This window comes from Sinohyriopsis cumingii, chromosome 3, assembly GCF_028554795.1.
Source record: "Sinohyriopsis cumingii isolate HCF-2022 chromosome 3, ASM2855479v2, whole genome shotgun sequence".
Taxonomy (NCBI): domain Eukaryota; kingdom Metazoa; phylum Mollusca; class Bivalvia; order Unionida; family Unionidae; genus Sinohyriopsis; species Sinohyriopsis cumingii.
The window spans coordinates 82,704,980-82,964,060 of NC_142963.1; the positions used below are offsets into that span (position 1 = coordinate 82,704,980).

Below are 259,081 nucleotides of genomic sequence, written 5' to 3' on the forward strand. Positions count from 1 at the left end.
GGTAGGGATTTAAAGGTAACTGTTTATTCTTGATAATGTGAGCTCAGGGTGTTGTTGTCTGTGTGTATTTGGCAACAGTGCACAGTGAGTAATAAGGCCATGGTGATGATCCGGAAGTGAAATCTGTGTTCTGTTTACATGCTGCTATGTTGACAGTCCAGCATCTCAAAAAAGAGCAGGTCAACCTTTGACAAGAACTTAACCGTGAAGTCATCTTTGAAGGTATTTTAGATTAACATATGATTTGCATTGATTGTCACACAGTGGAAAGGTCAGTACTGAGAAACAAATGTAGAGAACATATAGTAAAATTCTGTTCTATGTCCGTAAGACTCTTGCACGTGCCGATACCTATGGACCGCCAGCCAATACCGTCAACTGTAAAGGTGTGAACGGCATCTGATTTACTGGCTCACTGCCGGCTTCAGGACTAACGTCCATCACCGATCAGACGGTCACTATATACAATATTTTAAAACCATTTCTCATTAAATGTTAGTTATGCACTAAAACCTTAACACCGATTCACAAGTGGTAAGTATCGACATAAAATAGAAAGATTTTATATGATATGCTAAGCTAACATGGAGGGTGTGGTTATGCTAGTTCTGGCAATAGATCTTCACGTTGAGACGGTATTGTGCTTTTAAAAATAGGTTTATGGAAAATATATATAACAAATCTGACATTGTATTTTGAGAAGTTTATCCTGTTATGCCTTTTTGTGGATTTTATCCATTTGTTTCCTTTATTTTTATTATCTATGCCCCCACCTCTCGTACATACATTCATGCATACAGACTGCCACTAAATCTGATATACCCAGAACCAGCTGGGGAGAGAGATAAAGGAAAGGAAATCTGCTCCCGTCTGACTCGAATAACTTGCACAAGTTTTCTATGATTTCCTCTTAGAACCAATCCAAGCTCCCATACATTTCGAATTCTGTGTGTGTGTGTGTGTGTGTGTGTGTGTCGCGTAATATCTAGCACAGCTTATTATTCCGCATGTAGAAAGGCTAAGCCGGGGACAGAGTTTAATGTTAAATTTTAGAAGATATTTAAGCTCGCGCCTAGGACTTAATGTTTATTTCTAAAATTAAACCATATTCCCACACCCCACCCCACCACCGACAATAAAATACATGTACCTATCTGATGTGTCAGAGTGAGTTACAAAGACAAATATTTGATTTGATAACTAATTGAACAAAAACCGCGTTACTTACCGTGTTAACTAATTAAGAAGGCTATGTTGATTGCATGCACGGTGGCCTCACACTAATGAGTTTTCATAGGATTGAGACAGTAAATAAAGGAACCATGATAATGTCTCAGAAGTTTGTTTCGTATTTAAGCAGTACAATAGTTCATTCAAAGAGTTTTAGCTGTATGTTTTGTTTAAGACTGTTTTAAGGTGAAGGGAACATCAAATGTATGTTATTCAAACGCATTCGAAAAGACTATGTGTTATCAAACAATACACTGACGCTTCATATAGTCTATAACTCAAAATTTCACTATTTCCCATCGGAGGGCAACTAGCTGGCTCACTCGAAGGTATGGTTTCGGATGCCGAGAGGTCTAGTAGGCGGAGCATCCGTGTTCTGATTGACAAGTTGTTCCATATACTCTTGTTGCTCTGCCAGTTTCAGCGGCAGACGTGTTTTATGTATAACTGGCACTTGTTCGAAAATGGCTTCTCTGGCAACTTTAGATTCCAGTTCTTACCAGAATGCTCAACTTTTAAACTGGGTGTATCTTTCGTTGGGAGATAGTAATCAGGCAACAGCAAATCCTTTGCAAGGGAATCAATCGCTTTACAGTGACCCGTGGTCAAGTACGATTACTTCTCAACCAATCAACACAATTTCTTCTATGTCTATGCTGAAAAGTCCAAACATATATCATACTGATCCCTGGTCACCTAATACGCTAAATAACATAACGGTAAGTAATCAATTTTTATTAAATTACCTTTCGTTTATATACATGATTCTTACCATGTTATTACGACAGGTACTTAGATAATTGTTATTCTTCGATTTCACAGCCTCTTGGTGTGGTTATTTTTTATATACAGTATTTTTACTTGCTGGTCCTTTCCTCTGTGATCAGTACATTTCATGTGTCGTTTGATCTGTTATTATGATGATCCTTACTATTTTGTGATACTTTCTTGTGATGTCAGTAGCACGTTTCGAACTTGCTTTTCACGTTGATTTTGAGCTGCGGAAATAGTAACATATTCTTTCTTTTTTATGAGGTTTCTATGTCAGGATTTACTTTCTGTGTTGATGTTTAGAACATGCTCATCAACACGAATAACAACGATAAAAGGGAATGTTTTGATTTTGTATATTGCAAATGTAGACGTTTTAAGGCTCTGTAGTGTTTATTAAACACGTACACTGGGATTAAATTGTTTACGAGTGTCAAGTTCATGAATAATATTATTTAACATAGGAAGTATTATTTCTTTACTCACTATAACGTAAGAGCTTTCATCCGATCGGAGAAAAGTACTTGTAATTATCAAAAGTTTTGTGTATGTAGACACTTGCATGTAGCCGTTTCATTGGCCCATCTAAGGAAAGTTCAAAGTACCACTGCGCTAACAGAAATGTACATGTTTTGAAATGGACATGCACAAAAGTGGTTAATTAGATTGTTCAAGACAAGAGTCCGCTGATTTGAAATGTACAAAACGTGACACTAATTTTGCATTGATGTACTAGTGCACATTTATTTTAATGTCTAAAATTGTATATTTCTATTCCCTTAGAATTATCATTGGGGAATAATTACCTAAATTTGTAGGATTTAAAAAAGAACTTGAATTTAAAGTACATAGGCGTTCACTTGTTCATTCTTCGTTCACTTGATTTCGGCGTAAAAATCGACACGTTTGTGTGTGGTAGATTAATATTATTGTCGCCCAATCTTTCAAAAAAGCCCCATGTTGCCTTCCAATGGCTGTCACTTTGAGGGGGTCGGGCGCCGACCGGATGGAATTACATCAGAGCTCGTTCAGAACTCGCATGGTGAGATCAGTCCGATGTTTCTGGTTAATTTTGACACATATGTTTGCTACATTTAACGTTGCAGATATTGGATTATGTGAAACTATGAAAATAAATCGAATGCTTCTATTTTTGAAGCCGAACCAATCATCCGGATAGAAATTTTGGATTCGATAGTTTATAAGCCACTTGACGTTACGAATATCGTTGCTTTTTGTACATTTACAAGTTATTTGCTATTTTTTTTTTTTTTTTAACCATATTTTGTATCGGGAGATGAGATTCCATGTTTGCCTTCCACAATGCGAAAAGAAACGTGCATTGTAGAAGTACAAATTCTTCGTGCCCCCCCCCCCTTAAATTGTCGACCATTTGTTATGGATACTAATTATAACACATACGTTAATGTCATGTCATATTGGACAATAAAACAAAATTAGCCTGTTTTAGTTTCACACATTGACCATGAAATGGACAGTTTGAAATTCAATATCAGGAATTTGTTGAAAACAAAGGAGAAACTATAGGTATAAATATGCACACCTTGTGTAAAGGTAAGCAGTAATAAGAAAGATGAGGCTTTTGATAACAAAATGGATTATCGTAGAATAATAAAGAAATAAAGAATACTATGCACAAATTGACACAGGTGACTAGGTGCAGTTCTTTATTTTTACATTTTTAAATTTAAGTGGTACCATAAAGTCATTGTGCTGATGTGCTTTAAATGCTAATACATATATTGAGTATTTACTTAGAGCTTAGTGAACTCAACTAATTTATTGTAATTATTCTAATTCAAACCCAGTTAGTTTCTTTTATTTAAACAAGCATTTAAATTAGAATAAGTGGCTATATTTGCTTGGTTACAATCTAGTAAATTAAAGAATTTTCATGACTTCTGTTCAAACAAGGGATTTAAGTAAAGAAATATTATCAAAGACTTCATTGCATAAAGTAGAAAACTTATTACATTTGCATAAAAGTGGAATACCATGTCAAATTATGAACTGCAACAAAATTTGCACATATCAAGTTCTGCAATTGTCCGAATGTATTGTACCATCTGTATGTAGACTTGTGGGGTTTAGAAGAGGACCAGTGTACCCCATTGCATGTCATCATAAGAAACTAATGGAGACGGGAGTCATTTGGTGGTTAGTTTGCCAGACTCACAGTAGAAAGTGTGCTGGTGTGAATCCTATCATTGGATCAGTCCAGGTTGTCCACCGTGGTGTCTCCATGGGCAAGTCATTTTGCTCTAGTTGCCTTGGCACTAAATAACCTACTGATGTTGCTGTGCTGTAAAACACCAAAACCAAACCTACTGTATCATCCTCAGCCCTTTTCTAGCCTGTGATTTGAAATGTGCAGTTTGGTGAAATTTGCTCTTTAAATTTTGAATTTGAGGTATATTCAACTTTTATTAACATCTTTATTTGGAAAACAATCAGCTCTTTAAAATATTTGTCATACCTGTGTACACGTTCTGTCTTCAGAGCATGGACAAATTTTGGTTATGACAGTATGGATTTATTATCCTAGAACAATTAAAACCCTTATATGTTAAAAGATGACGATGAAATATAGGCATGGAATTTGCATCATTGTGTATTATTGAGGAATGAGAGGATCTGAAATGGTTTTCAAAAGGATAATCTTGTATAACAAAATTTATTCTAGGATGTGGAATTGCAGGATTCAACCTGAAATGTTTGCAGTTTGTCAACAACTGCAACAAGAAAAGAAAAATGTGATCTGTGACAATCACACATAGTTTATACAAGCCTTATCTCGCACAAACACACACACACACACATATGTACCTATCAAATATTTACAAAATCTCTCTCTGGAAGACATTTTTAAAAGGCTCTTTTCAATGTTGGAAAACGGGTTTAAGCAATTTAAACTGGAGGCTGAATGTAGTTCACAATTTAAACTTGGGGCTGAATGTAGTTCACATCCGTACAGTAAAACTGATTTAACATGGAAGTTAAAATGTTGAAAGAAAAGTATTGGATCGGCATCATTAGTAGGAAAAACTCTGCCTTTTAAAATATTATTGAGGACCTTGTTAAACTGTTGAGGGCAACAATGCTTATGAAAAAAGACAGCAGTGCCAATGCAAAGGCAGAAATGCCTGGGCAAAGGCAACTCTGCCAATGCAGAGGCAAAACACCCATGCATAGGTAGCAATGTCTGTGCAAAAGTAACAGTGCCTTTGCATAAGGGCAACAATGCCTGTGCAAAGTCAAAAAAATGCAAATACAAAGGCAACAATGCAAATGCAAAAAAAACATGCAAAGGCAACAATGCCTATACACTAAGGCAACAATGCCTTTGCATAAAGGCAACAATGACAATGTCTGCAAAGGCAACAAAGCATGTGCAAAGGCAACAGTGCCTGTGCATTAAGACAACAATGCCTATGCATAAAGCAGATTCCCTTTACCCTCATTTGTGCTTCAAGGACGAAAAAAAATTAATTTGCTCCCCCCTCATTCATTCTGATGCCAAGGGGATATTTGACTCAGTCTTTCACCCCTAGTGGATACAGTGATAAAGGTAACAATGCATGTGCATAAAGGCATCAGTGGCTGTGCAAAGGCAACACATTTTTTGTGCAAAGGCAGTAATGTCAATGAAAGGCAACAATCAATGCATTGGCAACAATATTTCTAGGCACTGGCAGTGTTAAAATGGTCAAAGTAGGAGCTATGGAGAGGGTTTATTGTTGATTCCTGTTTTATTCATATTAAAAACATAATGTCACTGCCTTAAAGATTACTCTTTTAAACAGAGCTTTCCTTGTCACATTGAATGTCAAAATGATTACTCTCTTGAACCTTCCTTTCCATGTCACATTCAATGTCTTAAAGATTACTCTTTTGAACCTTCCTTTCCATGTCACATTCAATGTCTTAAAGATTACTCTTTTGAACCTTCCTTTCCATGTCACATTCAGTGTCTTAAAGATTACTCTCTTGAACCTTCCTTTCCATGTCACATTCAATGTCTTAAAGATTACTCTCTTGAACCTTCCTTTCCATGTTGCACAGAATTTCTAAAAGGTACTCTTTTCAACCTTGTTTTCCATGTCACAGAATTTGTAAAAGGTACTCTTTTCAACCTTGCTTTCCATGTCACGACGATGAATGTCTAAAACATTACTATTTTCATACTTGCTTTCAATAATAATAAATTCCTTGAGGTTTGTCTGTTAAATTGACGAATGTTTGACAACCATGCAGTCAGATTTGCAGTTTCAACAAAGATTTTGTATTTTTGGTCATTATTTCAAGACCTGTGGCCAGTTTCAGTCCTTACCATGAGAGAGTGCATTATCTAATACCCCTGGCAGTTTTCATTTGATAGAAAAAATATTGCTGATTTCATTATAGTGTAATGTTACAACAATTTTGTTTCAGCACATATCCTGTGATGCTGTCATTATTTGTGAAATATTACTTGTTTTATTCTTTGCATGTCATTTTGAAGGAATTGCAAGATGAGCTAGAGGGTATTGTTTTCCATGTACTTGTAGCCTTTTGATTGGTGTAATATAATGTTATTTTAAAAATTTGATTTTACAGTTGCTGTATATATTTACTTGTTAAGTTAGTAATACTGTTACTGAATGAACTCCAAACTGGTCAACAATCAGAAATTGGGATTTTGTATAAAAAAAAAAGATTTTTTTTTTAATGTAGTCAGATAAATATCCCTAGCTGGCAGGCAAAATATGGGATTGGTCCAGAAATCAGAAATAAAGCTACTTTTCTTCCAGGCATAAGTGAAACACTCCTACAAATATAAAACACTGCTCTTACTATTTATTGTCATCTTAAACAATGATAACCCAATTTAAAATGCCTTGTTCGTCCATTTTTACAATGGTAATGTGCTGTTACAAAAATTGACAATAAATGTGAATTAAGAAGAAGCTTCTTCCCAGGGAAGTGAACATTCTACTTTCATGCAACCTACAATTTTGTATCATATAATTTCATGGGTAGTGTGTCATAGAGAGGCATGATGGGAATAAGAGAAAGGGAGAGGCTCCCACCCATCCACACACATTACTTAAAAATCAAATCAAGCTGCAAGCAACAAAGATCCTGATGTGCCTTAGCATTGTGCCTGTAGATCAGGGTCTCTCATGTTCATTTTTTGGATTACTCCTAACAAACTGCACAGATCCAGATCTTCTAGCATGATGGCAGATCTGGGTCTGTGCATTTAATAGTTGGATTCATCTTATAAGTGAGTGTATATGGTAATTGTCATAAGCCATTTCATAATTGTGGTTAGATAGTTTTTCATTATAACAAAATACAGTTTTTTTCTTCTAAAATTCAATGATTTTAGAGAAAAGGTCTATGAAAGATTTTAATGGCCTACTAAATTTTGAATATTGTAAATGATTTTGTTAAAAGCTGTACAAAATACCCTGTATGAATTGTCAGTTTTTCTAGTAAAGTTTATCCAATTATGATGCAAAAAATAAAAAATAAAAATCAATGTCCTATCACACTTTTCACTTTTTTTATGGAACCTAGAATTCACATTTATTGAGCAGAAAACAAAACTTGTGCATTTTTTGCCAACTGAAAGTTTTTTTTACATGTACATGTAATTATGTAATTCCAGTAAAACTTGTCTTGCGAGACCACTGCTATGAGAGACCACCTGTTTTGAGAGACCAGGATCTCCATGCACAGATTTATTGATTATATAAAGTTATGACCTGTTATGAGAGACCATTATTTTTTGGCAGAAGAGGTGGTCTTTCAAAACAGGTTATGTTGTATAATCAAAGGTGATGAAATCATTCCTAGAATAGACTTCAGATTTGAAAACTGATATTATGTAAATATAGCTATTGGATTTCATCAGTTTTCCTCGGCTAGCTTGGGTACGTGGGAAAGCCTGCCAGTAGCTTCTCGTGGGTCAGTGGTTCTTCCCTGGGTTTTCCAGGGTTCTTCCTCCACCAGTTATATTAGCTGCCATGTATAGCCTATCTTGTGCTGAGAAATGGCATTAAACGAAAAGAACAACAACAAAAATCATCATGTTGCATACTGAAGGTCCCCAGTTGTGTGAGTGGGACATGACATAAACGAACCAGTTCTTCCTTGTTGGATTTATAAAACTTGACTGTTTAGAGGACACACATCTGGTCAGAAAAACCATTCCTCCATTAGCATGATTGGAATCGAATGGGAAGCGTGTTCCATACATGACTTCACAGTATCCTGGTTATAGGCTACATTAATCAAGTTGTTGATTACAAACTATTAGAAACCAAATATTTCCATTCTAAACTTAATCTGAATATCTGTATTTTTCAAAACATGTCTCTTTCAGGTGGTTACATTTTCATTATGAACTTTGCTCTTCTGTATGGTTTTAATGTGCTGTTATTATCCATTACATTTCCATTATGGATTCCACTCTGTATTATGTAAATGTGCTATTATTATCATTTATTACATTTCCATTATGAATTCTCCTCTGTATGGTGTAAATGTGCTATTGTTATGTATTACTACATTTCCATTATGAATTCCACTCTGTGGTGTAGTGGCCTAGTGGTTAGAGTGTCCGTCTTGGATGTGTTAGGTCATGGGTTAAAACCTCTGCCAAGTTAGACCAAAAACTTACAGAAATGGTACTAACAGATGCCTCATTTGGTGCTCAGCATTAACACATGAGGTTTTTGTTGTTTTCGCCTGAAATTCGAGTAGGAAACACAATTTGAAAGCTATTTCTGAATACATCCTAATGCGTCAACTTCCATGTGATTTTCCAATAACATAATGCCTAATTGTATTAGAAACATCGTTTTTTATTGGCTATTTGGCTCACGCATGAGCAGAATGGTAAAAGTTGGATTTTTTTTTTTTTTTTTTTTTTTTTTTTTTTTTTGGCTTAATGGACTAATTATTTTCGTATCAGGACCACTCTTTATTTCAAATGTCCATCTTATCCAACTTTTGCAAAAGTTCATCTGTCTGTTCACAGTTCATACTAGTCTGCCTTAAATCTGAGACCAAAAAGTCTAAAATCCAGACACAAAATCAGATTCCGACCACGGGCAAATTTTGGGTGGGAAAAAAATCTGGTATAAAAAATTGAGGTTCTTCCCTCTGTATTTTGTAGTGCAACTAGAATTTCCAGATTATTTGGTATCATTGTAGAGCTACATCTGTCTACCTTTCTATAATACCACCCACTTTAGTGTATCATACATGACCTTGATGCTACAGAGCTCAGCAGTAGGCTACTACCTCATGCCAAGTTAACTCATCGCCAGGGGTTAATGTGCTAAGAGGCTAGTGTTAGGACTGGTCAGCCTGATGTTAGGATAATGTGACTGGGTGGGGCATGATATTATATGTCTGCAGCATGATGCCCCAGTGCTAGATATCACTATAAATAACCACACTGCCGATATTGTGGCAGTATGACTGAAAAATTGTTAAAGCTATGTTTAAAATCAAAATTGCACGCATGCACACACCAACACCCACCCTCACACACACTGTGTGTTGTAAATATACTGTGTTTCTCCATTATTAAATTTCCATTATGAATTCACTCCTTTGTATAGGGTATATGTGCTATTATTATCCAATTTTAAATTTTCATTATGAATTGCAGTCCTCTTTATTATATAAATGTACTTTTATAATCCAACATCATATGCATGTAGAATAGAACCTTGCTTTTTTGGGTTTGGGGTTTGGGGTTGGCATGTGAGTTACTGTGACCTATTTTGTACTAACAGTCATCCTCTCATCTTGGATAAACTTGTATACAATGGACATGTTGATTAGCAAACAACATTGAGAATGTGACATAACAGTTCATTTTTAGTTTCATGTACTTTAACATGACAAGTAAACAATGTAATATATATGATATTTCATACATAATGCAGGCATCATTGGTGTTTTTTTTGTTATAACAAGAATTGCATTACGATGTGTTGTGATGAAATTCCAGCCATGAAACAGTGAATTCACTTTCTTCACCTTTGAAAACTACAAGAATTATGTTGAATCATGTAGTTTTTTTAATGGTATGTTTTGAAATTGGCCCTTTACTTTTCAGAACTGCAAGAATTGTGTTAAATTGTGTCCTTTTTCCATAGCAAGTATTGAAATTGGCCCTTTACCTTTCAGAACTGCAAGAATTGTGTTGAACTGTGTCCTTTTTCCATAGCAAGTATTGAAATTGGCCCTTTACCTTTCAGAACTGCAATAATTGTGTTAAATTGTGTCCTTTTTCCATAGCAAGTATTGAAATTGGCCCTTACCTTTCAAAATCATCAAGAATTGTGTTGATATTTTTCTCTTCATGGCAGATATTGAAATTGACCATTCACAGTTGTATTTTCATCTTTTTATGTTTCCAGAAAGCATCTATCAGATGGCATGGGATTTAAGAAACAAACACCATTCAGTTTAAAGAGACCCTTCTTAATACTCAGTTGCAGGATTGATACCAGATTCTAGATAATTGTGCTGGAAAATCAACAGAATGCATTACATTTGGAAGCCATTCCTTTATTTCTTCATTAAATCCATCCAATGTTTAGATTTTATTTTTGCAAATGCAGATGGCAATTTCTGCACTTTATTTTGATTTCTGGAATAGATTCTGATTCTTGATCACTTTAAGAAAACAAGTCCTCAATTTTCCATGAGTTGGGTGAAGTTTTGGTTTTAATTGCATCTAAAATGTAGTCTTGAAAAGGAAGAGGGTCAAAGTGTAAAGTGTATTTTTTAGGTAATGCCATCTTGAAAATACAGCATTTCAAAAGAATTGTTTGATGACAATACTTTGCATTCATCCAAGTTACCACACTAGTGGAATCCACCTGCAAACAACATAAACTCTGATCAGCTATCATACCGAATGCGTCTAACAAATTGCAGAGATCCAGATCTGTTGGTGCATTATGCAATGGCAGATCTGGGTCTGTGCAGTTTGGAGTTAGACCCAGGTCTGTTGGTGCATTATGCAGTGGCAGATATGGGTCTGTGCAGTTTGCAGTTAGACTCAGATCTGTTGGAGCTTTATGCAATGGCAGATATGGGTCTGTGCAGTTTGCAGTTAAACCCAGATCTGTTGGAGCTTTATGCAATGGAAGATATGGGTGTCTGTGCAGTTTGCAGTTAGGATGGATTTGTTGCTGTTGTTCTTGGGTTTAATGCCATTTTTCAGCACAAGATAGGCTATACATGGCAGCCAGTGTAACTGGTGGAGGAAGAACCCTGGAAAACCCAGGGAAGAACCACCAACCCATGAGAAGCTACTGGCAGGCTTTCCCACGTACCCATGCTAGCTGAGCCTTGGACTCGAACCCACGCAGACAGAGGTGAGATGGCAGTGATCCGGAACGGTGAGCACTGTAGACCACTCGGCCACTCTGGGCCCCCAGGATGGACTTATAAGCAAATGTATATGGTACAAGAATAGGATGAGAAAGGACAAATACAGTCTTGGTCAGATTTGAAAGGTTCTTATTCTTCTTGACCTATTTGCCTATTAAAAAGATGTGCATTTACCATGTAAACCTGATTGCAAGTCAAGACCAAGAGCAAATATCATAGACCCTGATCTGCTATTGCATAGTAAGCTGAGAGGTCAGGGTCTGTTTGTTTGTTCCTTTGGTTGTCTCTGATCAGACTGCATAGACCCAGATCTGATGTGCATCATGTGATGGCAGATTCAGATTTGTGCAGTCTTTAGTTGTACTTATAAGGAAGTATATATGGTATACTATAACATCAGCAAATTAGGTATTCTATAATATCAGCCAATTAAATATACTATGATGTCTGGAAATTAGGTATACTATCATATCACCCAGTTTGGTATACCATGATAGCAGCCAAATAGGTATACTGTATCAGTAAATTAGGTATACCATATTGGGCAATTAGGCATACTATAATATCAGCCAGATTGATATACCATGATATCAGCTAAATAGGTATACTATGATATCAGTAAATTAGGTATACCATAACAGGCAATTAGGCATAATATAATATCAGCCAGTTTTATATACCATGATATCAGCCAAATAGGTACACTATGATATCAGTAAATTAGGTATACCATATCAGGCAATTAGGTATACTGTAATATCAGCTAATTTGATATACCATGACATCAACATAATAGGTATACTATGATATCAGTAAAGTGGGTATACTTTAATATAGGCCAGTTAGGTATACTATGATAGTGAAGTAAGCAGCTATATTTACAATGAACACATGAAATACTTGACATGATGTGACAGAACTGAAAGAGAAGTGAACTATTGACATTTCCAGATTTTTCTGGAGTTCATATTAGATTCTGCCATTGCTCTTTACTCCTAATGTCTTTTATTTGGTGCAAGAAAGTTGCCTGCATGGTGCCAGTAAGGTAGATAAAAATGCTTTATGGCATCAATAAGCTAGCTAAAAAGACCATGGGGCCCAAATAGTGTGGATAAAAGTACTCAGTGGCACCAATAGGGTGGATACAAAGACACAATGGCACCAATAGGATAGATTAAAAAAATAGTTTTAAATGGCACCAATACAGTGGATATAAATATCTTACGGCACAAGTAGGGTGGATAAAAAGACCAGATGGTAATAATAGGATGGAAAAAAAGACCCAATGGCCCACTAGGGTGGATCAAAAGACCGGCACCAATAGGGTGGATCAAAGGAGTTTATGGCACCAATAGGGTGGATAAAAAGACTGGTACCAGTAGGGTGGATCAAAAGAGTTAATGGCACCAACAGGGTTGATCAAAAGACCGGTTCCAATAGGGTGGATCAAAAGACCGGTACCAATAGGGTGGATAAAAAGCCCAGTACCAATAGGGTGGATCAAAAGACTGGTGTAGGGTGGATAAAAAGCCCCAATGGCCCCAATAGGGTGCATAAAAAGCCCCAATGGCCCCAATACAATAGATAAAAAGATTTCATGGCAACAGAAAGACCCAATGGCCCCAATAGGGTAGATAAAAACAGTTCATGGCACCAATAGGGTGGATAAAAAGACCGAATTGCCCCAATAAAGTTGATGAAAAGTGTATATTTGTTGCCAAAGGACCATAAGATGATCATTTTCATTGGATGACAAAATTGTCTAAGTTTTATTAGCTTAGGCATCAAATGAGAGTGCTTGGTCAATGGTAAGAGATATAAAATACAAAGTAGAGAAGAATAAATCTTTAGCAAATACAGTTCTCTATTTTTTTTCTTCAAAGTAGGGTACAAGGATGAAAAAATGGGACTTGAAATTGAATGACCCAAATAAGTAATAGTTCAGGAATCATTACTCCAGAATCAAGAATTCAAATCCTGGTATGGAAGGCTCAGAGCAGGTGAAGCTGGTAATTAAGTTTGAATTTTCTTGTATAGCAATAAACAGGTAAGGATATATGTAATCCCTTTTTGTAAATAACCCCACCCCCCACTTTCTGACCAGGTAGGGGCTCTTTGATCCTACTTTTTCCATTCCTGGATTGAACATTGGCATTCATATGTAACTCTCCAAAAAGCACATTAGACTTTGAAAAATGTGAACCTGTAACCCCTTAACATGTGATCTACTGCTGCTAGCAACTTCATAAACATGTAATATTATACTGGTCATTAGGAATGCACTTCCAGGAACCTTGCCCATCATACCACACACACACACACACATGCAAGAGTGCACGTGCACACACACACACACACACACACACACACACACACACACACACACTGACTATGAGAAATAAAAAAAAAGGGAATGATTTCATTGGTGCCAGATAGTAGTGTGTTAAATACCATATGATCCAGTTCCCACAATAGCATATATGTTGAAAGGAGGTACATGTGTACATTATGAGCTATGGAGTTGGCTAGGGAGATATAGCAGACTTCTCAGTCCTGCATTGGGATGGTTAATCTTGCAGGGAATCTCAGATGGAATAGCTTTCTCTAATGCAGTCCTACATTGGGATGGTTAATCTTACAGGGAATCTCTTATGGAATAGCTTTCTCTAATGCAGTCCTACATTGGGATGGTTAATATTACAGGGAATTGCATGGAATAACTTAATCAAATGCATTTCTACACTGGGCACATGGAAAAACTTGCTGTAATGCATATCATTCCAAAAGAATTTTTGCCAAGTCCTTTGTTTCAAGTATTTGATGTTGGTTGAAACTGAGCAATATTGAAAATTGCATTTTACAGAGGTATTCAAAGGTCAACACTTGAGCAATAAGCATACTTTTTATTTTATGTTCTAATTGATGTAAACTGATGTCATTTGAAATGGATTTTCATATTCCCACAATATCAGTTATACCCAGCTGGCATACATGTATTTGTATAAAATTTTGTAAATGGGATTCCCCTGTGACCACGAAAGAACCATACTAAGGGGGTAGGGGCTACCCACAAGGTCAAGGCCACTGTTCCTAACAAAAACAGATTTGGCATTTTCATTTCATTTCAGCTGTGCTGCCATCTTCACTAGCCAAGGTTCTGATAACCCTGTCTATACCTTGGCATAACGAGCAGACATTTCTGTGCATGGGGTCTGTGAATTTCACTGGGTGCAGCTGCAAGCTACCACATCCAATCAAAATTAAGTTGTTCAGATTTGAACACTGTTCCTATGTGACCAAGACAAGGGGAGCACACATTTTGAATGGTCCGATAAATACGCAATTTTCCAGTGCCAGTCTGTGTTTGCATAAATACCTTTCTCTCAAATACTACTGTAATTGCTGCTGTCTGGTACATAGTTATACCTTCAATGTTCAACTTGGAAAGTGTCCTTTTTAGGTCAGTTGCCACCACCATCTTCAGCCAATGTAGAACGCATCATGCTATCTGTTAGTTGGCATTACATACTCAAGGAGGTAACTCATGAAATCCAATAGATGTCTCTAGGACAAAGTACCAATATAGATAGATGTTCAGTCCGCCAAGGTGTAGATAGTGTTATCGGAAACTTGGCTAATGAAGATGCTCTAATGCATTTTCTCTGATTTGAAATGTCAAGAAATGTTGAACGTAAGCTTATGATCAATCTAATAAGAATGACATGATTTGAAATGTCAAGAAATGTTGAACGTAAGCTTATGATCAATCTAATAAGAATGACATGATTTGAAATGTCAAGAAATGTTGAACGTAAGCTTATGATCAATCTAATAAGAATGACAATCACATTTAAAGACAGCCAGACATTGACGTACTTGGGGGTTTCCTCACCTAAATATAGAGCTAGACTATGATAATATGATCACCTGACTAATCAACATAGTAATCTAAGGTATGAACTGTGTATGTTGATGCTTTCACATTTATGTATGTGATAATAAAAGACTAGGTACTGAATGCTTTCACCTTAATGTATGTGATAATAAGACTGTACCGAATGCTTTCACCTTAATGTATGTGATAATAAAAGACTGTACCGAATGCTTTCACCTTAATGTATGTGATAATAAAAGACTGTACCGAATGCTTTCACCTTAATGTATGTGATAATAAAAGACTGTACCGAATGCTTTCACCTTAATGTATGTGATAATAAAAGACTGTACCGAATGCTTTCACCTTAATGTATGTGATAATAAAGACTACGTACTGAATACTTTCACATTAATTTATGTGATCATAAAGACTATGTACTGAATGCTTTCACATTTATGTATGTGATAATAAAAGACTATGTACTGGATGCTTTCACATTAATTTATGTGATAATAAGACTGTACTGAATGCTTTCACATTTATGTATGTGATAATAAAAGACTATGTACTGGATGCTTTCACATTAATTTATGTGATAATAAGACTGTACTGAATGCTTTCACATTTATGTATGTGATAATAAGACTGTACTGGATGCTTTCACATTTATGTATGTGATAATAAAAGACTATGTACTGAATGCTTTCACATTTATGTGTGTGATAATAAAAGACGATGTACTGAATGCTTTCACATTTATGTATGTGATAATAAAAGACTATGTACTGAATGCTTTCACATCTATGTATGTGATAATTAAAGACTTGTACTGAATGCTTTCACATTTATGTATGTGATAATAAAAGACTATGTACTGAATGCTTTCACATTTATGTATGTGATAATAAAAGACTATGTACTGAATGCTTTCACATTTATGTATGTGATAATAAAAGACTATGTACTGAATGCTTTCACATTTATGTATGTGATAATTAAAGACTTGTACTGAATGCTTTCACATTTATGTATGTGATAATAAAAGACTATGTACTGAATGCTTTCACATTTATGTATGTGATCATAAAAGACTATGTACTGGATGCTTTCACATTAATGTATGTGATAATAAGACTGTACTGGATGCTTTCATATGTATGTATGTATGTGATCATAAAAGACTATGTACTGAATGCTTTCACATTTATGTATGTGATCATAAAAGACTATGTACTGGATGCTTTCACATTAATGTATGTGATAATAAGACTGTACTGGATGCTTTCATATGTATGTATGTATGTATGTGATCATAAAAGACTATGTACTGAATGCTTTCACATTAATTTATGTGATAATTAAAGACTTGTATTGAATGCTTTCACATTTATGTATGTGATCATAAAAGACTATTTACCGGATGCTTTCACATTAATTTATGTGATAATAAAAGACTACCGAATGCTTTCACATTTATGTATGTGATCATAAAAGACTAGGTACTGAATGCTTTCACATTTATGTATGTGATAATAAAAGACTATGTACTGAATGCTTTCACATTTATGTATGTGATCATAAAGACTACTGTTGGTGATGATGAGATGAATGTTTGAATACATAGTACTGTAATCATTAAGTATAGCAGTTTTAATATGCAGTTTTAGAGCAGTAGATAAAGCAAGTAGTTTCTTGTGTAATAGCATTAACTGGGTCATCTCAAAGTTTTACTTAATGAAAGTTTACCTTCTGAACATCTGTCTGTCTGTCTGTCTCTCTCAATCTTGTGAAATAAAATAAAATGACGAGTATTCTGTTTATGGTACAAAAACACGCTTGTCCCAAATTCACAAACAGTGCAAGTTTAATCTTAGCAAGTGAAGCTTTAGAGAAATTTCATCATGAATAGACAAAACTGATGGCTCCACAAACATAGATGGACAAAGTAAATCTACCACCAACTCAATGGCATCATATTGTAAACAGAACTATTTTAAACCAGTTGTAACTCAAGACTCCTTTCCAAAAACTTAAGAATTATCAAGGGGTAAACAAAATATACTTTATAAGAACCAAGCATGGTTCTTTAGGCTTACACTTAAATAATAGTAAACAATAATAATTGCAGATTGAACTCGGTTCAGTGAATGTTATTCTTTTTTGCATTTAACTTGTTTATTGGGCAGGCATGAGGCTGGAGTATTTTAACACAAAAACTGCAGATTTCTGGCCTTCAGATAACATTTTCAAAATCTTGCTCTAATTTGTGGAAAATGAACTTTTTATATCAAGTTGCATTAGTTGAAGAGAATTCAGTAATTTGAGGTAACAGAGAAAAAATATTTCTAGTTTCAAAATAAACCCAAGATCCCCCTCCTCATAGCCAAAATAATTGGTTTGTTCCTGCATGCAAAACAACATGAACTAAAACATGTCACATTTGAATATTTCTTGAAAGTTTGACAACATTAAAGAAGTGGTTTTTGCAGACTGGAACAATGTTTCTCACAAATCTGTCATTCAGACTTGATACACATATTTCTTTGTAGATTATGACACAAAAATTTGTTGATCATGAAATTCTGCCGCAGAAGTTGAACTGGTTCAACAATCCTTCTTTAAACTGGTTTAGATCATAATTAAACCAAAGGTCTCAACAAGTAAGCACTGGCAGTATTAGCTCTCAAACTAACACAATTCATTCAGGTGTCCCTCAAGGCTAAGTTTTGGGCCCTATCCTCTTCCTTATCTATATCAATGATCTACCATTAAATAATAAATCCACAAATACAGATTTGTTCACAGATGATGCAACCTTGTATACATCTAGTTCTGATACTGAAGTTATCCAAATGAAATGAAACTCAGACCTTATTAGAGTCCATAACTGGGCACAACAAAATAGGATGGTAATTAATAAAGGTAAAACAAAATTAATGATTTTGGGGACATCACAAAAGCTATACAAGTCAGGGAACCGAGAACTGTCTCTTGCAATAAATAATCATCCATTAGAAAATGTCAAACATGAAAAGTTTGTAGGTGTGACCGTAGATAATAATTTATTATGGAATGATCATATTGATAAGCTTTGTAAAATATGCAGAATAAAGAAATATGTGCCTATGGAAACTCAAAATCTATACTACAAGTCATATATTCTTCCAACAATGGATTATTGTTCAAATGTATGGGGAAACTGTGCTAAATCTGAGCTTGACAGGATTTATAAACTTCAGAAATGAGCAGCACTCATACTTTCAGATGCATCTATTGATCATCCCTCAAAAGCATTATTTACAGAACTCAAATGGTTCACAATATATGACAGGATAGATTTTCACAAGGCAGTTCTTTTATATAAATGTCTACATGGAACTGCACTAGAGTATCTTCAGGACTTATTCAGGTTTTTTTAAGACAATACCAGTTGAGATCAATATCACATGGAAACCTAGCACCAAAACCAAGAACAGAGCAATTTAAAAAGAGCTTCCAATACTCTGGGTATAGTTCTGTGGAACAAGCTTCCACCACATGTAAAATCTGCTGAAAATATTAGAGTATTTAAGAAGAGATATCATGAGCATGTATGTGCTTCAAATAGATAATGGAATTTAGTATTTTAATACCAAACATGTTAAAATAAACAGTAATTTTTGCTATCTTCATATAATCTGCATTGTTATACTCTCCTTAAGAGGGCTTCAAGGGAGAATAGTCCTTGGCTAATGAGTCACCCTCTATAAATAAAGTATTATTTTTATTATTAAAAAAATATTTCATTCAGTACTTTAAAATGTTACCAGTATATTTTGGGGGAATTGTGAAAACATGTATTTTCTAATTGGTTGCTATGGATTTTTAATGGCTGTGTGTGTGTGCATGCCTATTAAATTTATGTTTAGTTCTAGGATGGAGATCATAACCTATATATAGCTGTTAGCTGGGGAGGCCAACAGTTTTCATGTGATGACCCAAGTCTCCCTCCAAAGGGTCTGTACTGGATATGGTGGTTATACCTAGTTATGTCTCTTGTCTGTATTGGATAAGGTGGTTATGCCTAGTTCTGTCTCTTGTCTCTACTGGATATGGTGGTTATACTTAGTTCTGGATATGGTGGTTATGCCTAGTTCTGTCTCTTGTCTCTACTGGATATGGTGGTTATACCTAGTTCTGTCTCTTGCCTGTACTGGATAAGGTGGTTATGTCTAGTTCTGTCTCTTGTCTGTAATGGATATGATGGTTATGCCTAGTTCTGTCTCTTGTCTGTACTGGATATGGTGGTTATGTCTAGTTCTGTCTCTTGTCTCTGCTGGATATGGCAGTATGTCTAGTTCTGTCTCATGACTCATGGTCTGTATTGGATATGGCAACATGTCTAGTTCTGTCTCTTGTCTGTACTGGATATGGTAGTTATGTCCAGCTCTGTCCAGCTCTGTCTCTTATCTGTAGTGAATATGTTGGTTATGTCTAGTTCTGTCTCTTGTCTGTACTGGATATGGTGGTTATGTCTAGTTCTGTCTCTTGTCTCTACTGGATATGGTGGTTATGTCTAGTTCTGTCTCTTGTCCTTCAGACCCACATATGGTTGTTGACTGGGTTCTCAACAGTTTTCAATTTGTGACCCAGAGGAAGCATACCCCCAGTGATGTTACCACAGGCCACATGTTTGATACCCCTAATTTACACCTTCATTCTCCATGTTAACTTATGGTAATGATAACTTGATTCATTACACCAAATGTGTACCCTTTCCTACATCATAAATGTAAATACGACTGTGATTTAAATTTGCTGCAAGCAAGGACTGGAAATAATAACCCATCATTTGTATCAGTGTTTTGAGACAGCCCTCATTCTCAAATGTCTTCTTACTTTTATAAGCCTTTTTCCATTTAGGTTGGAAGCATCTAACTCCATTGTATCTTTTGTCCTGTCTTCTATTTCTTTTTTCTTTTTCTGCTTTGTCAGAATAATCCTGTATATACAGGCAGATTTTCCGCAAACACATTTCTTATTCTGGGATGTGCGTCTCCGATCATCTTAATGTTTACCTGGAATCCTGAGCTTCTACTGTAACAGTCACAGTTTGAATATGTAAGCATTATTCGTGTGTGCTATTTGTCTTACTCAAAACTGACATTGCCATTTTAGAAATCTGGAAGTTAGATTATCGATGCCAGTCTGAATGTTTGAAACGCACTTTCAGGGGAAGAAACTTGCCTTTTTACAAGGACAACATTCTTTGTGAGTTTAGTGACATTTTATAATGTTTTAGTACCTTGAAGCTCTGACTTTCTTTATGGGGGTCAGTGTATCTGGGGGTCATGGTATCTGGTGGGTCATGGCCACCATTTCCTCTGCATGATATTATATTATCAATAATGTTTTAAAGTACTCTTATCCCCTCCCAAATCCAGTTGTGAGTTATTTATTTCAAGAAACCCCCATTATTTAGAAAATCCCCTTTTGTACAAATGGAGTGTGACCTCCCAAAAAAAAACTTTCATTTGAAGAATATAGATTATTCTGTTTTCCTTCAATGACTGAGTTTCTCCTTAAACAATTTAAATGAAACTTGGTATGTATGTACCATTACACTAAAATGAACCCACTGGATTTCAAAGTCATTAATATTTAGTCAAGGTTTCAGTTATTAAAATTAGATTTGGCCTTGCATTTCATTTCTGGACAAGGACTGTACATATATTCTCTTATGTTGTCTGGGTATCATGTGCCATTTACAGTGGTCTTGTTAGTATTTATTTAGTCCCGAATGTGAATGCGTTTGTTTTTTTAATAGAAGGGTAGGGAAAAGTGTCAGATTATGGGAGTTTCACTGTGTTTATCTCTACCACTACAGCTAGTTTCCATGTTCTGATTTGCAGACGGAAGGCACAGTTACTAAATAATGTAGGGGTGGGTGGTCATCAGGGATTATTTATCTTGGGTTTGATAATGAAAGGAAGCATTTTGCTTAATGTTACTACTTTTTATGTCTTTAAAAAATCTAAAAGTACCGGTAAAGGGGTTTCAGTTTAACATTGACTGTCCCTCTGGATTTGCCACTGAAAATGTGAGATTATTTGTAATCATCTTGTAGGTCATTGGAGAAAGAAAAAAGCTTTCATGTTTTGGGAGAATAATTTTAGTCAGTTAAGGACATTTCCTCATAAATTTCCCATGAATTTTTTTTTTTTTACCCCACCATATTGATACCCTATTTTGGAAGTGTCTTTTAATAACACTGAAACCTTGTAGAAGCACCATCTTTGCTTCCTCATTTTCCAGGAATACCTTTAGGTCAGTGCAGTTGTGTATAGATTATGTAAAAATGTAGCAATATTTGGGTAGTTAAAGTGTGTGAAAAGATATAATGTTCTTCCAGTAATATTTAAAGTGAACACTGTTCCATTAGGATACATTTTGATACTGTAACATCAAAGCAAGAACAAACATATTGCATCCAAATCTAGGGTTAGGATCATATTCTTGCCCTTCATTTACACACCATTCATGAATGAAGCCTGGGAAAATATTAATGCTTATTTTTAAGTCTGTGATTGTTTTATTTTCTGTTTTAATTGATCTGGCCTTGTATAGAGGTCACATTGACCTTGTGTCACTTCATATTTGCTTTTTCTCAAGTTCTAATCTAGATTGTTATCCTAATTTTCTTAAAGGAAAAATCGGCATAATTAATGCAGTAGAGCATAATACCTGTAATTAAACATGATGGATGCATCTGCAGACCTGTCAATGATACCAACTCATATGGTAGGTTACCTAATTTAGTAGTCTTTTTACCATATACTAATTTTATAAATTTGTTATACAATTGCAAAAACGTGATTTTTTTAAAATACAAAGTTGATGATTGTGATACATTTGCAGGTACTCGGTAAGCAATATAAATTGTACTGTTGTCCAACAATTAGCTGGTTTATCAAGCTCCTTTTGCCATTGCAAGACTAAATTTGTAGTGCTCAGAGGGCAGCATTTCAAGGCATATGATTTTATCTCACTGCTGGTTGGATACCATCATATCATTCAAATTTTTTCTTGGAGGAGGCCCCCTCCCAAGTCTCTCATTAGCAGACGACTCATCTCAAAATACCAATCTGGGTATGCCTTTGGCATGCACACATTTCCTGCATCTTCATCTGTCATCCATTTTCTGTCTAGAATATGTTGTTAAGCATGCAACCCATTGACCAAAAGGCAATTCTCTGGACAAAATTATATCTTTGCCATCTTGAGGAGGGAGGATTGACAAGACAATGTTGGCATCATTACAGGAATTTGTTAGTTCCTTCCACTTTCTCATGGAGTTGACTTGATATGTATCTGGATTAATAGTGAAGTGGGATGAGCTGTCAGGTTTTCTGAAATGATCCACAATCATCCCATCATAATTTTGTGATTTATTGGTATACATGCATAGTCATTTTAATGTGTTGAGCTCTGCTTTTTGTTAATGTAGTAACTATAATTGCTGGGGGAGGGGGGAGGTCCCTTAGTAATTTATTTTAATTTTTGGTCCCATCCCAATGGAAATGTGTGTGCAAGAAGCAGTAACTTTCTTTTTATCCTGTTACGAGTCTGTGCTCCTAAAAGGAGTAACAAAAAGGAGTGAAAAGCAACAAGATTTGTAAAGTTCAACAATAATTTATTTCCCTAGAATACAAAGTGAAAATGAAAAAAGAATATACAGTATTGTGAATTCAATCCCAAAATAATCTCAAAATTAGAGACAGAAGTTCTGAATAAACTTCAGTAGAAATTCAAATTGAAACCAATGCATAAAGTGTTGATGTGTCAGTGGCAGGCTGTATTGCAGTGTGGTACCAAGTCTTTTGTTGAAACACAGTAATTCAATTCCAGGTTTCAATTCAGTAGAAATCTCAGCGAATGTCTCTGTCCACAGATAATATTTGTTTATGAGCACTCTGTATTTCCAGAGAAAAATTACTTGATTTGAATAATTTGAGGAAATAAATTCCAGCTGAAAGGAACTACTGGAAACAGCAATAATACAACTGAATTGGCTAGATCTTTAAACACGAATGAATAATTTTTCCACTGATAAGATTATATAGTCTCTATTTGACCTTGGGTCACAATTAACATTTTCTAATAAAAACTATTACTGAATGGAAAAACTACTGAATGGAAAAATTTCTATCTGAAAGGTTCTAAATGTTATTTATAATTATAGAGTCTCACTAAAATTATAATATAGAACCTGGACTATGATAGGTATGTCGGGTGAAACCCAGTAATTTAGACCCATACTCAAATAAACCTGTTTACTTCTATTAATAATATTCCTAATAATAATACACATAGAGAAAAATTTAGCTGTTTGAGAAGTATGTTCTATGTTGTCAGCATTCTGTTATGATGGTGTCATGTGATTATTTAATTCTGTTCAATGTTGTCAACATTCTATTATGACAGTGTCACGTGATTGTTTAATTCTGTTCTATGTTGTCTACATTCTATTATGAGGGAATTCAGATTTTATGATGTGTCTCTTTTAAATGTATCTGAGTTTAAGTAAAATATCCTTAGGATTGTTCTGATATCATTTATAAATGCGACTTGTATGTACATGATAAAAAAATGATAATAAAAAATGATAATTTATCCTGGTGTAGGATTCATAATGACCATGAAACTGTAGAGTGACTTGCAAACCTGAAACAATGTTTCAATTTAAAATGTTTTTAATCAAACGGTTTCTTCACAAACTCGTCTGAAAGGCACAGAAATGTAGTTTAAAAACTTTTTGTCAGTGTTGTCAGTAAATGAACATGATGTGTAATATGATCAATTCTCATCAGCTTCTTTTTTCCAGGTGTAGCCACATTAGATGTGAACCTTTCTATTCTTAAGAAATAGATTTAGCTGAAAAATTATGCTCAAGTCATATAAAGCAGAGACATGGAAATTATGTCATTTAATTGGAAAGGGTATTTCAGTGTCACTGACAGCCACATCTATGTTCATTTACACCTTTACCAAGTTTGAAAACATTTACAGGTAGTAAACTTAAGTAATCCATTCGCATGTGCAGCTATAGTATGTAAGATAGAGTTCAGATTTGCAGCCATTGTTCTAAACCTTCCTTTGCTGAATAAAGTTGAGTTGTGTTGGTTTTTTTTTGATGGTCTCATTCATACCTCAGGGGTTAATGTATTGAAGGGCTTTGTTGAAGCAAACCCCTAACTGATGCTCAATAGGTATGGTAAATTTAAGTTCTGACAACCTGTCTGTTAGACCACATATTTTCTGCCTGCTGACAGCTTCAAATTGGCTAGCCATTATGGCAGCTTTGAGGGACACAAGAGTTGGACCCTGTGTGGTATTCAGTTAAGATTGATTGCTGTGTATATAGTGTGTGTACCAGTTCTACTAACTTAAAAGATGAGTCAAACTGCAAACAACAAAGATTCTGATCTGCCATAGCATAATTCTCCTGCAGATCAGGGTCTGTGTTGTTTGTTCTACAGATTACTTTTCACATACTGCACAGAGACATCTGCTGGCACATTATGCAAAGGCAGATCTGGGTCTGTGCAGTTTGCAGTTGGTCTATACCTATAAATGAGTATATAAGGTATATTAGGAACACATGGATCCCCTCTGATTTCTCTGTAGCCTGAATAGGCAGCCCCAGATTAATCCTTTTAGGAAAAATACCAATAATTAGTTTAAATTGTTGCACACAAGGTGAACCATGGGACGCATGCTCACCTGAAGTTGAATGATTATTGTGGATGTAAAATTGTTTATTATGCAAGGGACAATTGTATTGTATGGTATACTTTGATAATGGTTTTGGTAACTAAGGTATATAAGTGGTTTAGCTATTTCATACATTTTGTACAATGCAAGAAAACAACAAAAAGTTTATTTTCAAAAGTTCTGTTTAGAAATAAATAGAGATGCTGAAGATATCATATAATGTCAAAGATTTTTGATATTTTTTTTTTCCAGAGCTCATTCCAAACCAGCACCTTGCAAGTTTCACCATATGGAAGCATAAATGATTTAGCAGACCATTTTAATGAACTCTCTTTGGCCATAGATAGAAAGCCCAGTAAACGTCCACCTAGTACTTACCTGTGTCATCTGTGTTTTACAAAAGGACATTACATCAAGGATTGTCCACAGGTAAGATATTTATCTCTATCATTTTGTTTCATTTCCAGTATCCTTTTTCTTGCAGTTTATATATAGTTCTGTCATGTCAAATGCTGTAATAACCCCACCCCACCCCAATTATATTTGTCCATCATCTTGTGGGTCATCAAAACAAATATTTTGTCTGAGAAAAAAATCCATTTTCATACAAAAAAATTACTGATTAATTCACAGAAGACGGTGTGCCTTGAAAAAGCTTGTCATAGATGTGCAGCCAAAGATCTATGGAAGATGACTTGTGACTCCTTTCTGTTAAATATTTGGGTCATCCTTAACAGTTCTTAATTTGTGGTCCCCCAGTAGGGAACTCCAGTAACCCCTGTTGGCTTTAGGATGTAGACTAGGCCCTATGAGCTCTCCTGTAATGCTCAGTTAATGGTGGGCTGGAGCTGGGGTGACCAGAATTAGTGTGGTAGGTCTTGTTGTTGTTTTTTTTTGTTGTTGTATTTTTGTTTGCAGCAGCATCAATATGGACAATTTTAAACAGTTGACATTGGTAGTGATGCAGACATATAAGTTATTTAGATTCTCCAGGAGAGTAAGTCTGTCACAGTAGGTTTTTTTTGTGGAACAGAACAACAAAGCAAGATATCTTGCAATGATTGCCAGAAAGATTAACATAACATGTGATCTTGATTTTGGACAGTCTTGCATTCATTTGTTCTTCAGGCAAAACAGGTCCTGATTAAGTTTTGGTTAACACTGAATCTTTGCATGCAGTTCTGAACCTTTTCATGATTACCATGATGATGACTGTCATTGTTCTAAGAACCTTAAATGTACAGCTGTAAAACAAAGAATCTTTTTCTATTCCACTCACCATTGTGTGCCAGTATCCTGTTGCTTCATTCTGTCATTTATCTGCTCAACAATTTACAAAATCAAAATAATCTGAGAAAGGGTTTTCTTTTAAGTTTGGATTTGGGGTTTTAATTCAGCACATGATGGCCAGAATATTTTGGTGGAGGAAGAAACTGGGAAGAGCCACTGACCCATGGGAAGCTACTGCAAGGTTTCTCACATATTTTGGCTGAGTCAAGACTCGAACTTTATGGACAGAGAGGATGAGATGTTTGAGTGATCTGTAATGGCGAGCACCTTAGACCATTCCACAACCTGGGGGCCGTTTGTATGAAGAATGATATATTCTTAAAATTGAGGTTGAGCGATTTTTGTCATAAAATTGAGGATATATTTTGGTCAATATCCAACACATTTTTTTTTTACCCTTGAGCAATTGAAATCTATAAGAATAAAAAACTGAAATATCACTTCTTATTGCCCAGGTAATAATAGAGGTGGATAATGCTGTGGCTATATCTGTCTGGCTTTCAGGTCATAAACATTTTCTTTTCTGGTGCATAACTTGAACTATTCAAGGTATTTTAACCAAACACAATGTAAATAAAGTTGCTTAGAGGTGTCTTTTAATACTTAGAATTTTCCACATTCAGTGTTTGTTTCCAGGGAAACAGTTTGTAGCACAAAATGTGTATAATAGGGCCTGGTATTGCCTGTTAAAATCATAATTTGTTATGTTTTGATATGAATGATTGTATTGAAATATGTAGGAGTACAGCTACTGAGTTTGCCATCTGGAAAACCCTTGTAATAACAAACTGTCAACTTGCTTTGTTGATCCTTTCCATTTTATTAGAATTCAAAATGTGTTCTACCAGCTGTACTTCTTTTAATAGAAATGAAAAGGATTGTGTGTATGGACAGATAAGAGAAGAAAGTTTGCAGTTAAAAGATCAGTAATGACCATCATTTACAATAGATGATGTTGATACCTTCGTGGCGATATTAGTGGTCTATGCTGAAATTGCTTGTCCTTTCAAAACGGCTACAGCATACTGCCGAAGAGTGATAAATTCCACCATCTCCCTGGCATTTAAGCACTTACAAAAATAACTTGTTCCAGTTTCTAAGTGGTTTATGCTTGAGTTGTTAGGAATTTATAAGTCACTCAATTAATGGTACTCAGAGATGATTTTTCTCCATTTTAATTCTGTTTTTCTCCTGACTTGAATCTGATTTTTCTTGATATAGTCCGTTTTTTTAATCATCTCCAATCCATTTTTTTACAAACGGTCTGTTTGGTCCCATTCTGCAATGACCTTTGTAACGTATTCGTTCTATATATACATAACCCATCTTCATGTAATGGAAATTGATGGCAGTGGAAAAAAGAAGCATGCTTGCAAAAAAATGGCATCCCGAGTTGTTGAGAGAGACCATGACATGAGAAGTTTACATAAAGGTTTAAAAAATGTATGGAAAATATAATGGCTCAAGTGAAATGTCTACGGAATTTTGTTGGTCAGTTTATAAGAAAACTGAAAGCTTGAGGACTGGCATTTGGTGACCTCTGCTCTACCACAATGTGTTATATTGTTACAGGTTAGAACCCCCATCCCATGATTCATGGACGGATACTCCAATTTTTGTTTTGTAAAGAACCCCTGTGGCTCTATGGTAATCGCGGTTGGAAGAATTTGGAACAGCACCTACAAAAGAAGCTGCATACAGAAAAATTTAAGCTTAAAAGGCATCTGGAAAAGTGCAATTAATTACTGTAAGAAGAAAGGTTTCTTCATGAGAGAACAGATGTAGCCCTCTATCAGAATATGCACACTGCATGTTGCCAATACAAGCACCAGCTTCAAAGAAAAGAAAGGCTGTCATTGAGAAGGAAAAGAAATGATTGCACATTGAGCCAAAAAAGTCAGTCAAAAAGGAAGGCTAAAGAAATCTTTGCCAAAGTCGCAAAAAGAGCTCGACTGGCATATATATCAACAGGTTGTGTCCATTGGAGAAGATGAGTGCTTATTGACTTTTTGGACTAAATACTACTTTGGGATTATTGTGAATTCATTGAAAGACATTCTGGATTATATCATTGTGACACATCTACATGATTTCTGACAGGTAGGCTGCTAAACTTTAGGTAAACAGACCTGACCTTTTTTACAAATTTGATGGAAAGTTTCATTAAGATGATGGATTATGTTCAGAATATGGTTATTGCAATATACATTGAGCGGGTATTAAAGAAAAGGTTGTTTGCATGAGAATTATTTCTTACAACAATAAAATTTGTCTAGTTGAATCAGTCATTTAGTCGTTTTCAGGTATAATTTGAGAGGATTTACTTATTTAAATTATTCATTGGAATTGCAAAATGCTCATTGATACTTTTGAACTAATCACTATTTTGGTATTACATTTAGTGTGAATTCATATAAAGACATTCTGAACAATATCTTGTGATACATAAAGATGATTTGCATATCAGTACATCCCATGCTGTTAGTACATCAGCACATTCAAGATCGGAATTCATTCAGAACACCACTGGAATTCATGCAGAACACTATTATTTGGTCTTGTGATGGAACATTTAGGACTATTGGAACTTAGTTCACAATACTATAACAGTGTTTTTCTTTATGCACATTTGTGTGTCAGGGATGCATGCTGGAGAAAATTGATGCACACATTTTGTTGCCCAGCATTTTTTGATGCAAAGGATTCGCATAATGCGATCAGGATTTATTTAACCCTTTACCTCATGCAAGTGCCTTTTGATGCCTCTGCTCCATTCGCATGGAAGTGCCTTTTGACGCCTGCTGTGAACATCGGCCATTTTAAGCCGGTTTTCATTGTGCCACCTTCAGGGAAAACCCCCTATTAGATACTACATTCATTTCTGCAAATGACAATTACGTCAGATCACATGGTCACTGTTTATGCTCTGGTCGATATCTGCTATTTAAAGTAACTGGGTCGTAATCTCCACTCTCCAAGATGGAGGTTGCAGATTTCATTCAGTACTTAGGAAGTTTTCATGATTAGAATCGCAACAATGAAAGATTCAGTAACTTAGGTAAAGGCTCTGATATTGATGTAGGCAGCAATTAGTTTTTATAAATTATCAAATTCAGATGACTTAGTGATGTAGACATGGACAAAAAACTTGTAAATTTTGAGTATGAGCCCCGATCCCGTCTGTAGGCGTGATCCGGTTTCTGCATTCATTGGCCGATCCTGCCTGTAATCGTGAATTGTTTACTGCATTCAATGGCCGATCCCGTCTCCAGGCTTGATGAATGTGTGTTAGATACTACATCTCTGATTGGTTTGAAATGGTTCATTCCAAGAACTAAACAACTATTAAACCAATCAGAAATGATTTGACTTTCATTTGTGGAAATTTGAATTGTTCAGAAGCCAAGGGCTAAAGTTTGAGAACGGTTTAACTACACATGTTCTGTTCATGAAAAATCGTAAATGATGGCGGACGGAAGAGTAATTTTTGATGAGAGCAAAAATGTGGAGTTTCTCGAGTTTGATCTTGAAAATATTGAGTAAGCTGAGGAAAGATATGTTCAGCAGTTGGATATTTTGTGAGATTTAGATTTGGACATAGAAGTTTCTGAGATTGAATCGTCCAAAGATGATGATGCTGACGGCGATGATGACAGAGTTCTTGCGGATAAACGTTGCACATAAGTTTGTAAATACTGAATAAATAAGTTGTGAAAGACTTCGACAAATAGGGAAAAAATTACATCAATGTGTCAACAAATTCATTTGGAATAAATGGTGAAAATTTCGTGGATTTTGTTTGGATATAAGAAGAGAAATTAAGGTAAGAGTGAATGCATGTGCACGATGTTTTCAAACAGGTAAAAACTATGGGGCACAAGCAGCTAGACACAGCTTTGTGCTTCTGAGGCATATCAGCAGAGATACTAAAAACAGTGCTGGGGCCAAATGAGTTAACAGTTAACAGGCAGGCCTATGCGTATGGAGTCGAATAGGTAACATGTGTTCTATTTATAGCGCCCTCTGCCCTCGTTCACCACAAGATATCTGGAAAACACATTATAACCCAAGACATTCTTTCACAACAAAGAAATCCGTAAACTTGCCGAGACAAATGCGTTTATTTGGATTACACAGTCATAGCAGATTTTGTTGGTTTTTATCTTTGCTGCAATAAAAGAAAGATCTTAAAAGTTCAAGTGTAACTTATTAGAAACAAGATGAATCATTAGCCTCCTTGATTTTTGGATAAATTTCTTCTAGGATGAAGTACAATTAAACCAATGATAGTACACATTTTATGACGGGCAGTAAATTAACTGCCATATGGTTAAAAAGATTTATTAGGCTTTTTTTATTGACTTGTATGTTATGTGTTGTTCTATAATATTGCTTCAAAAAGATTATAAGGACAATGTTAAAAGTACGACTTTAAAAGAAAAATGAACTAATAAAATTATTCTTTGAATGGACAATGCATTTGTTTGTTAATTGTGCATGTTGGTTTATTTGTATGTTTAGAGAGAGAGAGAGAATGTTATGCAAGTTGCAATATCCTATTTCAAGCTGAAAAAGTCGGATGAAAATTTGTCTGTACATTTTTGACCCCCGCGTTTTTTTTTTGACCCCTAGTTCTGACACCAATGTTTTTTTTTTTTTTACCCTCAGTTTTACACCCCTGGGGTTCTTTTTAAATTTTCAAATTGTATGCTACAGAATTTTTTTTATTTCTTTGAACTAAACTTGTTGGTTTTTGCTCGTTTCTGATTTTTAGTTTAAGACTATAAAGTCATACCACTGTTACTTAGAGACCATAGAGCTGTGACAATTACTTATAATTTAAATATATAGTGAAGTATGTAAACTGCAAGTACATGTATATGCAAGTATTGGTAAAATAGAAATGAAAGCAATATTAATCCATCCATAACCTGAATTTGATTTTTAATGATTATATGCAGCATAACCCTTCATCGGTTGAGTACAAGTAAATTGTCATTTCTGCTTAACAGTTTCCTACAAAATAGAGATGCAGTTTCATGGTTAACTGCAAAGTATTACAAGTCCAATAAAGGGGCTACATTCACATTTTAAAAATATTTACAACTTTCAATCCAATTTGGCAGTTTCAGTGAGTTGTATCAAATAGAATTCCATGTTTTGTTTAACATGCTTTAAAATTTAATTTCCACGTTTGGTGAATGTACAGAGCTAGAGAATAAATCCATATGAATACATCTATATGTGAATGGCAAAATGAAGACACGATTGAGAGTAGAGACCTATAAACTTACCCACACACTGGGGACATACTTTGAAAGGAGGACTTTTTCAGCATACACCTGTACATTACTTTATGCATTTTCATGTAAAACAATACTTTTTAGCACTAATCATCAAATTATGTATATTTTAATGAAAACAGAAATAATTTAATGGCACCAAAAAGACATTTCATTGGTGAAAATGCATAGCATAGTAGATTTCCAGGGTGAATGTTGTCAGTTTTGATACAGGCTTGGCCACACTTGCTTTCTTGTTTATGGGATTTAATCCATGGTACATTGTTTGCAGATGGAGCAGTGGTATGTTACCTTGTTTCCGTAGGTGGTTTTGTTCTGTTTTTGGGCTTTCTAGTAACATAATATGACAGTTATCCTAGGATTCACATGCTTACAATTTAATTTTAAGATTGCTTTAATTTACAAAATGATGTACAATGCCCACCAAATTCATAAAGGATGCTGCTACCGGCTGTGCCGTGTGAGTCTGATTCTGATTTCAAATTCATTAGCACATGTGTACTTGATAGAGAGATTCTGCCTGAGGTAGATTATTTTGGAATGAAATAATTTATTTATTATCAAGCCAAAAGCTTTGATACAACAAGCAGATCGAAGATGTCCTTTTGGATTTTTCCAGGTCCTTGGATAAGGTACCCAATCGGTGTCTCTTGAAGAAACTTCACCAAAGTGGTGTTATAAACAAAACATTTAGCTGGATTGAAGACTTTCTCTATAATTGTATAAAAGAAGTTGTTCTAGGCAATATCATTAATATCTACAGCAGTTGCATCAAGTACCCCAAAGGCACAGGGCTGGAATCGATTCGCGACATGTATCAGTGATCTGCCAGATTGTACATCATTTACAACCAGACTTTTTGTAGACAATTTTCTCTTGTATTGAATCGTCCATTCTGTTAGGGATTGTACTGCCAGTCAGAGGGACCTTGATAACATCCAGGAGTGTTGAGACTGTGTAGCAGATGGCTTTCAGTCAAGATTCATATCAAGTGTTGAGAATTGCCAAGAAATGTTGTTCAGTTATTGTCAGCTACACCATGTATAATATGTGGATCACCATTCTAAGCATGATCTTTGTCAATCAAATGTTTGTTTTCAACTGTAGCTAAAACTAAACATTAACAACTACAGCTTAAGTACAGATTTGCTGGGGCAAGAATCAGTGATGGGTGTTACTATGCAAGTCTGATGAAAAAGTAAATTATTATTTAAAAATGGACTTTCAGAATAACTGGATAAAGACTTGGCCATGGGTTGATTATGACAAGAACAGTATTTTCGTGTACTTGTGAAGGTTGTTGAAACCAGTTGGAATAATATTAACAGTCTCTCAGTGGCAGGACATTTTGAAAATAAAGGTCTTTTTAAAATAAAAACAAATAACTTTATGCTTCATTGACATTTTTTCCCATCATGATTTTAAAACGAGTATTCAGCCACTAAACAGACCAGTTCACTTCTGCCGCCCAACCACCCACATGGTTTTCTTGATGTCCAGTGAGGATAGTATTATTTCATATTGTTATGGAGGCCTCTTGACAACTCTTACCCTTGCTTTTAGTGCAGTCTGTGCTTTTGTACACTAGTTGTCGAGGGAGAGGTGTATGTCAAAGGAGAGGCGTATCTATAATCTCGGGGGTGGATAACTTTCACATTTGTCCTGTGACCAAGTTAAGAAATGACATTGATGTCACCATTGGACATAGTCAACAGCCATGATTACACCTGTTTAATATGCAAGTGAAACTGCTGAATGGAATACAGCTTTCTCATTGGTTAACTGAAAATGAGGTTATCTGTAGCATAGTATAGTATTCCATTCAACACTGTTGCATGGTCATGGCTAGTGGTAGTTCCTGACAGATTTCATATAGGTCAAAACGTTGAGCTATACATCAGGTGCTATTACTCAAAGGTGAAATGTAACCTGAGATACTGGTGTCCAATCTTAAATCAGTCACTGGAGAAATGGAAGAAGTGTCTTGTTTTAATATACTTATTTGATTTATAGGTAAATTGTAGACATCGCTATGAACCCCTGTGCACCAGATCAGAGTTGACAGGGATATGACTACAAAAACAAGTCCATTTCTCACATGACTTAAAACATGTTTACAGTTTGTCAATACACAAATACTCATTTTTTTCCCCAGTCCTGGGGCAAATTTTATTGCTAGAAGTGATCATATGTGGTGTAATGGAATCCGAAATGTGAATCTCTCACATTGAAGTGTTTTTCATCAGTAGATTAGGGGTGTCTTTCATCCCTAGTGTCACTGAATTCTTGTGCAGATGCAAAATTGATATTGAAAACTTTTTTCACATTTTGGCTCCAGCTGATACACTTTTTTCCAACTGTATAAGCAACATAATTTCATGTTTCTTCTACAGTAGTAGATGATTTTTCAGATCTAGTCAAATTAAAGTACCTGGACTCAGAAATCACACAAAAGTTCTCATGCACTTGGGGTAAAAACTACTCACATGGTGACATTTTTTTTGTTGACTCTGACAAGTCATAATCTTAATAATAATAACTATAATAATAATAATAATAATAATAATATGACTAATTTATTATATAAACTTACTGTCCTGAGAGACAGACTGCAGAACATGACCAGTTATCATGATTTTATGCAAAATATACATTTGACACTACTGTGAATGACTTGTATAATAAAATAAGTGACTTTGATTTAATCCTTTCTTAAATGAATGTAAACTGACTAAAGTACATGTCACTAACCGCTATATTGTAATCTATTGTGACTAATTGTAATCCATAATGCCTGGGATGTAGGATGTCCTTGTCATGATCTGTAATACTTGCAAGTGCTAATCATTTTTTGGATTTGATTGTTATTATTAAAGAGTAGACCACTCAGGTGGTCTAGTGGTTAGAGCGTATGCCTCGGATGTGGGAGGTCGTGGGTTTGATCCCAGCTGAGTCATACCAAAGACTCACAAAAATGGTACTAAGAGCTGCCTCACTTGGCACTCCGTATTAAGTGTTAGGACTGGTTGGCCTTGTGTCAGGATAATGTGACTGGGTGGGACATCATGCTACATGTCTGCACGTGATGCCCCAGTGCTGGACATCACTTTAAACTGCCACACTGCAAACGTCTTAGCGATATGACTGATTTTTGTTTAAAAGCTACGTTAAAAATCCTAATCACACACACACTTTGAAGAGTAGTGCTAGTGATGATGATGACAACAAATGTGTCTGAAAATTAAGTTTAAAGTTGCAAAGGGTGTGATAGTCTGAATGTATGCATCATTGTGATGTGTGGAGAATCTTACTGACAACATTCTACCAGTCTTGAGAAGTCTGGCAGGCAATCAGCAATCTGAATTTACACACAGGCAGGAAACAATTTAAACTTGGTTGATTCATGTTGTATCAAGATTGCTTCATTCCAGTGCCAAGGCTAAAAGGACATTTTCCATTCAGAGGAAAATTCAAGCAGACTCCAAAAGGAAAACTGGATGCAGTAACAACAGTACATAATCTTTAAGTGTTAAGATCATGACGATTGCTACCAATATACTCCAGGCAGTGATTGCATGCTAAAATTGGATCAGTGAAAATCCTCCCTCTCTTGACACAATGTTCTTTTTTTTGCTAGTTGAAATAACTTTGTTTTGAAGACTGATTACAGTTATTTATGGATTCCATCCATGGAAAATTATGCTGTAGACTGACTCTACAAAGACTAATTTGACTTGTATGATGCTTTAAAAGTGACATTTTTTGCAGAAAATACTGACTATATGATGCAAGTGCATGTGATAGTGATATATGTTGGAATTTCTTGAATAAACAAGGAACAAATGAGGATATTTGTGATTCTTTTTATTTTCTAAAAGGCCACACTTTTTGACCGGGTAAGGACCATTGGCCACACGTTTTAACTTGGTAAGGACCATTGAGCCACACTTTTTGACTTGGTAGGTACCATTGGCCACACTTTTTGACTTGGTAAGGACCATTGAGCCACACTTTTTGACTTGGTAGGGACCATTGGTCACACTTTTTGACTTGGTAGAGACCATTGAGCCAAACTTTTTGACTTGGTAGGGACCATTGGCCACACTTTTTTGAAATGGTAGGAACCATTGGGTTAATTTTTTTTTACATGGTGATTGGTAAAGTCTAGCACTTCAAACCATTTGGCCACCCAGGGCGATGGAGGTAACCTTACTACCATCCATGTAAATCAGCTCATATCCTGCCTTTCTACTTTAAACCAACAGATACTAGCATTATTTTGACTCTCCATGAATGCGGACTTGTAAGTTGGCTCCAACTGTAAAGACCTAGATTGGCTGCTGCCTAATGCACTGGCAGTTCTGGCTTTGTGCATTGTGTTAGGAATAATCAGTTTAACAAGCAGTATAGACATGATTTGCTGGTGCATTATTCAGAGAGTGTGCAAGATCTGTGTTTAGAAATTACATGATTAAAGCTTTTGAGGAGTTGAAGCCAGGATAATGGACAATTCATACTCATGCAAAACTGAAGTCCTCATCTTCTGCTGAAGTCATCATCTGCTGAAAATATGGTTGACAGTAGGGCAGTAACTTCTAGGCGAAGATGAGAGAGAATCCCTTTGCCAAAAATTGGAAGAGTTCTAGCTGGAGAAAAGCATACTGTTGGAGTGAGGGAAAAAAAGAAAATAGCACAGTTTTGCAGTTCTTCTTTGTACAGCCTTGAACCAAGCATTATAATGTACAACATGTATGTTCAGTCTTCCTTAATTTGTGGCATCTTTTGACACATTTCCTGGTCAAAGTATTTTATACCATTGTTAAGCATTTTCCTGCTGCTTGTTAGAAATTCCGCTCAGCAGCTATCAACCTGTATATCCTATAGGTCTCAGAAAACATCTCTTCAGGTAGTGTGTACCATCCTCACAAAATCCAAGACGCTGAGTCAGTAGGTTTTCTCAAGTCATAAGAGTGCACATTTAATTGTTCATCATATTTATGCACACAACTTGCATAATATAGCAGTATGCTGGTTGAGTGTAATATGTGTGTGTGATTTGGATTTTTTTGTAGCTTTTACAATTTTTCAGTCATATCACTATGATGTCTGCAGTGTGACAGTTTATAGTGATGTCTAGCAATTGGGCATCATGCCGCAGACATGTAGCATGATGTCCCACCCAGTCTCATTATCCTGACACAAGGCCGACCCAATCCTAACACTAACCTCTTAATGCTGAGAGCCAAGCGAGGCAGCTGTTAATACCATTTTTGTAAGTCTTCGGTATGACTCGGCAGGGGATCGAGCCCACAACCTACCACATCTGAAACAGACGCTCTAACCACTAGGCCACCAGAGTGGTCATTATGCTGGTTGAAATCTTGTACCATATTTTATGTGATATCTGCCCATATCGTAGTAAGCACACACCTTTGTGTAAATTCCTATTTATGTGTATGTTTCAATTGATGTATTGCTCAAAGACTGGAAATGGCTACTGGTGTAGCACAGAACATCACTATTCAACTGACATTAAAACAAGCATGCCTGGTGTCTTGTTACTACTTAACTTTATGGTTTAATTTAAAAATATATCTTGCATATGCTTTATTCAGATCAGCCATGTTGGGGGGAGAGAAAAGGCTCCTCCAGTGAAGAAAGTTTCCAACACTGTCAAATGCACACAACTCTTTATTAAATTGTGGTGTGTGCTTGTTATGGTGAGATTAACTTTAAAAAATTTACCCAAACAACAATTTCTTGAGAGTACTGTTGGAGTATTAAGTCAATATTGGTAATCGTGCAGTTCTCCCAACTTCATCCATTAGAGATGGCATGATTGGATCGTTGTTATGAGGGCACATCTTTTCTAGGAACTATTATGTACATCTAGTGTTGTTCCAAGTATAAACTATAACTGAAAATCAGTAGGCAGAGTGAACTAATAAGATAAGCGATTGTGAAACTCCATAATCAATTGTGCAGAAAGGGAGACTATTATGAAGCACTCGGCACAGACTAGTTCCTTCCCTTTGTATTTGGGAAGAAAACTGAGGAAATCAAATGACATTTTAAAAATGTCACTAGATACACGTCATGGATCACAATAAACCTCTGTCCTGGTGGAAAAGCTTGCTCTTGTTTGGATTTATATTTTTACAAAGCAAAGGAGAGACCACCAATGAAACAGAATTTAGATATGACAAAATTTTGTATGAAAACTCTACAGAAAGGAGTATGCAAAATGAAATTATTCCAGCAAAAATCAGTGATGGGATAGATTTTTTATAAATGTTTTAATTAAACACATATTCCAGTACGTACTCATAAAAAGACCAGAATCCCGGTTTTGTTTCTTGTTTTAGTTGTATGCAAAACACAAAGGTTAGTAAAACTCTGTGTAAATGGTAAGCTATTGGACTTTGATCCACTAAAGTTGAGCTGAATTATTCTAGAGTGGATAAATTTAAACAATTTTTGATGATTTGTTTTAGTTTAAATGTAAAATTCTGACCAGCCATAGAAAGATGATTTCATTTAACAGAGTACTCTTTGTGTAAGGTCAAGTGTAGGCAAACAAAAATAACACAGCACATAAAAAAAAATGTAATGTTTCTTCAGGTGAAAGTATACATGCCATTAAAAGAAATTACTCCTATAAATTTATTAACATTTTGAACTCTTGGGCAAAGTTAAAACCGTATAGCAAACAAAAATTAAAACTTGCTCTTAGTAACTGATTATATTTGATTATCAGTTGATTAACCCTTTACCTCATGCAAGCGTCTTTGGACGCCTCTACTCCATTCGCATGGAAGTGTCTTTGGATGCCTCTACAACATTCATATGGAAGCACCTTTTGACGCCTGCTGTAAACATCAGCCATTTTGAGCTAGTTTTTGGAGCGCCACCTTCGGGTAAAACCCCCCTATTAGATGATACTACATTCATTTCTGCAAATGACAATTAGGTCAGATCACGTGGTCGCTATTCATGCATAGGTTGATATCTCCTATTTAAAGTAACTGGGTTGTAATCTCCATTCTCCAAAATGGCAGCCACGGATTTCATTCAGTACGTACGAAGTTTTCACGATTAGAATCACAACCACGAAAGATTCAATAAATTAGGTCAAGTCTCTGATATTGATGTAGGCAGCAATTAGTTTTTATAAATTATCAAATTCAGATGACTTAGTGATGTAGACGCACACAAAAACCTTGTAAATTTCGAGTATGGGAAATGGCAGCTACGGTTGGTCATGCGGCCTCACTGACATGACGGTGAACAAGTTCTCTCTCGATTTTAAAGCACATAAAAAATTCTTCCGTGAAAAATGATTACACAGCTATAACAATCGACTTTACTCGTAAATTTTTCCACATATAATAGATGTGTACCAAAAATGTAAAATGGTTAAAACTGCTGTTAAATGTAACATACACTACATTGCTTAACAATTCACAGGCAGGCCTATGCGTATGCTGTCAACTACGTATGCTGTCGACTAGGTAACAGGTGTTCTATTTATAGCATGCTGCACTTTGTCACTATGCTGTATGAGGTAAAGGGTTAAGTGGAACCTATTGATTATGAAATTCTGATAAATCCCCATCACTATGTATATCTAGTGTGTGCTTAACTTTTGTCCATGATTGTAGATTTACTTTGAGATAATGGTTATCTGTAAATATGTTTACATAGCTAACTTTTGTCCATGATTGTAAGTTGCAAATAAGATGTTGACATAGCTCTTCAAGTTCACAATAGTCATTAAATTATCTTGTTTGCGATTTGATGTAATTTTCCTATTATAAATGAGTCGTATCAAAGAAATTCCATAATATTCTGTTGTGTCCATAGGTCAGTTGACAGTCTATATATAAAAATATTTTTTGGAAACAAATCCTTATTCCTGTTGCAAGATCAGTGGGTGGAATCATTTATTTAAATTATTATTTATTGGACTAAAACACTATGGTATGACTCTATGGTCTTAAACTAAGTAACAGAAAATGAAAAAACCCAACAAGTTTAATAAAATTCAACAAATAATTTATTTCCCATAAATACAAAGTGAAAATTGAAAAAGAACTTACAGTATTGTGAATCAAATCCCAACTAATCCTACAGTTCTATCACAAATTCAGAAGTTTAGTGTTCTGAATGAATTCCAGTGATGTTCCAAATGAATTCCAATCTTGAATGTGCTGATGTGCCAACAATCTTGAATGTGCTGATGTACCAATAGCCTTAATATATCACAATGATATAATCCATGATGCGCTTGAATGATTACATGATAATCCCACAATAGTATTTTGTCTAAAATATTAAAAAATTATCCCAAATTATAAACAAGTTCCTTTCTAGAACCTTATAAGGTCATAATCAAGGCTAGGTCTTGAACTCAAACAGACGTAAACATCTGTTTATAACTTACAAACAAGACAAATATCAGATATGCTATAAAACTCTTTTATCATCAATTATGGACCAAGGGCAAGCACACAACAAACTAAATACACTTAACAACTACTTTGGGATTATTGAGAACTTGTTGAAAGGCATTCAGGATTACATCATTTTGGCACAACAGAATATTTAGAACTATTGGAGTTCATTTTGAACATTCCAAATTTTTGGACATGTGACGTGACATTTTTAGCATTGTTTGTTTATCAAATCAAAATGCTATAAGTATCCTTTGAATTTTCACCTTGTACCCTAGGAAAGTAAATTGTTAAACTTTACTTAAATTGTTGGTTTTACTTTTTCCTGTTACTTAGTTTAAGACCAAGGTCATAACATGACATCTGTAGCATGTGATTCTTCTTGCAATTTGAGATTTTATAGGACTGTCTTTGAAGCACAGACACATCTGGCTTCTAAAGCCCTGGCATACATCTGGCAGAAATAGCCCAAAAATATTGAGGGGCTTGTCATTCAAACACTGGCAGGGGGTTTCACATCATGTGTATTATTATATGTATTTTAGACTGTTGAAAATCTCTTGTTCACTTAGGGGTCAGTAGGTCATCATGGTGGCCATCATGAAGGCAAGTAGTTGTCACATTTACTGAAGTTTAAACTTTATGGTGTATGGGCTTGTTATGTCTCTGCCCAATAAAGGTTTGAACCTAATTAAGTCCTAAATTTGCAGTGGTTGATGGTGTAATCATTGTTATGTCTCTGCCCACTAAAGGCTTGTACCTAATTAAGTCCTGAATTTACAGTGGTTGATGGTGTATGGCATTTATCATCTCAGTCCAGTAGATGTTTGTCCTAAATTTGCAGTGGTTGATGGTGTAATCATTGTTATGTCTCTGCCCACTAAAGGCTTGTACCTAATTAAGTCCTGAATTTACAGTGGTTGATGGTGTATGGCATTTATCATCTCAGTCCAGTAAATGTTTGTCCTAAATTTGCATTGGTTAACATGCATTGTATTGTGGCATCATGGGTTTCATGTACAGAACCAAATTAGCTCATGCACTATGTTAACGGTTGCCCATTAGTTGGACCAACCATTTATTGGGGGGGGGGGTGATGTCAGAAATGTTTAGAAAAAGATATGTTGACTTTCAGATTGCTAAAATTATTTTTCTTGCTTTGATTTATATAGAAAGAAATAACTCACACTTATTTTTTGTTCAAATTTTTTTTTTATCAAGAGGTAAAAGAAAACAAAATATCTTGGTTTGAAAGAAAATCCCAGGCCTCCTGCTCTTCCCACAATTCAACGGTCAGTCACATAAATGGCTTACACACCTTGAAATTTTGAAATCGTGCAAATCTGACAAACATGAGCCAAGAGAGCATTAAAAAAATTAGAATTGAATGAACTTTGTAACACCCTATTCAAATTAAATTTTTTTTGATTTAACTAAATAACTAATGGTCGGTACACCATCTGAGATTGCTGGTAAAGTGTGACTTGAAGCCTTATTGACCATGTGCAGCATTGCTAGTAGAGCTGACACTATTCCTGTCACTGAATATGCAAGTGACAAAGGGTCTTTTGTCTAGCGTTGCATTTGATCTTGAAGGAATATTTTGAGTAGAACTGATCATTTCATTCTCAGGTAGCAAAGGTTGGGCCTGGGATTTTCTTTTGAACTTAAATATTTGGTCATTTTGAAATAACTAATTTTGTGTCTGCTTATGTTTTAGAATTTTGTTAGCATTTGCCTGCACATGGCTTGTAATCTCAAAGCACAGGCTGAAGTGTTTTGTAAGTAAAAACTGAAGTGTTGCAGAAAAAAATTCCATTATCTTGAAAGTGGTACTTGAATGCAACCTTTTGAAAAGAACAAAAAACTGTGGTCAATACCTTTATCCTAAAGCTATGTGACATCTAAAAAATTGAAACCTAAATGTTTCCAAATTTGAGTCATTGGGTCTTTGTAAACAATACTAATAATGTTTGATTTGAGACTGATTAATGGCTGCTTTTGACAGGAACAAGATGGTTTTCATTATTTGGTTTTGAAGGGCACTTTTGATGCCTTATTTGGTTTTGAAGGGCACTTTCAATGTATTATTTGGTTTTGAAGGGCACTTTCAATGCATTATTTGGTTTTGAAGGGCACTTTCAGTGCATTATTTGGTTTTGAAGGGCACTTTCAATGCATTATTTGGTTTTGAAGAGCACTTTCAATGCATTATTTGGTTTTGAAGGGCACTTTCAATGCATTATATGTCTGGTTTTGAAGGGCATTTTCGATGCATTATATATTTGGTTTTGAAGGGCACTTTCGATGCATTATATATTTGGTTTTGAAGGGCACTTTTGATGCATTATTTGGTGTTGAAGGGCAATTTCAATGCATTATTTGGTTTTGAAGGGCACTTTCAATGCATTATTTGGTTTTGAAGGGTACTTTCATTGCATTATTTGGTGTTGAAGGGCACTTTCAATGCATTATTTGGTTTTGAAGGGCACTTTCAATGCATTATTTGGTTTTGAAGGGTACTTTCATTGCATTATTTGGTGTTGAAGGACACTTTCAATGCATTATTTGGTTTTGAAAAGCACTTTCAATGCATTATTTGGTGTTGAAGGGCACTTTCAATGCATTATTTGGTTTTGAAGAGCACTTTCAATGCATTATTTGGTGTTGAAGGGTACTTTCAATGCATTATTTGGTGTTGAAGGGCACTTTCAATGCATTGTTTGGTGTTGAAGAGCACTTTCAATGCATTATTTGGTATTGAAGGGCACTTTCAATGCATTATTTGGTGTTAAAGCACACTTTTGATGCATTATTTGGTGTTACGGGCACTTTTAATGCGTTATTTGGTTTTAAAGGGCACTGTCAATGCATTATTTGGTGTTGAATTAAACTTTTGATGCATTATTTGGTGTTGAAGGGCACTTTCAATGCATTATTTGGTTTTTAAGGGCACTTTCAATGCATTATATAGTTTTGAAGGGCACTTTTGATGCATTATTTGGTTTTGTAGGGCACTTTTAATGAATTATTTGGTGTTGAAGGGTATTTTCGATGCATTATTTGGTGTTGAAGGGCACTTTTGATGCATTATTTGGTTATGAAGGGCACTTTCAATGCATTATTTAGTTTTGAAGGGCACTTTCAGTGCATTATTTGGTTTCAGCGGGCACTTTCAATGCATTATTTGGTTATGAAGGGCACTTTCAATGCATTATTCGGTTTTGAAGGGCACTTTCAATGCATTATTTGGTTTTGAAGGGCACTTTCAATGCATTATTCGGTTTTAAAGGGCACTTTTGATGCATTATTTGAATGCCGCTAACAAGAGTAAAAAATATTTACTATTTATTAGGTTCAAAGATTTTAACTATGATAGCCCAGATCCAGTTTAAAAAAGAGTGATTGTCAAGAGTCTTGCAACAATGATCAATTTAGATTTCATTTGGAATCCATGGATGCGAGTGTTGTATATTAGCCACCGAGTGACTGCCATATGATTCTATCAAGTACAATGCTGATTTTCGTTGTACAAATTACTCTAGATGAATGGCATAACTCTTGAGCCAAATGTTTATTTTCAATGTACAAGTTATTCACGATAAATGTAATGTCCTTGGGACATACAATTATCAATATTTATTAAGATGATATCATTCATGTAGACATTGTGTCAAAACTGTGGCTCCCAAGATGTACTGTGTATTGACATTTGATGGTGAAAATTCATGGGCCTTTCACCCTTTCATTACTGCTACACTAAACTATACAACTCAGAAATACACAAGACTTCTTTGTCTGTATCAAAAGGCCAGTAGATAGTATGTGAGACTGGTTAACATCTGGTACATTCCTTATTTAATTGGTGTGTGCATTAAAACCAGCTGTAAGAATTTAGCTCAAATAGGGGAGTCCTTGTTGAGTACAACAACAGCTCCAGAGGTGTAGGATTACACAAATATTCCCACCATCCATACCTAGGCAGTAGTGTAGCAGAAAGAAAGAAAATGATGATATAGTAAGACCAGTTGTTTAGAAATTTTTCAAGGACATGCAAAACCTGTTAAGAAGTATAAAACAATGAAAGTCAATACATCAAATGTAATTGAAAGTAAAAGTCCATAATGGCATGCTATAAAGACATTAGTATGAGAGAGGATAACTATTCAAGGGCCCAAGTCCCAAAGGTTTGCCTACACTTGACCTTACACAAAGAGTACTACTTCTGGTGCACTACATTTAAGTTAGGAGTGCACTCAGATTTGTATATCAAAAAGCATGAACTACTAGTGCACCAGAATGTATTGTGTAACTAGGTATACCTGTATGGTCTATAACTTTCACCTATAGTGCACAAGGGTGTAATGTTTAGTGTAGGCATACCTGTATTGTCTATAACTTTGGTTGACTAGTGCACAAGGGTGTAATGTGGAGTGTAGGCTTACCTGTATGGTCTATAACTTTGGTTGACTTGTCCACAAGGGTGTAATGTGTAGTGTATCCTTACCTGTATTGTCTATAACTTTGGTGTTGGTGTTGTGTGGTTTAACACCATTTTGCAGTACACGATAGGCTATACATGGCGGCCAGTATTAATGGTGGAGGAAGAACCCTCGAAAACCCCGGAAAGAAACACACTGACCCACGAGAAGCTACTGGCAAGCTTTCTCACATACCCACATTGGCCGAATCCAAGACTCGAACCCACACAGACAGAGAGGAGATGGCAATATAACTTTGGTTGACTAGTGCACAAGGGTGTAATGTGGAGTGTAGGCTTACCTGTATTGTCTATAACTTTGGTTGACTAGTGCACAAGGGTGTAATGTGTAGTGTATGCTTACCTGTATTGTCTTTAACTTTGGTTGACTAGTGCACAAGGGTGTAGTGTGGAGTGTAGGCTTACCTGTATTGTTTATAACTTTGGTCGACTAGTGCACAATGGTGTAATGTGGAGTGTAGGCTTACCTGTAATGTCTATAACTTTGGTTGACTAGTGCATAAGGGTGTAATGTGGAGTGTAGGTGTACCTATATTGTCTACAACTTTGGTTGCCTAGTGCACAAGGGTGTAACTGAGGATTGGAAAACATTGGGCCCAAGGTTATGTGGCACAGGATACCCAAGCTTGTGAGGGCATTGTATTCCACATGAACAAGGGCTTGACATTCTTTTGATATTTGGTTGATAACTTTATTATCATACACTTGAAGACAAATGTATTAACCATTCTTTTAACATTATCGGAATAACACAATTGAAACAAAAAATTGTTTCAATGTTTTATTGAACATTGCACAGTGCTGCATGGTACTTGACTGCTATTTAAGTGCACACGTACATGGGTGATTCTCATTCAGCAGTGAACTAAACTAAATGTTACCCAAAAAAAAAATGATGCAATGAGCACCGAAAAGTGACAATACATTTACCATTAGGAAAAGATAAACCAGGAAAATTATGTATCTGCGTGATCGTCTCAGTGCTGATGTCATGGTGAAGTAAATTTGAATGTGCATTATGGTTGTTTCTAGGATAATGTTGTCCATCACTCTTGGGTAATGCCTTTAAAATAAGGATATGGATTCATTTTGGAGTTTTGGGTGTTTTTTCATTAAATTAACAGTATAGAATATAATGATGCAATTCAAAGTAAAGTCAGTTTGACTCTCTATCGTTATGTAACTAACATCAGCAGTTAGCAGTCACTTGCCATCAATTTGTAATGTTTTTAAAAATAATACTTTCTTTTTCTAATTTTAATTAAAGTCCTTGGATGTATTAAGATTTTCATATTTAATTTGAATGATATTTTTCTGTGGATGAGAGCTAGATCTATGGATTTTCAGGTTGAAAGGGTTACAGTAATTGATGGTAACAGTAATTGATGGTAACAGTAACAGTAAGAGATGCCCATTAGATTTATGGCATGGCCAGCAGTTTATATTTTTGTTGCCATTTTTATTTAGCCATTGATAGAAGTATTTCATCGTACGTGGGAGTGTGTTTACCATAGGGAATATTTTTCCTTAACGACACTTAATATTGTTGGATATTGACTGATATGGACAATGTTAAAGTAATGGGACTGTTTATAAAGTATGTTACAGATTAGCTTTGGCACATCTGTATAATCTACAACAGTGGTACCCAACCCCCATATCACAATCCAAATCAAGGTTGCCAGAACATTCTGGAGGGTTGCAAGGATTTTTTTGTTGAGACAGCTAACTTGTGAAAATGTGGAAACAGGGTTGTAAGGCTTCAAAAAACTAATATTTAGGGTTGCTGTCAAAAAAGGTTGGGAACCAATGATCTGCAACATTCTTTTGTAGTGTTTTTCTTTATACATAAAATACTTATAACAAGAAATTTTCTTTTCTTTGATTTATTGTACAAAAAAAACTTGCTTTTTCTATTTTAAGACATTGATACATTTTTAGAGGTGTCAAAAGTTTTTAAAACTTCTACTGGGTACCTGTTAATCCTAACGATCAGTTACCTGGGTACCCTATCAAAGGAAAATTGTATTCAATGTGAACCTGAACTGGTTTGTTATAGGTTCACACATGCCAACCCCCAAGAGCAGTAAAAGTATAATTATTACTACTGTAAGTAGCTAAAAAGGGTAATCTGAGCATAAAAAGAGGAATCTATATATTACATGCCATAATTACAGGAAACTGTACAAATAAGCACATTTATTTTTTGCTACTTACCTGGATCTGCAGTCAAAACTTTTGTCACAAATCAGCTAAATCCATGTCAATTAGCAGTAGGTATTAGAGTATATAGACACGAAAGAAATTGATAAATTATTTATGCATTACACTCACTAACTAGTCTACACGATGTCAGCAGTAACTTTTGTGAATAGTCAAGTCCGATAATGATGATTTGTAGTGTAACATCACTGTAGAATTCTTATTTCAGATTTTTAAAGTGCTATTGATTTGTCTTTTTTCAGATGCAGCATGTTTTTAAGTTTAGCAAAATAACTCTCTTCTAACATGTTTCAGTCATATAACATCCATCAGTCACATCGATAAAGCCCGTTTATTACGATATCTGGCGCCATTTATTTTCAGTTTAGACTGGTCCGCTACCTATGTGGTATCAAAATAGAATGAATCTGTTGCACGTGGTTTCAAGGGGTACCCGAGCACCCAGGCATCTTTACAGATTTCATACAGAGTTTTTATCCAATCAGCTACATTCTGTTCAGAAGTCTACACCAAATGCCTACTGGTGAAAGCCAGGCCAGATTACAAAATTTTGGTCTTGTAAGTAAAAGTCCATACTTGCATTATTTTCAAGAGATCTTGTGTTCTTTTAAAGACCATTTCATAGGATTTAGCTGTGGTCATGAGCTTGAAATAGCTGGGACCATTCTGTGATCATCCAGTACATAATTCAGACCTCTGAGCAAGCATATTATCTCCTGATAACAGCCAAATTTGACCAGCAACACAAGGCATTGGTTAACAATATGCGATAAGGAACACAGGTCTTGGGACACTAAACAAGTTAGGTTCCCTTAATTATTTTGAAAATTAAATTTTCTGATCTATAAAAAGTCAGAACCCAAAATTGTAACTTTTTCTCTGTACTACAAGCTTTGGAACACCAGAGAACATATTTTTGGAGACTTACCAATTTGTGTATTCAATCAATTGTAACGTTAGCAAGATTGAATGGTTGTTAAGGGGTTACTCACTTTACCCAGTAAATGGGATTTTTATACATTAATTTTATATAAATTGTTCAAGATAACAATAAAGCTATTTAATTTTCATGTTTCTTATTTTTACTTCAAATTTTTGTAATTTAATTGGACTTTGATTAGCATTAGGCATTTCCAAAAGTTTTAGCAAGGTAAGAATAAAATTTCTTTTTGCACTACATTAGTTTATTATTGTTACTGTGTATGTAATTATTCAGATTAACGTTGATTTGTAGAAAAACTCCTATGGCAAAATTTGTACATCATTCTCAAGCACTATCTTTACTTTTGCATGAAGTCCTTTATATAGTGAGAAAATCCCCCCTTTTTTCCAATGGAGGGGACAATATTCCCCCTAAATTTTCACTTCTAGAATAAACAACTTCATTAAAACTTGACACTGAAAATAAATACAGTAAAAAAAAATCACATCCAGATATTAATAATTGCTCACATTAATGGCTTGTTTGCATCATGGCGTCAACACATGTATATTGAAAACTCGTGCTGAATGAAGTACACTGAACTGGTTTTGAATCATAGGCACTACTGTTTGAAAAATTATATTAAAAAAGAAATAATGTTTTGAAAATATTTGTAATAATAGTGAAGTGGTAGTTTCTTTTTATCCAAGTGATCGGTAATTGTGCAAATATTGTTTCTGATGACATGAACACAATGGATTCAACTGACTGACCATTTGATATAATAAAATGCATCTTGCCCACTAAGATTATCTTCTTGGTTTAAACATTTTACCATTTGGATTTACATCCAAAAAATAATTAGTATTGCCACCTGAAAGAAAATATCCCCTCCTCTCTATCCAGCTATTTTCATGGTGTCAGACTTAAAGTGATGTCACCAGTAGGCATTATTAGTGACATTTCCAGTGATTGAAATTTCATTGAAACTCCTTTAGAACTGTGGTGAAAGATAGCAAGGTAACCAAGCAATTGAGTACTTGGATTTCAAAAAGCTTTTATTTCACAGATATGTTTTTTTTAATTATGGAGAAGCGAGTTCTAGAGTTTGTAGTGAACTTAAAATTCCTGACTTGGCATTCTGAGATTTCATCAAGGATTTGCAGTAAAATCACAGCATCAATATTTTACCAAGTGAACATTTTGCTAATCGAAAAATAACAAAACTGAGTTTTGATGTTAACTCGTTACCCTTGGAGATTTTTGTCATTTTCACCTGAAATGGGAGTAGGAAATGCATTTAGGTGGTTACTTTTGAATACATCCAGATGCATCTTATTCCAAAGAGATATTTGTTTAGCCAGATGCCTAGTTGTTTCAGAAACATTGTTTTTCATTGGCTATTTTGCTAAAGAGTAAACGTTTTTTTGGGTTTTTTTGTTGCTTATTGGACCCATAAGTTTTGGGTCCTGGACACTTTTTACTCCAAATCCCCAGCTTATCCAAGTTTTTGCAAAGGTTCACCTGTCTGTGTGCAGTTCAGAATGGTCTAGCTTAGATCTCAGACCTCCGATTCCAACAACAGGAGAATTTTTTGTGTAAAAATTTGGGTTCAAAATAATACATTTTTCCCTCTGTAATTTGTGTTGATAGTAGAACGTCAAGATTAATAGATATCATTGTAGAGCTACATCTGTCTACTTTTCTGTAATACCACCCACTTTAGTGTATCATACATGACCTACTTTGGTGTATCTTGAATGATCTAGATGCTAGAGAACTCGGAAGTAGGGTACAACCTCATGTCGCATAAACATGGCATCAGCGGTTAACGAATTAACAGTTTTTCCACAAAATAAATGTCCCTAGTTTTTGGAAGAAAAAATGATATCCTGTTCTGTTGTAAATTAATAATGTCAAAAGCAATGTTTTAACAGAATGAGATGGTTGCTGAAACCTCCTGGAGTAATTTAGGCCAAAAAAGTGATGAACTTGTGCAAGAAACTCTTTAGCGAGAACTACTCCCAGTGCAGTTAAAAATAATGAATATTCAGCCATCAACAAATCCCATTACCCCCCACTACCCACTACCAGTTTTCTCGATGTCCAGCAGGTATCACATCTGCATCTTAATTTTCTTGAGGTCCTTCGGTAACTTCTGCTTATAGTGCTGTACATGTTTTTGGACCCCATTGTGCAAGAGTTTTCAAGGGAGAGGTTAAAGGTGATCTTGAATTAGAGCATTCAAAAGCAGAACAAATGATTCTGAAACATCAGATATATAAAACAATTAAATCATATAAAAGATATAAAGAAAGAATACATTTTCATACTGGAATAGCTCTACAGCTGAAGATTGTTTCCGTAAAGTGGACAGCTTGCAGACAAAACTAGTCCGTATCGTGACAGTACAAAGAATTTGGGCTATGCATGTAAGTAACCTGATTGTAGTCAAATCAGCAATCAGAGAACTTGAGGGAATCAGTTTCGTCACCAGTGGCACATTATACATGCAGCTTTGGGTGAACCAAACTTAGATTTTGAAATAGTTTATGCAGAAAATATACAGCCCCAGGTAATGCTGTACATGGCAATAAAACCTATGTTCATTTTTGCTCATATGTTATATTTTTGTGACAGTTATATGCCTTGTAGATTTATAAATATTGATCAATCATTCAGATCTTTTAGGTAGCACTATGCAGTTTTGTATATTGCATAGCATTAGAATTTTCAAGAAAAAGAATTTTCCCAGATTTCCTCATTGGTTATACTGGGTGTTTAAAAATAAAACTTGTATATCGTGGGTATTGTTCAAAGAATCGTCAATACCCTTTATTTTGATGTATGATTGATGGGTGTAATGTGGGTTTTGGAGTATGCAGCTTGGCCTCACTTCAGATATGCACCTATAAAAAAATTGCTGGTTTTGCTTGGTCATTTTCACATCTTAGACTTAATAGATAATTATAACAAAAGAACCCACGACGTTTTTACATTTTATGTATTTAGTAATTCACTCTTTAAGCTTTGAAAAGTTGGTAATGTCTAGTCTGGCAGATTGAATTTCCCTATTTTAATAACTGCTAAAGATAGTGTACTTTAAAGCATTTCAAGCTGATTGTTTTTAGCACAAGGAGCACCATAGATTTTAGTTAGCAGTGTGCTTAGATCATGTACAATCTCCACAAGTACAATATCCAAAAAAATTTCAGCCACAGTACAGGAAAGTAACAGAGAAGTATACCAGCATTCTCTCCATTGTGCATGTTGCAAATGTAAACAATTTCACCTTACACCCACCACTGTCTTAGAAATTCACAATATTTGTAGAGCATCCCCATAAAGAACACATAGTTAATATTACAATATGATTTGATTATGGCAGTATGGCTGAAACATTTAAGCCACAAGCATCAAAACAGTACTTTTAAATAATTCTCCATTATTTTCCCCCACAGAACAGTATTTATTACTATCAGAGTAGAGTCCCACACAAGCCCAGCTCCCCTCTCTCCAGTCTTATGATGAAAAGTGAGCAAGTTTAAAAATGAATGTTACATTTTGTCAAATTAGCAATCAGTGTTATGCTGAACTGATCTTATTCTAAAAGACACGAACATGAAACTTGCCATAAATGTTCCTCAGATGTCAGCAATAAATTTTACAGTTTGAAAAGGAATGAGGCTCATGGAGGTCAAAGGTTACAATATTTACTTATTGTTAAATGTAGAAAAAACGAATTTGATCTGTCATCATTTATTTCTTAATTTCAGTAGAAATAAATGAAAAGAAACATTCTCACTATATATTTCTTTCACTTAATGCAACAGTTTTAAATTTAATTTGATTTTACTACTGTATTCTAAGAGCAGGTTTCGCAGTGTAATGTATGGCAGTCGTGTAAAGTATGTCTTGAATGTTTGTCTCAAAATGTTGGGACAAAAAAATCTTTTATTGTTATGTGCATTACATGTCTTTCAGATGGAAATTTTCCAGTTTTTGTTAGCAGTCTGTTTTTTTTTATGCAGACCAATGCTCAAATTTCCATTTTTTGATAAAAATGTCTGGCAGACTTTTTTCCATTTTTTTTTTAAATAATTGGAATATTTTTTCCTGGACATAATTTGAGTTGGAAAGAAGGTAACATAATACTGAAACACCATATACTGGAAGTTAAGGACTCATGGTACTAATTCCACTCCAATGGTAAACATATGGAAACACTATCATATTCAAAATTCAATAACTTAAAATTTATGGGTGCTGATAATGACACCTATAATTCTTCATGCACATCTAACCTTGGTGCAAGCTTATGTGTGGAGAACACCATATGACCCGTGGCAATTTGTTTACATACATGTACATGAAACACGTGTTATTGATTCTGCACCAAATGAATCAGGTGCTACTTTCAGCATTGAGTACTCCTGAGTCAAGCCTGTAAAAATGCTAAAATTGCATCAGTAGAAATTTGTCAATATTTTTTTTACATTACATATAGGATAAGCTCTCAAAAGATATTTTTCCTAAAATTTTAATTTTCATTATTAACCAATTATGGACCACCAAACCTGTAAATACTCTATTTTTTCTTCACCCATTTCTAGACTGGTTCACAGTTCTTCTGTATAATTAGTACCATGTGTCCTATAACCAGATTTAAATTTTTTAGAAAAAGTTGTGTTTGACTCCTTGATATTAGAGCATAATTGTAAGAAAGAATTGGCCATGCTTGTGCATGGATAATAGTGCAATAGCATTTTATGTGATACCAATATCTATAGTTAAATTGCATCCACATTACATGTTGCTGTGTTGTATTGTACTTATTAGTGGCTTATTCTTGTTATTAAAATAATTGTTTTCTGCCTTTGTATCTTCATGTTATCTTTCTATGGCATGCATGCTACACAAAAGAAACACAAGCATGCTGACATCAGCAACTATGACATCACAGGGTATCAAATTACATGACGCATTGTATTTTCATCTCTCACTGGCTATAAGACAAGTTTTAAATGTTTTAAATTTCAAAATAAGAAGAAACTGAACTGCAATTCCCAATTATGCATAAACGCCACTCCTCCATTCTCCGAGCTGACACAATGGCCAGAAGAAAAAAGATTTTAAGACTTTGAGAAGAAGGTTCAAAGTTCATATAGTGTTTTTATCAATGTTCACAAAACACATGAAAGGTTCCATCTTGGTGTCAACGAGTGAGACACTGGTTTCTGTAAGTACTTAATCAATCAGATCTTACAAGAGAGGATCTCATCCAGTGCTATAACCTTTTATTGTTGAACAAGATCTTTCTTGCAAGAGGAAGAAAGAAAATCTGCTACTGCAGCAAGAGAGGACCAGCAAGGCTTAATGCACTTCCTAGTGCATCAATCACAAAAGATTTTCTACTCTGCATCATAGACCTTAGATATAGAATATCATCAGGCATGCACAATGCAGTTGGAAACCTTGCTATAAAAAAAAATTGTCTGGCAGAGAGATCACTAGAGATGAACCAAGGATTGGTGAGAAGTAGAGTACTTCTGTGTTTGTTAGAGAAAATTGATTGTGAGAACAGGGATCGAGTTCTATGAAGCATAGATGTGAACACTCCTTCACTGAAGGATCCACGAATTTTCTGTGATGTTCAACCAGGCCTCTGCGAAGGTCAACTGCTGAGCTCCTTATGCAACTTCTTTGACTATCAGGCAGTATCACTTCAACATTTGGGCTTAGGGCACATTTCAGGGTGAAGGTGATAGACTTCATTGGAAGCCATGTCAAATGACCAAGTTTCTTTGACCACTTGTGATAATTGGCAAGAAGGATTTGATGATAATTTATTGGGAGCATGTAACTTATCCTCAGAAAATTCATTAAATTCCTGTGAATGTACAATAAATGACAAAACATCTACATCTCCCTGTTCCAAAGTTTGGTGGGAAGCAAGAAATGAATTCCAGGTTATCCCCACACAGAAGGCTGAGAAGTAGGCACATGGAGGACTCAAGGTACTAATTCAACTCCAATAGTAAACATATGGAAACACTATCATATTCAAAATTCAATAACTTAAAATTTCTGGGTGCTGATGATGAGACCTATAATTCTCCATGCACATCTAACCTTGGTGCAAGCTTATGTGTGGAGAACACCATATGAGCCATGGCATTTTGTTTATTTACATGTGCATGAAACACATGTTATTGATTCTGCACCCAATGAATCAGGTGCTGCTTTCATTATTGAGTACTCCTGAGTCAAGCCTGTAAAAATACTAAAATGGCATCAGTACAAATTTGTCTATATTTTTTAGAAATTATATATAGGATAAGCTCTCAAAAGATATTTTTACTAAAATTTTAATTTTCATTATTAACCAATTATGGACCACCAAACCCGTAAATACTCTATTTGTTCACCCATTTCTAGACTGGTTCACAGTTCTTCCATATAATTAGTACCATGTGTCCTATAACCAGATTTAAATTTTTTAGAAAACGTATTTTACTCATTCATATTGAGAGCATAATTGTAAGAAAGAATTGGCCATGCTTGTGCATGGATAATAGTGCAATAGCATTTTATGTGATACCAATGTCTATAGCTAAATTGCATCCACATTACATGTTGCTGTGTTGTATTATACTTATTAGTGGCTTATTCTTGTTATTAAAATAATTGTTTTCTGCCTTTGTATCTTCATGTTATCTTTCTATGGCATGAAGAATTATAGGTGACATTATCAGCACCCATAAATTTTAAGTTATTGAATTTTGAATATGATAGTGTTTCCATATGTTTACCATTGGAGTGAATTAGTACCGTGAGTCCTATATGCGACCTATACCATAATAGGAGCTTGTTGTTTCCATGGTTACCACGTGCATCCAGGGTATCAATTTGGTGGTTTTTACATATGACAATCATAATGGAGTCTTTTTATCATGGTTTGCATGTGGTTTTGGAGAAAAATTCTATACAAAAGACAGATGGGGATGGTTTTATACACTGGAGAGTGGAAGTAGATAGCTTAGGCCATAGGGAAAAGAGCATAGTATGGCCTGATGGCAGAATTTCATATGATGGTACCCACAGATTGGCCTATATGGTTAAATACCATTTAACACATGCAACAATTCCCCAAAAGGGGGTGGGGGAGATTTTATATGTAAGCCACTTATGTCACAATCACTTATGTATCAGTACTGATCATTTAACTTTAGAGACACACTCAGCAGATCAAAGCAGAGAACATTGTAAAAATAAGGACTGTGCACAAAACTGCACATGCTGCATTGCCTCAACCTGTAAATTGAATTATTACATGTCGAGTCACATTGAATATCAATTATACCGGTCTTATTTCTTATCCATGAATTAAACTCCTTGACACCTATTCTATGTTCAGCTTGTTTCTCATATTGGTACATTACATTTTTGGGCAAACAGTATTGGAACTTTTCTGCATCCCGTTTGTTGAGGGAGCAGGGAGGGATATTTTCACTTAAAATAATAGTTTTCAACCCTTCATTCCCAATATAAGTCTGCAAAAGTCTGTATTGCATTCTTTACACAGGCAGTTTTTCTTCCCCAACCTCTCTTCATACAGTTGAAACATTCTTGATGTATAACTGCATGGTGAACATACTGCTCTCTTCCACCAAACCAGATCTCTTTTTTATTCATGTACCAAGTCCCATGATAGAAAACCTTTATACTCAGGGTGTTGCAACTTGTGGTCTCAGAACACATTATTCCAAATCCCAGCATTTGATTACTGCGTGCATTAAGCGATATGTGTTTTGTTCACCATATATGTTGTTGTGAAATAAATGAAAACAAGCTTCATGTCAGAAATATGGTTTCATATTTGAAACAAAAGCTATTTATAAAACCTACATTGCTCTCTTCTTGCCATCAAGTAATAGTAAGGAATCATTTAGCTGTAAATTAGAGCTTGCTATTTAGTTTGCCAAATCAAGGTGTATTACCTCCCCTTTGAGTGTAATTGAGTGATTGCAATGTTTGCTTTGTTTCTCTTTTGTTCAATAATGTATGCATTTTTTCAGCTTTATATTAAAAAGTAAGTAATTTAACACTGCTTATAGTGGAAAGTAGCCACAGTAATGATTTTGAGACTTTTTCTTAACTTTTTATGAGCTTTGGGTAAATGTAGGTATATATTTTATGTGTTAGACAACTTCAATATGCAATTCAATTCTATTACTTAAATTTAACAAGTAGTGTATTCAGTGACAAGTTTAATCAGTGTCTGCATATTGCATAGAGATATGAACTTGTCTTGGCATAGCAAAGTTTTTCACACATTTCTCCACCTCCAGCATACTTGATAGCTTGAGACATAACAGTTTGTGCATACACTTTCTGTCTCCAACATCAATGTCAGCATTATAGGAACTTTGGATAGCTTTTTCAAATTTGTCTCTTGTTGTCCTTATGTAACATACCTCATGTTGATGTGTTATTTGGGTTGATACACATTACCCCCCCCCCCCCCCCCGTTGTGGGGAACATTACCAGGCTTGAAGAAATTACTCTGTCTATTCTTTGCTTATTCACCCTTCCCCATAGTTTTATACTAAAAAGTAGCACTATGTTATTTAATTATTCAGTATAATAAAGCTTATGGAACTCTTCCTTGGCTTTTATACCTTTTTATTAACATTTGGGGGTCATGAATCACATGTGATGATAGTTTAAATAAGTTTGGAATGTCAGCATCTCTTGATGCTTCATGGGTGTGTGTATTTGTTTTAGTCACAAAAGGGCAATGGCCTCTTATCATTTTGACCTGTCATGTGGCCCACTTATTTGTTTTGTTTGATTGATGTGAATAGGGATGCACTGCATCTTATTTCTGTGAGAGTCAGCAAGAAAAGAAATGCAATTTTGAAATTTAAAACATTTGTTGGTGCAAGTTTATGTGTGGAGAACACCATATAACCCGCGGCAATTTGTTTACATACATGTGCATGAAACACATGTTATTGATTCTGCACCAAATGAATCGGGTGCTACTTTCAGCATTGAGTACTCCTGAGTCAAGCCTGTAAAAATGCTAAAATTGCATCAGTAGAAATTTGTCAATATTTTTTTTACATTACATATAGGATAAGCTCTCAAAAGATATTTTTCCTAAAATTTTAATTTTCATTATTAACCAATTATGGACCACCAAACCTGTAAATACTCTATTATTTCTTCACCCATTTCTACACTGGTTCACAGTTCTTCTGTATAATTAGTATTGTGTGTCCTTAATTGTGAAGGTGGGAATTGTTACTTGTTTCATTCATTCATTTTGATGCTTTGAGTAATGTCTCGGACTCTCAGATCTTTTCATGGCTTCTTCGGGATTGATATTTGCTGAAAGAGGAAAATGTATGGATATAACTAACATGATCAATCAGTAAAAAAATCTGTTCAGATGGAGCTGATAAGAAGAAAAGACCATAATAAGGAGTTTTTTTTCAGAATATATTCGGAAATTGGAGGAACCTGGACTTGCCTGGTGCTTTAACTGCAACAAAAAAAATTAATTCTGGATTAGTTGGAAAAAAAAGTGCTGCCTAACCATGTTAAAATGAAGAAGCACAGACAGGGAAGATAGATTTAAATACACAGTTTTTCAGTCACTTTCATCTTTGAAAATGGTAGTGACAGCCTCAGGCCAAAAGAAAATGTTTCTGTTCAGCCAACCATCCCAGTTTTTGGTTGCCGACCCAAGCACCCTTTTCACACCATGGGATTTAAATAAAATTTAAAGAACAAAAACCCTGTAAGTAAATAAGCACATCTACCTGAGCTGGTTTAGCCCAGTACCTGAAGTGCTTAGTACATTATATATACTAATCATTACAATATGATATTTATATTATATATACTAATCATTACAATATGGTATTTATATTATATATACTAATCATTACAATATGGTATTTATATTATATGTACTAATCATTACAATATGATATTATATTATATATACTAATCATTACAATATGATATTTATATTATATATACTAATCATTACAATATGATATTTATATTATATATACTAATCATTACAATATGATATTTATATTATATATACTAATCATTACAATATGATATTTATATTATATATACTAATCATTACAGTATGATATTTATATTATATATACTAATCATTACAATATGATATTTTTATTATATATACTAATCATTACAATATGATGTTTATAACACCTTCCTATCCTAAGATTGAAAACAGTGCAGTAGGAAAAACTGTGGTTTTTTTTTTACCTATTAGCAGTCATCCCAGCCCATTCAGAAGACATTTTCATACAGCTGAAAGGAGTATCAACAGTTATTCACAAGTGACTTGTCAAACAGTGAAAGTGTGTTTACACATTAACCCCTGGATGAGTGTAGGTGGCAGGAGGTAGTAGCCTACTGCTGAGCTCTGTAGCGTCAAGGTCATGTATGATACACTAAAGTGGGTGGTATTAGAGAAAGGTAGACAGATGTAGCTCTACAATGATACCAAATAATATGAAATTTCTAGTTGCACTATAAAATACAGAGGGGGAAACCTAATCTTTTGGACCCGATTTTTTTTTTCCACCCAAAATTTGTCCATGCTCAGAATCCAATTTTGTGTCTGGATTTTAGCCTTTTTGGTCTCAGATCTAAGGCAGACTGGTATAAACTGCAAACAGACAGATGAACCTTTGCAAAATGTATGATAAGATGGGCATTTGGAATAAAGAGTGGTGTTGATATGAAAATAATGGGTCCATTAAGCCAAAAGAAAACTCCCAGAACACCTCCAACTTTTACCCTTTTGCTCATGCACAAGCCAGAAATGATGAAAAACGATGCTTCTAACACAACTAGGCATTAGATTATTGGAAAATCACCTGAAAGTTGATGTATTTGTATGTATTCAGAAATAGCTTTCAAAATGAGTTTCCTACTCAAATTTCAGGCGAAAACGACAAAACCTCCAGGGGTTTTGTGTTAACAAATTCAGTACACCTGTCCCTGACATTTTATAGTTCCACCTTTTTGTTAGGAAAAAAAAATGATTGAAGCAGTGATCACACATGCAAATGTATGTATATGTGTTTGTGTGTGTAATATGGTTTAAAGGCACAGTAATGACTATGTGTTGGCAATTAAAGATAAAATTCTCAAAATGTAGATATGAAAAAGTGCAGAAAACAACTTTGATAAACTATTCCATTTCAACATGAAGTATTGATATATTAAAGAGAAAAGGCAGAGGTTTTAAAATTTTGTAGAATGTATATAAAATAAAAGATAAAAGTAACAGATACAAAATGCCTCAAATACAGATCAAAATTTGTTATACAAATCATATTTCCATAAAAGTTGCAATATTTCCTATGGTACAGTGTGATCCCACTATAGCATGCTTCGTTATAACATGAATTCAGATATAACATGGTCGTGGTTTTTCTCCCAAAATTTCATATACATGTATTTTTCTCGTACACAAAAAAGTCTTTCTTAAAAGTACAAAAAACCCGTAAAAAGTTGATTACCATTTTGGGTAAGAGATCGCTTATAAATGAATAATACAATACAATCATGGTGTGGCTCCTGAAATTTTATATGTATTTGTCTCGTACACAAAAAAAATAGTTTTTTCTTCTTAAAAGTACAAAAAATAATGTGTAAAAAGTTTATTCTGGGATTGCGTAGGGCTTCGCCAATGTCACAAGCTTGTATTTTTTTCTTCTTATTGGCAGCAAATATACCATCTGGCGATTTATTTTTTATTGATGATATTGTTGGCTGTTTAAACTTGTATATACAACAATTTGGTTTGGAGTGGAGAATTTCAGAGACATGAAAGGAAGCCGCAAACTTGATATAAAATGCTCTGAAATTTATCTTTTGTTACATAAACAATTTTTTTTTATCCATATTGACAAACAATCTAAACAGTGCGTTGTTAAATCATAATCCGCTTATCTTGACATCTAGTATGAATACTTTATGTTGTGAGATATCACCTTTTTTGTTGTTGACATTTCTGGCAACAGATCAACCAGATGATGCATTATCTTGTAATCTATCTTTCATCAGTTTTTTGGCCGATCGCTAGTAATTAATATATTTACATAGACTGACATTTTTTATGTGGATGGCAAGTAAAATTCCTCTCTTCACTCAGAATTAGATCCCTCACATTTTCTGTAGTAATCCCGGTCATCAGACCAGAAACTTCCGTTGACCCTTTGTTACATTTCTGACGCATGCGTGGAGGCAGCTTCACTCCGCTACCACAAATGTAAAAAAACAAAAAACAAAAAAATCTTACTTGTTGGTTTATTCAATAGACAGGGAGGAACAGTAACTAGAATAGACCAAATGATGGCCAATTCCTTTTTTAAAATGTCCAGATCAAATAGTTTGCTGAAATTTCAAAGGAAACAGAATACCTTTGTTGTGAAAACGTACTTAGCAGATGGAAACCAAAAATCTGTCTCAATCATGCAGGACAATTATTTGATGTTGCTGCCACAATAAGAAATGGGCATTTCTTTGGTTCTCCAAAGCTGTCCTTTTGCAGTGATTTCAATAACGCATGCACCCTTCATCAAAGAAAGCAGGCTAAAATCTTTGACAAAAACAAAACGTTTCTTCAGAGGGTGTCAGTACCAAACTTAAATAAAAGCAATGGAATCATGGATTTTTGCATTTTCCAACATGACTGAAACACGTTAACTGTGCCGTGAAAGTTTCCTTTTTGCAAGGAAAAAGTTTATGCTTACAAATGCCAACAACAATGGCTTAAAACACAAACTAAATTTTACTGACTGAAAAGTACATGTGCTTCGTCATTCATTACGTGATTGTGCTGTTTTTCCACTGAATTCTGACCAATATGACCTGTGACAAAATTATTGAATATTTTAAATCTGTATGTGTGCATATTTTCGATGTAATCACTTGTATTGTGGATTCAGTATATGTGATGAGATTTGCGTTTGAGTAGTGTTGATACTCTATTCATGCTATACATTAGACATGTATATATAAACAATATACATGTATATGTACCAATTTGTGGCTCTCTAGATAAAGTAAAATATTATAGATGCCTTCTCTGTTTTCACTACAGGTGTATTTCTCATTTAATATGCATCGATTTAAGATGGTAAATGTCCCGATGAAGCACGTATTTTACCGCCTGCATTTATTACTTACCCCCACCCACCCTGCGCCAATTTTTTGGGGTACATGCTTCATTTTCTTCAGCTAATTGACCTGGTTGCTTATAACACGGTTTGGTCGGGTTCTGTGGCTCCCAACTACCTTGTTATAGCGGGGTCGCACTGTTGTAAGGGTGACAACATAAAATGGCTGATTATGTCATGAAAAATCCATCTATTTTAAGATGATCACTTGAAGATGATTGCTTGTGAAATGTCAAGTATTTAACTCTTATAAAGAAATGAAACAATTTTTACCTGGCTAATGGACCAATAAATAATTCAAAATAAATTTAAAAATGTAGTGGTCTGTGTGCATCTTCATCAGCCATAAATATTTTGCCAAACAAATTACAGACAACACCATGTCTTGTTTTTTTAGGTCAGGCATAATTGATTGGCTTTGTTTACATGCATACACTGGTTTGCCATTGTTGAAGGATATATGCACTTGGAAGGTAAATGAATATGTAATTTGTAAACTACCATATATTCTTGCTTATAAGTCGAGTCAGTTTGCAAACAGCAAAGATCCTGATCTTCTGTAGTATAATGCACAGCAGATCAGGGTCTGTTTATTTGTCCTACTAATTACTCCTAACAAATTGCACAGACCCAGATCTGCCGGTGCATTATGCAGTGCAGATCTAGGTCTTTGCAAGTTGCAGCTGGCCTTATCTTATAAATAAGTATATACGGTAAACCACTGTACAAGTGAATATAATTTCTTAAATGACTTGGACAAAAATGGTAGTCCCGTTTGCCAAGTCATGTGCATGATGCATGATTAGAAAATTGCTTGGTGCTTTTGATAATTGTGTTTGTTCATCGTCATTACCTAAAGAAATTTTTTAAAATTTTACCACATCATTGACTGTCAAAAGAAGAGACTTTTTGGATTACACAATATAAAAAAGTGGTCTGATCATCGAAAAAGGTAGGGATTACACCAAAATCCAAACGAAATTGAATGTAAACCGTCATGAATACGCATTAGTGTCCTATTCATATTAATTTCATTTATAGTCAAAATGATTGATTTAATTGCATATATATATATATATATATATATATATATATATATATATATATATATATATATATATACACTGCACATCACAGTGTGTGGTTGCAGTTTGCAAAATAACTTGCCCATAGGCCCATATCACTGCAAGTGATGGGCAAAAATTTTGCTACACTTTCAGGAGTGCAGAAGTTTTGTCTAAATCAAATAAGCTGCAATATTTATAGTATGAACATTTTTATGTGCAGTAAAAACTGTTATTATATGCTCATTTTTTTCTCCGTTAACTTTACATTGTCAGAATTGTTCAGTATTGCCCAATACTGAACTCGTGAAAATACACATATTGCATTCATGTGCATAAAGGAACTACTTTCTATTGTAATCAAACAATGGACGCAGACGCCAGCACTTTTGATTTGTAAACAAATCATGTACACTCACGTAAGAGGCGCTTTACATTGTGGTTGTTTAAATTTGTTTCTGAATGAACTGAAACAGATGTTTCATGGACTGCCACATACCAGCTACTTTGGCACATTCCGCATTGATACAATGTTTCGGATTTAGGCTAGCTACAGTATACAACAGATGCAAGAAAGGGTCCTTACAAATAACATACAAATGATAAGTCATATACTGTCTTCTTTAGCTGGTGATAAGAATGGCAGAAAAATATACTTACAGTTTTACATCCTGAATTTCCTCAAATTGTACTTTCTTAGTTCTGCAAATCGAATTACATGAGCAATGTCATAGGTTCTCAATCTTGATTACACATTTTGAAATTGTACTGTAATTTCGATGACAAGTGCAATTACATCCTCCTTACTGCACTCAGAATAAAATAAGCATTAAATTCCATAGCATCTTTTTGATAATTGCCATTGAAAAACTTCATATTTTTCCCACATTATGATTTCAAACATTCAATGACAGAAATTTGCAGATGTCAACACGTATTTCCCTTGCTTCTTCAATCCTTTGTATTTGATGTGGAATAGTCACATATAAATCCAGTCCAAAATCATGAAATTTCGTAGAATCGAAAAAAATGATACAATCTATTAATTCCAGATCAAATGGAAAAGTTGTTGCAATGCGCATTCAGTCACAATATGACTCCAAATTTCAATTTTAACTAGACACGCCATTTTCTTTCGAAAGTTATGTCGAGCGCTTGACTAAGTTCAAATTTACCTGGGCGGAGTTATGTGCGGAGTAATGATGTTGTTGTTGTGTAACGATGAAAATGCGCTTGTGTATTTAGTTTGGAATGTGGCATACATTCAGTTACTTTGTTTTGTGTAGTGTATTTTGCTAATATAATTAGGCATTAGGGAGAATAATTTTTTTCAGCATATAACAAAAAGGTTACTGCATTTGTATGGGAAAATATGAACTCGTTTTGTCGGATGGATATACTGCACTCCCAAGTTGTGTAGTATTTCCATTCGAAAACCTCATTCATATTTTCCCATACAAATGCAGTAACCTATAAATATGAGTGACTGCATTGTAAAAATGGGGATAAACTCCTCTGACCTTTATTTAATCCAATGACCAATTGTAAGTTCTATAAAAAAAAAACAACAAGAGGCTAGCTACTGGTATCTGAAATTGTTTAGGTATGCTTTTAGTGTTTCACATTGTAAACCAAGACTAAAAGTACCTGTCGAGTATTCCAGCACTTAGCCTGGTTCCCGGCCATATCCAACTGTATGAACGACTGTCTGTGTCATGGGAACAGAGACACCACTGACATTTATGTAATCATTTGTAACAATGATGACTTGAATACTGAAGATTGTTCTGATCAAAAACATGCAAAAAGACCCCCAGCCCCCCGAAGGATTCTGTCTACCCGGTTTGTATATAGTGACAGATGGTACAGTCCATAAACTAGGCTAATACATGTCGCAAATTTGCCACCTTGTAATGGTAGTGGTCACTGGTCGAGTGTATTGTTTGTTTTTGAGTTAATCCGTATTGTCTGGGACCCATACAAAATTTTCCATATGGACTGGATATGGAATCCATTTGTACTTTTGCAGAAATATCCATATGGACATTTTTATTCTATAGCTGAACCACTCTTATGGATTTCAGTGTATCCATATGGAAATGTTATGGATTTCTTACATATTTTGTATGGAAACTCCCATGGAATATGCAAATTAGTCCATGAGATCTATAGGTTGTCCATATGGAATTTGGCAATAGTCCATATGAAATTTGTGAATAGTCCAGATGGAATTTGATAATAGTCCATCCCGTACAAAATTGTCCAGGCTGACGACAGGTTTTTTAAGCGCTTTCTGCCTAAACCATAAAAAATCTGCTTCAGATTTCTATTAAACTGCCTAATGATTCTTAGACATTATTGGGAATCGATGATAAATATTCACAATAATTTTTTTAATGAATCATAAATTTTATTTTGACAGATATTATCAAATAAAGTTTAGGTTTTTCTTGTTCTCATTTTCTTTCCTGCATACAGAACCTAGTCCATGATGGCATCACCTGTCTTTTTCATTTCACTGAAAGTTTGGCGAGATTTCACAATTATTTTGACCAAAATTTTCATTGAAATTGTGATGGGATCTCACTAAAATTTCACTGACAAAAATTTTGGCCAAAGCTTTCACTCAAGTTATGGCAAGATCTCTAACATTTCATTGAAAGTTTTGTGAGAGTTTACTAAAACTCGGGGGGCCCTGAGTGGCCAAGTGGTCTAAAGCAGACTGATTTTTGATTAATGTACAAACTATGATGCTGTTGTGGTCTCTTGAATTAGTCTACAGTTCCATAAGCAACCGTGACAAATGTTTATCATGATATAATTGCTCTTATTTTTCACTGAATTCTAACACAGAGAATATTTTGATAATAAACACAATAATGCCATTCATGATATTGAAGGATGATTCTAATTGTGGGCCAAGAAAATTCCACAAAGATATGACTATCTTTGATAGACATGGGTATCTGGCAACAATTCCCACCAGTGATCTATACGTTGTCCCTCCTTAAATTCTGGAAATTAATCAGTTTCAATTTATATAACTCATATTTAGCATGCTAGCCACTACTGTAAAGCTCTTTATGGTACAAAAAGCAAAATGCTAGTCCTGGCGTTCACCTTTCATACAGATTGACCAATTATGTTCCCATCGACTTTGCATTCAAGCTATTCTCATTGCCGCACATTTTTAAAATGGTTATTCAGACTCGTATCCTGCTCAAAAATTTTAATTGCCATGTTTAACAAGCATACTCATTCCTATCAGTTTCCATTACATACTGATTCATTGGGCAAGTACAAAATTTTGACCAATCAGCACGCTCTTTACGGCAATCATGTGTTAACTAATAAACAGAACAAATACTTTTTAGAAAGCTTGTTGTGGAATGGGACCGGATAGAGCATTGTTTAAAAAAAATAAACAGTTTCGGAGACGATATTTAAATAAAAGGACCATATCGAGGAAAGTCAGATTCAGGTCAGAAGAAAAGTGAAATTCTGTTTTAAAATGGAAAACAAGAAAACTTGTTTGAGGGCAGTTAAATCCAATTGAAGTTAAATACAAATACAACAACAACAACAAAAATTTGAAAAAGAAATTTAACAAGGAAAGATGTGGAAAGAAGTTATTGAGCCCAAAATGAACAATAAAATTACAGCTATGAGAAACAGGAAATATTATAGCTAGAAATCATTCAAATTGTCAAGAAACAAAAATTAAATTTTATTATTTGTTATTGATATTTTTTATTGAAATGTTAGTGATATTATTGTATTTCAATCACAAAATTTCACTGATATTTTCTGAAATTTGTGATAAAATCTCCTAAAATGCCATAATTTTAGTGAAAAAAAGACATTTGAGTGAATGTAAAAAAATCTTTTCACTGTGATTTTGCTGAAATTTCAGTCACATTTTCACGGGTATGATTTTTATGTGTGTCTTTTAATAGGAAGCAAAAAAATATTTTTCAGAGTAAACATCAGATTAAGTCCAGAATCCAGCATGGACCATTCATTCATCTTGCACTACCAGATATTAATATTATGATCATGTTTACATTTTCTCTACTTCTTTGGTTGTATCCTTGCCTGTTTTAAACATCTGTGGAAATAAATTAAAGAAAACTGACATGCATGTGTTTTCTTCAGATTATATGAGTATATATTCATCCTTCTACATCAGCTACACTGACATATACATGTACTTTTAACTCTCACCAATATTTCTATTTGAATCAGATAGGTTATTAATTCTTCAGAGAGTATTTTCCATGATACTGTAACACAAGAGCCTGCTTTCCATATGGAAAAAAGTGCTTATGGATTAAAGTTGCAACTTTATTCCATATGGAATTTTCACTTGCTGTGAAGTACTTATGGAATTGATATGGAATAAATTGTCTGATTCCACAAGTTTTTCAGTCCATATCTCTTCCATACTGATTCCTGAAGTATTCCATATGGAATCCATGAGAAATTTATGTACTGGGGTGGTGTGTGTGTGGAGGTGATTAAGGTCATTGTCTATTAAACCAGCAAGTGAGAATCTGTTTGAGGGATTTGACTGACAGTGTTAAAGGCTTGTGATGTTGTCCTCCCCCCATAAAAGTGATTACATCCCAGTCACCAAGCTGTTGTCTATTAAAGTTGGTGCCACTGGCTTGCACACTTTGTTTATAGAGTTAATCCTTCTATGTCTTCTTTGAATTAAGCCTTTGACTTTTGTCTCGAGTAAATGATTCTGTTTCTGGATGAGATAACTGTTTCTGTTTATTTCATTAATTGTTATATAGGCAATGCACATGTATAGATTTATCATATTTTCCAAAAGCCTAGTCAAAATCATCTTTACAGTTGATATTACTAATGAGCACTAATCATGTTGACGCCTAGTACCTTAATAACAATAGAAGAACTGCCATCTAAAATGAGACAAACTTTAATGCTGGAGAAAATAATTGTTGTAACTGAAAGAAGTGAAAAATAATAGACCACTCGCAGAATAGCGGTTTAAACATTAGTAAAACAAATTAAGTGTGTTATAAAGGAAAAGGGGGTAATCAGAAATGATTTGATATGCTAGGGCATGTACATATGATCTTTGAATGTAAATGTGATTTCATGTTTAATGATAGAAGTATATCTTTATTGATATTAAATTTTGTTTTCAGATGAATGCATACAATGTTTTAGCAAGAACTATTAATAGAAAATTGAATATATGTTCAGTGATTGGATATTTTTGTTTAAATTGTTCTGAACCTGGACCTTGAAAACTGGTCTTTTTGTACAAACCTGTTATGAGAGACCACCTGTCTTGAGCGACCATTATTTGTTGGCAGAACTGGCGGCCTCTCATAACAGGTTTGACTGTTATTTGTTTGGGGGGAATTTTTCGTCATTGTGTTGGCAACTAAAATAAAGAGAAAATTGACTCTAATAAAAAGTTGAATGGTCAAATAACATCAGTCCACACTGATTTTTAAGAGAAAACTGATCAGAAGCTATGGTCTGCTCCACTTTTGCTCTCGCATTACTGTCCCCAATTTTATCAACAACATCTTGCAGAAAGTTGATATCAACTGTGCCAGGCACAGGTGTGTTTGTACAAGGTTGTACTTCGGGCTGGGAACTCGGCTGCTTGGCTTTATGTGTGAGATGCCTTGTTTCAGGACCTTTGTTTAACCACTTCATCACACTTTCTACTGGCTCAGAGTCCATTGGCAATGATCCTCATCAGACAGATTGGTATGACAGAGTACTGCAAAGTGGGGTTTTAGTCTGATTCATAGAAGAAATTAACCTTTCACACTGCTGTGGAAGGTGAAAGTGTGAAGAGCAGTTCTACCTGGGTCTTCACATGCATAAACTGTTCTTTAGATTGAAGTAGCTGAGAGAGAACTACTAGTGGATGACCTGACTTTTATATGCAAAGCAAATTCGTTTAATTAATTACTCTGGCCATACTCCGAAGTTGAATATTTTGAAACAGTGGAGGTTTAGCGAGATCCTGAAATCTGTCCAATAGGTGTTGACTCGCTGAAGGAGGCTTTGAGTGTCATTGTTATCAGTGAAGGCATTTGGTAATGGAGCCTTAATTTTGATGTCTTTATACTGTAGAGTTTCTGAGTCAAACTGATAATAAAATATTGCAACAAACAGTCACTAGGTGTCACTCTCGTGGCATGCAGATGTGTGTACAGTGTGTTTACAGCATCACTCCAATATCAAATCATTTGCCTGCAATGGACAACTAACTGCAGTTACATTGCTTGAGGGCATCAAGCATTGAGGGCATGTATTTTACAAATGTAACCAGTTTCTCAACTTCTCCATGTTCGTCTGCATGTTTTGAAGACTCCAGGACCTACCCAAATGGATGACTGTTGGCTTAAAATCCATTGAAATGGCATTTACGGACCTTCTTCTGCTGGCTACACATCCAATTGACTTGATGTCAGAGTACATAATCAGTTCACTGGCTAAGATTTCTGAAATTTTCACCAGATTTGTACACCTTTTAGGACTGGGGGAATGACATTTTTATAATTTTTTGATTGTCTCTTCAAGCTGCCAAAGGTAAGGGAATTTCTTGGTTGCATCCAATACACCAAGCTCAAAGCTATGTGCTACACAGTGTGTTTTGATGACAGGGTTATCAACATAGTCTGAAAGCCATTTAGCAAAACCATTCTTTGCTCCCATATTTACACTTGAACCATCCATGTTGGCACAAACAAGGTGTGGGATGTAATGCTGTGTTATCCAAAGCATCAAAATGTATGTCAAGGTTACACAGTCCCTCTATATGCAGTAAAAAACCCATCAGAATCTAGCTTTGAAGATGTCCAACACTAGCAAGCATTGTAACTGAACTTTTATGGTCAGGGTCTACAAATCTAACAAGAATGCATTCTCGGTCTATATATGCTGAATTAGCACCTGAAAGGATGGATATGCATTTAGCTCTAGATATTTTATCCTTGACATTTTTCAGTAGGACATCAGATATACTGTTGATGAAATATATGCATGCAGTTCTGTTCATGTGATCAGTTCAGAGTCAAACTTCATTTCTGCTTTGAATCTCACAAAGAAATTCATTGATTGAAAATGATTTTCTCTGCTTTGCTATGGCATATGCTGTGTTAAATATCTTCTTGTAGTGCACGGTTTCAGGCTCACATTGTATTTATTGATCACTTTGTCCAAATCACAGAAAACTTTTTTCCCCCTCAGAGTTGGCCTTTTCATTATCAAATTTTAATGGACTTGTACTGTGTTTTTCACTTCTTTTTTTTGTGTGTATGTTGACTTTTTGTTGGTTTTCCCTGTGATAATGTGTCCTACAAATAATCCACTGGTTTTGGCTGCAGGTGATGGGTATTGCAAGATGCATTTGTTGGCCTTGAGCCAAGCAAATTTCCACAGCCATGAATCTTTCAACTCCCACTTTTATCTTATTCCTTGCCATAGTTGAGTTTAGTTTTAGCCCGTTTTGTTGACTTTTCATTCAGCTTTTCACCATTTGGTTCAAGCTTTATAGGAAAATGATTTATCGAGATGCATTCCTGGGAAAATTCATTGTAGTCACATATAATGGTTCAAGAGTCCATCAATTGGTTCAAAACAAAGGATTGCTCATGCAAGCCTTATCCTCTAGCCAATGAAATTTGTTCTAATGTAACCATTAGATGATTTTGCCGAAACTGTTACTGTCTGCTGCCATTGGTTGTCTCCATAGAGGCAATGGATGGTTTTAGCCCTAATTGATGGATTTCAGCATACACTATGTAAATACACTGTTACAACAATATGGCTTTAAAATAAGTGGCACGAAAGAGCAGAAACCAAAAAGTTTAATAAAATTCAACAAATAATTTATTTCCCTAGAACACAAAATAACATTTAAAAAGAACTTACAGTATTGTGAATTAAATGTCAAATAGTCCTAAAAGTTCTATCACAAGTCCAAATGTATGAAGTTCCAATTGAATTCCAGTGGTATTCCAGATATATTCTAACGCTGAATCTGTTGATTAATACGTAGTGTTGAATGTGTTCTTATGACAATGGCTTGGAATGTGGTGATGTGCCAAGTCTTTTGGTATATCGCAATAATATAATCCAAAATTTCCTTTGTTGGAATTCACTATAATTCCAAATTAATGATTTAGTCCAAGAATATTACTGAACAATTCATTCACTGGAATTGCTAATAAATCCAAACTAAAAACTGAACACAACAATAAGACTGATTTTATTTCAGATGTTAAGGCACGAGTGAAAAATCCCAATGTAAACAAGATTTTATACCCTTTTACTTTACCTACGTTGCAGTTTTGATTTTCCGAAAATACTTTGTCAACTTAATAGGAAATTTCCATTCTGGAAGTTTCTAAGGTCATAATCAAGACTATATCTTGCATTAAAATAGAAGTGAACAGGTTTACTATGAATAATGATCAGAATATTTAATCCACAGAAATATTATCTGTGTATTATGTTGTTTATAAAATATATGTCACTGGTCAGGTAAACTATTAAGTTGATTTTAGACAAGAGTACAGATGTACGTAGCATGTAATCATTAAGAAAAGCCAATAAACTGTACAAATTAAATGTACATAACAGTTCATTGCACATGTATGGTACTTGCTGCTAAGCATGAATGGCATTTGTGTAAACATTGCTCTGAAAAAGCAGGAATTACTGCCCATTCAAGTTACAGACCACAATTTACTTGTCCACAGACAAGTAACCTTGCAAAAGTTGCTTGTCCTTGAGAAAAAATTTCTGACTCAGACAATATCGACCTTACTTTTTTGTTACCCTGTGGCTCTTTCCTAAACTTTTCATTGTTTTGGATGAATATGCCTACTTAGCCAATCATTGTAAGTTTGAGTACAATTTTCTTGCAGTGGCGACTAAAGATGAGCTTTTATGCTATTTGAATGAGTCGATCAAAGTATCTTTTCCAGACAAAGACATTATTGAATAATAAAAAGGTCACTTTCATTGATATGTGGGAGATTGCTTCATTGTGTTGTAGATGATGTATTTTTTCTACTTGTGTGTAGTCCCGATAAACGAGGAAAGAGATCGCAGGACCCACAGGTGATAAACAACATGACAATTTCTTACATGTGGCTTGTTGATGACAAGAGGTCCTCAGCAGCAGCTGAATTGGTCTTTAGCATTTTCCTATTGTCTTTTAATGAAATTAAAGCTGGAAAGTTATATTTCAGGCAAGACCAAAAGGAGAGGGTCTGACCCCTTATCAGGGCAAAAAGCGTTGCTTTGGGGAGTACAAGTGTCCCAAATGCAAAAGAAAATGGATGTCCGGAAATAGCTGGGCCAACATGGGGCAGGAATGTATGAAGTGCCACATCAATGTCTACCCACACAAACAGGTACGGTTTTCATGATGAGGGCCTAAAGATGTGAATTTAATTAATTAATTGCATCTTTTAATTGTTCATATGTCATTAGTCCATGGAAATCAAACTTTCTTTCCTCTAACATTTTGTAAAGAGAAATCTTTTCTTACTAAAAATTTGCAAAAATGAACGTTCTTAAATCTAACATTTTTACTGATGATTACATGTATACCTAAAGCAATTAATAAAAAGTGTACAGAAAATTATGGACAATATTGCAATCCGTATTGCACCACTCAATAACTCCATCATGATAACTCGTAAACCTACTTATAACACAGGGTAAGACAATCCCATTTTTTTATACTTGAAATACCAAAAAAGTGTTTGATATCTTACTTGAGGAAACTTGTATTTTGGCACTGATTAAAAAATAGATCTGCTTTGTATTTTCTCTATAATTACATCTTTTGTTGCAAATCAAATAAAGCAAATGGAATAACAAAAGTTAAAAGGTATGTAAATCTGGTTTAAGAGGTAGTATCTCTGGTTTTCTGTCAGGTCAACTCATTTCAGTTGATTAGTTGAACACTTACAAATATTATTACATATGTAATATAATTAAACTTATGTTAATTTGCCTACTTGTTCACAAATGTGATCAAAGATAGCAAGGCAACCAAGCAGACTGATTACTTGTTGAACTGTAACTCTTTGCTTCACAGATTGGGTTCACTGTAGTCTCAGAGTTTGTGTGAACTTAAAATCCCTGAATTGACACTTGGAGATTTCCTTAAGGATGAGAAAAAGTTCCACTATTGCTTGCGCTGAAATCATGGCATCAGTATCTAAGAAATAAATGTTCCTGTTTTTTTTTAAAAGGCATTTACTTTGGTCGTGAATCATCATAAAAAAGCAATTGATATAATAAACAGTGAATGCTGTTGAAACCAGTTGGAATGGTGTTAATGATTTTTTCAGAGGATGGGCATCTTGAAAATAATGGCAATTTATACAGAAAAGAGAACCATTTTATTAGAAAAGTGCTTTATTGACAACTTTTCCAACATGATAATAAAAGAAGAGCATTCAGTCATTAAACAGCACCCTTGCCTATCCTTCACCATTTATTCTGTGGCCACAGTGATAGCATCACTTATTTTGGGAGGGAGGCCCTCCAATTACTTGCACCATCACTTCTAGTACAGTATGTGTTTTTGGACCCTGCTGTACATGAATTATAGAGGAAACAAAAGTGTTGTCTTTGATCAAGTCAAAAGAGACCAACAATTTCATTTTCTGGAGAGGGTCCTGTGATTGTTTAGAGAAAAAAAATGTGTGGCCTATAAAAAACTTCGAAAAAAAACCATCAATATATCCACATTAGTAGTTTACAAAAATGTATTATTTTGTGCTAAAAGCAAAAGAAATATGATCTGGTTCAAACAAAAAGTGCAGGCCACACCACCTTTTCCGATTAAATGGTTGGGTCCTAACATGCACATCATCTGTTGTATAAATTCCTCTGTGAAAGATAATTTGTAATGTTAAAACATGGATCCACTGCAATGCATCTCTGACATACATGAAAAATATTGCACAATACCAACTCTTTTGCAGCGCCCTCTAGAGAAGCCAGATGGACTGGATGTTTCCGACCAGAGCAAGGTGCATCCACAACACTTGTGTGAGAAATGTAAGGTACTTGGTTACTACTGTAGAAGGATGAACTAAGGAGGGATTATGAAGACAAAAAATAGTCTGGTGGAATAATGGACATCGATTTACAGTTTCGTGGAAGTGGCTTAATTTCTTCATTCCGTGTGATGGAAGAAAAAAAATCTCAATTTCCTGCATTTGGACATACCATGTGGAACTGTTAAGTTTGGATTTTTCTGAAAGGAAAGGTTCTATTTAATATTTTCATAGAAGTTTTAGATGAGGTATATGTTAAATATTTGCAGGCCAGTTTTAACCTGTATTTTTTAAGACAGTGCCTTAAAGTCATTTGTGAATTTCCATCTATGCAAGTTAAATTATACAGCCATTCATTCAGAGGGCCTCGGTCAAATATTTTTTTGGCTAATACTTTTTAAAATACTAATAATACTCAAATTATTATGCTTAATTTATTTTACAATCAGATTTTGGAATAATTTCTAACTACTTGTACAAAATAGTCGTGACATACTAGGTCTAAATATAAATGCAGACTGAGCTGAACATTGTTGCAGTGTTTCTGATTTTAGATAGGTAACAATATTTTATGCTGGAACTGAGGATCAAATGCTGAACTTCAGAGGTTCTAAGCAAGTATACTGCCACTGCTCAAGCTGAACTGCCAGCACCACCCCATTTTTAAAAGTTGCCTTAAATTTCTCAAAACCTTTCTTGATTCTAAAAATGCCAGAGTAAACTTGAAACTTTTGTGAAATGTGCATTCTAATGAAAGTTACCAAACACCCACTCTGACAACAGTTCCCAACACCATCCCAATCCACATTACTAACAGTATATAATTTAATATAATTACTTCAATCAGATTGAAAATTCATTGTTGTTTTCTTTACTGTCCAATAGGAAAGAGATACTAATATTTTTATTGTGGAATCCACTATTCTGAACCTGATTTAGCACACTGTTGATGGATTTTCATGAAATTCATAATTTTGAAACCTAAAGTTCATTCATGGTTAACTGCTGCTACATGAAATAAAGATGCATACAGTTGGATCATGGGAGATTCAGGAAATTTCATGTACCTCTGTGGCAGCCATTATAAGCAAGCATACAAACAAAGATTTGCAGAAAGATTCGGTTGCATATAGGCATAGCAGTTTCTTCAGCATACATAGTTAGTTGCTGTACCAATTTCTCATCAGGAAATATTGTCTGTCAGGTTGCAAATAGTAATCCTCCATGTGCCAAAAACAATACTGTTTGAGGGTTGCAAATAGTAATCCTCCATGTGCCAAAATCAATACTGTTTGAGGTATTGCATATTATAATCTAGAATGAATTATGGTTTGGAATTGTTTAGGGTCAGACTTAATATATCTTTGGAAAATATAGCTCCAAGAGTTTATAATTTACTGCTGTTGCCTGCCTCAGATGGTGCATGGGAGGGGGGAGGAGGGAATGTTTTAACAGACACTGCTGTAATACTTCCTAAATGTGTACACCAACTTACAGGAGTGATGCCGGTTAGTTAAAAGCTGCAACGTCCACTCAGAGTATGCTATGATAAATTATTTAGTGTAACTATTGAATGAAAATCATTGAAGCTGTAAAGGTTTAAAATTGTAATTGTTGTATGGTTGAAAGTGCATAGGTAACCAACTTAGCTAATAAACCCCATTTTTCCAAACCCACACATCAACGAGGTATTTGTTAATTGGTTTATTCACACATAGCTGTATAGATATCAGTCAGGGAACCATTGAAATATATGTTGTGCAATACTTGATTGACAGCCACCACATTCTAAAAAAGGGTAATTCCATCTTACAACAGCTGCAATATAACTAGTTAAATATTGGTAATGTAGTGGGAGGTCAGGGGATCCAAGGTCACTGGAAATTTACCAGTGACCTTGGAATCATAACCATTATAGTGAGTATTTTCGAGAATAAAACCAGGTTAGGTTTCAAAAGATCAGAACTTGCCATTAAAAATGAATTATTTTGAAACAAGCAGCTTGGTTTTTCTTTGAAATAATTGTGTTTTTGAGGGAAAAATTATAATGCAGATGTTGTGGTATTGGTGCCCAGATATGGCCAGTAATTATGAACATGGAATACATATCCAAATCATTCTGATTTAGGGAGTCAGAGTAGCTAATGAATAAGAGAAAATGATGACATATTGCTGTTATTATTAAAGTAATATTCCTACGAATGAACAAAATATAATAATAGAAGATATATTTGAAGTCAAAATTTTTTATTTTTGGACACCTTTTGTCCTTATATCAAGGACAGAACAGTTTCATTTCAGAGTATCAATAAATTATTAATACTTATCATCTTCTTTCCCCAACATTTAAATTTGCTGCAAAATAAAATGACTCCAAGAGCCAAATCATGTATTAATTTAGATAATTTTTATTCATTATAATGTGCCAATTGCCATGCCAAATGCATCAACACCCTTGCAGAAAACCCCCTAAAAAAAGTTTTGAAAAAGCAGCTATCTTGAAAACTGGTTTGTGATAGTGCTTCAGTTCACTTGTGAATTAATTTCTTTGAATACTCCCAAGTCATTACGATGTCTTTGCCAAGACTTTGAATGGGTAAAAAAGCATTTTAATTGATACAACTGGCAAAAGGAACAGTTTTCAGACTGAAATTGTGACTTCCTTTTAGATATCTGCCCAAGATTTATTTCATAATAGATGGCAGATATTGGTAACAGGCTGGTTTTTCATGATACAAAAAATACTTTATCATGACATATGCTAAATATTGATTAGTGATTACCATATACACTCGCTTACAGTCTACTCCAACTGCAAAGACCCAGATCTGTCATTGCATAATAGGTCGATGCAGTTTGCTTGGAATAATTGATAGAACTTGCAGCATAGACTCTTATCTGCTGGCACATTATATCATCAGCCTATGTTGTCTGCTGGCATATTATGTAATCAGTCTATGTCGTCTGCTGGCACATTGTGTAATCAGTCTATGTCATCTGCTGGCACATTACGTAATCAGTCTATGTAGTTTGCAGATGGACTGGACTTATAAGTGAGTATATATAGTTATGTAAATTGTGAAAGCGGTATCTCTATTTATCATATGTAATGGCATCAGAGAATTTTCTTAACTGTCAGTGATACAAGTACATGTTTTGCATATATGAATTGATTACAGAAACAGTATATCTGTGCACTGTGCAGCACATTAGCTGTTCTCTGTTACAGTTGTAAGCATGCTGAAGGCTAATGAATTGTACAGTAGGAGCTATCCTTTGTGCTGAAGTCATCTTTACTTTTGTATTGTTGTTTGTGTAGAATTTTTTAAATTTCAAGAAAATGAATTCACAAGTTAACATTTTTATTATGAAAAATGACAAAAATTATACGAACCCAGCATAGCTGAATGGAAACAAGACCATGAAGATGTTCTGATAGCATGTTCATGAATTATTATGTTCTAATACCATGTTCATGAATTATTATTTTGTCATTACTTTCTGGATTTATCATGTCAAGACATTTTCTTTCACCAGAAAATAGCTCAAATGAATGGCATTGATGGTTTTATGGATTCATGGACCAGATTTTTTTATATATCTCTTTTATGAGAATTTTCCAGTAATGGACATTTTGATACAATTTTCAGCATTTGACCAAGTCAAGATGGGAATTGATTTGTATAAATTTCTGGTCATAGCTTGGAATTTATTTCCAGTTTGAAAGATTTATTGAAAATATTACAGTATTACAGTCTGAATATCAGAGAAAGATGGAGATTTTTGTCATACCATGATTTGTATATTGTGTTTTTCCATAAGGACAATACAAGTCCGATAAAAAATACTTGATATGTATATGTTATGGATTACAAGTAATTATTGTAATTATTGTTAATTATTAAGGGCAAATTAAATTTTACATTCAGAGATAATTTAACATCAATTTATTTGTGGCTAAAATTGCTAATAGATTTATACATTTTCTATTTCTGCTGAATCTTCACTAGTCCATCTTCACTAGCTGACTGGTGACAACTGAAACTTTACCTGCCATTGGACTATTGAAAGTATGACAACTACAAGTATGACTGGCAATTTACTAGCCCAAGACTAGTGGACTACTGCTGATTTCAAGCTGTTGATATGTTCGACAAGATGAAGTCTCAGAATAAATACCTTTCATAAACTCTTACTTTTCCAGATCAACCTGCTTTGATTTATCTGTTTTCTAAAAGACAAAAATGTATCCAATATTTTATCATTGCAGTCATACATGTCTAGTATTTGATGTCTTGGAAATGTAGATGAAAAAAACTTTCTTTAAAAGTGTATTTTATTTCTTTTGAGACTAAAGAATAACCCAGTTGTTATTACACATCCCTGGCCAGAAATGAGTACACGGAATTAAAGTAGCCTTTCATTGGCATCAGACATCAAACCACATGCCATGGGCACACTTTATTGTTTGTAAAATTTAAGTTGCCCTGTTCTAGATGAGAGATTTCATTAAATAGAGAAATAAATACAGTACTCCTCACTATAATGCCATTCATGGCCATACCTACCTTATTAAAGGAGACTGAAGTGAGGGAGTACAGTATATGCAGTAGTCATACCATAGAGTTTCAGAGTTTATTTACAAGTCAGTCAGTATTCATTCATCCAGTTGTACATGCCATAAAGAAAAACAACACCAGTTTAGAATTAAGTTTTTACTTAATCACATGAATTTTTGTATGTAACTTGGGTAATTAAGTTTATAGTTCCATGTTTAAAGGTGTTATCAAAGATGCATTAGTAAACATGTCTATGTAGTAAACAATCAGTTACGATTGTTGCTTACATTTGTCCGTGGGCAATGCAAATCACTTATTTGTCAGTTGCATGAAATCTTTCATTATGTAATGTAGATAATTTAACATAAAGATCTGGACCCTGAGTGGCAAGGTGCTCTAAAGCATTCACTGTTACCGATCACTGCCATCTCACTTATGTCTGTGCTCCTCTAATGTGGGTATCGTGAGAAAGCTTGCCTGTAGCTTCCCATGGATTGGTGGTTCGTACCAGGGTTTTCCTTGGTTCTTCCTCCACCAGTTATTCTGGCCACCATGTATGGCCCAATGTGTGCTGAAAAATGTTGTCAAGCCCACAACAACATTAACTTTAAAGATCTATGTTTATAGGTGGTGTGTTATGTTCAGTTTGAATGATGTTTAAGAGTGCATTCATTCCATTGTGGTAACACTGAATGGGGAAATTCAAGGATATAATTATTAAGAAATCATCGAGTTGTAAGAGAAGATGATACAAGGATACTTTCAGTATTCTACATGTATCATTTGTTTCAGGAAAGTGATAATCAAGCATTCAAAAAGTTGTCACATTTTACAACAGTGTATCATTACATGATAATTTCATATGGCACTTGTTTTGATACTTCATCCACATTATCTTTAAATTTAACCATGATTTAGTTCATAAATCTCTTGTGATTACTGAAGCTTCTAACTGGCATACACTATGAATCAAGCTTACTGATTGCCCAACACAACATTCCACATGTTTGGGGAATTTACAGTGCTTGAAAGAAGCACAATAACATCTTGATTGTTTACAAGCATTTATAGGAAGGCAATGTTCTCAGTCAAGCTATCCCCAGTTGAATATCATGCAGGTGCAGTCACATCATCAAAAGCCATGGAAGATGATCCACTATGTCTCTTTATCGCCTATGGCTGACTGTACAAAGATTTCCTTGTTTTTGAAGAGTTTGCATAAACAAAAATATGATCATGTTTGAAAGAGAAACTTTGATTGTCTCATAAATAGTGTGAAAAGTCATGCTTTAACACAAGTCGTGAGAAAATTTTACTTGTACTAAAAGTAATCGAATTAGCCAGTTTAAGCATGATCACGTAAAATGATGAAATCTCTGCACAGCCAGCCAGGTTTTATAATAGTGACAATATTACTTTAAACACATTAAACCCTGGAGGTTTTTGTCATTTTTGCCTGAAATTCGAGTAGGAAACACATTGTGAAAGCTATCCTAATAAATCAACTTCCAATAACATAATGCCTAGTTGTGTTAGAAACATTGTTTTCATTGACTATTTGGCTTGCGCATGAGCAGAAGGGTAAAAGTTGGCCTTTTTTTCTTTCTTAGCGGACCCATTATTTTCGTATCGAGACCACTCTTTATTCCAAATGCCCATCTTATCCTACTTTTTGCAAAGGCTCGTCTGTCTGTTTACAGTTCATACCAGACTGGCTTAGATCTGAGGCCTAAAAGTCTAAAATCCGGACACAAAATCAGATTTTGACCACAGGCAAATTTTGGGTGGAAAAAAAATTGGGTCAAAAAAATGAGGTTTTTCCCTTACCACCTGCTTTAGTGTATCATACATGACCTTGACACTACAATATAGCCACCACCATAGCCATCTAGAAAAACTTGTAGTTTTCATGGAAAGACTTCTTAAGATGTCTACTTGGTCCTAAATGAAAATGGTGCTGATCTGGTGTCTATTACTGCTGCCAGAATGGCCAGCTTGAAAATCTTGTCACTATTTCTCTTGAATGAATGGTCATATCATAAAGGGGTTTTCACTTAAAGAATTTTATAATATTTTATTTTATCCTAAATTAAAATGGCGCTAATCTCAGTATGTGGCTCTCTTGAAAATCTTGCTTTAGCTGCTCCTCTTGAACGGAAAGTCATTTTGATGGGATTTCACCAGAAAAGTTCTTATAGCATCTATTTGGCCCTAAATGAAAATGACTGACCCTCAGTATGAATGACTCTCAACCATGGTGGTGGTCTTGAAAATATTATTATCTCTACTGGCAAGTGGATGGTTACATCAGCATGTTGTTTTCATGACAAGACTTATTGTGATACCTAGTTGGTCCAAACAAGTATGGCTGTCATGATGCCTGTTGTGTAATTCTTGTTGTCACTACTCCCCAGTGGGTGGTCATTATGTCATTGGGTTTTAACCAAAAGACTTCTAATGGCTGCTTTGACCTAAATATCCAATATGCCCATCACAGAAACTAATTTGAAAACCATTTTTTATCACTGAAGAATCAGAGATGGTGTCACCACTCTGCAGTTTAAAGGAAGAAGTTGTCTTATCTTGAATTCCTGTCAAATCTTTTAGACGAGTAGTCAGTCCCTTCATGGGTCTCTTGTTTATCTAAATTTTATTTTTGTAAAGATTAAAGTAAGTTAAATTCTCATTAATGCAAGGACTGTGGTAAAGATTGGGTTAAAGTTAAATTCTCATTAATGCAAGGACTGTGGTAAAGATTGGGTTAAAGTTAAATTCTCATTAATGCAAGGACTGTGGTAAAGATTGGGTTAAAGTTAAATTCTCATTAATGCAAGGACTGTGGTAAAGATTGGGTTAAAGTTAAATTCTCATTAATGCAAGTACTGTGGTAAAGATTGGGTTAAAGTTAAATTCCCATTAATGCAAGTACTGTGTTTTAAAATAACTGAAGTACCTCACATTATTAGCATATATCCATTCGAATCTTAGAACTGCTCTCAACATTTGCATAAACTTGCATGATCCGTTGCAAGTACTTTGGGTTTATAAAATGAATATGAAATTTCAGTTGCTAATGAGTTTGTACTTGATTATTGGCTTAGAATTTCCAAGTTTATAACTCCTTCATTATCGCTTTCTCCAATGCAGTATAGATGATCACACTGCTTAAAGATAAAATATGTTACTCCTGTTGCACTGTTTTAAAGTTAGGGTAGGCAGGTCTGTTTTTTAAACATTATTTATAGTTAATGTTATTTTTTGTGATTTTTTTCAGCCTTTTTCTTTTCCATGGGGTAAAAAGTACTAGGGACAGTAATGAGAAACGGGGGCAGTCAGCCAACTGCAGAAACACATATTTTTTTCTTGGCCTAGTGTCAGTTAAGTACAGGTTGGTTTATTTCAGATATTAGAGGATCTGTTGCATAATGTTTGAGGATCTGTACCATAATGTTTGAGGATTTGTACCATAATGTTTGAGGATTTGTACCATGTTTGAGGATTTGTACCATAATGTTTGAGGATCTGTACCATGTTTGAGGATATGTACCATAATGTTTGAGGTTTTGTACCATGTTTGAGGATTTGTACCATAATGTTTGAGGATCTGTACCATAATGTTTGAGGATTTGTACCATGTTTGAGGATTTGTACCATAACATTTGAGGATTTTTACCATATTGTTTGAGGATCTGTACCATAATGTTTGAGGATTTGTACCATTATGTTTGAGGATTTGTACCATAATGTTTGAGGATTTGTGCCATAATGTTTGTAAGGAAATTATAGGTACGTATAAGAGACGCACAACATTTCTGGTTTAGCTGGGCTAAGCCCAATTTAAGTTGTTTTGCCTTGGAGGTTTGGTTACCTATATTGGGCAATGAAGTGTCTTGTCTACAGATGCAGTATGGCAGCCAACATGACCAAGTCTCAGGTCCAGTACTTACCTTTATTTGGGCAATGAAGTATCTTGCCTACAGATGTAATATGGCAGCCAACATGGCCAAGCCTCAGGCCCAGTACTCCTGCACAGGTGTAGAGCACGTTAACCACCACTGTGTTAAATCCATCTTGGAATAAAATTTGCTGGGAAACGTGCAGGGTCTTCAAGCTGTTGCAATGTTTGCTTTACCAGTTTTAAGATTGGGATGGTGGGCAGAATAATGTCGCATATGACAAATCAGTAAGCTTGACAAATTATGCCAGTTAATGGTATGGTCATTGCAGTGTTTGTTGAGGTTTTATGACCTCTGATCTAACACACAGCCTATGTCCAGAAATGCTTTTTTTGTATTTTGTTTGTTAAATTAGGCAGTGTTTCTTGTTGTTTGTAATAATTTAAGAACATGTTATCTTTTACTAACAACCATTACCATAATATGGGATAATTAACGACACAGGCCCACTTGTACACATCACCTGATTAAAGTATAGTGTCAACTTGTCTGGTGCAAACACCACTTCATTGAAGTCTACAGTGTAAACGTGCCTAGTTGTTCTTTGATAAAACATTAACCATAGACCTTGTTTCCTTTACATTCAAGTGTCATACAGCTGGTTATTTTAGTGATTTTGAATATCAGAATCTTTTATAGATTATAATTTTAGCGAATTATGCTATACTTTTAAAAAAAATTAAATTGAGGATGGAAAATGTGCAAAAGATTGGATTTTTTGTTTCCTTGAATATAACTATGAAACTAAACAATTTTAGTACTTAATACAATACTATCTGCATCTTTTTAAAATACATGCAAAACTCCAAAATTGTCTCTATTGCAAATATATAACATACGTACTCACAAGTTGAGTCAAACTACAAACTGCAAAGACCCATATTTGCTGTCATATAATGTGCCAGCAGTTCTGGATCTGTGCAGTTTGATTGGAGTTATTGGTAGAACAAACTACAAAGACCCTGATCTCAGGTGCTTTATGCTGCTGCAGGTCAGGATCTTTGTTGTTTTCAGTTTGCCTTGACTTGTAAGTATGTACAGTAAATAAATGTTAAAAGATGCATATTCAATCCTACTTGCAGTATTTCTCCCATGATAAGACCAGGGGGTCAGCCTGATACATTTTCCAAACAGATGTGACCAGGCTTATTATTTGAAAAAAAAATTTCCTTTGTAAATATTAGCCTGAATTTGGTAAAAAATGGACAGTGGGCCTATTGTGAGATAAATACTGTACAGTATCTAACTGGACTTTGGAAAAATCAAAACTTGGGAGTTGTGTAAATGGTAGAGTTGATTGAGTGAAATATTACTGGTCTTGTCACTGGATTAAAGGTTTGGTGTTACAAAATTTGGCAAAAGAATACTATATATATAAGTTTGTATTTTTCTTTAAATCCAACATATTTGCTAAATGTACCACAAAATATATCTGCTGTATGGTAGGATAGTAAGAACTTCACTAAAAGTGTCCACTCTTGTGGAGAAAGGACTAAAGTTGTATGTATATTAGTTCTGCTTTGAGGTGTTTCATTTCATTTGTTTTGCATTAATTTAAAAACATTTGTGTGATTGTAAGTATAATATAATAGAAGGCATCTTGTGTATAGTTTGATGGTTTGTGTATTTTGTTCTAAGAGTATATCATTTACATATTGTGATTGAGGGTTTTGTGCACATTACTAACCAATTTGTGTTTCTTTCCATACAATTGTCATATAACCCATTTATCAAGGTATTTGACGATGATTGCATGAAGTCACATTTGTACGTGGCAAAAGTTGTGCTGTAACTTGAAGATTTCCAGATCACTCATGGGAGGGGGCAGAATGGTATGTACATTGTTTTGTGGCATGCCATCACAGTACTGGCTATATGGTACTGAATAAAAGTTCTCAAAACTAGAATCTAATAAACTGCAAGAAAATAAAACATACACTTGGTATATTAAAGATTTAAAGTAACTGGGGTTGGAAAGACTGTAGCAAATCCATTTAATTTAAGATTTTATAGATTTTATGGGAAAGGGGAAAAAAATGAAATTGATCCAGATCAAATTACCAGTAAATGTGTTTAATATATCAAAATTATGTTCATGGTTCTACAGAAATTTAATTGCTATTTGTCCTCCTGGACTAGAAACCAAAACATAATTAGTGTTGTCCCTATCCAGATATGAGGCTGACATTTTGCCCTCTTTAAGGTGCAGCAGCTGTTCTTGATTCTGCCCTGTCTTGTATCTACATGGGTCTGATGCATGGCATTCATTAAGATTAAACATGTACAACTTGGGCATAAACTTGACATATTTATCCTTCATGTTTCCACTCACAGTGCAAATTTAGATCCAATGCATTTTGACTGCATAAAGATGCCCTCTCATGTGAGCTTGCTGATGGAAGAGACTTCACTGCACTTAAAATGTCCTCGCAGGCAACTAGTGCCATTCTCATAATGGTGGATTGGACACAGCTAAACTGTCATTTTTATTGCATTTTTGATAAAGAAAGAAGTGGAATATTATCTGAAATTTTGATGAAGTTTTATTTACATTGTAATGTTTAGATCACCCCCCCCCCCAAAAAAAAAAGCATTGCCAAACACAGTGATTAATCAATTGTCATTAAGTTGCAAGGCCTTGCAACACCATGTCACATTGCATTTCCTAGAAGAGGTTTACAAATTCAGTTTCTATTTTTGGAAATTTTTGCTCAACTTTGCTTATCTAGCATCAGCTGTCAGTCAGTTGTTATTCAAAGTTTCATTGGCTACTGGCCAATTTAGTCTTGTTTACATTTGAACTATGACCTAATGACAACCTCAGTGCTGATCTTTTCCGAAGAGGACAACTTGTGGCACCCCATTAGCTGGTAACCTTGACAATTGCAGCTAAAATCTATAAATTCAGTTTGTAAATATCTGCATCATTTTGTGTGCATCAGCATGGCATAAAATTGTCACTTATAACCAAAAATAAATCTTTAAATAGATAAAGTGGTATAACTTTACATCATTTCACAGCAGATGGTTTGCTTTTTCATTGGGTTAGTTATCTTGGTTCTGGTGATTTCTCGATTCTAAAGTAGGCAAAATTTTGGATAATGAGGTTTGTACTGTATCACTGTAAATTTAATAGTTTCTTTTTCTGGTGTATTAATCAAATTTTTGTGGCCAAACTTTTGTGATGATTACAGTACTATATTTAGGCCAGTGTTATATTAGATACATTATAAGCCTGTGTTTATTACACATACCAAAATGAATGCAGAGTAGACCAAGTTCTGCCGGCAGCTTGTTCTTGTTACTAGCAGTTTTAAACTAATGGAGTTGATCTTCTGGTGCATTGTGCAAAGACTGAGCTAGATGTAAGCTGCTTGAAGTTGGGTGTGCTTTATGTATAAACCAGTATAGCAAACGTACCATTTTTATACCAGTCTGATCCAGCTGTAAACAACATCAACCTGAATCGCCTACTCACTGTGTGCTGGCAGATCAGGGATTTTGTTGTTTGTTCTACTTATTAGTCTTTACAAACTGCATAGATCCAGATCTGCCAGCACATTTCTATATAGCATATAAATGTTGTACAACTGAAAGCAACATAGACCCTGATCTGCCATCACATAATGTATTGGAAGATGAAGAACTGTGTTGTTTTTTCAACAGATTAGTCCTGACAAAAAGTATAGACCTAGATATGCCTGTGTAATATGTGGCATCCTATCTGAGTCTTCTGTTGGATTTGACTTGTATGTGAGTACAGATGGTAAAGGCACATGCAGCACTTCAGACTGGGGGAGGGATTGCGTGAGAGTACTGTTGTCATCAATCTGATAACTGCCGACAATGCCAATAACTGTTGTAGGCATGAACATTCTCTATGCATCTTAACTTCTTTGTTCAGCATAATTTTTTAACCTGGAATCTAGAATACTGGTTTATCCATATCATAATAGACAATATAGATTTTGAGTAATGATTCAAACACCTGGCAAGGATGAGCTCATGCATGCGAAAAGAAAAAAATGTTTTGAGGTATAGCTGAACAGCTACAAATTTGTGTTAATTGTTACTTTAAAAATCCAAACTTTCTTTTAAGCTATTTCTCAATAACATTAATTTTTTAATAGTAGGGGAAAAAAATTATTTTTCCAGTGCTACACATTTCTATGGATTATACTATAGTATATACATGCCCATTATGTGGCTCCATTGTTCTTAACAGTGCCAAAATATGTAAATATTTAAGCATGATTTTTGGATACGTTTTTATGGTATAGGTTTTGCCTGTGTTGGCAGTTTGAGAGATTCAGGTTTCACTTTTCTGATGGCAGTAACAATGTCAAGAAATGTTGCATTTTTTGAAGAATATTTGGACAGTCATCTAAAATGCTATAGAAAGGTTTGCAAGTGGAAAGACACATTGTTCCATGAAAAGCTTGGTTTTTCACTTTAAATAAAAGTATTTTATTTTCCCTTCAATATATGTAGTGATTATTTTTCATGAATTAGTTCATCCTATAATCACTTATAAAATGATGTAGAACTTTCAGTTGTGCAGTCAACAAAAGCGGATCATTATATATTTTTTTTTTTTTAAATTATAGTTTGAATCAACAAAAATACCCTCATTCAGGGGAATTGTGACCAAAGTTTTGTTTAAATAGTTAAAACTTGGAATTACTTTTGGGAAAACACCCATCACAAATTCCAGATGGTATGGAAATGTCTGTGCATAATTAAGCATGCAAAATTATTTTTGATCGCCATTACTATTAGTCCGAGTTTTAAATTTACATTGTCAGGTCAGGCTGTATTTAGTGACCATGGGTCTTTCAATATACTATATATACTCCTTTATTAAGTCGAGTCAGATCGTAAACAAATGAGATTTTGATCTGCCATAGCATGATGCACCTACAGATCAGGGTCTATGTTGTTTGTTCAGCTAAATACTCCTAACAAACTTGTGCAATGGCAGATCAGGGTCTGTGCAGTTTGCAGTTGAACTCGTCTTATAATTGAGTATATATGATGCCCTGGTACATAAATTCAATATAATACATTCCACAATATTGAGTCAATGTTTTGTAAATTTGGCTGAATACTGGTAATCAGCAGAGGTCTTTTTCTAAGTATTATTTTGGAATTGATGATGAGGGTTATGAAATAAAAGTTGTGTTTTTTCATTACATCAAATTTTAGAAGGCTGTTCATGTTAAATTTTTCTCTGTTCATTCAGTGTTCATTCTAATTTCTGTTTTTACAAGCTTTTTGTGTATGTAGAACTTTATTCATCAGAATCATTTTCCAGAGATATTATTTGATCAAGGTTGGTTAATGAAACCTGTTGTAAATTACTATTAATGAATTATGCAGGAGGCCTAGTCAAATGTTGTAGGCAATATATTGTCTCAACAAAGGATGAGTAAATATCTAGTCATAATGTAATGCTAACTTTTAATGTTAACAGTTAAAGATGCTAAGAGAATCAGCTTCCTTTTGATTATTTTGATCTCTAATAAATAACATCACAGAAGTTGATGGTTTTAATTCATTTTTACATATTCATTCTTTTATCAACGTTTTATATTTATATGCCTGCCACAAAGTGAAGCATGTTATGCTGTGTTTTGTTCATCCATCCAGCTGTCACCAATTTCATTTTGTACAGTAACCAAGTATGGTTATCAAAGTTTGTGGATAGCTTCAACCTGGGATAAGGAAAAAAAGAACCATACCTATTTACCTATTTAAGGGTCATTAGTCAAGGTCACTATTGCTGAAAGAACAAAAATGGTTCCTGCGCAGTAACTGTAGTTCTCCACCATGTTCAGTTATCACTTTGTGGATGGGTTCCACTTATAATAAGAAAGAAACGTATTGATTTTGAAGGTCAAGGTCTCTAAATGAAAGAAGATGGATTCTGCACAATAACATTATTTCTTTATCATATACCTGAACCAAACTGTATGGATAACTTGCACTTGGGGTAAGGAAGAACACTGGATTTCTGAGTCAAAAAAGTTGAAGGTCAAAGTCACTTAATGAACGAGTAAAAGTAGTTTCCGCACAGTAACATTTGTTTTACATTGAAGACTTGAACCAAACTTTGTGGATAGCTTGCGCTAGGTAAGGAAAAATGCTATCAGTTTTGTATGAACCATGTACTGGTGCCTACACCAATGGCCATTAAACATGGGCTGGGCATATAATGTGACGTTCATGGTACATGCTTGAAGTTTTTATAACTTCCAAATGCATGCATTCTCTAATTTGTAAGACAAGGTGTTCGCTTTTTAGTGGAAATATCTATGTATTCAGGTAAAGGTTTTTGTTTGTATGCAATGTGTTTTTCAAATACAAATATTTCCCCACAATAGCTTGTTTTGCATTTTTCTTGAAACTTGTGCTTATTAGGAAACTCTCCAAATTTTCCTTTCTATCACGTGCATTCACACACAGCCTCTTTCAATCAAACATGCACAAATGCATATTAAAAACTTAACAAATGTTTCCTTCCCTCTTGATTGTACCTACATCACAGTATTCATTTCTGCATTATTTAAATTTTTTAAACTCTTTTTTAGGTCAAATTAGTCACTTGTGTGTACTTTTTTAAATTGTCACATATTAAATAAAGTTTAGTCAGCTGGTAGGGTTATCTAGATACATCTCAATACAACATGAATACACCTACCAATGTGATGGAATTGAAGGCCAAAGTTGTTTTCAGTCAAAAAATGTAAGTAACTCTTAAATTCTGCTGGAGAAAAGTTAAAATTAAACTTGACCTTTCTCTTTCCAATATAAATTCATGGTTTACATCATGGGTAGTCCTAAAATTGTTGAGCAGAAGCAGAATTCATGATGTTGGGGACATGATTGAGATACATGGACATCAGCAACACTTTATGCAAACTTCAAAGATATGGTGGAGTATTAAAACAAAGTTGCACAAGGCTCATGATATATATATATATATATATATATATATATATATATATATATATATATATATATATACACACACATACATACACACACACACATGTATATGGCAGTCATGTGATCTTTTCCCTGCTAATGACCTTAATTTCTGAGCTAGGGACATGACCATTATATGACAAGGTGTGGACCTGGCTAAAGTTTTATCAAAATAGCTTAAAGTTAAAAGGTGACACCATGAATACGTTAACACGCCGTACTCAGGCATACACCATACATGTGATTCTACTAGAGGTAGGACAGAGATACCATTTTATTGTAAATGTACTGCTTTTGAAAATTAAAATATTCTTAATAAATTTGAACCCCTCCCCCTGCTTTTCTTCATAATTTATTCAGACATTATAGAAACTAGCCACAACCAGTCTATGGGGACCAGAACTAACATTATTCACCAGTGCAATCATGCATGCAGAATATCTGACTCTGAGTAGGTATTGCTACACACCAGCTTATGTGTAAACAACAATCTGTAAATTAATTACATTACCGTTGTAATTTGGAGAGTTGAAAGAAAAAAGGCACAATATTTATTGAGGTGTTATAAGTATTAATGCAATCAAAGGTTGCTAATGATGGTTAGTGAGTCTTTGATTACAAATTAGCTGACCTTTGGCAGAGGTGAGATAAAAAAAAAAGAGATCAAACCAAACATTATATTATCAGAAAGAAGCATTATATTTTATTGTTTAGTTTAATTGTTTTTTTTAAGGGAAGCTCTTTTAATTTTTATTGTCATTTTATGCAAAAACATCTTCCAATACTTAAAAACCTTCAGCTAAAAATTATAACCAGTGCAACAATGCTTGGAAATCGGAGTTAAAATCATTGCAGGAGAGCAACAGAGGTCCCAAATTTGCATTGTTTGTTTACATAAATACATTACAAGCTTTTGTCTAGGATACATGATACACTGTCTAGTCCGGTATATATTTTGGCTAAATTTCATGAAAACCTTTCCAACCATTAAAAGCTTATGGACCAGATAAGTAAATGTTAATGGCCAATGTATTTACTAGTATTTAAAGGCACAACAGCAGGCTAAATGGTGCCTGTAAAAGTTAAGTTCTAAAAATGAAATGGAGTCCCTTGAGGAGACTGATGATCTACAATCCAAAAAGAATTTCTAGGATATTCAAAAAAAAAACATTCCTTTTTTCATCAAAACTACCACAAAGTTAAGGAACCAGCGACAGAACATAACTTTGATGAATTCAAAAAGTTATGCACCTGCAAAATCCCTTGTGAGGTATGTTTGTCATCCCACCAGTATTGAAGAACTTTGTTAAAAAATGTCTCACTGAACTTGAAACTAAGAAAGTTAAGGACTTGATCACATCGTTCCCATGCTTTTCTAAAGATACATTTCCAGGGTTTTTCAAGGACAAAATTACTGTTTTCAAGGTTCACATGACCATTACTGAATGGAATTAAAGAACATTTTAGAATATAAAACATGCATTTTCTAAATCTAAAGATGTTTCTCTTTCAAGACTCCAAAAACATCCAAGTCAGAAAAGATGATCATGTACAATACCACAAAATGTATCACACAAAACAAGTTTGATTATATTCCTATAAATTGACATTTGAATTCATTTCAATGTACTGAATACAAATTCTGACTTTAGTTTGCTGCATTATGTTGCTAAGTGAGAACAACATAATGAACATAAATTATGTTTTGTTTCCTTTCAAACCACAGCTCCGGTGGCCTAGTGTTTAGAGCGTCTGCCTCGGATGCGAGAGGTCGTGGGTTCAATCCCCGGCCGAGTCATACCAGAGACTTACAAAAATGGTCCTAACAACTGCCTCACTTGGCCATTGGCATTAAGAGGTTAGTGTTAGGACTGGTCGGCCTGGTGTCAGGATAATGTGAATGGGTGGAACATCATGCTACATGTCTGTGGCATGATGCCCCAGTGCTAGACGTCACTATAAACTGTCACATTGCAGACATCATAGCGATATGACTGAAAAATTGTTAAAGCTATGTTAAAAATCAAAATCACATCACATCACCTTTCAAACCTTTATTTCTAAAGAATTCTTTAGCAATATATATATATGTATCTCATAGAGAGTAACATTTCCTATTACAGTATGGAAACCCCCCCCCCACAAATAATTAGATTATTGTCTTGTAATGAAAAGAGTTTAACCTTGAATTTATCTGTGCCAATAAAATCCCAAACAAGATTTTTCAAACAACTCTATCTCCTTAAGATGATCTGGGTCAAAATACATCATTTAAAAAACATTTTCAAAAGGGTTGATTTAAATTTTGAAAAAAGACCTTTCAAAATTATATACTGCTGTATAAACAAGACTGAATTTTCTGTAAAATCTACTTGTCTTCTTGTAATTCCTTAAACCAGTCCCCAAACATGTATTGATACAGGAGCTTGTATCGTTTTTTTTAAATATATACAATGCTTTTGGGCAGTTCTGCGCACCTAAGGTTTCCAGCTCCAATACTGAAGCAAAACGCATACCAAATTCGACCGATTGACGAAAATAAAATACTGCAATGCTTACCATTGAAAAGAGGCAATTGTCACCACAATAGTCTGTTCAAAATATTATTAATTTTGGACATGAGGGATATCACCACTGTGTTTTCATGACTCGCAATATGTCGGCCAATTCTGAGCACAGCTTTGAAAAGATGTAATGTTTATCCATCAGGCTATAGAAATGAAATGCATTACTTTGGACTGTTTCTGTCAGCAGTTCAGTCGAGTAACTTGATAAGTTTATAGCTAGTTTTACAAAATTCAACATAACAATGGCAATAAATGGCAAGCGATATTAGCCAAGTAAACTGATCTTTTAAAAAAATTAGGAAAATTCAATATTTTATATTTTTAAAAAGTAAGCTATTGTGTGGAAGAGAAACAACAATGAATAGGGTGTAATGTATTTACAATGTCTTGTTTATGGGGAAAAATTACTAAAGAATTTAGAAACAGACTATAGGACAGGAAATTTTGTAAGAATCCCATTCTAGCGGCAAGCTGACATCTTGGGTAGCAAATGATTTTGTACTTGTGGAGCAACTTCTTGCAAAATTGGAAACTTTGATCAAGATGCATAATTTTGTTACGGTATATGTTTCCATCATTTATAAAATGTATTTTCTGGGTTACAGGTTCAAGAAGGTCATGGAGTGGTCATGAAGGTCATGGAGTGGGTCTTCATGTTGACATTTAGAAATCACATTTTCATATGAATATCGAGTCGAAATATGGGATATTTTTGTACACTTTACGAGTATCATGTTTCTTAATTACAGTATGATCTTTCTTTATTGATACAAAATTAATTTTTGGCAACAAATAACACGCGATTCAATGTTTATAGAAATGACATATCGTTGCACAGAATTCCCCGATGCGCCGACATGGTGGTAATACAAGGGACAAAAATCTCTCATTTCAGGTCTGAGGTTCAACAATTTGGACTACAACTTTGGCTTAAAACAATTAGCAGTCCGTTTTTTTAAACACTTACCTGCAGGCCTAGAAAATTTAAACTTTTGTTATATCGACTTATGCCTGCATGAAATCGATAGGAAAATTATTTATTTCTCAGAAACGGCAAGTATTATAATCGTTATGTTGTTATTCTCAGTCAAACAAGACAAAACTACAGCATAGATTCGCCATTTGCATTACTAGTCACATGACTGAACAAATCTCAAAGGAGGACATCGGAAGTCCAATAGTCACATGATATCAACAACAAACTTCTTTATAATGTTTTGTACAGAAATTAATTTTACTAAATGAAAGTCAGATACTTTTTGTAAAAACCAGCAATCTGGCCAGTCTGGTTTATCAAGCAGAGATCACGTCAATGTGGTAGTCATGTGATACAACAATACTCCAAAAGTTGTTATCAGAATATATAAATATGGAGAATTTTGTGTTCTTTTGTTTTTGTATTCTTATTACAACTAGTATACGACTTTAATTTAATATTTTTTAATATTTTTTTTTTCTACAACATTTGAAAAGGTGGGTTGTTAGATTTGTATACAGTACTCGTGCGACTAGCAATGCAAATCGCGAGCACCAGGTCACATTTCATCAATGACGTGGTTTTTTCTGGTCTTTTAGCAGATTAAAGACATAACGATTTTAATACAATTTCTGAGAAAATAAGTAATTTTCATATTGATTTCATGCATGTATCACTCGATCTAGAAACGTTTAAAATTTGTTAGGCCATCAAGCGGATACGCTTTGCCACCATCATGTTGGCCTCTTGCGATGCTAGATTGGTTTTCATACCTTCCATGTAAGGAAATATACGGATATCGAGCTCACTTTGAAAATAAAAGTCTAACAGACAAATCTAATCCACTGGGCATTTGGATTGACTCTGCATATACGTTTATTGCAAGCAACCAAATAATCCATACTGCACCCTTCGAATATTCTAGTTAGAACTCTATAAATTTAACTCAACGATCAGTTTAGTTACGACTCACATACGTAATTGTTTTGGTCGTCAAGTGGTGTTGGAAAAAATTTCCAGGTTTTTCCCGACTTTCATCAATATTTGCTAAATTCCATAACTTTTCAAGGTTGGGAAAAAAGTTATCATTTCCTCCCGACTTTTTCCCGATTTCCTGGTAGCATGGGAACCCTGTGATGAGAATGATCTGCAACTCATGAAAATATGCAAGTATAACATTCATAATCAATCTATGTTCTGCAGCCAAATCTGTCCCCAAGATATGGAAAATTGCAAAAAACGTGCCTATTCACAAATCAAGTTGTAAGGAAGATGTAGATTACTGATGACCAATTTTAATACTACATACCAAACTTATCAAAATTATCTGAAAAACATATCCATGGCTCCTTTATATCATATTTAACCACATACTCACCACTGCACCCTAATGAATCAGGGGTTTAGACGTATTCATTCATGTGAGGCTGCCTTGATCTCCCTAACTGATAAATGGCTTAAAGTACCTGATCAAGGTATAGTAATAGAATCGGTAATTAACAGATTTCAGGAAAGCTTTTTACATGGTTATCATGAAATCCTTATGAGAAAATTGAAAATTTACCAATGTAATGACAGCATAATTAAATGGTTTATTTTACTCCTAAATGAGAAAATGCAACATGTTTACACATATGATAACCTGCCTGAACCTGGAAAGTTAGATATTAAGTCCCACAAGACTCAATTCTAGGACCATTGCTATTTTTTTATATTTATTAATGACCTACCCCTTCCAGTGGAGGACTCTTTCATCTACAGATCTCTTGTGCAGATGACACAGCAAGACATGTCAATATGACTTACTGTTAAGTTGAAGCAATTATAAGATTTTCAAGATGACAGCCATACTGGATGTCACGCAAGTACCATTTTTGTTTTGGAACAACTAGATTTCATAAGAAATTGTTTAATGAAATCCCCATGTTGATATGACCATCCATTTAGATGGATTAGGAATAATAAGATTTTCAAGATGACTGACCCACAACATTGTTAGATGGCATTTGTCTTAGATGCAAGTCATCCACAAAGTTTGGTTGTTTTGTGGCACAGCACTTGAATTATTGCATGAAAAATGGTTTCCTTCTCAGTGTCCTGACCTTGACCTTTCAGTCCCCAAATCAACAGGTGTATTCCTCATTTCAAATGCAAGCCATCAAAGCACATGATACAGAACAAGTTTTGTGGAAAGGTTTCCATTTTTTCAATCTCTGTGACCTTGATCTTGGACTTTTTTATCCTGAAATGAATAGGTATATTTTCTGTCTCCAATACAAGCCAGCCACAAAAGTATGGTTATGTAGGTGATAAATGGCAAAATATGTCACACATTTTTGTAACTGTGATCTTGACTTTTGACACCAAAGTCAGTAGGTATCTGTCTCAACTGCAAGCCATTTGCAAGGTAGGCTCAAAGTATCTTCCATACAACTCATATTATTGTATGGAAAGAGTTTTTATTCTTTCAGTTCCTGTCATCTCAACATTTTAAGCCCAAAATCGATGGGTTTCTTCTTTGCCTCAAATGCAAGATATCTACACAATTTAGTGAAAGTAGATGGTGGAGAACTCAAGTTGCTGAGTGGAAAATAAAATATAAGATGAATGGACAATATCATATCATATGTATAGGAATACTGTCAACAAATTTATGAAAACAGTGCTGAAACAACTTTTAAACAATGTCTGAGTAAGCTTTCTAAAATTAACATTGCCAACATTATATAAAATAGTCTTTATTCAAAAACTCTTGTTTTCTCCTGGCTATGGCCTTTTTCATTTTAGCATAATAAAATTGTATGGGGTACACATATATATCTGTAACATATAATAAATGGTGCACAGAAAATAAGCATCAATATAATTTTACAAGTGTATGCCCTGTGTTTATTAACTGAATTTTGAAACTGGATGGTTGCACCTATTTGGGCAAGAGGCCATGATTAGTTCTCAAAAAAATCAAGCTATTAACTGACCAATCAGATGGAAGATCAACATTCTGTTCGCCTTTACATTCAGGGCAGAAATAACACGGCTGAGTTAATCCTCCTTTTATAACACGGCCCCATCTTTAATTAAGCATTCCAATTCACCAAGACCCTAGATTTCATCAACTCTGGTTATGCAGCAAGCTCTCATTGATCAAGGCTACTCATACTTTGAGCTCAAAGCAAGTGAATTGTAAATAATAAAATAATATCTGACATAAGTCCATTAAAATGACAATAACTGATGATCAAGTACAAAATGCAAGTACTATGCAATGAGAACCATTAGGAAATTACTGAATTGAAACTAATCAGTGCATTGCATTGGTATTAGGTATCAGAACTCATGGGAGTGACAAAGCAACTGATCAATGTACAGAATGCACAAGAAAATGAAATAATCACAACTCTAAATATCCCAAGTACAAATTTAAAAGGTCTAAAATGACTGAAATCTTTGAAAAATTTCATTTTTTAGTAGTGTGCAGCAGTTTAAAGGAAAGGCACCATGATGGGAGTCATGTGTAGAAACCAATCAAGATCTCTGACATTACGGAGAACTTACAGACACCAATATGAGGTCATGTTTTTTTTTACCTTTCCACTCACAAATAAAACTACAGCTTTCAGTTATGAAGGTGAAAAATATCATTTAGAACATAAAGATTTTAAAGATAACTTGCCCTAACATGAAATGCAGTTCTTTATCTGATAGGTTACTAAAAATAAGCCAACCAGGATTTGCAAAGATCATCAGAACAGGAACCTTTATCAGTGCCTGTCAGACTGATTTATTAAAAGGTAGGTCTGAATTTTAATCAGACTGGTGTAAATACTCGGCCTATAAAATTTCAACTCTGACTTGTAGACATTCAAATGTGTATACTAAACAGGAACATAAAATGTAAAAATACGAACAATAATTGAGTTTAAATGAGAAATACTACTATAAGATTAATGAAATAATTTCAAGGATTTTATGTTCATAATTTGGTAGTTAAAATAAGCAAGTGATAAGTTCATAGTAAATGACAATATAATGGGCAGGGCCCCTTAAAAGTGAGAAGGGCCTCCTAAATTTGACACAGAGAGCACTAAGGGTCCCTTTCTTTGTTAAGTCCAGAAAACACTATATAATACTTGAACATTAGTTTGCATTGGCAGTTTACTCGAAAGCTCCTCCTATAAAAATATCTATATTTTGTAAGTAAACGTTAACTTATTTACAATTGAAATACTGTCTGTAGACTTCCTAAACTTGACTTCTTCAATATTTAAGATACATGCTCCATCCAGTGTAAGACTAAATAAAGAGTAAGTTCTAGTGTTAAAAGGTCTGGTCATTCAGACTTCTTGACTTGAATGATTGTTCCTGACTGGATTTTCTTTCATGATATCTCAGTATCTGAAAAAAAAGAGAAAATTACCACTAAAAGAAATACCTGAAATACACTGGCACTGGAAGTGTTTTGCCTATAATGTACACAAAATTATTACCATGGTGACTCTTTGTAATATTTTAGAATCAGTACGATGGAAAAAATTCTCACCTTCAATCTTCCAAGCCTTAATTAAGGCTATTTAATTTTTTTTATTGGTTTTTAACGATACTTCTAACACATTATCATCTATATCATACTGAGGAAATGGGAGAGAAATATCTTTCCCATGGACACACTGAGGTAGCTGACCCAGGCTGGCCTGGGTGAATATTGAACCTATGACCCTTGGATTATGAGTCCAATGTTCTATCAACTGACCTACTGAAAGGTTTAAACAGAACCAATTTTAAGAAAGGTTCAGTGCTTTCCATGCATAATGAGCAACTGCAATAATAATACTAATAATAATTAATAATAATAAATAGTAGAATAAAAACTTGTGAATGTTTCTTTAACAAAATACATGTATTCTGGAACCATTCTCTGCATTAATGTATTCACAGAGATTTCAATAGGAGAAATGGAAAGGTGCTATTGAATAACAAGTCTTCTGATAGCATACACTCAGAAAAATAACATTCTTCATATCTCTAATTATCATACACTGTAATGAATTATTTTATGTTTGTATCATGCTTCATTTAGTGCCTTAATTCTGTTTTAAGTGTGTTACAACATGTAAAACATAAGAATTGGCATACAATGTCACTTCCCATCTTCTTTGAAATAAGCAAGAAAGCAAATTTACTGATTCAGAAGCCAAAAAAACAAAACAACAAATGTGGACACTCTGTAACATTTGGTTAAATTAAGTGTCCCAGAACTTTCAGAATATTCTCAACTTTTTTATTTCACCACTTGCATGAAAAACTTCAGTGACAACTGTCACACTAATTGTGCTCATGAGACTGAAAATAATTATCATACTCCATCTTTGTGAAATAATGGAATCTCTATACCTTTTTCCCATGATGCACCACTGATGTTATGCCACCTACCAATCACTGCTTTTTTTTGCCATGGGGGTTTAGGGGTTGGATTTTTTTTTCTTTCTAAACAAGCCATTTTGGGAATCAGTAATAAAAAAAACCCTGTTGTACGAATGACATCAATCATATCAAACTGGGAGACATATTTTATTAATTACATGCAGTATGACAGTGGCTTGCCAAATTAGGCTTGATATGGGAAAAAGGTCTGGTTCTGAGAATGATAAGGGATTTAGTGTAAAATGTTCGTGAGCACTAGATTGTCCATTGAAACAAATCTCAAATTTTCATATTTCTGATGCCTTTGGACTTATCTGAGAACTGTAATTAGTTCAAAGAAAACTGAACATTCTTGAGACCAATGTCACCATGTAAGAACCACTTTGTATGGGATACACAATATGAAGACAGTCCTTTCCATCTGAATAGTGTACTTATAAGTCCAACTACAAACAACATAGGCCCTGATCTGCCATTAAATAATGTGCCAGCATATCAGAGTCTATCTTGTTTGTTTTACTCATTACTCTTACCAAACTATAGATCTGTGCAGTTTGCAGTTGGACTCGACTTTTAAGTGAGCATTCTTAAAAACTGATACAGATAGTGAAGATATAAAGAACTTCAAAAAATTTAGGTAACAAAAAAACAGTTTTAAAAGTAAAAATCAGATTTCATACAATAGCATGATCAGCATGTACATTTTACCTATAGTTCTTATGATGTTTCATGATAGTCTAACAGATCTGAACCACAATGTGGAGAAAATAGCAATTTATTTATGGGGTATGCACCCACACAAATCTGTTGAGAGATCATTCTGCACAAAGAATTATTTTTAATTTTTTGGTGTATTTTTTTTTGAACCATATGTGTACTTTCCAATATAGTACTAAACGAACAGAAATAATACTCATTTTAACCTCTTTTTTTTATCTACAATTTCCTGATTTTTCTGAAAACTTCAGAAGGTCAAGTGAACTTGAGGCAGAAATAGGATTTTTGCTGATTTGTCAGGTGTTGACATGTGAATGAGTCCAAAATATATTGTATATTGTGGCTTTTTTTGGTAAAGTTTCTCTTTTCCTTTTTAATAATGGAAGGAAAATTTCCAGCAAAATTAGAACATCCAAATTTCCATCACTTTTTAAATAACTGTACTTTTACCTAGAATCTATACATCTGCCAAAAAGCACACAAAATCTGGACTTAAAATAAACCACATGCCTGCCAATTAAATTTACCAATATTTATGCCTTTAAGTGATGATCTCTTGTGAAATATTGGAATATTTAACATTTTCAAGAACTGATAATTTTACATAGCTAATGATCTCAGTACAGCAATCCAAAATCATTAAAAGTGAATTTCTTATACTCTTGTTAGGTAACAACTGATCTCTAAGTAAGGTTCATTATACAAAAAAGTAAAGGATGTGGATGACCCCATTAATATAATGAATTGTAAGGCACAGATCTATGTCAAACAGGTGCCTTAACTCCATTAATGTTTGTCACAGTATAGTGAAAATTGAACAAGACCTAGAGCTTTTTATTGCATGCATAAATTTATGGGGTTAAAAGGCACATCAGCACAATTCTGGCTATATAACATCAAACAAAAGGTAGGTAGCAAAAGCCTTATACTATATTTGCTTTAAATCCATTCAGACCATCACAGGTTTTTGTTGAAACAAAATTCACAATAGACAGGATGGGATCGGATGGGAGTGACATACAGGAGTAGCAATATGTACCCTTTCCATAGTGGCAGCATAAAAACTGAGGATGATAGTAATTATAACATTGACTGAAAGCTGCAAGCATTACATAAAATCATGTAAAGGAAGTCAATGGTAATTTTACAATTTAAAATTGTAAGGTGTACTTTTTTTAAAAAGAATTTCTTAAGTGGCTTATGTAACATATCATATTTAAAAATATTTATCTTTCAATAATACTTTCAATTTGGAATTTAACAAATGGATTTTATTTAAATACATCATAATATAGCAGTTAAACATTTTTTTTATATTTAATATACATTCTATGATATTTTTAATGGTGGGAGCATTTTATAGATGATTACAGTACACCATTTCATGAAGGTGCCTCTTTGTCTCCCTCTCAAACAACTTGTTATCCTTTTTGGTTTTACAGGGGACAATATAAACAATTTAGACAGCTGGTTCCTGTACAGTCCCATCATCAGCAACATTAAGGTTGACACATTTGTTTTGGTACCCTCTGTACTCTCTTGTAAGTTGAGTCCAACAGCAGACCTGGATCTATGCTGTTTGTTAGGAGTAATCAGCAGAATGAACATAGTCCCTGATCTTCTGGCCCATTGTACAATGGCAAATCCGGGTCTATGTTGTTTCCAGTTGGACTCGACTTATATGCAAGTATATATATAGTACTGAGTATATATATAGTACTGAGGCATTATTTTGTTTTAAAACTTAAGATGCAGCCAACTATTTTTTTTGTTTTACACTATATATATAGTCAGCCATGAATGACCATATCTACTTGTGTAAAATGCATAAAACAGAGGTCACTTGATGACTGGCTGATAACTTTTTGAAAATGTTATATTTTTACACAGTTAAAGGTCTAAGCATTGATCAATACATAACAAATATATAGTTTGGCATGCATTTTCTTGCTCTTCTGAACCCATGAGCTACATACACTTGCAGACGTTTAAAATGAATAACAAATGGGGAAAAGTCTGAAAGAACCTTTCCTCATAATTTTAGACCTTAAGTATTAATAATTTAAACTGATAATATCTTCTTCTTTGGAATATGTTTTTTAACCAAAGTGACATGCACAAGTCTCACGACAGGGGAAAAAAACTTATTTTCAAATTGTGACTTTTTATTTTATTGTTGAAACATATGAGATTCTTAATCTTCATAGCCACCTGATTGCCTGAAAATCTGATAATTTATATCCTGTACCTTATCTTTAATTTACTTTGACCCCTGGAAAGGCTGGCATAAACCTCTGGAGTCAAACCTATTTCTTCCGCTGACAGTTTTAATCTATAACATGTTATCCCCTGTTTCATGGATGAAAAATGAAAGACATCATACATACCAACCCCAATGAAAGGAATATATTCCAGCAAAACCAGTTCTCTCTGATTTGTCTTTGGAGCTTCCTAAATGTCCCTATTGGAGTCCTTGGGTAATATCTATGTTAAATCAATCAGCAAGTATAAATCAAAATATCTATTTTGACTTTCCACTTTTAAGAATCCTTAGTTTTGACAAATTAATTTCAATCAAATTTTTTTAAAAGTAAATAAACTTTGCTGAAGTCTTTAAAGACAACACTTTTACACATAAAATGTTCACACTATCCTCTTCTTGGTAATACATACCATCTACACTCAAAAGTGGAGTTAACTGCAAACTCCCTTAATCTGATCTGTTGTTGAATAATGCACCTGCAGATCTGGGTCAATGCAGTTTGTTAGGAGGAATCAGTAGAACAAAAGAACACAGACCCTAATCTGCTGACACATTATGTGATGGCAGATCATGGTCTATATTGTTTGCAGTATGAATGACTTATAAGCAAGCATATAAGGTACATCATCTCCATTTGTTGTTGGTTATGTATGTGAATACATTTTACTGAAAACAAAGTCTGCTTATCAGCCAACCTGTGTATTACTGTAGTCTGCTAGAGTGCAGCTGTATTCAAGTTATTAAAAAAAAGATTTGTGTAAAACATACACGTCTCTCACCTTCCATGCAGACCAAAATGTCTTAATCCGAAAAGTTCAAAAACATGTAGCAAGATTACCATGAATGGCACATGATATGCACACCCTGTGTTGAATAGTCCTCTACATGGGCACTTGTAGGGCATTGTTGACTCGGGGAGATTTGTGACCTACAAATCTCAGTGGCCTAGACTTCTGACCATAGTGTGAAGTTCTGAATTATATTTACTGTGCAAAAACTATTATTATTTCATTAGACTTACCAGCAACTTTAGTCAAGGTATATGGTATACAATTAAAGTTCTTATGCAAGGTATATGGTATATAATTAAAGTTCTTATGCAAAAACATTTTTCTTCTTTCAGTCACAGTAGCTATGGATTTTGACCTTTTGACTCCAAAATCAATATGCTTCTTACCTAACCCACATGTAAGTCATCCACAGACTTTGGTGAAGATACATGTGAATAACTGAAATGTTTTTGTATATAAACCACTTGACTTCTTTCAATCAGTGATCTTGACCTTTGACATTCAATTCCTAAATCAATAGGCTTCTTCCTTACTACAAGTGCAAGTCATCTACAAAGTTTGGTCCAGCTCAGTTATGTAGCACTATTGTTACTGTGTAAAAGACATGCTTCTTCTTTCTGTCACTGAGGGCTGTGGGTGGCTGAGTGGTTCAAAGATCACAGAATCCCATCATTGTCTGCGTGGGTTCGAGTCTTGGCTCAGCCAAATTTGTAATGTGAGAAAGCTTGCCAGTAGCTTCTCATGGGTTAGTGGTTCTTCCCAAGGTTTTCCCGGGTTCTTGCTCCAGCAAATATACTGGCTATCCTCTACAGCCTATCATACGATGCAAAACAGCATTAAATTCATAACGACCAACCAACCTTCACCACTGAGCCCAAAAAAGTTTTTTTTTCCTTACCCAAAAAGCAAACTATCCACAAAGTTTGGTCCAGGTCTGTGATGTAGAACTAATGTTATTGTTCAGAAACCTTTCTTCTTCGTTTTGTTGCAGTAACCTTGACTACTGACCTTCTGATCCCCAAACTGATTGGTTCTTTCTTATGTCAAAAGAACTTTTTCTGTAAAGTTTAGTGATGGTAGGTGCTGTATCATGTAACAAATGAAAGCTAATCAACAGATGCATACATGTAGCTTATTGTGCTTTGCCAAAAAGAGGATGTATGCATAAAAAAAATTAAAAATGCACACGAAAAAAATGGTATGAAAATCCATCAACAAATGCACGCAAACATGTCTGCTGATCATCCAAGAAAGTTAAATAAACGTGTAAATAATTTCTAAATTTATGTATTAGTCTAAACATCTAGGTTATCTACATGTGCATCCAAATAGGCCTGCCAGCTATCATGAGTTAGGTAGATTGGTTTTAGGCCATACAAACAGACCTGCCAGCTTTCATGAGCTAGGTGGAGTGGTTTTAGGCCATACAAATAGACCTGCCAGCTTTCATGAGTTAGGTGGAGTTGTTTTAGGGCATACAAATAGGCCTGCCAGCTTTCATGAGTTAGGTGGAGTTGTTTTGGGGCATACAAATAGACCTGCCAGCTATCATGAGTTAGGTGGAGTGGTTTTGGTGCAACTGTGATACCAAGCTTGGTGATGCAACATATGGATGTATGGCAGGAAAAGACCAAATCATCAACGTTTTTCTTCTAAACAAAATGAGACAAATAGGACTGTTATGTAGACACAATCAGATAACATCATAACCCCTAGTACTAATATTAGTACCCCATCTCCTACCTCAGCCACAACAAATCAAGTTGAGGCTACAACATCACTGACATGGTAGCTACATAACCCCATGGTAAATATAATGTAGCATAACAGTTATAGCAGACTTGACTAAGAACCTCTAAAGCCAAACAGATCAAGGAATTCATTCAACAAATTCAGAGTGTTTATTAATCATCTCAAATTTCTAATGTAGCCTTCATTCTCCCAGAGCCAAACAAGCAAGCTGCACCCTTGTCACAAGGACTGTAAACATCTGGAGGCCATGGAGGACAAAAACTACAATTAACATCCTTTATCTATTTCCATTTTGTTTAGGAAGACAATATTAATGTGAATTCTTCCAATATATGTACCTTCTGATCCCTCCATTCCTATTGCCAAAAATGTCAAAACTGAGCCTTGTACATTTTGCCACTGTGCATCCAACAATATGTTCAGGGATGGAATAGTTACATGTAACAAGCTAGCTAATACACCATGTACTCCCAGTATAACATGACCAGATGGAATTGTTCTTGGTACCTAATGAATGAAAAACTAATATGACAAAACAATTGTTTTTGTTGACGTATACATCCTTCAGTTAGCTATGGTAAACAAGATAATGTAGAATTAGAGGTAGTAAAAATCACAATTTCATTTTTCCCCCTCACAAGGCAACTTGCATTGGCAAAACAGAACTAATATTTGTGAGATTATTATATGAGTATATTAGGTAACAGTGGTTTAAATGTTATTACAATTCACAACAGTGGTTTAACTGTTATTACAATTCACAACAGTGGTTTAACTGATATTACAATTCACAACAGTGGTTTAACTGATATTACAATTCACAACAGTGGTTTAACTGTTATTACAATTCATAACAGTGGTTTAACTGATATTACAATTCACAACAGTGGTTTAACTGTTATTACAATTCACAACAGTGGTTTAACCGTTATTACAATTCACAACAGTGGTTTAACTGTTATTACAATTCACAACAGTGGTTTAACCGTTATTACAATTCACAATCAAAGGCTGTGAAATGAGGTTATAAGACTATGTAACTAATTTCTTAATTTTTCTACAGATAAAGTGTTGATGCACTCAGCCTGAAGGAAAAGAAAATAATAACTGTACCATCATTTACAGGTTACTTTTTTATACTGTTTATGAGTAAGAATTTTCTTCAAAAAACCCATTACACATAAATCTTTAGTGGATGATCTTTGACATTTTCCTGATGAAAGGTGTTCCCATTCTGAATTAATTAGAATGGTAAACAAAACAGAACAAAGTGTGAAAATGGGTCAGTATACACACTGCAGAACCTATGAAGTCAGGAATACCCAGATTATGTTGACAAATGATTTCTGACATGATGAAGTACCATACTTACATGCATCAGTGTGTGTGTGCATGTGTGTGTGTGCATACATGTATTTATGTGTTTATATATGTAAAGGGGTTAAAAAGCACGGCAGCACAACCCTGTACATATAGTGTGGAGAAAGTTTAGATCCCCTAAAAGGCATAAAAAACAAAGGTAAAGGCACTAAAGAGTAAAATCTTTATAATACGAAGTCAAATATTTTATATAAACTGAACTGTTTTGAAAAGTCCAAGACCTCAGCAGGCACATCCTCATGGAGCACATTCCAGGACAAAGATGTTGCCTCAATTAATTGCCTCATGACATGCAAGAGGGCACCTCTCACAATCAGAAGGGTTTATCAGACCAATTCTACATTCCAAAACATGCCGATGTCACTTTGTAAGATTTTTTTATAGAAATCTTCTACCACTGTTTCTTTTCAGCCAAAATTTTTATAGTCCTTATTTAAATTGATATAAAAACAGACTGTCACCCTCAAAGTGTCAACATCAAAATAATCTGAGAAAGAAAAAAATTCTCTTCAAATAATGTCACTGAATCTTACAGATATACCGAATGTTCAATTCCCCCAAAATGTGGTATTTCTTAAGAAACAGTTACATATTAATTTATTAAATTCAGGAAAATGTGATAAAGGTAAAATATTATAATCAACTGTATAGCCTGGCCCTGATTTTTCTTAGGAATGTAAAGTAACATTAATGCAATGAAGACCATTAGACAACACATCACTGTAATTAATGATAAGGGATTTTCTAGCATCTTCACCAAAAACATAAATGAATAAGGGGAAAGTTCACTGAGTCAATATTATCAACATCTTTCTCCCAAGTCATTCGTACAGTGTTGTAAATTGTTAATTTGTTAATCCTAAATTTTCTCATAAAACTTGGGAATCATGAGGTATGTGTGTATCTCTCTCTCTTTATATATATATATATATATATATATATATATATATATATATATATATATATATATATATATATATATGTATGTAGAAACACATGTACATAAGCCAACATTGTGAAACATTTCCCCTCGTAAAGAGTTTTAAAGTGTCTTCCTACTTATTCACACTTTTCAATTGGAGTCAAAAGGAATGTGGCCTGCAGTGGCAGTGCCTTATGATTACCACTAACAAATTACCCAACCTTCTTTCACACAACTTTAAGACCTTCTCTACAAACTGTACAGGTTTTCCTATCACAGTCGACAAACTTCATTAAGTTAGGTCTCAGACTGTCAATTATGACTGTGCACAAGGTGTCAAGAAACTAGTTTAACGAGAGTAACATGACATAGTATGTTCCAGGTCTCATTAAATTATGCAGTTGTATACAAATGTACTATAAATTATAAAGCCCAGTCAATAGAAGCAGCAACTTCAATATGGATGTATGAATTAAATAACAACATTAGAAAACTGTACCCTAAGTTAAGTCTCCCCAAGGTTTATAACAAGCACAGGGGCTCATATCATTGCTTACAATTGACCTGTCATACATGTACTATATAATAACTACAAGGGAGGATACTTATTTCCTTGCTTGCATCACCTATCTATGAATAAACGCTGATATTTCAAGCTACGCTTTGCGTAGCTTAACAAATTTGTACCAATATTTAGCTCAGGCATTCGACTGTGTTTCCCTATCAAAAGTTTGACTTAAAATCATACCTTTAAGGAATGCCAAATAATTTTCCCATGGTACCGCTCAACATTGCCCTGATCATGCCCGCATCCAACGTTCCCTCTAAGCGAATTGTAGGTGTGCGCGCTGTATTGTGCATGCATTATGGTGACTTGAGCAGAGAACAATTCACCTGCATTGTGCAAGCATTACGGTTTACGGTGACTTGAGTGGAGAACATTTCAGCTGCACAGGGATGTCTAAGTTTCTGTATGGCCGTGTGCGCGCGCAGCTTAGAGGGAACGTTGCCCGCATCCCTATCAAAAGTTTGACTTACCATTTCTACTCGCATATAAGCCCATTCGTGTATAAGCTGACCCCCAAACTGAACAGGTATAAACATTAAAAAGTGCATGACCCGTGTATAAGCCGAGCTACAACTCTGAGGCATCTTAAGATGCACGAGGTAAGTTCTAAATGCATTTATTTAGGCAAACTTATATTTTAAAAAATTACTTGTATACTTATCTCGAGCATGGCATGCATGAGTATTAAAAAGAAATAGTATAAACTTGTTTGAAAGTAATTTATTAAATTTTCTGTTTTCTTACTGTTTATTCCTAATTTAGACTTGTGTATAATTTGATCGAACGATGACAAGAATTTAGCAGTCACTATTTGCTGTAACACTACCTCTCCCTTTTGACTTGATTACTGATTCTTTATGCATTATTGCATTGGACATTTATATCAGTGCACCGGTAATTACGTTTTTACTTTGCTTTGAAATTGTAAATATCTAACTCATTAAAATGAACAAACAATACGGTTCAATTCAATGCTCACAATTAGGCTACTGAACATATTTACATAATTGCTCCACCGCATGTACATTGTAGGTTTTATTACATGCTGAATTAAGTACATCTCTTGGAGTCGAATCATGGGCACCATTGTACTAAACTTTAATGACATCTCCAAAATACAATAATAAAGTTTCAGAAATAATGCTTCAAAAATTATGCTAATACCGTAAAAGCTGAGTTGTAGTTTGCTTTGATGTAAGCGACCTCACACCATACCTGTCAACTTTCATATTAGGAGGAAAAAAACTCCCGACTTTTGGGGTGGCTCTACGCCTAACTCCCGATTTCATAATATCTTCTGATTTTTGCAGAGAACTCCTGATTATTATATTATGTCTTCGATTTTCATTTCTTCTAAACAAGAAAAGTCCTACATGTTCTGTTGTATCACCTGTAAATTATTGTTGTCACGAAATAATTACTTTACTATAAAGAATTCGCTTCTTCACTAAATAGAATAAGTTTAAACATTATTCATGTAAATTATTGAATTTCTTACCTCTACAATAATACAAAAATAAAAAAAAATAAACCAGAACAAAAAATAAATCACAACAATAAAATCATCCACAATTAATTTCAATCCCAAGAATGACCACTACGAATGCTGTTACTCCATATGCTATAGCACCATTCCCATGAAAGAAACTTACATGAGTGAACACCTGGCATTTTTATTCCGTATGAAACCAATGTTAATTACCATCGTTAAATTAAAAGAAGGAATGAAAATAAATACCACGCAGCAAATGTGTCCTCAAAAACCTAATTCAGAATACATTTTATAACCAACAATACTAAATGCTTTATGAGTTGACAATAAGGGAATAAGGTCAGAGATACAATGAGGTGAAAATAGTTGCCACATGTACGGTACCATGAGGCTGGCTATTTTGGTACCTTATGTTCAACGAAATTGGGAATCCTTTATTTGCCAGTCAATTGCTGGTGCTTGCATAACACATAATAGTGTAGAATGTGTTTTCTTTGAATTACGATGGAGGACCAGTCATTTTCACAAAATAGTTGCATAGATAAAGATTAAATTTTAATTAGTCGCACTGGCTTTCTTGCTTGTTCATTTAAGACTAATCTTTAGCTATTGTGTAGTTTGAACACAGCTGACCAGAATATGAAAATAGGGCATGTCCTGGGGGAAAATAGGGTACATCACAGGGAGAAACGGCGAGTCTTTTTGCAAATTTCATGCATATGAGACCAGGAAGATCGATCAATATTTTGCTCTAAAAATGCCACGAAAAACCTCCTGATTTTAGGTCCCAATATCTATTTTAGTCTCCCTACTTGGCTTTTGAAAAGTTCATAGGTATGCCGTACACACCATTTTACAAAACTAAGGTAATCATGCTAATATTAAGAAGTAAAAGGCAATTACACATCAATGTATTTGTATAGTTACCAGTCAAAACTCCCTCTTATCACAAGCCAGTTTCAGGGTTTTAATGATTAACTGGCCTGTACTGCCGTCACAAAACGAAAGACAAATTTGCTGACTATCAACATAGGAGATGCCGAAACATCAAGTTTTCCATTGTGTGGAAAGTTATGCTGTTTGTTCAGCTAAAACAAAAAACTAAAATTGATTGATGTTGATTTTTGTTGATCTATATAAGAATTTTAGCTTTTATTATTACCACTATTCATGAACATGTAAATTATGATGGTGATGTGCCTTGAACAATTAAACGTGTGTACCTTTTTAAAAATATTACCTCAATTTGTACTGCTCCAGTGGCCTAGTGGTTAGAGCATCCGCCTCGAATGCGGGAGGTCGTGGGTTCGATCCCCGGCCGAGTCATATCAAAAACTTACAAAAATGGTACTAACAGCTGCCTCGCTTGGCATTCAGCATTAAGAGGTTAGTGTTAGGACTGGTCGGGCTGGTGTCAGGATAATGTGACTGGGTGGGACATCATGCTACATGTCTGCGGCATGATGCCCCAGTGCTAGACATCGCTATAAACTACCACAATGCAGACATCGTAGTGATATGACCGAAAAATTGTTAAAGCTATGTTAAAAATCCAAATCACATCACAACACACACCTCAATTTGTAGGATTGCTTATATCACTGAAAATGAGTAACTCGTGAGTGTGTGATGCAACATAAATGAAACAGCTGTTAAGGACTAGCTGAAATGTTATCTGGAAAAATGTGATTTGGTCAATGCAATGAATACACGAGTAATATACGCTAATATCATACCTTTAAGGAATGCCAAATCATTTTTCCATGCTACTTCTTGACATGGCCCTGATTGTCCCCACTTAATATGCAAGAACAACGTGCTGAATGGAATACTACCTTCTCATTGGCCAACTGAAAAAAGGTTATAAATAAATAAAGGACATCATTTTCTTTTAACAGTATTCCATTCAGCGGGATCTCACTTGCATAATAAGCGGGTGTGATCAAGGCCATGTCAAGCAGTAGCGTGGCAAAATGATTTGGATTTCCTTAAAGGCATGATATTAAGTCAAACTTTTGATATGATAGGGTTACAGTCAAATGCCTGAGCTAAATATCTGTAACAAATTTTTTAAGCTATGCCAAGCGTAGCTTGAAATATCAGCGTTTATTCTTAAATAGGTTGCGCAAGCAAGGAGACAAGTGTCCTCCCATTTAGTTATTATATAATACATGTATGACAGGTCAATTGTATGCAACCATAGGAGCCCCTTTGATAAGCTGCTCAACTATGGTATATCCCAGTTTACATGACATGATGTAACCTAAAATAGTAGCTATTAATAAACAATACAAAAAAGTGTCAGTCAACTGGTCTTAGCATGGCTGGTATTACTGTTCATTTTGGTAAACCAGCATAATCAAGATCATGTGATTTACTCAAAGGTATGGCAAGTAACAACAATAATCAGTTTCAATTTGCACAACTTTCTGATCCTAATTTTTGTACAGGGAACCATTCTGGTAGGACCCTTAAGTATACAACTTAACAAGCATAACCATTTCAGCATGAAATTACCTTTAGTTAATTAGTATATCTGTTAAGAAGTTAAAACAATTATCCAACAAGTGAATGTAATCTGAAATCTGTAGCAGCCTTTACCGAGCTCTCTACAATTTGCTTGTCAAGGCATTAAAGATATACATGCACTGTTGGGACAAAAAAAGTTTGGAAAAGATAGGCAATTAATATTCATAAGTCTTTCAGATGAATGCTGAAACTACATTTCATTCAAGATCTCATCCACATTATAAAGGTCCTTCATAACTTTGACTGAAATGCAATATACCTAAGTCAAATTATGCTGCACAAAGCAAAAAGGTAGAAGGACAGGGAATCAGGGGCCATAACTTTTCTAAAAGATAATGTTAAATACTTGATATTACAGTCATCCAAGGCCTATCCATTATAAAGCCACAGGCCAAATTTGGTTGAAATGCAAAAACGCTTAGTAATGTTATGCAACAGAAAGCAAAGTCATGGAATGGGAAATCAGGGGCCAAAACTCCTGTCAATTGTGCTGTGGAACATTGGAAATCATACAAACTCAAGCTTTCATCCATCTGAAGCATCTGGCTGAAATCCAACACATTTTTAGTAAAGTTATTGTGTGGAAACTAATGTACCTGGCTGTACTTTTTCCATACTCTGGAAAAGGTTGGAATATCATGGAAATACATGGAAAACCATGAAAAATAAAATATTTTGGAGAATTTAGCATGGAAACCTTAGACACTGTGCATGGAAAATGATGGACATGCCTGGAAAACCATGGACAATTTAGACATAGAATCTGTTTTGCATGAAAAGCCCTGGAAAAGTGTGGACAGTTTGGAATTTTATATTTCTGCATAGAAAACCTGAAAAGAACAAGAACTTAGTTTTCAAAATTAGCATTTAGTATTATTTTTCATTTCTTCTGTTCAATTAATTAGGGTTAACCAAGCTGACAAATCTCAATAATTTTCATGAGCTTCTTGTAAACTTCTGAACCTTGTTGACACTGTATGCAATTAGGGTAGATTTTGCAAGTTCATGTGCGCAATTTGTTAAATCTTGTGAGCCAAAGAATAACTAACCAAATTTTCACATGTGCAGATTTTGGACTTTGATTCCATTTTGACACAGAATAATTTTTTCTAAGTTGGATTTTCTCACATGTGTTTTCCACATGAGCAATTTGGACTTAAATATTCTGTGCAAATTTTGGATATCTGGCATGACTTCCAGACTAATGTCAAATAGACATTCCACTGGAATACAATATTACTCTGGACTTAACAAATTTGGTGCAAGGTGGATTTTGGACTTGATCTGAAGTTAACTCTGAGAAATAATGTTTTTTTGCTTCCTATTAAAATATGCTCTACAAATATCATACCCTAGTGAAAATGAAACTGGTATTTCAGTGAAATCGCTGTGAAATTTCAGTGACATTCACTCAAATGTCTTTTTCTCACCAAAATTATGGTATTTCAGCAACATTTCACTGAGATTTTGCCAAAATTTCTGAAAAGATCAGTGAGATTTTGTGACTGAAATTTCAGTGACTGCCAAAATTTCAGAAAATATTGGTGAAAATTTGTAATTGAAATTTCAGAGATTTAGCAAAAATTTCTGAAAATATAGTGATATTTTGTGCTTGTAATATCATTGACATTTCAATCAAAAATATCAATAAGAAATATTACTTTACTGATATAAAGAAACAACCTTTATTCTATTTTAAAATAATTTATTTTTTGTTTCTTGCACAATTTGAATAATTTTCAGCAACATTTATATTTCCTGATTCTGATAGCTATAATTTTAATGTTCATTTTGGGAACAATAATTTCTTTTCACATCTTTCCTTGTTATTTTTTTTTTCTTTTTTTCTAATCTGTTTATTTGTTTAACTTGAACTGGATGTAACTGCCCTCAAACAAGATTGTTTTCTTGTTTTCCATTTTAAAGCAGAATTTCACTTTTCTCCTGACCTGAATCTCATTTTCCTCAGTACGGACCCTTTTTTTTAATTGTATCTGAAATTTTTTTGTTTAAAGCTCTGTCCAGTCCCATTTCACAATCATCCTTTAAATAAGTATTTCTTCCATATATTATTTAAAAGATGATCGATGTAAAGAGCTGTCTGATTGGTCAAAAATTGGAACTTGCCCAATGAATCTTCACATAATGGAAACTGATGGGAATGAGCATGCTTGTAAGACATTTTTGCCTATTGGAACTGTACATGTGATGGGCGGTCCAAATGCAGCTAAAAACAGGTTAAAAACATCCCTGGTCTGGACTAAGTCCTACAATGTAAGACATTGCACATGTTATTTTTGTTTTAGTGCTATGTCTTACTACTCAACATGGCATTTCAAATTTTTGAGCAGGATAAGAGTTTGAATAACCAAATGTGCAGCAATGAGAATAGCTTGAATGCAAAGTCGATCGGAACGTGATTCATCAATCTGTATGAAAACTGAATGCCAGAACTAGCATTCTGCAATTTGTGCCATAAAGATTTTGAACTACAGTTAACAGCTTTACAATAGCGGTTAACTTGCTGTAAATAGACATGAAACTGAACCAGGATGATTTCAAAGTTATATAATTCCAAACTTCCTCTTCCAGTAATGTGCAGGATTCCTCTGGAACATACTCGCACATGGTGTGAACTATGTACATGTGATAGGAGGTCCAAGTGCAGCTAAAAACAGGTTAAAAACATCCCTGGTCTGGAGCTTAGTCCTACAATGTTAAGATATAGCACACTTTTTTGTTTTAGTGCTTTGTCTTACTACTCAAATAACGGTCTACAATAGCCTGTTCCAATGTCAACTGACATCGGAATGAGTAGTCAAAATTTCAGGAATATCTCACACACTTGGCAGCCTATATCGACACACTTCCACAAATTTATATGTAATTAATATACTTAATGTGCTGTATTTATCCTGATGGAATGAAAATATGACACAAGCAAATGGATGCATTTTGATATTCCATTCACATACATTTGAATTTGTTGTGATGTGATAGTAGTCGAGGTATGCCAAAGTATGTTTAAGTAGGTTCATGTGGGGGATATGTTTCTTGAATGAAATGAAATGCTGCTTACAGTTCCAATAGGCATAATATATTTTTAATCGTTTCATTAAAAAATAAATATTTCAACTTAACCCAATTTCAGCATTCCCAGCTTTCATCGCTTTCCAGCCAAATGAAATGTAGGCCAACAAAACTTGAAAAGAGGCCCATTTCCTTTGTGAGAATTTGAATTTATTAGAGAAAAGACATCAGGGTAAGTAAAGTCTGGCAAAAACATTATAACTTTACTTTGTAGAAAAGCATCATTATTGGGTGCCAGTTATGTGCGATATTCCTGAAAATTTGACTTTCATTACACTGTTAGTCGACATCAAAACATGCTACACAGCACTGTAAGTTAGACAGTAAGACCCCTCACCCCCAGAACAAAAATATCAGGTGATGTGTCTTACATTGTTGGACTAGTTTGCAGCTAAGTGATCCACATACCAACCCCCTGTTCTAAAAGCATCAATAGAATTGATTCACATCAAGAATTTAAGGAGTGACAACGTATAGATCATGGTGGGAAAGTTTTCTTGGCCCACAAGTAGAATCATCCTTCAATATCATGAGTGGTATTATTGTTGATATTATCAAACTATTCAAATTTTGTTAGAATCCAGAGTAAAATAAGAGTAATTATATCATGATAAACGTTTGTCATGGCTGCTTATGGAACAAGAACTATTTCAAGTGACCACAACAGTATCATAGTTTGTACATTCAATAGTCAATCTGCAGTACAACTCCCATATCTCTTGAGTGTCATATAATTATAACAGCTGTATAATTTTGTTTCATGCACACCAAAATATTACCCTGGTTAATAAAGTCCTGTTTAACTCACATCCATTGTTTATCTGAAACCTTTTGAAATGTCTGAAAAATAACTGAAACTTAAGTAAAATAATATATAATGGTCAAAACTTTGGTGAAATCTCAAAATCTATTTGCCAGAATCATTTTTAGTCAGTCATTCCTTTTTATCTCAAGGTCATCCAATTTTTTAATCAAAGACTCATAAGCTAACACAAACACATTTGTCCCCTTTATTATTTATAATACATGGGGAGACAAAAAATCCAGTATTTGCCCTAAACTCTTCAGATTGCAACAACAAAGCAATCAATTAACAGATTGTCATGTCTACATGCTAACCTTAATGGCATTATGTGGCCACACATTCTTGCAACAATTGCTGGAACAGTTCCTGTCTCCACAAAACTGGTTCTGGCTGGTTTCTGTTATATACATATCTTAAATAGTATTTTAGAATCACATGTATGTTAAAGTCAAGTGAGCACTTCTCCCTGTTCAGCTCACTTTTCCCTGTTCTGTCCAAAAGGAGAAGTCACTCCTATCTAAAATTTTAGTCCAGCTTGACCCCTGGTTAGAGTAACAATCTGTTCCCAATTCAAAAATCAAAATAATTAGGCTTCGATTGGTACTCAGTGCTTACCGCTTTCAATAGACGTATATATAAAGATAAATATTAATAATATACCAGTCTTCGAACATCTTGAATTAAATTTCAACATTTCATTAGTGCGATTGATTTCTCAGGTGAAGGGGACCCCAGGTATTGGGCTATCAGACTTTTTGAGCACTGAATATAATTTAAATAGCTAATATTCTAGCTTTTAACCTAATAGTGTACACTATTAACAGATGGGATGGGGATCCTGTCAGGGTCTCAGTGAAATGAAAATTATTTTTCATGGTCTTCCAGCCAAATATTACAGTTTTGTTGGGACCAGTATTCCAGGAATCTTGTCAGGGTCTCAGCAAATCGAAAATTATTTTATAAGGAACTCTCGTTTTCATGAAAAAAATGTTATGGTCTTCCAGCCAAATGTAGTTGGGACTTTTTATGATTTAACTGTTTTCCAATTTTCTAGTCTTGTGCATTATAAGTCATGTTGAATAGAATCCACATCTTCCAAAACAATACAAGCAGAATCTTTACAGCACACTCACCCCATGACCTTATGGACATTAATCATTTGGTTTAACAGGTCTAGCTCTGTGGTCTATGTTAGTGAGAACAGGCATTTGTGTTTATGAAAATTAATTAAATGATTATTTACAGGACTTACAATTAGTTTTAGATTTGAAAATGCTGATGATATTAGATTAAGTTTCTCTATTTAGCAAGAGTATCTTATATATAGATTTTAAAGAAATAAATATTTTATACTTGAACTCTGACAATCTTTGCCAACCCTTACACTTAAACTACATTTATTTAACATTTATATTTTGAGGAAGAGGTTGAAAGTGAGTTTGAGTCTGATCAGATATATTATAATCATTTATATGTTTTCAAATCAACTTCTAGACAACTCATTAGTGAGATATCAAATGTTTAGTTTAATGTAGGAAACAGATCTGTGTATGGAAACAGTCAAGCCAGTTATAGAAATATGATATCAGGATGTCTCCTGTGAAGTCAGCTAGGCTGATATATATATATATATATATACAGAGGCAGAAATGGTAAGAGAGAGCTTTTGAATTTGAATTAAATAAATATGTAACCTAGATGTTTGTCTATTGGCTCTACCAGCAAATTCCCCAATGTAGCTGTCATCCACCCCACACAGCCACTACACAAATATTACAGTTTTGTTGGGGCCAGTATTCCAGGATTTGTCATGCAATATTCCAGTTGTTCCATGCTAGAAATGTCCAGGGATCTCCATGCTTTTCCATGTTTTTTTCCAATGGTTTTCCAGCCTACCCTGGACAGAGACTGGAATATTAGTCCAAATGCTCCAGCATTTTCCATGCTAGAAATGTCCAGTGTTTTCCATGTCTTTTTCTCCATGCTTTTCCAGCCTACCCTGGACAGATCCTGGAACATTAGTCCAAATACTCAAGCATTTTCCATGACCGCTCCAGTGGCCTAGTGGTTAAAGCATCTTCCTCGGATGCAGGAGGTCATTGGTTCTATCCCTGGACAAGTCATACCAAAGACTTACAAAAATTGTACTAACAGCTGCCTCGCTTGGCACTCAGCATTAAGAGGTTAGTGTTAGGACTGGTCGGCCTGGTGTCAGGATAATGTGACTGGGTGGGACATCATGCTACATGTCTGTGGCATGATGCCCCAGTGCTAGATATCACTATAAACTGTCACACTGCAGACATCGTAGCGATATGACTGAAAAATTGTTAAAGCTACGTTAAAAACCCAGTATCACACATACACACACACTAACAGAGTTACTGCCCTTTTTCTATTAATATTACATCTCTGTTACAACCAGTCTCTATAACGAGGGCAGCTCAGGAACCATTCAGCACATTCAGATATAATTTGTGTGTACATTGCCTCATAGACCTGGTTTTGTCTTGTTAACTCCATTCTGATTAGAGTTATGGCCCTGGACAGTATCTTCACATGGAATATTGGCTTTACACATAATTGAATGTCATTTTGATTACTAGTTACATCTAGACATGCCTTAAAAAACTTTCATTATTCAGTTCCAATTTTGACAGTTAATGGCCCAAGTGATATCAGTAATAAATCTCTACTACAGCAGATGCATGTAATGTGCTTAGCGCATAAACCATCCGAGATATTTGGATCTAATTTTTTTATGTATATTGTCTAAAGATCTTGATATGCCATAACTAGGTCTTGTCTCGTTAACTCCATTTTTAATAGATTTATGGCCCATGACATTAACTTCATATAGTCAGATGGGATGTTGCTTAGATTTAATGGAATTTGTCATGAAAATTGTCTCATAAACGTACATTTGCCTTTTATTCTCTTGTTCTCATTTCTGAGAGTTATCACCTATTGATTACTCCTCCTTACCCAGCTTAGATTTTCCATCGTATTCCATGAAAAACCATGGAAAACTCTAGCATGGAAAATGCTTGTGTATTTGGACTAATATTCCAGGCTCATTCCAGGGTAGGCTGGAAAAGCATGGAAAAAAAGACAAGGATGTCCCACCCAGTCACATTATCCTGACACCAGGCCAACCAGTCCTAACACTTACCTCTTAATGCTGAGCACCAAGCGAGGCAGCTGTTAGTACCATTTTGTAAGTCTTTTGTATGACTTGGTCAGGGATCAAACCCATGACCCCCTGCATCCAAGGTGGACACTCTAACGACTAGTCCACTGGAGTGGTCACAACTCTGTTAGAATTGGACCTGACGAGACAAAACCTTGAAAAGGCACATCTACATATAATTTGCAATTCAACAAACAAATGGCACCCAACTGAGTCTAAGGTTTAAAGAGCTATTCTGGTTACAAGCAACATCCCATGTGAAGATAAGTTAACTGTCAAGGGCCATTAACTCTTTAAATTGGACATGGAAAGACAAACCTTCAAAAGGCACATCTACATGTAATAGTCATTCACCAACTAATTATGTGTATGGGTTGCAGAGCTATGCTGGTTACAAGAAGTATGAATGGTCAGGGAGACAGAAAAGCTATGGACTCCTGCATCTTTATGCTGGGCTCTTACTATCTGCTAGGTAGACATCTAAAACTAAAGCAAAAACCTGTGTTAAGCTAAACTTTGGCAATGAATCCTTGGCTTTCAACACGTGAGACAATGCAGTATAGATTTGTTCATGGTGACTAATATTAACAATAATGTCTGCAATTTTTGTTTGATTAAGTGTTTTGGTTGATAATGTATAGCTCAGCAAAACAACTGGGTTCCAGGCTGATATGATGGATGGATTTGAACCTGCACACTACTGTTCATAAGTTCAGCATGTTTGCTGCTTAACCATGGAGACATCATGGCTTATTATAATTTTTTTAAAGAATTTTTTGGCTGTACAACTAACTTTAGGTAAAAGCATAAAATAATTTTCTTCTCATTCTTACTTACACAATTTGGCAACCAATGTATGCAAGATTTCTGTATGAAATATTTAAGTACAAAATGTGCCCATTGATGATGATTTTGGTCAAATAATTGTGGACAAGAAAATGAGGGTACTAAAAATTACTGACACTATGTTTTTTAAAAACTAATCACCATAGTTTTTCTATATATGACCTGCAAGTCTTTGCAGTATGCTATTTTCTTTCACCACATTGTCTTTTCTAGCTGTTATTGTAAAGATTTGTTACTAAAAAAAGTAACATAGTTGTTTGTTGTTGTTGTTGTAGGGTTTAATGCCATTTTTCAGCACACGATAGGCTATACATGGCAGCCAGTATTAATGGTGGAGGAAGAACCAGGGAAAACCCCGGAAAGAACCACCGACCCACGAGAAGCTACTGGCAAGCTTTCTCACATACCCACATTAGCCGAATCCGAGACTCGAACCCACCCAGACAGAGGTGAGATGGCAGTGATCCGTAATGGAGAGCGCTTTAGACCACTCAGCCACTCGGGGCCCCAACATAGTTGGTAGACTGCTGGCTATGATATCCACAACACTGCATGCCAGAGGCACAAAACTGGATATGATATCCACAACACTGCATGCCAGAGACACAAAACTGGATATGATATCCACAACAATGCATGCCAGCAGCACAAAACTGCTGTTCTTTTTTCACCGGTGACTGCCTGTTACAAGATTCTCATTTCTCATAGTATGCATAATCCTGCTTAATGAAACATTACAAGCCCAAATACAATTTTCTTAAATGGTTGTCCCAACACGACCTTTCATACTCAGTGAGCCAACTAGATTTTCTCTTTCAAATACTGTCACTTACTGATCATAAATGAGTAACTATCTTTCTTGTAAATAACCTTATTTTATTAACTCTATGATGATGTATTTTTGTTTATGCTTATTAATGAGAAGTGAGGAAATCTTACTGCATGGGTGAAAATGGATAATCACCAATGGCTTGTGATGATAGTTATCCAAGGGCCACAGATTTGTAATGGTGCAAATGTTTTTAGAATAATTTCTGTATTAATCTGTTGCATAAATTTCACAGTGCATTCTTTAGTAGTGCATTCTGCTGAGGTCAGCACAGCATGACACATAAACATTAAGCTTGATGTAGTGGCTTGGATTGCTAAAGCTTGGCAAATTGTAATAATTAATCTGTTTGGGGCATGAACTGAGTTTTATTTAGGGCCCACTTGTTAACAGTTAGAACAGAAAGAGTGTGATCTTAACCATGAGTGGTAAACTGTCCAGGGTGACATGTACCAGAGAGGAGAGAAGATTTTTTATGAAGTTGTGATCCATTCCAAACAGTGTCATAAGATGATATTTTCCGGAATAATAAAGGCAGGCTTGGAAGAATTTTCCAACTTCTGTAGAACTGATGAGTATTTTGGCGGGTAAAGTACTAATCTAGATTGGTTACGCTAAATGAGGGTGCACGTTCCCAGTCAGAATTCAGGGGTTTTAAGATCCACTCGTAGAATTAAGCAGTCTAAGTTCTGCAAGGAGGCAAGAAGTTGACTCCTGGAAATAATAAGTATTTTTCATTAGATTGTTCTAAAGGACAAGTGTTGAAAGTGATGGACACAGGAGAGAGATCCTACTTCATAAGGAGGTTCGAATCTCAAATAAACCACAAAGGTTAGTTTTCAGATGCACACAATGTATATTCAATGTCTTATAAATTTAGTTTCATGAATGAGTTTACATTTAGAGGTTTGATATGTAATAGAAATCATGTCTCCTAAAGATTTCATACATTTCTTCTGAATATGAATTGTGAGAAGTTCCTTTATTTGTCTCAGATGATTTGTATAAAGTATACTGAGGACTGAATTTTCCTATGTCTGAGAATCTGTGTCAAGGAATCAATAATTAGCAAATTAACCTGGTTATGACAGGGGGTGAAGTCCATTAAGTAACATGTGTTGGCTGATAGGCCAACTGGTTAATTTATGGTCACAGTGGAACAATAATGTTATCACAATGAGGTCTAATTATGTTGTGTCCTTGGTAGGAATGTGAGGACACAAGACATAAATTCATGATCAATAGGATTGTGTATCAGTACTAGGGTACTGAGTCTGTGTATTAGGCAAATGATATTCACTAGTTCTGTTGATTTTTGATAGACAAGAATTGACACAAAAGAAAGTTGGAATCTTAGTTGATCCCAGGAGAAGACAAATCTGGCATGCATTAAGGTTAGGTGCTAAATTATATCTTTTCAAGGGAAAGAAAACAGCTCTACATACCTGATTCCACAGTGCAACTAAGAAGTCAATGACTTGAAGAGGCTAGTAAAGGGAGAGAGAGTGAAGGGAAGATACTAAAAAAGACCAACTGATTACCAGCAGTGATTTTGGAAAGACCAGAAGCACTAGGTGATCCTGTCATTCCAGGCAATCTGAGTTCAGTATGTAACTAAATCTTATGATGAATTCTTGCCAATCAGTAACTGAATGGCTAAATGAAATTTGCATAATTTTGTAACTTTATTTCTGAGAGAAAACAAATTATTCACATGTCATTTTTGTTTATGTAATTGATTAAATTGTTGTATTTTAAACACTGTGGCTCACGTTATTTTATTTTATATGTCTACTTAATTCTTTGTTATTCCATCCCTTAATTTCATCTTTTATGTTATTAAGTACTCGATCAAGGCAATAACACTGGTCAATCATCTATTAGATAAAGATAAACAAAACAAAACCACATTAGTGTTCCCTGCTTATGACTTAAATTACTCAGGATCAGACTGCATGTGAGAAGAGTATTATAACAAAGAAGGTATGAGACAAGACTCCACATGCATGAATATCATGTGAGAAGAGTATTATAATAAAGGTACGAGACCAGACTCCACATGCATGAATATCATGTGAAAAGAGTATTATAATAAAGAAGGTACGAGATCAGACTCCACATGCATGAATATCATGTGAGAAGAGTATTATAATAAAGAAGGTATGAGACAAGGTTCCACATGCATGAATATCATGTGAGAAGAGTATTATAATAAAGGTATGAGACAAGACTCCACATGCATGAATATCATGTGAGAAGAGTATTATAAAAAAGAAGGTACAAGACCAGACTCCACATGCATGAATATCATGTGAGAAGAGTATTATAACAAAGAAGGTAAGAGACAAGACTCCACATGCATGAATATCTTGTGAGAAGAGTATTATAATAAAGGTATGAGACAAGACTCCACATGCATGAATATCATGTGAGAAAAGTATTATAATAAAGAAGGTATGAGACAAGACTCCACATGCATGAATATCATGTGAGAAGAGTATTATAATAAAGATGGTATGAGACAAGACTCCACATGGATGAATATCATGTGAGAAGAGTATTATAACAAAGAAAGTATGAGACAAGACTCCACCCGCATGAATATCATGTGCTTTATTTAGTGATGGCTGATGACATCTAAATCCCAAGTGACGTATTTTGTGGATAAAGATTTATTTGAAGGAAAAAAAATATTATAAAGCAAGAAGAACTTTTGTTTTGAATCATGATGTTTAAAAATTTGGATTGAAATAAATAATTACTTTTATGAAAAAGAATTAAGTATTATATTGCAGACTAAATAACTTACATATACTCTGCACTTTTTGTGAAAATGTGACAATTAGCAAAGCTATTACTTGATCAGCTATATCAAGCTGGAATCTTTCTCAGAAGCTGGTGTATAGTTAATCCTGAACAGACTCTGTCACTGGTACTTGTATATCAGATTACTTAATTACAAATAAAACAACTAAAAACACATGTGCAGAAATGTATTTGGACAGAGTTTAGTGTTTTTTTTGAATGGTTTAACTGCAGATAATAAAGAGTTCTAACTGTAACCAAGCCAGAGAGTTCTAACTGTAACCAAGCCAGAGAGTTCTAACTCTAACCAAGCCAGAAAGTTCTAACCAAGCCAGAGAGTTCTAACTGTAACCAAGCCATAGAGTTCTTACTGTAACCAAGCCAGAGAGTTCTAACTGTAACCAAGCCAGAGAGTTCTAACTGTAACCAAGCCAAAGAGTTCTAACCAAGCCAGAGAGTTCTAACTGTAACCAAGCCATAGAGTTCTTACTGTAACCAAGCCAGAGAGTTCTTACTTTAACCAAGCCAGAGAGTTCTAACTTTAACCAAGCCAGAGAGTTCTAACTTTAACCTAGCCAGAGAGTTCTTACTGTAACCAAGCCAGACTTCTAACTTTAACCAAGCCAGAGAGTTCTAACTTTAACCTAGCCAGAGAGTTCTTACTGTAATCAAGCCAGAGAGTTCTAACTGTAATCAAGCCAAATACTGAGGCCTATCAGGATTTATTGTTTAAATTTATAATATTCTAGCATGATCAGCTGTAATAGATATTACTTTATGATCTTGGTAAGACTGCTAATTTTATATAAAACAAATAAATTTTGTCATAATTTTTCTCCCCATATTTACCCCAATGAGATCACATATAGTACAGGATGATACAATCTTGGCAGTGACCATAGTGAGAGACCTGTAGAGTTACTGGGAAGATATAGAAAGTAATAAAGTTGTATGTCTCTGTATCAAAAGTAAATGTGCAGAAAACAGGTTGGGGAGATTCACAGTCACCTTGACCTTAAAAATATAAAGCTTTCATCAATTTGAAGAACATAAATGTACAAGCTACTACTGGTTAGGTTGCTCATTGTAAAAACAGAGCTGAGTGCATAAGCCTCTCCTTCCAGTACATAGCCTTAGTCAAGACAACCACAGTGCCTCCTCACAGCAACAATGAAAACTGGGTCCTTGTGGCTACAGGATAAACTGCTGGAGATCATGGAGGAGCTTGGCTCCCAGTGATTCAATATGCAGGCTTGCCAGCGTGTGAACATGCCCTGGAAGCCGACTCCAGATGTATTGTATTGGCACCTGCAAGAGGGAGAATACGATGCTGGGAAAATTTGAGCCTCCATACCTTTGCCAAGGCTATGCAGTTTACCATAGTGAGGACACATTATCCTTGCTCTCACCAGCAAAGACAGGACATGGGAAGCAACAATGCACAGAACACAGGTGCCATGGACTATCTTAGACAATAGGAAAGTTCACTGTGTCCTACTAGTCACTTAACACTCACCACAGAGCTGGGCAGCCTCCAGCCAGTAATGTACTGACCTGCCTTTGTCTGTCTGCCTCATTGGGTGAATGAGACTTTGATTTTCTTCTTAATAAGCAGATGGCTGGAGTGTACCCAGCAAAAAGAACAGCAAACCTATCTGACTTGGAAGCTGGAATGTCATGTCCTGGATTTTACTGATGACCTGCAAGTGATGAAAGATGTCCACAAGGCTTGTGCTGATTTACCACAAGCTGCATAAGCTGAACACTGACACCACAATTCTTCAGAACTAGCTGATACAGGCTCAATATGTAAGGTCAACTACACCTTCAAGAGGCAAGGAAAGAATGCTTACAAATACCATGGGTTTAGCAGTCAGCAAAGCACTGATGCAGACCTGTAGCAACATCTGACTATATCATCTCACTCCACATATCATGTGTTAGAGGCTCCATTACAGTTATCAGCAACTTTATACACATCTCCTGAAGATAAACTCCACTTGTAGGAGGCTTTACATGATATTGTCAAGTGCATACCACAGGGTGAGAAGCTGTTCGTCTTCACTGACTTAAGTGAGTCAAATCAGACCATAGATCATGGCCATCATGTCCTGGACACCATGATGTCAGCACGATTAATGAGAGTGGTCAGAGGTTAGAAGCTGATTGGCATCAACAACACATTCTTTATGGCAAACATCAGCACAAGGTTTCAGGGAAGAACCCAAAATCCAGCCATTGGCATTACCTAGATCTGATTATTACTAAGAGATGCAACCTAGCCATTATATGTGCACCTATCAGTGTGCTGACTGTGATGCCAACCACTAATTCATTTGCAGTCTCGATAACATATCACTATGATAAATTGAAAGTTTGAAGATTTCTCCATAACTGACATTCAAAAACTGTTTTGAATAAATATGCTTCAACTCAAAAGTACTGTTTCAATAAAAGTAAAAATACTACTCCAAAGCAAAACCAGGGACCTTTCATGGGTGACTGGGAAGATAACTCTGTCCATATTTTATAAAATATGTCAACTGGTAGTGACATTCTCCAGACAAAACTGCTGAAATTATAATGGCACAATGTTTGAGATATTTCATATGGAATAATATAGGCCTATCTGTGTTTACATTTGGGCCCATTTTCAGCCTTGTCAGTCAGGTCTCTGAGAAAAATGTCTGCAGTCTTGTTCATCTTCTGCCAAGATATTGAAGATAGTGTAGATTTATTCAATGTCAAGGCCATTCATCATTGTGCTAGTGAACAGCAACCATGGACTGATGGAAACAAAATTTATCCAATAGCATGCCATCTTAATCTGTGATTGGTGAAAAGTCATCTGCATGAAGCAGCCAGTTTTCAGGTCTGGTATTTTACAGTTAAAGAGAAAAAGTGACAGGATCAAAGACTAGCCCTACAATGTAAGACATGGCACATGTTGGTTTTATTTTAGTGCTATGGCTTGAATTAAAATTCATCCTCAGAACTCAGACTGTTTAAATAAAGTAGCTTGATAAATGTATTTTTTTCCCTTTCTTCTAGAATGCAGTTACTGAAAATGACAATTTACTGAAAATTTTGAAATATTTTTAAATATGCTTGTTTGTCCATAAAATTGGAACCTATCTGAGTTGATTCAGACACCTGAAAAACAAAAGAGATAATTGGTCTCTATTAAAATGGGAGAAAACAAAAAGCTACTTCTCTTTGTTGACATCTGAAAGAAATTAAGTTTTTACAGGCTGTTCTCACCCATTGAACCACCCCAGGATTTGTGTTTACATTTCATTCCATTATCTAATATCCCTTGGACCATGCATCTAAATTGAATCCAATTCATTGGCATAGTTTTCATGTTTTCCTGTACTGGTTAAGTGAGGGATAAAATACATTACAATTGTGTGTGCAACTTCAACTTCAATGTTTTCTATCACTAATTAATGACAATGCCTTCACTCTATAAACAATGTCAAGTCCCATTACACTGTTTGAGGACATTAGTATACATCAACACATAAAACACATCCAGACAAAACTGAGCTAATAGGGCTGAGGGAGGGCAATGAAACATTAGACAGTAACTGATTGTGAATACCATAATCCACCATATAATATGCCCACCATATTCATTCACAACTTTTTCTTAAAGGGATGGGTGATGCAGAAATTATATAAATATACAGAATTCTGAAGAATATACATAAAACATTTCAGTATTTTTAGTTTTGCAATAACTGCAAAATGGTTCCAACATTCCAGTTACATGAAAGATATGGACTGATATATATTCAAGTTATAGGCTGGCCTTGAACAAAGAATGGTGAGAATATGGTGTTAGCTGATGTGAAAGCATGTTGTTCATCAGTAGGTTACATCAAATTTATATTGGTCTTAAATTAGAAAGCTCTAGCTGTCTGTGGTAATGGAGGTCAAAGGTCAGCACCATAACTCCATGATTCCTCCCCCATGTCAACAAAGAGGAAAGTCCCTCCTGTGATGATTAGCATGGGGTGCTGGAGCTAGTAAACACATACCTCCAAACTGAGATAAGGCAAAGAAATTTTATTTCTTGTTGCTCATCGCTGCATGACCTCTATGGCTCATTTACTGCTGTTGGACTGTTGCCCATGGTTACCTTTATATATGCACATTTTAGTGCTGTATTATTGAAAGTCTAGAAAGCATTACATATAAAGTGGCACAGGAAATATAACTTCTAATACAGATCTAATTCTTAGATTAATACATTATAAATTAATTTGAATTTTTTGACAAAATGAAGTACAATAAACATAAAAGTATAAATTTTGAAGGCATATCCACACAAAGTTTCTTATTTCTCACTTTACCGCATATTTCATGAAATCCAGTGCAGAAGTTAGGAGCTAAGCTGCATCAAGACTGTCTTACATTAGATGCTAACATGGTCACAAAATGTAACTAGATTTTTAGTGTTTGGAAAACATGTATGCCCCCACCATTGATCTGCAGAACAAAAGTCAAAACATTCCCCAATTTAGAATACACTGTAGTTAGAAATATTTATATATTTGCATGAAAATCTAACCAGATCATTTATACATGCACATGTATACAAAATTTCATTTCACTACCTAAAGTGGTTTCTGTTTAATCATGTTAACAAGTGTTTAGTCTAAAAAACATCTCAATCCAAAAAGAAAGAAAAAAATATGTAAAAACTGGAAACATTGCTGTAATGGCTTAATAATCTATTAATCTCATATACTTAACACATTGACCCCTGGAGGTTTGTGTCGTTTTTGTCTGATATTCGAGTAGGAAACACATTTTAAGAGGTTTTTGTCATTTTTGTCCAAAATTCGAGTAGGAAACACATTTTGCAAGCTATTTCTGAATACATCCAAAAACACCAACTTCCAGGTGATCTTCCAATAACATACTGCCTACTTGTGTTAGAAACATCATTTTTCATTGGCTATTTGGCTCATGCATGAGCAGAAGGGTAAAAGTTGGAGTTGTTTTTTTTGCTTAACAGACCCATTATTTTCATATTGAGACCACTCTTTATTCTCAATGCCCATCTTATCCTACTTTTTACAAAGGTTCATCTGTCTGTTTGCAGTTCATACTAGTTTGCCTTAGATCTGAGACCAAAAAGTCTAAAATCCAGACACAAAAAAGGATTCTGACCACGGGCGAATTTTGGGTTTAAAAAAAAATTGGGTCCACAAAATGAGGTTTTTCCCTCTGTATTTTGTAGTGCAACCAGAAATTCCAGATTATTTGGTATCACTATAGAGCTACATCTGTCTACCTTTGTATAATACCCCCCACTTTAGTGTATCATTCATGACCTTGACGCTACAGAGCTTGGCAGTAGGCTACTACCTCCTGCCACTTAAACTCATCACTAGGGGTTAATGTGTTAAGTAATATCCAAGTCCAAAATAGATAAAAATTGCATTATCAACAATGACAAATTGTTTTAAGGCCTGAAAATTGTACCAGGTCATGTGCATATGCCCAAAATTATTCCGGTCAAAAATTTCAAGTAACATTTTTCATTGGTTAACAAATCTCCTAAAACATCATTGAAACACAAGACCTTCAGAGGGACTGATGCTCTACTACCCAAAAAGAATTTCCAGGAAATCAAGATGAGACTGTTTCTGCCTTTTAAATGCCAAGCACTGAAACTACCTCTGATAGTTTTCTGCAATAACAAGATTTTAAAGTAGCTGCTGTTGTGTACATAATAGATTATCAGATTTGCACCATTTTCATATCGGACCAAGTAGATATTACAATAATATACCATTTTCATGTAGGACCAAGTAGATATTACAATAATATACCATTTTCATGTAAGACCAAGTAGATATTACAATAATATACCATTTTCATGTAGGACCAAGTAGATATTACAATAATATACCATTTTCATGTAGGACCAAGTAGATATTACAATAACATACCATTTTCATGTAGGACCAAGTACATACTATAATAATATACCATTTTCATGTAGGACCAAGTAGATACTATAATAATATACCATTTTCATGTAGGACCAAGTAGATACTATAATAATATACCATTTTCATGTAGGACCAAGTAAATATTACAATAACATACCATTTTCATGTAGGACCAAGTACATACTATAATAATATACCATATTCATGTAGGACCAAGTAGATACTATAATAATATACCATTTTCATGTAGGACCAAGTAGATATTATAATAATATACCTGTTTCATGTAGGACCAAGAAGATATTATAATAATATACCATTTTCATGTAGGACCAAGTAGATACTATAATAATATACCATTTTCATGTAGGACCAAGTAGATATTATAATAATATACCTGTTTCATGTAGGACCAAGTAGATATTATAATAATATACCATTTTCATATAGGACCAAGTAGATATTTATAATAATATACCATTTTCATGTAGGACCAAGTAGATATTATAATAATATACCATTTTCATATAGGACCAAGTAGATATTATAATAATTCTTTTGGTTAAAACCCCTTGTCAATAAGACTATCCATTCAGAAGTGATAAAAATAGTTTCATGACAGTGATTGTGGCAACCATATTGGATGTATTATTGGATAAATTTTAATTTATGACCAACTAAGTATCTAAAGAAGTCCATATATGAAAATGTAGTTTTAGTGTGTGTGTGTGTGTGTGTGTGTGTGTGTGTGTGTGTGTGTGTGTGAAATTAACTTAATAAATGTAATACTCACCTTTCACTACTGCCTTGCTACTAGTCTAGGATACTTAATCCTACAATATAAGACATAGCACATGTTTTTGTTTAATTGCTATCACCCCCCAGAAAAAAAATATCGGGTGATGTGTCTTACATTGTAGGACTACTAGGATACCAAGTCCAACTGTCTGAGCTCATAATTCCATTGTACAGACTGTAATCTACAGAACAGAGAGAACCCTAAACCAGACTGACAACCACATCATCTCAATACTTCTCCTCTTTGAATCTGACCCAACAGTATTCTTTGGGTAGGAAGATTCACTTTTCTGGAGTGAATGTCTCTACATCCATATGGAGTGAAAAGGAACACAGGAAATGGGGGTGGGTGCTAATCCGATTCTCTTCCTTAGCTAGAGGAGTATATGCCAACTCCCTATCTCCAACAGAACTGATCAGAAGAATGGAGAAAGGGGAGAAAATTATGGACCCAATCCCTGTCCCCTTACTACAGATGGGGCTCCATTGATCAATGACAAGTGCTTGAAAACCAGTCAAGTGCAAATGATCTGATGAATGAGGTTCCATATGACTGGTTTCACTTCTCACTGCATGATCTGGTTTCCTAACTTTGTTAAAACAGATCCTATACCCTCCTGCAAGTCTTCTGGAACATTACATATCTTGACCTCATAAGAGACAGATTCCATACACTAATGAGATGGAGGACTGATCTGTCCCATTATCTCCTTGGGTCACAGAGTTATATTCAGAGTCCAACAGGACTCAGAATGAAACTGTTTCAGTTTTCTACTCTAAGGAAGAGAACGATCCCATACTCTCCTAGGATCAAGGTGTGGAAGAAGGAAGTTTTTTCCACCCTTTATAGGTGTTCTGACTCTCAGCCAGGTACCAAACATTGTCAGATCATATACTAAAGAACCAGCAACCATCTATTTATGCACTCTGTAAAGAACAAAGGAAGGGATGATAATCTCATGAGCCTTTCACCCTCATTTCATCACATTTTGTGACACTCCTGAAAAGAAAAGCAAGTACTGCCAAAGCAAGTAATCTCTGAAAGAAACAGTTTTAAGCCAATATTTAATTTGAAGCAATGAGTGAATGAAGGAAATGTGGCACAAAGTAATGGCTATGCAGCAACATATATTAAAGAGAGGGCCAATTCACTCTGACAACCCACATCAACATCAGAAATGCTTCATGCCATACATTTGATAATGTCAGTTTTAGCACTTTACCCATATTTAGCTTTTTCAAATACCCAGTATTCAGCAAATTATGACATGATTATGTTTCAAAATGTTGCGCAAGTATGTTCACATAAATGACACCAGGCAGATTTCACCAATATGCCAGCCTGGACATGATATGTTGTGCCACAAAATACACATAATCAATGAAATTTCCTAAATGTATCTAGAAAATTACAATAGTCATAAAGATCAGTGTGGATGATTGCATATAAATGTTATTTAGCTCATTAACCCCAGGAGGTTTTTGTCGTTTTCACCAGAAATGTGAGTACAAAACACACTTTGGGGGCTATTTCTGAATACAGCAAGACTTCCAAGAGATTTTCCATTAGCCTAATGCCTAGTTGTGTTAGAAACATCGTTTTCCAGTGGTTATTTTGCTCGCACATGAGCAGAAGACTAAAAGTTGGAGTTCTTTTCAGTTTGTTTGGGAACCCATCATTTCGTATCGAGACCACTCTTTATTCCAAATGCTCACCTTATCCTATCAATGAATCATGACCCAAGTGAAAGCATGATGGTACACAGGTGGAAACAAAATGGAAGCAAAGTGACCAATTAAACATTTTAAAATAATTTATATGTAACTTTGTATAACAAAATGACAGATAAATTTTAGTGTACAAAAAGAACTGTGTTTGGTGTGCAGTTCATTGATTTCAATATCAATCTTGTGAATGTCAGTGGGATAAAAGAATCACACAGATATAACATAGTATATGCATGGCTTCAGTTTATAAATCAGTCAATTATAAAGAAAATAACTAAAAAAGCGATTGGCCCATATTCCCAAATCATCAACTAATTTGGCTGCAGCAGAATCAGGCTCTGGTATTCAGCTGCCATATCAGCCACAATGGTGACTTCACAGAGCAGTTAGCCACTACATCAGCACTGGGCACTGGCAGCCACTACACCAGCACTGGGCACTGGTAGCCATGACATCAGCACTGGGCACTGGTAGCCACTACATCAGCACTGGGCACTGGTAGTTAATGAATCACGCACTGGGCACTGGTAGTTAATGAATCAAGCACTAGGCACTAGTAGTTAATGAATCAAGCACTAGACACTGGTAGTTAACAAATCAAGCTCTGGGCACTAGTAGTTAATGAATCAAGCACTGGGCACTGGTAGTTAATGAATCAAGCACTAGGCACTGGTAGTTAATGAATCAAGCACTGGACACTGGTAGTTAATGAATCAAGCACTGGGCACTGGTAGTTAACAAATCAAGCTCTGGGCACTAGTAGTTAATGAATCAAACACTGGACACTGGTAGTTAATGAATCAAGCACTGGGCATTGGTAGTTAATGAATCAAGCACTGGGCACTGGTAGTTAATGAATCAAGCACTGGGCACTGGTAGTTAATGAATCAAGCACTGGACACTGGTAGTTAATGAATCAAGCACTGGACACTGGTAGTTAATGAATCAAGCACTGGGTACTGGTAGTTAACGAATCAAGCACTGGGCATTGGTAGTTAATGAATCAAGCACTAGGCACTGGTAGTTAATGAATCAAGCACTAGGCACTGGTAGTTAATGAATCAAGCACTGGATACTGGTAGTTAATGAATCAAGCACTGGACACTGGTAGTTAATGAATCAAGCACTGGGCACTGGTAGTTAATGAATCAAGCACTGGGCATTGGTAGTTAACAAATCAAGCACTGGGCACTGGTAGTTAATGAATCAAGCACTGGGCACTGGTAGTTAATGAATCAAGCACTGGACACTGGTAGTTAATGAATCAAGCACTGGGCACTGGTAGTTAATGAATCAAGCACTGGGCATTGGTAGTTAACGAATCAAGCACTGGGCACTGGTAGTTAATGAATCAAGCACTGGGTACTGGTAGTTAACGAATCAAGCACTGGGCATTGGTAGTTAATGAATCAAGCACTAGGCACTGGTAGTTAATGAATCAAGCACTAGGCACTGGTAGTTAATGAATCAAGCACTGGATACTGGTAGTTAACAAATCAAGCACTGGGCATTGGTAGTTAATGAATCAAGCACTAGGCACTGGTAGTTAATGAATCAAGCACTGGGCACTGGTAGTTAATGAATCAAGCACTGGACACTGGTAGTTAATGAATCAAGCACTGGACACTGGTAGTTAATGAATCAAGCACTGGGTACTGGTAGTTAACGAATCAAGCACTGGGCATTGGTAGTTAATGAATCAAGCACTAGGCAATGGTAGTTAATGAATCAAGCACTAGGCACTGGTAGTTAATGAATCAAGCACTGGGTACTGGTAGTTAACGAATCAAGCACTGGGCATTGGTAGTTAATGAATCAAGCACTAGGCACTGGTAGTTAATGAATCAAGCACTAGGCACTGGTAGTTAATGAATCAAGCACTGGGCATTGGTAGTTAATGAATCAAGCACTGGGCACTGGTAGTTAATGAATCAAGCATTGGGCGCTGGTAGTTAATGAATCAAGCACTGGACACTGGTAGTTAACGAATCAATAACTAGGCACTGGTAGTTAATGAATCAAGCACTGGGCACTGGTAGGTAATGAATCAAACACTGTGCACTGGTAGTTAATGAATCAAGCACTGGGTACTGGTAGTTAATGAATCAAGCACTGGACACTGGTAGTTAATGAATCAAGCACTGGACACTGGTAGTTAATGAATCAAGCACTGGGCATTGGTAGTTAATGAATCAAGCACTGGGCACTGGTAGTTAATGAATCAAGCACTGGGCACTGGTAGTTAATGAATCAAGCACTGGGCACTTGTAGTTAATGAATCAAGCACTGGGCACTTGTAGTTAATGAATCAAGCACTGGACACTGGTAGTTAATGAATCAAGCACTGGGCACTGGTAGTTAATAAATCAAGCACTGGGCACTTGTAGTTAATGAATCAAGCACTGGGCACTGGTAGTTAATGAATCAAGCACTGGGCACTTGTAGTTAATGAATCAAGCACTGGACACTGGTAGTTAATGAATCAAGCACTGGGCACTGGTAGTTAATAAATCAAGCACTGGGCATTGGTAGTTAACGAATCAAGCACTGGGCACTGGTAGTTAATGAATCAATCACTGGGCACTGGTAGTTAATGAATCAAGCACTGGGCACTGGTAGTTAATGAATCAAGCACTGGGTACTGGTAGTTAATGAATCAAGCACTGGACACTGGTAGTTAATGAATCAAGCACTGGGCACTGGTAGTTAATGAATCAAGCTCTGGGCACTAGTAGTTAATGAATCAAGCACTGGGCACTGGTAGTTAATGAATCAAGCACTGGACACTGGTAGTTAATGAATCAAGCACTGGGCACTGGTAGTTAACGAATCAAGCACTGGGCACTGGTAGTTAATGAATCAAGCACTGGACACTGGTAGTTAATGAATCAAGCACTGGGCACTGGTAGTTAATGAATCAAGCATTGGGCACTGGTAGTTAAAGAATCAAGCACTGGATACTGGTAGTTAACGAATCAAACACTGGACACTGGTAGTTAATGAATCAAGCACTGGGCACTGGTAGTTAACGAATCAATAACTAGGCACTGGTAGTTAATGAATCAAGCACTGGGCACTGGTAGTTAATGAATCAAGCACTGGGCACTGGTAGTTAACGAATCAAGCACTGGGCGCTGGTAGTTAATGAATCAAACACTGGGCACTGGTAGTTAACGAATCAAGCACTGGGCGCTGGTAGTTAATGAATCAAGCACTGGACACTGGTAGTTAACGAATCAAGCACTGGGCGCTGGTAGTTAATGAATCAAGCACTGGACACTGGTAGTTAATGAATCAAGCACTAGGCACTGGTAGTTAATGAATCAAGCTCTGGGCACTGGTAGTTAACGAATCAAGCACTGGACACTGGTAGTTAACAAATCAAGCACTGGACACTGGTAGTTAACGAATCAAGCACTGGGCATTGGTAGTTAATGAATCAAGCACTGGGCACTGGTAGTTAATGAATCAAGCACTGGGCACTGGTAGTTAACGAATCAAGCACTGGGCGCTGGTAGTTAATGAATCAAGCACTGGACACTGGTAGTTAATGAATCAAGCACTGGGCACTGGTAGTTAATGAATCAAGCTCTGGGCACTGGTAGTTAACGAATCAAGCACTGGACACTGGTAGTTAACAAATCAAGCACTGGACACTGGTAGTTAACGAATCAAGCACTGGGCACTGGTAGTTAACGAATCAATAACTAGGCACTGGTAGTTAATAAATCAAGCACTGGACACTGGTAGTTAACAAATCAAGCACTGGGCACTGGTAGTTAATAAATCAAGCACTGGACACTGGTAGTTAATGAATCAAGCACTGGACACTGGTAGTTAATGAATCAAGCACTGGGCATTGGTAGTTAATGAATCAAGCTCTGGGCACTGGTAGTTAACGAATCAAGCACTGGACACTGGTAGTTAACAAATCAAGCACTGGACACTGGTAGTTAACGAATCAAGCACTGGGCACTGGTAGTTAACGAATCAATAACTAGGCACTGGTAGTTAATGAATCAAGCACTGGGCACTGGTAGTTAATGAATTAAGCACTGGGCACTGGTAGTTAATAAATCAAGCACTGGACACTGGTAGTTAATGAATCAAGCACTGGACACTGGTAGTTAATGAATCAAGCACTGGACACTGGTAGTTAATGAATCAAGCACTGGACACTGGTAGTTAATGAATCAAGCACTGGACACTGGTAGTTAATGAATCAAGCACTGGACACTGGTAGTTAATGAATCAAGCACTGGACACTGGTAGTTAATGAATCAAGCACTGGGCACTGGTAGTTAATGAATCAAGCACTGGACACTGGTAGTTAATGAATCAAGCACTGGACACTGGTAGTTAATGAATCAAGCACTGGACACTGGTAGTTAATGAATCAAGCACTGGGCGCTGGTAGTTAATGAATCAAGCACTGGACACTGGTAGTTAATGAATCAAGCACTGGATACTGGTAGTTAAATGAATCAAGCAAATACATATTCACTGCAGAAATTATTTCATGCAAAAATTAAATAAATACTGCTAAAGCAAGTACTTATTCAAAACTGTAGAGATAAAGCAATACTATAAAAATATTTCAAAGCAGTAACTGAGTAGCCTAGTGACCTAGGAAGTACTTGTAAATCATTAAAAGCACTGTCATAGAAGGTATTAATTCTTAATTCCCAAAATTGATGCACAAGGGGAATTCAGATTCCAGAACCACAAATGGGTAGTAGCATTGATTCTAGGTAAAAAATATAATTAAGTTCTGCCAAAGCAAGTACAAAAATAAAATTCTGAACTACCACATAGAAGGAATTACTTACCCCAAACACTAAGGAAAAGAAAGAGGAAGAAAAGAAGTGCATTGCTAGATGACACAGTGCAATAAAGTCCCCTAAATTATCAAGAGGGCCAAAATCACAATCAACTACTTCAAAGACTGATAATCACTCAGTTAAAACAGAAAATTATAATTATTTGCTGAAAAACACATTTAAAAACATAAAGGAAGGTAATTTTCTGAAAGCAAATTGAAATCATATTAGTGTTATAAGCTTACATGGGAAGAGCATCACACACTAGTTGATGAAGTCAAAATGGTTCTGGGTTCTCTTTGTTCTAGTTTTCTAGGATGTCCCAAAAAATGAGAGGTTGGATTTGATACAATAAACAAACAATTGAACATTAAGACTGAGTCAGATGTTAAGGCAAGAATAAGTCATTTTAAGATGAACAAGATTACATACCCCTCTATATGACCAAGATTTCAATTACCATTTTCTGTAAATACTCTGTCACTTAAAGGAATTTTACATTCTAGATCATTCTACAGCCAGAATCAAGACTATCATTGAACTCAAATTCAGGTAAATATATTTAAATTAATCATGATCTGACTATTTAATCCACAATAATTATCTTAGTATTTAATCCATAAACATGGAGAAAACCTTGCTTCATAGTCTGTTGTTTATAAAATAAATGTCCCTCATCTGATACACAGTGAACTTGATTTTAGACAAGGTCAAGAACAAAATACATATGTATATAATATACAATAATTAAAAAACCCAACAAACAATAGAAATTAAATATACATAACATCAATCATTTAGGTAGAGTAGAGATATTATCAGAATGATCACCATGGTAGCTATATTGATGGTCAATTTGCATCATTTTCATTTAGGACTTTCCATTTAAGAGGAGTAGCCATAACAAGATTTTCAGCAACATATCAGCACCATACTAAGTTGGGACCAAGAAAATATAAGAATGCTTCTGGTGAAAACCCCATGTTAATATAATTTTCTGTATTGGAGAAGTAACAATAGCTAGGGTACTATGTTAGTTATATGGGATATCAGATTTTTGCACCATTTCCATTTAGGACCAACAAAAACCATAAGAAATCTTTTGGTAAAAGCACAACAAGCATATGACCAATTGTCTAGAAGTAGCAATAATGATTTTCAAGAAGGCCATTGTAGCAGTCATACTGGAAGCCAGATAGGTTCCATTTTCACTTAAAACCAACTGGAAGTCTTTTGGTAAAAACACCATCTTGATAGGGCCATTCGTTTAGAAGGATTAGTGATAACATGTTCCAGATGGCTGCTGTGGTGGCCATATTAGACATTAGACTGGCAACATTTTCATTAGAATGAACCAGACATCGTACAAGGTCTTCTGGTAAAAACACCATGTCAACATGACCTTCTGTTGTGGAGAAATAATGATATCAAGGTTTTCAAGCTGTCTGTTGTGGCATCCCTACTGGGCACCAGATCAGCACTATTTTCATTAAAACTAGACATAATAAGAAGACTGTTGGATGTTGTTGTTGTTTTAGGTTTAATACCATATCTCAGTGCAAGATAGTCTATATATTGTGGCTAATATAACTGGTGGAAGAAGAACCCAGGAAAACCCAGGGAAGAACCAATCACCCATGGAAGTTCCTGACAAGCTTTTTCACACACCCACATCTTAAGCCTGTTGGTGACAACACCATACAATCCACCACTCAGGAGGAGTAGAAATAACATGATTTTCAAGATGGCCACTGTGATGACCATTTTGGATGAGCGGGATGCACCATTTTTATTTGGGACCAACTAGACCATGGTATGAATGTAGTGTAAAGTTTCATGGCAATCCTGCAAGTAGTTCAGGAAAAGTAGTGATAACAAATCAGTGGTAATGGAGAGACAGACAGACAATGGACAACAGAGAACTCATAAGCTGTTTTGGTCTATGGCCAATAGAGCCAAACAGTATTACTACAATTTTCTTAGGCCTACATTATCAGCTCAATTAGTGTAGTGATATCTTTAAGAGATAAACAATCTGTTTTTAAATATGCAGCAACAGTGAAACATCAATGTGAAGTTTGGTTCAAGTGTGGCTTGTTTCATTGTACAGTTTATCTACAAGACAGAAGTCTAACTGGACGCTGTAAGAAATAAATAAGTACCAAAACACAAGGACTCACTTGCCATTCTTAAAAAGCTTCCTTTGTATGTTTTTACCTATCTGAAATAAAATATTAATACTAAAGTTGATCTTTACCTTGGTTGTCATCACAAAATTGCAGACAAAAATTATCAATCACTATGGACCTTGATAATGGCAGGCTAGCATTAAATTAGGCTAACAAATGCTAACACTGAATCTAATTATTATCAGTGTAGGGGATAGCTCACATTTTTTCCAATACATGGCACTTTCATTTTCACATCATAATGCAGGACATTTAATGTGGTTTACACTGGATTACACCCCTTGTTTTGGATTTGTCTAAGCAGACATACATAAAGTACTGATTTTTTCATACATACTTCTCAGAGTGTATATATAATGATCATCCAAAGAATATTAATCAGTGAAAATTGAAACTGAATAATTATTATCTAAAACTCTTTTCTATAAATGGGATATTCTATTTTAGTCAAGCCCACAAATTATTTATGTAGTAAGTAAAAAAAATGAACATTCAATTCTATCTAAAAAAAAATTCTACAACTGACCTTAATCTCAATACATTTTTCTAAGATTACTAAAATTGGTGTTTTTTAAAAGTCTTTTAGTGGAAACACCATGCCTGTATGCCTGTATGGAGGTATAATTAAAACCATATTATTTTGGAGCAACTAGCAAAAGCCCCATTTAGGAAGTAGCTATAACAGTATTTCCAATGCCTCAAACTGGCGGTCTAATCAGCACCATTTTCACTGAGAACTAACTTGATATCATATGAAATCTTTCATTGAAAAACCCATACCGCAACAACCATCAAGAAGAAGAAGCAATACCAAGATTTAAAAGATGGCTACCATGGTTAAGGCTGCAATTTTAACCAAACTTTCTAAATATTATACACAGCTTATAATAGCCACAATGATACCCTTTAATAACAATGATCAGAAACTCAACATTTCCTGACATATCCATTATGTTTACTGAACAAGTAACTCCTATTATAACGTGCATACCATACCTCACTCAACTTGTCCTTATTTCATATGATATATGTCTTCTACCTCATATTATGACAGGATAAAGAAAGCAAGATATATTGTTGTTGAATATATCTCACAATTTATGTAAAACATTCCTAGTATTCTGCTGATCCTGTTTCCTACTGCTAAATACATGGAGGACTGAGTGGTGTAGGGATGGAGGACTAAGTGGTGTAGGGATGGAGGACTGAGTGGTATAGGGATGGAGGACTGAGTGGTGTAGGGATGGATGGAGGACTAAGTGGTGTAGGGATGGAAGACTGAATGGTGTAGGGATGGAGGACTGAATGATGTAGGGATGGAGGATTGAGTGGTGTAGGGATGGAGGACTAAGTGGTGTAGGGATGGAGGACTGAGTGGTGTAGGATGGATGACTGAGTGGTGTAGGGATGGAGGACTGAGTGGTGTAGGGATGGAGGACTGAGTGGTGTAGGAATGGAGGACTGAGTGGTGTAGGAATGGAGGACTGAGTGGTGTAGAAATGGAGGACTGAGTGGTGTAGGAATGGAGGACTGAGTGGTGTAGGAATGGAGGACTGAGTGGTATAGGGATGGAGGACTGAGTGGTGTAGGAATGGAGGACTGAGGTGGCGCTCTACAGTTTCGTATTTTCCATAGGGTTAGGATTTTAAAGAAAAAGAATTTCCCCGGCTTTCCTCACTGGTTATACTGGCTATTTAAAAAAGACCTTATATATCTTAGGTATAATTAAAAGAACCTTTAATTCCCTTTATTTTGGTGTATGATTGATGGGTGTACTATGGGTTGTAGAGTATACAGCTTGGCCTTACTTCAAATGTGCACCTTTCAAAAAAGTGCTAGCTCTACTTGGTCATTTTCACTTCCTGAACTTAAGAGGTAAATTGTATACAAAAGAGCTGATAACTTTTTTTTACATTTTATAAATTTGTTAATTCATTCATTGCACTTTCAGAAGCTGGTATTGTCTAGTCTGGCAAAATTCATTTTCCCTATTTTAATAGCTGCTATGTATAGTGTATTTTAGACTAATTCAGGCTGATATTTTAACACAAGGGAGCAGTCATTTTAGATAGCAGTGTGCTTAAATCATGTAAAATTTCCAGAAGTACAATATCCAAAGAAATATCATCCACATTACATTACTGTAGCATATAGGTATGCCAACATTCTCTCCACTGTGCATGTTTTAAATGCGAACTACTTCACCTTACATACGTCACTCTCTCTAAACTACATATTAATTGGTGAGCACCCCCTGAGTGGTGTAGGGATAGAGGACTGAGTGGTGTAGGAATGGATGACTGAGTGGTGTAGGGATGGAGGACTGAGTGGTGTAGGATGGAGGACTGAGTGGTGTAGGGATGGAGGACTGAGTGGTGTAGGATGGATGACTGAGTGGTGTAGGGATGGAGGACTGAGTGGTGTAGGGATGGAGGACTGAGTGGTGTAGGATGGATGATTGAGTGGTGTAGGGATGGAGGACTAAGTGGTGTAGGGATGGAGGACTGAGTGGTGTGGGATGGAGGACTGAGTGGTGTAGGATGGATGATTGAGTGGTGTAGGGATGGAGGACTAAGTGGTGTAGGAATGGATGACTAAGTGGTGTAGGGATGGAGGACTGAGTGGTGTAGGATGGAGGACTGAGTGGTGTAGGATGGAGGATTGAGTGGTGTAGGGTTGGACAGACAGAAGGCATCACAATAAAACTAAAGCTGTCTTTGAAGAGCAGGAAAATAATGATTTACTTTCAGAAAGTTTTAGGAAACCTGTATTCTCAAAATACTGCAATACAAGTGAACATTTTTGTGGGCTTCACATTTATATATGGGTAGTATATGCATCGGGGAAAATATTTTAAGCTTTACAATCAAATATTTCTATTATCACACTGTAACTGTATCTCTTAAGAATTCTGCATATATTGGCACCTGTACCTTTCTTAAACCAAGGATCAAGACCAAAAGTCAATCATACATGTCCCATAGCTGTAAAATTGAAAATGGGAAAGCACTGATTCAGAACATTGTTGACTTAACTAGATGTTGTTGTTGTTGTTGCAAGTTTTAATGCCATTTTTCAGCACAAGATAGGCTATAAATGGAGCTTTCTCACATACCCACATTGGCTGAACCCGAGACTTGAACCCATGCAGACAGAAGTGGGATAGCAGTGATCCGTAACAGTAAATGCTTTAGACCACTCAGCCAATCGGGATCCCACACATACTTTGTAAAAAGTCCATTATCAATGAATATTCAAATGTATGTGGATGAGAAAAATATTTATGCAGAAATCATTGAAAGGAGGCCACCATACTCAAGTTCACCAAAGTGGGAGTCATAGTTTTTAATTAAAAAAAATATATACTAATCTATGGACAAAAAGAGTCTAAAAACATTAACCTAACACATGTAGATCAAAAATGGCACAGATTAATCATGGCTTATTCATTTAATTCATCTGCTAGCCTTTTGTCATTGCCATTTATATATAAGTAGTTTGGAAGAAAGGTGAAACATCTTTGTGGGCCACTGAGAGAATGTTGAAAACTTGAAGCATGGTACATTTTTTTTAATTTTCTAAGCACCTTGTACTTAAATCAAGAGCCAGTATGACCTATACAGCATAACTTAAATCTAGAGCCAGTATGGCTTATACAGCATAACTAAAGCTTGGATAAGAAATCTCCTTAATGACTAAACTGAATATACAGTATCTAAGCAAGCAAAACAAATTTCATGAAAAGTGATATTACATCATTTCATTGGGGTGATAAAATAAATAATCCAAGCATTGGCAGTTTTGGATAGTGGACAAAAATTCCATTATTGGAATAATGACAGTGTTTCCCACCCAACAACAGTTTCCCACCTAATTGTTTTTCTTATTAGACAATGAAAACAGATTTTAAAATATGACCTGAAGTTTGGCAAACAACAGGTGATACACGATTTTATAAATTTCTAAAGAATGCCTCTCAAGCAAGAATTAGAGTGCTCAGCATCTGCCTTACTCCAATAATGTCCCCCAGCCATCAATTCTCAAGTATGCTTGGAGGGGGGTCCATTTTCCATTCTGAGGACAATTCAGGTTGACTCTAATGGAAACCTGGATCCAGTGACAGTGCACAATTTTTATATATTAAAATCAACAAAAGCAAGGACTGCAGCCAATATATTCAAGGCAATGATCTTATAAGGAATAATAAAAATGTTTATGGTAATTATAATTATAATGGTAATAAGTTTACTGTGAAAGGGACATACTGGCATAATTTAACCCTTTACCTCATGCAAGCGCCTTTGGACGCCTCTACTCCATTCACATACAAACGTCTTTGGACGCCTCTACCCGATTCACATACAAGCGCCTTTGGATGCCTCTACCCAATTCGCAAACAAGTGCATTTTAACGCCTGCTGTAAACATCAGTGATTTCTAGTGGGTTTTTGTAGCCACCTTTGGGGAAAAAACCCTATTAGATGGTACATTCATTGCTGTGAATGACCATTACGTCAGATCATGTGGTTACTGTTTCTGGTCTGGTCGAAATCTGCTATTTGAAGTAACTGGGTCATATTCTCCTCTCTCCAATATGGAGGTCACGGATTTCATTCAGTACTTATGGAGTTTTCATGATCAGAATCACAACTATGAAAGGTTCAATAACTTAGGTAAAGGCTCTGATATTGATGTAGGCAGCAATTAGATTTTATAAATTATCAAATTCTGATGACTTACTGATGTAGAGGCAAAGAATTTGTAAATTTCGAGTATGAGAAATGGCAGCTATGGTTGGTCACATGGCTTCAATGACTTGATGGTGAATGAGTTCTCTCAAGATTTTAAAGCACATAAAAAATTCTTCTGTGAAAAATAATTACACAGTTATAATGATCGGACTTTACTCTTAAATTTTTCCACACAAAATGTAAATAGGTTAAAACTGCTGTTAAATGTAAAATACACTACACTGCCTAACAGTTAACAGGCAGACCTGTGTGTTTGGAATCGAACAGGTAACAGGTGTTCTATTTATAGCACATTGCACTGGGTAACTTTGCTACATGTATATCGAAGGGTTAAAAAGCCATACACTCTGTGGTAAAGGGTTAATATAAAAACGAAAATTTGTTCAATACTTATAATTTTTGACTATTTGCATGCAAAAGATTGAGTCAATGAAAATCCTCCCTCTTTTGCGGTCAAATTTTGCAAATCTCCTGACCTGTTCTGAGCTGACATCTCTTTTGTTGCTGAGTTGCAATAACTCCCCCGCAGAAAACCTCTTTATAGGAAAGAAAATTTTTCCACAAATTGTTTCTCCTAGAATACTTACCCATCACATTAACATTAGAAATATAAGCTATATTACTTCCCAAATACAGCACTCCCAAAGACGAAAATTCATCTTTTCTGTCTATATTTTGTTGACAAAGGGCAATAACTCTTTTCCATTACCTCCCCATAACAAAAACAGGTGTTGCTAATTTTAAGCTTTTGTTGTGAACTTAACATCATTCACATCGCCTTCTGAAATCCACAGGAAACTTATGCTAGATTTCATCCCATTCATTGAGAATTTTGTTATTTTTGGATGTATTAGGCATTATTCTACAGGTGGTATACGTTAATATTTCTATTTTGACCAAAAGTATGTGAATTTTGTCACATATGCAGACTACAGGCATTATGCACACACTTCAAAACTCATTTGCAATATAGTGGCCAATGTCTTCATTGTTCACCTTGGCATCTCTGTCGATTTTTGCTGCCCGCAATTCACATGCATGTTAAAAGCTAGAATATCAAAGGTATTGAACAGGGTGACACAAAAAGCCATGTGAATAGTTTGAAAGCTTCATCTTGTGTGGGATGCATGTTGTGCTTAACCTTGTTTAAGCCACAACTTGCAATGTCCCTGCAAACCTCTCCCTTCAGATCATTAGTGCTGGTTGGTGGCAAGACTGAGGAAGTGTGGAGGCAGGCAGCCCAAGAACTGCTGCTACATCTTTCCATGTAGCAATCATTATTTTATACATCATCTCTGACTCACCCTCTATGGCATGATGGCTGGAGACAAAGGGATATGGGATCATTCGCTTCACAATCCAAACACTGGCCACAAGACAATCTGCTAATCATCTTCGAAGGTAGTTGTATTCAGGGGATAGAAAAGTTTTTCTAGTATCATGCCTCTCTCTCTCTCTCTCTCTCTCTCTCTCTCTCTCTCTCTCTCTCTGTTGACTTGTGTCCCCAACTGATCACAGATGACTGTCCGACAGGTGTATGACTCTTAGTTTTCTTTTTCAAACTGCATCGGATCAATCTCTTCCACCAGTGAATGGGAAATCCAAATTGTCTCAGTTGGGTTTCTGTTCTTGTTTTGCCATCCTCCACCCTTTCATCCCCTGTATTCGTGATATAAGTACTGCTGGTAAAGAATACACTTTTGCAACAGGAGATCCAGATAATCATGGAGAAGCAGTTGGTAAAGAATGTTCTGAATCCAAAATCTCTGGAGTTGTCTTCAAATCTTTTGCTGGTCAGGATGGCTAAGGGCAAACTCAAACCCCAATCTTGACTTCAGTCATTTAAATCAGTTCATACCTTCACCAAAATTCAAGATGGACACAGCAAGATTAAACTGTCTCTCCATTCATCTGAATCAATTTGCCATCTGTCTTGATTTGAAAGACACATATTCTCCCATTCCCATCTGTCCTCATGGGGAGTTTTGCATGCTGAGGAAATTGTTTTTTTTCTTCAGTTTTGTGACCTCCCTTCCTTTCATGCTTGAACACAAGTCCATAGGCATCTACTTCCATGGTAGTGTATCCTCCAGAAACATATGGTCATTTCCATTCAAGACAAAGGGGAAAATGATATCACATCCCTTTTACATCACCTAGGTTTTTTGATCAATTGGAAAATCCAATCGTTGTCCATCCCATCAGTTTGTTAATTTGGGTATGAAGTTTTTCACACACCACAATGTGGCACATCTTCCCCAACTTCAGGTAGTCCAAACTGTTGTCCTTGCAAAATCCAAGACAAAATGGATCATTTAACAGGGAGTTTCTGTGCCTTCTCTGACTGTTTTATGAAGCAGCAGATCTTATTCCCTCTGAGTTGCCTCTACATGCACCCTTTGCAGATGCTATTTCAAGAGATTCCCTTTTCCATGATGCTTGATTATATGATCAGTGTAACAAGTGAGAGGATATCATACCTGGACCAGGGGTGCAACCAAGGTTGGCTCACGATAGGAATATCTCTCAACTGGATATAACCATTTGTACAAATGCAAGCATCCAGATCAGACATATTCTGGACAGATTCTATTTCTTGGCCAATTGTCTGTCAATGAATGGACAGATTCTCCATAAAAAATGGTCCCTCAATCCATTAGTCTTTGCATGTCTTGGCAGAAACATTAGATGCATCTGCATCAATGTTGGGACTAAAAGCGAATATCAATAAAAGCTATAAAAATAGACGCATTAAAGAATTCAGACACAGAAGTATACAAAATTTTGGATTTGATTGGGTTCCAAATTTCTCTCTATTAGGAGTTGAATTATCTGTGAATACAGAAGACATTGTGGAAATGAATTTTCAAAACTCAAGATTTACAAAAACTGTTAGGGGAATGGAATTGAAGAAAATTAACAATGTATGGGAAAATTGTTGTTCTAAAATTAATGACCTTATCAAAATTAACACATTTATTCTTAGTGTTACCAAATCCACCAGTATGTGTTCTAAAACAGATCAAAATTATTTTTTTATGTGGAATAATAGTCCTGATAAAATAAGTAGAACAACACTTATTAATAAGCAAAAAGGTTGACTGTTCATGAAACATCTAGCATATTTTATCAAATCTTAACAAATATCTTGGGTAAAATGGCAAATTATAACAGACAACTTTCTTAAAAAAATATGATTTGTCTTATTACACTTTTTTTTCAATTAAATGATTTGCAAATATCGAAAACATTGAAAAAGACCAAAAAAATCATTTTGGAAGGATGTTCTTTTAATATGGGCTGAATTTATGACAAAAGAAAAAGATATAAACTTTCTTGAAATTTCATAGGAAGATGTCTGGAAAAATAAAAAATATAATGATTGAAAAAGACCAGTTTTGTATTGATCATGGTTGTTGAAGGAGGTACAGTTTACATAACCATTTCTTGGATGACCAAGGCTTATGCTTATCATATGAAGGGTTTTGTGATCTACATGATTTTTCACCCCAGGTTACATAATACTATGTTATAATAAGTGCAGTCTGATCATATTTAAAAAGATTAAATTTGCAACATCAGAAATAAAATCTGCCTTCTTTTTTTCTGAAGAATACAGAAGTTCAACTCAGGAATCAAACAGGATGCAGACAGAAATATAATAGTTTAATAAAGTCATTATTACAGTCTTGAAAAGCTCAAGAAACCCTTTTATTAACATTCCATAAGATGAGAATTGGTGGATCAAGGTATATTTGATTCCATATAAAATTACTTGATACAAAATTATGGTGGTTCCACTTTAGAATTAACCATAACATACTGAGTACAAACTATTTTTTATTTAAAATTGGTTTTGCAGCTGATAAAAAAACTGTTCTTTCTGTAACAGTGAAGAGAAACAATGAAACATTTTTTTGCAACTGTCTTGTTGGGAAACATTTTTGGGGTCAGGTTTTACATTTTTTATGAGATTAGAGTGAATTTCGAGGTTTCTGAAAATCTTATTTTACAGTGTGACCCTGCCATAACATGCCTCACAATAATGCAAATTCAGATATAACGTGGTCGTGGCATGGCTCCTAAAAATTTTGTATATTCATTCACACATTAAAAAATAGTTTTTGTTCAAAGTACATGAAATAATGGATAATTTTTTAAATATAATTTTGGGGAAGAGATCATATGAATTCGAATACTATCAAGGCGTGGTTCCTGAAATTTTAAATAAATGTACGTGTATTTTTCTCGTACCAGGAAAAATTACTTTTTTTTTAAGTATGAGAAATAGTGTAAAACGTTTATTATCATTTTGGGAAAGAGTTTGCATATGAATTAGAATATAATATGATTGTGGCATAGCTTCTGAAATTTAACAATTTCACCAGGTTCTTGAAGTGTTATGCCAAAATAAACATTATCTGAAACAGGACCCTGTATATGTGCTCAGACTTTATCTCATGTCGACTGAGTCAGTTTGTGGAGTTCAAAGAAACCTCTTTATTACAGTTATACCTTGGAAAGGGGACATAACCCCCTCTTTGAGGCTGAAGTGGGCAATATGCACATAGCATACTCTGACATATCACTAGAACACATACTCTGACATATCCCTACAACAGATATTCTGACATATCACTAGAATACATACTCTGACATATCACTAGAACAGAGTCGCCTAATGAAGATCTCTGCTCATGAGATAATAGCAATCTTTGCTCTCTGCTCATGAGATAATAGCAATCTTTGCTTGCCTTGCCTTTGACTGTCATGTCTCTATCAAAGATGTGATAAAGGCCTTTGGTTGGCATGCACATTCAACCTTCTTGAGTTTTTATCTACAAAGACTTGGCTCCACAGTGACACACTCTGGATCTGGTAGGCCTAGTCTCAGTCGCACAAGTGGCTACCAGACCCAAATGACATCAGCACAACTTCCTGATGGGCAACTTTGCAGTTTTCACTGAATTCACGGAAATTTTATCTGGTACAAAGATCTCATTATTTCATATTCCCAGATTTAACCAAACTGCCTCAAGTTGTGCTTTTCTTGCAAGTTAGGAGAGTGGGTTAACCTTCATATGGGGAAACCAATCTTCTTCCCTCAGAGATTAACCTATTCAACTAATGTGATTTGGGAACATATCAGAAAGAGAAAGCAAATTTTTAGGTAATTTATGTTTCTCCTGGGAAACAACCATGTTACTTTAATTTGCTCCATCCTCCCCACAATGTGAGCATCTCGTTACATGATGTTCCGCTAAGCTTAAAACTGGTGCCACCCATCGGCAGCAAGGACAGGTATATAACATAAACAGGAATTTTCATCTTTGGGTGTGCTGGATTTGAGAGGAGGTAGTAAGGCTTATTTATCTAATGTTTGAGTTCATATATAAGATTAGTTTCACTTTCCCTGAAAAATTCTCCTATTCTCTTATTTCCAACTACACTGGCACATCAACACTTAAATGAGTATATCATGCCAATGAAACTGGAGGAAAGTGCCTTACAGAGAGATACACCATGGCAGCCAATAAGCTTGGTCTGGCTTGAATTTAAACCATCATCCTTCTCAATGCAAATCTAACACACCAGCCACTGAGTCAACACAGCTCCTAACTTATTCTGAAATATTTCATTACCTGTCTCAACCATCCTTATTGAATAAGAACTTTACATTCTTCAGAATTTTTCTTATTTAGGAAGTAGGAAACTCCATTTATATGAGTATTTTTGGTCACTCTGGCCCTGTATCCTCTTCCAAACTGCTTAGCAAATTCATACTTCCTAATTGTATGCCTGAAAAAGACAACATTTTAAAATGAAGACATAGATCAAGCGGCCCTATTTGATCCTGAACTCTTAAATAAAAGCCATTCTATCAGAATGAACAAAGCAGGATGCAACTCATGTAATCGTTTCCTCTAAAGGGAGAGGGAGAGAGTAACTATTGACCCAGCATAAAGAAATGTATGTATCCTTATTTATTTATTTAAATTGTAATAAGAGTAAAACAATGGCATGCATCATTGTGGGTAGATATGAGCCCTGAACTCTGTAAAGAATGCAGTTTTCTCTCTTCCCTAATACATGGATAACATCTGGTACGTTCATGGATCTTATCACTGTTTCATTCAAACATATATGGTACCCAGGGAAGGCAGTTTTTAAAAAATATATGCCAGGGTACTTTGATTTCACAGAATTCATATTAAAATGCTAAGAAAATTCTAAATTGCATCTGTAGATGAGTATCCCACTTTAAAAGTGCCCTCCCTGAGCCCCATGTATGTTTTAATGGAACAGCCCTTATAATGTTGGGATTTATATATATATAAAAAAATTGCTACTTACTGGTAATTTATTTTAAGTAATTTAAGTTTAAAATTATTTTCATGTGCTCTTAAATACAGCATACTTTATTATAATTTAATTTTACATTTAATATACTACCAATTAACAAAGCTGTGCTTAATATAATACATGATAATACAAGAGGGCATCACCTATGACGTTGTATACTATTTGTAACATTCTAGTGAAGTCATTTCACTAAACTAATCTGTAGTTTTCTCAAAAAGACTGAAAAAAGTAGGTCACTGGATTCCACTGGAAATCCAAATTTGATTCTGAAGTCTCCATGTTAGTGACACCAGTACTAGCTTTCTGATGCAAAAGTTTCAATTTTGGACAAGAAATGATTTCAAGAAAGTAAACATTAGGTCCACACAATGTGGCAGTTTAGCATAAATGATATGGCTGTTGACAAGTAATGAGCTCAGGAATACAACTAAAAAACTAGGATTCATGAATTCAACACAAAATATTTATGGGAAAAAAAGAAAACTGCACTTGATGTAATCAGATTCTCAAATTTTTAAAAAATGAATGGCAAAATTAGGTATTTTATTCTTTGACTGACAAATATTTTGCAAAGCAAAGAAAACAAGAGTACCATGAACAGTACATTATACAGCTGCCCCATGTTTAATAGTCCTCTGTGAAGGTACCATTAAAGCATGATCAACTCTGAAAGTTATTGACCAATGTGTCTCAATCACCTTGACCAAAGGTCAAGGTATGTGGTCATGAACAAAACCTAATATGCAGAAACCATTATTATCTATTAGACAACAACCTCTGAACTTTAGACACCAAAATTATAGGTTTCTTAATTACCCAAAATGTTAACCACCCACAAAGTTTGTTCAAGAAACTTAATGAAGAAAAAAATTGTTCTGCAATACCAACCTTTCCCTTAGTCACAATGATCATGACCTTTGCTTTGACCCCAAGATCAATAGGCCTCTTCCATACCTTAAATGCAAACATTTAAATCATCTGCAAACTCTGGTATGGGTACATGGTCAATAACTGCAATTTTTGTGTATTAACTAATTTTTTTTCCCCTTTCATTTACAGTAACCCAGCCTTTGATCCCAAAATAAATAGGTTTCTTCCTTTCATCAAGTGCAAGCCATGCACATAATTTGGTCCAGGTGTGTAATGCAGAACCAATGTTCTTGTATGGAAAATTATTTTTGTTATTTCAATTACAGTGACCTTGACTTCTTACCTTCTGACCCCAAAATCTGTAGAGATCTTCATTTCCTTAATTGCAAGCCATTCACAAAGTTTGGAAAATGTAATTATGGAAAACCCAATTATTGTGCAGAAACCATTTCTGTTTATGGTCACTGACTATGTATGGATCTTTTGCCCCCAAAACTGATTGGGTTCTTTCTTATTCCAAGTGCAAGTCATCCTAAACCAAAATTATTTGGCAACTGTAGATGACAGAGATCTCAAGCTACTGCACAGAAATCAGTTTTCTTCCAGTCATACAGACTTTGACTTTTGATTCTAAAACTGACTGGGTTCTTCTTGACAGTTCAAGTGCAAGCCATCTATAAGTTTAGAAACTGTAGATGATTCACAACACAGCTTATTGTGCAGAAACAATACTGGAAACCATTTTTTTAATTAAAATATGTTTCTTTCATAATACTTACCATATCAAAATATTATATTATAACTACTACTACTTTGTAAATACTGCCCTTACAGGCTAAAACATTATAAGTAAAAAGCCAAAAGTTATCTGCAGACCTAAGTGGAAGTTAGAGTGATCTCCTCTTGCTACTGGGATTAGCACCAAATCATGTGAATGCCTCAGTTACTATTGGATCAGAATTCATGCTCTCTATATGGATGTAAGTTTGGGGAGAGGCTGGGAGGGTGTATATTATGACTGAGTATTATATTAAACATATTTTACTAGAAAACATTCGTTTCTTCTTCAAATATGATACCATTCATAATAAATTAGGATAATAAGAAGTGGAAAGAGATTAATCCCTCTACCTGAGAGACCATCTCCAGCCCCATAAAGTATGTGAGACAGCTTCTAGAAAACCCGACTGTAGAGAAGTGTCCTTGGATCTCCATCCCAAAGCATAAATAATAACAGTTAGAGAATAGTTCAATGTTTGTGGTGAATGTCCTAAGTTCATGATCCGAAAAGTGAAGCATATTCATTGGACTGGGATTATTTTCCGAGATGAAGAATGAATATCCCACTTTATCCAGGACAATAGTGTCTTCACTGATATATCATCCTTTCCCTTTGTGAGGGATAAGATAAAGAGTGATCTCCCCTAACAAATAGGATTGGTCTTTCTCAAGTACCACTTTAGAACTTGCACTGGGTACTTCAGATGACCCTGACATGAAGTATCCAGAGTCGACAGGATTCTATACAATTACAAAAAAGTCCAGTTCCCTATGAATGGGAGCTTGTTCTTGGCAATTAAAGCAGGGGCCATCATAAGTGATACAGACCCATCTTGTCGGAACTGCAAGTAGATGGGTCTACTAATACAGCATGTATTTTGCTGATTCTGCCTGCCATTCACTAATACAGTGAAAAAGCAGGACTTATATGAAATATGAACCAATAAAGCTCTTATGAGTTGTTCAAATGGTGTCTTTGTTTAGCTAGGCTAGTACCCATGACAGATTCTACTTGGGAAAGGATCCATTATCACTGGACATGTGTAATCAAAAATGGAGAGAAAATTGGATAGTTTCTTTATTTGTCTTATATCTGATCTTGCATGACACAGGGTACCAATGATCATGGATGAGTAGGTTTTAATTATCAGTGGTGCAAACATTTCTCTTCCAAGAGTCACAGGAAATCAGCTATTGAGTTATGGATGCCTGTAGTGGTATAAAGTGTTATTGTGCATACTGCAGTGAGAACATACTCCATTGCCTTCTTATAAATTTTTAGTGGACAGCCATCTTTGCTTGAGTGATTTATCCACCACTTTTTGTGAGAACTGTTTGTTCTTGATGGTCTGTTTTAATAAGATCCAGATATTCAGGTTCAAAAAATATGGGTTGGGATCAAAACACCTGCCATCATAGTTGCTTGAGTATGAGGGAATATCTTGATTTCCTGGCAATTCTGCTGCAAGATCTATGCGGTCATTGATCCAAGATTTCCCATTGGAGTGGAGCAATCAGGATGAGATAGGTATCACTCTGATTCTCTTGCTTCCATATTAGCTTTGGAACCAGAGGTGTCAGAGGGAACAAATATACCTTCAGGCCATTCCAATGTATAGAAAAAGCATTGACTGTCCAAGCCATTGCATCTGGGATTGGTGAGAGAAAGCTTGGGAGTTTGGTATTCCACTTTGTTGTAAATAGGTTCACCACTGGTCAGTCCCATCAAGCACATATTACATAACTGAGGAATGAAGAGACCATTATGTTTGTATTAGACAGTTCTTGTGAGATAAATCCACTAGTACATTTAACCCTTTAGCTACTACAGCTGTTGTGCAGTTTCACTACTGCTGAGTGCTATCATATCAGTTACTGAGAATACTGAGGCTGGTTCCTAGGCTGAATACTAGAGCATCACCAAGGCTGACTACAAAAACTGACAATGAAAACATGGTTACATTTATATTCATTATTTCATTAATTTTTGCTGGATTTCAGTGAAATAAAAAACAGCTTACCTTGTATAGTGTCTGTTATTCATATATTTCCAATTTATATACTCCTACATCCCATCATACAAGATATTCCAGTCATGTAACAGTACTGAATCCCACAAAATAAATCCAATATTTACATATGTACATATAAAAAAACATAATAAAATCCACGCTCTAATTAAATGTTGAGAGTGGTACCTCTCAAAACAGTCATTATCCATACATCATCCGATTACAAATCACTTACATCTGGTGTTGAAATGGGACTAAAATCAATGTCTGATCCATTTTCCAAAAATGATCCATTAAACTCTTCAATATCACTGGCACTTAACCCTTTAATGTTGCTCATATCTGAATAGGAATCCATCTTTGTTAATCTCAACTACACGTGTTTTGTAAAGTGCAGAAAAGCCCTTACAGTGTGTCTATATTTAACCTCTCAGCTTTCAAACTTGTATCAAAATGTTGAGTAAACAGTCCTCTCATTGGTTATGATAATCAAAAATATGTAAACTTCTGTACTTTCAACCAATCAACATTTAGTTAACATAGCGGTCATGTCCGCATAGATGCGACACTGGGGTTTCAAGTACTGCTGAACTATATGCACATAAGTGACACTGGGGTAGTAAACTAGGCTTATTGACACTGCATATATGCATCCGTGGGGTTCAGGAGCTATTTACAGGTGATGCTTAGAAGCAGCAGTTGTAGCTAAAGGGTTAACCAGCCTAGAATATGTCAAACTTGGACATGACACTGTCAATTTAGAAACCATGTTAGAAAATGACAGAGATTTGTAGAAATGCTTCTGCTTTGCAACCTGAGATAAGTCACCACAGTGGAGTTGTCCGACAGAATGAGAACTCCATTTTCATGTAGGTTCTTCAGCCACCAAAGAAAAGTTTTTGGAACCGCTTTCATCTTAAGAACGATATGTAAATGATGATCCTGAAAGGGTCACACTCCACTGGAATCCCGTAACGATGGAAGAAGGTTCCCCTCCATCCTCTGTGTTTGCATCCATACTGACTGTGATTTCCAAAGGTTGTTCTCGCTGAGGTATCCCTGTCATAAGTCCAGTGAGGTTTCCCTAACTTCAAGATGGAACTTCATATTGTGCAGATTGTAAAAGCTGGTCCAATGGTCAAAGGTTTAGCCTCCATTTGGACCACAGAATCATTGTAATGGAAGCCAAAGAAGGCAAGCTAGGACTATGATGTCTTCTGCTGCAATGAGCAAACATAGCAGGCAAAGGAATTCTCTGGCAGGTGGATATTTCCATACAAGTAAGGAGGTCACCATTTAACTGATTCATTTCCTGTTCCTGAGAGACATTTTGTTTATTTGACTTTTGAGCCCTAAACCCAGATGACCAAACTCTTGAAATGGTACGAGGCCTGATATCCTTGTTGGCAAGGAGTCTGAGGATGAGAAGGAGTAACAGCTTGCAAGTCCACACTGATAGTATAGTCTTCCTTCTGAATCGCATTTAGAAACCATTAATGCAATCCACTGTGAATCAAGAGGTGCAAAGAAATGATTGATTGCACTTAGATTAATGACCAAGTGATGAGTGTAGCTTTGGGGAACCCTGGGCAAAGTAAGAGGTGCTTTGAAAGTGATACTAAGTAGCTCAGAAACCACTTGTCAGGTCCATATGTCATAATGGCAAATTATTTCCATTTGGCAACACATGATTGGAGCTTTCCCCTACTGGAATGTATTATAAGGATGGCATGAAGATGATATTCCTGATATTAGAGGTGTTGTGGAGAGTAATCCGGAAGAAAATGATTAACAACCTTTAATCATGATATACCTGTATGAAATTGATAGGAATATTATTTATTTTCTAAGAAATTGCAAGTATAGCATTCGTTATATCTTTAATCTGCTGACATATAAGACGAAACTACAGCATTGATGAAATTTGACCTGAACTCGCCATCTGCATTCCATGTCACATAACTTAACAAATCTCGCAACCTACATGTCAATAACATCAGAGGTCCAATAGTCAGTGATATCAACAATAAACCAGTTTTTCAACGGTAGTGGACTCTGACCCTACACCCCAACATAAATGTCCAAATATCAAAAATGGGGTGGCAAGGGTAAGAAGAAACTCAGGCTATACATTTGGTAGGACTGCTTCCCATTGAATGTGTTCTTAGAACGTCCCTGTGATCTCTTTTTGATAGCCTTGCAAATCCCTCCACTCTAGCTAAAACTGTGAGAGAGGAAAAGAATGTATCCTCGGTGGCTCATTTGTGAGTCCCATCAACCTGATCATTAAAGAGGAGATTAGATGGTTAATGTTGCAAGTGTATCTGGGCCTAATGATGGTCTTCAAGAAAAGTGGAGGTAGAGAGCACTGCATTTCATTCCACCAGCTGTAAGTTCGTATATGCTGGGCCACTATGTTGGAGACACTACGTCTCATTCCCCAGCAAGTGATATGGTTTTGAACTAAAGCAAACTGATCACATCCTTATCCATCATGGTGGGCTTCTTTAGTACCCCTAGTATTGCTGCCCATTTACTTCTGTCCTTATAATATTTGAGTCTAACATGTATTCGTAGACTGACAAATGGACAGACTTGAGAAGTGGATGCTATAATATCAATTGTAAGATAATGTTACCTGTAGGAAAGGCTAAATGATGGTCTATACAGGTAAAATCAGTAGAGCATCACATATATAACTATGAAGATTAGATAATATAGAAAACTTACCTGTAACGGAAATTATAAAGCAATATTATATGAGTATTCTATATCACACACCATACCTACACCTATTAAATATGGTTTTAGCAACATGAGGAGATGCCATCATGACCCATGCAGGTATTTATCAATGCACCTACATGTGTGAAGATGGCAAAGTAATAACACTGAAAAGTCAGAGACTTTGTCGTCAGTGAAAGGAAGAACAAAAAGGTTGGCAATTTATAGCTTTCCAATGAAGATGAAACTCCTCCAACTTGCTATAAGGTAGAAAACTTCCAAATGCTTGTATAGATTTTGCATGGCCTCTATGTAGAGAGTGTGATACTTGGCATGACCAGAGGTAGCAACTAAGGATTTGGAACCAATCCTATTATCAAGGGCAGATCACACTATCCAACTGCCATCTAGGTGGGCAGGTAACTTTTAACATTTTAACTAAGGAGTTTTAATTTGGGAGGGCTGGATTTGCAAGGTAGTAGTAGTTCTCTCAAGGTATTATGAATCAGTGACATATATGAAGAAGGAACAGACGGATAGATGGACAACACTGTAACATAATACACTCCATCTCACAGTGGGCATAAAAATATTTTACATGTACATTTAAATGCATTAAAACTAAACTCACTTAAAGGTGAGAGGTGGACGAATCATCTGCATACACATTTTGAATGGAGTTTCATAAAAGTCAACATCTGAATTGAAATCTATGTATGCCTCCCCCTCTGCCATGAAAGACATGCCAGCACGCCCTATGTCTCCCTCCAACTTCATTGTACCTTCTATAACCAGTGCACCACTGAAAAATAAAAAGTTTCTTTTTAGCTATATTTCCAAATCACATTTGAAACAAAAAAAGACAAGGTCTGCATATCAAACCTAGAAAGCATTGCTGAAAAAGTTTAACTGTTGATAATACTACCACCACTGCTGCCATGTAAAAGCAACTGCTAGGTATTGCTTTTCATTCATGTGAGGTCAACAAAAGTTTAATACAATTTCAATTCAACTAAAGCCGAATATTTAAGTAGGAGTAATAGTTTGAAACAAACACGACTGCTGTAAAAGTTGTTTACAGTTGATACAATACTAAAGGCCAGGTCCATTTTTATTTCATGCCTTTAGATCATTATGATGTCAAATTGGACCACATTCAATTGCTATATCATTTCAAACAAATAAAATGGTCAGTTATAACTTTTAGTATTTCTAGGCATTTTGCAAAGAAAAATGACTTGATGTATCTGAATGTCTCAGTGAAGTAACATTGCTGATCATATGACCGTTTGACAAACTGTCTTCTAGTGATTTGTTATCTGTATAATAATGGACTCAATACACAAGCCTTACTTGAGAAGCACAAAGCAGGTCATCATGACCTACTTTTAATGTTCCAGCTAATCATGCTGTGTTTTTTTTTGGAAGAGTCAATTTTTCATTCACCACTGTGTACACATCCTTTCACCTACATCTGATGATGTACACATGTATGCTAAATGGGAAGTATAGCGAAAACATTATATACTTTGGTTTCATTATATGCATTCATTCTGTATATCAGAAAACAAAACTTCCCTAAATTAGAAGTTAAAAAAGCAGAGAAGGCAAGGCATATCATTCTGCTGAATCACAGTATATGACTCAGACTCATGCAAAAAGAAATATCACACCAACAAACAAGTATTCACAACAGCAAGACTAGTATTAGCTTGCTATGACATACTACAACAAAAAACAAAACAACAGAAGATTGATGTCCCATGAATTCAGAGCTGGTTGTGTTATGTATATTTAATTTATAAGTGTTAGTTTTTTCTCCCTGATTATAAGTTACAATTGTATTTTTTACCTGACGTTGTCCTAAATCAAGTTCATGTTGTACCTGACCAATAACATTTATTTTTGTAGACAAATAATACTAGCTAATATTTCCTCTCTGAGTTTGAGTTAAATATTAGGATTATTATCAATAAAAGTAAACATATTTATTAGGATCTGGGTCAGGGTCATTGGAATTCTCCATTGAAAATACCTAGCCTGCCTGATGTTTACCACATTCTATATTACAATTTTATTTACTAAATCTTCTAGAATGGAATTTTCTATTAAGTAATACATTTTTTTGAAAATACTAATTGTGACCTAGGTCAAATAGAGGGCTTTATAATCTTGTTTACCAGAGAAATTACTTATTTCTGTGATAACATCTGAAGCAGAAATCAATCTTTTTGTTGTGTTCAGAATTTCATATTGGTTGGCATTATTCATTTAAATTATTATTCTCTGGAATTACAAAGTACTCAGTATTATTCTTGACAGAGACATTAACTTGGATATATAGTTAATTCAGACAAGGACATCTTGGATTATATTATATTCAATTCATCAAAAGATGCTTGGTTGTAACATCACTTCAGACTACTGGTACTTTAGTACATTAAAAACTACAGGTATATCAGCATGGGATCTTTTTTGGAATACCACTGGCATTTAATCAGAACTTTATTCATTGGACTGGTGATAACACGCTTTGGACTATTTGGGACTGAATTTGCATTAATGTAAGTTCTTTTTAAAAATTTTACTCAGTCTACTAGAGAAATAAATTATTTGTTGAATTTTACAAAACTTGTTGGTTTTCACTATTTTCTGTTACAGAGTTTAAAACTATTCAGTTGTAATAGTTGGTACCTCACATTTGTAAAAAAAAAGCATGTTTGTAACTAGAAAATTTTGAAAAAGTTATGAAATTAAACTTCATTAAATATTCTTCAGAAAACCAAAACAGGGGACTTGCAATAGTTCCTCACATCATATGAGTGAAGCATTCATTTTAAAATCTGAATGAAAAGAAGGAATCAGTGGCAGTGAGCACACATATTACAGGACCAGATTAAATCAGATTTCAACATTTTGAAAAGTAGACTGGCTTCCAAACCAGATGATTCTGAATAACATAAATGTTATGTTTTAAGGTGACAGAAAACAAAACAAGTGCATTTCGTGCCATAATATGTATTCTCAATCATGACACTGAACTTCTAACTCCTATACATATTTTTAACTTTTCTCTCCTGGAGGACTTTAATGACAATGTGTATTGTCTTTATACACTGGCATGAACATTTCTGTGCAATCTATGAGTCTACAAACATAACATTAACCAGTTTAGTAAACTGATCTGCAATGAGGAATAATAACTTTGTGCTGTGTCACAAAATTTGCAAAGTCTGCAAGTGCTACTGTATCCACTTTTGATCCAGTCTCAAAGTGTGTTTGTTACATTTGTGATAGCATCTGCATATATCTGATGATATCCTTTCTTCCTACATATACTCTCTCAAAATTCGCTTTGTATGAAACACATTGCATACTCAGGACCTTTGCTATTTGCCTGCACACACATAAACTCTGATTTCTATACATGTTACAGAACAGAGAAGTCAACATTGGGCAAATCTGCAAAATTTTGTCAGCAGTTTTGACTTCAAAAGAGGACATGTTTTCAATGAGAATGTCGAATTTTACACTGTGGCACATGTCTTTAACTTTTATATCCCAATGAAGTCCTAAACCAAAACAGTTGTGTAATTTCTGAGTGGTAGCGCTATATTGACTTGATCTTAAAACTGATCTGCTACAAGAAATGAGAGGTTCTGTTTGGCTCAAAAGATGACAAACATTGTCTCCAGCGATAAAGATGGCAAACATTGTCTCCAATGATAATGATGGCAAACATTGTTTCCAGCAATAAGGATGGCAAACATTGTCTCCAGCGATAAAGATGCAAACATTGTCTCCAACGATAAAGATGGCAAACATGGTCTCCAGCGATAAAGATAACAAACATTGTCTCCAGCAATAACGATGGCAAACATTGTCTCCAGCGATAAAGATGGCAAACATTGTCTCAAGTGATAACCATGGCAAGCAATGTCTCAACACAAATGTCTTTATCCACAATTAATGCATATTCCATGAACATAGATATCAATGATGGCATATGTTGCTGTGTTTACTGTAGTATGCTATAATATGATGAATGGCTTATAATGTCATTCTTCCTACCATATTCATGACCTAGGAACTTGAATCCAACCAAAGAGATTTCCATTTCCATCAATCACTAAATTTCTTGTCATATTTCTGTTGCTTTGATAATGGCATTTGAGCATTGGGAGATAATGCACACCTTGACATCTCAGCAAACTTTAAACACAGAAGCCAAACTAACCCTGTTTCATGCTGATTGAGCTCCTTACATAATCAAACCATAATCAAATTTTTTAATCTTTTGAAATTATTCCTGATCACACATAGTATATAATATGTCAACAAACTTCAAACAGTCAAGCCAACCAATCAAGCCAACCAATCAAGCCAAAAGAATCAAACAGGTGTTAATTGTTTTATTCTACTTGAGATAGCAACTAAATTGTCCTGCCTTGCTTCAACAAGTTCAGTCATATGATCACAGGCAATATTACCATAAATATACTATGAGCAAGGTTTGAAAAACATCTAAAAGACAATCTAAAAAATACAAATACTTCTGTAATAATTCTGTGTACATGGGAGATTTCAGTGAGTGATAGAAGTGATTGGAGTCACTCCTTATCTGGGAGAAAAACCCTCCAATCTGGGAGGTTTACATGTATGAATTCCCAAGCATTGCTGAACTTGCAATATTTCTTAGCAGTTGTTTCTTGAGCATCGGGAGAAAGTGCACATTTCTGAATTTTGACAAGAATTCACCAAAAAAAGGTACAAATAAAAATAACAGCTGCACTTAAATATCCCTCTTAAAAATAAAAATACTTATGTGTTTCCGTAAAAAAATGTGGAGTCAGTCTGTCCTTTTCATCTCGCCTCTGCCAAAAGCTGGCAAATTTTAAATCAGAGATGCCGAAGCCAGCATAGACCACCTTTGATCCCTTTATTACTTACAACGCCTCAAAAATTCATCCTGTCTTTGGTTTTACACTTTCCAAATTAATACAATAGGGTAATCAATTTACAGCTTGTTGTGTACACATGTTCTGTTTAACAATTCTTAATGCACCTACTCAACATGCAGCATTACATTGGTTTTTGCACTGGTGGAACAGGACTGGCTCCAGTTGACTGGTTCTGGCTGGTTTCTGTAAGGTGTGGACAGAATGTACACTACTACTTCAACCCCTCCAATTTGTTTAAACAAATTATTCAATTTGCAAAAGTGGAAGATTTCAACTGTAAAATGATACATACAGCAGACATCCTTTAAAATGGTATTTTTGTCCAACCACCAGCAGAATCAAATGCAAAGGAAATGTGGCTGCAAAGAACAAACACTACTTGTTCTGTTGGACTTGATCCCAAGTGCCAGATGATTAGCAGCATTTCTTACAGTCCATATTTCCTAATTTAAATCACTGAAAATGATGCTTTGTAAAACACAGTATGTTACATTCAAACTATTTTTGTTCTACTCTCCCCCAAAATGTTAAATTTAAAAAAAATAATTTTAATGTGTACATCATTTAAAGGTTTCTTATGTTGTGAAACACTTTCCATCAGATTAGTTCATTAACCCCTGGTGGTTTTTTTCATTTCTGCCTGAAATGCAAGTAGGAAACACATTTTGGGGGCTATTTCTGAATGCATCCTAATACATCAACTTCCAAGAGATTTCCCGTTAACCTAATAATGCCTAGCTGTGTTAGAAACATCATTTTTCACTGGCTTTTTTGCTGGCACATGAGCTGAAGGGTAAAAGTTGGAGTTCTTATTTTTCTTTTTTCTTTGCTTAATAGACCCATCATTTTGGTATCCAGACCACTCTTTATTCCAAATGTCCATCTTATCCTACTTTTTGCAAAGGTTCACCTGTATGTGTGCAGTTCAGACCAGTCTACCTTACATCTGAGGCCAAAAAGTATAAAATCCAGACACAAAATCAGATTCTGACTACAGGCAAATTTTCGGTGGAAAAAAAAATCGGGTCCAAAAAATTATATTTTTGCCTCTTTATTTTGAAGTACAACAAGAACATCCAAATTATTTGGTATCATTATAGAGATATATCTGTCTACCTTTTTATAATGCCACCCATTTTAGCATATCTTAAATGACCTTAATGTTAGAGAGTTCAGAAGTAGGCTAAACGAAATGCCAGAGGTTAATGAGTTAATATGTGACTGACGTTTAAACGTTGCCTTTGTTGCCCAAGAGAGGGGCCCAAGAGAGGGAAGTTTTAATGAAGCACCACAGACTGAGATGGAATTTCACCCAGGTATATGCTGATGTGGCAAAATGTTCCCCAAATTTAAGAACCCTACATTACATCCAAAGAAACCGTGACGGTTCGTATAAAAATTTCAACTGGTCATGTCAGTTGATTTTGCTGCACCCATGGCACTGCTGGTTAAAATAGTTATCAAAAATACGTTGCAGATAAAGGAGACATTGCTCTTTTATTCAAAATGTTCAAGATAGAGAAATGAATTACAGGCATTAGGATCATTCAATGAAATCCAATACATGTTTCAAATGGTTGGTAATTGGTTTATTTTTGCAGAGTCTACAAAGGAGACCAAATGATGACTAACTATGCACACATATTGCCTTTTTGGAATAGCATGAAGTTAATATCTGTACATGTTCTATATTTTTCTGCAATCGTTCAATTCACTCACCATATCTTTTAAGGATAGTATAACAGTATAAAACTTTCTTGTGTCTACTGGACCAAAATATTTAATATTTAAAAAAGCAATCTATAATTTGATTATTTCCATTTCCAGAAAAGGCCTGCTCCTATGTATTTATGAAAATCAAGATGAAACATTTCCTCACATCATTTAGCAGGAAACATGCAAAATAATATTTATTTCTACTATTTACTTGTCTTGTGGAAGGAGACTTCTTTTAAAATATTCTATAAAATATGCAAGAATAACAACTATCCCTATCATTCTTCCTATTACAAAGACAAACACCGAGTATCAAAATTTTTAAAACAGTAGTACAGCCTGGTTCATTCCAAAGGTGAATGTTGTTACAGGAACCGTCACATCATCAACTTAGGACATAAAACAGTGTAAACCTGAAAAATATACATCTGTAGTCACACACTTTATGTATCACATGTGTGATACAGCACTACAAGGAATGCTTTTAAAAAAACTGTTTAATCACATGGTACATTGTTATGACTGAAAAATACAACTTAAATGTTGAAAACTATGAATTCCAGTCAAATGTGTCACTGTAACCCATTGCACATGCATTAACATTATATTTGTAATTCTGCTTGAGATGCATATAATTCATGGATGTGCATAGCTACAGACTATGACAATTACCTGTATAACGGCACACTTGGCCTGTAAAGGTATAGTATTTGAGACCTAACATAATACAAAGAACATTAAAAGTAGGTCATGATGACCTACTTTATAAAGTTTATGATTTCTGGAAGGTCATAGATATCAAGTTATGTTAATGTATAAAATGCAAAGCACTGAAGGCAAAAGTCAACAACTTGACATTGTCACTTATTCAGCAAAGCCTGCTTTATAAGGTGTGACAAAGTGATGTGATTGACACATACTAAAATATGCAGGGATTGTTTTCTAAGTCAAACAAAGACGTAATTAGGAATTATAATCAATTATGTAACTTACCTGATCTAACAACACAATGATTGTAAGATAATTTACTAGCATCAATGACTTTATAATGTAAACAATGGCATATAGATTTGGTCAAAGTGATGACCTAAAATCTTGATTTTAAAATATGCCCTTCAGATAAATTTTATCACAAAATTGCCCTACAGATACATTTTAACACAGCATTGCCCTACAGATACATTTTATCACAACACTGCCCTACAGATTTATTTTATCACAACATTGCCCTACAGATACATTTTATCATAACACTGCCCTACAGATACATTTATCACAACACTCGCCCTACAGATATGTTTTATCACAACATTGCTCTACAGATACATTTTAGCACAACATTGCCCTACAGATACATTTTATCACAATACTGCTCTACAGATACATTGTATCATAACACTGCCCTACAGATACATTTTATTACAACATTGCCCATCAGATACATTTTATCACAACATTGCCCTACAGGTATATTTTATCACAACATTGCCCTAAAGAAGTATTTCAGAAGGTAAACTGCATACAAACCTTAATACCACATTTTTTTATATGCTATGCAATATAACATAAAAAAGTTTTTACTGAAATACAAATTAATCAGTTTCTACTCAATTAACACTACTACAACTACTACTAATAATATAAAAATAATAATAATAATAGAAGAAAACAAAAAAGTGTTTTACCATCCATTTATAAAACCTGGCAGTTTTTTTATAGTCATTTTAAAAAACATTCTATTCTTAGGAATGTTGACCATATTTTCTGGTGCATATGCATCATTTGTACTAATGTTCAAATGTGCAAAATTACACAATTTGAACCATTGTTTAACACTGATACGTTTTATAATCGAATTTTTGGTCCAGATTTAAATCTGGTGATTAATCTTTACTAATTGTCATGTATATCTATATTTTTGTAACTCCCAGTTCAGGATTTTTAAAAAAATTTTCACAAGTTTTTATTCATAGTTGTAAACTGCATAAAATGTCTTTTATTATAAATTGTGTACATGATCTGGCTCTGTTAAATATGCAAACTGCATAGGATCTATAAATAGATGTTTATGATGAATTGACAATTTTTAATAATAATCTTAATAATAAGACTTAAAATGATGCCTATGGCATAGTTTCTCAGTGAGGGCTGTTCCAGTAAAACATATACCCCCCAGGGGGAAGGCAGTTTCAAACTCAACCAACCCACAACAGAAGCAATTTAAAAAAATTATGATCCACCGTCAGATGTGTTTTAATCGAGAAACACCGTCCCCTACAGAAGTATATTTTTTAACATAATTTCTGGCTATGGGTTAGTGGATGGTAGAAGCAATTTTAATATTGGGTTGGGGACAGAAGCGATTTAAATGACAGCTGGCTGGAGGTAATCTACTGAATTCATATACATCATATAATCTACTGCATATTTTTATTTATATTCATTCATTATAATCAGTCTTTTGTCCTTTTGTTTGTTTGTCTGTCAGCCAAGTATGTCTCTGATACTGTGAAATCACAGATTTTCATGGTGACTCATTATTTGTAGATGTCATTGATCAGTCCCTTAATACCTACTAATTTAACATCCATGAATACAGATTTTATAATAGATATTTCTATTCTAATACAGAAATCATGAATTTGTATCCTTCCTAAACTCTGTGTTTATAAAAGTGATCAATATGTCTTGCTATTTTCCTTTGTTCTCAGGTATGCTGCTTTTGATTAGAATAATAGTTAAATCTTGTATTGCTTTAAATGTATGGTCAGATTCTATGATTCATTGTTATTATTTTTTCCAATAAATGTTTTGGTAAACTTATATGATTTGTCAGAGAAAAAAAAACAATGATGCCTGTGGAAGTGATGCTGCATCATTTGTCTACTCTTACACTATATCATTTCTTTTAAGAACATCTTTTTCAGTTACCAGTCTTATTTTTACGCCTTGTTGCAAGACTAATATAAAGTTATAACAAAATATAGCAAGTCAAACATTTTTATATCATAGATTTAAAAAAATGGATGAAAGTCAAGCAATCATTTTTCACAGAGCACTCATAAAATCAATATCATTGCAGTTAACTGCATTGTCAACACCATCATCATCATCACTGATGGCCTAGCAGTAACATTATGCACTTTCAATCCAGTTGTCACGGGTTCTATCTCCCACTTCTAGTCTTTCATATGAGACTTATACCTATGGCCTGAGGGGCTTTCATGGCAGAGTGGTATAAGATGCTTGTCTTGTGTTACAGATCTGAAGGGCTTCCATGGCAGTGGTACAAGATGCTTGTCATGTGATTACTTGCCTCCAATGTGCTAATGAGAATGTTGCCAGTTACTTGTGGAAGTCAGTGGTTCTACATAAGTGATGTTTGGTGTCTCAAAAGGACTTGGATTTTCTTCAGCAGTAAAACTGGCTGCCATATATAGATTCTCTTGATCTGAAAATGGTGTAAAGGCCATACTGATCTACTGAAACCCCGAAAGCTCATGTCTAAATGACTTCAGCTGTTGGAGAAAAACGTCAAATCAACAGAGGTTCCATGTGCCCAAGTGTACTAAGGTGCTTGCTTTTACATCAGTTAAACATCTCACAGTGAGTTTGTGTCACAGATCAACCAATTTAGGTTGGTGGTCTTTCGGGGTCCTTCCTCCACCTAATATATTGTAAAAAAAATCACCAAAAAAACTAAAATCAAACCACACTGAATCAACCAACTAATCAACTGTAGCAACAGCAGCAAAGGTACTAGTCAATCATTTTTGCCACAGCTGTACGAGTTTACAACTTTTGACTCAAGTAATTTTTGTAGACTATAGAATATCGTCAATTATGCCTTTCTGACAGTTACCTAAAAGTCATCATCAGTTGGTGCAAATGGATTTTTCATGGTGAGCATATGAGATGGAAAAGTCTTGAGCAATCCTGCATCACACACTGCTGAAAAGTTTACATTTTAGCTCACTTAAATTTTCTCTTAATAATGTTCATTGTTCCAACTAGAACTGTTATCACTTATTCAAGCTATATTCACCAATATCTGATGATATGCATCTGTAATAAATATTTGTAACAAAGTATGAGAATGCATCAATGTTTTTCAATGATGCATTTGAATTGAGCAACAACCACAATCAACAAACCAAGAAATAAAATTATTCACATCTCTCAGGCAGAAGTAGGGTATAATCATAATCTGCCAAAAGATTTTTAATTTGCCAAATATTTTTTCCAACCATATTGATTCAGTGGACATATCACCAGAATGGACGGAAACAGACCAGAAGGTTAAAATCAATTTGATACAGCTTTTAAGTAGCTAAATTCATATTGGTTTAGTTAACTGTACACCCTTTACTGTCTTCCTTTTGATGAAATTTCTTACTGAAGCTAAGAAAATAATGTTGCACACATAAAAAAAAAGAGGCACACTTCTACTCATTATTGTTTTTATTATACTTCTCCATTCCAGCCTGTTCTTATGATCTTGTCCCCCCACATACTGTTTGTCTTGTTTATGATATGTATCTAAATTTCTCACTTACTTTTCCTACTACTATACAAATGTTCTGTGAATAAGCATATCAGTGTGAAACACAATGGGGAGACTAAATCCAAGATTAAAAACCTCTACATTTCTGGATATATTCTGCTTGGATTCCATATTTCTGCACAAAACTCAAGAGTTCAGGACTCTGCACTAATTCAGTTCCCACTGTAAATTTGTGCAAACACCACAATATTAAAATTTAGTAACTTAAAATTTTGAGTGCTCATGATCAAATTTATATCAGTATAGACACATCTATAATGACAGCTTTTGTGAAGAAAAAAACCCATAACAGCCACACCATTTTCTGGATCTATACAAATTTGAAATGTGTGCTTTCAATACTGCACCAGAGTCAGCTGCTGATTTCAGTAATGAGTCGTCCAAACTTGGGTCTGTAAAGGGATGGAAATTATGTTAAAAAAACAATGTCCCTCACTTTTTTCAGTTACAAGTAGGACAAGCTCTCAAAAGATTGTTTTTACTAAAATCTTACTTTCATTATCAACCAATCAGGGACAGTCAAACACATATATACTCTATTTTATCTTCATTGATTTATAGCATGGTTCTCGTTCTTTCACATCTGTAGTAATGGGAGTCCTTGAACAACTCGATGGTTGTAAGCCTTTTTCGACCATGCAGAATGGACACACTGTAAGATAATGTTCAAGTAACAGAAATACCATGGGATAACCAGAGACCAATAAAATTGAATAGTTATCTCCTCTGCAGGGATGCTGCCAGGATTTCAGGATGTACTCTTTAAGTTTTGTGTGTGTGTGATCTCCAATGAGGAAGTGGTGGTGGTGGGAATAGCCATTGTTAAATATCTCCCTAACACTTAAATATCTGTCACTCTTTCTTACTGTTCCACTCTGTTACAGCTCTACTGAAATCAAAATTCTCGAAGAGATGTCATCTCTAGTTGTATAGCGATTATTACTGTGATGTCATTGGGCATGGTCACATGGTTGTGGTGGGGTCTTGGTTGGGATGGCATAAAGACTATAGGCTTACTCCATATTTGACAGCTAATTATGATGTTGTCAAAAGGATTAAAAAATTTCAAGCAATTCAGTTGGACTCGGATACATGATTCATAGTCAATGAACAGGTTCTAATATTGATGTGTTTATTTTGGAGCTATGTTCCTCCATCACATTCAAGATTTGGATATACCAAAGGTGAAATTGGTAGAGTTGCATACTAAACTACTATCGTGGCTACTTCAAATGTTATTTAATGTGAGACTTTAATGCAAGAACTCATAGCTTCAGTGATTTTTGGGTTAAAAAAATAAATTTCTTCTCAACAACTCAATTTGGTGCAGATTACATTGTTTTTTAATGATACGGTGAGAATTCTTGATGTGTAAAAATTGCACAAGAAATGAACATCAGATCAGAAAATTACTACCACTGGGAAAATACTGACAGGAATATACAAAAATAATGATATAATTATTTAAGTAGAATATGTGGTGACAATACGAGTGCTAGTTCTACAACTCAGTGCAAAATACATCTTGTACAACTATTCTGTTGTTTCTAACAGCACTGTAATATGGCAATAACTTCTGTCCACTTTTTACTTTAGTCCCTTGCTAATTAATAGTTTTAGATTTTACAACACTAAGCACATTTTACCTTTTGACAATAACACATCATCATAAATATTTAGACTGCAAGAAAACAGAAGTTACAATTTTATTAAAAGCACTGGTGCCAGTAAGACTAAAGGAGATGTAAAAAAAAAAAGAATCAGGATGAACAGATTAGTAGTGTAGTAAAGAATCCATATATCAGAATGACATCAAGTATTGTTTTCATCAATCTCATCATCAGTTAATGATACTGCTTAAAAATGTATTGTACAAGATAATATACTTTTTTAGTTATCCATTTTGCAATACAAATACCAAATGATGGCTTGGAACTAAGTGCCAAAAGGTCTGCAGAAAATACCACCATAATCTATATATATGGAATATGGAAGAACCAAACATAAACACGTCAAATTTTATCCATCTTGCTTTGAGTTTACACAGATCAGTCAGTCGTCAGTCTCTTATGTTTAATGTCATTTAATTTTTGCACATAGAGAGCATGTACATCATTTGGTCATACATCTGCATATGATACAAAAGTTTGTCTTTTTATTCTTTTGTTGCTCAGTGGTTCTGCCAACCTGAGATCTACACACACTTAATTATGTTGTATGGGGATTCTCTGATGTTCCTTATGAGCATTAATCTGTTAATTGTTTCTGAATTTAATATGATCCTCCTCCTTGATGTACAAATATTATTCTGTGCTGTGAACTCCTTTCATTGCCTGCTGTCTGAAATGCATATGCATAACTAGCTTCAACAAGTTACTGTTCTTTATAGTTGTACAATTTTCAACATCTCACATGTATGGCCCCATGGGTATTCTCTCTTGGATATCTCTGTCCCAGAAAAAAAGTTTTGAACCAGAGGTCTCGTTAGGATTTTTAAACTAAGAGTCCATGGTTCCCACTTTGGTAAAAATATGAGTCCCATCAGGAAAAGTTGCAGTCCCCTCTCAGAAAACTATGCCAATTATAGTAACTATTGGTTGCCATAGAGTTTAATTTCTTCATTCTTTATAACACTGACATAGCTCTTGCTTGTCCATCAGAGTGAGTCTGAATTGTTTCAATCCAAGGAAGATTTTATTCAAAGCACTAAGCTAGGCATCACACACTTTCATACACTTGGCTAATGTCCCTTTCAAATTATCAGTTCTAGCAACTTTAGCCCTCTCCTGAATCTCACAATCTTCGTCAGTTTGCCGTTGAACCCCAAAATACTCATTCAAGTCTTATGTCTCAACATGTCATGATTCCGAGGTCACGTGCACTGCTTATTCCGTTACATTTGGAAATGAACACAAGAATGAAAGCTAAAGTTGTTTATTTGATGTACTGTTATAAATGACCACATGTACATCTCTGGGTATTTCTGCCTCTTAATTCAAGCACTGTAAATATCAGTAGATTTTCCCACCCAGCTGCCAGTCAAAGCCTTTGATCTCGCCACTTAGCTATTGCAGCATGTTCTTTTGATGTACTCTTATAATGGTGATGATGGGAGGGGGGGGCTTTCAACCACTAAATTCTGTCATTGTAAATATCATCACAGCTAACTGATCAACACATTTTCCCAATATGCAGGTGACTGAAGCAGGACTGGCAAGTATATGAATTTTACCGCCCGCCTAAATAAAAAAAACATGAACCCTGCCAAAGATTCACTTCCTTGAATCAGTGTTTTGCTGCCTCTTATGCCAGATTTTTCTCTTCCATAATGCTGTATTAGGGTTTTAAGTCCAACATTCCCATAGTCTGCTTGTTTCGACATGGGCATATTTAATAAATATAACCGGCATATTGTCCATCCAACACATACATCGGACTCGCACTCAACATCAATTTTGGGCTCAAAATCACACACTGGTATTTCCAGAAACATTTTTCTAATGTCCAACAGACCGATATACATGAAATTCATTGTCATCATAGCTATCACCAGCCAGTATTTGCCGAGTGAAAAACGTCGTCTGAAGACAAACTGTGTTGTGATTCAAACATTTTTGGTTTCCTGTGTGGCCCTTATTGGAAACACGCATTTGTAAAACTTCCACGATGAAAGTAAGGCTAAAACTCCATAAAATGCCTGTTTCAGGGCCAATGAACGAATCAAATTTCATGTAACAGCCATTCATGTCGAACCAAAGTATCCAGATATCTGGATGTCGCATTAAGCGTTGTGAGACAGCTGCGGCAGCACGAATTATGTCGCGAAATGCACTTTTAAAGTTAAAGTTAAAAGTTTAATAAAAAATTGCATATTGCGCAAAGCACATTTTTTATATCTGCGGCGCTGACGTAATTTGCCAAACGCGTATCACTGCTTTAAAAGTACGGGAATTCGTACAAAGTACGTGCACTAGCGTGTACTGGCATCATTTTCTGACCCAATGTTTTATTCACATTAGACTGCTAGGAGGGGGGTAGATGCGATTTTAAATATATATTCGGTTTTTTTTCTTTCTTCTTTCTGACAAACCCACCAGCGATTTCTCATTTTGTTAGCACAACCCACAACAGAAGTGATTTTCCTAACCAACCTTCCACTGTCAGAATCAAAATAGTTTGAAACACAACCTCCTACAGAAGTTTTTTTGAAGTGCCGTCCCCGGGGGGGATATATGTTTTACTGGAACAGCCCTGACTGATGGGATATCGATATTTCAAGAATAATTACGTAGCTTCCCATTGGTTGTGTGAGGTCACGTGAATATGCTTAATTTGACACAATTTCAATAGTATATGCTGTTACGTGCAGTCTACTGCGAAGTACAGTTGCAAGTATATATAAAGGAGAAAACTAAGCAACCAGATTCATTCCGATTTTCAGAGTAGTTCACACTTACTGTGTTGTAAGTCTGCAGACATGTTTTATGTTATAATTAGATATTATTTGAGAGGAAAAACATTTGTTTGAACTGTTCAGTTGAAATAGAAAGTGCTCATTATTTGAACTATAGTATTATTCTGAAACTGTTATAAATTATTTGAAGGAATTCTGGACAATACCATCTTGACAATAACATGGATATTGGAGGACCAGCACATTTCCTGTATTGGAATTTATAAGGAACTTTATTTTCATTTAGGACTTTCATAGACCTTTATGAGGACTAGCTTGGATTCACTTCATAATACTGTAAGTTCCTCTCACATTTTTCATTTTATAACTTTGATAATTAAACTGTTATGTTTTATAAAACTTGTTGGCTTTGGGTTTTTTCTGTTAGTTAAGTTTGTGATCATAGAGTTGTAACATAAAAGGACTTCACCGTTACAATGAACATATCCACATATCATGAAGTTCAATTATTTCAAGTACAAAACTATTTCCATATAAATGCATGAATCTGTTTGGTTATTTGAAATAAATTAAAAAAACTAAGACAACCATCCCAAACGAAAAATGGCATTCTCACCTATTTCTAATGTTAGACTTTGAGTTTCGATTCCAGAGACTGATGCTGACTGACCCTGAAAGATCAATGGATGCTACACCAAGAACCTGTAGTTCCACTATCAACCCATTTGCCAGGTGAAAACGGTGACTATGATCTTGTAGCAAAAGATTTGCCTGCAAAAAAAGATGTTTTCCATCTTTTATATTGAAATGAGATATACATGTATAATAACATAAAATAATGAAAGTCTCTTTCATGCAGCTTCTTTGAAACTGGTGGGGTAATAAATACGCATCAACAAGTTGATGTAACACATGATCCAAGTTGTAATTTATATAAATTAAAAGTACTGCTGGTGAATTACAATCCATTTATAAAATTATTCACTTCTGACCTTGAACCTTTAAAATGTTTGACAACCTAAAGCCTTGTGAAGAAAAGTATATAAAGACACTTCATCATGGAGACAAATTTATAGTCCTTTGATTAAGTTGTTGCAGTATACATATTCTGTGCCCAAAATTATAAATAACGTAACTGGCTCTAAAATATGACATCATTGGTAGGATGCCTTTTATAAAAATTTGGTCAAAATCTGTGGAATAGTTTTTAAGAAATCCTTTACTTTGTCTATTTTTTTAAAATGTTGGATATATCTGACAGTGGAATAATGTCATCTGTAAAAATTAAAGACCTTCATATCAGGACAAATGTGTTCAAATTGAACTTAGATTAATATCATCTGTATTCATGTCAGAATGCTGTCGAATATGTTCGAACTCTGTCAAGTAGATTCTGAAAAGAAATTTATATATTTTTTCTAGTTTCTGTAAAGGCAGCCATATTAATGTCAGATCAGCACAATCTTACATAACTGAATGATCTTCATTCCAGAATGCATATTTGGTCAAATTCTATTCTGTGGTTCTTTCGAACAAGTTTCTTTAAAGTTTGTATATTTTTACTGATGGTAGCCATTCTTGATGACAGACTTGCGGCTCTGGGATAAATATGAATGGCCTTCATCTCACAATGTTTTGATAAGATTTGGTCAATGACTTTTCAGTAGTTCTTGAGAATAAATTATGGAAAGTGTTTCTATTATTTTGCTAACAGTGACCATACTTGATAGCAAATTGAAATCATTTGCAAAATTCTGAAAGGTCTTTATGTCAGGATGCTTTCTATAAAATTTTGGCGAATTCTTTTAAGCAGTTCTTTAGAATAAGTCATTAGGGTGTTTCTGTTATTCACTAATGATGGATTAGCACCATTTATGTAAATTTGAAAGTTAAATTTGGTCCAAGTCTGTTCAGCAGTTCTTGAGAACAACTCATTCAAATCTACTATATTGTAAGTAATGGCTGTCATAATACTGTAAGTAATGGTTGCCATATTTGATGACAAATCAGCATCATTTATAAAAAAAACTGAGAAGATCTTGAAAGCAATATACTTTTTTCAGATTTTCTCAAATTCTGTTCAGCAGTTCTTTTAGAAGTCATTTTTAAAATGTTATATTCTATGGAATGCTGGCAATATTTTCTGGTGCATATGCATCATTTGTACCAAAATATTAAAATCCTTTGTAGCTGGATGCTTTTTGCCTGATTTGGTTGAAATTTGCTCTGAGGTTTATGAGACAAGCAAAAAGCAATTCTTAACAGACAATGCACCTAGGAACGATGATGCACACTGAACACAGGCCATATCCTATCTTGGTCTTTAGGCCAAGTGAGCTAAAAATTATAATACAAGGATTGTGGACAATTTCTGCAAAGCATTGTGGTAGGACTGGTTCATACTAACATTCAATTACAAGGATTGTGGACAATTTCTGCAAAGCATTGTGGTAGGACTGGTTAATACTAATATTCAATGAATCTCTTCTTTGATTTTTTAGGTTTTTATAACGTGAATGCATCAGGAAAAATTTTCCGAGTCACCGCAGAAAAAGCAACATGGTTTCCCAAAGATGATTGCTTCAGCTGCTACATTTTAAATTGAACAATATTGGAATTTCTTTATGTGATTAAAATAAACAAGGACATGATACCTAAGGTCAGTAATAATTATTCTTAATTTGATAAAATATTTGTTAAAGAAAATTTGGAGGTTGTACCAACTTCAAATAATACACAGTGTACTATAAATGCCTGTCTTTAGCTTTCATTTTTTGGTCATAGTACATTTCTCTAGTACCATTAGTTTTAATCTTAAATAGCTTTCAGAGATGTTATCTACAATATAAATGCTAGACATATACCTGTAAAGCCGAAACTGGTTCTGAGGGGGCATTCCATACAGCTGACATAAGTCCCCCTGATCCCCTGAAAAATTCCACAGGGGGGAGGAGAACATCCATAAGGGTCAGTCCCATCCCTGCTGTGGCCTCCACCCCTTCCTCCAAGGGATCTGTTTCTTCTGATAAAAGAGACTCCAACCCCTCAGCATAGATACCAAACTGTCATGATCGAAAAAAAGGTAAAAACTTTAATCAAACTAATCTTAAAGTATTCTGAAGAAAAAAAATATTTTGCCACAATAGCCCACCCCACAGCAGCAAAACTATAAATGTAATGATGCTGCATCCTTAAACAGAACTATCGTTTATTGCTTAGTGGTTTGTAACTTCTCATTTTCACCAGAACTGGTAAAGTTTTATAAAAGGAGAGGCTGAAGCATGACAAATAGGACTGCTGTAATTGATTTTAAAATTCTGACTGTGGGAAACAACCATCAATCCACATGTTTGCACTGTTTCAACAAATGGATTTTTAGTTATCTGGGCATGGGTAAATGAGGGAATGGTGTAAATGTTTCAAATGTACTAAATAAGATGGCTAGTGTCTGCAAGTTATGCCCACAACTGAAGCACTGCTATAAACCATGTGAAAGTGACCTCAAGTTCAATAGACTGAATCTGTATGTCACAAAATCAACTTTATTAGCTTCCTAATGATCACCCTAATAATTAACAAAATCCATCATGCGGTTTAGGAAATATCAGCAAATACAAAAAGAAAAACTGAATAAAAATTTTCTATAACTGGGCCTTGACCCCAGAGTCAAAGTGATAAGCAAAAGTGTGGCAGAATGAATTGTCTTTCCATGATAATGATTCTTCCGAGTAAGAATATATTCCATCAAGGGTTTTGTAAATATAATGTTACAACTTTATGGTCTTAAAGAGTAAGAAACAGAAGGAAGTACAACCAGCAAGTTTTGTAAAATTTTAAAAAATGCATTTCTCAAGAATACAAATTGAAAATTTACAAGGAACTTACTGTCTTGTGTATTAAATCCCAAATAATTCTAAATGCTCTATCATAAGTCCAAAACTATTATGTTCTGAAAAAATTCCAAGCATCTTGAATGTGCTGATGTACCAGTAGTTTTGATCTATCAAAAGAATATAATCTCATATCTTTGAATGAGTCCTCAATAATCCCAAAACAATGTTTTAGACTGAAATGGCAATGAGCACTTTGTAATTCCAGTGAATAATTTAAAATAAATAATTCCTCTCAAATTATAACTGAACACAACTAAAAATGATTCCACCACAGACTGATCTTAAGATAGGAATAAATAACTGCCCACCCAGTCGCTTATATACAGACTTCCACTTGACCTATGACACAACAAAATGCCAGGCATGTTAGATTTTCCCATCAAATTCATAAACAAACAAGGTCAGGCACTGAACTTAAATTCCAATAAACATCATAACAAACTCAACTCGGACAGGCAATAGAATTTCCAAGTGAAAAACCAAGGTCCTGTAAGCAAATTCTGGTAAACATATTAGTAAAAAATGACATTACTTGGGTAGGCCCAAACTCCTACCCTCAATTAAGGACAAAGTTCAAACACACAATACAAATAAAATACACATAAAAATGGGTAAATGAAAAGATTTCAACCAAAACCTTAATGTAAATTTTCAATGCAAATTTAACCCCACTATCAATAGGCAAATCAAGCATGTCATAGAACGAATTGTCTTACAGTAGTTCTCCCATTAAAAAACTAAGCTGGCCAGCCTAATAAACACATCAAACTACAGGGAGGCTCATTATCAAAGAGATCCTCTGTAAATGTTTGCCAAATTTTTTAGACATGTTGGTGGTGGTGTAATTAGCTTTTCTTCAAGCATTTCTTTGTCATTAGATCAATACAACAGCTTTATAATGATTCATGCTAAGTTTCATGAAAATCTATCAAAGTGTTATGCAAATGAAATTTTTTAATCAAACCTAACAATTTGATAATGACAATGACGACAGTAATGTTCCCAATAATAATTGAAAGTAACCATGTCTTGCTTTTTCACTAACAAGGGTTCAGTTAAAAAAACCAGCTGCAAAAGAGCACTTTATTAATATAAACCATAAAGTATAGAAAAGAAAGAAGCAAAAAAAAACCATATTAATTTGGGGAGTTTGTGGAACTCGCTTATTAACCAAGATGAATTTCTAATGAAATACTTTCTGTTAAAAGGACCCCTCTCCATATAATCCTCATACCTCCAGTAATAGGTCATCTTACTGAACCACTTCGTGCCTGCTTTCCTAACATGATCACACTCATGAGCTGTTTTTATTGCATACATGTTTGCCTTGTAACTGGGGACCACTGCATTGGTTCCATGCCTGCTCTGCTTTTCAGTGCCAAACTAACACTTACATTTAGGAATGGTTGTCTGTAGTTTTCCCCTACTAAGTCTACTATCATGGAGGATCTTTTCATCACTCCTATATAAAGCCCATAGGTACACTTACATTTAGGAATGGTTGTCTGTAGTTTTCCCCTACTAAGTCTACTATCATGGACGATCTCTTCATCACTCCTATATAAAGCCCATAGGTACACTTACATTTAGGAATGGTTGTCTGTAGTTTTCCCCTACTAAGTCTACTATCATGGAGGATCTCTTCATCACTCCTGTTCTGGACATCTGCATATAAAGCCCATAGGTACAATTTGTGTCTTGAGTCTCTGAAATATAGAAATATCAGTTACAAATGAAATAAGCTCAAAACAAATTTGCAATAATAAAAAAACCCACAATAAAGTGCATTATTCAAGGACCTGCTTGGTTTTATCGCATTAATTAAATCTTTTGTATCAAATCTTTTAATGGGGTGGAATAAATGAAAAGTTAAAAGGTTAATGATCTTTGAAAAGTTGCCTATCTTGGAAATAAATTTAATTTATACCAAAAACAGAGAACAACTTTATCAGAAAAAGTTCTTTATTGATAATTATTCATAGCACTACTATAAAATGAGTAATCTGCCATTAACCAGCCTTGTCCCCACCCCGTTTTTCTCCATGTCCAGCAGGGATGGCGTCTCTCTCATAATTTTGTTTTTAGTTAACTCAAAATCTTGCTTATAATGTGGTCTATGCTTCTGGACTCATGCATGAGATATCATGGGAGAGGTGCACATAATTCTTCCATACTCATTTCTTATCAATTAACAAGTTCATCAACATGTCTATTTCAATTACTAACTTCTATAATACACTTCAGCAGTCACTTTTATTGATCTTAAACAAAATTGTATTGTTGCTCTAAACTTTAATAAGTTTAAGAAGTTTTACCAAAGTCTGCTCATTCCTGACTGTTGAGTACTCTGTAGGTAAGTTCCAGACTATCAACCACTATTGACTTTTACAATGGTGCACTGGCATTAAATTGGGTAAAGCAAATAAGACATTGTGTGTAATCATTATCAGTGCAGGATGTGGATAGTAGTCAAATTTGTTTCCAGTATGCATAGTTTTCAATGTGACATCACTGCAGGTAACATTCAATCCAGTTTAAGCAGGATCAAACCTCATCTAAAAATCTTTGATGTACTTTAACAATGAGTTTGTGTTATTTATTTCTCAGGTCATTTATATAACGATCTTCCAAGGAATACTGATCAACTTGTAGAAAAATTGAGCGAATAATCTCCATGTAAAAGTATATGTTATCTGTAATGAAATTGTAAAACATCCCACACATAGCTGAAATAGTTGGAACTGAATACCTACATGAACTGTATGACTTGTATTTTTGAAAATGCTAAAATTAAATTATGGTCACAGCTATCCTATTAAACTTCTCTTATGAGAATTTTGAATCTGAAAGCTAAATAGTCTGGTAATAAATAACAATGGTCAAAGCTCTAGGTAAGAAATCTACAAATTAGACAGTTAATTCTCTCATTTCAAACTAATTTCATATCTTTAAATCCAATGGGTTAATTTGTAAACACAGCAAATTGAGACTTAATCATCTAGACATTAATCGTGCCTTTCTGAACATTAGAATGGTTTAGTGGCCAAAACTAGTTCTGGTTGCAATAGATTACATGGCTCTGCAGTGATCAAGTATTATCGTTTCAAATGTACACTGAATGTATGGAACTTGAATAAATAGTTATAGGTTACTGCATTTGTAAGGGAAATGTGAATGAGTTTTTTCTCAGTAATTATGACCTATGGAGTGCAGCATTAGTCTAAAAAGATGAGTTTATATTTTCCCATACAAATGCAGTAACCTTTTCATTTTATACTAATTATTTTATACCTGAGGCTTAATAAAAAAAACAGCTGACTACAAGAAACAAAGTAACTGAATTTATGCTGTATTCCAAAATAAATACACAACCATAGATTTATCAATACACAGTAACAATATTAATAAGCACATAGCAATGCCCAGTGACCTTTGAACTTAGATGCGCCATCAGCATTAGTTTTAAAAAATTATTGTTTTGGTCTACTTAAAATGAAATTTAGAGTAATATTGTGAATGAATGTGCACTGAAACAACTTTTCCAGTTGGTCTTGAATGAATGGATTTTGTTTTTTATTGATCCAACTCATTTCGCTTTTCTGCTTGTAATGGACTGGATGTATTATTTTCTTTTCTAATAGTTCAGTCAGTCCATATGATGTACAGATGATAAGAGAAGTGGACTAGCATTGAATAAACTGCATTTCTCTTTCTGTTCTGTCATTAATTGTTTTGAATCATAACATGCAAAGCATATTAATTCTTTTAACTGAAATTTCTAAGATTCTATGGAATATCACATTTCCTTTTGAGTGCTGTAAGGAGAATGTGATTTCAGTTGGAAATGTAGTCAAATTTACAGTACAATTTCATGGTGTGTATCAAGTTTTGGAATGAATGACATGGGTCATGTAACTCAGATTTGCAAAATTTACTAAGAAAGTACATTCTGAGGAAATTCAAGATCCATAAATATAAGTATCTTTATTGCCATTCTTATTACCAGCTAATGAAGACATCTTTATACCCTGTGACTTGCATGCTTGCTGTTAGAGGGACCCCAGCTATGACCTATATGGCTTGTACTGCTAGCCTAACATTGTATCAAAATAGTTAAATGGGAACAATTGTAAAGCAGCTGTTGTATGACAGTCCATGTAGCCAGTGAAAATATTACTTTTTTTTCGTAATTTTGGCTTATTGGTTCAGATGCTGTTAGTTTCCTACCAAAACCTTCAGTTGCATTTTGTGTTCAAATTTAGCGTTTTGACAGATTTGTAAAATGGTATGTATCTGATAGATATATGATATCCCTTGGCCTCAATATGCTTTTCTGTGCTATTTATATAGGTCCTAGTCATAACCATTATATTGTGAAAACTTATGAATATTTCAGTCTTCTAAATGATCAGAATTGTATTATCAATTCCTGCATCTCTCATGATTCTTGTTGAAATTGTGAATATCATGTTCATTTGTATGCTTGTTTGAAAGTTTCATTTGTGACTCAGTGATCATGTCCACATCATTAACTTTATCGTCTATACTTTGAAAGTAACAGAACAGTTTGTTCAGTTCATTCACAAACAAATCTCATTAACCAAAAGCTAAGCATCTACAATATAAGTGTACATGGTTTGTTTACAAAGTAGTTCCTAATACACGATACTATTTTTAGACACAGTTGTTATCAGACCTGCCAACCCTGATGAGTCCGTCTCAGTAAGGCAGTTGATTTTTTCCATAAGATTGATCAGTTTTCAGTAAGGTGGAAAACAATTAAAAGTTTGATGTATCGACAATAAACATTATGTTCAACTGAAAAGTTTGTAATGTATGCATATACTTTATTTACCACTAGTACAGTTGCACAAACTCTAGCTCCAAACCCTATTTAGCTCAATGGCATGTGTCTCTCAACTTGATATAATTCCTGGAATTTATTTTCCATTTCACATGACGATGGCAATCATATTTCCTGCCATGAGTCATACTCAGACTGGCACATGATGTCCATTAAATGTAATTGTGTCCTTTCCAGCTTTTATTCACAAGAATCTTAATACTCCTTTTTATTCTTCTGTGTTGATTATTAACACTTTTCTAGAAGCTTATTTTCCCTTTCGTCTTAAACATGCATCGCTTTCTGGATGCCATTTTTAAAAATTCTATAATCAACGATTCGATTATGCAGACGTTTCACATGAACAAATAGGTGCAGTTAAAAGCGTCTGGGGTGCTGCTGTAAAGTTAGTCTGGTCACCTGACTAATTTCACTAATTCTAAGATGAATCCTGATCCAAATAAAACAAAGATGAACCAATTATCCAGATTTGTGGCAATGATAGTTTTTTCCTAGTTTTTGCTAGTATGCCTAAGTCCGTATTTTAAGGGTAATTTTCATAAGATGTATAGCAAAGACGTAAGAGCTGGCAGGTCTGCAGTATGGAGCTATGTAGTATCATAAAATACTGCACGATTTGGGCAATGTAAAGTTAACAAAAAAAAAAATGCACATAAAATAACAGTTTATTTTGACTGCTTATCAAAGCACTGAATCACAACTAATTTTTTTCATTACAGTGGTCCCACTCTTATATGTTCACCCCTTCTGCACTGGGAAAGTGGCTGTATACGACAAGTGGCCTTTCCATATTTGTGAGAAGTATAGGCATATATATGTAGTAAAAAAGCTACATTTAATTTCAAAGAATTTAGCATTAATAATTAAAAGGTTCCTTTTGTCTTAAAAATAGAATTATTTCAAGTGAACATACATTAATGATTCTTAAATGTGAAATGAGAGTGGGGTATTGTTGGCATGAGCATTGCAAAACCATTTGAAAACATCATTTAAATCTTGGTACAAACAGTGCTTGGCAGTTAGAATCATTCTCTTTCCATTTACACCATTTTCCCACTTCTGTAAAATATTCTCCTTGTCTGTAATGATGTTTGAGACCATCCAAGATCAATTTTGTCTGCAAGAACTCTTAAACTCTCCCCATTGTTGTTAAGCTGAATAATTTTCTTTAAATTTATTAATTTTTTGTTTATAAAGGAAGTGATACATGTACTGTCACATGATTTTTCAGTCTTCATTTGGTACCCTGTTTTGTTCAAGGTTAATTTATCTTTCTATGTGAATCCATACAAACTATTTTTAGCTTTCCTGGACCATGCTATGATCTTGACAGTTATGTCCAGTCATAATCATCAAAGAGAAGAACTCAATAGCTGGGTGAAGCCCAAAACTATCCCAACATTGCTGTGCCCATTTCATGTAAATGGTGGCACTTCTTTCAGTAATGAAAACATAATATCAAGAAACAGATGTCAGGAGATAACTGGATTAATTCCTTTTCTGTATGAATTAAATATTGGTTCTGGACATATAAATAAAATGTGGCTGCTTGTGGGTGGTAAATTTGACATTTTTGGCCTACAATGCAGACCACATGCCACATCAGAGGGGATGCCACCCACAAATGGTACTTCTGTAAAAAAAAAAATTCATCAGATCCCAGAAGAGGTGGCTGCTGGTGAGGTGGGTGTATAAGAGGGGGACCACTGTATATCGAAACAGACATTATAAATTAGTCATGTTTTTTTATGTACGGGTAGTATTATTCATGCAAAATAGTGCTAATTCAATTTTGGTGTTTTACATCATGCTGAGCATAATTTTTCCACCGTCAGTGAAAATAGCTGATAAAAGGATTGATAACCTGTTTACCAGCAAAAAGTATTTTGCAACTAGAGTTAGCCCAACATACCTGCTAAAAGACTGCTATATGCACTGGACTTTAGCCCAACATACCTGCTAAAAGACTGCTATATGCACTGGACTTTAGCCCAACATACCTGCTAAAAGACTGCTATATGCACTTGACTTCGCCCAACATACCTGCTAAAAGACTGCTATATGCACTTGACTTTAGCCCAACATACCTGCTAAAAGACTGCTATATGCACTTGACTTTAGCCCAACACACCTGCTAAAAGACTTCTAAATGCACTCGACTTTAGCCCAACATACCTGCTAAAAGACTGCTATATGCACTAGACTTTAGCCCAACATACCTGCTAAAAGACTGCTATATGCACTAGATTTTAGCCCAACATACCTGCTAAAAGACTGCTATATGCACTAGACTTTAGCCCAACATACCTGCTAAAAGACTGCTATATGCACTGGACTTTAGCCCAACATACCTGCTAAAAGACTGCTATATGCACTGGACTTTAGCCCAACATACCTGCTAAAAGACTGCTATATGCACTAGACTTTAGCCCAACATACCTGCTAAAAGACTGCTATATGCACTGGACTTTCCTCTTTGTGACATTACATGATAATTATTTAACCAAATATCTTCTAGTACTGATGCCATAACAGATCTGTAAAATAAAAAAATTGAAGATAAAAAAATAAAATTTAACACGAGTACCATAAACAGAACATTATATGCCCAACCCATGTGTAGTAGTCCTCGATGCAGGTACTAACAGGACATGATTGACTCCAGACCTGTCATAATGACCTGTATCTTTGGTCAAGGTATGTTGTCTTCAACTAAACTTAATGCACAGAAACCATTATTTTCTTATTAGGCTTACCATGATCATGGCCTTTGACCTTTAAAAGCCAGAATCTATTGGTTTATGTATTTCTTTAAGTGCAAGCCATCCAAAAAATTAGTTCAAGGAACTTATGAAAATCACAAAAGTTATTCTACAAATTAAGTTTTCTTTAAGCCACAACAATTTTGCCATTTGACCTTGTAACCCCAAAATCAATAGGCCTCTTCCATACCTTAGTGGAAAGTGTCCAAAAACTTTAGTCAAGGTACATGGCGAAGAACTAAAATTCTTGCACAGAAACCATTTTCCTTCTTTTATTCAAAGTGAATTTGACCTTTCACCCAAAAATAAATATGCTTCATTCATACCTACAATGCAAGTCATTCACAAACTTTGATAAAGGTATGTATAGTTGACAACATAAACTTTTTGTGCAGAAACCATTTTCTTCTTCCAGTCACAAAACCTTTGACCTTCTGACCCCAAAACTGACAGGCATTCTCCTTACCCTAAATGCAAACCATCTATAAAATAACTTCAGGTCAATGATGTAGATGCAGAGACCGTTTGACTTCTTTCAGTCACAGTGGCCTTGATCTTTGGACCCAGATTCAACTGGTTTCTTCTTTGCACCAAGTACAAGCCATCCACAAATTCTAGTAACTGTGAACAGTGGAGAATTTTAATTTGTTTGCAGGAACAAAGTTGGTTACAGATTGATGGACATTATAACATAATATGGCTGGCATATACGAATAGTGACAATTCACAATAATGAAATATGTTATTTTACATTTACATATGTAAGACCAATTCATTTTGGACTCCAGACCAGTCAGGTAATGGTAAGGGTTCTTCTTTCTATTCATATACTCCTTCATGAAACAAAATTCCAATGAATCTGAAATTGTTCATGGCAAATACTGTAAATCTTATACAGTAAATTTGTTTCTATTTGTTGAGTAACAATTTTCAAGGATTTAGTGGCTGCTAGAAATCATGATTTAAAAACTAAATGTAAACTTTATCAGTTAAAAGTTCCATTCCTGTTGGAGACATTTTGATAAATTTAAGTATAAACTTAATGTTATTTTTTTCAAAAAATGACAAATAATTTATACATGCAAATGTGAAAGAATTCACAGTAAATTAGTTCCATTTTGAGATCTTGTTATGGCAATCAAGATGACATCTCTCATTTCTGTTCTAAATGACACATTTCCTGCCAGACATTGCAGTTTTGAAGAGAGATTCTAAGGTCTATGTGACTACATTTTTCTTGAGGTATTTTTTTGTACTGGCATTTTTTCCAAATTTCTTGCAGGTAAATTTGTCTGGGGTACAAATATTTACATTCAAAATAATTATAATTGTTTATGTACCTAAAATTTGCAAAATTTTAACAAGAAAATGTTCTCTCAAATACAAATTACAGAATAAAAATTATTATAACTTTTATTGATATCCGGTTTGTGAAAAATTTGAAGGCATGAGAAATTAATTAAGTATTCTATCCCATTCAAATTCTAATAAAAGCACAAACTTTTCAAATTCTGGTAGGACAGATAATTTAGTTTAGGAAAATATTCACACAGCTTGCCAAAACTGCACCTATATGTGTATGCATTTATTGAAATGTTATAAAACAAAATAATTTTTTTCAAAATACAGTCTAGCTTAGCTTATTAAATTAGAATTAATCCAAATATTGATTTTAGAGCAAGATACTAGAACTGGAACAATGTATTGGTGGATACCGTATTTGCTGGCCTATAAGACAATACTTTTTGGCCAGAAAATTTTAGGTTCATCTTATACCCTGAACCGATTTATATATGGATTATGTCATCCAAATCATTTTATTGCATGTCAGGTAATAATTTCACACTGAAAACAAAATTCTCTAATAAGGACAAAAATAATATGTAACAAATATTTCATTTTGGGGAAGAGACCATAAATGAAAAAATAGAGGACCCCACATTAAGAAGGATTTTAAACAATTACACGATCGTCAGTATTATAAATTAATGTACATCAGATATAATTGCACTAAAGCAGCATGCACTAGCAATATACATTGTTTAAATCTGGTTACATATATGTGCATCAAAATTGACAAGTTAGAAGATAAAGACACATATTCCATCATATTTATCTTCTTGCACCTCATGATCAAATAAAAATTATGCCCCATTATGAGAGAAAAGAAAGGTCTTAATGATTGCAATCCCTATTGTTCACTTACCTGATGACTGTGATCTTACTCATGTACAAGTGCATTAATATTCCATTATCAATTAATACCACTGGGTAAACAATTCCTTGTAGTTTTAGTTACCACTTTCATTGCCCAAGAATCACATGGCTGTGCAGTGGTATTTACATGCCTATTAAATATGCTATAGCTGTAGTCAGGTTTTCAAAGTTAACACCTGTTTGAGGTCAAGATTCGGCAGACCGATCAGATTATTGAGGCTATCAATAGGGAAATGAGGCTACCTATAGGTTATTATGAATATGGTACTGTATAATGAAAGGAAATGCTGCTTACTCATGTAAATTTCCAACCAGTGACATCTATTGAACTTGCCGATAGAACTGTCAGCAATTTAAATTATAAGCAATGATCAAATACAACTGCCGCTTAAGTACAGGAAGAGTACATGCAATTTTTAAAAAATAAACTTGTGGGTGGGGGGAATGGAAAGGTCATTGTCCTTGCAAAGAAAATTAGACAGCATGAGAAATGGTCATTCTTGGGATTTAACTTAAATGGAGTCTATATGGAGATCAATGTTGTAAATATTTAACCTCTGAAGGAGTATGGTATGTATTTTAATAGTTTACATTTACTATTTAACTTATTTATGTTTTCTCTCTTTGACAAAAATTTCAGCTAAACAGGGGCTCTACAGTACCAAAAAAAACAAACATGAAGAGCTGAAATCTCTCTCTCACTCTCTAATATCAGGTGATAATATTTTTTTTTGAAAACAAAATGCAAAAAGAAAAATGCAATGGAATACATATGCCTCTCTCTCTGTAACTCTCTTCAAAGAAGAACTACTGAAAAAGCATTTTAACATTAATGATGCAATCTCTATTGCTGATAATCTGAAATAGCTTGCAGAGATACTTTTCATATTTATGAAACAGGAAGTTGCTATAGTTTAATTCCATACAGCATCACAAATTTTATCCTAGCTGTAAATCAAAATTTTTTAAAGTCAGCATCATTATATGTAGCTAAAAGTACATAATACATTTAAAATACTTTGTGTGAAACAAATTAGGTACTTTTAGTTTTTTTTAATGATAATGACCTGAAAGGTTACTTAGTTACATATAGGATAAAGTTTGCAATGTTGTGTGGAACAAAGTGAAAAAGATGAAGAAGAGCTATTGATCTGGCTTTATATTATTCTCTACATTGACTTGAAAATCGATGAAGGATGAAAAATTTGACAGATTTGCTCATTCAACTTATACTTCTCATCGACTTATAGCCCTGCAAAAACAGTATTCAACATTTGCTCCATTATAAGACCAACCAGGTTATGTTATGTTTCAAATTGCAATGATTTGCATCTTATCATTGAGACAAGACTGTGCATGAGTTTGATTAATTTCTAAGCTGATAACTGAGACAAGACTGTGCATAAGTTTGATTAATTTCTAAGTTGATCACTGAGACAAGACTGTGCATAAGTTTGATTAATTTCTAAGCTGATCACTGAGGCAAGACTGTGCATGGGTTTGATTAATTTCTAAGCTGATCACTGAGGCAAGACTGTGCATGAGTTTGTTTAATTTCTAAGTTGATCACTGAGACAAGACTGTGCATGAGTTTGATTAATTTCTAAGCTGATAACTGAGACAAGACTGTGCATAAGTTTGATTAATTTCTAAGTTGATCACTGAGGCAAGACTGTGCATGGGTTTGATTAATTTCTAAGTTGATCACTGAGGCAAGACTGTGCATGGGTTTGATTAATTTCTAAGCTGATCACTGAGACAAGACTGAGCATGAGATTGATTAATTTCTAAGCTGATCACTGAGACAAGACTGAACATGAGATTGATTAATTTCTAAGCTGATCACTGCATCAATTCTCTTGTCAATTTTTTAAATAGATCTTTAAATACAGTATAATCTGTCATGAGTAGCCATCTCTGAAAGTGAAAAAATGTGGCCTCTGAAGAAAGGTGATAATGACTAATACAGCTGACCTTTAAGGTATGTTTGATTATATAAAAAATAATAGCCTGGTTAATATAATCAATTAGTTCCAATTTAAAAGATCTTATTAAACAGTAACAGAGAAAATTCTAATTTGAGATCACACCCCTAAAATTACTGGAGTACAAGAAAATCCACTGAAAGATGATGATAAAAACAAAAAAAACATGAACACGTACAGATAATTACCTTAATTTTTTGTCACTTTTCATTTGATCAATGAGCAGTTTATTTACATATGTAGACAGTTCAAAATCTTTCTGATCAGCTGTAGTTGTTAGCAAAATATTGCGAATTACATGACTGGACGGATTTTTCTTGAGTAATATATCCACTGCAGCTGCTCGAACACTTATATCATATTGCCTGTCTTTCTGATGGTATATCTTCAGCAGTGCTGTTGTTTCCTGAAAATAAGATCTGAATCATTAAATCTAATTCAAAATTAAAATTTATCACATGGCATGCTGCATCAGTTGTATTATATTTCAAAGATCCATTGCGCATGTTTCTGCATTATGTAAATGCAATATGACCTTCTGATATCAGGATGAAATAATGATGCTAAGGTCACAGCATTATAACCAAGGCATCTGTCTGTACATAAGTCATTTCACTACATATATCTGTAGGTCTTACTGAATAAAATCAGTGATTTTCATCATGTGATCAATCCAATCTAAGATTTAAACTCATTTCAAATACTGATTTCCTTGTAAGATCCCATTATATGCAGGTCAAGAATTAATGGCATATACTGTGTTGCATATTAAATTAATTAAGCTACTAAAAACTTTCTACAATTATGAGAACACCTGTCATCCTTCCTTGATCATCTGAGGGAAAGAAGTATGGCTCCCCCTACCCCAGGTCTTTGACTCAACACAAGAAGATGATCAGCTATGCCATAATTGGGAAGGAAGATTCACTTCCCTGAATGGATGCCTCCACATCCTGTAAGGATTACATGGGAATGTAGGGATGCCAGTCTGACCCCCATTCCTTGTTAGAAGCATATATGCCAATTGCCTGTCCCCAAGAGGATTGATTGGTAGCATACAATCCCTGTTCACATAACAATGATGGGGCTCTAATGACTAGAAACCATACTCAAAAAACCAATGACCATTTAATCTGTCAAGTGACTTTGATCTGAAGGACAAACCCTCTTTAAAACTTTAGAACATGAGTACTACATCTCCCCTATCTGGGTTGCATGATCTATTCATCTCCTTCACTGATTTATGGGCCTTGAGAGGGTGCTGTTCATGCCTTAACAAGGGGTGCATTCACTTTCTTCCAATTTTTTCCTCCCTGACATACCCTACAAATTCTGGAAATATCCAATTACTTTTTTTTTTATTAACAATAGAGTGGCACTAAAATCAGATGCATATATATAACTATTACTTACCCTATCATTGAAATGGAAGGGTATAATAGGATTAAGTCCTACTAGATATAAAAAATGGTACAATAAATACCTCAAATCTAACAACAGAGCTTTTACAAACACTTAATTTCTAAGAAATGAAGTCACAGTCAATCAAATAATACGGAAAAACTAATAAGAATCACTGAAGCATCTTAGGACAGAAGAAAAAGACAAATTTTCAGAGTGAGATTTGAACACAACTGTTGTAAACAAATGTGTTCAAGAAAAAAGCACGTTTAATGCACATGAATGGGTCTGTGTTCCTTCTATTCTAGAAATTCTTAAACTCTCTATCTAATCGGATGATGTTCTAATCTGGACATATGTAATTTCTATCTCAGAGAAGCTAACAGGGGCAGGTATTGTATTACTACTATTAGAATTACATGTTACAAAACCAGTAAATTATTGACCAGTTTCAACTATCGGACTTTTTAAAAATAAAGTGGATGACTGTGATTCAGTGATAGCATACCTCATCCTTAAAGTGCAGTTGTGGAATTCTTCTGAGAGAATGCAGAGCTGTGTAGGCAACCATAGAGGAGTTGGCCTCAGCAGCAATTTTTAGCTGGGAGGGGAGGAGGTCAGGAAGCCCTGCATTCTCCATTGACCGCAGGTACATCAGAATACAGCTCTCCTCCCCCTTGCACCTTTCCAGTTTCCCCAAAACTGTTCTCTTGTAATCCTGTACATTCTGAAAACAGACAATACTTGAAGCCAATCTGTACTGTGCTTTTATGTGACAGAAATTTTCAACTGTCTAATGCTCTCAAACCATAACTGTAGGTACCATACGTACTCACTTATTAGTCAAGTTAAGCTACATACCTCAAAGATCCTGATCTGCCATAGCATAATGTGCCTGTAGATCAGGGTACATGTTGTTTGTCCTACTGATTACTCCTAAAAATCTGTGCAGACCCAGATCTGCCAGCAATTTATGTGATGGCAGATCTGTTTCTGTGCAGTCTGCAGTGTGACTCGACTTGTTAAGCAACTATAAAAGGTAGTATTAATTCTATTGTTGTTCATTTGACATTTGAGACAGGTTTCATCATTATTTCCAGTCCTCTAATATTTTACATAAAGATCAATAAGTCAAAAAATGTATGATTAAGTAAAGAATTAGTTATTTCAGTCTGCATGGTCCAAATATTTAAATTAGAATATAAATGTATTTTAAACATGAAAGATCAAAGGTTTCGTGTGTCCATTACACAAATATAAACTACAGAATGAATCTGTCATTGTTAATAACAAAATTAAGAAATTTAAAGAGCAATTTATTCCATCTATCTATAATGCAAGCATAAAATGAATATAACAATTCCAGACATTTCAAGATGCAATACTTATTATTAGAAATTCTTATCATCAATGAAAATACATAATTTCTCAATAATTCTCAAAACTAAATACAATATATTGTAGAAATATTGTTGAGGCACTGTTACATATTAAAATGCTTGTTATGTAATTTGTTATGGAATTTTAAACTGCTGGGTTTAATGACATGACATTATACTGCAAGTATAGGTATGTCTCTTCATTCATGTCAGTCATAGTGGTACACATGAAAGATACTTTTTTCCCCCTAAGAGTTATTTTCCAACAGCTTAAAAATATACTTAGGATTGCTGGTTAACTCAACTGATGAGTTTAATACTACCAAATGGATTGGTGAAAGTGATACCAAAGTGTAATCAGTTTAGGTAGGAGATCAACCTGTAGTATTTTCAGATGATGCAGATACAGCGTTGTTTGGTACGGTACAGTCTTTCAGTGCACACGACAAATACTATTTGTGAACGTGAGGTCAACATTGTTTATTAGTTTAGTTACTACTTTGTTATATTTTGACCCAATTATTCTTTTTGAAAAGTTAATGCGAATACAAATAAATCATTTAAATCATTTGTTGCCAAAAACACAGACCAAATGTGTATTTAAACAGGGTTTTGCAATTAGGCCAACAATGTGAAATTACTGAAGTTATGCCCATAAGCATTCAAAGGCACTGAATCTTTGGGAACCAAAACTAAGCTTAAAGTCAAATGAACAAAACGTCTGATGTTAAATTAAAAGCAATAATAATCTAAAGATATACATGTACACAGCATAGAAGAAAGGGTTGGGCCAGTTAGCATGTACGGATGGGGGGGAGGACTCAATATTGCAGTAGCAGTCAATTGCTCATAGGCATCCATCACCTCTTTTGCAATTCAACAGAAATGTCTACTATTATGCAAACTTAGTTGTGAAATGGGTATCTATGGTAGATATGATTGTATTTACTGTACAACAAACAGACTAAGGTTCTGTATGTCAGTTTGGTTTTAACTTGAATTTCTTCTTATTCATTCTTAGTTTTCCATGGAGAAATGTTTAGTCTTTAACATGCCTTTACATCTTGGATGTTGTATTGAAACTCAGAAGGCTAGATATGTTCATGCAGATGCACAATTAGCTTTTTGCATTTTTCTTCTGGCCCACTTTTGAGGAAATATCTTTAAAACTTGCCAAGAAAAGGGGAATTCTGAGAAACTGTATGATTTATGCAACCTATGTAATGTTAATGCTGTACATAAACAGATGTACTGGAAACAGTGCTCCAGAGGTGTTGTCAAATGGGGAAATGTATGCTGTTTGCCATATAGGAAAAATGTTCTAAACAAGATGCCTAAAGTTATCTGCTATTGTTGTTGTGGGCTTAATGCAGGACAGGATTGGTTATACATGGCAGTCAGTATAAATGGTGGAGGAAGAACTGGAAAAGAACAACTGAACCACGGGAAGCTACTGGCAAGCTTTCTCAGATACCCACATTGAACATGCCTGAGACTCGAACCCACACAGACAGATACATCTCTGCAATTACATGAAAATCTAGTTCTCCTTGAGTGTGTTTGTTCAGGATTTTATCGTAGCTTTAACAATTTTTCAATCATGTCACTATGACATCTGCAGTGTGACAGTTCATAGTAATGTCTAGCACTGGGGTATCATGCTGCTGACATGTAGTATCATGTCCCACCTAGCCACATTATCCTGACACCAGGCAGACCAGTCCTAATATTAACTTATTAATGCTGTGTGCCAAGCAAGGCAGGTGCAAATACCATTTGTATACGTCTTTGGTATGACTCAGCCAGGGTTTGAATCTGCGACCTTCCCACATCTGAGGCGGCCACTCTAACCACTGGGCCACCAGAGTGGTCCAGTTCTCCTTGATATATACCCATATAACAATTTTCATCAGTGTAAGTCAAATTGGGTCCAAGATATTAAGGGTGTAATGAAAAAAACAACTTAAAATAAAAAGTCAATCAAGCATGAAAGTTAGGTCACAGTGATACGCTTTATGCACAGCTAAATTACCTGGAGATGCATCCACAAGTCAATTTTCGTGAATGTAGGTGAAATATATCTTAGATTTTAAGGGAGAAAAGAATAGATTGCTGAATATACAAAAGTCAGTCAAGCATGAAATAAGGTCACGGTGACCCACTTTTTGTATGGATGAATTCCTCTCGTCGAGATGCATCTACATGCAATGTTTCATATGAGAAGGTATCATAGTGTTCAAGATACTGAGGGTGCAATGCATGAACAACAAAAAACACTACAGGATATACAAACACAAATAAATCAGTAAAACTCAATTTTAATGGCAAGAGGATACAAAGTCAGCAACACTAGATGATGGTAGTGTTGTTGTGGCACGATGTATAGAAATAAATAAAAATCTGTACATGCTATACAATATGTGGGCATACAAGTGGGACCAAAACATATTCAAATAAGTGTGATGGGGATGGCATTTCAACATTGTTACTATAACTCCATCTTGAAAAGCCAAGAGACAGAGGCCAATTCTGACTGGAAACAACTCTACCCAATACAGCAACACAATGGCACATTTTTAACCATTTTCCCTGCTCACGAGAGGCCAGCCCTTTAGCTGGCCATCTTTTTTCTGCAAAATGGATGGTCACATATGAGGGAACTACAGTTACTTATAGTACCAGGGAATATTAGGTGAATTCCAGCAATCAGCACACAGGGTAATGAATTTGAAAAACTTCACCAGAAAACAATTTTTTTATCAAGTCCACAATATCCCCTTACTAATTTAAACCAATATGACAACCCATAAACATGCTTATCAGGAGTCCTAGCATAAAGGCAGCCCATCCTGAAAGGCTTCAGGAGTTCTAGTATAAAGGCAGCCAATCCAGAAAGGCTAACACATTTTTTAAAGGTAAAAGCCTCAATCATATTGCATCATTTTATGAGTTTATTATTATTGTACACTCTCAGGAACAATTAAGAACAAGTAATTATAAAACATTGTATCCATTCAACCCATTCCAGATTCCTGAATTCCAACACATTTTTGGGCAAATCAATAACAATAAATATTAGTGTCCTCTTTCATTTTCTGTACCTTCATTTGCTCTAAATTTCTGAATCCATTTTTCACCAATCCATTTAACGTTTAATCACATGGCTTTTGTTATCTGTGTTATTATTTTACGTTGAGAAACTATATACATGTAGCAGTCTATCATACTGGTGCTTTTCTGGAATTCAGAATATGGAATTTCATACATCTGTAAAATAATCTGCAAAAATTCAGAATGGCTGGCACCTCTGTTTGAATCACAAAAAGTGTTTTAGTTTCAGCTACTTCATGCAAGAAACAAGAGTTCCTCGACGGGACTGGCATTCTACAGACAAGAGAATTTCCATGAATTGAAGATAAAAAATACTTCTATTTTTAAGTGCTAAGAGCTGAAACTAACTGTGCTATTTTTAGCTACAACAAGATTTTCAAATTAGCTGTTGTGGCCACACTAGATGTAAGGTCAGTACCATTTTCATTTACAACCAACTAGACAACATCAGCAACATCTTTTTCATGAAAACTCCCTGTGAATATGGCCATACATTCATGAAGAGTAGTTGTAGCAAGATTTTCTGGTGCAAACCCCATGTCATTGAGACTTTCCATTCTGGACAAGTAATGATAGCAAAATTTTCAAAATGATTACCATGGTGGGCATACTGGATTTCAGATCAGAACCATTTTAATTTAGGAACAAGCAGACATGATAAGAAGCCATCTCATTAAACTTCATCTCGATAAGACTTTCCAGTCAGGTGAAGAAGTGACAACAAGATTTTCAGGATGCCTGCTGTGTTGGCAGTAATGGATGTCAAAGCTGTGCCATTTCAATTAAAACCAACCAGACATCATAAGAAATCTTTCAGTGAAAAACCTCATAATATTTTAAACACAGCCACTGTGGTAATCATATTGGGTATCTAAGCAGCAAAGACCAACTAACCATCATAACTCTTGTTGTGAAAACCACATCTCAGTATAATTTTCTGTCTGTTCAGTAGGAGCAGCAATAACAAGATTTTAAGAGAGAGGCCATGCAAACCACATTGGACATCAGACTGGTCACCTCTTCACTTGGGACCAAGTAGACATCATGACATGTCTTCTGTGAAAACCACATGCTGATCTGATCATCCAATCAGGAGTAATGACAACAAGATTTTTAAGATGGCAGCTATGGTGGACATATTGGATGTCTGAGCAGCACCATTTTCATTAGGACCAACTAGATCACAGGACGAATGTGTGTGTAAAGTTTCATGGCAATCCTCCATGTAGTTTAGGTGAAGCAACATTAACAAACTAGTGATGAATGGACAATGGACAACAGGCGAAAGACAACAAACTGGCCATCCTATAAGCTCTTCTGTCTATGACCAGAAAAGCCAAAAACAGGCCCACCTAGCACAAGTAAAACATGTAAGGCAATAAAGGTATAATTTGCATTACTTATAATCCCCACATGAAAGAATAAAATTCAAGATATTTCATTATGAGATTTGTTTTTGAAAGCAAACACCACCAACCAACCACCAAGACAATAAGGTCACAGCCATCAGAACCTAATCAGGGAAAAGGGACCCAATCAAGGTACATGTATTTGATTATTCAATTTGATTTGGTTAGCCTCAATAGTATTTTACGTGTATTACTTATAAGGTGAGTGTGTAAGAATGACATACAGATGGACTGCACAAAACCAATATATCTCTCTCTACGGTAGGGTTATATTTCTTTTAGTATTATTCAGTTTATGGTAAATCTTTGCAAATTCAAACAAAAGAAAGAAATACTTTCAACACAATAATATTTGGTTTTACATAATTATATACTTACCTCATCAGCACACTTGTTGATATCCTGGCAATAAGTGTGTATGACAGCACCCAATGCCAGGACCACAGACTCCTTCGTAGCTTGGTTCGACAATGGTTTCTTCATCAGATTCTGAAATTATTAAATTTCACCAAATTCCTCATATGCCAAATCTATTTTATTGTTTTCAAACAGCTCAAGATGAACGAGGGATTTAACATATATTGCTTTAATAGAATACTTTATGTAGACTTTGTAAAATGATTAAATTAATGTGTCTACTATCATTTTCTACAGACTTTAGTTAAATGCATCCAGCAAATTAAAGTAAAGAAACTCTGAAAAATCAGCAGGCCATCAAGCCAGTTTGCAGGTAAATAATATAGGAATTAGGAATAAGCATTTAACATGCACATGTTATTTTGTAAACCTGCTTATAATGCTGGGGCAGGTGAGGACCCAATTTTTTTCTTATAGAAATACCCTCCAAAATTTACTTCAATTTGCTAAACATGAAAAAAATCAAGATCAAAAATTGTAAATGAAACTTAGTTACGTCCCTCATTTTATTATCAAAAATGGTGGCAAGTGCCCAAGAATTTGGAACCTACATTATGAACCTAGCAACTTTTAATGTCATAATTTTGTCACTTTACTGGCTTTTTAAAAAAAATTCCATACACCTTAAGTAACAAGCTATGAGGGGATATCAATAAAAGAAAACGCTGGTAATGCCTACTGGTGACAATGCATTTAGAAATAAATACCAATGAAATAAGTCTTGTTGAGTGAAACTGAGTTTCAGTTTTTTATTTTTAAAATCAGTTTCAGTGTAATTTCATACATGTTTCATACCCTCTTGTATTCAAACATATAATATTCATAACTGTGATAAATAAAATTGTAAAACAATTCTCTGAATTATTTTCTCGTGAAAGATGAAAACATGCTGTTAATATCATTAAATTCATACGAAGCTTACTCTTGAATATCCATACATCACTTACCAATGAAAATCACTGATGTACTGGTAAAAAATTACCATGGTAAGTACCACTAGAAGTACCACTGTAAACCAGTAGACCAGAAATAGCACACACCTCTAATTTTTACAATCAATTAAATGTAGACCTGCTTTGTATCATCAAGCTAATTTTGTCTTCGAATCATGTCAAGTAAAGTGGTTGAAATTAAGTAAGTCCAAAGGCATGCAAATACTACCTGTGCAAAAGCCAGTGGTTACATGAGTGTCGAGTGAACTCATTTTAATTGACCAAATGAATGTGGTTTTAAATACCATTATTTAATTAATATAAGTAAAGTATTTAAAATCAATGAGTGGTTTATCTTACCTGTTTGTAAATGTGATCAAGGACAGCAAGGGTACCAAGTAAAAGGTGTACTAAGTGCATGAAAAGTTAAGGTCAATAGTTTCATTATTTCAGTGGTGTAGTTTAGTTCTGAAAAACTCCTCAATGACTTAAAGTTTTATATTCCTGAAATAAATAAGTCCCAAAATTGTGTTGAAGAATATTTTTAAACATGGATGATTGTAAAGCCACAGGACATAGTATAGTTGGAGCAAGGCCACTAAAGGCAGCTGCACCTGTCATAGTTTTGCAATCAAAAGATCAGGGTATCATCAAGGCTTTCAAGTCATATTATCTGCAGTCAGTTTTAAATGATTTGGTGAAGCAAAACATCAAAAAGATTACTGGAATGCATTTAACATTAAGGATGCCTTGCCATTTGTTAAAATGTCATGACAGGAGGTTTCACCACACTGCATGAATAGTGTTTGGATTTTTTTGTTGTTGTTGTAGGGTTTAACGCCATTTTTCAGCACAAGATAGGCCATATATGGCGGCCAGTATAACTGGTGGAGGAAGAACCCTGGAAAACCCAGGAAAGAACCACCGACCCACGAGAAGCTACTGGCAGGCTTTCCCACGTACCCACGCTATCCGAGCCTTGGACTCGAACATACGCAGACAGAGGTGAGATGGCAGTGATCCGGAACGGTGAGCGCTTTAGACCACTCGGCCACTCGGGGCCCCCGAATAGTGTTTGGAAAAAACTATGATGGCTTAGATATTGAAGACACCATCACCTTAGCAAATATGGCCAGTGAAAAGGCTGCAAACAAAGTCGGACCAGCAGATGAGACATTTCAAGAGATTGACATCGAGCAGCTTTTGGAATCTGATGCTTAGGAGTTGACAAATGAAGACCTGTCAAATTTTGGAACAAGAATGTTTTGATGAAGAACAAAAAGCATTTGCAAGGCAGCAAGAGGCTTGTGAGCAGCAACATGCTCGGACTTTGACATTGAAAGTTTTGTCTGACATTGTAAGTCATGTCACTACTGCTTGCACTTTAATGGAGGATAATGATCCAGATATGAACTGAAGTTCACTTATTCAATGCAAAGTTATGGCTGCAGTTGCTTGTTATGAAGACATTTTACGAGAAAAAGAGAATGTAAGACTCAGACAATGGTGGATTCTTTCTTCCGAGTATCATCTCCAGATGAACCTTCCACTTGAAGTGGCATGCCAGCACGCCCTAGCCAATCTCCTGTTGTTGTCTCTACAGTTTCGATGAAGGTATCAACACTACTGTTCGATGCAGCTTTGTTTTTTTTAATTATATGTACATATGTTCTATTGATTAAAATTCAAATTTCATATTTTTATTTTATGTCTCCTATATTTTATGTTTTTTTCCTATGCTTTATATGATAACTTTTATTATTTTTTTAAATCTACTTGCAGAAGCATCCCTTAATTTGTAACATACTGAATTTCTATGAAGAAAATTTTCATAATTTATGTGAATCTCAAATTACACACATGCATCAGAATGTAACCCACGTGTAAAACTATTCTGAACAAAATATTGGAATCAATAAAAATGTATAGGAATTCAATAGCAACTTTACAGCCTTCATCAGGTCTCTGAGTCATGAATACCAAAATATACAAATAAACAGAGGATATCAACTAAAAAAATGTAGATTTCCTTTCTATTTATAATTTTTAAAAGGCAAAAGCCACCAATTTGAACAAGTTTTCTCCATTCTGTGCCAATGTAAATTAACAACTCCATTACTACATCAATAAAATCATGTTCCTAAATTGTACAATAACTTTGGTACAGTGATGTTTTGCAAATTTAGCTTGTAAATATCATCCTTCAAATTGTGTACATTGTCAAAATAATGAATGTATTCATATGAAAATGAAAACATTATTTTTTTGGCACATATTTCATACTCGGATTGATACTGTTAAAGATGGTTAACTAAACTGAGTGGTTCTTTCTGACAGACTTCAGAGCTCAACATCTTTAAAAAAAATTTTTTAATAATTGTGAGTTTACTTGTAAGGATTTTCATTCTTCATTTTGTTTATTTCTACATTCAGACATAAATTTTTGTGTGGCCATGGCAAGCTTGCAGTCTAATTCAGTAGCTGATGCTGTATCCAATTTTTGATTGTCACATAATTTTGGTTTGCCGTCAACATTATTCAACAATAGTATTATCCGTTGTTTTCCGTTTGTGATGCAAGCAGACACTACAACATATAAAATTGTATTTCTATATTTAATCACGAGTTTTTCTTGACAACATGTGCACCATTTGTCATAGAAAATTACAGGTATACAGTACTGTATCTTATGTTTGATACACAGCAACAGATCATGTAAGCTCAGTCACCGATGGTTTCCATGATTCACATAGAAAACTAATTATAAAAACATTAATACTTTATGTCTCCTTTTGCTTTTTGATGGAGTTCATTTATAGAAATTTGTTAATGGCACTGCACTGATTGAATAAATGTACAAAAGAGGGTCTGCAGTTCATTTATAGAAATTTGTTAATGGCACTGCATTGATTGAATAAATGTACAAAAGAAGATCTGCAGTTAATTTATAGAAATTTGTTAATGGCACTGCATTGATTGAATAAATGTACAAAAGAGGGTCTGCAGTTCATTTATAGAAATTTGTTAATGGCACTGCATTGATTGAATAAATGTACAAAAGAGGGTCTGCAGTTCATTTATAGAAATTTGTTAATGGCACTGCATTGATTCAATAAATGTACAAAAGAGGGTCTGCAGTTCATTTATAGAAATTTTTTAATGGCACTGCATTGATTGAATAAATGTACAAAAGAGGGTCTGCAGTTCATTTATAGAAATTTTTTAATGGCACTGCATTGATTCAATAAATGTACAAAAGAGGGAGTGCAGTTCATTTATAGAAATTTGTTAATGGCACTGCATTGATTCAATAAATGTACAAAAGAGGGTCTGCAGTTCATACATTTTAAGACCTGTAAATCCTGATGTAGAGTGACAGCAAGAGGAAAGGAGAGAGAAAGAAAAGGAGCAAAAGAAACATAAAATAGGCCTAAATATAGAAATACAGTTTCTGAGTAATACACATAAGGACAGATGGAAAAAGAAACTGGTCACAAAATAGATATTGCCACTGGGGTGATAAAAGTTTAACTATGTCATTTTTCTCTCACAGATATATTTCATTATCTCACTATGAAATATATAATTAAATATTTGTATCATTCAAATATATATATATATATATATATATATATATATATATATATATATATATATATATATATATATATATATACTGGTAACAATTATATTAATTCTCCCCATGAAAAAGTCAGTTTCATTTATATAAACCATGCAAGTCATTAATGAACATGAAGACTGAGCATTTAGCATTTGCTAATATTGATAACTTCTGTCACAATTTATGTAACTGATGCCAATACCGATGATTTCTGACACAATTTGTGTAAAAGAGGATGACTTCTATTATAATTTATGTTGTAGATGCCAATATTGATGACTTCTTAGACAATGTAATAAATGCAAAAAATGATGACCTTAGTGACAACTTATGTAATTGATGCCAATACTGATGACATTTGTGATGGTGTAAATGATGCTAACACTAATGACTTATGACATTTTATTTAACAGATGCTAATACTGGTGACGTGTGTGTGTGATGTGATTTAGATTTTTAACGTAGCTTTAACAATTTTTCAGTCATATCGCTATGATGTCTGCAATGTGGCAGTTTATAGTGATGTCTAGCACTGGGGCATCATGCCGCAGACATGTAGCATGATGTCCCACCCAGTCACATTATCCTGACACCAGGCCGACCAATCCTAACACTAACTCTTGATGCTGAGCACCAAGCAAGGCAGTTGTTAGTACCATCTTTGTAAGTCTTTGGTATGACTCGGCTGGGGATCGAACCCACGACCTCCTGCATCCAATGCAGATGCTCTAATTACTAGGTCACCAGAATACTGGTGACTTTTGTGTTAGTTTGTGTAACACATTAATCAAAACTGGCTCAGAAATTTGATGTTTAATCACTTTTGATAAAAGATCTTCATTTCTTGAGGTAAACAACATATTCTTGATACAAAGTATTTCTGAGACCATCTTTGTCAGAACATTACTTGTAAAAATACTAGTGTCAACTAAAATTGCAAATTATTTTACTGTACCTTTATTTGTCCCTTGTATGTTGTAAACTTTCTCACCAACACACAATATTTCTTAATAATATAGATGGAAATTAGAATATATCTAGTCTGAAAAACAATTGTTAATCCCTAAAAAAATTTTATGGAGGTTCTTTAAAAGTCAAAGACTCTAGTGCAAGGAATTTCTTATTTTCTTCAAATCTGCCTTCAAAGATAATCAAAGTCTAAATTTCATAGCAAACTTTGTCCAAGGACACAGAACATGATTTATTTCTCTATAAAGAGGACCACAATTTTGTGTTTAATTGTTTGACAAGCTCACCACCAGATCCTTAACTAGGAATTCCTCTGGATGTGTGGCATAAGCAGCTGCCAGAAGGAACCTTTGTGGATATGTTATGTATTTCTCATCTTCAAAATTGACAAGTCCCATGACAGCATCATGAGATCCACGGGTCTGTGCACCTGCTGCAACATCAATTAGCTGAGCCCTGAAATATTAGCAAACATCCAATTATAAATAGACAGAATAATTAATTAATTTTTTTGTTTTGTTATTCATGTATCCCAGGCATTGTCATTAAAGTCAAGACTACCATGAAAAATAATAAATAATTTGATTTGTGTGCAATATAACACAGCTGAATTCAGTGCAATAAAAGTAGGACACATTGATTATGAATAATTCTTTTAAATTAACATTAAGCCATTCCTAATATCCAATCAACTTGAATGGAAAGATGCTCTAATGGTCCAAAAAAATTCCCAGACATCCAAAATAAGAGGATAAGGCTGTTTCTTCTTTATAACAAAATAAGTGGATAAGGCTGTTTCTTCTTTATAACTGTCATCTCAAAATAAATTGCAGCATAATGAGAGATGGAAGGTCAGACATTGCCCAGTTCTAGGAATAGTGGCCTCACAACTGTATTACTGGAATCATCACTCGATCATAATAAACATTTTGGTGAAAACTCCATGTTGATATGACCAACAAATTCAGAAGAAGCATTAACACCAACATTTTCAAGATGGTCACCATGGTAACCTTTTTGGTGTCAGACCAAATTCATTCTCATTTATGACCAGCAAGACTTAATAATAATAATAATAATAATGAGGACTTTGTATAGCGCCTAATCTTTAGAAGCTATAAGCGCTTTACAACATTAGACAACACCTATAAGATAAAAAACATATATAATGATATGATTACAAACACAAACACCATGAAATTAGAAAACATAAAAAAAAACATACTGAGAATATTTAAGGTAGGAAACATTATTAGGTCTTTAAGTTTGTTCTTGCAGTTGAAATAAGTGAGTTTTGAGAGCACTCTTGAATGTGATCACTGTGTCTTTGTGTCTAAGTTCAGTGGGCAATTCATTCCATGTTGCTGGGCCCTGGCATGCAAAAGAACGCTGTCCATAACAAACCCATCTCAATATAACTTTGAATAACATAATTTTCAAGGCCATATTTTGGTGTCAGATCAACATCATTCTCAACTACACAACATAATAAGTCTTTATGTGAAAACCTCATCTTTGTCCATTCAGGGTCGTAGCAATAACAAACTTGTGCTATTGGGCAGAGGGGTGATTGATGATCGGCAACAAACAAAAGACAATGCACAACTGGCTATCCCATAAACTCTTCTGGACTGCGGCCAGGAGAGATAAGAATGATAGTTGGGAAAGCTGAAGTTTGGAAGAAGAATAGACAACATGAATTGTACTTACATTTGGTGCATAAAATAGGAAGAATAGAAATTTCTTGCTTAGCAATAGGACAATTATAAAAATTTGTTTTCATAAAATATAGAATAATTATGAGACAAAATTTAAATATTTTTCAGTTGAAAAAGAAAAACATACACCAAAGAACTCAAACAAGATGACTTCTGTTCAGATGTATGAAAATATATCTGACTTAGATGAGATGTAATTAGAAGAATAAAATGTGCAATTTATTATGCAGATAAATTTAATCTGAGAGATTTTTTTAGATATTCCAAATTTGTCAGCTTACACATAACTGAAGAAACTGGCAAAGTTCTAAAATAAAGGTTTAAAGTATCAAAGATAAAGAAATTATAAAACAATATTAAAAAATATTGTACCTTTATAGTCTCCTACATTTGTATAGTGATTACGGTAATTACTGGATAAATATGGTGCATGCAGTTATTTGTATGTACAGCTAAATCATTCTAACCTAACCTCTCTTTTAAGAAGAAAATTATAAAAATAAAGTGAATCAACAACCATCAGTGATCTTAAAACCAATCAAATATTAAAAATAAAAAAATTAAAAATCTTTACAATTCAGAGAAATTTCATAAACATTTAGGTATAAAATGTTATCTTTCCATCCAAGGATACACTGTGTAGAAATCTTTGAGAGTATGCATTCATACTGCAGTTGTTCTGCAATGAAATATTCTTTGGCTGATAAATCAAGGAATTAATTTTTTCAAAATGTATTATGAATTTTGCTTATCAGTACTTTTATTCAATGAAACAAAGGTCAGATTTTCAACTAATGAAAACATGATTTTCTTTAAATTTCCTGAGCCATTATTTCTTGCTACATTTTATGATCAGGTTAAGATATACATATTCAAATGTGACAGGCAAATATTAAATCTCTAAAGAAAAAAGTTACAAAAAAATTCAGTGATTAATACAGATCATATGTTCATGAAATATTAGCCAGTATGATACATGAGATGATCTCTTTTCTCTTCTTCCCTGGCCAATAAAATCACCCAAAACTGTACCTGTGATGTACAAACAATTACATAATACAGCACATGACCTCACAATTAATGTGCTAAAAAAAGCTAGCACAAAATCAACACAAAATATCAAATCCAAAATTGAAAAGCAAATAACAAAATTTCCAACGAAGAACCACCACCAAGATAATTTCATATTAAATATTAAGCTTTTGTAAAGAGGCCATAAAAGATATAAAGCATATATCAACACAAAGAAAATACCATATATCCTCACTTAAGTCCAGCTGATAACTGGACAGATATGATTGCATAATGTGCCACAACAGCTGGGTCTACGCAGTTTGCTAAGAGTTATTAGTAGAACAAACATAGACTCTGAGCTGCTGGTGCATTGTGGGATCTACTTATAAGTGAGTATATACAGTAGTCTCTGAAGCTGAAAATTAGAAATAAAATGAACTTTTGAAAAGAATGTCTCCAAAGCTATTAGCTTTTTGAATGCCTGCAACGCAACCAATTTATATTTTCCCTCAGGCTATTTTTGGCTATATCAGGGACAGGAAAGACTGAGAATGCACCAGCAAACAGGGAGGAAGTCAGTCCCACATATATTTCTTAGTTCTTTAAAGATCAAAGAAATATCAGGTAATCTGATTATTTCAGTGCTGTAAATGTTCATAAAATAGCTGTGAAAAAAAGGACCTAATTGTGTACATGTCTGTTACCGATTAAGGTCCCCATTAGCAATGGATGCATTAAATTTTTGAAGTCAATTGTTTGCAGAAAGACTACACATGAATAAATTAGTATATCATACCAGGATATAAAAAGTACCTATTACAGTTTGTAAATTTTGCGATACTTTACTTTAAAGGAGTGATATAAAGTGCAATATTCATTTTAATTAACAGTCATATTAGATTGTGCTATGGTAAAAATCTTTGAATATAAAACAAAATACATTAAAATTTTCATCATACTTTTCTTTCCTAGTCCAAATTTAGAGTTTTCTTGTGACTTCTGATTTATCAGGCTCTTGGTGACCAGTTAAAATGTATCTATTTTCCAATCTTATAATAATTTCATGTGAAAAACTGAGAAAGATAACAACAAAAGATTTAAAGTGTTTTAATTAGTACAGCTTTCCCTCATTATAATGAAATTTTGAATATAATGTGGTACCACTGTAGACTCCATGAACAAAAACTAAACCAGTGTATGACAAAATGGGTTGAAAGAAAACAACATGAAGTTAATGTTATATATTTATTTCCTTTCTAAAATTCTATTATTTGGCAAATTTTGATCATTCCTGCAATACCAAACTTCAGTAAATAACACTGTTCTAAAAAAGAATGATTCCAAACATGACACAGTCAGCAAATGCAGACCCCAATTACCACATTATAATGAAGGAAGGCTATACAACACAACAAGCGAGCACAAAACAACCAACAGCGCTATTAAAAATGAGATAGTTATCAGTATACCTCAACAGCATCTAGTTCAACCTTGAAAGAAAACATAACTTTTGATAAGTACTTTCTCAACTTCTTTCTGTTGAGAATGTTTCATAGGAAATTACATTCACAATGTCACTATGTAATTAAAGGAACAGTTACATATCTTAAAGAATGTTCATGTAAAAATTGGGCTGGAAAACATATCAACTTTAAACAGGACAGATAAAGTTATGTAGTTTCTCTTCATAACACATTTAAAAGTACATTACAGGAATATCTAGTACTTATAGAAGATACACTGTTTTATTCCTTCAGACAATACAAGTGCATTTGTCTCAAAGTATGGGTGAAGATCTATTAACTCTGGATGTACTCATAATGAAATCAACGGAACCGATATGCAGCATGTGCAGATCTGAAAACAAGTGGGCTGAATATTTACATTACAGTGCATCAAATCTGTATATTATCTTGTACAGGATGATATTGTTTTGCACATCTGTGGTTCAATATCCATCAAATTAATCTCCTCCAACTATAAATCTATTCATATGCAGCAGATTACAGGTAAATGCTATATATTGGCCTAAGTTTGGACAAAAGTAGGTTCAATTTGCTGTATCATCTTAACACTAAAACTTTACAACAATGCATTTGACCAGTGTGTTATTAACACAAAGCCCATGACAAATGTTACATATATTGGACTTAAACTATTTTTGATTTAATTTAATTGTTTGTAAGTTTTAAATTTTTTTATTTTCTTTACATGTCAATGTAATGTAGTTTTGTTGACTAGGAACTTGATAATTTTTCCGAAAATAGTTTGACCTTGACTCTTCAGTTGTAAAAACCTAAAGCTGACCTAGTTCCTGACCTTGATATCAGAAATCATTGAGACAAGTAAACAACTTTTATCTTATTCTTAGAGTAAAATGATTGTTTTCTTCAAGGTCACACTGGGACTACGTGCTTTTAGGCGTAAATACTTCTTGAAGATTCTGGAAAGTTGACCCTCATCCAGGAATCTGTTTTGCACTTCAAGTTATTGTATAATCTTTGTTTATAGAGATATTTCATCAGTTTGGAGTTAAAACACTTGATGTCAAGGTGTTCATTTGTTTGTGACCAGTTTGGGAATTACATTTTAATGTTTATTCAAATTATTTGGATACTAAAGGATAATTCTTTTTCCTGGAAAAATCTGAGTGCTTATACAAAATTCTTGGACAAAGACATTTCATTCATTCAAACACAAGATTATTGTTTATGAATAACACAGAACTGTAGACACAACAGCACAATAATAGCTACAGTATACATCATCGTCTTCCATCTTGGATTCTTCGTTGGGACTCGAACTTGAATTCATTAGAACATTTCATTATTAGGACTTTTAAAATTTAATTCATGCATTATTCTTGGATTATTTTTGGATTTGATTCTTAAAACCGTAAGTTCTTTTTTATTTCTCTTTATTTTTACAGAGTTTTTCTAGGGAAATAAAATATTTAAATTTTTAAAAGCTTGTTTTCACTCTTTCTTTTCTTACTGTTTATTCGAGCCTAAACATGTAAAATGAGACAAGCTTTATCACCATAATCAAACAGCAATGAAGCAAAATGTTCTACTTTGTAAACAATCACAATTTCCTTCTCATCTTATTTTAAAAGCATGAGGCCTAAGTGGGCCTAAGACCACTTCACACACTGACATCATCCTGATACCTCTTAACTCACTGACATCATCCTGATACCACTTAACTCACTGACATCATCCTAGCCAAATGCAAACAAATCTGGGTCATTCTGTAGATATTTTTTCATGCTATTGACTACATATGTCATGCAAATGCAGTTTTGGGAGGTAAAACATATTTTAATTATGTAATACTTATCTGTTGTTATTACTCTGCTATCCCTTCTTCCTAGTGCAAGTCCCTAATCCAATGTGACTCCCCACCCCCAATTATTAACTGATGGCCTCAAAACTTAAATAAACATGGATCCAGTCTGATGCCATTGTCACTTCCATCCTTCAATATATCATAATTCTTTGAGTGAGGACAAGACAGAAAGGACATCTGAGTGGGAAAGAAGGAGGGAACTGGCAATAATAATATGTACATATTAGATAATTCAAATTAGTTTTACCCTCCCCACCAACCCCAAACAGTTTCCTAGCAGTAATACATTACCCGATATTATTTTGCTGACTTTTCCAGCACATGGAAATGCGAAATGGCCTTGAATATACCGTGTTTCCAGTAAGATGCCCTAATGTAGACTAGAGGATAGCATTCTGACAACTTACTAGGCAGACACAATCCTGCCTAACTGCATAGATGCGTTTGATCTGGTGTGACACTGAAAGAAAGTAGAAGGAAGAGAGTGGAGCGAGATTGCCAGTGGCAGTTTTTATGAGTGTGTGCAGGTACTAATAATTATGAAACACTCAAGATGCAACAACAGCCATAATCTCATGGGCTTTGATTCTTTTGAAGGAAAGATCTCTCTCAGTGTCAGTTTAATAAGGTCCTTTGACAGAATAATGCCACCTAGAAATGGTGGCTGCTGAATATCTATAAACACTGACACATTCAGGGTCCATAGTAGAGTGAGGTGAAAACAAACAGCAAATGAAGTCTTCCAGAACATTCTTGTCATGACAGTATATGTGTGATTATGTTGGAATGCACATTAATTGACCCTTGATTTGTAAGGAAATTCATCCCAACATAAGTCAAATTCTGATTAACCCCAGATATTAACTGTCTTCCCCTAAAGTGACAGGTGTCTTGGTAAGGCATGTCCAATAACAATGTCAATGAAATACAGTATAGTGGGCACCACTAACACTCTTATGCCTGCAACTATTACTCCCATCATCCTGGTAAAGGTTCTAGCAAGGATGCTAGGCTGAAGGGATGAGTCCACCTTTCTCAGACAGAACTGCAGGAATTTCCTCTGGGATAGGAAGATGGGGATGTGTTGGTGCAAGCATCATAGAGGTCTATGGAGACTGTCCAGTCATTCGACCTTATGGTGTGACTGACTGAGGCTGAAATCTCCATCTTGAAATGCTCTTTCCAAAAAATTTGTTCAATGCGGGCAGATCAAAGATGAGGTGAAATTTCCCTTTTTTCTTGAAACTAGGAAAATCTAGGATCAGAATTCTGTGATTTTAGTATTTATCATCCTCTCTACTGCCACCTTCTTTAGATTGGTGTATACCATTTCCCTTTGGGCTTTCAGACTGGTCTTGTGAAGTCAAATGGGGGTCCTTTATGGAGGTGAAGAGTTCCAAAAGCAAAACCAGTAACCCCCTCTCATATTGTGGAACAGACCCATGCATCACCTGTTAGCTCAGACCAGGCCTCTGCAAAGCAGCTTAGTCTGACACCTACTGTGATATCAGGAAGAAACAACTTGGAATGTGATAGATCAAGTCCCAAGGGCCAAATGTCTCTCTAATTATGGAGGCTGGAGTATACCAGCCATTCTGCTTAAGAAATGAAGGGCGAGCAGGAGTTTTAGGGAGGCTAGCTGTTTAACTTGGACCTGGTTAAACATTCAGACAGGGAACCCATAGACATAACTGGGGACATGTCTTAGTCAACTTAGCTAGGCCATGAAACTGCAGCCAACACCTAGTGTTGTTGATCAGTGTTGTCTAAGAAGACTACTGTAAGGCCTGATTAAGCCACCGAGTAATGACTCCATATCCAGCAAAGAAACCCTCAGAAGCTCATTGCTGTGATCCAGCAAAACAATCACAGATTCAAAGGTAGCACCTCTATAGAGGTGAAGAATCTATGCCAAAAATGCTATCAACATAGAAATTGAGTGTCTTAAAGTCCTGCAAGACTGTCGTTGCAAAGAGACTCCTTGCTTAGAAGGTTGAAGAAAGCTACCACAAAAAAGACTGGTAGACAAATCTGTGGTAACAGAGTTCTGAGTCTTAGGTTTCATAGATTCATGTGACTTTACAGGGATTAAGGTACATATCCCCTCAGTATCCCAAAATGGGAACTTGAATGGCCAAAGAAGATAAATATACCATGTAGCTAACTGCTAAAACATGGAGCAGCAAGGTGGAAGAGGGAACCAAAAAGCCTTTAGCTGTGTCCTATCTTGTGCTGACTCCTGTGCTATGTTATTTACAATAGCTGAGTGGACGCAGCAAATATAAGATTTTTTTGGAGTCCATGAAAGCATTTTGAACTGAAAAGGATCCTAGTGTCCAAAGGCATAGAAGGCTTCTGACAGAGATGTGGACACTCAATGTGGAGAACAAGGTGCCACAACTGGGAGCTCCTTAAACTTATTAAACTCCACCAGAACTGATATTTCAAAATTCTGTCTCTGCTGTTCATTCCTCTACTTGAACAAGGAAGCAATCCCATCTTTTGATGCAGGGGATGAGTGGCAGCCCCACCCACCCCATCTCCTGTGAAGTTACAGGAGAGAATCATGAGGGTCTACTGCCTGCCCTGTCTGCCAACCAATGGAGCAATACAAAAATTAATCCATGGTGCCAATGGAAAGTATAACACTCCATATTCACCACAGGGATTGAATGGAAACATGAAAGGAGAGTGTGTCTTTCCCTAGAGGGGGCATGTTGCTCCCTGTTCCTGGTCAAAACTATGTGCAGTGACCAATAGACTAAGTCTGGTGACATGCAATGTATGTCAGATGAACAGGCCCCAGCACCCAGCCAGGTGACCAGTTACAGTAAATAATGCCTGGTACCAATTGCCTGGAACTTAGAATTACTGCCCAGTGACTGGAGGTCAGTAACACTGCCCTGTGACCAATGCCCAGTCACTGCTTGACAATTCATCTCCAATCAAAGACCAGTCAGGCAACAATTATCATCTGGACAAGTTCCTAAACAAGATACTTGACTTGACTTATGAGTAGGTAGAAGACTATGATTTTCTTATGCCAGGAAAGACTGGCTCAGGGGTCTTGGAAACATCCTCATTCAGGAAAGCACCTTTCATCATTCCCTTTCTTGAACTAGAAAGTGCCTCTGGTCCCTCCCAGGATCAGCATGCTTGCAATTTGTTTACACCTGGAACTGCCAATGACGCCTCATGGAACTGGTGAGCTGGTGACTTTTTTGAACCAGATAGTGCCAATAATTCCTTATTGATTCAATATTCTAGCAATTTCATTACACTGGAAAATGCCACCAATCCCTCCCAGAAGCAATGAGAAGGAGACCTTCTTAAACCAGAAAGTGATCCTTATCCCTCCTTGGACCAATGTTCTGGCAACTTCATTACACCAAGAAGTGCTGCAATTCCCTCCAGGGATTGGCATGCTGATGACTTCCTCTCAATGAAAAATGCCATGGAACCCTAGAGGAATGGAGGGAGTCCAATAACAAGGATGTAGTGGATCCCTTTTTCCTGACTCTGTAAATGTACGAGTCTCTGTTAGATCTCATAATTCATCTGACCACAAGGCACAGAAAGGACATCAATCCATGTGGGTTCACTTAGTACATACCAAGAAGCCTTTCTATGACTGCATTGGCTAACTTCTTGTGGTATAGCTGAAAGGCTCAAAGATGTAATAAAAAGAAATAAGGACCAGAGAAAAATTGTAGAGGGTAGTATCTATCCTAACACTGGAACAACAGAGGGGATACAATTATGGAAATACCATTAAGGGCTGTTCCATTAAAATATACATGGGACCCAGGGAAATCACTTTTAAAGTGGGGTACTCACCCATAGATGCAATTTAGAATTTTCTTATCATTTTAATATCAACTCTGTGAAATTGAACTACACTGGCATATATTTTTACAAAACTGCCTTCCCTGGGTACCATGTGCCATATTTGCCAGCCTATAAGACGATATTTTTTTACCAGAAAATCTTAGCTTTGTCTTATACTCCTAATAGACTTATATATGGATTATGTCATCCGAATTGCTTTATATTTTTTGTATGGAAAATAGTTCTCCAAGAGTATGAAAAATAATGTGTAAAATATATTTCATTTTGGGGAAGATTATCGTGTATGAACAAATATAGGATCCCACACTGAGTATTTTAAACAATTACATTTTATCAGTATAAAAAATTAACACAGATCAGATGTAATTGCGCAAAAGCAGCATGCACAGTAATGTGCATTTGTAATATACGTTGTTTAAATTTAATTATATATATGTACGTTAGAATTTACAAGTTAGAAGATGATTAACCATGACAAAGACAAATTCCATCAAAATTTTCTTCTTGCACCTAATGATCAAATAATCTGATGCCCCACTGAGAGAGAAAGAGTTAGACAGACAGACAGAGATGTCTTCACGATTATAAATCTGTACCTGATGTACACTTACCTGATGACTGATTTTACTTGTGTACAGTGCAGTACCATACTCCATTATCAATTAATACCACTAGTTAGGCAATTCCTTTTAATTTTTGTTTCCACTCCATTATTAAAAGAATCACATGGTTTTGTAGTGGTATTTACATGCTAATTAAACATGCTATTAAACAGTCATTCCAAGATAACACCTGTTTGAGATCAAGATTCTGCATACCAGATCACATTAGTGAGGCTATCAATAGGGAAATGAGGCTACCCATGGGTATTATGAATACCATACCATAGTTAAAGGAAATGCCAGGTGGTTACTATTGTAAATTTCTGAGCCAGTAACATTTTTAACTTGCCGACAGTTATAGCCATATTGCCTCCAATAGGTTAAATCCCAAGAATGATTATTTTGAACTAATGGAGACTATATGGATATAACTACTGTGAATATTTAAACCCTGAAGGAGTATGGTATGTATTTTCATAGTTTACATTTACTGTTTCATTCAATAGTGTTTTCTCTCTTTGACAAAAGCTTAAGCAGAACGAGGGCAATAATTTTAAAAAAAAGGAACAAAAAAATCCAAAACAAGCTTAACTCTCTCTCTCTCTCTCTCTCTCATATATTGGACCATATTTTATTTTGATCACGAGGTGCAAAAAGAAAAATGCAATGGCATATGTATGCACTGTTCTCTCTGTATCTCTCTTCCCCTCCCCCCAACCTGCCCCACCTCTCAAAATGCATTTTATTATTAATGATGCAATTTCCCTATTGCTGGTAATCTGAAATAGCATACAGTGATACTTTTAATATTTCTGAAACTAGAAGTTATTATAATTTATTTGCACACAGCATTGCGAGTTTTATCCTATCTGTAACTCAATCAATTTTCAGGTCAGCATCACTATATGTAGCTAAAAGTGCACAATAAGTTTAAAATACTTCTTGTGAAACAAATTAGGTGCTTTTAGTTACATTTAATGATCCTGACTAGAAAGGTTACTGAGTTACAGGTAGGATAAAATTCACAATGTTGTGTGGAACAAAGTGAAAAACACAATCGGAGGTGTTGATCTGGCCTCATCTTATACTCTGCACTGACTTATATAAGGATGAAGGATGGAAAATTTGCCAAATTTGCTGTTTCGACTTATACTCTGCATCGACTTGTAGGCCAGCAAATACAGTATGTTTAAATGGAACAGCCCTTAACGAGCATGTGCACAAAAATCAACAAAATGACAAATGGAATCAATAAATTTAGGATAGAAAAGCAAGGACTGGGGAGAAATGACCAATCGTAACACAGAAATAGATACAGTATGGAGAAATTGCCACAAAAGACAACTGAATTAACAAAATACTTGAGTGCCCAAAGACTTGGGTTATACTGCGCAAAGTCCAAGGGAAAGGAGGACAATATTCACAATAATGGAACTGAATAAAACAGTGGACTGGGATTGTTTATTTTTATTCTAAGCCCTCCAATTAATAATTGGAGGAGGGAATTCACCTTAGACTGGGGACTAGCACCAGTAAAGTGACTGCAAAGTAATAATAACAGGCAATACATTGCTCCAATTAAAAAATTTGCCTGAAGGCTTCTCTACATCATATCTGATGGCACATCAACATCATTGTCCAGTACCAAAAGAACCTTATGCCAGTCTGTCAAATTATGTTCTGCATCCCATTTAAAGGTTTGCTGTTTAGTAACAATGAACAGATTTCATAGCAGATCAGAATCATTTGCATACAAATGAAAGCCATTCATGCTAGAAGACTTTCTGTAAATTCAGTGCAGCAAATTTTGAAAAGTTAGTAAAAAGTTTCTATATTTTTAGTAACAGTAACCATATTTGATGGTATATTGGCACAATTTGTACAAACTTGATGCTTTCTGTTAAATTTAGTCAAATTCTGTTTTTGAGGTTGATTAAAGCATTTTTGTCTCCTTTACCATGGCAGCCACATTATGTGTCAGACTGGCATCATCTTTAAAAAAAAAAAAAAACAACCGAAAACATAAAGCCCAATTTGGTCAAATTTTATTGATTGGTGTTTCAGAAGAAGTCATTTTAAGGTCAATCAGCATCATTTGTATAAACTGAAAGCACTGCATGCCTGGATGCTTTCTGTCAAATTTGGTCAAATTCTGTTAAGTGGTTTTAAGAAGAACTTGTTTAAAAGTTTATCTACTTTTAGTAACAGCAGTTTGATGGTAAATTGGCATCGTTTTTACACATTTGAAGACCTTCATGCCAGGATGCTCTCTGCCAAAATTTGATTAAAACTGGTCCAGTTTCTTCTTGGAATTGTTGATGGACAGATGACAGATGTTACACAATGGATGCATGGTCATACCACAGACTCACATAGCCTTACATCCAGGTTAACTACAAACTTATGCAACAACCTGCTATGGAAAATATATACCCCTCCCCAAACAATACATATATGTAATATATGTAAATAATTCCGACTTTGATAATTATTAGTAAAATAAAAGGTTTAAAATGAAAGCAAGTCAAGTTTGATACAGGTCCCACATTTGTTTTATTCTACTACTTACACTATGTATTGGCTAGACCTGGAAGTCAGCACCTCTTCTATAGTATTCTTGCCAGCATTGCGGAATGTTTTGAGCATTTCAAGGTAGGCTTTAGCAGATTCTGTGGTTGAAAGCTTCTCACTAACTAGGCTGTCTTTAAGTCTGGTAAGAACTTCTGAAGGCTGCAGAAAAATTAAGTCAACATTTTCCTTTTAGCAAAGGCATGATGCTTAAAACTAGGTACCAGTAAAAGGAAGTTCTAGGTTGATCACAGTTTAAATGTTTGACAAAACTCCCACAACCGTTATAATCATGAAAAATCATCAGCCACCATGTGGTTCAACACTTAGCAATGCCAAAAAGAAACACCACAACGAAATGCACAATAATTAATGTTCAATATGTTCTCATTATAATCTTCTCTTTACAATCTTCAGGCAGCCAGCTTAAAACTCTGTGTGTGTGTGTGTGTGATTTGGAAATTTTAACACAGCTTTAAAAAGATTTCAGTCATATCACTACGATGTCTGCAGTGTGACAGTTTATATTGATGTCTAGTACTGGGGCATCATGCCACAGACATGTAGCATGATGCCCCAGCCAGTCACATTATCCTGACACCAGGCCAACCAGTCCTACCACTAGCCTCTTAATGCCAAGTGCCAAGCAAAGCAGCTGTTAGTACCATTTTTATAAGTCTTTGGTATGACTTGGCTGGGGATCAAACCCATGACCTCCCGCATCTGAGGTGGACGCTCTAACCACTAGGCCACCATAGCAGTCCTTAAAACTAGTACTTTTTACAAACTGTAACATTGCAGCCATCTATAGAGTTTTTGGGGACTTATGTAGCTTATGCATCTGACAAAATAAAAACACGATATTGATAACACAATTTATTTCTTCCAAATATTTTGAAATTTTAAACTAATCTTCCACTATGGTATACATTTCCAAGTGAACATCCTGGTTAGTGTTAATCCCATTACATCTTAGTCAAGGTCAATTGGACATTTACTGATTAGAGTGAACCCTCTTAAACTTCTATTTTTCAGCATATGAATTAGCTTGCACTTGTTTGTTCAAACTGTTTGATAACTTTGGATACTTCCTTAAGTGAATGTTTAGCAGAATAAGTTATCTTTATCATATCTCAAAAAGAAACTAATATAGCATCCCAACATGCATTTGGATAAAGCTATACAAGATTATGAAGACACATTCAAATTCAAATTCAGGGCATGGGATTAACATTAGCCAAACTGTTCATTTGGAACGATAATGAATAAAGTAGTTTTGCATGCAGATGCAGAAGGTTGCTTTAAAAACTGAAAATATTTTAAAGAAAAGAATCGTTTCATAAAATATTTAACAATATTGTGCTTTTCTTTAGTGAGCTGTAGATAGGGATACTAGTCAGAGAAGGTACCTGAGAAAACTTAAGTTTGCAACACTAACATTCTTGCATTGACCCAACTTTGCACTTTTGAATTTGAGATGACTACATCAAATGGTAATAATGCTGATTATATGAATCTTCAACTCTTCTTCATTTGACGTAAAGTTTTTGAAACTCATCGAATAATACAATATTTCACTCCATGCAAGCATCTCACGACATGTAATATTACTTAACTTATTTCATAAAAATATTTCATATCAAGTGAACATTTGTGTCAGCTAAGATCCTTATTAACTTTTCAATTAATATATGAAATAAAATATGAGAAACCTGTTTTATTGACCTTAAAATATTCAACTTATTGGCTGATTAATTTGACAGCATCTGTTGAATTGGTGAATTACAAAAGACTGTCATCTGAACAAATGATTTTTTTCCGAGTTTACAACTTAAGATTAAGACAAAGAAGAAATGAACTCTGAAGCAAAAAAACTTGAATATTTTGGCCGCATGAAACTTTTTTTATATAAAAACTTATTCACTTAAAAGCATCTCCTTTATTACCATTTTTTTCAGGCAAGGCCAAATATAATTTTCTACATGCCATATGTAATGAATGAAAGAAGGAACCAAATGCATTAACACAGCTTCCAACAAACTCTTACGTTTGTCTAATCTGTGACCTACACTTCAACGTACAGACCCTGAAACAAGGAATTTTATCAGTTTGAAGCTAATGCTATAATTCCACAAATTCCATAAAGCCCTTGTGAATGATAATCCAGGATTAGACTCTTTAAACTGACAGACAACTCTTACAAGCCCTGGCACTATTTTTGGTGAGGCAGACATAAAAAGCAACTGCCACTAATGTTATGACATTATCATTGGTAGTTGTGTCTGGATGTTCTTCATGTGAACAAAATGAAATACAAAACATATTTGCTGAAAAATATTCTACAATATTAATTTTAAATTTATTGGAATTGTGGTTATATTTTAATTTATCATAAAGTCAATGCTGTCTTTTGGATTTAAGCATCTGCTATTTTAACAAAGCACACTTTTAATAAGAAAAGATAACAAAGCTAAAGTTCTCTCCTTTCAACAACTGAAAACAGAAAAACCAAGTTTGGTAAATGCATTTCCATTTTGTTTCAGATGAACAAAAACAAAGGGAAATTATAGATGGAAACAATACATGCAAAATATCAATGCATTTCAGTGACCATGAATGAAAAAGGATGAGATGATAGATTAAATGAAAATGTGAATGGAATAAAATTGGAACACAAAAAGGAATGCAAACAGGTTACAAAGGAAATCTAAACAAATGCAGATTTGGTAAAATTACCATTTTGGTCTTCTATAATCCCTCTATTTGAATTGTGCAAACATGAACACACAATCTTAACATTTGACAACAATAAAGCCAACTAATGCTGCCATAACTATTAGAAAAGTGACATATATGTATCTGCTAGCACAGGCAAATCATAAGATGAAAACATCCTGAGAAATCAAAATACCTTCTCACAATTTTCTACACAGTGCTGGACTTCAAGACCACTGGGTAACAGTGATTCTGCAAATCCATGACCTGTAGCTAAAATAAAATTATATAAGATTAGAGCTATCGGCAATAGGTACAACACAAACATACCTACACTACTATACACTTGGCAGAGCTTTTCACACAAAAATTTGTGTTGAGAAACCTAAGTTGGGAGAATGGGAATTTTGGTCCATAAGTCCTAATAATGTTGAATGCTGGAAATCCATCTAAATGTGGTAAGGACACAAAACACATGCATGCACAAATGCATGTATACACATGTATGTGTAAGGTCTATGACAAATCTGGTTGAAATTCAAAGTTCCTTTAGCAAAGTTATTCTGACGAGATTAAAGTTTGGAGGATTGGTAATCAGGGGCAATAACTCCTGTTAATGAAGTTGTGGAATGATGGACAGGGAAAATCAATTTCAGTTAGGGTCTCATTAATATAAAGCTGCGTGTCAGGTTTGGTTGAAATCCTACAAACCTTGGTCAACTTATGCTGCAGAAGCCAAAATGAGGACGACAGACAATCAGTAAAGATATCTCCTGTAAATAATGTACAATGGAAATCAAACTCTATTAATTTCTCATTACTATAAACCTGCCTATCAAATTGAAGTGAAATATAACAATCCTGTATAAAGTAATGCTATAGAAACCAAAGTTAGGATGATGGACAATGACGAGGTAATCACTCCTGTAAATAACATAGTGAAATACTGGAATTCAAACCCATTCAAGTTGTTATCTATATGAATCTACTTGCTAGCATTAGTTTGAAATCAAAAGTTAAACTATGGAAATAAAAGTCAGAAGGACAGGGATATCAGGAGCAGAACTCTTGAAATGATGTCACTGAACTTTGTAATTCAACCTCGTTCAAGATCCCATCAATATAAGGTTGCATGCCAAAAAAATCCAACCATTCATGGTAAAACAATACTTTAGATAATCAGAGGACATAACTCCCATAAATCACATCATGGAACACTGGAAATCAATTCATGTAAGGTCTCAACAATCAATCAGGCAAACTTCTGAAAATAATTTCACTGGATGCTGAGAATAAAAATCATTCAAGGTCTTATCAACACAAAGATGCATGCCAAATCTGGCTGAAATCCAACAATCCTTGGTAGAGTTAGGCTGCAAGATCAGCCAATCTGAGGCCACAACTCCTCTATCCAGATTATATAAAATCCTAATAATCCAACTATATCAAGACATCATCTATATCTATGAAATTTTATTCAAAGCCAATAAATCCCTGTAAAGTTATCTTGTGGAAACCAAAGTAAGCAAACATGGTTTTAACTAATTCAATCAATACTTCAATGAATTAACACTAAATTATTAATTTATTCACATTTCTTCCTTCAAAGTATAGACTAGCTCATGTCATCCAACCAAACTCAAAAATGCATTACAGTGGCAGTCAGAAGTGGCTTTGCAATCTAATTCAGCTGGCAGTCAGAAGTGGCTTTGTAATCTAATTCTGCTGACAGTCAGATGTGGCTTTGCAATCTAATTCTGCTGACAAAAAAAGCCATATCAAACTTTCCTACTGAAAAAATGACTATCTAAACTAAAACAAATTATCACAAATGTTGAAGTTGCCAACTTCTAGCACAACATAAAATGTATCATATGTTATGCTGAAAACAAAATACCATAAACTTATTGCTAAATAATTTGCCTTTAAGTTTCATTTTCTGACTGATGTATGACATACTTTACATAATGGGTTCCATGTCCAACATCCACTTTGACATTTGTCATATTTTATTTGTATGAAATTAAACTGGAAATGGTTAATATTCTTTAATTATACAAACAGGTGATTCTTGTCAAATAACAGACATGAAGTGTTTATGCAAATTTCATACATCCTTGGAACTACCATTCTGTGTTTTAAATGAATCCATACAAAAAATATGCATCTTCTTATATTAACTGTGGCATAATGGAGAACCTGGGTATGGAAAATTTATATCCAAACAAGTTAAATATTAAATATGATGTACATGTTACAAATGTTTTGTTTTAGACTACCTTTTACAATTCTTTGAAGCACTGTTTCAATAGAATCAGCTGAAACAACTTCTGTACTTGGGCTTGCACTCAGAAGAGTCAACTTCTGGCTGAAAGATAATAAAAGTCAATTAAAAAAGATGACAAAAATCTTGTATAAAAATCTTTTAATATTCAGTTTAAATGATCATAAAAATGGCTTTGATGCTGAGAAATTGTTTGCCATGATTTACATCAAAGATATTTTTGTCAAATGATTATATGTATCAGTTTCCATCATGCAATAAAATAAAAAAAATTGACTACTAAAATCAAAGTAACCCCCCACTTCCAAAATGCTGAAGCCTATCCAAAGCAGTTAATCCAGTCACTATGATGATTAAACCTGTAACTTTATCAACATATTCTTCTTTATTTACTGTAATTTCATTGTTTTTCCTGACATGCCAAGTTTAGTAAACCTTGTAGATACAAATGAGTCATATCAATTATATTGTCAACTTACAGATGGTCATATATGACAAAATACTGGAGATTGTTTTGTGTCAATGCACTAATCACACAAACAAAACAAAATGTGTAATGATAGCTCTTAAAAGACTCCCTTGAAGGGACTGATACTCTACTGACAAAAAAAAATTTCAAGAAAAATGCATCTTGTCATTTCAACTGCTCAGCAATGAAACCATCTCTGGTATTCTTCAGCAATAACTATATTTTCAAATTAGCTCCTGTGGTGGACATAACAAAAGTCAGACTGACACAACTTTCATAAGATATCATAAGAAGTTTTCTGGTGGAAACCCCATGATAATATGACATTCTGTTTTAGAGGAGTAACAATAACAAGATTTTCAAGATGGCTGCCATGGTGGCCATACTGGTTATCAGATTGGTACTATATAGTACTATATAGGAACAACTAGACATCATAAGAAGTCTTGTGGTGAAAGAACAATGCCATGTAGGAAGTCAGATTGGCACTGTTTTCATTTACAATAAAACAGAATCATATGTCAGTGTGTGTGTGTGTGTGTGATTTAGATTTTTAACCTAGCTTTAACAATTTTTCAGTCATATCACTACAATGTCTGCAGTGTGACAGTTTATAGTGATGTCTAGCACTGGGGCATAATGCCACAGACATGTGGCATGATATCCCACCCAGTCACATTACCCTGACACCAGGTCGACCAGTCCTAACACTAACCTCTTAATGCTGAGCGCCAAGCGAGGTAGCTGTTAATACCATTTTTGTAAGTCTTTGGTATGACTCTGCCGGGGTTCGAACCCGACCTCCTGCATCTGTGGCAGATGCTCTAACCACTAGGCCAACGGAGCGGTCTATGTCACTTAGTAACAGCTCATTCTGAATGACACTTAGTAAAACAATCCCATATTGGATTTCTGAGATGATATCTGAAGAATGAATGGACATCATAGGAAGTTCAAGATGGCCATATTAGGCATGCAAATGGCATAATTTTCATTTAGGAACAACTAGACAGCATACGATGTCTTCTGGTTAGAACCCCATGGCAATATTACTTCTCATTTTACACTAGCCCATGAAGAATTTCCTTTTCTGGGAGAAATAATCTTGATAATACACTTGAGTGAAATATGATAAATCATTTCTCACTGCCCATTGATTGACACTGATAAGGTTATGATCAAGAAATATTTATATATTTAAAGATGCTTACATCTTCTGCTGGTAAATATGGCTTCCTTGCATGCAGATGACCCTGGTTCAAACCAACAATCTGCAAATATTTCTTTTTAACTTTCATCTTGTTTTTATATACTATTTTACTAATTTTATGTTTTGTGCCTATGTACACAAAACATAGCAGAACATAAGCCATCTTGCCATGTTATAGCACCATTTTCATTTAGGATCAACAAGACATGCTTACATGACCAACGATTCAGAAGAAATAGATTTTCAAGATGGCCACCATGATTGGGGCCAAAACAAAAAATGTGTGGTTCTGGTAACTCGACCCAGCATATTTTAATGACCCTGAACCTGTAACTGTTTATAAATAGAACAAAATAATACACTGGAACACACCATACCCCATATTTCAACCATAACCATTAACATTTGTGCAAAGAAGTAGACAGCGATACTGTATTTCATTTTTGGTCTCTGAAAATCTTTGGTTAAAAATTATAAAATACACAAGTTGTCATTCAATCACATTTTTGGATGAGAATTAGAAGCATTAGAGACCAATAAGTTACCGGTGAGGGGTGGGGAGGATTTCCATCCACTAAATAATTTGAAAAAATATTCATGCTCAAGTTCGTTGAAAAAAAAGAACTGATTTTGTTACATTAGCTGAATTAAATAAACTATCTGAAGGCAAAAGAAACAACTCTCAGCCACCACCCAAACATTCAAAGATCAATTCCTAACCAGTACTTATGCACTGATTTCTTAGTTTCATGAGCAGCATATATCAGTAATAAATGATTATTTATTTTTGTTTAATACCTGCTTTTATTTCATTTCCTAGCAATACATGCAAAAACAGATCAGTTGTTTTGTCCCATATGTGTAAATATAGAAGTTAATCACACCCAGCCATGTGCAAGCATTGGCCCAAATGAAATCATGCATGTTTTCAGTGAGATCAAGGATCAAGATGGCTGTCCCTGCAAGGGTGATGCAAATTACTTTGGAAAATGCCATCATGTAGAGAATGTATGAGAAAGTTTGCATCATTTCCTGATATTGTTGAGAGTGTTTGAATGAGAACATAATGATTTGACTCTAAACCATTTGAAATAAAGAACATTTATAGGAAAGGAAATAGTTGATGTGCAAATCAGTCTGGGTATAGCAGATATTACTTGCAGCTTTCCATAGTTTACAAACAAAATATTAAACTTTTGAAAGTATCAGCAAACAGACATGTGAAGCACAAGTATTCTTAAATATTTAATTCGGATTTACTAGCATTTCTAACATGAAATAATTTCTTTGCAGACCATATCAAGTTTAAATTGGAAAATATGACGTGAACACACACAATCTGGAAAAATAAAGTCAATACCTACCTTCCTACCCTATATCTATCCCCTCTCCCTGTTACCTGATACACACAAATTTTGTGGGTCCCTGGCCATACTGCATGTTCAAGCGGATGCATTTTCATTTAGAACCAGCCAGGAGTCTTTTAATGAAAATCCCCTGTTGACATGACCATACATTCAGGAGGAGCAGCAACAAGATCTTTTATATGGCTACCATGGTGGCCATATTGGATGTCGGAGTAGTACCATTTTAATTTAGGACATGCTGTACCTCAGGATAAATGTGTGTGTAATGTTTCATATAAATCCTCCAAGTAGCTTGGAATATCAATAACAAACCTGTCATAGCAGACAGATGGATGTCAAACAATGGATGACAGAAAACAGGCCATCCCATGTGCTCTTCTGGTCTATTATGAGAACAGCTCAAAATGGAATCAGTGTTGAACTACATGTTTTATTTTTAAATATTTTCATGGCCTGATGGTCTTTAAGAAAGGAGGTAGAGAGCACTGCTGCTTTTACGGACATGGTCAAAGTATGTTGGGCCTCTGTGTTGAAGAAGTGTGCCATCCTATGAACAGGCACCCAAGCATTTCCGGTAAGATTCAGGGTAAGAGAAGGCAAGCTGTATTCCACCTAATGAAATGTTGCAACAGATACTAGATCCAACATTGAGCCCCACAATTACGATGTTACACATCAACTATTGGGTTTCCAAAAGGAAAAACATGTGGGGCTTGTGGAACCACCAAATATAATTCTAAGGAAAAAGTCAACAAGAAAAAGCATTAATAGACGCTTGGGACTTGTAACTGACAGATAAGTAACACAAAATGATGCTAGCTCTGTAAGCAGTGGCAGCAATTGAAATTAGATTCTGCCTTAGCAATGATCACTTATGTCAAAACTGTAGACCAGATAAGTGTCATCAAGGAATGATGACTGATTTCTGATATGCCAGTTTAGTCATTTTTGGATAAAGGTAGTATATCCGATGACTATTGTGCTACCTGCAAAGTAGTTGGAGAAGAATATCAAGGATGGTGGCCCACTCCACTTGCAGAAATTCATCAGTTAGATTTTATTACTTCCAGGCTGTTGCTAAGTAAAAGCTCCCTTTGGGTAGGTGGAGGACAAGTGGAGACATCTCAAGGAAACTAAGGCAAGAAGCTGGACACTATGCTGGAAATGCTTCATGATACTATGCAGGTTAGACTGATCTGGACAACTTCCACAGGATGTGACTTGCAACACTATGCAGGTTAGATTGATTAAATTAGAGTGCCTGTATAAACTGTGAGACCTACAGAGGAAGTGCCTGTGGTACTATGCAAGTTACAATGATCCATGAGTGCCTATATGAACTGGATGTCATTCGCAGGAATTAGGCCTGATCCAGGATAGTGCCTGTATCAACTGTACTATTCTAGACTGCTGTATAACTTGGTTCTTGGATACTCAGGCACTAAGATGGCATCATACACAGAAAGTGCCTAGCAACACTATCCAAGTCATGAAACTGGACAAAGTTTATTCTTCAAATTTCAGATACTGTATGATCAATTGTGGTCATAACCCATGGTGATCAGAAACATATGGCTAAATCTAGTAAGGAAGGAACGTGGCCATCTTGGCTGGCATAACATCCAGTTCTTAAGGTTCAGATGGGGTATGGGATATGGGTCCATATAGCCCATCTGTAAATTCAGGGCCCTGAGTGGCCGAGTGGTCTAAAGCACTCACTGTTCCGGATCACTGCCATCTCACCTCTGTCTGCATGGGTTCGAGTTCAAGGCTCGGCTAGCGTGGGTACGTGGGAAAAGCTGCCAGTAGCTTCTCGTGGGTTGGTGGTTCTTCCCTGGGTTTTCCAGGGTTCATCCTCCACCAGTTATTCTGGCTGCCATGTATAGCCTATCTTGTGCTGAAAGATGGCATTAAACCCTAGAACAACAACAACAACCATCTGTAATTCTGATACTTGAGATGGTATCTGTGACTGTTATTACTCTCTCCCTAGTAAATGATATCATTTCAAACCCTTGCATGCAGGCTGATCATGTCTTCGTCCCTCAATGTATGCTTCTGCACATTTCCCTTCAGTACTCATAGAAAGTCTTTAATATGCAAGTCTGACAGGTGTTCAAAGAATGACACCCAAAGTAAGCTCCACATGCAGAGTAACCATGGTCTAAATCTATGATAAAAACAGAGCAGAAAACATAGACAGGTGTAGTGCAGCATACATCCTGATTTATCAGCTTAGGAGTGTACATGCAGAGCTACACAATGTTATAGTTACCTATCAAAGGATGCACATGACCTGTACAGGTATTAATACTTATGAAGTGGGTACAATATTATCATTTCTAGTAATAAAATTACTGAAAGGAAGGCCAAGTGTTGACTGCCCATACAGGTAAAATCATTGTAGCATTACTTACAGTGACTATGAAGTGGACACTATGAGTAAACTATGTATAGAAAACTGACCTGTATGTATCCGACCATGGCAGAAGCTATACACTAATGTAAATGAGTTTTCTATAGTACTGGCCATATCTGCATATAAAAATGGTAATTAAGTGTCATTATTGATAATTACTAAGTGTTTCCTTAAATCCATTTGAAAGACTGTTACCTGTAGGAAAGGCCTAATCATGTTCTATACATGTCAAATTGGTAAAGCACCACATATATCACTATGAAGTGGATGCTAAGAGTAGAAAACATAGCAAAAGTTACCTGTATATATCCAGGTGTAGTGGAAATTATACAGCAATATTAAATGAGTTTTCTATTTTGTGCACCAGACCTGCATTTATTAACAGTTATGGCAACATGAGGGAACACCATCACAACCTGTGCAGATATGTACCATGGACACCTTACTGTGTGAATATGGCACAGTGATAACACTGAAAAGTCATAAACTTTGTTGTTGATGAAAGAAAGAACAGAGTTGGAAACTTATAGATGGAGTATAATTCCCTTTGAAGATGAAACTCCTGCCACTTGTTTAAAGGTAGAAAACTTCCAAACTGCTTGTATCAATTCTGTGAGGCCTCTCTGTCTGTAGAGAGTATGCTAATTGGTACAGCAGAAGTAGTATTACTGAAGACTTCATGGGGTTTGGCACTAATCCAGGTACCAAGGTGAAATCACTCTATCTAACTGACACTTAGGTGGAGAAATAACTTCAGCATCTTAGCTAAAATGTTTTAATCTGAGAGGGCTGGATTTATGAGGCAGTATAGTAGTTTTCCTAAGATATAGAAGAAGCAGCATTAGTCACCTTTTTGTACAAGCTGCTTGAATAGAGATAAGAAAAAATTTATTTTTTCATAATTTGTCTTTTCATTAGTTCCAAACAGATGGGATCTCTATTAAAGAAGACTAATGTGTGTAATTTACAAACAGGATACAAAAGTATTGATCAAATTTATATTATCAACTAGTAAAACTAAACTTAAATCTGTCTTTCATTTGCTGAAATAATAAATATATTCACTTACACTGCCAAAGCCACTACATTTAGAGATGATTTAATATTAAGAGATGCCATCACTCTGTTGGACCCCATCACACTGTGAATAAGATTGTTCTCCAGCTGATATGTCCATGTTGACTTATTTATGGTTGAGACACCAAGCAACTGAAATAAAAAGTGATACAAGAATTTAGGTTAATGCCTCTAAGAGGTGCTGGTAATAAAGACTATAGCAATGAAATTCATAAACAATAAAACTAAATGCTCTTTCAAATGATATTAGTATTAATGCATTTTATCTTTGAATGAATTTAGTTGCACAAGTTTTAACATAAAAAAGAATTCTTATAGCCACAAAAGTATGTAGACCTTCTCCATAATAATGTTTCTAACTAGAAAAAAACAACAAGATATTTATTTCAAATCAATGGCCTATTTTTAACAATAGTACCATAAAAGGCTCATTATACACCCACCCCATGTTTAATTGTCTTTTATGAAGGCCCTAGTAAGTTACAGTTGGCTCTGGTGAAGGTATATTGCTTTGAACTAAATGTAATGTGCAGATACCATTATTTACTTACTAGATTGAACCATGATTATGACCTCTGACCTTTCGATCCCAAATTGATGGATTTCTTTATTACCCTACGTGCAAGTCATCATATATGTTTAATCAATGACTGTACTATAGAAAAAAGTTAAACAGGCCTCTTCCCTTACCCCATGTACAAGCCATCCACAAAGTTTGGTCCAGTTCTGTTATGTACAACTAATGTTATTGTGAAGAAACCATTTTTTATTCTTTCAGTCACAGTGACCTTAAGCTTTTTTTCTTACCCTAATTGCAAGTCATCCACAAAATCTGATAACTATAGACACCTGACTACCATATTTACCATATATATTGGGACAGAATAAAATATCAATTTTTTTTCGAGTCCCAGAACTTATGGTGAAACTTGTTTTCAACTAGGTCATATGTCCCAAGACTTAAGAAAAGAATAAATTTGTGTTGAATTTGCGCCATACCCCATCCCACTGCATGTTGCAATAAAAAAGATAACACTTATTTGATAACAAAATAAAAGAAACTATTGTTATCTTGAGTGCATGTGTTACAAAAAGTATTATTAAAACAAGTTATTGCTCTGTAATACTATTTACCCACAAACATCAATGCCCGTTTGTATTAATCATAACTACAGATGCCAAGGAAACAGAAGTCTGGGTGGTGAATAAAAACAACTGGCAGCAAGCAGTAAACTCATTGTCTGAACTTACCAACATGACTTTGAAGACAAAATATATTTAAGGGTATCAATACAAAGGTTATTTTATTACAAAACAAGCTGACTTTGAATTCTTTTATGTTTTCTTGTTTTATTTGTTTTTGGAATATACAAAGTCAGCCAAGATATGGAAACTAACTTTGGATCCTTTTCACCAGTATTCACAGGAATTTCAAAAATTAAAACAATGGAACATACACGAACATTGTTGACCCAGCATCGCCCAGAAGATTTGGAGGAGAAAAAAAATTATTTGATGAATTTGTGAAGGCCAGAAGAGAAGAAGATGATTTCCCTGACAATATGATCATTAACATGGATGAAATTCTTGTGTACTTTGATCAAACTGCTGGATAGACTAATAATAAGATGGGGGGTTAAAAGTGAGTATCAGGACGACTGGTGCAGATTTAAAAAATCAGACTTTTGTTGTTGCATTTTCCACTATAGAAGATGTGCTGCCTCCAACGTTAAATTTTCATGGCTTGAGAAAGCTAAACAAATTGTTTTGCACCAAAACAATGGATCATATATGTGCAAGAGAAGGGTTGTGTTGATTTCATGATGCTACAGTGGATTAAAGAGTTTTATCTCAAATGCACAGTTTTATTTTTTTAAATAAAATTTTAAATTAAATTTCAGTTGGGGCACATTTTCTAACATGTAATTTTTGAATGATTTATAAGGTGTCTCACAACTTACAACTCAAATAAAAGTGATGTGTCCCAGAACATACAGTGTACAAAATATATTACTTTACAAATTAATTTATGGTGTCCAACAAATACAGTGTCCCAACATATACAGTAAATACGGTACTCCATTTATCATGTCTAAACAATTTTTTCCTCTCAGAAACAGTCACCTTGACCTTTGACCCAAAACTGATAGGGTTCTTCACATACCATCCACACGAGTTTGGTAAAAGTAGACAGTGAACAAACTCAAGTTATTGTGCAAAAAAGAAATTGGTATCAGATAATTCGGTGGATAGCTAAATTAGATTTAAAAAATAAAAATGTGTGCTAAAAAGTAACTCTTGAAAGATTTCATTTATCTTATACTACCTGGTTGCTATTTTCATGCTGTCCTCTGATTTCCAGATTTTCACAGGATTCCTTCTTCTTAATGATAGCATCTCCAGATACATCATATACAACATGGCATTCTCCAGACACATCAATCTGGTTGAGAAAGAAATGGCTTATTTAATGAAGTCATTCATTAGAAAATATTATTTCCCAACACTAAAAATCACTGTTTATTAGTTTCAATAAACTTTGTCTATGGCAACAAACAAACAGCAATGTAAAAGTTTTACTGCTATGCTATGTCTCCAGTTAGTTCAAAAAAAAATGTTGCTCCAAAATAAAAGGTATGTCAGCACCTCTGATTTATATAGGTGATTAATATCTTTTGGTGGCATGCATTCAAAACACAGAATCTAGTACTTATCTAGTGCAAATTCAGTAAGGCTTCTTGTTAAAACATGCACAGAACACATCTTTGTTTTAATGTTTTCTTTCAGTTGAGGAGTGGGTGGAGGTGTATTTATCTACATGTCATCTTCCTCAATGCAGAAAGTTTTCCAATGATGCATGCAAGGTAGTTCTCATGGGTTTCCTTTCTAGATCAACTTTTATTCAGTCTTATGTCCATGTTGGTACAAGATATTTTAGACAGGATTTGATCAAGAAGTAAACACTACCTACAAGGTTAATATAACCCTGAAAAATCTGAATTTAAGGGGTTACCTTGTAAACTACTTGATTTCAAACAGTTGGTTTTATCTTTTAAAAGATTTTCAATTTAATAAAAAATTCCTGAATTTTGCCCAAAATTCTTGGTATGTATTAGCAGGAATACCAAACACTGTAACTAAATAAAATGTATCACTTTTCAAATTCAATATTTTTTTTCTTATTTACATAGCTTTGAATAAATAAATAAAATGGGATGAAACTCAGTAGATCAAATGGCATAATTCATTATCAGTCACTAGATGGATTAGTGGCACTTCATTGTTGTGATGCACTAATTAAAACTGCACATAAATAGGTAATTTAAGGAATGTAACCAACCCGGATTAAGCTCTGTTTACAACTCAAAATGGAATTATGACCTCCCTTTCTGTAAGAAAAAATGTTCCTTGAAAACTTTTTCACCATCCTTGTGAATTCCTTGACAGAAACTTTCCACAGTTGTATTAAGCATGATATCACATCAAGCTCCTTTATGTTTAGAGTACACAAAGTGATATCTGATCAGTTAAGAACAAGCAGTCACATTGCACTGTACTTTTGCTTAGTATTGGTTGGTATGGCATTTATTCGCAATCATTTCACAAGTATTCTAAATATGTTAGATGAAATCAATGATGGCAGCTTTGGAGTATGAATGCAGTTTCATTCACATAAACAAAACAAATGAATTCACTTGCATCACAATGACAGACTTCCTGACAGTTCAGTTGCTATCCCTGAATCAATGATTTTAATCCCACCACAGTCATTCATCCATGCAACACTCCATCAAAATGTGAAAGACAATGTATGTTTACAGACCATGTCTCTTCCCAAAGTCTACTTTTGAACTTTACAGTAGGCAGGTAGTAGTATCTTACAGCACCTCAGCTAAAATTGGCTATGTAGTGCTACCATTAAAATTAATTCCTAACAAAATTGAATTGCCAAAAAACTTTCTGAGTATGAAAATGAAGCTCTTTACCTGATCATGAGGAACAGGAATAAGCAGATTTTTTATGAAAATCATGCTGCAAAGAATGCCATGAGCACTGATGTTTTCCACAAATATTCAAGCATACAACATATAAAAAATATTTTATCTGTAACAAAAGGTTGAATCCGATTTAAATCTGATTTACCAATGAAAAGTCTTTTTAGTGTCCTGCAGACATTTTAACATAAATTACTTTTTATTCTGCTTGAATCTGCAGAGTTTTTATAATATTCCTCCATGTAAAGTATGCCTACTTAAAAAGGGAAGCCTGTACCCTAACTGTCATTCACAAAAGTAAATCTATTCAAAAGGTAGCCCATCCATTCAATTTACTTTTTATAAAGGTTTTCCTGAACTGAGATATCCTTTCAGGAGCTCTACAAAAGACAATGCCAAAATCATTAAAAAAAAGAGTCACCAATGATTTGATCGTACCTCTGTCCTCTCCCCTGGCTCTGTCAGAAGCTGAAACATGGATATAATTCCCTTCTTCACATTTGAGCAAAAGATGGAGTCAGCATCCACAACAAAGACCTTCCCGACAACACCATCATTGTATTCAAAGAAAACAGGCAACTGTACCATGTCCACCAAAGTTCCCTGGATTCCTGATCTGGATGGACTGGACAGTAGGGCATTTGTTACCTGAAATCCAAGGTGAAAGAAAATGATAGGTTTCTTCTCTGATTCAAAAAAGCACACCTGAAATTAAAATGTTGCTATATTATGGGGCAGAGAGTGGCTTGTAATTAACAGAGGAGAAGATAGATCTAGTGAGAGAGCATCTGAATAGAAGCCAATAGGTTTCCAGTTTGAACCCAACATCTACTAGTTTTATGTAATTATGAAAAAATTATCAAGCTTAAATAGTTAGACCTCTTGCATGTGGAAAGAAATAGATAATTACACAGCTAATGTTAAATTGGATTGTGTATTAAATGAAAATTGCTTTCTGCCATGCTTCTATCTTATTTTATTAATTTTTTTTAAACTTTGTAGACCACCAAATAATCTAGATGAAAATTATTCTGATACTCTGCTGTTCTATATGAACTCCACAGATACCACCAACTGTTTCAGCAATTTAATGACACTGCAGGTTTTCTGGTATGCACAATCTAGTTTCATATTAACTAACCAGTAACAATAATCAATTCCATTCAATTTAAGTGAAAAGATCAATAAAACTGTTATGCATTGTGTAAACAATTCAACTGGATATAAATCCACCCTGTGAATAATTCTAATTAATACAATGGATTGCAATGATTTGAAAAACAAACTTATCAAAGCTATGAAGGGCCTCTGAAATTCTGATGACTTTGTATTTTATTGTATCAGATTCAGTGCTTTTAACTCACACAATAATCTTTGTACAATTACAAATAAATTGACAAAATTAACTATTTGAGAAACAGTAAAATTTACTTAATTTAATACACCATACATTCACTGTTTACATTAATTTCATATGTAATTGCAATGAAATAACAAAACAATAATGCAGCAAACAACCAAAAATATTGAGAGCTCCTTCGTGGAACAGCAAACTGTAGCAAATATATTCCACTCCCTCTTACCATTAAAATATCTAAAAGTCTTAAAAGACATTAGTGGAAAATTTTTGCTTATATTATTTTCGTTTCCCTTGCTCACTGAGAGAGATAAAACAAAGAAATGTATCAACTACTCTGGAAAGACACTAGGCCTTGGATTGGCTGCATATTATTGTCACAAAGAAATGACACATTTCTGTTTGGTTTTTTATAAACTAAAAGGGCTAATTTAAGTTAACATTTTGAACTGATGTTATTTGCAAACACCATTGTTTGTCAGTGACCTTGACATTCTGACCCCAAATCAAGACGCTTCTTCTTTATCCCAAATGCATGCAATCCATAAGGTTTGGTAACTGTGCATGGTGAAAAACTCATTTACTGTGTGGAAAAAGTTTTTCTCTTTTTTCAGTCAGTGACCTTCACCATTAATAGGGTTCTTTCTTACCCCATATGCAAACCATTCAAAAAGTTTGGAAACTGCAGCTGCTGAAAATATCAAGATAATGTGCTGAAACTATTTTGCTTCTTTCAGTCATATTGGCCTTGACCTTTAACCTTTTGGCCCTGAAATCGATAGGATTCTTACTTACCACAAGTGCAAGTCATACACAAAACTTAGCAACTGTAGATGTTGGCATATAAAAGGAAGGGGACAGGCCTGTATTTAATAAATATTTGCCAACATTTTATAAAGGGGTGTGTTTCATCTGCTTAACATCAAGCATACAATCATTAAACAATATGGTAAGTTCCAAGATAAGGTCTTTTGGATGCTGATATCACATCTTTGCTAGCTGAGGGTCATTGATCCACATTGACTCTTGACATATTTAACAGGATCTGCTACTGTAATATCTGATGAACAGATGCAACTGAAAGAAACTGATCCCAAATTTGTTCTATATTTTGCATTAGGTGTCTCAATAGATGTTCTGACGCATTTGTCTCTTTTGCAATCCCGATCTATATTGTAACATTTCTTGAGTGATCTCCAGTGCTAGGCCAAACTACAGCCAGCTTGTACAGGCAGGATCTACTTTATTTGCATACTTGACAATTCCTTTGATCCAGCCATAGATCTAACACATGTTCAGTGCCACAGAAGAGTTTTTTTTTTAGGTAAAAACTGTGGATATTTGTTTTCCACAACTGGTAGGTCGCTGTGATCATGCTACACACTTGACACCTCCTTAGAGGTGATCACCCTCTAACAAGATCACACAAACTGTATGATTGAAATGTGTCACTAAGAGCAAACTCATTTTCAGCTAAACTATGGCCAAAGGTTTTGAATTGTCAGTGATTTGTTAGTTACTAAGTCACTCAGATATTGTGCTTTTGCAAATTTATACACTTTAACAGTTTTACAAATACTGGGAAAATTCTTACCATGAGGATGAATTCTTTCACTTTGAACTAGATAACTCTGCACAGCGACATTTAATGTCAATCACAATAGTGTTGAAGATACTGCCATTTCATTTCGATATGGTGATGAAATCTAAGTTCATTTTACATGTAGATATGCACAATCACTACTCATACAGCAAAAGCTAGAGATTAAAAACCTTTGGGAACCAGTTACCAAACATTTTTATTAAACCGACCTATGCAGTAGTGCTGTAGATGATACAACATGATAGAAATGTTGGTGGGCCATTCTGAGTTAACACAAATATTTTTGAGAACAAGACACTCTAACAGTCTGAGGTAAACTACAGAGATCTAGCAGCCAACATAACATTTGGTTATGGCACCTCATAGGCGGAATGGTCAAAATGGTGGGAAGCTAGGGGCTGATAATCCCAGCCATGATCAGTTCCATGGCCCAGAAGAGACCCAAGGGGTAGATAAGGGTACCCCTGGTAAGAAAGCTGAAGTGGTATGCTACGGCTGCAACAAACCTGGCCATATTCTCAAAGACTGCAGGAAATATCATCCCACAATAAATGCAGTGACATCAGGCACTGGTAGAAGGTGTAAACCAGTAGACTGGTCGAATACAGCAACAGCTAGGGTAAATGGAGAGAAGGCTACCGTGTTGTATGACACTGGCTGTAGTTATCCAGACTTGATGGATAGCAAATTTGTTAAATCTGCTGATTACACAGGTAAGTCCAAGTTGCTAATAGGACTAAAGATTATCTCTCAGTTGTCAACATCAACCTTGATTTGCCATATGTGAAAGGAAGAATTCAAACAGTGTGCTTGTCAGGATTGTTGCATGATGTAATTTTAGGATGCAGGTATGTGTTGCCACAGCCTAATCCTAAGACGTGTACACCTGTACACATGGGGTCCATAGAGACAAGGTCTATGAAGTGAAAGTCAGGGTCAAAGCTGCTGAACCCCTTGACTTCGCCCATAGAGAATTTGCTACCTGGTGAATTAAGGAGAATTCAAGAGGAACATTATACCCTTATCAGGATACGCAGGTATGCAAAGGAGCTGTCCGTGCAGAACTTGCCAGATGGTGAGGTAGGGTTAGTGCTGAAACAGGGTATCGTGCATCAATATGCCTGGAAGGGGTCCGAAAGGTATAAGCAAGTGATTGTACCTCAATCTAAGAGAGAAGTGCTTAGGTTAGCACATGAGAGTCTACTTGGTAGTCACATTGGTGTGGCAAAGATGATAGATAGGTTAGTGAGGGAATTCTACTGTCCAGGTGTGTATGGGGAAGTAAGGATGTTTTGTCTGTCGTGTGACAAGTGTCAATGGGTGGCACCTAAGACTTCACATCACCCAGTGTCACTAGGAACCACCCCTCTGTTTGATGAACCTTTCTCAAGGATGGCAGTGGACTTGATAGGTCCAATAAAGCCTGCATCAGAAAGTGGTGATCGTTATATGTTAACGATAGTTGATTATGCTACCCTATACCTGGAGGTCGTTGCATTGAGAAACATTGATTCAGTTACAATGGCTGAGGCTTTGTTAGGAGTTTGGTCCAGAGTTGATGTTTTTGAAGAGATACTAACTGACCAAGTGACACAGTTTGTTAGCCAGGTGATGGAAGAGGTGAACCGGTTACTTTCCATTAGGCATCTGACTATTACTCTGTATCACCTGCAGTGCAATGGTTTAGTAGAGTGCTTTAATGGGACACTGAAGCAAGCTCTGAAGAAGTTGTGTGAAGGTCGAACCAAGGACTAGGATTGATACCTTCCTACAATACTTTTTGCGTACCATGGAGTACCCCAAGTTAGTCTAGGATTTTCACCTTTCGAATTAGTTTATGGGAGGACAGTGAGAGTACCCATAGCTGTACTGAAACAGTTATGGATGGATGAAAAGGCATACGAGGAAGTACAAACAATGTATCAGTATGTTGTTGATCTCCGTTACAAGCTGGAGGAAGTTTGCTACTTGGCCCAGAAGAATCTCTGTCACACAAGGATGTAAAGCCAAGTACTATGACAAGAGGGCAAATGAACGGAAGTTTGAAGTGGGTGACAAGGTGCTGTTGTTGTTACTGCTGGAGCACAACAAACTCTAAGTACATGTATCCTGGTTGTTGTTGTTGTAGGGTTTAACACATTTTTCAGCACAAGATAGGATATACATGGCGGCCAGTATTAATGGTGGAGGAAGAACCGGGAAAACCCTGGAAAGAACCACCGACCCACGAGAAGCTACCGGCAAACTTTCTCACATATCCACATTTGCCAAGCCGGAGACTCGAACCCATGCAGACAGAGGTGAGATGGCAGTGATCCGTGACGGAGAGTGCTTTAGACCACTCGGCCACCCGGGGCATCTCCAAGTATCCTGGAAGGGACCGCTCAATGTCATGGAAAGGAAGTATGGACAGAACTACAGTGTCCAGGTAGGAGATAATGAGAAGCTGTACCAAATTAAGCTTCTTACACGTAATCATAAAAGGGAGACACCCACTGAGTTCATGGTTGGTACAGTTGTGACTGAAGAACCCGACGACAATGGAGGAGTGGCAGAAGTGTTTACTAGTTGTCCTTTGACGAGGGATGAAACCTATGTCGACCTTGTCCTTGATGTAAGGTTAACGCCAGAACTATGTGAAGAGTTGGAGAAGATACTACACGACTACTCAAGTGTCTTGACAGAAAGACCAGGCATGACGGATTTGAAAGAGTTCAGTTTGAAGTTGCTGGATGAAACACCTGTGAAACTGAAACCCTATCTACTACCTGATGCAAAGTTAGAAACTGTACAGGACGAAATTAGAACTATGCTTGACTTAGAGGCCACTGAACCAGCTGATTCTGCATATAATTCACTGGTTGTTTTGGTCCAGAAGAAGGATGGTGATCACTGCTTTTGTGTCAACTATCAGAAATTAAACAGGATCACAGAATTTCAGGTTGAAATGTTACCGGATCCTGAGCCCATATTTGCCGGAGTAACAGACGCCAAATATTTTTCTAAAATAGACTTGTACAAGGGATATTGGCAAAGTCCAGTTCATAGGAACACCATCCAAAACTTGCATTTGCAACACCAGATGGGACATACCAATGGGTAGTCATGACTTTCAGGGTCCAGAATGCACCCAGCATTTTCACCCAAATGATGAGGAAACTGCTAGAACCTTGAAGTGGGACCTGTGTTTCAAATTTCATGGACGATTTGTTATTGACAACACCTACTTGGGAAGCTCATATGGTCTAACTGAGAAAAGTTCTGGAACAACTTACTAGACAGACAGGGCTCACTGCCCAACCATCTAAATAAGATTTCAGAGACTGATTTATCTAGGACACACACTCAGTGAAGATACATTAACCCCAGACAGTGCTAAAGTCAAACAACTTCCAGCTATGAAGACAGAAGTGCAATCTTTTTAAGGACTTGCAGGTTATTATTGTAAGCATGTCACAAACTTCAGAGCTATAGCTCGTCCATTGACTGACTTGACAAGAAAGAAGGTTCCAATGAAGGTTAATTGGACAGACACTTGTGGGAGAGCGTTTCAGACACTGAAAGATAGGTTGATGTCAGATGCTGTAGTGAGACTACCGAATGTGACAAAGGACTTTGTCTTATATACCAATGCTTCCGACAGGGGTCTTGGTACAGAGCATAATTATTCTGTTAACGAAAGAGAATGCCTAGCAATTATCTTTGGGATCTCTAAATTCCAGCACTATCTGTATGGGCGAAAGTTTATTCTGGAAACTGATCACCAACCACTTGCTCATTCGGTCCAAGCTAAACTGACAAATGGACGTTTAATGAGATGGTCATTATTTCTTCAGCAACATCAAGTCCAATTACATTAAAGGAAGCACCAATGCAGGAGCAGGTTGTCTGAGTTGACTAAATGATTCTGAGGTGAACAGGTCACTTCAGGACATGTAAACAATAACTTCAAATGCAACTTCAAAATTCGGAGAGCAAAATCTCAGATTTTAATCTTAAAGGGGGCCTATGTAAAGTGTCAAATTTTAAATTGTATTGAACCTTAAAGTTGAATGCATTGAGCATTACAAGTTTATCACATTTAAGCCAGTAAAGTCTTTGTGAAGGGTCACTTCAACCTTTCTTCTTTTCCCCCCCCCCATGTCAGTGTTAAAACTTGAAAGGCTAGCATTTATGACTCAGTGAGACTGAACCAGGGCATTGCTACACTGTCCTGAGAAACTAAACATCTGAGCTACAATCATAACCGCTTGATAGAAATCCATGTGAAATTATCATTTTCAAAGGAAAATTTATATGCACCATAAGCTATCGAAAATCTGACAAAGGAATGATTATCTTGGGAAAAATTTAGGAACTGCTGCTTACAATTAGGCAGAGTAAATTAAGGCATACACTTTAGAAGCAATATGAATTTAGAGTGACAACCTTGGTCAATATTCTTTAGTCTTAAATATCCTGGTAGAGGGAAAGTCTTACTCCGGGACAGCCTAAAAAAAATAGTGATTTCCATAAACAAGAAATGGGGTCCAGCTGGCTGTCTTGTATGAGGAGACAGGGTTTAGTGCTAGGACTCATAATTTCTGAAAAAGAACAGCATTAAGGAACAGCTTTCTGGGGAGAGACAGGACAGTCCAAAGACAGAAGTCCAAAAGAAGAAGTGACGAGTTCAGAATAAAGGACAAGGAAATCCAGAAAGTGGTTTAGTGTAGAGAATAGGAAGGCTCAAGGAAACAGGAAGATGATACAGTCAAAGTAGGAAAGTGATGCAACCAGTCACGCTCTTTTCACCATTCGTTATTATGATGAAATAAATCCAAATTAGACACTGCTATTAATTCTGTTGACATAACTTAGATTGAATTGGAGTTGCTGCTATTAACTGTTATTGATTTTTTTTTTTTTAAATTCTTGTCAAAGGGGGCTCGTATTGCATTATTTCTTCCCAATAGCCTTGCTCAGTTCTCTGTTGAAATTCTATCTTTCCACTTCCACCGGTCTATACTATCAAAGGAGGTCATCCTCTAGATCATGCCAGCCAAATCCAATTAACCACCCCTCTTACTAAGAGGGCGATGTTACAAAGGTGTATATAAGGAAAGAACTGAGGAATCCGATTCATTCTGATTTTGGATTCATCTTCATTTCTTGTGTTCCTGTTATACGTCTGCAGACAATATTTATGTTGTAGTTAGATATTGTTTGAGAGGAAAAACGTTTCTTTGGACTCTTTAGTGGAAATATAAAAGTGCTTATTTTTTGGACGATAATTATATTCTGGAACAGTTGTGAATTATTCAAAGGAGTTCTGTACGAAGCCATCTTGACAACTTCATGATTCTTTGTGGACCAGTACATTTCCGGCTTTAAAGTTTATATGGAGCTTTTCATTCTGTTGGACTTTCATAGAACTTTATCAGGATTATTCTGGATTCACTTCATAATACTGTAAGTTCCTCTAATTTTCATTTATAACTTTGATTCTTTACCAAATTTTACAAATTTGTTGGTTTTGCTTCTTTCTGTTACTTCAATTGTGACCATAGAGTTGTAACAGCAGTAATGTCTGGTTTATATTCATTACTCTATATGTAAAGATAGAAAACTTTGCCCTTTGGACTTCATGGATAGCACATAATGATCATCCTAATTTCACTTCTAAAGTAAAATTTTTGAACCCGTTGTCTTCAAATGCCAAATGAAATAATTTAATGTGTTTCTGGAAAGCATTAAAATAAACAAAATTATCTTCAAAGACATACAGAAAATATAGTACCCAAGTAACTGAACTAAGACTGGGAGAGGATTATCTATAACAGAAAATAAGACTGCATATCAACAGCTTTAAATTTTGTTCTTTTGATCTTTCATCATGTTTGCTATGATCTAATACTAGAAACTTTTAGTATCTAATATCATAAACTTTTAGGGTTTAATGTCCTGGCCTGAAGTGGACAATTTTAAGTCAAATTTAAAAAAATACCTATCAATTTTGTCATGGAAATTCTTTAAAACCTATTTCTAAGTACATCAGTTCTTCAAGATCCATGTGCTTATATTTCTAATTCACCTGCAATTTAACAAGCTGTGTTCCGTCAGCATCCTGGAATATTGGAACAAAATCAAAGTCCATGGATAAGTGGAGACCAACATCTCCTTGTGGCTTGGTCTTCTTCTGAGAATAGTAGTCATTAAACCGAACATCTGTATCATACGTGTACTTGTAGACCTTCCCTTTCTCATAGGATAAACTTGCACCTGCCAAAGAAAAGAAAATGGTAATTTGCCCCATATTTAAAAATGGTTACTGTTAGTCCATTACTATTAAGTGCATGCTAATCAAACCTTACTCAGTCTAGTATACTAGAGAAGGTGATGGTGGTCAATGTCCACACATACACCTTTTCTGATGAAAAAGCAATGTTTCCTATCTACCTGTAAACTAGAATAAACTGGGAAAATCTTCACATTGGTTTCATAAGGTTCTGCATGATTCATTTTCTTTAATACATCTTTGAACTACCTATGGTCAAGAATTTTGGGTGATCTGCATCAAGGCTCCAGGTATGATTTTGTCCTTTCAGCAACCCCCAATACACAAACACCACCACCACCCCTAACCACTCAAGGACTCCCAAACCAGCTATATCAATTCACTCACCCCTTACAGAACTTTGGATACTGGCCTCTTAAACAAAAAACAGAAAAACAACAATGCATAACTTGGCTAGCTGCATGAAAACAAGGAAACTAAATGACAAGGCACTCAAGTTTATTTTACTAACTATGCACTCAGTGACTGTTAATATATTTCTCAGGAAATAGCTAAGAGTGGAGTACATATACATGAAATAAAACTACTCTAATGCAAAGTATGTATAATTCAATGTTCAAGCTCATCTGATGAATAGTTGCTGCCATTTTACAACACAAACATGTCCTTATTAATAGGAACATGTGCTACTGGTAGTTATTTTCAACCACTCTTCACCCACCCACCTTCCCTGGGATAAGATTGGGGACAGACTTGCTGCACAGGAAGGCTATTCAAAATACCCTTTCCCCAAGGGTAAGTTTTCTAAAGGGGAAGGGGGAAAAAAATGTTCTTAGTGAAATCTACATGCAGTTTGCCTATGCAGAGGTAAAAAGATGCAGTGGTACTGAATCAATTATAAAAAAAAAATGAATTTGTCCTACAACTGCCCAGAGAGTTAAAACAAACTTACCTATGTATAGAATAACAACCATTGTGGTCAAATGGACCATTTCTAAAAATCAAATAACCAAGGCTCGTGGGAAAATGTATCCAAAACGACTTTGTAGAAATGGCTGAGCTCAAATTAAAGTGACAGCATCAAGCATCAAACTTGGTGGGGTGTGTGCTATTTTGGAAGAGGTCCATACATTATTACTATTCTTGTTCCACCTTTGAAATATTGACCCATCTACCCTCTAATTTAATTGCATCAGTCAGTGGTATAGCTATGCATATACACAACCACATATGTGCAATGCAGAAAATCAAAACAATCTTTTCAAAGTATAACCAGTGGAAAATCTTCTACCCCACCCAGCACAACTGTTCTCTTACAATGCCTATAATAGAAAACTGTCTACCTATAAAACTTAAAACTTGCCTGGAAATCTAAACATCACCTAAACCATTGAAAATAATGGAATGTTCCTTAAAAATAAAAAATAAACAAATAAAAAAAATAAAAAACCTGGGAAAATTTTACCAACAAAAGTGTTAGGTCTGTGGTTTGCAATGGATCTAATACATCAAAATTGCAAGGTTTTAAATACTGTATCCTTGTAATATATTAAATGCTGTAGAATATGGGATGATTGTAAACACTTTGTCTATTCCAAACACCATTTCACTGTAAATAGTCCCTGTTTCCTCTGACCCTTACCACCCATTTTAGATATTTTGTTAGATATTTTTTGTTGTTGTTTCTAAGATTTATATTGGGCTGCAAATCACACAGCAACAGAAATATCATATTGTTTAAATTGGGGTTAGAATGGTAAGAAGAAACTCGAACTACATCATGCGGTGATTAGCATCTCGTGTTGCAACATACATGCTTGACTATCGTGCAAGCTTGATTTTGTCTATTATAATTTACTTACATGCTGTAAAAATGCAATACACGAGTACTAAAACTCTTATATCCACAGCTTGACGAAATGCCATGTTGATACGATCTCAACACTACTGTAAAGACCGACAAACGGAAAATGCACTCGGCATTTTGACCCCGAGTCCACGTTCAAAGTCCAGCCTCTGATCTATAGCAGCCTAACGTTACATAGACTCCGTGAGATAAACACGACTAGTTATCAGCGACAATGAATCAGTTGGGATGTGGCATTAGATGGTTGGACGACAATTCATTGTTTACATACTTCTTAAATGTCAGATTATGTGATTTCGACAAACCGACTTTCCTCTCCGTGGTACATTGAAGTGCAGTAATGACTGGGGCAGACTCCAGCACCCGAAAGCTACGAGGCGGAAAGGCCTAGAATCCAAACTCATAATTGTAATTCAAAATACGCTTAGCTTTGATTTGATCCAACTTAATCAGATTTTACACGAAAGTCTTAGCCACGCAGTGTTATCGTTTATTCCTATTACGATTCTTTAGACACAAAGGTGTACATCGGGCACATTACAAAGTTGTTGAGGATGCTGTGATGTTTGCACGTTGCATGCCTTTTAGTTTTCGACAAGGAAGCAGACGACACAAAAAAGGCATAAAATTAAATATTTTAATGCCAGACTTTTGCACATAACATTGGCCTATCAACACGTTTTTTTTGGGGGGGGGGGGGGCTCTCTTATTTAAAACAAACAAACAAATGTAAAACAAAACAAACAAAATTTGCGGGTTCAGGGATGTAAACTAAGTCTAATGCGCCCTAATCCCTACTAGGTGCATTCTTTTTATAGTGGGTTACCCCCCCCCCCCATTGTAACAGAACGTGAAGATGTTACACTTCGGTGGAAACTTCAGAAATTCTTTACTTGCAATTGCAAAGCTGTATTGTGTTTTTCTATCCCTAAGGAACTGACCATTTAATTTTTGGGGGTGAGGTGATGGGGGGTGGGGGAGTCTGGTCTTTTCTATGGAGTTAAATTTATTTCCTTTTGACCCAAGATAATTTTGTTTCAACAAATATAGTATTATTTCTCCACACCACACCCCATCATAGACCAAGACAACCTAAATTTCATAGGTTATATTGGATTTAGCGAAGACTGAAATAACAAAATGATATCCTTTCTAAATGGACACTTTCAAACACTGGAATTTCAACAATACTAAAAAAAAAAAAATGATCTCGTATTGTAAACGGATAGGATCATTTTATGGAATTTGTCAACAAATGTGATTGAAATATTTATCTGTCAGCATATATGATCAATGCATTGTGTCGTATGCGCGCAATCAGCGGAGAGCTTCTAGACAGCTCTTGAACAATACTACTAACTTTCTTGTTGGCTCTTTCTTCTGGTGCAAAGTCATACCGTAACTGGCCCTGCACTGTACCCATTCAGACTGAGATTCAGATGCATGAAATTTACCAACAAATTTGATTTTTGTCAAGAATTATCAACAAGAATGATCAATGTATTTTCATCAACAAATATGGTTACGTATGGTTTTATGATCAGTGTATTTTTTTTCACCAATAAGTATGATGTTACAAGGAAGGGGGGGGGGTCGGACCAGTGGCGTCGCTGGGGGGGGGGGGCGGGTACGGGGTGTGCGGACCGCACCGGGTGACACCATCTCAGAGGGGTGACACCAAAATGAAAAATTGCAAATTTTACAGAGCACACACTGCTCGGCCTAGTCGGATTTCATAAGCGGATAACCGATCATAGTTAAATACATGACTAGCAGGCACAGCAGTGGCGTCACTAGGGGGATGCGGGGGGTGCGGACTGCACCGGGTGACACCATCAGAGGGGGTGACACCAAAATGACATTACTAAGGATTCTGTATGGTCTGTTACGGAAGGAGGACCATGGGGGTGACACATGAGCTACCGCACTGGGTGACACCAACCCGAGTGACGCCACTGGGTCGGACAGCCCCTTTCGGCTAGACAAAAAGTATACACACAAACGTACAGTAACTTGTCACTTGAAATTTGATCATCGTTTTATTCTTGCGCAAGATTATTGGGTAGTATGCACACTTTGAGTAAATAGACATATCGACTTTTGCTTTGGTGCCTTTTAGATAAAAGTCGGTGCCCTTTTGCCGTTCTGTAAACCTTCTCCAACACTTAACCCGATCCGACCCTGATATATGTGGCGATTGGGGGAACAGTGGGCGATTAAGATTACCCCCATATGCCCAGGGCCGTAGAGAGCGTGCCTCTCCTAGTTCGGCGACGCTTATGGGACAAGGGGAAATCGTGTTCGAATTGGGCCATAGGTTTAACATGGGAATGGTATTATAGGGACAAATGTGTTTATGAGGGCAACGTAAATGATTGGGACAATGATTGGGGGGGGGGTCGAGAGTATATAGAGAAAATGTAATATTAAAATGCTTAAGGGGGAAAAGGGTCGTCACTTTATAGGGAGAAGGGAAAATGTAATGTTAAAAAGGTTAAGGGAAAAATGGTAGTTTACTTAGAAAATGGAAAATGTAACATCCAGATTTTAATCTACAGTCAGCCGCATCACATATATACAATCCAGCAACAACATTTTCAATACTATTAAAGCACACGCCCTCACAATAGTGTTACGTTTATCTGATTTAATTCATATTTATTTTAATTTAATTACTTGTCAGTTTTAATTATTTTATTCTATTATATGCTATTATAATGTAAATTTATTCACTGAAGATGATATTTTCCCAGAATATTGGTTGACCTGAATCATTCTTTTCATAAACACCAGGTGTTGGACTGGATGCTGACCTTGATTCAGAATTAGTAAACAAAGTTCTATTTTTATTTTAAAATGATTGGTTGTTGTCAAGATCATGATGGGGCTTTGGGTTTAAGATGTAAACAACTTTTTTTAAATTTCTTATTGAAAATTATTGGTCTAATTAAGGCCATATTCTGTGTACGTGATATAAACACGATCGCATGACCCGCCCCCCCCCCCCCCGCCCTTCTGATTTCACAACTTGGGGGAATTTCGAAACTGCTTCTTATAAAACAATATAACCTTTGTTTTAGATGGACATCTCTCAGTTTGGGGCTTTTTACACTGATGTCAAGTTAGTTTGTTGTAGCCAGATTCTGAGCTATAATTTTCTTCAGATCAGTTGGATTTCAAAAGGATTCTTTTTTTTTTCCTTCTCCGGGAATATTTTGAGGAGTGCTCACACAAATTTTGGAAAGACTGCTTACAAATTTAATTTGGATTTCCAACACCGGCGTGTTATTATTTGTATTTCTACAAGGAATTGTATATAAGCACAGTACTGACCACAGCATACGTCATCGTCATCCATCTTGGATTTTCCATCAGGATTCGAACTTGAAATTATTAGAACATTTGTTACTAGTACTTTTGCAAAATATTTCGTAGATTATTCTTAGATCATTTTTGGATTTGATTCTTGAAACCGTAAGTTCTTCTCCTTTTTTTTCATTTGTACAGAATTTTTCCAGGAAAATAAATTATTTGTTAAATGTTAAAAAGCTTGTTGTTTTCACTCTTTCTGTGTTACTGTTTATTCGAACCTAAACGCGTAACAATAGATCAACTTCACTTTAATGTCCAACCCCAACTCCCTACAATTAAACAATTCAGGGTGCCAAGTGTTTCGACAAATACTTTCACACATACCATCACACACGAGGATAGGAACACTCTACTATGTCCTCTCACACATATAAAGATAATAGAAGGGGTAAAGAAGTTTTAAGTTTTAGTTGTCAACACATAGGCTTACAAAAAGACATACATAAACAAAACATGAGGCCCGAGTGGCCGAGTGGTCCAAAGCGCTCACCGTTACGGATCATTGCCATCTCAACTCTGTCTGCGTGGGTTCGAGTCTCGGGTTCGGCCAATGTGGGTGTGTGAAAAATCCCGGGTTCTTCCTCCACCATTTATACTGGCCGCCATGTATAGCCTATCTTGTGCTGAAAATGGTGTTAAACCCTACAACAACAACAACAACAACAAAATATGACATTTTGGGACAAATAGAATTAGTATCCACTGGGTAGCCCAGAAAAAGGGCAGTTGTGTTTCTGCTTGTGGTTGCAATTATCGGGCACCACAGGCCGCACATCGTGGTTCCTATTTGTTCCAAGATCTCTTAGTGGAGACCACGAGCCTAAAACTATGCCAGTAATGAAGTGGGATACCCTATCCTCAATGGGAAAATACATTACAGACCACCACCCCCGGGACACTCTAGCCACAAGTTTTTTCAGTACACCCTGGGACACTAACCTCAAAGGGAATTGAACAGGACGAATAGTGGGTATGTATAGCATCATAGGAGAGTGGGGTTGTTGTATAAGGACAATAGGAATGGAACAGGTGTGGTGACGTCACGGTACTGAAGATTGGTAACAATGTAGGAACAGGTGAGGTGACGTCAATCGTAACCAAAGAGCGGGAAAAACCCTAGAAAGCTTGGCGGGACAGAGACATTTATAACACAACATACATTATACAAACACAAAATACTATACAACTAACTAAAACACATTAGGCAAGAAAGCAACTCTTTTCGAGGTATATGAGTGGCCCTGAATGCGTGTGTTGCTAGTGGGTAGTTTTCCTCGCCCTGTATTCTTCAATGCTTTTTAATCTTCCTTTATCGTCTCTGTTGAGGCTGACTGTACGCCTTATGTTATTTTCCTTTCATTTATTTCCTGGATTCTCTTGTATCATTCTTTTCCGGGGACTTGCATTCCTTAATGAACTCTGTGATTTCTGTTTAAGAGGGGGTTCTTGGCGTTGATGCTGTTCTTTTTCCTTTTAGGATTACTATTGGTGTTTAAATTTCCTGTCTTTTTGGGTTACTACTGTTGTTGTTGTTTCCTCTGTATAAATTGTTTCTTCTATGGCTGATATTTTCAAGCTGGTTCGCTTATCTTCCAATATAAAATAGGGAGCTGTATGTTTCTCCACCAATTTAGCTTCTTCTCTCTTTCTCTGTATCCTTCTGGCTCTGGCTTTTTCTTTTTTTCCTCTCCGCCGAGCTGGTTTGATCAGCTGAATCCCATTTCAAATGTGAGAGACTTTCTGTGTTGTTTTTTGGTTGTTTTTTTTTAGTCTGCACTTCTTGCTCTGGTTCTGGCACTAGTGCTAGGATTTTCTCCGTTTCGGTATCTGTTGTTATTGTGGTCTTTGGTGTTGTATTAGACAGTACTGCTGCATATGTCTTAGGGGCTGTATTTGAAGGAGTGTCTGCTGCCATGTTTTGCGGTGTCTGCTATGGTGCCTGCTGCTGGCAACCCCTAGAGAGGTGGCCAGTGTTCCCACATTTGTAGCGGTAGTTTTCCCGTGTATACTGAGGGGAATCCTCATTATGTGGCCATATGTGCTCTTGTAATCATTACTCCGTATTTCTTCTGTAGCTACCGCCTCCGGCGGCCTAGTGGTTAGAGCGTCCGCCTCGAATGCGGGAGGTCGTGAGTTCGATCCCCAGCTGAGTCATACCAAAGACTTACAAAATGGGACTGACAGCTGCCTCGCTTGGCGCTCAGCATTAAGAGGTCAGTGTTAGGACTGGTCGGCATGGTGTGAGGATAATGTGACAGGGTGGGACATCATGCTACATGTCTGCGGCATGATGCCCCAGTGCTAGGCATCACTATAAACTGTCATACTGCAGACATCGTAGCGATATGACTGAAAAATTGTTAAAGCTACTTTAAAAAGTCAAATCACACAAACACTCTTCTATAGCTTGTTTGTCAGTTCAATTGTCGGTATTTCCAATGGTAGTCCTGAGAAGTGGACATCTTTCGCTTCCTCTCCTATGTTCTTTATCACAGGCGGAGGGGCGTAGATTTTCACCGCCTTACCTCTAAATTACGGCCAATGTGGGTATGTGAGAAAGCTTGCCAGTAGCTTCTCGAGGGTCGGTGGTTCTTTCCAGGGTTTTCCCGGATTCTTCCTCCACCATTAATACTGGCCGCCATGTATAGCCTATCGAGTGCTGAAAAATGGCGTTAAACCCAACAACAACAACAACAACAACCTCTAAATTATATTGTCTGATTGTTTCTGTATAGGGATTTATCTCCTTTGGCAAAAAGAAAGTATAGCCCTCTGTCACCATTTTGTAGGCCCTTAATATCACTGGTCTTTGCCCCTTTTGCTACCAGATACTACAATATTTTTGCCTCAGTGAAGTTTGTAAGGTCAAGGACCTGACATCCTGCTGATCTGTATGCAAGTAGTAGTCGTCCATTTTCAGTGTTCTTCAGATTTGTGGGGAAGTAGTTCTTTATCTTCCCTCCCTTTTCTATATGAGTTAGCAAGGACATTTCAGAAATTGAGAACTACCCACTTTATGTTTTTGACAATACGAAGGATTGATCAAGTGCAAAGTCTTGCCTCCCACGGACTTGTACCATCCCGTTTTACATCACCATTGCCAAGGAAAACTGATGTTTCCCTTGTGCCGTACTGATGCCAAAACGTGCAATCAAGATCATCTTTCTCAGCACACCCAGGAAGAACGCGCCTTGACGGAATTGTTTAAAGCTCTGGACCTCGGATACCAACTGTTAGAAGTGTACGAAATTTATCACTTTCCCAAGACAGAACAGTACCACAAGAGCGACGAGACTCAGAAAGGTATTTTCGCAGACTACATGAACGCCTTTTTGAAACTGAAACAATAAGCCAGCGGCTATCCTTCCTGGTGCCACACTACCGAAGACCAAAAGAAATTCAAAGAGAAATACTTGGAGCAGGAAGGCATCACTTTAGACCACATAGAGAAAAACGATTGAAGGCGATCGTTTGCCAAAGTGATGCTAAATTGCTTTTGGGGTAAAATGGCACAACGATTGTGTTTACCCATGACGTAGTATTTGACAGAACCTTCCCGTTACTTCCAGATGATTCACGACAAAACCAAATACATGAAACACGTGGACGTCCTTCGTGAGGACTTGATATTAGTCAATTATGAAGAAGAACTGGACTTTGTACAAGCAGACAAATTGGGAAATGTCATCATTGCGGCTTACGTGACAGTCCACGCTCGCTTAAAATTATACGAAGTTTTAGAAGACCGGAGATCGCGTCCTGTTTTTTCACATGGACAGTTGCATCTACATCGTTCGCCTGGGTCACTGTTTCCCTAAAATTGAAAAAGATCGTTTAGGAGCCTGGACGGACGTGCACCTCGACGACAAGATTCTAAGTTTTGCAATGTGGTGGTCCCAGAAATTCCGGCTACGAATACGAGAACAAACAAGAAGTGCACACCGAGTGTAAAGTGAAAGGATTGACTTTCAATTATCGCACCAGTCGAGTGGTGAACTTTGGCGTACTGAAAGAAGCTTTGCAGTCTGGACAGGATGGAAACTTTAAAGTGACCACCTACAAACCGCACAAGATTGTACGTTTACCCCCTCACCAAATCGTCAGTCGACCTCTAGTGTATAAAATCCTGTACCAGAAGCGAGTGCGGCTGCCCAATCACTTCAATTTGCCGTACGGTCACGTTGATATTGGTCAGCATATAAAAAGGGACAACGTCCAAGACAGATAGTTCATTGTCACTACCAAGATCAAGCGAGAAAGGTGGATACTTTTAAAGAGACATCATTCAAGTTCGGTGATTCTCAAGTGGAGTGTGATGCTATGCCTTCCGATGAGAGCGATGCCGTACGCTGTGACCTCAGCGATTCAGTACCACATCAGATGAACTTTGCTATGACTACTACTACTACTAGTACACAGTGACGTCAATTCAACTTTTGGGGTGGGGCAAAACTTGATTCGGGAGGCAAAACTTGATGGGGGGGGGGTCAAAACTTTATTCATGCAAATATCAACGCGCTGGCTCAGGCTGAATAAACGATTAGAGAGATAGTAAAAGCAGAGACGTCCTTTCAATTTTTTTCGGGGGGGGGGACAAAACTTGAACGGACTAATTATTTTCGTACATAGGCTAAAGACTTTTTGCAGCACATGCAAATTCGGGTAGGGGCACATGCCCCCTGCCCCCTCCCCCAATGACGTTCCTGCTACTACACCTACCATGGAAAGTGATGCTGTGCGTGTCAAACCTGACGGCTGCGAAAGCGATGCCACCCGTTACAGAACACCTTATCATTTTACTGGTTTTGATGGTCAATGTTATCCTCCGCGTGAAACCATGCAGTTACCACCCTACGGATGTCATTCAAAACTGAGCAAAATCCTGCGGATTTCACCCTAACCGCATCGAAATGAACATGTGAAAGACGAATATTCGTTCCCTGTGCGTTTACCTAAATGCTGCGACTTTGAAAGTCGATTCAAAACCTTCCAAGGAAAACGGCCTAAATATCTAGGAGGACCTACCCCTGAAGAATTAGCCAAAGAAGGATTAATATACGTGGGCGAAATAGATAAAGTCAAGTGCCTCAGTTATGGTGTGTAACTACACCAGTGAGAGAAGAAATATTCGGCTTACCTGGAACATGCTCGATGGTCTCCGGATTGTCACTACCTATCTGTAATAGGATCTAGTCATTGAAGTGGCACACCATGTCGTTTAAGAAACCAGCTTGGCTAGGAGTCAAACATTGGACAACACCTAGACAAGTATTTAAACCCCATGTAAAAATAATATTCAGGATTACCAAACGAATTGCAAAAGAAGATCTACAAGGAAGTATGGCAGGGACTTGTCAGAGCAAAATCTCAATTGGTGACTGTAGAACATTTGTGTCGAGAAATTCACAAGAGAAAAGTGAAAAAGTCAACAAACGCGTCAGATTCCTCTGGATCGAGTCTGCGTTCTTCCGATTATTCCGCTTTAGACCGTTTACATGAGAAGATTTTATTGACATTCTTGACCGTTACCCTGAATGGCAGTGGTCAGAAATTACGCACTATGTCCATTATTTTTGCTCTAGGAAAAGATTTTAATTAAAATAATGCTGACTGACATGATTATGCATACTTTGCAAGAGAACATTCGTGGTTTACCTGTGGTCAAAATACAAGTCCAACGCAAAGAACAATTGCACCCGTTACGTCACAAATGTTTAAACCGCTGGTACCTGAATGCTTTTCATCTGGATACTTCTCGACATCTACGGGAAAAAAGATTCGTCATCTTTTAGGTACTGAAGATGTGTATGATGATGTGTTTTTAGCTTGTGACTTACACCCTCGCTGGACATATGTACGTGACTGGAAAAATTGGGGTTTCGAGGTTTAGACCAAAGAAGTTGCCAATTATGCCAAAGAGATGTGATCCTCAATTCAAAAGTCCAGTTAATAAAACACTAACTTTTAAACCTGTGTTAGTGACAGTGCTAGAAGAACCCGTCACCGAGGACAACCACTCCCTTCAGGACAGTACTGTCATGGACATTCCCAAATACCATTCCGGGAGGACACCTGTGTGACTGTACCCAATGTAGTGACTCTAAGAACATTACACACTGTCCCTAGGACACATTGGTTGCCTAAAACAGATTGTAGAATGACTTATTTATATTCCACATTGATGGTTTTGATATGTTTTTATTGCTGTACTTAACCATTTGTCTTTTATGTATTTTTGTCTTTCGTTTGCTCCATTTTAAAAAATAAATGAACGTGTCCTGAAAAAAGTATAAAAATGCTTGTCTTGTGTCAAAAGTAACATTCCTTGCACTATGGCTACCTCTGCTGTCTCTACTCCCTCTTCCTCCACTTTTAAAGTCATCAACGAACAGTTAGGTCGTGTCAGTTTGGAGGCCTCGTATTTTTGCCTACCCTTTAACATGTCAATTGCCGTACCTAGCGGTTCAGGCAAAACCGAATTTGTCAGATGTTTGGTCGAACATAAACATCATTTGATTGATCGTCCACATCAACGAATCGTGTGGTGTTACAACGAATTGCAATCGGCGTACAGCCTCTTGCGAGAAAGGTCAAGGCGATTCCATCGTGTTTGTGAAGGAATTCCTGGCGAAAACGATGAAATTGTGTCTGACCCAAGTCAAACCCATCTGGTAATTTTCGAAGACATGTTAGGGGAAGACGAATAAATTAAACTGTGGTTTACCCGCAAAGGGCATCGTCGTAATGCCAGTGTAATTTACATCACTCAAAATGTGTTTCAGCAAAGTAAGCACCATCAGTCTCAGTGCTCATTACGTGGTCTTGTTTAAAAGCCCTAGAGATAAATCAAAAGTGCAAGTCTTAGCCAAGCAGTTAGGAACGCCTTGGCTGACTCATGCGTACGACGATGCCACTCAAACCCCACACGCCCATTTACTCTTTTTTACCACTGGTGCCAAGACGGAGGGCCTGTCGTGTACACGTCCTCGTCGTCGACTTAACAAAAAGCAATCTATGAAAACCTCGGACAGTTTGGATCTGTCTCACACAGCGTCAACATGACGTCCCTTCAGTCTCATCTTCCCTACAAACTTGTTCGTGGCTTGTACGGCATCAATCGCGAAAAGAAATCCACAAATTCGTGTCTTAGAAGCTAGTCTCAAAGATATCTGACGATGGTTTACGGTGACAGCACGTCAGTTACTGCAAGGTATCATTCACAGTCCTCATCAAACCAAACGCTTTTTTTGAGAGAAACAAAGTAGCCTTAACGCAACTGGCCGATCGACACTCAAACCAAAAAGCAAATCATTTTGAAACCTGAGATAGCGGTTCTCTAGGAGGTGTCATCATTCGCTCCCTCTTAAAATGGGATCCTAATACCCCCAAAGTTCTCCTCAAGAAAAAAGCAACTCACCAAAAAAGCCAAACGATCCCCAAAGAAGAAAAAGAGCAGTGGTGTCAAGACCAGGTCACATCACCAGAAAAGGAAAAAGAAAAGCCCACATAAAAAGAAACAGAAAAGTCCGCAGGAAAAGAAAAGCCCCCAGAAATCAGTTTCTACCCTCAAGAGAGATACTTCGGCCAGAACGCAACCTCCTTATATTCGCAAACCACAATCTGCAGCGACGGTGACCGTGTCTCTAGTATCCTCAGGTTCTTCAACTTTTCCGTTGTTGGAGATGCCTGCCAAAACCAATTAGACAACCGTTCTTCCTCATTTGATGAAACGATGGAATCCCGCGTCTACAAAATCGTTTCCTCCATCGGTGACACCGTCTTCCTCTTTAGCTGCAGTGGTAGCTGCTCACAAAGTACCTGCCCCCAAAATCAAAGTCCAAGAGAGATCGGGCATGTAACAGAGTTAACTGGATTTGTCCAAGCAAGAGCTTTCTCAATTTAGTTCTTTGCGAACCCCTTCACGACGTATTATGCCTGTCATCATGTTGATACGACGTATAGACAATCAGTGGCGACACATTCAACTATAAAAAAGACGTGTGACAAAAGGATGGGATCAGTGTTTTGTGCTCCTGAACACCCAAAGATGCCACCCCACAGAAGCCATACCTCTTCTAACCCCGAAGGAAAGAAAAGGAAAGGATCTCCTCCTCGTTTAGTCAACTATGGGGACACGTTGTCCGTCCTGTCCAAAGCTTCTCCACCCATGCCAGAAAAACTCATTCAGACAGCCTCCAAAGACGTCATCAATACCGTGTGCGAAGGTTGTTTGGATGCCTTGAAAGGCATGGTACCTTTGTCTAAACACCAGAAAAAAATGCTTTGCCAAACATGGTCACGTTCTTCGTCAAATGGTTCAAAAGAAAATTCCCATTCGTCAAAATGTTGGTACAACGCGGAGGAATTTTGTCCCTGTTGTTAGGACCCTTGCTGAAAGAAGTATTGGGAATAATGCTGGGAGGACTCATGGGAGCAAGATAAAAAGGGACCAAGAAGATCTGAAATTAGATGGAAGGACGAAAACTGGCTTTATTGCCTTACAAACGATGGATGGAATACCATCGTTGGCATGAACAACGGAGTCCGCATTTACCTCCAATCCGAATTTCAGCGAGATGTCTCTGTTACAACACGAATTGCAGTCGTTGATGGATCGCAACAATTTGTCTGAAACAGAAAAATCGCAAAAGTACGGTCAACTCTTGCAACGATTACAACTCTTTCACCAGAAAGCTTTAGACGAAAAGCTCTACCCACTCTGAATGATTTTAAGACCTTGATAAAAAGTCCATCACCAACACCAATACCAATTTCAGCGGTCAAGACAGACGCAACCCCAAGAATGCCTGAGTAACAAGAGGTACGAGAAGTCTTTCAAACACCATCAGCAGCTCCAATTCCTCGTAAGATTGCAGTGTCCTTGTTGACCCCTAACCCCACACACCAACGAGAAGAACTGGAAGCTTGAGTTAAAAAGATGATGTCCACTCCTCCTTCGACAGAAGTGAAAAAGAAAGAAGGGAAACCAGAAGTGGAGAAAGAAAAGAAGTCCAAAGCCACCCCATTACCACCTTTACAGCCACCACCACTACATTCGACTTCTACTCCCGTGGCACATCGGACACGTAAAGCCGTTTCCAAACCACCATCTCGCCCCATCCAAAGTAGCATCAGTGAAGAGTGGGTGACTTATTATGAAATGGAGAAGGTGTTAGCCAGCATTTACTACGATCCATCCCATCCTGCAGGTTACTACGGAGTTCACAAATTGTATCGTGCTGCCAAAACCCGTCTGAAAAGTATCCGTTTACCTCAAGTGCAACAATAGTTACAAGAACAAGCAACGTATACTTTACACAAACCCATTCGACGAAAATTTTCCAGAAGTCGCACCCGAGTGGAGGACGTCGATCATCAATAGCAAGCCGATTTTGCCGATATCTCATTTGGCCACCTACAATCGTAGCTACAAATATTTGTTTTGTGTCATCGACGTCTTTTCCAATTTTGCCTGGGTCGTGCCATTGACTTCCAAATCGAGCAGTGAATTAGTAAGAACAGTGAGTTGCAGTACCAGAGCACTGAAAACTAATATCAGACATCATCAGCGGATCATTAACCGAATTAATACAGGAAAAACCTTACTCCCAAGCAGTATGGGGAAATATGTCCTGGCTAATTGTGGATTTGGAGCAAAAGCCCCAATTGCGTTAATGATGAAGACCTCAGGCATGTTTTCAATAAATGCCCGAAATATGAAGAACAAAGGAAAAAATTCGTCACTACATTAAAGAAAATTGGTTCGGCATATACCTACCCCAAACTTCTTTACCAAACCAATCCCATCCCAAATCAAACAAATGATTCCATGCTAGTCTTCCATAAAGAAATTGACAAAATCAATAAAATATAAGCCAACCAATCCATATACTCAGACCTACCTGACACCTAGGGTGATTACATAAGCAGTGTAGTTTAGTCACAGTTTTAGAAGTAGGACTTAATCAATATACATCCATATAACATTAGCTTGTGCATTACTGGACATCCCTCTTAGTGCGGTTGTGTGGGAAATTGGGGCGGGAGTAGCATACGGTTTACAGCCCGAGTAGGGGCGAGTACCGCCAGTGCCGATGCTACACTTGTACCTATCACCCACTTCGGCGCCTTGATCTGTCCAAATGTATAATCTATTAAGCAATGCAATAGGTGATAGGTAATTAAGTAACCATCATTCATACTAACATTTATCTGCTCTTTCATTACTTAAGGCATAATGAATCGTCTTAAAAGATACTAATTATGACTGGCCAACAAAAATAAAAATTATAAGGTGGCTTAAATCGCGGCCATCAGGTCCCGCTGCACAATGAGGAAACAAATTGACTTTTAAATAATTAGAAATGAGAGTAACAACCCATAGTTCGATCTATAAGGTGGCTAAAAACCCAAAGCTATCAAGACCAGTCACAAAAGGTGGCACCAAATTATATCATTAGGAAATATGTCCATAACATATTGAACTATAAGGTGACTAAATCTCATTCATCAGGCACCCCGCACAAGGTGGAAATATTGATTTTTAAAATAGAAACATCAAATATTACTCGATTAAATAACTTTTCCCGAAAATAGACTAGGAGATTCATCTTGTCATTCATATATATATATATATATATATATATATATATATATATATATATATATATATATATATATTCTTCTTCAAACAGCACAAATATTTTCCAAATTATAAATACGGCAAACGACGCCATTTATTATTCGGAAACTGGGGCGCAAAAATCGATACCGGATGTAGGGCGCTTCCCTTCCACTGAGTCCGACCCTCCCCTACCACCTCCAGACATGTACCATCTAGGTGAGTGCATGTGGACCATTCCCACTCACCAATAGTCCCGTGAAACATTAATGTCTCGAAATCGGATGCTAAGACCTGTGTGTGAAGTGAAGCCAATGGTCAGTACACCTCCGCAGGAAATAACAGCACCACATCTACTACCAGTACCGTAGCCTTTACCAGCACCACAGCCAGTACCAGTACAGCTGCGTGCTCAGGATATAAGGAGGCCACAACATCCAAGAATGTCGAATAGGAGAAGACAGAGTGAAGTCTTCACTATCCCTGAAAGTCAAGACTGGGAGAGTAAAGCCAATCAACCCACCTCTCGCTCCCAACTACAACGGTGAATTGGTATAACGATCGAAGTCTTAGCGACCCGATTATTCGCCAAAGATATCTGTCTTAGCAAAATAGCTTTAGCCTGAAAATAACATCACACAACTATTAGACAGGCTAACAAACTTAAATTTAGGGAATAAATAAGATCAGATGTCTTTGATATGTCTTAGCGACCCGAGTATTCGGCAAAGATATCTGTCTTAACCAAATAGACTTAGCCTGAAAATAAAATAACACCAAAGAGATGTAACCACATAAAATAACACCTGACAAATAAGGCAACTACGAACAGAAATATGAAAAGAGAGAGAGAGAGAGAGAGAGAGAGAGAGAGAGAGAGAGAGAGAAAGAAGAAGAAAAAAAACGATCCAACATCCAATACCATCAGGGTCCGCCGCACAAAGTGGCAAACCAATAAACAACTATAGGAAAGAAAGACCTCACATTAACTTATGGAAGGTTTTCTAAAACACCAACAACCATCAGGCCCAGCAGCACAAGGCTACAAATAAAACAACGATAATTTAGACGGGTAAGACCCTAAAAACCGAATTCAACATATAAAGTGGTCTCAAAAGTCCAATACCATCAGAACCAGCCACACAGGGTGACAAACTTTACTAAAAACTGTCACCTAAGATGCCTCTCCTAAGCAAAACTCTAACTCAAAACAGCACAGTTTTTTTCAAAATTGTGTAGGACGACAATTTAGACCCGATACCCTGAGGTCTATGAGCACCGACCTGTGACCTTGGATCTGCCTTTCCGGCTTCTCCTCCCTTGCCACGGCCGGACATAAAAACAACAATCAGCGTGCAGTGCACGCCCTTAATGCCACTGAAAATTCAGTACCAACATATGAGTGTGTGATGGGTCCATTCCCACTCATACATACCTAAATGCAGATAAGTGGTAACGACTGAATAGGTTTAGTGTGTGCTGGGTCTATTCCCACTCGCCTTCAAGCCCTTTATTCAGACAGTTAGGACATCTTGTTAGGTCCACTGCCTGGCGGCTTCAATTAAAACGTGCTCCCTGAGCACATAAAAGCCTGGGGGAAGTGGCTCCAATTCCTTCCCCTAGGAGCAATTAAATAGCCTACCATGTAGGCATAAAGCAGAGGTACGTGCTCGGAAGAGAGTAAACCTCTCTAATCCAACATAGATAGTCGTTCGCGCCATTCAACATTGAATAAATGAAGATAGCAATAGATTTGTTCAACAACTTGAAGGACAGTTGGTACTGGATGATGGATGTAGCCTAGGTGGTGGAAAGGCTTGAACATGATTGGAGTTATCCGGTTACTAAAGACTTTGTGACAAGTCAAGTCACCAGCCTGAAAATAGTCAGTAATTATATAGAATCCATGATAGGGGAGGAAGTAGAAAAGTTAAGACGTTTTATTAAAGCAAAATATATGAGAGTGGGAACCTTGAAGGAGGCACTTGATAATGTCATCAAAGTCCGGTGCTTTCTAGAAGACATATTGTATCTGACAGAGTGATCATTTGTGAAGTGGGGAGCGTACCAACTAAAGAAAGGAAAAGATATGATGAGAAAAGTGCTGAAAGAAGAGGTGAAGAAGATTAAACTAGGCTAAGGAAAGAAAGGACAAAAAGCAGAAAGAAAAAAGACGAGTTTGAAAGACTGAATGAAAACTGTATGAAGGTATAAGAAAAATTTAGATTGTTGGGACATCCTGACTGGGAAGAAAGAAATTATTGAAAAAAGTGAGGAGGTGGTGGAAGAACAGGAGAAAATAGAAGAAGGGCCACTCATATGCCTCGAAAACATTGGCTTTCTTACCTAAAATGTGTTTTAATTAGTTGTATAGCTGTTTGTGTTTGTATGATGTATGTTGTATGTGTTATAAATGCCTCTGTCCCCCCAGTCCCGTTCCCGCCAAGCGTTCTAGGATTTCTTCACCACTCTTTGGTCACCTCACCTGTTCCTACATTGTTGCAACATTGTTACCAATCTTCAGTACCGTGACGTCACCACACTGTTCCATTCTTATTGTCCTTTTACAACAACCCTTCCTTTGACGCTATTCCCCTTGAGACTAGAGTGTCCCAGGATGTACTGAAAAACCTTGAGGCTAGAGTATCCCGGGGGAGGCCTAATGTATTTTCCCATTGAGGCTAGGGTATCCCACTTCACTACCTAGGCCTTGAGTAAATTTATTTATTTATTTATTTTTATTTTTTAATTTTATTTATTTATTTATTTCAAATATTCATTGGAATTGTAGAGTGCTCAGATTTTTCAGATTTAATAACTTTTTTTAATTACTGTGAATTCTTTGAAAAACATTTTGGATTATATCAGTGTGATACGTCAAGACTATTGTCACATCAATATAATAGTGAACTTCTTTCGAATTACCAATGGAACTAAATTGGATTACTTTTATACTTTTGGATTTGTGATAGAACTTTTAGGACTATTTAGGATTTCATTCACCATACTGTAAAATATTTTTAATTCTTCACTTTCCATTTTTGGGAAATTATATTTTGAATGGTACAAAAATTACGGGTTTTCACTCTTTTTTGTTACTCGGTTTAAGCCCATGGTTACTACTCTATGGCCCTAAACTAAGTATCAGAACAAGAGTGAAAAACACGTTTAATAAATGCAACATATAACTTATTAACCTAGAAATTGTAAAGTGAAAAATTACAAATCACTTTCAGTATCGTGAATGAAATCCTAAATTGTCCTAAAGGTTTTATTACAAGTCCATAACTGTCGAATATTCTAAATGAGTTGCAGTGGTGTCGAATCTCAGTTAATTGAGAATGATGAGTAAATACGCATGAGGCATTTGAATGACATTGTCATACGCATACTTCATCCAGGGTGTTCCTTACATTTTGGCTAACACTTGCACATGACATTTCTCTCTTCGACATTTAAACAAGCTACATAACTGCATTGATATTGATGAGCTTTTTCTTTGTGGAAATAAATTTTGAATAATGTAAATAATACGAGCATTACGATGAGGTCCTTTTCCTGTAAACCAAAGTTTAATTTATTTTTCGTCTTCTCTTAACATGTCAGGGAAACTGACAAGATGCATTTAAATTAAGTCAGACGCGACCTCGTCGTCTTCGGATGAAATGGATTCTTCTTGGCCTTCTTGAGATAATGTGTAAGCCGTTTGCCACTCTTTGTAACACAACAAGATACGCTGTGGTGGACTATCAGACAAGTGTATTTTGTGTTATATCAAACGTGTGACAAATTGGACTTTGCCTGAACCACATGGTCCAGCAATCAACATGCTAGAAAGGATGGCAAAGATACAGTGCAAGCCAACTTTGACGATCTAACTTTTCGTCAGTCGCTTTGAGAACAGAAGAGGACGAAAAGGATGCAGTCATAACTATGGTGTTGATAATTCTGAGAATCCCCCAAGATACAAGGCATTTTATATATCTGATAATCGTTTAATGTATTTTTTTCTTCTTCAAAAAGTGTAACCACAAGAAAGTACATATTTACATTTCAAGAATTAAAAGACGAAAACACATAAGGCATAAATGACTCCGTAAATCACTGAGGCACAAGTTTAAAATGACCAAAGCTGCAAATAAACAAGTGTACAGTATTCTACACGTATGTGTGTCGTTTGAAATATGTGTACACGCTCTGTTGTTCTTCTGTTTGCTGCAAATTTCGGCGTCTCTGATTTCTCCGGGAATGTGATTTCTTTCTCATTCTTTTCTATTTGTACAATGGTACTTTAGTGGACTTCAGGTTCTTCTACCACTGTTTCTAATATTGTCTTTAACTTCATGTTTTTCACTGGTTCTAAGTTAACTTCTTTACTTGAATTATTGACACACAATGTCCTTGGTACTTCGTGAATTAAAAAACGAAGCCAAGACTTTTTTAGTCATGTACGTCTTTCTAGTCATAAATTTGTTGATATTACTAACTAGGTATACACACTTCTTGGTAGGTATGAAGCTAGGATAATGTTCGACATATGTCTCATTGACACGGAAGTACACACACTATTTTCAACATCTTGTAACATAATTTGTCTTTCGCGCACAGGTGAAATGGTAGACAAAAGTCGTGGCATATTAAGTTTTATATCCCCGTAGCATTCTGTGTCTGTGAGAGTCTTTCCCAAGAATCAATCCTCTTATACCGTGAAAGTAGCAATAAAAAATTTAAAAATCGAGAAATGATCCTGAGTTTGACAAACTTTCTGTAAATGCGTTCTCGTAGCTCCAAAGGCAGATTCTGAATGTGCTCTTCTAAACTAATCATTCACAGGATTGTCTTTCGTTTTGAGTAAATACTCGTGCTTTCTACACATCGTATCTACAGGGATTATGGGAATGATGATGAACAGAGGATTATTCCTTCATTTGATACATTTGTGTCCAGTCTTTAAATGATGTCACGTTTACTCTTTTTATAGATCAATTAAGAAGCATTGACTACAGTGATCCTATTTTTAATACTAATTCTCTAAATTCCAATCAGGGTGACAAAAGACAATCACTAGCTGTCGTACAGAAACAAGATCCTGAGATCTGTTTGTTTCAGTGGATCTGGAGATTGCATCATACATGCATAACTATTTCAAGGGCTACGCGTTATCTCCAGATAAAATGAATAAAGATGAAAATAATTTGTCATAGTTATAGATGAAGTTTGCGCGTATTGGTACAAACAAAATAGTGCAAAAAATGTAATAAACATTGAAAACAAAAATATGTCATTAAATTCAGAAGCATAAAACTTTTGCCATAATGGTAAGAATAGAACCAGGACCCTTTCGGTTGTGAATCCAACACGATAGCGACAGTGTTAGCGTGTTGGACTTTTTATGATCGAAAGGATACGGTTTCTAATCCTATCATCGAATCAGCCAAGGGCCGTTATTGTGGTGTTTCTTCAAGTAAGGTACTTTACTCTAATTCGCTAGGCACTAAATGACCTACTTGTGTTGCTTGTCTGTAAAACATCTAACCAAAAGAAACAAAAGAAACTGACAGATGCATACAGAGTTAGAAGAGTGACTTCAATCTGAAATTGAACTGAATATAATTTTCAGACAAGTATCAAGAAAAAATTCTTGGTATATCTACATTATTTGAATATCTAAAATTGTATTTATTGTGATTAAAAAATACCAAACCATCCAGTCATGTGGGAGCACGCTTGTGATAAATGCTTGTGTAGTCATCACACACAAATCTCAGAGCACGCTCTTGTATTTTATCAAGTGGAGTTGTGTTCATGTTACTGCAGAAACAGGCTAAGGCATAAAGTTGAAATTGGGAAGGATAAATGTAAGATTGTCAATCTGTTGAGTTTTCTTAACTTCTGTTCAATACGTTTCAGGACAGTTGCCTTGAGTGTGTGTGATTAGGATTTGTAACGTGGCTTTAACAATTTTTGAGTCCTGTCGCTACGATGCCTGCAGTGTGGCAGTTTATAGTGATGTCTAGCACTGGGGCACCATGCCGCAGACGTGTAGCACGATGTTCCACCCAGTCACATTATCCTGACACCAGGCCGACCAGTCCTAACACTAACCTCTTAATGCTGAGCGCCTAGCGAGACAGCTGTAAGTGCCATTTTTGT

The 259,081-nt window shown here is 35.4% G+C and overlaps 2 protein-coding genes across 2 annotated transcripts; one reads left to right on the forward strand and one right to left on the reverse strand.

Annotated features, from left to right (window-relative positions):
• The first annotated feature begins 1,661 nt into the window (after positions 1-1,661).
• LOC149803205 (zinc finger CCHC domain-containing protein 24-like) lies at positions 1,662-88,030 on the forward strand. The gene is made up of 4 exons (XM_089952829.1): positions 1,662-1,949; positions 25,310-25,486; positions 71,309-71,473; positions 73,061-88,030. The coding sequence occupies exons 1-4, from the start codon at positions 1,695-1,697 to the stop codon at positions 73,172-73,174; spliced, it is 711 nt and encodes a 236-aa protein (XP_089808955.1). The 5' UTR covers positions 1,662-1,694; the 3' UTR covers positions 73,175-88,030.
• A 6,872-nt stretch (positions 88,031-94,902) lies between these two features.
• LOC149803206 (microsomal triglyceride transfer protein large subunit-like) lies at positions 94,903-239,269 on the reverse strand. The gene is made up of 19 exons (XM_089952828.1): positions 238,931-239,269; positions 236,865-237,052; positions 228,273-228,482; positions 226,166-226,282; positions 223,832-223,971; positions 217,293-217,381; positions 215,210-215,286; positions 212,300-212,460; positions 199,487-199,655; positions 193,638-193,748; positions 187,869-188,087; positions 186,148-186,365; positions 181,435-181,532; positions 175,716-175,837; positions 173,103-173,300; positions 170,855-171,009; positions 155,215-155,385; positions 147,477-147,633; positions 94,903-96,575 (listed from the first exon to the last, which is right to left on the reverse strand). Exons 1-18 carry the CDS (start codon positions 238,992-238,994, stop codon positions 147,492-147,494), a joined length of 2,649 nt encoding a protein of 882 aa, XP_089808954.1. The 5' UTR covers positions 238,995-239,269; the 3' UTR covers positions 94,903-96,575; positions 147,477-147,491.
• Between the last annotated feature and the right edge of the window lie 19,812 nt (positions 239,270-259,081).

Bases quoted from the DNA above. Each gene is read 5' to 3' on its own strand.
- LOC149803205 (XM_089952829.1), top strand. From the start codon at position 1,695: ATGGCTTCTCTGGCAACTTTAGATTCCAGTTCTTACCAGAATGCTCAA. The intron at 1,950-25,309 runs GTAAGTAATCAA...TTTTTTTTCCAG, and splicing joins ATACGCTAAATAACATAACG to AGCTCATTCCAAACCAGCAC. The intron at 71,474-73,060 runs GTACGGTTTTCA...ACTCTTTTGCAG, and splicing joins ATGTCTACCCACACAAACAG to CGCCCTCTAGAGAAGCCAGA.
- LOC149803206 (XM_089952828.1), bottom strand. From the start codon at position 238,994: ATGGCATTTCGTCAAGCTGTGGATATAAGAGTTTTAGTACTCGTGTAT. The intron at 186,366-187,868 runs GTATGCTATCAC...TCTTATTTTCAG, and splicing joins AACTGCACTTTAAGGATGAG to GAAACAACAGCACTGCTGAA. The intron at 173,301-175,715 runs GTAAGTGTACCT...CGATCATGACAG, and splicing joins ACAGACAACCATTCCTAAAT to TTTGGTATCTATGCTGAGGG.